Source organism: Chrysemys picta, chromosome 25, assembly GCF_011386835.1.
Source record: "Chrysemys picta bellii isolate R12L10 chromosome 25, ASM1138683v2, whole genome shotgun sequence".
In the NCBI taxonomy this organism is placed as follows: Eukaryota; Metazoa; Chordata; order Testudines; family Emydidae; genus Chrysemys; species Chrysemys picta.
Window position 1 is genome coordinate 11,530,277 of NC_088815.1, and position 230,510 is coordinate 11,760,786.

A 230,510-nucleotide genomic window follows, 5' to 3' on the forward strand; every position below is an offset into this window, starting at 1 on the left:
ATAAATGGAGCTAGATCCACTCCCCCAGCAGAGTGGAGGTCCTTGCAAGGTACCGTGTGTCTCCCCTAGCTGGCCCTTCGTTTCACCCTAACTAACCAGGGGAGCTGGTCCCCCGTGGGTATGTCTGTCGTGCAAGCGAAGGCGTGACTGTAGCATCGCTGTGCGCTCTCTAATTTAGCTAGCCCGGTAATAATAGCAGTGTCAGTGAGGTGGCAGGGCCTTCAGCATGCTCTAGAAAGCAGAGGACAAGCTCACGAGCGTGTAGTCTGGTTGCTAGCGCATGCTGAAGCCGATGCTGTAACACTTCTGCTGTGGCTTCATAGATCCACAGGCCAGAAGGGCCCACTGAGACCTCGTCTCACCTCCTGTATGCCACAGGCCGGAGCACGTCCCTAAAATAATTCCTGTGTGGGGATCTCGAGACTTCAGCTCTGGCTGGAGAAGCAAGAGCAGGGAGCTCGGCCCAGGGGCAGAGTTGGTGGTTTATTCCATGTGGGCTCGAGGTGGGACTGAGGGCAGAAGCGTTGCGTGTCCCCCAAGGCCGAAGGGTAATGAGAATGTCATATACGATTCCCCAGCATGGGTTGTGCGCTCGGAGTGCTACATGGTTGTGATCTAGTGGTTGGAGCAGGGGCTGGGCATTAGGACTCCAGTTCTGTTCCCTGCTCTGGGAGGGGAGTGAGGTCTAATGGTTAAAGCAGGGAGGGGAGGGGACTCCTGGTTCTAGTCCCAGCTCTGGGAACAGAGTGGGGTCTAGGGGTCAGAGCAGGGGAGTGGAGGTCTGGACTCCTGGTTCTTTTCCCAGCGCTGGTGGCATTTGTGGCTAGAGCAGGGAGCTGGGTGTCAGGACTCCTCCTTTTGATGTCTTGCTCTGCCCGCCCCCTCCCTGTGTCTCGGTTTCCCCATGTGTAAAATGGGGATGCGAAGAATAGGCAACTGCCCCCGGGGCAGGGGGAGTTGCCTCGCTAAGGATAGCTCGGAGATCTCCGCAGAAGGGGGATTCCTGTTGCCCTGGCCCCCCAGGCACGACTCTGACCTGGCCCCCACTGCTATGCAGAGCATGACACTGACCCCGGCTCCCTGAGCAGCCCAGGGCCTGGGGGGAGCCAGGAGGACACGTGCAGCACGCTGAGGAGGAGGGGGGAGGAAATTAAAGCAGGGGATGGCTGTTGCTATGGAAACTGGGAGGTCAGAGAAAGCATGAAGCAGTGTGTGAAACCATTAATCATTGTAATGAGGGGTGAGAACTGTTCTGTGGCGGGGAGGGAAGCAGCATCTCATCCCCCTCCGCCTACCCCACACCCCCGCAGTCCATTCAAAACAACTAGCCCCTGTGTGTGTGTCACTCTCCCCATCAGAAGGGATGCGGGGGGCTGGGGGATTATGCCACAAACACGCTGTGTAGCTGGAAGCTCCCAGCCCTGTGTGGTACCCCCCCACACACACACACCCAGCCCCCAGGCTTAGCACTGGGCCTCCCCATCCCTAGCCGCTATTGTCGGTTTCACGGGCGGAGCCTCGCCCTGTTCCTGCTGCATGACCGGGCCAGTTAGCTTATGAAATGTTTCTTTTCCGTAGCCTTGGGACTGACCTTGGAGCAGGTGAAAGATGAAGACGTGGGGGTGGTTACTCCGCTCTTGTCCAATGTTGCACCTGGAAAAGCGGGCGGGGAGGGGGTATAATCGGGGTCGGGTTGGTCTAAGCTGTTGTATGACCTGAGACACCAGGGACCTGATATTTCAAAAGCGCGGAGCCCCTCCCCCATAACTCCCGCTGGCTTCCCTGGGCCTTGCCGGTGCACAGCTCTGGTGAAAATCCGGCTGAGACAGCACCCAGGGAAGATGCTGCTTTTGGTGCCTGCGCGGGAGCTGATGCCCGGCTCTGAGACACAGTTCTGCTCAGCGTTGCAAAGCCACGCCCCGTTTTCCGTAGTGATTTAGGCCCCGAGTCCCATTGAAAGTCAGTGTCTAAACCACTTAGGCCTTGCAGTGCTGACCGAAGCGATGCCTAAATACCTCCTAACAATCAGGGGGCGAGCTCCTTGCATCCGCTAGCCTCGGGGCTCTCAAATTAGGCACCCAGATTCAGTGGCTGCTTTTGAAATGTTCACCCTACGTATCTATAGGCCGGAGAGCTTCCTGGTCTCCTTGGCATCTGATGTATTAGCTACACCTCTCCTGCTCAGCAATTAAGTGACAAAGCCAAGAACTTGCTCTCCACCATCTAATCAAACAAGTCCACCGAACAGCCACCTGCTATCCCAGCCCTCCATCCACCAGCTAAAGCATCGCGTAACTATGCACCTGACTCCCTCCCCAAGAAACTCACCCAGCAACCAGCCAGCCGGCTCGTGCAGCAGACAAGATCAAAACCACGGGAGTTGGTGCCCACCCACGCCATCAGGCAGCGCCCACAGTCCTTGGGTGGCTTCTCCAGTGTGGAGAGTCAGGGCTGTGATGGTTAATCCATAGGCTTACAAGCCTGAAGCTGTGGGATATTTGTTGCTAAGCCAATTGGTGAGAGCAGTTTAGTGTGATAGTAGTTTAGTCCCTACCAGGTTGTGGTCCGTTCTCAGGAGAAATGTGTCCCACTGCCTCCAGACCAGCTCCTAGGTTTTATGTGTTTTGGCTCATGGCCCATCTGCATTTTTGGCCCCGATTCACAGTGACGCATCCCTACATTTGGGACAGCAACAGCTGGAGTGTGACATTGGCTTTGAGCCGCCTCTGTGCTCCCTGTGTTCTGGGGCTGTGAGGGCACCTGCCCAGACCCTGGTGTAAATTTATGCTCTGGGAAGCAAATAGACTAAGTGTAGGGCACTTTATCCGTGCCGCCAATCTAATCCCCCCTGATCCAGGACCTGGGAGGAGAGGCCTCATCCCACTTCTACAACAGTCAGTGTGGATACTCAGGGAGCCATTCCCACCCCCGTAAGGTCCTTTTACACTGCCAGAGTGGTAGAAAGGGGCTTAATATAACTGAGACTAAAGTCCTGCCCACTTCCTATTGTGCTGAGCAATAGCGGGGGCTCAATACCCAGTAATAATCTTCCCCCGTGTTCCCTCCCATGTCATTCAGCCACCAGGCGGCTCGGGGGCTGGCCCTAGGTGGGACGCGATTGCAAACTCACGTCCCACAGTTAGACTGAGTCAGCGGCGCCCGTCCAGCGTGGGGGACTTGATGGAAACTGGCACTGCAAAGGTGGTCCCAGAGCGGGGCCTGGCCAATGAGGGGCTGACGCTGGAGGCCAACGGGCTCGTGTTATAAGTGAAGAGAACACCGGGCCAAAGGGGGCCCTGGGGAGCTCGCCCCAAATGGAATCGGAGCTCGTTTTCTTTCTATCAGCGCTGCTCCCCTCCCCCGTGCACCGAGGCACTTGGGCAGCTCTGCCCGGGAGGGGGCGGCTGCTGTGCTCATTGACCGATTGGCATTAAAAAAATTCACATGTGCCAGTAACTCCAGAATGATCGGAATTCCCTTTTATCTCCGGGTTTTGCTACCCACCCGGGTCAAATTGTCTGAGGACAAAAATCTATCCTGCTTATCTACCCCCTATCTGTCTCTCTATGCCCATATATACACAGCCCCCCAATACATCCCCATATACACCCATCCATCTATCACTCCTAGCTAACTCTCTGATAGCCACGCGCTGGGCTTGTTAGACGTATGCCTACATTAATGCTGGCCCAGAATTGTGATCTGATCAGACCTGGCTTCACATCCTGGGAGGGACCCAGAATAAATCGCAACCCGGCTCTACTCCCTGATGTCATGGGCTGGTTTTCCACTCCCTTCGTTTCCTGGCTTTTCTCGTTCCCTGTTTGCAAAGCCCCAAGGACGACGCTGGATATTGTGCGTAACAGCCAGTGCCCCCTGGGCGGAATTATAAACCGTGACAAATGGGAGCAGATGCTCTAATGAGCAGGGGCCGGGGTCTGATTCAGTTTTTCTGCCACGGTCTCGAGAGGAGCTTTGGGGAAATGGAGGTAGGCTGAGCGGAATTTGAATTCGTCACTGGGAAATTCCTCTGCTGTGCCCAGCCTCTGGGACACTCGCAGTTCAATTCCCTGCCCTCCCCGGAGCACTGGGTGAGGTGAGCAAGTCACTCTGTCTATCTCAGTTCTTCATCCATACAATGGAGGTGCTGATACTTCCTTGCCAGGGTCTATTTAGATGGCTATGGTCTGGCTCTTACACTTTGTGCAGTGCCTAGCACAAGGGTGCCCTCATCTCAGCTGGGGTCTGTAGGTGCTGCTATACTACAAATAAATATAGACCACATGCACCTGTTTGTTCCCGTAGGGACAGTGTGCTGCTATCATGCTGTTTCTGTGTACATGTCTGCTGGATGGGGGGGGTCTGTGTGGCTGTTGTGTCATCATTAAGCTTCAGAGTTAACACCCATGGAGATGAATGTGGACTCTTCACACCTCTCTCAGAGCCACTGCCGTGGTTTCTATGGCCCAGATCCTCAAAGGTATGTAGGCTCCTAACTTTCATTGAGTTAAATTGAAGTTAGGAACCTAAACGCCTTTGAGGAGCATGGCCTCTGGGCCTGCAGACTGTCAAACAGCGCAGCCTCACCTGGGGGGAGTTTGCTTTGCAACCAAAAACGTGTTTAAAAAACAATCATGAAAGCTTTAAATTCTGCAGCAAATGACCGGGCTGGTAGAGAAGTGATTGGTAGAACCAGCCCAAGCCGATCTCTTGTGTTAACTGGGCCCTCTGTGATCTTGTATTCCCAGCGTTTCTTTCGTCCTCAAGTGCTTTCTAAACTCCCATTGCTATGAACAGTAGATGTGGGAATTGCATCTTGGCTCGCTGCTGAAATGCAGCCACCTCTGGGGTAAAACACAGCAGCTGTTTAACAGTGTCCAGCAGCACTACACAAGAGTTTAAGACAGAAAGGGAAGAATACCTTGGCCTGTCAGACAACAGTGGGGACTTCAGATGTCTATGCCTTTTGAGAACATATGGAATGGTTAGGGAGGGAGGGAGGGTGTGTGTGTGAGAGAGAGAGGGAGAGAGACATCATCGCTTGCACTTATATAGTACCTACCATAGAAGCTTTGACCACATTAATGCATTGAGCATTGCAACAAGCCTTGGGAAGTAGGTGAATATTGTTATCAATAGAGAGGAAGACTGGTCCAGTGGATAGGACACTAGCCAGGGATCCCTGCTCTGCCACAGACTTCCTGTGTGGCCTTGGGCTATACATGTGCTGCCTCGCCCTAGATGGTGTTCTGCCTGACCCACTTCCTATCACTAATGGTGTAAAGTAGGGCTGCACAACTGGTCCACCCTCCTATAATCTCTTCGGTCTAGTCTTGAGCAGCAATGCTCGATGATGCACCAAGAGGCCTGAATGCCGGTGCCAGGATATGTTTCTGAGCCTCCCGAAAATGATTTAAGCTGAGCAGACTGCGCTCATCCACAAAGGTCTTTGAAGCCAGCGTTCATGAGCTGCCGTATGCCGATACCTGTACGTTACAGGCACATGCTCTACAATTGATTATGGACCGATTTGCAGGGGCAGCAGAAAAGTGCGGGCTGACAATCTGAACAAGACAGAGGTCGGGTATCAACCAGCTCCGAGGACACCCTCAACGAAACCGAAAGTCGTAATCAGCAACGCCCAGCGCAAGGCTGTCACAGCCTTCTGCGGCCTTTGTGGGATATTGTCAAAGGAGCTCGCCCTAGACAAGCGCCTGACAAGTCGTACCAACGAAGCCAGTTCATCATCCGGCCGCAAGCTTCAAACCAAGCTAAAAGCCTGTAAAGCGGGCTGTGCTGCCCAACTGGTTGTATGGGTGTGAGACCTGGACCTGCTACAGGCATCACGTTAAGCTTCTGGATACGTTTCATTTGCGAGATCTGCGTGCCATTCTCTGCATCAGATGGCAGGAAAAAGTGACCACTAACGCGATTCTGGACCAGGGGTCGGCAACCTTTCAGACGTGGTGTGCCGAGTCTTCGTTTATTCACTCTGATTTAAGGTTTCCCGTGCCAGTCCTACATTTTAATGTTTTTAGAAGGTCTCTTTCTACGGTATAAGTCTATAATATAGAACTAAACTATTGTTGTATGTAAAGTAAATAAGGTTTTTAAAAGGTTTAAGAAGCTTCATTTAAAATTAAATTCAAATGCAGAGCCCCCCGAACCAGTGGCCAGGACCCGGGCAGTGTGAGTGCCACTGAAAATCAGCTCACGTGCCACCTTCGGCACACGTTTGCCTACCCCTGTTCTGGACCATAGTCGCTCCAAAGGGATGGAAGCCAGGCTTAGCACATCACAGTTACACGGGGCGGGTCATGTATTGAGGATGGACGATGCCGGAACGTCATTTGGCTCGAGCTGGCCAAGTGAAAGCGGGCAACCGCCTAGGAGGCGGCCAGAAGTGACACGTCAAGAATAACTGGAAACAGGGCAACCTTGACGTTGCCAGCGGGGTGTCGCCAGCGACGGCTGGGTCCCGCTGGTGAGCGGCAGCGTTACCCAGTGCGAGAGCAATCCCCGTCTGGATCTTGAGGCACAGAGGCTGAGTCGTAAACCGGGGCCGGCTCAGCAGACGCAGGCTGTAATCCCTTCCTCCGGAGCGCACAACGCGCGTCAGGCGGAAAGGACCGGCTCGCACGCATCAGCCTTTTTAGCCACAGTCGTACTCACGAGACGTAAAACCGTCGGCAGTGTCGTAAGGACAGCACCGTATGTGTGCTCTCTGTCCCCCTCTAGTGGCTGGTCTGCAGAGGTTTGAATCTCTCATTGCTTCCCCCTATAGGGCTTCTTCGGTCCAGATCCACAAAGGTTTTTCAGCCCCTAACTGTCATTGAAAGGTCCTAGGTCCAGCTGTTGGCTGTCTAGGTGCACGCTCTGGTATCCAACCAAGGAGAGCACGCTGGCATGAACAAACAGAACGCTCTCAAACTGGTCCAGAGTGAGGGTGATTGCATCCAAGTCACCACTCCGCTTTGGGAGTGTCTGTCTGTCAATGCTCTTCAGTCATCGTTCCCCTAAGGGCCCAGGCTCTGCACTCTGCTGTTCCCCCTGCCGAGCAGCTGGCCTGCGGCAGGATCGCAGCGGCCGTTGTCCCCGCTGGAGACAGGGAGACGACTGCATCAGATTCATCCACCAGACACTAATGCAGGGAGAGTATTTGCTGCTGATCTTGTTCCTGGGAACATGATCCTGTCGCCCCCGGCAGTGAGGAGGGGAGCCTGGGTTTGTCCTTCCTCTCTCCAGTCAGGCGTGGGGGCACGGAAGGGTGGCTGACTCGCTAGCTGGCAATAGCGATTCCCTTGGATTTCCCAGGATCAGGAGAGGGGCTGTGTGAATCGAGCCCGAGGTGGAGGTTTGGGCTGCCTGATCCAAATGAAAAAGGAGGTCATGGGCTTTGGATCAGGCCTTTGGGAATGGCCATGATGTAGCCACAACAAGGCGGTCTTCTCTCTGGCCAGAATGCTGGAGGGTTCCTTCACGTGCTTATGCTCCAGTGGCAATGTACCCCATTAGAGGAACAATGGGGGGCACCTTTTGCCTCATGCCCATGGTCATTTAGGCAGCACCCAAGTAGTGAAGAGAGACAGAATGACTAGCTCCTTTAAGGCAGCATTGGGGTGACCTCCCCTGCACCAATTGCACTGATATCAGTGCAACTGGTGGCAGAAGTGGGATCGCTAGCATTTTTTACCACTCTGTTGCCTAACCCCAAGCACCCCTGCACAACCCAGTGATAAAAACACCTGAGCCCACTCTGAGAGCAGTGGTGGCAAAGGAATAGGAGGGCTTTTGAGCCATCGCCCCCTGCTGGGGAGGGCTATGTCTGCACGAAGAGGATTTGGGTGGTAATCCTGACAGTAGGCTCTAACTTCTTGCCCTGTGGATACATTGCATGGGGTGGCGGAGATTGGGCAATAGATGCTGAGTGCAGTAAAACGCCCTGCAACGCGAGCGATCAATGTCTGGGCGGAGGAAGGGCGCGAAGGCTGCTGTTCCACACCCCCCCCCACCCCCGATTCACAATACTCCAGGAGCCAAGCTCCGGCCCACAGGTCCTTGCTGTTGTCATGGCAACGTGGCAAGAAACTGCTGCAGAGTGGGTTTCTCCCGTGAGCTCTGCCGGATCTCTGGGGGTTCAGCGCTTCCGGTGCATGAGCTTTTCCCGCCTCGGGCCTGCCTCGGCCTGGTAGCCACCTGTACAGCTAATGCAGCCAGGTCGGCATATGCTGCGGGCCTGTTCGGACGGGTGAGCAGCAGCGTGTGCCCGCCCTATTGGCACAGGGACGAATGTACATTATCTGGTGTGGGGCGCAGGGGGGAATTGTGTGTGCACGAGTAATGGCCCCGGGCTAACAACCCGACAACTCCGCACTATAAGGGTGTTCAGAATCCAAGCCGAAATCCCCCCGGGGCAGCAAGCCGGTCCCTCCACGACGGCTGGGTCCAGGCCCAGCTTTAAGAAGGTCCCATGAGATGACACAAAGCAGCCCCAGCTCAGAGCTGGAGAACCAGGGAGAACCACAGGGTCAGGCTACGTCCAGCAGCCCTGCTGGTGAATCCCCCTTTATCGGCATTTCAGCCTAGTCCTGCCTCTTCCAGGCTCTGTAAGGGGTGAGACCCTGGAGGGGTGGGTGGGGGTGTCCTCCTCTGTGAATTACAGGGCAGCAAAGGAGAGATTACGCTTTGACAGCAGCATGAAGCAGCCACTCCCCTGCCTGCTCTGTCCCCCTGCAGCCTAACGAGCTCTGCCCGGGGCGTCCGGCTCTCTCTGTCCGTCTCATAGCTGGGGCTCTCTCCCGCCTTGTTCAAACAGCACGGCGAGGGCTACGGCAATGGGGCATCTTGCATTGCCAGCAGCCACTCCCCCTCAGAGGTTCGTGGCCATTCCTACCCAGCACCCCGTCCAGTAGCAACCCAGGCACTCCTGACCCCATTCCTCTCAAGCTGGACTGCTCCTTCCGTGGGCACAACGCCCTGCTGCACGAGCTGCCCCTTTGCAAATACCCGGTCGTCCAGCAGGGCCTAAAACAGGTGGGACCCGCCACGCTGGAGCCATCCTGGTGCAGCGGGAGGCAGCGTGGTCGGGGGCAAGAAGCGGGAACTGGGAGGCAGGACTCCTGGGTTCTGCCTCAGCCTGTGTTGGCCCTGCTCGGTGCCTCAGTTTCCCCATCTGTCAAACGGAGACGATGACACCGACCCACTCGTCCGCTGAGGTTGCCGGCACTGGCCACAGCTGGAGATGGCAGACAGGGCTCGATGGACTCCAGGCTGGCAGCGCCTGGGGTCCTACAGTGCTTTGGGGATCTATACGAAAACTGCTAAGGATAAACCCTCCATCTGCTGCTGCTAATGCACCGAGCGCCGGGCTCCCCTCCCCGCCCCCGCTATGTGCCAGGTGCTGGGCTCCTTCCGCTGGGTTAAAAATAAACAACGTGCCAGATGGAGCCCATGAGCAAAACCTCCCCTCTAGCGACCAAAAACAGAGAGAATAATAATAAAACTAGACCCAGCCCCTCCCCCCAACCCCTGAGAACTGTGACACCCCCCACTTCCCCCCAGCGCCTCCCCTTCCAGCCCAGAGCCCACGTTCTGCCCGGGTGGGGTAATCTGGCAGCTCCTTGGAGGCCAGGAGTGCGAAGGCGGGTGTTGGGAATGAGCCCGGCCCGGGGGTAAGGTGGCCCTGTTGGAGCAGCGCCCCCGGGGACGGGCTTGGTTCACCTGCAGCATGTGCTCTCCGCAGCTGGGAGCAGGGCCCCGGATGTGGCATGCGGGGAGCCTGCCGCTGCAAAGCCCGAGAGCCGGGGTCTGGGCTAACTGCTTGAGAGGTAGCAGGGTTGCTTTTCGCTCACATGCTCTGGGAGCGTCTGCAGCGTATCCGCCTATCCCCCTGCAAGTCTGTCTGTCGAACAGCTCCGTGTCCGGCCATCTATCTAGCCACTGAGCCCCATTGCAGCCTCCTCTGCCAGGAGTGCCGGTTCAGATTTGGGGGGGGCAATTTTAACTGTGATTCTAAGGGCTCCTTAGGCACCTGAAAACTCTAGAGGTTTTTTGCAGATAATAATTTAGAAATTAGCTAACAGGAGCCCTGTGTCTAATTCCGATATAAACAAAGAGGATTTAATAACTATTAGACCCACTCAGCTCTAACACTAACACGGTCTCACATCTTGTGCCACGTCACTTAAGGAACACTGGTTTAAAAGTTGAATGTATAGTCTTTGTGACTAACTCTTGAATACAACTGTTGAAACAATTGTACAAAAATCGACATGACGTTCTATCACTTTTTTTTTTGCAGTTCACCAAGCATGGAATAGATCATTTAACTTCGGAAACATCCTACCAGGGCAAGGCCCCGTGAGTTTAGACTGCACCTGCCTGGGGCTCTAGGGGTGTTACCTCACTATAAATAATAGACTAGAAACTGACGTGAAACTGACACTTTCCAGTCACTTTCACAGTATTGCCAATCCCAAATGGTCAAAAATCCTGAATCAGGCTCATCAAAAATCATGAGATTGGCTTTAAAATCACGAGATCATGTAAAAATAACAGATTTGGGGTTCTTTTTATTTACCGTCTGCTTTTTGAGCCTTTAGGGAGCACTGGGGGGTCTCATTTTGAAGCTTTCTCCACAGCCACGAGGACTAGAAACTTCGTTTTTCTTTACGGAAGAAGGCTGAAATCATCACAGATCCACTTGACTCCAGGAGCTGGGGCTTTAAGGAAAACAATAATCATGGGACTCATGACAAAATCAGAGAGTTGGCCCCACTGCTTTTAGTTCTGTTTAAAGGCTACTTAGGCGGCTCTTAAACACAACACCACAGCGATTGAGTTGCAGTTCTCACAGGAGCATATTTAAAACCAAACACCAAGAAAATTCTATATTTTAAAGTTGAGAAAAAAACCGGATACTTCTGAGGTATCTCAGGGCCACTGCAGGCAGGAAAGGAAAATAAACAGATCCAGGAGCTCTGGGCAGCTCTTCCTTTAGAAAGAAAATTGGAGGGTTAAATCTTAATCAGCTAAAAGGTCTAGTACCATCAGTGCCTCTACTCATAGCTATAAACATCCCCGTGACCATGTGCTAACAGGTGTGGTCAATGACTATACACCTCATACTTAAATATCTGAGCTATCTTATCCAGAGTTACTCAGTTCATGTGCACTGGCTCAGGGCCTGGATTTTCTGACCTATTCTGAACAGCTGGTGCCCAGCCAATAAGGCAAATCATGGCAATAATCGTCGACTTTATGGCCTCTGTGGTTGCAGTTTCTGTTCTTGGTTCTGGAATTGGCCTGAACGCAGCTGAAACCCGAAGCGTTTGAGGCATAAACACACCTGATGCTCATGCAGCCCTTTCTCATCCCTTCCTTGTCTCAAACGCAGAACAAAAAACATAACAACTGAACAAAATGCTTTTCAGTTAAAACGTAAAATTGCCCAGCAGCCATTGCTGTATAACCCAGCGCGGGGCAGAACCTGCCACCCCTTGGGCGTTACGTGAGCTCCTCTCATCTGCCTCTCATTCGCCAGCCTTCCTGGGACTGTTTGCTGGAGTCTCAGAGAACCGGCTGCCTTGGTTTTGCTCCCCTCTATCAGAGGCCTGTTTTTTTGTATTTGTGGCATGCAGAGAGAGGCTGGTCTGCTGGCTAGGGAGCAAGACCAGGGTTCTACTCCCCCCCCCACCATGGACTTCCTCTCTGACCCCAGGCCAGTGCTTTAGGGACCGAATTTCAAAGGTTTTTAGGCAGCCAAAGCTGCAGCGAGGCATCAATGGGGTTTCCAAAGCACCAAACCTTCCAAGTGCATTTGAAAATCTCACTAGGTGCCTAAATCCCTTTGAAAATCTGGCCTTTAGTCTGTGCGTGCCTCAGTGCCCCATCTGTATTTGGGGAGAACAGCCCTGCTCAACTTCACTGAGGGGCTCAGTGCATTGCTGTATTTTTTCTGAGATCTGCCCCCCCCCCCCCCGTGTTTGCTCTAAAACACCCCCTCCCCCCTCCACAGAGGGATTCCCCTCTTACAGGCTAAACTTCCAGATCCTTAATGCAATCACCAGCCCTTCCTTAGCTTAATCATCCTGTTTGTAAACAAAATACTGACCACCCCCTGCCCGGGGCACCGCTCCTCTGCAGAACTCACATGTCACACTAATGCTGGGCTGTAGTTAAGAGCTCCACCTGGGAGCTTGCACACCTCCTGTATGAAACGCGGGGGGGGGGGGCTCCCACCCTCCCCCCAAATGGCGCCCTTGGTCTCTGCCCATTTGCACGCAGGCATTCCACGCGTCCCTTGCAGTGCCCAGCCGGAGAGCCAGGCGCGTGGGCGGGCGAGGCTGGGGAGGCTGCGCGGGGCTTTTCCAGAGCCCGGGAATGTCTCGACACGGTTGTGTACATTGCCGGCTGCACGCCGGCAAAGCCGCACGCCTCCGTCTGGGCTCCTGAGTGGGCGTGAGAGCCAGGCCGGGCCACGCAGAGAGGTCAGGAAGGTGATTGCTGGTGGCACCCGCCTCCGGGCCCAGCTCTGGGCTCAGTTAATCCCCCCCCCCCCCCCCCGCCACAGCTGTTTATATTAAACATATGCGGTGATCCGCTTGCTCTGTAAGTACTAGGGGTGGGGTGTGAGGGCTTCCTCTCCCTCCCCCTCCCCTCCATAGGTCTCTGCACCATTCTCCCCCCACCCTGCATTTACTTCAACCCAGCCTGAGCGTCAGGCCCCGCTGGGGGCCTGCAGCACCTGGCTGGCCTTGCGAAGACACACGCGGTCACTCACACCCATGTGCACGGCTCCACCCACGCGGACCTGGCCCATAAACATCGGAGCAGCTGGCTTTGGGGTTAGAGCGGTTTAGCTGGTTCATAAGCCCTACTCTCCTGCCCCTCCCCTGGTGTGTGGTGGTGGGGGGAGCCTCGGGGGGGGGGGGGGGAGGCAGGAGGACAGCATTAACTCGCACAAGGCGGCCAGCATCACTGATTCGTAGTGTCAGTGTTATGAGGCAGGCGTTGGGCTCTCTCTCTAGGGGTTAGAGCAGGGACTGGCAGCCAGACCTGGGTTCTTAGCTCCCCGAGGCTCAGGAGAGGCACCGGTTTCTAGTGGGTTAGAGCTGGCAGGGGCGTCAGGGTTCTACGCCTGGCTCTGGGAGGGTTGGGGCTAGTGGTTAGCGCCGGCGACAAAGCCAGGATTCCTGGGTTCTCTTCCCAGCTCTGGGAGGGGAGTGGTTGGGGGTGGGCACAGACCTGGCAGTCAAGCCCCCTGGGTTTCTGTTCTTTATTTGGCCTTTGGGGAAGTCACGTCACAGCTCTGTGCCTCAGTTTCCCCAGATGATCAGACTGCGCCGGCTTCGTCAAGCACTTGCGCACGCCTCTGCCAAACGCTGCCAACAGGAACCCGGTCGGCACTGCTGTATAACTGACACACGTGCCACAGCGGAGGTGGCGGCAGATGTGCTGGGAGTTAAAATTAGGACCAAAAAAGCTAAAAGAGCAACTGATAATTACAGTGGAACGGGGGAGCGGGGGGAACAGGGCAGGAAAGCTAAAGGAAGAGAGAGGGAAGGCCTGTGCTTTGGGAGAGGGTGGCGCTGAAGTCTGGCCCAGCCGTAGCTGCCGGTCACCTGCCTGCTAATGGAGCCCATCTCCCCTTCTGCGGAGGTGTCATTAGTTCTTGGGGGGGGCTGGTGAGCGAAGCTTTCCAAGCTGGGCAGGGGGAGCATTTGACAGCAGCTACGAAAGGCTCGGCGGCTCGGAGTGAGCGGAAACAGGCTCCAGCCTCCTCCAACCCGCCGCAGCAGGGTGAGCGATCACCAAGCGCACCATGCAATTATCCGCAGGGCGGAGGCCACCAGCTTTGTTTGGGATGAAGTGGAGCCGGGGAGAGGAAAGCGGGATGGGGGGCCCAGCGCTCGGCGAGGGGAGGCTGCTAGAGACATCGGCGTGATCAGGCGATTCGGGGAGGCCCTACCCAGAGCTGTGTCCAGCAGCTGGCTCGAGCATTGGCCAGAATTGATTTTTAACGGGATTCAAGGGAGCGGCAGGTTGGACTGAAGAGCCTGGTGGAGCCGGGCGAACTGCAGGCCCGGCAGCCCACACGCTGGGGATCCTGCATAGACGCCCAGAGCTGCTAGCAAACCAGTAACGCTCTGGGAGCAGCCCCAGAAAGGGGCACTCCTGCCGGATAGGGGCAGTGGATGCTTTTCCCATGTGGTCGGGGGGGACATGGAAATCAGGGCACCTGGGTTCTAGTCCCAGCTGTAGGAAGAAAGTGGGTGGGGGCTAATAGGTTAAAGCAAAGACGAGTGGACCTCAAGCTGCTTGGGTACCATTTGCAGCTCTGGGAGGGGAGTGGCTAGTGGGTAAAGTAGGGCCCGGGGAGGCAGGACTCCTGGGTTCTTTTCCTCCGTATGCCACTCACAGATTCTCACCGTGCTAGTGGAATTTCCTGCTGGCCAGTTTGCCCAGTTTTATAGTCCCTTTGCACCATGGGAGCTGGCATAACGATGCCATAGCAGTGCCCAGAATGATGCCCGTTGAGTATACGGCCAGCCCAGCCCAGCCCAGCCCGGCTGCTTAGCCGGTGAGGTGAGGCCAGGCGAGATGGGGGCTCATGCAGGGGTTGCCTCTCTTCCGAAAGCACAGGCCACATGGCACCATCGGTTCGGATCCCCGATGCAAAAAGGTCCCTTTTGAGAAGCATTATCATGCGGCCCAGGGGCAAGTCACAACTTTGCACAAGGGCAAAGAGCAGCGGGCAGAGCGATGGGGGGGCGGGGGACGACTCCATCACAGGCAGGAAATGCCCACACTGGGGCAATGGAACTTTAACACGGTTTCCAGTCACTTATCTGCCAGCCAACAGCCTGCCTTCCCCCCGCAACCAGGCTGACGTGGAGAGAGACACAGGTTCATTCATTTATTTCCTTACAAACACAGCAGGTTCGGCCATCGCCTGACAGATGCATTTACAGTTTGGGGACTGGCTTAGTGTCGGGGTGTCCCCCTCTCCCACTGGAGCCCCGGAGCGGCTCTGCTTCCTTCTAGTGCTCTCACCCTTGCAGAGCGGGGTAAGGAACGGCACAGGTTACAGCTCTGCGTCAGTTTCCTACCATGACACCTGTAACTCCCCGCCCCAAGCTCCAGCAGCCACGAAGCTCCCTCAAAGGGGGGGACGCGCCCCGTCTCGGCCGCTGCCGGGGGACCAGGCTGGGCTCCATCCTCACGGCTCTCCCGAGAAGTTCCCCCGCCAGCCAGGAACGTGGCTGCCCATGAGAAATGGACAAGCACTGCAGGATCAGAGGAACCCTTCTAATTGCACCGGTAGCATTGGGCAATGTAAGGAATCGAGGCCTGTTAGTCCACTGTGTAATTCCCCTCCCCCTCCCCCGTCCCCCCAGCGTTAGCTCCCCGCACCCTCCTCCCCTGTGGCACAGAGCCCAGCTAGGACCCCCCATCTCTCTAGAGAGTGTATTTCCCCCTTATGCAACCCCTCACCCTCCACCCGCATACACATGCCTCCCATTCACCCACCTGCCCTCCAGCTCACAGCCCTCCCACGGCTCCTGACCAGCCCAAAGGCTAAGCAAAGGCCACAGGGCTCACACAGCTGCTGGCTAGAGCCCGGGGTGATGGGGGACAACATCCATTTCCTGTCCCTTCGCCTTCCCCTGTCCCATCGCCATCTCCTGCCTGGGCCACACAGGGGCCCAGCTGCCAAGCCCACTGAAGTCAGATGTCACTAGGCTTGGGATCAGGCCCACGGCGAGTAAGGGGCGGCCAGCTTGGCTGTGGATTGGGTTCGGTGGGGAACCAGGGGCCGTTTTTCATGGGGGGGGGCAAACGACAACGACAAAAGCATCACGAAGACGTCCTCAAACTTTCCCGCGCTATTTAAAAAATAAATAAATAAAAATCCCACCAGCTCAAATCACAAGGCTGGTGCGAAAGCCCCCTGCTCCTCCCTCCCCCCACGCGTCGGCGGCTCTGATCGCTGTCTCACCCCAGGGACGGCGAGACGAGAGAGACAATTAAATCGGCGCAATCGGGTTGCCCCCATCCCAAGCCTGGGCGTTCTTCCAAAACCAGGATCCCGCCTGGGACGCCCGTGCCCTGCACCACGCTTGTGCCAGGACGGGGCGGTAAAGCGGCAGCAGGACTGAACAGCCTGGTAGCAAAGCACGGAGGGTTATTTATCAGTGTCCACGGCCGATGGGCGGCTAAGGCAAGTGCCCCCCCCGGAAAGCTTTGTCCGTCAGCCTCTTCTGACCGCCCACGGGCAGTACATGGGGTGAGCTTCAACTGTCCCTAGGGATCTCTGTGAGACTCAGCACAGAGGGCAAGGAGTGGCCAGGCCGGGACTGACGCCTGAACAAAGGGCCTCTGAAAAATCTCCAGGCAGCCAGTGAAAAGCCTTTGAGCCCCAGCTAATGCCCATTCCCCACCGCGCACGCCCCGCGCGTCAGCCAGGGAGCTATTTACAGAGTCCGACAGCGTCCAGAGTTCAGTTGGTGGTCGGACGTGCACCCCTGCAAATAAAACAGACGGAGCAGGACATGACACAGGACGCTGGTGACTGGATCCGTTGGCTGCCAGCTCCCGGCGAGCAAGGCAAATAAATCCACAGGCAAGGCTGGAGACAGTTGCCTCAACTGGTAGCCCAGGACTCCTGGATTCCGCCTTTTCAAGGTCATTCATTCTCTCCCACCCCACCATCGCAACAGCTGAACAAACTCAAACCCTCCCGGGACCCGTCAGCACCTGGTTAACAAATAAATAAACATGGAAAATTCCTCCCCTGGTTGGACATTCGGAGTCCCGCGGAGGGCTGGTTGTTTTAACGCCCTGGAGAAGAACTCTGCCGTCCCTGCCTCTTCTAGTCCACCCCTCCCATCCGGCGCTCGCACCATCTTCTCCACGTGCTGCTCCGCTTTGAGGCTGCTGTATATAAATCCCCGGAGGCCCCCCAAAGACAGATGTTCGCCCCACCCCGGTCCTGGCCTCGTCCCAAAGCAGCAGCACACGGAGCGGGCTGATTGTGTCGTTCAGCAGTGGAGACACCCACGAAGGCAGGTTCCCCGCTCTGGACAGCTGCCCTGGGTCGGGGCAGGTGGGGTGGAAGCCGGGTGGGGGGGGGAGTGAATTACTCCTTAAATCTCCGGTTGGCTTGGATTTTCTTGTAGTAGTTTTCCGCCTCGTTGTCCGTGTGTCCGTCCTTCTCGCTGACGGTCAGGCCGGCGGGCTTCCTCCGCAGGGTGGACTCCCGGCTGGCGGGGCCTAGCACATTCTCCGGGATGCCCTCGCCCCGCTCCGCCGCCCCGCTCCCTCCCGGCGCCACGTTGATGGTGGCCACGCTGCCGTAGCGCGGCTCGTCCTGCTCGATGTCGCTGACGGAGGAGCCCGGGGAGACGCCGGCGCTCCTGGTGGGCCGGAAGCCCCGGTAATCCTTGCTCATCTCGTTCAGCTCGTAGGCGTCCTGCCCATCTGAGCCTTTCTGGGCCACCTTCCACTCCCAGGGCCCGTTGCCGGAGGAGAGGTGCACCACGGGGTGGTGCGGGGCGTGGGCGTCGATGGTGACGATGCTGGAGCTGTCCCGCTCTGACGGCGAGCGGTACTGGGAGGAGTCGGAGCTGGTGGAGGACGAGGAGGTCTCCGAGTGCTTGGGGGTGACGGACACCAGGCCCTGCTGTTTGGACATGGCGATGACCTGCATGAGCCGAGGCGGGTTGGCCACCCGCTGGCCCGCCCCTTTCTCCGCCATCATCATCCACTTGGCCCGCACGGCTGAGCTGCTGTTGGGCGAGATGTTGGCAGTGCCTTGGCTCTCCTCGGGGATGTGAACCAGCTGGGATGCCCCCGGCCGGGGCTGGATGAGAACCCGGGGCCCCATGGCGGCCCGCTCGGCCGTGCGGGCCTGCACCGTCGGGTAGAGTGAGGGGGGGACATGCTCCTCTTCATCCACGCCCACCGAGTCTGAGCCAGCCCTCGCGTGCCCACTGGCCTCCTCGGCCAGCGTCATGCTCCGGCCCTCCAGGGATTTCTGCTTCCACTCGGTGATGAGCTGCTTGGAGCGGGAGGCGTCCACGGGGACGTGGATGGTCATGTGGCGCCGGGCGGGGTCGTCCATGGAGGGGGTGTTGACCCGGGGCAGGGTGTTGCTGAAGGTGACCATGTTCTCCTTGCCCATGGGGCTGCGGGGGGCCAGCAGGTCCACGTCCACGCTGGCCCGTTTCAGGCTGCCCAGGGAGTTCTTCTCCCGCTGGACCTGGCGGTTCACCCCGTCCAGCCGGGTCTGGGGGTTGAGCTCGTCCGTGCTGACCGACTTATTCTGGTGGTACACCGAGTCATGGCCCCGCTGGGTCAGGGCCCGCAGGGCGTCCTTGGTGGGGGGGTTGGCCGGGGCCCTCTCGGTCGGCGCTTGGAAGTTGCCCACCGCGTGGTATGCCTGAGGGGGGGAGAAAGACCAGGGGTCAGGGGTTAGACCACACGGCAGCCATCCAGTCACAGTTCGGCGCCCGCGGGCTTCCCACTTTTAGGGAGCTTCCATCGCTCCGAATGCCAGGGACGGAAGCCAACCCCTGGAGGGAGACGCAAAGGCCCTTCCTCTCAGCTCTAAGCTCAGCTCCCGGAGCCGGGCTCTTCCCCGGGGCGTGAACTCACCAGGTAGGCCGCGATCCCGGAGCCGATGAGGAAGCCCACGTAGACGTCGATAGGGTGGCTGCGGTACTGGGTGATCTGGGTCAAGCCGCAGATGCCGGCGGCGATGGCGAAGGCGAAGACCAGGATGGGCTTCAGGAGTTTGGTGCTGTCCGAGATGATGGAGTTGAAATACATCTGGCCAAAGGAGGGGAGAGCGGGGGCCTGTCAGAGCCACGGCTGAGCGCTGGCCCAGCAAATGCACGGGGCTGGCTGGGCAGCCAAGGATGCGACCTCCTGTGTTGGTGGGTGACCCCCTCCCTGCATGGACTGCCCAGGCCTTTCCGGTTTGGGGGAGCACCTCGGCTAGTCCCAGGAGGGTGCGTGTGTGTGTGTGAGAGAGAGGGAGAGCAAAGCACTCTGTGTGTTTGCACGCATGGGTGCGTGTTGAGGGGGCATTTGATTGTGTCGGGGGGCACCGGAGGTATGTTTGCATTTGCATAAGGCAGGGCGCTGCGTGCACGTATCCATGCGGGTGTATGGGAGTACATGGGGGGAGGAGCATGGGCTGGGGGGGCACCAAAAGGTGTTTGCGTGTGTGTGGAGCAGCACGTGTGTGTGTGTGTGTGCACAGTGAGGTGGCTTGCCTGGGGAAGGCGCTATACGGGGGCATGCGTGAGGGACTGAGCTGTAAGCATGACGCAGGCGTGTGTCTGCGGGCTCCACATACTTGCATCAGCCTGCGGTTGCAAGTCGGGGAGATAAGGAGGCGGGTGAACTCACCGACACGTAGACCGCGGCGAAGGCTGAGAGCGTTGCATGCTGGGACGGGAACGTCTTCCTGCAAAAGGGAAACAAAGGACAGCTCGAGCAGCCTGGGCTAGTGCTGGCAGGGACCCGGCTGCGGCACAGTGAGCGGGCAGAGCCCAGCGTGGTACATGCAGCGGGGCCCCGGCAGGGGTGCGGGTGAGAAGAGACGGCCTCAGGCTCCCTTCCTTGGGGACCATCGGGGGCAGAGTCCCTCAAGCCGAGCCCTTTGGCCCCGGACTGCACGGGACGTACCTGGCAGAGAGAATCGCATTCTGGTCCTGGCCCGAGCAGATGTCCTGGGTGATGTAAGGGTTGGAGTCGCAGGAGATCCCCAGCAGCGTGTAGTTGGGCTTGCAGACGGTCAGGAAAAAGGGGGCGTGGTAGCCAGTGGCCAGCTGGATCACGTCCGTCACCAGGGCGGTGGCACAGAGTCCGAACACGTGGACCCCTGGGGGCATCACGGGCGGGTCACGGGTTAGAGCCTTGGCCACCGGGGAGTCACAGATGTTCTTCTGCCCCCTCCCACCTGCCTCTCCCCCTCCTCATAACCCCTCCCACCTGCCTCTCCCCCCAGCCCCTCCGTCCACCTCCCCAATCCCCCTCCCACCTGCCTCACCCCCTCCTCATAACCCCTCCCACCTGCCTCTCCCCCTCCTCATAACCCCTCCCACCTGCCTCTCCCCCCAGCCCCTCCGTCCACCTCCCCAATCCCCCTCCCACCTGCCTCACCCCTCCTCATAACCCCTCCCACCTGCCTCTCCCCTCCTCATAACCCCTCCCACCTGCCTCTCCCCCCAGCCCCTCCGTCCACCTCCCCAATCCCCCTCCCACCTGCCTCACCCCCTCCTCATAACCCCTCCCACCTGCCTCTCCCCCTCCTCATAACCCCTCCCACCTGCCTTTCCCCCCAGCCCCTCCGTCCACCTCCCCAATCCCCCTCCCACCTGCCTCTCCCCCTCCTCATAACCCCTCCCACCTGCCTTTCCCCCCAGCCCCTCCGTCCACCTCCCCCAATCCCCCTCCCACCTGCCTCTCCCCCTCCTCATAACCCCTCCCACCTGCCTCTCCCCCCAGCCCCTCCGTCCACCTCCCCAATCCCCCTCCCACCTGCCTCTCCCCCTCCTCATAACCCCTCCCACCTGCCTCTCCCCCCAGCCCCTCCGTCCACCTCCCCAATCCCCCTCCCACCTGCCTCTCCCCCTCCTCATAACCCCTCCCACCTGCCTCTCCCCCCAGCCCCTCCGTCCACCTCCCCAATCCCCCTCCCACCTGCCTCTCCCCCTCCTCATAACCCCTCCCACCTGCCTCTCCCCCCAGCCCCTCCGTCCACCTCCCCAATCCCCCTCCCACCTGCCTCTCCCCCTCCTCATAACCCCTCCCACCTGCCTCTCCCCCCAGCTCCTCCGTCCACCTCCCCAATCCCCCTCCCACCTGCCTCTCCCCCTCCTCATAACCCCTCCCACCTGCCTCTCCCCCCAGCCCCTCCGTCCACCTCCCCAATCCCCCTCCCACCTGCCTCTCCCCCTCCTCATAACCCCTCCCACCTGCCTCTCCCCCTCCTCATAACCCCTCCCACCTGCCTCTCCCCCTCCTCATAACCTCTCCCACCTGCCTCTCCCCCCAGCCCCTCCGTCCACCTCCCCAATCCCCCTCCCACCTGTTCATAACCCCTCCCACCTGCCTCTCCCCCTCCTCATAACCCCTCCCACCTGCCTCTCCCCCCAGCCCCTCCGTCCACCTCCCCAATCCCCCTCCCACCTGTTCATAACCCCTCCCACCTGCCTCTCCCCCTCCTCATAACCCCTCCCACCTGCCTCTCCCGCCAGCCCCTCCGTCCACCTCCCCAATCCCCCTCCCACCTGCCTCTCCCCCTCCTCATAACCCCTCCCACCTGCCTCTTCCCCCTCCTCATAACCCCTCCCACCTGCCTCTCCCCCTCCTCATAACCCCTCCCACCTGCCTCTCCCCCCTCCTCATAACCCCTCTCACCTGCCTCTCCCCCTCCTCATAACCCCTCCCACCTGCCTCTCCCCCCAGCCCCTCCGTCCACCTCCCCAATCCCCCTCCCACCTGTTCATAACCCCTCCCACCTGCCTCTCCCCCTCCTCATAACCCCTCCCACCTGCCTCTCCCGCCAGCCCCTCCGTCCACCTCCCCAATCCCCCTCCCACCTGCCTCTCCCCCTCCTCATAACCCCTCCCACCTGCCTCTTCCCCCTCCTCATAACCCCTCCCACCTGCCTCTCCCCCTCCTCATAACCCCTCCCACCTGCCTCTCCCCCTCCTCATAACCCCTCCCACCTGCCTCTCCCACCAGCCCCTCCGTCCACCTCCCCAATCCCCCTCCCACCTGCCTCTCCCCCTCCTCATAACCCCTCCCACCTGCCTCTCCCCCCAGCCCCTCTGTCCACCTCCCCAATCCCCCTCCCACCTGCCTCTCCCCCTCCTCATAACCCCTCCCACCTGCCTCTCCCCCTCCTCATAACCCCTCCCACCTGCCTCTCCCCCCTCCTCATAACCCCTCTCACCTGCCTCTCCCCCTCCTCATAACCCCTCCCACCTGCCTCTCCCCCCAGCCCCTCCGTCCACCTCCCCAATCCCCCTCCCACCTGTTCATAACTCCTCCCACCTGCCTCTCCCCCTCCTCATAACCCCTCCCACCTGCCTCTCCCACCAGCCCCTCCGTCCACCTCCCCAATCCCCCTCCCACCTGCCTCTCCCCCTCCTCATAACCCCTCCCACCTGCCTCTTCCCCCTCCTCATAACCCCTCCCACCTGCCTCTCCCCCCAGCCCCTCTGTCCACCTCCCCAATCCCCCTCCCACCTGCCTCACCCCTCCCAGGTTTGGCCAAGGCCAGGTGTGGAAGTGCCACAGGACAATGAACATTTTCCATTTCCACAGCACTTTTCCTCCCCAAGCGTGGCGCAGGCTAGAACCCCAGTGAAATGCAGCCACCTCTGGGGTGGTGCACAAGAGCAGTGGAGCAGGCCCATGATGGGGCGAGAGGCCAAGGGCATCCATGCGGCAGGGGCAAGCAGAGAGACACTAACGCGGAGGATGAACGTGGGGCTTTGGAGCCCGCAGTGATCTCTCTGCTGCTGGATGTCGCGCTCCAAGCTGCACGTGCTTCCCATGCAGGCTCCTCCGTCGCCGCCCCATCTTCATCCAAGCCCTGGGCAGCTTCACAAGGTGGATCCCCCCCAGATACAAAGAACTGACAGGCTCCAGGCCAGGACTGCGGCAAAACCTACCCACAAACCTTACAGTCCTGCGCAGGAAGGAGTTGAAGTTGCAACCTCCGGCGTTGATGCTCCCCTCCGACCCACTGCGCCCCTTCAGCTTGGACTGCAGGCAGTAGATGATGCCTTCCCCGACCATGATCTGGGGGGAAGAGCAGAACTCAGTGTGGGCCACACAGGCTTGTTGGCAAGTCAGAGCGAGGCGTATAAATGTAGATGTTTTGGCACAGGGGCAGGTCCTACCCTCTCCCAGCAGGGGGCGCTGTAGGGAGCGGGGCAGGAGTGCTGGCAGGGGGAGCTCCCAGGTACTCCACTCCTGAGCTCTCCCAGCAGGGGGCGCTGTAGGGAGCGGGGCAGGAGTGCTGGCGGGGGGTGAGGGGGAGCGCCCAGGTACTCCAATCCTGACCTCTCCCAGCAGGGGGCGCTGTAGGGAGCGGGGCAGGAGTGCTGGCGGGGGGTGAGGGGGAGCGCCCAGGTACTCCAATCCTGACCTCTCCCAGCAGGGGGCGCTGTAGGGAGCGGGGCAGGAGTGCTGGCGGGGGGTGAGGGGGAGCTCCCAGGTACTCCAGTCCTGAGCTCTCCCAGCAGGGGGCGCTGTAGGGAGCGGGGCAGGAGTGCTGGCAGGGGGTGAGGGGGAGCGCCCAGGTACTCCAGTCCTGACCTCTCCCAGCAGGGGGCACTGTAGGGAGCGGGGCAGGAGTGCTGGCAGGGGGTGAGGGGGAGCGCCCAGGTACTCCAGTCCTGGCCTCTCCCAGCAGGGGGCGCTGTAGGGAGCGGGGCAGGAGTGCTGGCAGGGGGTGAGGGGGAGCGCCCAGGTACTCCAGTCCTGACCTCTCCCAGCAGGGGGCACTGTAGGGAGCGGGGCAGGAGTGCTGGCAGGGGGTGAGGGGGAGCGCCCAGGTACTCCAGTCCTGGCCTCTCCCAGCAGGGGGCGCTGTAGGGAGCGGGGCAGGAGTGCTGGCAGGGGGTGAGGGGGAGCGCCCAGGTACTCCAGTCCTGACCTCTCCCAGCAGGGGGCGCTGTAGGGAGCAGGGCAGGAGTGCTGGCGGGGGGTGAGGGGGAGCGCCCAGGTACTCCAATCCTGACCTCTCCCAGCAGGGGGCGCTGTAGGGAGCGGGGCAGGAGTGCTGGCGGGGGGTGAGGGGGAGCGCCCAGGTACTCCAATCCTGACCTCTCCCAGCAGGGGGCGCTGTAGGGAGCGGGGCAGGAGTGCTGGCGGGGGGTGAGGGGGAGCTCCCAGGTACTCCAGTCCTGAGCTCTCCCAGCAGGGGGCGCTGTAGGGAGCGGGGCAGGAGTGCTGGCAGGGGGTGAGGGGGAGCGCCCAGGTACTCCAGTCCTGACCTCTCCCAGCAGGGGGCACTGTAGGGAGCGGGGCAGGAGTGCTGGCAGGGGGTGAGGGGGAGCGCCCAGGTACTCCAGTCCTGGCCTCTCCCAGCAGGGGGCGCTGTAGGGAGCGGGGCAGGAGTGCTGGCAGGGGGTGAGGGGGAGCGCCCAGGTACTCCAGTCCTGACCTCTCCCAGCAGGGGGCGCTGTAGGGAGCAGGGCAGGAGTGCTGGCAGGGAGTCGGGGGGAGCGCCCAGGTACTCCAGTCCTGACCTCTCCCAGCAGGGGGCGCTGTAGGGAGCGGGGCAGGAGTGCTGGCAGGGAGTCGGGGGGAGCTCCCAGGTACTCCAGTCCTGACCTCTCCCAGCAGGGGGCGCTGTAGGGAGCAGGGCAGGAGTGCTGGCAGGGGGTGGGGGGGAGCTCCCAGGTACTCCAGTCCTGACCTCTCCCAGCAGGGGGCGCTGTAGGGAGCAGGGCAGGAGCGCTGGCAGGGAGCTCCCAACTACTCCAGTCCCAACACAACACACATCCCCCTCCCGCACACTCTACCGTTGCCCTGTCATACCAGGTGGCTGTGCACAGGGGCCCCGAAACCTGGCCCAGCTTTGCATTGTCTCTGCAAGAACCGCAGGTGCCGGGGCTGCTCTGGGGCAGGAGGGGGCATCGGGGCGGAGGGGCCTTTGAAGAAGGGGCACAAGTTAGGGCTGCCGTAGCCTGTGCCGGGGCTGTACGGGCCCCTGCGGTCTCTGAAGAAGGGAGGTGAAATCAGGGCTGGGCGCAATCTGTCCACCCCACTCTCCAGAAGGTCCCTCCAGGCCTCTCCCTTCCCTCACCCCCTTGTCTCAGCCCTCCCGGTCCACGCGGAAAGAGAAGCCCCCCCCGGCTTGGAACCGGCTACGTACCGAGGCGGCAGGAGCAGCGAAGGCCAGGCTGAGAAGCATCAGCAGAGGAATCATCTCCTCATTGGTCTCCACGTAAGGCATGGACAGGGCCCGGTCGTAGCACTGGAAACCCACCTTGGCTGGCTTGAAGAGGTCGGTCAGCTCCAGGAAATACAGCGTCACGATGGAGGAAGCCACGATCGGGAGCTGGGCGAAGGGCAGGAAGGAAGCAAGCAAAGAGGTGAGTCAGGAGGAGCATGGTCAGGTGGGCTCAGTTTCACCCCCCTGCCACGCTACAGACCTGCCTTCAAGGGCCTCAGGGCAAAATCACCCTCTAAGGCAAGTCAGGGGTGTCACTGTAGTCAGTAGACACCACTCCCTTTTCTGGAGCTGGGAACAGAACCCAGGAGTCCTGACTCCCGGTCACCCCCACAACCACACTCCCCTCCTATAGCTGGGAATAGAACCCAGGAGTCCTGACTCCCGGTCACCCCCACAACCACACTCCCCTCCTATAGCTGGGAATAGAACCCAGGAGTCCTGATTCCCAGACACCTCTGCTCTAACCACTAAGCCACACACCCCTCCTATAGCTGGGAATAGAACCCAGGAGTCCTGACTCCCAATCACGCCTGCTCTAACCACCGGACAGTCTCTTTCCTATGTGTCCGTACAGCACCTGTCACAACCGGGCTCCAGTCTCTAGGGGCGGCAGTAGAAATGTTAAGCAGACCCTCTGCCTCATTCATTCCTCCCCCTAGGCCTAGCGTCTCTGCCCATCCACCGACCCCACTCCAACGTGGCCCAGAGGGGCTTGAGGGGCAGAGCTCGCCAGCCCTGATGTACCGATCCCTCTTCCCCTGCCCTCAAGGTCTGCGGCCCATTTTGTGGTGAGCGTCTCCATGGGAGAGATTTTATTAGAGCCCGAGACACAGAGAGGAATCCTGCAGCTCTGCCGCCCAGGGAGCAGTCATGACATGCAGCCACATGCCTCAGTTCTCAGTGACACTCAGGCCACACTGGGCCCCTCTGGCAGAGTCAAAGGGCTTAAGGTGGGTGGAAACAGCTTCCTGAAAATGGCCCTGCCAGGGGTCTCCCTGGTCAGTGCAGGGCTGGCACAAGGGCTCTTGCACCCAACCCCAAGACAGGGGATTGCTGGGGGTGTGGCCAGGGCACACTGCACTATGGGTATTCGCTGTTTGCTGGGAGTCACGGGAAGTAGAGTGCAACATAGAGCAGCCACAGAGCTGCTCTAACTTACCCCACGGGTTGAGCAGACCCACCCACAAAGTAAAGGAAGGACAAAGGTAGATTAAAGCCACCTTAACACTCCTCCATCCAGGCCCCATGCACAGGAAAGGAGTAACTGAGAATCAGCCCCAGAAACGGAATCAGCTCCAGATGTGTAAATCGAATCATCTCCCATTCATTCCCCCCGTCCTCAGCCCCCGCAGGGCTCAGCTGTCTCCGGAGAGAGCATCTCACATTCCGCTGACACTCAGCTCCCGCCTCGCTGCAGGGACGTGGCACGCAAGGCAGCGCCCGCCCCCTCCCTGCTGTGCTCTGGGTCCCTTTGAAAAGCCTCTACCCACCTCCACAAAGTAGAAGCACGGAAGGAGCGTCATGCTATCCTTGGGGGCCTTGGACTTCTCTTTCGTGGAGATCATGGTGTCGGCTCAGGGGGCAAGCGACGGGGGCTCGCCTGGGTCAGTCTAGACAACGGGACACACGGCAAGCGTTAGTTTAGTGGCACTCAAGGGGAAGTGGGGAGGGGGGAGGAGTGCTGTCTGTGGGGGGAAGATCATAGTTACTCCAGGACCACCCCAGCACTGGAGTGAGTAGGGCAGGAGCGCTGACTGGGGTGGGGGACTCCCGGCAACTCCAGTCCTGGCCTCTCCCAGCAGGAGGCGCTCGAGGGAATGGGGCATGAATGCTGTATGGAAGGATCCAGCCACCTCATACCCAGCCTCACCCGCGTTGCCCTCCTGTCCGGGCTCTGCATTCATAAACTATTTCAATCCCCTTCCCGCTTGCCCCTTGTCTCATGCCCGTCCTGCCCACACACACACCCCCAGCCTGTGGCAATGACACACACGCCCCGCTTTCTTTCCCCAGGCTAAGAGCTCTCAGTGTGATTCCCCAGCCCAGGGTTGGTCTGCCCAGCCCGGGGGAGTTGCGTTCTGTAACAGACCGGAGGTGGGACAGGGGTGGGGAGGGGAGTCATGTGGCAATCGATGGGTGAGGGGGAAGGACCCCGGCGTGGGGCTGACGTGGGATTTAAACGGCTCACTCTGGGGATGCTGGAAAAGGAGGGTGAGGGTGCGAGGGGTAAAAAGCCACGCGGCAGGCGGGCAGGGCGGGGTGATTACTAGAGAAAGGGGAAAAACAAGGGGTGCCTTGAATCCATCATCCCAGCCCGAGGGGGGGGGCTGGGGGAAGCCAAGGGCCTGGTTGGGGTCTCAGCTGCAGAGGGGGTCCTGCTTTGCCCATTCTCCAGAGCCCTGCAAGACACTGATGCTGCAGCAGGTGGGCCAGGCTATTGTATTCAAAATCCCAGCGGGGGTGGGGGGGGGGGGGTTGCAGGTGGGGTCTGAGTCCCCCCCCCTTGCTCCCCAACCGGCCAGAGCCCGGCGGGGCAGGACCCAGGCTCCTACCTGCAGCCCGTGGAAGGGTCCCCGCTCGCATTGCAGCCCGTGGGCTATACGCGCGAGGGGCGCCCCCTAGCGCTCCCCCCCCATCGGGCCAGCCCCAGCTCCGGATCCCACGGAACAAAACGCCCGGGTGCCGCGGCGCGGGATCGCGACCGGAGCCAGGCTCCGTGGGGAGGGGGGCGGGTCCCCCACGCGGGTGACAGGCTCAGGGAATGGGGCTGCACCTTCCCATCGGAGCCAGCCGGGGGGAGGGGGTGATTGACCCTGCCAAGCTGCCCCCCCCCATGGCCGCTACCCAACCCCCCCCCCCACACGCGACCCACGCCCCCAAACTTTTCCCAAGTCCTGCCCGAGGGAAGCGGACCCGGTGCTGGGACCGCCGGAGCCCACCCGTGGGAGGGGGTGGGTGGGCAGGGGGGCGCACCCCCGGCTCGGGGGAATGGGGTTGGGGGGGGCAGCCCCACCCGAGCCGTGGGACCCGCTGGCCTGGGGATGGGGGGGGGTCTGTGCCATATGGAGCCCCCCCCCCCCCCCGCCCGCCGGGCTGCAGCAGAGGGCGGGATCCAGCCCTTTGTCCGGCCGCCGGGGCGGGGAAGAGCCCGGAGCCAGCAGGTGCCCGCCCCGCCTCGGCCACTCACCTCGCCCGGACAAAGGGGGGCGCGGGGCCCGGGCCGCCGCGATCCCCGGGGGGCTGGAGCCGCTCGGGCGCCCGGGCTGGGCGGCTGCTGCTGCTGCTGCGAGCGCGCACAAAGCCCGGGGAGGGGGGGGGGGGGTCGGGCTGAATTGGGGCGGGGGGAGCGAGCGGGTGCGCGCGGCTCGGCTCCTGCCCGTTTCCATGGCGAGCCCGGGGCAGCGAAACAAAGGAGCGGGCGGGGGCGCCCAGGAAAAGGAGCGCGGGGGGGGGGGGGTTGCAATCAGCGCCCCCCCCATACAGCTTTGCGGGTGGGGGGCTGATACCTGCCCCCCTTAAGGGGAGGGGCGGCTCAGCCCCCCCAAAGCACCTGCTTGCAGGGCGGGGCCGATCGTGCGCCCCCCCCTTCTCCCCACCCCGTGCATCTCGCAGCTGGAGATCAGGGGACTGGCCAGGGGGCGGTGGGGGAAGCCATGCGGGGGGCTTGGCTAGCTGCCTGGCACACATCGGCCTCCCTTCCCTGCACCCACACTGCCTGGAAATCCCAGCCCTGCGGAGATAGATCCAGTCCCACCCACAGCTGGTGGGCCTGGGCAGCAGCGAGCGGATCTGAGTTCCCAGCACACCTCGCCCATCTGCCAGGACCCACTCCTGGGCCACGGGATCTTGGTCCCTCCGCGGAGCGGGTCAGTGCCCAGGGCCGGCTGGGCGTGGGTGGAGACCTACCACCAAACTCACTTCACATGAGAACCCCTGGATGGCCCTCAGCTGGGAGCAGCCCTTGGCCACGGTTGTGTCTGGATAATCTGGAGAAACCAGACAGGCGAAGCTTTGCCCAGGTGGCCATGCTCACGGGACACCGGCATGCCTGGCCTCGCGGCGTGCGCTTCTCGGATATGGAACACGGTGGGCACCACTAGAGGGTTCACACGCTATTTAAAGGGAGGCTACACCATTCCTATACAGTCACTGTCCCCACCTGGCAGGGGCGGCTCTCTGTATTTTGCGGCCCCAAGCATGGGAGTCAGGCTGCCTTCGGCGGCATGCCTGCGGGAGGTCTGCCAGTCCCGCACCTTCGGCGTACCCGCCGCTGAATTGCCGCTGAAGCCGCAGGACCGGCGGACCTCCCGCAGGCATGCCGCCGAAGGCAGCCTGACTGCCGCCCTCACGGTGACTGGCAGGCCGCCCCCCGTTGGCTTGCTGCCCAAGGCACGCACTTGGTGCGCTGGTGCCTGGAGCCGCCCCTGCGACCTGGGCTGGAGCCGAAGGTTTCAGAGGCCACTGTCCCCAGCTCTCACGTGGAAACAAGAACCGCGGCACAGCAAGGTCTCTGCATGACCACAGACACCAGCCAGATGGCCATTTCCACGGCAAATCCCAGCGCCGACCCCCACCGAGGAGTCGGCAACTGGAGTGAGCTTGTCCATTCTCAGCTGGCTCCACGTTCACTCAGCCGTCAGCCCATCCTCCGCCCAGCTTCTCTGTCTGCGGCATTTCAGCCCCCCTGCTGTCCCCTCCAGCAAGGCCTGGCAGTGCCATGTTTACTGGGTACCTTAGTTCCCAGACAGGGCCCCCAGAATCCTTTGCACTGGCTGCTCTGGTGCCCCCTTCAAAGCACCCACTGGTGCAGATGACTGCAGGGTTGCTCAGGAAGCTGCTCACGGCGCATGACACCTGGAGGTAGCGGGGGCACAATCAGGGTACCTGGTGGGAGCGGCGCAATGGTGGGCCAAAGCCTGTTCTTGCCCCAATCCACACACAGCTGCTCCGCCCCCCTGCCCTGGGGACCCTCCCCACAAATCAGCAGCACCCAGCAAGGAAAATGCCAGGTCTGGATCTGAGCCCCTCCTCATACCACTCCAGGCTCTGACCTGGCCGGCCCCAAACTGGGACTCCCTCCTGGCATCTGGCCCTGGTACCTGCCTGACCATCCCGGAGGAGAGCGCTGAATGAGGAGACCCCTTCGCAGGCAGCGCCGCGGCCCTGAGGGAGGGGTGGGAACTTCAGCAGCGTGACTGGCATCGCAAAATCCTCTGGCCCGGTTACCTAGCAACACGGAGGCTGCCTGAGCCTGTGTCTGGGGATGCTCGCATCCTAGCTCCCTCGCTGGGCGGGGCAAGACGGCAGCTTCCCTAGGGCCTGTTCAGCCTGGCAGAGAGACGGTGGGGCAGACACGCCTCCATCCCAGCCCCTCTTCCTCACTGTAGCTCAGCGGGGCCTCCACGGCAGGACCAGCCTGGGGGACGGGCAGCTAGGAAGGGACCGGAGCTGGGATCTGGATCCAGACCCAGAACATCACGAAGTTCAGCGGTGCGGGGGGGGCTTAAGGCCTGGTGCTGACTCTGTTCTCGCTAAAATCTCAGGCCCCATATTCTGACCTTCCCTTGCCAGGACTGAGCTGCGGAAGAACTAGGTTATGGGAACTCTGCCTAGGATCAGCGCCCGCCCACGGGGATCTGTGTGCTGGTGCCGAACCCAGCTCTGCCTTCCCAAGACCAAAGGCAGGATTGCTCCCTCTTTTTTAGTAACACTTTGCCCTTCTAGAGCATCTTTCATCCAAGGATCTCAAAGAACTTTATAAATATTGGCTTTCTAGGCCTTGCGAGTCTCCCATGTGGTGGGTTGGTATTATCATCCTTATTTTATAGATGGGGAAACCGAGGCACAGAGCAATGAAGTGATCCACACAGTGAGTCAGTGATGGCATAGAATCCAGGAGTCCTGTTGCCCAGCTTCCTAGCCCAACCAGTCGATCAACGTCTCCTCCCACAGCTGGGAATAGAACCAAGGTATCATGAATCCCAATCCCCTCTCTAAGTACTGGGGACCGAGACCTGGAAACCCCATAACCGTGAGGTTCGTAAAGTTCCCATCCCAGCATGGAATGGGGAGATCTCAGCTCTGAGACCCTGCTCGAGGGCAGCCCCAGGTGGGAATGCGGTAATCAGCGGGAACAGCCCAGCATTCATATCTCAGGAAAGCCGGTTTGCCCTGGCTAGCAGCTGCCTCCCCTGGGCCCTGGCCTTTCACCGCCAGCAGCTGTGTGTGATTTGAACACTGCACCCCTCTTGCTTTCCTTGCTGATCTGATGGGCTTAGTGCCTAACCTCCCTCCTTCCATTGCTGCAGGCTCTTTGCCTGTCATGTAACCAAGCTGCAAATCTCCCCTGCTCCCCCTGGTGCAATTACTCTCACTGCTGCGCCTAGCTTCCCGGATTCCCTTCCTTATCTGCCAACAGTTGCACTGGGGAAGCACTGACAGGCCCGTAGGCATTTATCCAGGCAAAACATCTCAGCTGGAACCCGGGAAAAGGGTCTGAACAAAAGGATCCTGCCAAGTGAGCCTAAGATTCACTCTACCCCGCTCCGCCAGCCCGGGGATGGATGCTGTTGGAATGGAGCTCAGTTTAGGCCCCGGGGTGGGTTTCAGAACCTAGACTCCAACCCGAGCCACCCTGGGTTAGGACCTCATCAGCTGTCTTCGTTCCATTTCTGGCCCCATTTTTTTTAAAATCCCAAATCACTGAAATCCCATTAGATTCCTGTTAGAACCCATTTCACGTAAACCTCGTTAGCATTATTGACAGAAATCAGCCGTTCTCACAAGCCATGGCTGAACCAGAAAAGTACAGCCTTCCTCCCAGCTTTGTCTCCAACCCAGAGGCAGGATTCATAAGAACGGCCATAGTGGGTCAGTCCAAAGGTCCATCTAGCCCAGTGTCCTGTCTTTCTACAGTGGCCAGTGCCAGGTGCCCCAGAGGGAATGAACAGAACAGGTGATCATCAAGTGATCCACCCCTGTCGCCCATTCCCAGCTTCTGGCAAAAGGGATTCTGGATTCAAAAGGGATCAGGCTTGAGGTGGTGGATTCCCTGCCTCCAGCCCTGTGGAATGTCTCTGAGCCTTTCCAACCCTCCAGCTGCACATCAACTCCTCCGTTATCAGATGTCCTTGGATCAGCCCCCCCCATACTGCCAGGAACAGATGGAGACGGAGGTGGCTATGGTTTGGGTATGTCGCTGTTTGAGCTGCAAGTGGATGAGACAAGCTCACTGCCTTGGAGTTCTATATTATAGATTTAAAAAAAAAATTGTCTCTTTACACCCCGGCATGTCACTACCTGCTGTGAGGCAGGGCCGGCTCTAGCGTTTTTGCCGCCCCCAGCGCGCGCACGCGCACACACACACACACACACACACACACACACACAGTCTCAGGCGTGTCTGAGCTGTGCACAGTGCAAGAAGGGAGCAGGAGATAAAAGTGTGAACCTGACAACAACAGATGTAAATCTAGCAACCATACTATAAATACCAAAGAATATTCAGGGAGAAAGCCCATGCTAGCAGCTAAAGGTTCTTCTCAGATTTTGTTCAGCATTAGCTGAGGACTGACAACTCAGTACTTTCGTGAGCAGCAGAATTAGCCCCAGCTCGGAGACGGGCCTCTCTGTACCATAGGGGAGTTATTTACGGCATCTGACGGTTTCTAACAGTCCCTGTGGAGTCCAAGAACTGAATCTAGAGAGGGAAAGACATGCCGCCAGTATCTGAGACCCAAACGTGGCGGGGGGGTGGGGGGAACACCACCAAATCCAGCCAGCCCTGGACAGCTGTAGTGTTTAGTAAAGATGCCACCAGGAGAGCTTCTCCCAACAGAATAACTGTTAATAGGGGCAATGGAAATGGGGGGGGGGGGGGGCAAGCGCCCAGCCATGCAAATACTGTAGGAGTTGGTTCTGCCTCTGCACCTTGTTCCACTGCCCTTGCTGGGAACCAATCATAGAATCATCAGGGTTGGAAGGGACCTCAGGAGGTCATCTAGTCCAACCCCCTGCTCAAAGCAGGGCCAATCCCTAACTAAATCCCCAAATGGTCCCCTCAAGGATTGAACTCACAACCCTGGGTTTAGCAGGCCAATGCTCAAACCACTGAGCTATCCCTCCCCCTGTAAATGGTGTGCACGCACTGGGGGAGCGGTGGAGGTGAAAGTGGGACGTAGAGGGGTGAGATTGGCTGCTGCAACACCCAGGATTAGGCTGGGGGAGCAGGTAGGAACCGGGGGTGGTCAGGCCAGATCCTGGAACAGCTACCCCCGGCGGCTGGCAAGGGAGCCACAAGCTACTGGCCTCCCCCGCACCCCCTCTCCACCTGGAGACAGCTCCCTGTCCCTCACCAGTCTCAGCAGCTCCCCCTGCAGAGCACCCCCCTTGTATCCCTTCGCCCCCCCGTTCAAAGTGAGCTTCCCCCCCCCGCCTCTGATTGTTGAGCAACTTTTAAGCGTGAGCCGTTGACTTGAGTGATGCAATAAGAACCTCTCCCAAAGCCGAGCGTTTTGTTGCTGTAACTGACAGAGTGGGATGTGACGCGCTCCGTAAGCGGGGCTGGGCCGCGATACAGCCTTGCAGTGGGTTGGAGCCTGACCTGGCTCTGTTTGGATTTCGTGTGTTGGAAAACTAGAATTTAGTTTGTTTCATGGGGGGGGGGGTGAATGGGATGGGAGAGGAGTCCTGACTCTTCTGCCTTGGGATATATTATTGTTATTCTTTGGCTTCCCATAGCCCCTGTGAGCCCCAGTCGTGGACCATGGCCCCACTGCGCTAGGCGCTGTACAGACCCAGAACTACAGCCGCTGCTAGACCATGTGTGAGCGAGTTCGGTAGGAAAGATCACGCTTCTCGTCAAATGTTTCAGACATGTAAGACTTAGTCACGCGGGAGCCAAGTTAAACAAACAGGCGGGACTGGGACTCAGGGGCCCTGGTTTTGTTCCTGGTTCTGCCACTGGCTGACCTTGGGCAAGTGACCGCCCTGCTCCGTGCCTCAGTTTCCCCATCTTTTAAATGGGGATAATGATACTGGCCTCCTTTGTAAAGTGCTTTGAGCTCTATAGGTGAGAAGAGATAGGATTAATTACTATTATTATTAAGCTCTCTCCCTTGATTCAGCATTGGCATCACAGCCTTCACCCAAGTAAACCAGGCAAACCAGAGCAGCTTTCTGTATGCAGGGAAGGTTTCTAAAGAACACTGCTGTCACCTCCACTCATGTGAGGAACAAACCCGGCACTCCACCCTCAGCTTTGTTTATCGAGGCGTGGGGGTTTCACATGAGTCACGTTAGCTGAGTGAATTCCCAGGACTGGAATAGCAGGATGGGGCTGTGGGTCAGGACGGAGGGGCATTGGCAGAGCGGTGCGTGGGGAGCCCAGGGCTGGGATGGCAAACAGACAGGCCGAGCCCCAGTCTCTCTCTCACCCCCCGTCTTTTGGCCAAGCTGAGCTGTACACAACCCAAAGGAGGTGGGTAAAGGCGGCTTTAAGCCAGCTTTGAACTCCCTGATCTGGGGCCTGTCTAATTGCCAGCATATATTAAAACAAGTTCAGAGCTGTGCCAATTTCCACTCATAACCTCAAGGGGCTGTTCTGGCAGCGTAGGGATTGCCCCTGCCATGCCCCGTCTCCTGGGAACTCCCCCTATGCTGGGGGGGGAGCTGCAAGGGAGAATACTGTATGGGGGCTCTGCACCCCAGAAGCACTCTCATGGCGAGGGGGAATCCTCAGGAGGCCAGATCCCATAGCTTCACAGCTACGTTATACTACCAGGATCTGGCTTATCACCTTTACAGGAACAACAGTGCACAGAGCAGGCGTGACCCTAAACTCGCACTGACACTGACTTCAGCAGATTTCCTCCGGTATTACACAACCATCAATGAGCAAAGGGCCAGGTTCCCTTGGGATTCAGCCTTGTGGCGCAATAGAACCACTATCCCACAGATCCCCATCAGAGCCGGCGAGAGGCTTTTATTCAAGTCCCGTAGCTCTCTTTCATCCTCCCGCTCTGGAAGTGAAACTTACCGGACGTCCCCCTCACCTTCCCACGTGCACTGTATTTTAACGAGACGGCCAACGCGGGTGGCAGCTGCGGAAGGAGGAGAGGAAATGTGACACATTTCCTAATGAATCCCTATGTCGAAAACTTGCACTGAATTCCCCTCATGAAATCTACAAAGGCCTCTCACCGGGTGAAGTGCTAGTGGGACCAGCAGACTCAGGTTGGTCTCCAAGGCTTTAAATAGTCTCATTTGAGGAACAACATCTGTCCTTGGCCTAAATTGGCAATTCAGGAGCTCCTGACCTCAGTATAAAGGCTCTGATGTCTTATTTAAACAGATTTCTGAGACTCTGGCTGGAGGGAGGTTGTCTGACATTGATCCGAGATCAGAACCACGTCTGGTACGGTATCTAGATACCAAGGAGGTGGACAGCTTACAAGTATCTGCCAAACTCTTCATAGAAGGCAGATGGACGGGGAGATAGGGTGCTGGACTGCAAGTCAGGAGTCCTGGGTTCTCTTCCTGTCTCTGCCTGTCACTTGCTGTGCGACGTTGGGCAAGGAACTTCATTCGCCTCTCCCTGCCTCAGTTTCCCTCTCTATAAAAAAGGCAATAACAACACTCACCCTCCTCTGCGGAGTACTTTGAAACCCTGACATGAAAGGCGCTCGAGAAGTGTAATACAGTAACGAGAGCGTCTCACATCCAAGGGTGAAGCAGGTTTCACTGGTCTGCTCTCAGGCGAGGCCAGGCTGAGACGGAAGGTGATCTAGCTCCAGTATTTGGGTTGCAAGCGCTTCCTGTTCGTTTACAAACAACTGTTTCTACTCGATTGTGTTTGGATTAATTTTCTTGTCACTGAAACCTGGTGGTTTCTCTCTCTCCAAGCTCATCTGGGCAAAGTCTAAAGCGTGGGGCTGTTGGCCTCTTTGCCAGGAAACTGGCGCAACCCCTGGAATTTCAGAACTGCGTCCGAGTCTCCAGCCATCCCTCCCCCCAGGATAAAGGGGAGGAAAACACAGCAGGGATGCGCGGAATGTGCCCCCCTTTGGGGAGGGACTCTGCGCCCCTTCTGAAGCATTAGTCAAACCTGGTTTTTGGGGACCCAAGCCTGGCATGGAAACCGAGGCGTTAGCCCCACCTAGTGGCACAGATGAGAATGGCGGGAGAATAAGACCCCCCCCCCATAGCCCAGCCTCATTTCTTTACCATGCTCTCTGCTCCTCCGCCTGCTCTCTTCCGCGCTTCAGGCGGATCTCGTGGGCTTGCCATGTACCATGGATCCCTGCCTTCTCGATAAACGTGGGCCCCTGGGCACAGCACAGCAACCAGCCTGGAGAGAGGAGGAGAGAACACTCACCAGGCGAAGAGACGTTCGTCACATTGCTCAATGCACCACTGGAAGGCGCTCCGATACTACGGTCATGGGCATGGTATAAAAACCTACAGAACAGACTAGGCTCCCTCCCTTTCCCCTCTCTCTAGAGCAGTGGTTCTCAACCAGGGGCCTGGGGCCCCCTGGGGGGCCGTGAGCAGGTTTCAGGGGGGCTGCCAAGCAGGGCCAGCTTTAGACTCGCTGGGGCCCAGGGTAGAGAGCTGAAGCCCAGGGCTCTGAGCTCCACCAGCTAGGGCTGTAGTCAAAGCCTGAGCAATGTAGCTTCACGGGGGGGCCCTTTGGCATGGGGCACCAGACAATTGCCCTGTTTGCTACCCCCTAACTCCGGCCCTGGCTTTTGTATGCAGAAAACCAGATGTTGTGGCACAGGTGGGCCGTGGAGTTTTTATAGCATGTTGGTGAGCGGGGAGGGGGGCTCAGAAAGAAAAAGGTTGAGAACCCCTGCTCAGGAGTGCTTCCCTGACCCTCACAACATCCCTGTGAGGTAGAGCAGGGCTAGTCTCCCTAGGTTTATATTTGGGGAACGGTGGCAGAGAAAGACTAAGTGACTTGCCCAAGGTCACCTAGGAGTCTGAGGACAGAGCGGGGACTTGACCCTGGGTCTCTCCAGTCCCAGATGAGCCCCCTACCCACTGGGGTGGGCTGACCAGTGCTACACCACTTTGCTCTCCTTGGCTGACTTGGGTCATTGTGGTTCCACTTCATCTGAACTCTCTGACCCATGCAGCTGCCGAGGGGCTGAGGTTTGCACCAGCGGAGGCCTCTGGAGCAAGGAGCGCTGGACCCCGAACTTGGATGAACTGATAATGGCGGCTGCGCCACACCTCTCTGCAGCCTGCGTGGCAAACATTAACTCACTCAGCTGATCACTCCAGCAGGCAGGGGCTCGGCCTTCCACTCTCTGGCTTAGCGCCTCTGCATTTTCCTCGCAGGATATTTCATTCTTTGTTATCTCTGCCAGACACATCAGATTCCTCTCGGCTGGCCGGTCTTCTGCAGCCAGACGCGCCAGTATAGCCAGGGTCACTTGCCTTGTGATAAAAAGCATCTGGTCCAAGGTCCTTTCGGGTGCTGTTGTCCGGCTTCCAAGAAAACTGGAGCTCCATTAGAACAACCTCTGATGCCTCTCTGTTGACAGCACCCACTGCCCCTGCGCTGGGATCCTTTACATTGCTCCGTTTGCGTCTAAATCTATTCCTCCAGGGGCAGTTTTATCTTCAGATTTTAATTTTAGAGTTGAGTACCCCAAGTCATGAGAGTTTGTGTCCCACTCACAACCGGACTCGGCCCTGGGGAATACTGACAGGGGCGACCATGAGGGACACGTAAAGGCCAGATTTACCAAGGTATTTAGGTGCCTAGTGGGGTTTACAGCAGCGCAGATGCCTAACTCCCACTGGAAGTTACTAGAGCCCAGATTGTCAACGGTATTTAGGTGATAACTTCCATTGAAATCAATGGACGCCAGGGGCCCAAACACCTGTGAGGATGCAGGCCTAGGCTCCTAGCTTCATTGTAGGCTCCTAAACCCCTTTGAGAATCTGGCCCTAAATCACGACCTTCTCCAAAACATGATGTCATAAGAACAGCCTTACTGGGTCAGACCAAAGGTCCATCCAGCCCTGTATCCTGTCTGCCGACAGTGGCCAATGCCAGGTGCCCCAGAGGGAGTGAACCTAACAGGTAATGATCAAGTGATCTCTCTCCTGCCATCCATCTCCAGCCTCTGACAAACAGAGGCTAGGGACACCATTCCTGACCCATCCTGGCTAATAGCCATTAATGGACTTAACCTCCATGAATTTATCCAGTTCTCTTTTAAACACTGTTATAGTCCTAGCCTTCACAACCTCCTCAGGCAAGGAGTTCCACGGGTTGACTGTGCGCTGTGTGAAGAAGAACTTCCTTTTATTTGTTTTAAACATTCTGAACACACACCCACACTTTCTCCCTTTCACTCACACCAGCCCTTTACTTTTCTTTCTGACCAGTTACATTCCAGATTTACCAGTGTCACTTGGCCACCTTTGCTCTTACCCTAATAGCCACAGGGTGGCTTCCCTGAGATCTCAGACGATGCCTCCCCGAAACCCCCTTCCCTTGGCCAAAGTTCTGTCTCACGGCCTTGCCCCAGGTCTAGGGCTAGCAGAGGGCTGCCATAACCCCACCACTGAATTTAACAGGGGCAAAAAAAGGTGCTGGCTTGCAGCCCTGGAGACCAAAGTCCTGGCTTCCTCCCCAGCACAGGTGCGCAGAGAGAGGAATCAGGTTGCAGCGGTTCCTCCAGTGACTTGGCCTATCCTGGAGGGAGATTTGCTAAGGAGGAAGTTCACTCAATGGCCCATTCAGTTTTGCGGGCAGGGAAGGGGATTTTTCCATTGTTTGTTCTTCAGACATGAGCAGTTGGGGAATGAACTCTGCCTGCCCTTTTGTGTTTGAAGAGCAAACAAATAATGCAGAAATCCCCTTCCAGGGAGGCCAGGTTCAGCAGCTGGGCTGGGCTGCTTCCTCCCTGGGCTGTTTGTGTTGAGAAATCATGAGCTAGCCCCTGGCACCGCTACAACCAAAAGGCCGTTCCAGGCTGAGCGCTCGACAGCTGTTGCAAATTTCCTCCTAACTCTCGCTTTCCTGGAAATCTCCTTTTTTCCCCTTCATCCCCCACCCCCAAAGCTCTGTTATAAAAGGGAGGTCTCCGCTTTCACTCCCAGCAGAGCTGCCACCACCAAGACAAGACACTGCCCCGGACTTCGAGACAGATCCACCCGCGTCTCTGCAGCCAGCATGGGTCACCTTTCGCCCTTCCTAGCTCTGGTTGTTTTGCTGGGCATCTCGGTGTGTGGTGAGTGCATCCGTTCTCTGACCCTTCCCATACTCCGTTCTCTTTTCGGACTCATCCGGCCATGGCAGAGAGTGTTGCGGGACTGCATGGGAGGGGCTCAGGTGGGCACCGCAGGGCATGCCTAACTAAGAACTGACACAATAAGTGAAGCACTTGGGTATCTGAGCCGTAGTAATGTGCTTCCTTGCTACATAAAGGGGCAACAATTTAACTTTATAGTCTCAGCATCAGGCCTAGGGGAACCTAGGACATTTCACCGCTTTCTCCAGCCCCTTCCAGCTGAGGATCTCAAAGCACTTTACCAACCCTCTATCTAATCTTATCTATAGACAATACAGCTTCACAACCCCCCCTCGTGACAGGGAAACCGAGGCACAGAGGTGGAATGCTTTGGCCTAGCTCACACTGTGAATCCGGGTCAGAATCTGGACTAGAACCCTGTCTCAAACCTATAGACAATGCAGCTTCATCAGGCTCTGTCTCCCAAACGCCTAAACCCATAAACTAGGGTGGGCTTCTCAGGACACAACTCCCAGAGGCCACCAGCTGCAGGTATTTTTTGCAGGCCAAAAGGAATCATCTGAGCTCCTGCATTGCACAAGCCAGAGATACTCAGCCAGGGAGTCCTGCACTGAGCAGAGGCTGGAGAGGGGAGGCAGTTTGAGACAATGTGGGTAAACTGAGGGAGGCATAGAACAAAACATATTTCTGCTGGTGCAAAACTGTGAGGGGGCGGGAGTGAAAGGCGGGTTAAATACCCTGCCCATCTGGGGAGAGATGGGGGTGGTGGAGCTGATAACAGAAAAGTTTGGGTGTGGAATCCGCTCGCTTGCCCTGATTTTTTTTGCTGCAATAGAATCTGATTCCCTGGAAACCAAAAAGCATCTTGGGGTCTAGATAGGACGAGGCTAATAATAACAATCCAGAGTGCGTTTTCATCTGTGTCTCTCCAAGCGCTTTCCAACAGAAGGGTCATGACCACCATTTTACATATGGGGAAACTGAGGCCCAGAGACACGAAGTGACTTGTCCACGGTCACCCAGCAGACCAGTGGCAGAACTCACCTCTCCTGAGTCCCAGCCCATTGCACTAGCCACTAGCCAACACAGCCTCCCCTTGGGTTAGGATACCATGGTGACTGTTGCTGGATGGATCTACAGCTGAGGTTTCCTCCATACCAGGGACTGAGATGGGGTGGGGGCTGGGGACAGTGTTCATCTTCTAGGTCGCTGAGCTGGGATCATGTACTACAATCGGGGCGGATCTTTCCCATGGTGGATGCAGGTACTGGCCGTTGGTGAATATTGACTAAGGCCTCCTGCTATTCTCCCAAGCATGCAGTCGATCCACTGCTGCAGAACATTCGGAAAAATCTTCATCTGAAACACCTGGAAGCATCTCACGTTTTGTACGTGGGGCTTTCTTTTTAGTTTCTTCTTCTTCTTCAAGTTGCTGAAGGGAAGAGAGATTTTCAAAGGTCCAGGGAAAAAAAATCGGATTGTCCAACCAGCCAGCAGAGCTCTGCAGACACAATCCAATCGGCTGCACCGTGAGCCTCGGCAAAACTATTTTTGACCATTATTTGCACAGGCAGTCTGATTGGTTAACACATGCTCTGCCCGCGTTTGTTTTTAAAAAGCCAGGGGGGGAAGGTGATAGAAACTGGCTGATTCATCCTGGACCGATTTCAGGCCATCGCAAGAGAGACTCGTATGTGACGATACAGATGCGTTACAACCGAGCACTTGCTGAAGGTCCAACTTGCCTGCCCCGCAGTTCCCCCCTTGTGCTTGAAGGCAAACGCGCCCTTGTAACTGAATCAGGCAGAGGAGGGTCTCAAACCTGTCTGTCTTACACCCCAGGGGAGCGCCCCAACCAGCTGGCTGCTCTGGGGTGGGCCTCTAAAGGTCTCGCTGGAGAACACAAACAAACTGTCCACGAAACAGAATTCTTGTTTCTCATCCATCGGAAGAGAAGATGCTCAGACCCCCCTGGGGAATGAGGGCCTGATACGTCCCTTAGCTAGATGCCCTGCTCTGGATGTACTCACCGTTAACGCTAAGGGGAGATGCTCCCACAGGAAAGGAAGGCTGGGCAGAGCAGGTTCAGTGGCTAACGTTCTGTTTCTCCTCCCATCAGGGGGTCGCCCCAGGGGCCGTATTCTCGGGGGCTACGAAGCTCGTCCCCACCTGAAACCCTACATGGCTTCCCTGCAGGTGGATGGGAAGCATGTGTGCGGCGGGTTCCTGATCGCCGAGCAGTGGGTGCTGAGCGCAGCTCACTGCCTGGAAGACAAGTGAGTACCGGCCTTCGCGTCTGATGGGGCGGGAGCGCGCTGCGGGAGAGAAAGGGGGCGTGGAGGTGGGGCCAGCTGGTTCTAATACAGACCCCAGTAGTTGTTTCAGGGTCGTTTGAGGGTCACTATGAAGGGAAAGCCCAGGGCCCAACAAGTACTGAGGCTGGATTCCCCTGTCATCCAAAGAACACATGTTCCTTCCTAGCTGGGGCTGGGTTGACTCTCCATGGCTGGGGAAAGGCCGAGGTTGACTACTGGTGATCGCTGTATATTGGGGTGAACTGTACAGCCGGGAGGGACCAGGACGCTCTCGCAGCTCAGTGTGGTGGGTGAGCAGAGCGCCTCACGCTACCGTCTCCATCTCGACTGCAGGCAAGGCAAGCCGTTCCAGGTCCTCCTGGGAGCCCACTCTCTCTCGCAGCCAGAACCTCACAAGCGCCTTTATGAGGTGCGCGCGGAGATTGGCCACCCTGGCAGCAGCACGGAGACCTACGACGACGACCTCCTTCTCCTCCAGGTGAGCACGACCCACAGCGGCACCATCCCCCGCTGCAGGCACGGCGCCTCCCAGACCCTACTGGAGTCAATGGGGGGGGGGAACTCCCACTGACTCCCGTGGGCTTCGGGCCAGGCCCAGCTCCTCACAGGCACCGAACTCCTGTTGATTTCACAGCTGAGTCTTGCTTGACTGGGCTGAGATCCAACAGGCCTGATACCCCACAGACATCTCTGGCTGGGGTCACCCCTGATTCACCCCACTGCAAGGGAGAGGAGGATGAAGCCCAAGGCACTGGCAAGGATAGGGCCCGTTCTATCCACCAGCTGAGGGAGAACTCTCCCCACACGGCTGCAGCAGGGACTTCAGTCACATTGGCATTGACTCCGTGGGTGCTCTGGGACTGGAGCCCCCACAGGGGAAAAAAATAGTGGGTGCTCAGCATCCATCAGCCACCCTCTGATCTGCTGGTAGGCGCTGGAGGGAGGGGGTGGAGTGGGGGCAGGAAGAGGCGGAGTGAGGGTGGGGTCTTGGGGGGCAGAGTGGGGGCAGGGCCTCAGGGCACAGCGGTGGTGGAGCACCCACCTTGAAAAATGAAAGTCAGCGCCTGTGTCCCGTCACCATTAGTTGGGGTATTTCCCAGGTGATCATCACGTACCCTGTGCTAACGCAGCTCAGCTCTGTCCCCCTCTAGTGGCCACACCTGGTACAGGTTTGAGTCCCCTCCTGGTCCTTTTAGCTCAAGCTGTAGAGAGACTCCTGCTGGAAGATCCAGAGGTCCCAGGTTTTATCCCCGCAGAGCGCCCAGCCAGGGGCAGCGTTACAGCTACAGAGTCTGTCTCTCTCACCCCGACTGACCCTTGCCTCTTTGCCTCCCAAATCAGCTAGAGGAGAAAGCGCTCCTCAACGAGCATGTGAAGATCCTGCCCTTCCAGAGGCAAGACAGGGATGTCCCTGCCGACACCGTGTGCGAGGTGGCCGGCTGGGGTGAAATGAGCCACACTGGGAAACTGCCTGACAAACTGCAGCAGGTGGCGCGTCCGGTGATCAGCCGGGAGATCTGCAACCGCAGGATCCACCACGACAACACCATCACAGAGAAGATGATGTGCACCGACTCCAGGAAGAAGGACACCTGCCCGGTATCTATCTCTGGGAGAAATCCCTCGGCTCATTTCTCTTGCCTGGGGGGGTCAGAGCTGCGTCTATGCGCTTGGGTGTATCCGTGCGAACAGGCGTAGGTGTGGGTGTCTGTGCAGGTGTGTGTGTGTATGATTATTCTGGTAGCCTACCTATCCTCCTGCTCCCGGGGGTAAAACCAGAAGCACGTCACTTCTGGAGTCCTGGGTCCTTTGCTCTCTCCCTGCAGAGCTCTGGGGCATCATTTTCCTCTTAGGCTGGAGTCAGGCCTGATTTTCACCTGTGTAAGAGAGCAGAATCAGGCCCTGAGTGTCACCCCCTTGCTGTTGGAAAGAGAGAAGCAGCAAAGTCCTAGTTTGTATGGAGCACATGTACAATCCCATAGATCTCAGAGTGCTCCCCGGAGGTGGGTCTCTCTTATTAGCCCCATTTTACAGATGAGGAACCCGAGGCACAGATACTTACCACTGGTCACTCTGCAAATCAGTGGCCGGATCACCACTGAAGTAAATGGGACCAGGATTTCCCCCTAGATCTCCTGGCTGTTACACCCGAATCCACTTCACCAAACAGCCTCGCCTGGATACACGAATAAGGGGAATAACTAAAAGCCTAGATCCTTCCCCCTGCTTTTAGGGCTTGTCCACACAAAGAGCTATTACAGAGTAAACTATTTCTGATAACTCCATGTGTGGACACTCTTATTCTGAATTAGCTTAGTCCCGTGGATTAAACTACTGCACCAGTGAATTAAGGTGATTCTGAACGAGGCACTCTCATTCCAGAATAAGCGCATCCACCCATGGAGTTAATCTGCTTTAAACTCACACCCTGGATTCATTTTCACATGTAGCCAAACCCTTAGAGTCAGGTTCTGGCCCATCTCACCAATGACACCTATGCAAGACGGGCGTCGACTGCGCCCGCCTTCACTCCAGAGCATTTGCCACAGGTGGAATTGGCAGCACAAGTTGTAGCATCTTGACCTAGCTGCCCCGCCGCCCCCATGAACACGTTGCAAAGCTGAATACAAGATAATTATCAGCATGTGAGCAAACACGCAGGGGTGCTTAATAAAACTTTGAGCTTATCTTCCAGGAAGCCACCCGGCAGGCAGCTGTGGTGCAAGTTACACAGCCCTTGCTACCTTGGAGCGGGGAGTTTGGTTATTTTTTAACCCCACATAACTTGTTTTCTGTTCAAAATGAATCGAACCATTCGGCGAGGTGGAAGGGTGGGGAGGAAGTAACCGTGATTAGATCCAAGCGCTGTGTTATGGCTCGAGAGACCACATGGCCTAGTGGATAGGGAATGGAACTGGGAACCGAAAAACCTAGTTAGGTACAAAGGACTTGCCAGATCCATCTAGCCCAGTAGATAACAGGAACCAGAACCAGTTGCTTCGGGGGAACATGCAAGAATTCCACCACAGGCAGATGTGGGACACTCTGTTCCCCCTTCCCCCCCCATTCAATCTCATCCTGATCTGATAGGTAGGGATTAGTTCAAGCCCTGAAGCCTGAGGTTTAGCATCATTAATGATGACCTATTAAATTGGGATATTCCTGATATCCCTATAAATGTCCCATCTCCTTTCGGGATCTATTCCTGCCTCTGCCGTGTGTGCCTGGGCCGATCGCTCTGCTCTTCTGTGCCTCCAGTTCCCCTCCTGTCCCTTGTCTATTTAGCCTGTGGGTTCCTCGGGACGGGGTGTGTCATGCTTCGGGTCTGTGCAGCACCTGGCACAATAGGGCCTTGATCTCAACTGGAGCCTCTTTTATCAAATATTGCATTATTTGATGCAATACAAATAACAGGGCAAGCTTCCCCCCACCATCTTGGACAAGGAGGGAGGGGTGTATGTAACAGACGCCCGTCTAGCCTGGGAAGGGTGGTGATGGGTAGCCATGCCCAGCGTGGGCTGATGGGCGAGGAAGGCTGGCAGACAGCCTGGCTCCCAGGACTAGGGAGTTGACCCAGAAGGGGCGGGAAGAGGCACAGTGCCAAGAGGCTGATCCTGTGACTTGATTCTCCAGGGGGATTCCGGCGGGCCGCTCGTTTGCAATGGGATCGCCGAAGGGGTGGTGGCTGCCGGCTCTCGGGTCTGTGGGAACCACAAGAAGCCCGGAATCTACACCCGGATCCCCCCCTACGTCGACTGGATCGAGAGAGTCATGGCTTCAGCTAACTGAAGGCGGACGGGTCGGCCCTGGATTGGAAGGGACCCGCAGGGGCACACAGCAGACTGCACGCTATTTCCCACGGGCAGGGCTAGCGGCTAGCATGGCAGAGAGCACTCAGACACTGCAAACGTCCATGTAACCGGACATCGGGGGCTTATAGGGGTGCCCTACCCCTGCTTTCAGCTCGCCTCGCAATCAGATACGCAATCAGATAAGCTCAGTGCAGCACTTCCCCGCAAGCAGCATCCCGGAGAGGGGAGGAGACGCCCTGAGCCAGCTGGACGACTGGCTCCTTCCACCAACACAACAGCTGCTCCTGGAAACCACCCGGCCCAGCTCTCCTGTCTGCAAAGAGACGTGTCTGGCCTGCCAAAGGGGTGCTTTGCAAGGGGGTGGGAAGGGGAAGAGGTTGGTCACCCTACAGGATGGGGCTCAAGGCAGGATTTCAGGTGGCATCTTGTCAACTCTGCCCTCCCCGGCGCAAGCCAGCTCCAGTGTGGCTGTTAACAGTGAGCACAAGTATTGCAATAAAAGGGAACTGATTGTAACTGTGGGTCACCAGAGTCCTTGGGGTTGCACAGATGTGACACACTGGGGGTCGAATTGGGAGGGGGGTTCCTGGGGGAGGGGAAAGTGTAACAGGATCTTTCCTCATCCCACATCAGACGTGGCCCTTCCTCAGTTTCCCCACGTGGTTCACTCACAGTCTCATGTTCTGGTGGCACTTCACTCTCCTGCTCTTGGATGTGAGATTCTCATGCCGCTCCGTGATTTAGCCCTCTGGCCAAACCAGAGTCCAGAGGCCATTCCCTTCCCTGCCCCTCCCCGCCCCACACACACTGTTGGAGAGGGTGGGGGGGACAAAACGCCAACTAAACAAGGCAGACGTCCAGCAACCTCACGCCGGCTCTTCCCTTGGTCAATGGGGGCCACACAACGCGCCACCCTCACCAAGCTACAGTTCCCCTTCCGGTCCAGTCCTGGCCTCACGGGTTCATTGGCACTGGGCAAGAGAAGACAGCATGGGGGAGGGCACCGTTTCCTCCCTGGACGGCCCAGCCTGGCCCCCTGAGCAAGCACAAGTCTCAATTCCCTTCCACGCCAGCCTGCCCAGGCTACTTCCTTCAGGAGCTGTCCCTCCTGCAGGCCTCCTAATTCCCTTCCGAGGCAGGGGCTGCTGTCCCCGGCTGCGGGCCTTGCCCTCTGGCTGGCGGAGAGATTCCTCTCCGGCCTCCCTGCAGCTCTCAGCCGTGCTCACCTGCCCCAACCCATCAGCTGGGAGGCAGATCCCTAGGCACTGGTGGGGCTGAGCGCAACTCCCCTTAAAGGGCCAGTGCACCCTGGGACGGGAGGTGTTGATTTATTTAGTGCTGGCGCCACAGCCTTCGGGGTTGAAGGCGTCTGCCCACTGCACAGACGGCGGCCGGGTGAGAATCCCGCACGGCGCACCAGACCCTGTCCTGGAGGGATGAGAGGGGAGCTGTTTCCGAGCAGGCCAATGGGTGCTGGCTGGGGAGGGAGGGTTTGGAGCGGGCACTTTTTCCACTGTGGCCGGGATGGAGACTCATCAAACTTGTCACCTAGGCTGGATCAGAACCGAGAGGCCAAAGAAAGACTCTCTCCTGGCCGCCTGTGGTTGCTACTATTGTACTGATGAGTATTGGGTAGGTAGTGCCAAGAAATGCTTGGTCCTTGACACCACGTGGAAGACACGGTTCCTGTCTCAATGGGCTTCCAGTCTGGGGCAGTTTTCCCGCTGAGGACATCTACTGATCTCTCCCAGCCCTCTGAAGGTCTCATTCACTCCTAGTGTAGCTTCATTGACTTCCAGGCAGCTACACCAGGGATGAATTTGGCTTCAACGCTCATGGGGAGTCTCCTTGTCTGAAAGGAAGGCTGCATAGACAGACGGGAATCACCAGACTGGATCAGAACCGAGGTCCATCATCCTATTTCTGACCAGTGGCCAGCACTGGCTGCTTCAGAGGAAGGTGTAAGATCTATACAGTAGGAAGTTATGACATCATCTTTTCTAATTGCCGTCGGTTAGAGGTTGGTTTACCCCTGGAAGCAGGGGGGTTTATATCACCATAGCTCTTGAGCTCATCGGTATCTTGTGGCCGTAAGTTCCACAGGCTCATTGTGCCAGTTTTAGTGCCAGCTGCCATTCAAAGAAAAGAGAACCTGGTGAACCAGGGGTCTGTGGTGGTTTTGCATGGGAGCGGGTGGGAATCCCAGTTGAGCCATGCTGGTTTGTAGCATCTGCCAGGGAGGGGGAAACTTTCAAACTGATGGCAAAGTTCAACTGAGCAAAATAAAAACCCAGCTACAAACCTCTGCCAGGTCCACTGGGAAATGGTCGTGCCCAGTTGTGGGTTCTCCCTGGAGGCCTTGATGCCTCTGGAGATGGCAAGGAGAGGAACTAAGATGGCTGCTGGATGGACTTAAAAAACTGCAAACGTCTCCCAAACTTTGCTTCCCCAGACCAAGGCAGATCCATGTCTGAGTTACACACCGTGAGATGCGGGGGGCATCCAGGGGGTCCGATGGTTCTGAACTTGGAGCTGGACAGTTACATAAACAAACCTCCATCTCACCAGCTGCCCCTCCCAGCCGCCTCCAGGCCAAAGCCCGACTGCTGTGCATTCCCGATGCAGTCCGCTCGGTCGCAGCGGAAGGGCAGAGCGTGCCGCAGGTCAGCAGCGATCAGGATTCTGGAGTCAACAGAAGTCTGGTGCTTGGGGGCCTCCGGCTCACCAGGAATCAAGGCTGCTTATTGGATGTTGCATGACACCCCCTCAACACAGGCTGTTGTGTACTTTGCCCTTTACACAACAGTGATAGCACAAAGAAACCACCGGCACAATAGCCAAATAACCATATTACTAACAACATACAAGGCCTAGTTACAGGCACACACACACACACACACACACACTGTTGCTCTGGCTGGGTTCTAAAACCTAGAGTCCAGTGAGCACCACTCGAGGGCTCACAGGTTACTTAAAGGGAGACCACCCAATTCCGGTACACCGCACAGTCCAACAGACGTGCTGTTCTCCACCTCTGCTCCCCTTCCCGCCCAAACCTGCAGGAAGATCAGGCCCCAGCATCTGCCTTGGTTTTACTTGCACATAAGGAAGTGAGCTGAGACCCTACAAACTCATTCCTGAGGGGAATGCACCTTGGGGGCTCTGTTTTCCCAAGTCCTTGAAGCTGGGCTGGGCGCTCAGCACGATGGAGCCCGGACTCTGCTGTTAGACTTGGCCTCATCCCGCCGTCTCTCGCATCTCTTCTGAGTACGGTTCAGTGGCTCTGTGGTTTCCGTTTTGCAGAGAAAGCACCTTTGTGCTGATCCAAGCAATTTGCTGCTCCCTTCAAAGGCATAAGAGCCCGGCTGCGTTTTTATTTCAGCCCAGTCACACTTCGAGGACACAGGAGATGGAGAGATCCGGCACTGTCCTCCTGGGGCTGCTGCTGGTGTGTTCCAGCCATGCAGGTAAGTGAATCGCACACCTGGGCCCGCTCTTGTTTCTCCGGCGGGATCTGCACTAGCCATGGAGCTGTGTCAAAGAAACACCTCCTCCCCCGCCCGCCCCACCCCGGCCGGCTCACTCCCTCACCTGGCATTGCACAGGCTTTGGCTACTGCCACAGTCAGATCCAAACCAGGCGCCGAAAGCCGGATCCAGCCACTCTTCTAACATGGGCTACGGCTGAGAGGCAGTGGGCGTACGCGGGGGAGCTGTATTCGACATCATGTCTTCTGGCCTTAGAGATCCCAGGGGCCACACACAGGGGTAGAGATGTGTACGCTCCCTGTGACGCTGGGGGCACAATTTTCTGCTCCCTCCAGGTTTTCCTGCATCCGACTCACCAGCTGTCGGGCGCAGGTCTGTTTCCACCACTCACCCCACCCGCCTCCACGGCTTTGGTTTCTAGACCCTGGTGAACGCTGGACTCCCCTTAGCCAGGTCCTGCATGGACGCACGGCTGGCCGGAATGGCGGCCATCCTCACGATTTTACACGCAGGTCAAATTTTGCCCTGGGTTGCGCCATTTTGCTGGGGTTGAACTTGACCTTCTCGCCGCTCGGCTGGCCCAGCCGCTGTCCCGGAGCAGCGCGGGTACGCTCAGACCAGCGGACAGTTCGAATCCTGACGTCCGCTCTCTCTCTGCTCTGCCAGGCGGCAGCAGATAAACTCCGTTTTCTCCCCTTCGGCAGGCAAGCAGGATGCTCTGATCCTCGGGGGACACAGAGTGCAGAATCACTCCAGGCCCTACATGGCCATCCTGCAAAGCGAATATAAGGAAATCCTGTGTGATGGGTTCCTGATCCAGCCAGAGTGGGTGATGACCGCAGCCCATTGCAGGACCGCCAGGTGGGTGCCTTGATCGTTCAGCTGAAGGCTCATGGGAAATAGGCTCCTTGGGCGCTGGAGGTGTAAACCCCCAATGCGTCCCCTCTTCCTCCATACACTGCACATCCAGGATTCATAGCTGTCTAGCAGGCGTCTCTCTCCCCATGCTCGTACACTGCACTAGTCAGTCATAGCTTCTCAAATGGGGAAACTAAGGCACAGGGAGGAAAAGTGACTTATTGAAGGGCTCAGCCGTCGGCCAGTAGCAGACAGGCTGAGAACCCTGGTTTCCTGTTCCTGAGCCCCGCTGCTTTAGCGAGAGAACCGCGCTGCCTGTCTCAAGGACAGTGCACAGGGTCTGGGTTGCCGCTGATGGCTCTCTGTTCATGGGACTGTTGCTTCTCACAGTAACATGCGAGTCCTGATTGCACTGGGGATCGAGCTGCTGAGCGACTCATCCAAGCACTTAAGGGACATCGCAAAGTTTTATGAGCACCCTGATTACAACCCGACCACCTGGGAAAATGACATCATGCTGGTCCAAGTAAGTACCTCCTCCCAGTTCTCACCCAATTCCAGGGAGCCCGGGGTCATCATCACAGTTAAACACAAGGGCTCTGTGTGTGTGTGTGGGAGAGAGAGAAGAAAGAAAGAAAGAAAGAAAGAAAGAAAGAAAGAAAGAAAGAAAGAAAGAAAGAAAGAAAGAAAGAAAGAAAGAAAACTCCGTGCTATAGTAATTGAGTTTTATTTGATAGCTAGGCTACTCCTGCTGCTGGGATGTCCTGTTCCAGGGCTGACGAGTTTATACTCCATGGACAGAGGAGTATGTACAAAAATGATGAACGGAGAGACCGGGGGGAGTCTCCCCTGGAATTGCCCAATCGGTCAATTTGCCTGGCTACTTAACATCTCCAGGGCTTGATTCTCCACGCCCCTGCACCTGCTGCAGGCATCAGCACCTGCGCAAAGCGCTACCGAATCGTAGCTCTTTGCACTGGTGTAAATAACCGCGGGAGCTGCAGGCCAAGGGTGAAACCTGGACCACGGTTTCTAGGTTATTTGACTGGCCTCCCGAGTTGGCGGGAGGTGAACGTCACCCCGGTTCAAAGGGGTCTCCTGCAAATCATTTAATCGGTTCTTTGCAGATGTGCTATTTCTGACGCTGGGAATGAGGACAAGGGGGCTCAACATCTGCCCTGCTGTGTATGTCCCACTTGCACCTACCTTTTCAGTCTCAGGATGCTCTGGTGTGGCTGACAGCATGCTCTTTGTCGGATATCACTTTGCAACTCTGCTTTATAACCTGCATTTGACGGGCTACCTGCGACAGGGAGGGGATAAAATTTCAAGCTAAGAAACACACAAATACATAAAGAAATAGATTCGCTGACAATCCAGGCTAGAAAAGTTCTTTCTGCCAGGAGGGACTGAGGTTTTAAAAAATGGGAGATTATATTTTAGATTGTATCACATCAGTGCCTTGCTATCTGAACGGAGAGCCGTTGTGCTAGGCTCTGCGCAGACAGAGATTAAGAGACAGACCCTGCTGGAAGCCCCCACAGTCTAAATAGGCAAAGGGTGGGAGAGGAAATAGAGGCTGAAATTATTCTCAAAAGCACTGAAGTCCCTGGGAGCTGCTGGGTGTTCAGCACGTTTGAACACCAGTTCTCTTATTTAGGTGCCTAAATATAGGGATTTGGACCCCCAAGTTTTTTTAAATCGTGGCTCTACTTTCCGACACATAAAAATGTCTGACTTTCCCTCTAGAGGGCACCAGGCTCCATCAAAGGCAGCCACTTGAAATGTGTATTTCCAGCCAAAGGCCCAAAGTACCTGAAATCCGAGTCCAGGGTCTCTCCACCTAACCCAAAACACTGGGCCATCACAGGCCCTTTAGCAGACAGGCTAAGATGCTTCCCAGAGCCCTTCTACCCCTTGAGCATCGACTGACAAAAAAAAGGGCATTAGGTCCTGTGCCAAGCAACTGAGTGAGGAAGCGTGCGCTGTGAATTAATTCTCCCACTGTCTGCAGCTGAACACTCCTGTTCCCTACGATAAAACAGTCCAACCAGTGAAACTCCCGCAGCAGGACAGGGAGATCCCCTGCAAGGCTGCCTGCAGCACCGCGGGCTGGGGACGCACCAAGGGCGGCGATAGGGATGCACCAGGGACGCACAGCTCGGTTCTGCAGGAGGTGAACGTCACCCTGGTTCCTAGGGACTGTTGCGCATCATTCCACACGCGGAAAATCACCAAGAATATGATCTGTGCTGGGAACGAGAAGCACAACGCCTGCCAGGTACCTTCTTTTCTCTTGCTCACTGAGGAGAGGCCTGATGAGTAGCAGACAGGCTCTAGGCTCACAGTTACCAGGGCCACAGTTACCCAGAAACCCTGGGGAATTTCTTCCCGACGGGGCATCCTGGGTAACTGATTGGCCCTTTACTGTAGTGCAATCATCAGTCCGTTTCCTGAGTGGTTTAGACCAGGCTGGGCTACAGGCAGACTGTAGGTGATCTGCCTGTGGAACCCATTGCCACAGGATAGCCTCAAGAGCTTAGCAGGCTTCATAAAAGGACTGGACGTTTCTGTGGATCACAGGAATATCCGGAGTTATGCTAATATGGATTTGGGGGCAGGGGTGGAGGGATATAAATTCGCATGTTTCAGGGCATGATCCAACCGTTAACTATAAGAGGTCAGGAAGAAAGGCTCCCTGGGGGCCCATTATCTCATAACAACCTACTCCTGGGGTTTTTGCAGCTTCTTAAACCTATAAACAGCCAGCACTGCAGGAGGACAGATCCTGGAGCTCTGGTCTGATCCAGTCTGGTAATTCCCACATTCGTCATTGAGATCCAGATTTGGCTGTCAGGTCATTGGACTGCAGGCTTCCTTCAGCGAGCGTAAAACGCTGCTAGTCTGAGGCGTCAGCCTCTCACCGGCTCTTTGCCTGGGTGCAAGTGACTGCGCGAGAGGCAGGGCAAGAGAATGGCAGGCCACTGAGTTCAAGGGGTGGTGCACCGAGAGGTGGGGGGGCCTAGAGGTGAGGGTGCTAGCTTGAAACGTGGACTGCTCCTTTGCAGGCTTCCTGTGTGCCTGTGATTAAATCACTTAGGTGCAGATCAAAGGGATTTAGGTACCTGACTCCCAGATGATTTAGGTGCCTAACTGCCTTTGAGGATCTGGGCCTTGCTCTCTTGGGGCCTCAGTTCCTCCTCTGTAACCTGGGGACAATAGCACTGCCCTACCTCCCAGAGGGGCAGTGAGGGTAGAGTCATAGAGATAGTGAGGTGCTCAGATACTGTGATAATGGGGCCATAGAAGTACCTAAGGTAGCTGCCCTGAGACATGAGTCAGATCAGGCTTCCGTGGTTCCTGTGCTGTTAACATGCGGCCTCGCTCGTGTGTCACGTCTGCAGGGCGACTCGGGCGGGCCGCTGGTTTGCAACGGCGTGGCTGAAGGCGTGGTCTCCTTCGGCAACGAGATATGTGGCAAGACCCCGACGGTTTATACCAAGATCTCCAGATACCTGTCGTGGATCAACAAAATCATCAAGTCGGCCCGTTAAAGGATCCCGGGGGGCTGCTCAACCCCCATCCTTCCCGGCCAGCAACATCTCCCTTCTGTGAATCCTGCCCCAGCACCCCCGACAGGAATGGCTCCCTCACCCTGCTCCCCCAAGTGCTGCTAAGAACCCCACCCGCACCTGACTCTATTAAGGAAAACACAAGCCGATCACGTGCTTGCTTTAACCACTTCACTGCTGAACAGTACAATAGGGGCTCACCCCAGCTGAGTCTGGTGTGCTCTGATGGTGCACAGGACCCAGGCCTCCCCTAAAGGCTGTGAAAGGATTAAATGGGGAAGAGAGGTTTTTACATCTAGATAATCCAGTCTGGGAGAGTAATCCATTTGTTCTCTGTTTAATTCAGTGGTGACAGCCATCAGTGTGAGTTAGTGGCTGCACCACCGGGGATAAGAGCCTACTATAGCTAGCAGGGTTATTCCTTTAGCTCAAGCAGTGGACACTCTGCCTTTAGCACTAGAGATCAGGGGTTCAGTCCCCAGTGACAACACCAGAGGATGATTGTGTGTCCATACCCCACCTTCCCAATCTCGGCCTGCCCACGGATGCTACCAGAACTGGCTGTTGCCTGACCCATGTTGCAATGGCTAGGAAAGGCTCTAGATTTTTAGGCCTTTATTTGGCCCATGCAAACTTGGGATCTCATTTCCTTTGCCCATAGTTTGTTCCACCCGCCTGTCTTATATAGCTTGTAGTTCTTTGGGGCAGGGACCATCTCTCTGTGTTTGTACAGCACCTGGCACCAAGAAGCCCTGATTCATTTTGGAAGCTGCTAGGCCCTACCAGAAATACACGTAATAAATAACAATAGCCGGCTGCTATTTTGATACTATGAAGCCTTTTGCTTTTCTGTGTGAAAAATGCTTTTCGTCTGATCCTAATAAATCTGCTTCATACCTGGTGTTTGTCTGAAACCTGCTCAACAGAAATTTGCCCCTCTCCTACTTTCCTTTCTCAGGGAGGATTTATTTGCAAATATTCCAGCTGCAGATTGGGAATGCCTCCTTTCCACCCCATTCCAGGGGATGTGTGCGCTAACTGCACCCAGGACACTGTACATACTGCTTGGGATCAGAGCACCTAAGCCGTGTGTCATATGCCCTATAGTGTCTGTGTAACACCGACAGACCCCGGTGGTCGGCGGGCGGGATCAAACCTGGGATCTCTGGAACTTTGGCTTCTGAAGTCCCTCCTTGGTCATGGAAGAGGAATGTCATCCCACATCAGCCATCACGTGTCTGTCATGTGTACATATGTGTGCGCACACAACCTAGGCTCTCCAGCGTGGCCATCTCTAGTCAAGGTTTGTCCTTTACACAACAGTGATTGCACAAAGAAACCACCGGCACAATAGCCAAATAACCATGTTACTAACAACATACAAGGCCTAGTTACAGGCACACACACACACACACACTGTTGCTCTGGCTGGGTTCTAAAACCTAGAGCCCAGTGAGCACCACTCGAGGGCTCACAGGTTACTTAAAGGGAGACCACCCAATTCCGGTACACCGCACAGTCCAACAGACGTGCTGTTCTCCACCTCTGCTCCCCTTCCCGCCCAAACCTGCAGGAAGATGATCAGGCCCCAGCATCTGCCTTGGTTTTACTTGCGAATAAGGAAGTGAGCTGAGACTCTACAAACTCATTCCTGAGGGGAATGCACCTTGGGGGCTCTGTTTTCCCAAGTCCTTGAAGCTGGGCTGGGCGCTCAGCACGATGGAGCCCGGACTCTGCTGTTAGACTTGGCCTCATCCTGCCGTCTCTCGCATCTCTTCTGAGTACGGTTCTGTGGCTCTGTGGTTTCCGTTTTGCAGAGAAAGCACCATTGTGCTGATCCAAGCAATTTGCTGCTCCCTTCAAAGGCATAAGAGCCCGGCTGCGTTTTTATTTCAGCCCAGTCACACTTCGAGGACACAGGAGATGGAGAGATCCGGCACTGTCCTGCTGGGGCTGCTGCTGGCGTGTTCCAGCCATGCAGGTAAGTGAATCGCACACCTGGGCCCGCTCTTGTTTCTCCGGCGGGATCTGCACTAGCCATGGAGCTGTGTCAAAGCAACACCTCCTCCCCCGCCCGCCCCACCCCGCACGGCTCACTCCCTCACCTGGCATTGCACAGGCTTTGGCTACTGCCACAGTCAGATCCAAACCAGGCGCCGAAAGCCGGATCCAGCCACTCTTCTAACATGGGCTACGGCTGAGAGGCAGTGGGCGTACGGGGGGGAGCTGTATTTGACATCATGTCTTCTGGCCTTAGAGATCCCAGGGGCCACACACAGGGGTAGAGATGTGTACGCTCCCTGTGACGCTGGGGGCACAATTTTCTGCTCCCTCCAGGTTTTTCTGCATCCGACTCACCAGCTGTCGGGCGCAGGTCTGTTTCCACCACTCACCCCACCCGTCTCCACGGCTTTGGTTTCTAGACCCTGGTGAACGCTGGACTCCCCTTAGCCAGGTCCTGCATGGACGCACGGCTGGCCGGAATGGCGGCCATCCTCATGATTTTACACGCAGGTCAAATTTTGCCCTGGGTTGCGCCACTTTGCTGGGGTTAAACTTGACCTTCTCGCCGCTCGGCTGGCCCAGCCGCTGTCCCGGAGCAGCGCAGGTACACTCAGACCAGCGGACAGTTCGAATCCTGACGTCCGCTCTCTCTCTGCTCTGCCAGGCGGCAACAGATAAACTCCGTTTCCTCCCCTTCGGCAGGCAAGCAGGATGCTCTGATCCTCGGGGGACACAGAGTGCAGAATCACTCCAGGCCCTACATGGCCATCCTGCAAAGCGAATATAAGGAAATCCTGTGTGATGGGTTCCTGATCCAGCCAGAGTGGGTGATGACCGCAGCCCATTGCAGGACCGCCAGGTGGGTGCCTTGATCGTTCAGCTGAAGGCTCATGGGAAATAGGCTCCTTGGGCGCTGGAGGTGTAAACCCCCAATGCGTCCCCTCTTCCTCCATACACTGCACATCCAGGATTCATAGCTGTCTAGCAGGCGTCTCTCTCCCCATGCTCGTACACTGCACTAGTCAGTCATAGCTTCTCAAATGGGGAAACTAAGGCACAGGGAGGAAAAGTGTCTTATTGAAGGGCTCAGCCGTCGGCCAGTAGCAGACAGGCTGAGAACCCTGGTTTCCTGTTTCTGAGCCCCGCTGCTTTAGCGAGAGAACCACGCTGCCTGTCTCAAGGACAGTGCACAGGGTCTGGGTTGCCGCTGATGGCTCTCTGTTCATGGGACTGTTGCTTCTCACAGTAACATGCGAGTCCTGATTGCACTGGGGATCGAGCTGCTGAGCGACTCATCCAACCACTTAAGGGACATCGCAAAGTTTTATGAGCACCCTGATTACAACCCGACCACCTTCGAAAATGACATCATGCTGGTCCAAGTAAGTACCTCCTCCCAGTTCTCACCCAACTCCAGGGAGCCCGGGGTCATCATCACAGTTAAACACAAGGGCTCTGTGTGTGTGTGGGGGGGAGAAAGAAAGAAAGAAAGAAAGAAAGAAAGAAAGAAAGAAAGAAAGAAAAGTCCGTGCTATAGTAATTGAGTTTTATTTGATAGCTAGGCTACTCCTGCTGCTGGGATGTCCTGTTCCGGGGCTGACGAGTTTATACTCCATGGACAGAGGAGTATGTACAAAAATGATGAACGGAGAGACCGGGGGGAGTCTCCCCTGGAATTGCCCAATCGGTCAATTTGCCTGGCTACTTAACATCTCCAGGGCTTGATTCTCCACACCCCTGCACCTGCTGCAGGCATCAGCACCTGCGCAAAGCGCTACCGAATCGTAGCTCTTTGCACTGGTGTAAATAACCGCGGGAGCTGCAGGCCAAGGGTGAAACCTGGACCACGGTTTCTAGGTTATTTGACTGCCCTCCCGAGTTGCGGGAGGTGAACGTCACCCCGGTTCAAAGGGGTGTCGTGTAAATCATTTAATCGGTTCTTTGCAGATGTGCTATTTCTGACGCTGGGAATGAGGACAAGGGGGCTCAACATCTGCCCTGCTGTGTATGTCCCACTTGCACCTACCTTTTCAGTCTCAGGATGCTCTGGTGTGGCTGACAGCATGCTCTTTGTCGGATATCACTTTACAACTCTGCTTTATAACCTGCATTTGACGGGCTACCTGCGACAGGGAGGGGATAAAATTTCAAGCTAAGAAATACACAAATACATAAAGAAATAGATTCGCTGACAATCCAGGCTAGAAAAGTTCTTTCTGCCAGGAGGGACTGAGGTTTTAAAAAATGGGAGATTATATTTTAGATTGTATCACATCAGTGCCTTGCTATCTGAACGGAGAGCCGTTGTGCTAGGCTCTGCGCAGACAGAGATTAAGAGACAGACCCTGCTGGAAGCCCCCACAGTCTAAATAGGCAAAGGGTGGGAGAGGAAATAGAGGCTGAAATTATTCTCAAAAGCACTGAAGTCCCTGGGAGCTGTTGGGTGTTCAGCACGTTTGAACACCAGTTCTCTTATTTAGGTGCCTAAATATAGGGATTTGGACTCCTAGTTTTTTAAAATCGTGGCTCTACTTTCCGACACATAAAAATGTCTGACTTTTCCTCTAGAGGGCACCAGGCTCCATCAAAGGCAGCCACTTGAAATGTGTATTTCCAGCCAAAGGCCCAAAGTACCTGAAATCCGAGTCCAGGGCCTCTCCACCAAACCCAAAACACTGGGCCATCACAGGCCCTTTAGCAGACAGGCTAAGATGCTTCCCAGAGCCCTTCTACCCCTTGAGCATCGACTGACAAACAAAAAGGGCATTAGGTCCTGTGCCAAGCAACTGAGTGAGGAAGCGTGCGCTGTGAATTAATTCTCCCACTGTCTGCAGCTGAACACTCCTGTTCCCTACGATAAAACAGTCCAACCAGTGAAACTCCCGCAGCAGGACAGGGAGATCCCCTGCAAGGCTGCCTGCAGCACCGCGGGCTGGGGACGCACCAAGGGCGGCGATAGGGATGCACCAGGGACGCACAGCTCGGTTCTGCAGGAGGTGAACGTCACCCTGGTTCCTAGGGACTCTTGCGCATCACTCCACACGCGGAAAATCACCAAGAATATGATCTGTGCTGGGAACGAGAAGCACAACGCCTGCCAGGTACCTTCTTTTCTCTTGCTCACTGAGGAGAGGCCTGATAAGTAGCAGACAGGCTCCAGGCTCACAGTTACCAGGGCCACAGTTACCCAGAAACCCTGGGGAATTTCTTCCTGACGGGGCATCCTGGGTAACTGATTGGCCCTTTACTGTAGTGCAATCATCAGTCCGTTTCCTGAGTGGTTTAGACCAGGCTGGGCTACAGGCAGACTGTAGGTGATCTGCCTGTGGAACCCATTGCCACAGGATAGCCTCAAGAGCTTAGCAGGCTTCATAAAAGGACTGGACGTTTCTGTGGATCACAGGAATATCCGGAGTTACGCTAATATGGATTTGGGGGCAGGGGTGGAGGGATATAAATTCGCATGTTTCAGGGCATGATCCAACCGTTAACTATAAGAGGTCAGGAAGAAAGGCTCCCTGGGGGCCCATTATCTCATAACAACCTACTCCTGGGGTTTTTGCAGCTTCTTAAACCTATAAACAGCCAGCACTGCAGGAGGACAGACCCTGGAGCTCTGGTCTGATCCAGTCTGGTAATTCCCACATTCGTCATTGAGATCCAGATTTGGCTGTCAGGTCATTGGACTGCAGGTTTCCTTCAGCGAGCGTAAAACGCTGCTAGTCTGAGGCGTCAGCCTCTCACCGGCTCTTTGCCCGGGTGCAAGTGACTGCGCGAGAGGCAGGGCAAGAGAATGGCAGGCCACTGAGTTCAAGGGGTGATGTGGCGAGAGGTGGGGGGGCCTAGAGGTGAGGGTGCTAGCTTGAAACGTGGACTGCTCCTTTGCAGGCTTCCTGTGTGCCTGTGATTAAATCACTTAGGTGCAGATCAAAGGGATTTAGGTACCTGACTCCCAGAGGATTTAGATGCCTAACTGCCTTTGAGGATCTGGGCCTTGCTCTCTTGGGGCCTCAGTTCCTCCTCTGTAACCTGGGGACAATAGCACTGCCCTACCTCCCAGAGGGGCAGTGAGGGTAGAGTCATAGAGATAGTGAGGTGCTCAGATACTGTGATAATGGGGCCATAGAAATACCTAAGATAGCTGCCCTGAGACATGAGTCAGATCAGGCTTCCGTGGTTCCTGTGCTGTTAACATTGGGCCTGGCTCTCGTGTGTCACGTCTGCAGGGCGACTCGGGCGGGCCGCTGGTTTGCAACGGCGTGGCTGAAGGCGTGGTCTCCTTCGGCAGCAAGCAATGTGGCAAGACCCCAGCGGTTTATACCAAGATCTCCAGATACCTGTCGTGGATCAACAAAATCATCAAGTCGGCCAGTTAAAGGATCCCGGGGGGCTGCTCAACCCCCATCCTTCCCGGCCAGCAACATCTCCTTTCTGTGAATCCTGCCCCAGCACCCCCGACAGGAATGGCTCCCTCACCCTGCTCCCCCAAGTGCTGCTAAGAACCCCACCCGCACCTGACTCTATTAAGAAAATACAAGCCGAGAACGTGCTTGCTTTAACCACTTCACTGCTGAACAGGACAGTAGGGGCTCACCCCAGCTGGGTCTGGTGCGCTCTGATGGTGCACAGGACCCAGGCCTCCCCTAAAGGCTGTGAAAGGATTAAATGGGGAAGAGAGGTTTTTACATCTAGATAATCCAGTCTGGGAGAGTAATCCATTTGTTCTCTGTTTAATTCAGTGGTGACAGCCATCAGTGTGAGTTAGTGGCTGCACCACCGGGGATAAGAGCCTACTATAGCTAGCAGGGTTATTCCTTTAGCTCAAGCAGTGGACACTCTGCCTTTAGCACTAGAGATCAGGGGTTCAGTCCCCAGTGACAACACCAGAGGATGATTGTGTGTCCATACCCCACCTTTCCAATCTCGGCCTGCCCACGGATGCTACCAGAACTGGCTGTTGCCTGACCCATGTTGCAATGGCTAGGAAAGGCTCTGGATTCTTCTCTCCTTTATTTGGCCCATGCAAACTCGGGATCTCATTTCCTTTCCCCATAGTTTGTTCCACCCGCCTGTCTTATATAGCTTGTAGTTCTTTGGGGCAGGGACCATCTCTCTGTGTTTGTACAGCACCTGGCACCAAGAAGCCCTGATTCATTTTGGAAGCTGCTAGGCCCTACCAGAAATACACATAATAAATAACAATATCGTGCTGCTATTTTGATACCATGAGGCCTTTTGCTTTTCTGTGTGAAGAATGCTTTTCGTCTGAGCCTAATAAATCTGCTTCATACCTGGTGTTTGTCTGAAATCTGCTCAACAGAAATTTGCCCCTCTCCTTCCTTCCCTTCTCCGGGAGGATTTATTTGCAAATATCCCAGCTGCAGATTGGGAATGCCTCCTTTCCACCCCATTCCAGGGGATGTGTGCGCTATCTGCACCCAGGGCACTGTACATACTGCTTGGGATCAGAGCACCTAAGCCGCGTGTCATATGCCCTATAGTGACTGTGTAACACCGACAGACCCCGGTCGTTGGCGGGCGGGATCAAACCTGGCACCTCTGGAGCTTAGTGCATGAGCCTCTATGGCAGGGGGTGGGCAAATATTTGGCCCGAGGGCCACATTGGGGTTCCAAAACTGGATGGAGGGCCGGGGAGGGAAAGCTGTGCTCCCCAAATAGCCTGGTCCCCGCACCCTATCTGGCCCCTCCCACTTCCTGCTCCGCGACTACCCCCCTCAGAACCTCCAACCCATCCAACCCCTTGCTCCTTGTCCCCTAACCGTCCCCCTGGGATCTCTGTTAAAAGCCAACTTGCTGTTAGCTAAGGCGGTAGTGCAGCCTCATTTACTCTCTCTCCAAGCGGTCTCGGTGTCACGAGAGGGACACAATCCACCCCCAGGAGGTGTGTGGGTTCCATCTGCATATGATGGGGATTCTCCTTTAGCCCAGCCGAGAGGGGCCTGTACCTGGGCCTATGGGTGCAAGTTCTGGGCGGTGATGTTTTAAGGGTAGTGAGTTTGTGAGGCTGAGATAGGAACCCAGAGGAAGCAGTTCTGTAGTGTTTCTAATGAGCTCCCATGCACTGAGATCAAGAGAAAACCTGGGGGAGAGGAAACAACACCTCTTTCTAGTCCCCACTGGCTTTGGCTTTTGAAGTCCCTCCTTGGTCATGGAAGAGGAATGTCATCCCACATCAGCCATCATGTGTCTGTCATGTGTACATAGGTGTGCGCACACAACCTAGGCTCTCCAGCGTGGCCATCTCTAGTCAAGTTTGGGGGGAGCAGCAGGCACTCCCTGTGCTGGAGCGCAGCAGTCGAAAGCTGCTCTCGGATGAAGGCGGAGCAGTTGGCCAGGGCCTCGGCCTCCGTGCAGGTAGGCAAGAGGAAGCGAACGCCAAACTTTAACACTTGGGGTGGATAGAGCTGCCACTGGACAACCCATAGATCTACTGCCACCTTGTCTTAGACTGTGATCTCCTCTGAGCAGGCCCTAATGCAGTTCCCAAACTTTAACAACCTGTGAGCCCCTTTCACTAAAAGGTCAAGGCTCACGAACCCTGCCCCTAAAAATGAATATTTCCAGGGATTTTCTCCTTTACCTGAGTATAAATTATAACAGCAGTGATCTTGGCAATATAAAATTTGTTTTTATGACTTGCTTCTCACACACTATTTATTATTAATTATTTATCATTACAGTATTTTTATTACATTATGAAAACGGCAACACGCTTCCAAGATCTCATTTTGTATCACTCTGAAGAAGCCTGTTCTAAGACAAGGCTCCTGTGTTTCATCAAGGAGTATCAGATGTGAAACAGCAGGAAGGGATTTAAGAAGCCAACTCAGAGTTCCTCCTACACAAGCATTCGGGTCTTGAGCAGTCCAGGCAAACAACGCACGTTACAACAAAGCTTAAACTTCTTCTTCATCATAATTTTAAAAATAATCCTGGCTGCCTATTTCATTTTAAAAACAGCAAAAAATATCCACCTCCCTTTCCATTTCTTATAAGGAGTCTTGACGTTGAAATCTCCTCAGTGTGATAGAGATGCTTGCTTTGATCTGCTTAGCTCTTGGAAGTCCAGGGGCTCTGGGCTGCTGCCCCCGTGCTGCCCGGGGTTTCTAGGGACAGCTCTGTCCGCCATTAGGGAATTCTTTCCTGAGAACCCGCTATAAATTCCCAGGGGGCCACGAATCCCAGTTTGGGAACCACTGTCTTAATGTATCATGTTCACTAGGGTCCCCTTCCATTTCACCTCAGTTACAGATGCTTAGGGCCCTTGTACAACTGCCCCCTCTTCCCCCCCCCCCCCCCCCCACATCAGCCCTGCCTCGGAGCTAAGCAGAGTTGAGTCAGGTCTCTATTTGACTGGAAGTCCTCAAGGGATGAGTGGTGGCAAAGGCTGGTGTTCTTGTATCTGCCCCAGTGCTGTAGAGGGTGCTGTGCTGATGGAGGGGCAAAACTGAGCCCTTGATTCCACTTGTGTTCCTTAAAGGTCCCATGGATTCATGAGGAGAGGGGGGTTAATCCCAAGATCTGGGGCAAATTCAACTCAGGCCATTACAGCTGCAGAGGGGGAGCATCATTACTCTGCCCACCTAGATTACTTAGTTCAGAGTATTCGGAGTGGTGGGATGGGAGCTCAAAGCAACGAAGTGCCATTTTAGGATCCATCATGTAACCTCCTCCCAGCTGCTGCGCACCAGCTCAGGTCAGATGTGGGCAAGTCAGTTTCAGTTGTCCCTGATCCACACACATCACTGAATCTCCTTAGAGGGGTTATAATTCGTCTTCCACCTTAATGCAAGAAATGTCTATGTCAGCTCCAAAGTGCATCGGCTGCAAGAGCTACTTCACAAGAAAACACCTCAATCAATGAAAGATCTGCTTAGGAAATGCTGTCAAGGCAACACTCTGTCCAGGTACTTAGATTGATCATCACCACCTATTTATCTGATGCAAAGCTACAGAGCTGGGTACAGAAGTTTGGAGTCAGCATCAGGAACGCCGCCAGCTTTTCTGCCACCCTGAAATGCCGCGCCCCCCACAGAGGCGGCGTAAGGTCCCGCCACCGAAATACCGCCGCGGTCGCCGCCCCCCAAATCGCAGCGCCCTAGGCACCCGCCTAAGTCGCCTAATGGCCTAATGGGTTGCACCGGCCCTGGTCAGCATGCCTCACCCAGCACAGATCTCCTGCCTGGAAGGACCAGGTACATAATTCAGAGGCACTCAGCAAATTAAATCATCCATGCCCCAGGCCTCTGGATGCTAGCAAAACAGGTCAGGTTTACCCGCCATGCACTGGGATGCATAGTTCACATTTAAGGCCAAGATCCAGCTCTCTTTTCGCTGGGCACGGACCAAGACCTTGCATCTCTGCTCTCCACTGGGCTCAGACCAGACAAAGAGTAGTTTAAAGATCAGAGGAAAAGGCTGCATATATGCAATAGAGCTCTTGCTGGTGGCTAATCAGAAGTGAGTAAAGTATACTACCCAGAAAGGTCACCTTCAGCTAGGAGCGTCTGCAGGGAATTCTTATTTACGTGTCTGACAGGAACACCCAGAGGCCTCAGCCCCGATCAGCATTCCATTGTCTGAGGTGCTGCACAGACACATAGGGAGAGACAGTCCCTACCCCACAGAGCTTGCAATCTCAAAAGATGTGTTGCTATTTTCATTTCACAGGCAGGGAACTGAAGCACAGCAATATTAAGTGACTTGACAATAGTCATACATAAACCAGTGGCAGAGCCAGAAAATGGAACCCAGAACCTTCACAAGGCCAACCTGAACGGTGGCCCTACCACCAGCAGAGCACATTGAAACATCCCCTTCCAGGGGCTAATAATCTGTCATAGTTTCTCCTCCGACATTTGTACGCGGGGCAGGCGATGGTGCAGCAGCGAGAGTGAACCAATTTGCGTCTTGGCACCTTGCAAGGCAGCTCAGCGATAAGATCGAGAGCTGAGACATTTGTTGTTTTCGTTCTTTTTTTCAGCAGAATCTGCAAATTGCTGATAAGGGAAATAACCAGTATAGTCTCGCAGCTTAACTGGCCGTGGGAAGGAAATGAGGGATAATCTCGGTATCGCAGCGCTCCCGCCTTGAGTCTATTAACAACCATTTTGGAGAGGCAGATTCCTGGATAGATAGACAACTTCTGATTAACTCAAAGATACTAAACCACAGCTAATTTCCCCCCCTCCATTTTAAATTGCTCGTGATATCTTTCATCTAAAGGGGACAAATGCTTAGCACACAAAAGGCAAGGTGTGATAACTGATCATTGGTATTACAGAAGCACAAGCAGATCCCGTTGTGCTAGGTACTGTACGTATAGACAGTCCCTGTCCAGACGAGCTTACAATCCAAACAGAGAAGGGCTAGGTGGGGAAACAGAGGCACAGAGACCTGCCCAACATAAGGGCACATGCCACCTGATTCTCTGGCCAACACCCTACACACTCAACCACTTTGTCTCCACTGAAGGACGTCCATAGCTGCCTATTACCTGGTTTCTTGTGCCTTCCTCTGAAGCAGCTAGCCACTGTCGGCGATGGCTACTGGCCCAGATGGATCACTGCTCTGACATAAGAATTGCTCTGTTGGCTATCACACTGGCACCTAGGAGCCTCAACTGAGATCAGGGCCTGTTGTACCAAGCACTCCACAGAGACATAGTGAGAGATGGCCCCTGCCCCAAAGAGCTGACATCCTAACTAGAGAAGCCAGTCAAAAAGATTATTATCCCCATTTTACAGAGGAGAAACTGAGACGCGGAGAGATGAAATGACTTGCCCAGGGTCACACAGGGCGTCTGTGACACCGCTGGAAACTGGACCCACATCTCTTGAATCCCACCCCACTGCCCCGACTTCTTGCTATGTGTATAGACAGCACCAGTGTAAAGGGAGGCCACTTCGGCTGGGCCCTCTGGGCACTGCTGCAATACGAATTATTGATGCGGAGGAGTAAGATTGGCGAGGGTGGTAGAGGGGTAGGGCAGAACGGAACTGAAAAGGAATGGAATTCCTACCCTATGTGGCCACTCTTGACCACCTTGGGCCGAATCAAGGTGATACCTGTGGACTTTCTTCTCTTGCCCCAGAGTAGGAGAGAGAGAGAGAGAGGTCTAGTGGCTAGGGCACAAGCCAGGAGAACCCCAGTTGTATTTGTAGTTCTGCCACTAGCTGACCTTGGCCACATCCCTTTGAGAGCTATGGATGACAATCGCTGTATTAGAGCGAGGTATTATCATCTTCCTGCCATTGATGGTTTGCACGAGAAACAGCTTTGATCCCAGGAACGTCCTATCTGCATCTCCGGCAAGAAATGCAAACCGAGAAACAGCATCTGGCTCCTTACAAGACAATTTAGAGACGTTGAACGACTTTGGGAAGGTGAGAACATAAAACCCTGAGCAGATTAACTCAGATTTGCATAAGAGCCACAATAAGCGGGTAATTATAGTCTGACAGAAGTGTGCAGGGGATCATCCTCCACCAGACATTCAATTGTATCACCGCAACACCAATGGATTAAACCCTGGCTGCTGGTTCCTCATTGCGAGCTTGTAGGAGGCTGAGTTGGCGGAAAGACTCCGATTGACTTCAAAGTGATTTGAGTTAGGGTCTAGGTGTTTTAGCAGTGGGCTACAGTCACCCCACTTTCTTGCCAATGCACACTCCACCCGACACCTCAGAGACAGCACAGGTAATGCGGATTCTAAGCTGCAGCCCAAACACTGATAGCTGGCGCTAATTGGTGGACAAAAGAACAAGCCATGGCTCTTTATGGGGGTGCTTAAGAGACTTGGGGGGAAATCATGACACCAGATGGACTGAAAGGAAGGAGCTCTGTTATCATGCCTGCCACCCCCACCATCTCCTGGGACCCCAGGATCCACCATGGTGCTGTTGGGCCTTCACCATCCTGAGAGATGTCCTGACCGGACTGGGCTGGGGAGACGGAACCAACGACCTCACCACCTCCTCTGACTTTGGCTAAGTCCTGAACAGCACCTCTAATGTGAGATGGGGGCTCCTGCCAACACCCTCTCTTTCTCCCACCTTATTTCTTCTTTTCCATTCTCCTTTTGCCTTCTGTTTAATCAGAGTCTGGATCAGTTGCCCAACACTTGACTCTTTTGCAGCACTGACCAGGGAGGCAGCTAAAAGCAACACCCTAAACAGTCCAGCACCGGTGCGAGTTTGCCCGCTCTCGGGGTGACAGATCAGACCACGTGCTGTGCTCAAATCCCTCCAGCAGCGAGGTTACAACTAAGCATCAGCATCACCCAGAAGTCGCATTTTCTTTTCTCTTCCCTGTTGTGTGTGTCTGTCTTATAGGAAGCAGGATAGGACTTTAAACAACAGCAGCTCCCGCCATTCCCAACTAACTTTTTCGCTTCTCCCCAACATGGGATAGTTAATACTCTCTTAAAGACTGTCACATGGGGAGGAGGCAGGGTTTCCTTATAAAAGCTCTCTACAGTTACAGGGAAAGGGAATATGCAATAGTGTTAAAATAAAAGCCTTACTTAATACTGTATATTTCCAACGTTTTACCTCTTTCCTCCTCTTTTTCAGTACCTTTAATAAAAGATTATAAAGATTTTTTTGACCGGTGCTTGTTTCCAAGGGAAGAGTTTTCCCTGGTGGGTACAAACAGGTGTCTCCCTTCTGCTGCGAGCAGGTGGGAGTGATTCACATGAGACACCTCCAGTACCCCTGAAAGTATCACACTCAGCAAGGGCAGCAGGTCACAGCTGAGACACACTCAGGGTGTTGGGATCACATCCTCATTTTGAGTCCTGATGAGCCACATCTCTGCTCTAGAAGTCAGCTGGTTAGTGGGATCAGCTGCCCTTTTCCTTGTTAAGTGGGTCTTTGCCTCATTTTCATTTCTGTTGGGAGCCAACTTTCATCCCTTCTCTCTGAAACTGGACTGGCTGGGCACGCTCAGCTCAGTGCTCTGACACGGCTGCCCCAACCGTTTGGTTGATGGAGCAGCACACACTGTGATCATGTTAAAAATTTCTTTTCGTACCTGATGGAGAGCCCTGGGGACCTGAGTCGCATAGCATGGGAACTACGGGTGCTGCAGCACTCCCAGGTTTTGTGCGGGGTCCTGGCCCCCGACCCCACGCCTAGGGTTCCAGTGCTGCCAGCCCCACTCCTGGCGCTCTGCTCCCGGCCCCAGCTATGGTTCCAGCCTCAGCCCCCTTACCCTTGTCTGTGTCCCTGCACCCTCCCGGAGCCACGGTCCAGATCTGGCCCCAGCTCTGGGGAGAGGGGGTGCGGACAGGGATAAGTGGGAGTGCGAAGTAAAAAGTTTGGGGACCACTGCTTTCAGCACCCCCACTGTAAAAAGTATTCCTGCACCACTGCCGAACCTTGCAGATCTGCACAGAGCAGTGGCATCGCAGTACGAACTTCCCCTCCCACTACCCCAACCAGTCTGCCACCTCACCCCTTGCTGTGGAGACAGAGGCCAGATCAGGCCTCATGACCCATCGATGCCTTGATCTCTCTACTGGGAGTGCCAAGGCTCCTACTATAGATTGTTCAAACAAGCAGGGCCAGCTGTGATGGTGATTGTTGCCATTTGTACACCTGGAATGAGACCAGTAACCACAATTTAAAGGCAGAGGAACCCAATTTTTAGAGGTACTGAGCAACTGCCGCTCCCCGAGGTGCTCAGCAGTTCTGAAATTCAGGCCTTCGGCACCTTTTCCTCCTGCATGATCATCATCTTCAGCAACTGTTATGAACAAGGGGGCTGGATCCACACCAGTGGCTATCCATCAAGTTTGGCTGTTGGTTCTCATCCGACTCTCTGCAGCCAGGAGGAGACACGCTCTCTCTGCACCAAGGTGAATTCACATGGACACCGCACTGGCTTTTTTGCATCAGACCGCTGGAGACTCTGCCCATGGGGAGCTGGGCAACTGACCGTTGCCCCCTGCTCTCCAACCTCGTTCTTAAATCAACAGGAGATGGCGGGGCAGTTTTGTTTGGATAGCGCTTAGCATTTCAGAGGGGAGGAAACTGGCTTCTATGGAGACTCAAGACCCGATTCAAGCCAATGAGACTTACATTCTGCTTCCTGTGGCCCCCCCCCCCCCGAGGTAGAGAATAGCCCAGTGCTCTTTGCCCATACACTCATCACACCCATTGGGGGCTGGGCTCTATATCAGTCTTGCTCCATTGTGACTGCTCTACAGTAGTTGGGCAGGGCCCTGGTGCAGAGCAGATTCTCACCAGGCCATTTCCCCTCCCTTTAAGTCCCCTTTATGCTGCCAAAGTGGTGTAAAAGCCCCTGAGGGACACCTATATCCGGACAGGCCTGCTGCTCTACAATTTGTACGAGATCTTACATATGCTCTAACTTGAAAGTTAACCAATACATTTAATTCGAACACAAACCCCGATTTCCTAGTCCCTCAGTCACACAGCCCCCCAGGATCCTGCAAAGGGACACACCTAAGCAGAGCCTTCTGAGCATGCAACGGGAGCTCAGCCAACTGCACGAACGGGGCCACAGACTACGTCTGGAGCTGAACGTAGACGTACATTTCCTACTACAGTAGCCAAAAAAACCCTCACACCTCTTTGTGGTTAAATGTTCTTTTCAGACTTCTATTACCCCATCCCCTGAAACCGAAAACTACAAACAAGCCCCCCATAGCCCAAGGAGCACATGAATGAACTCTTATCAGCCATGCATCTAAATGCTGAAAACCCCAGGGCAATTGTGTGTAGCTGATGCCACAAAACAGCTGTAATTAATGTGCAGTTGTTGGTGATCGAGTGTCCACAAGGAAACGGTAGGGGAACACAATCGAGTACGGTACTCGCGCTTGTTGCGCTAGCATGCCCCTGCTCCCCGTATTAAGGTAACACAGTACATGTTCTTCAAGTACAAGTGCGATTGGGGGCAGCTAACGTCGAAAGGCGGAGGGTGGGATGGGAGATCAAATATAGTCAGTTACTCAAGGTTTTTTCCTTTTCAACGTCTAATAAATGTTGTTTTCAAGCAGCTGCCAGGTTATTTTCTTCCTCATTTGGCTAGTGATTTAACCCCTCTTTCCTAATGGAGCTAAAATTAACATGGCTTTCCAGTTCATCTCCTTGTTTATGCACCAGGAGAACAGCGTGTGCATTAGATACTTGTTTCTGCAGCACTAACGTCAGCTTATTATGCTCTTGTCTAAATTGTTCCCAAAGCAATAGAAATTTTAAAACATCACAGCAATGTAGTTCCACGTAGCTGCTGCTGAGAGTTTTAATGAAATTAACGTTTGTTTGTTTCATCCACATGGCCTCGCTTGTGGTCACCTAGACTTTAAGCTCTTTTAAGGCAGGGCCTGTCTTTCTACTAAGGCAAAGGTCCCCAAACCGTGGGGTGTACCTCCTAAGGGGGTGTGGATAAACATCCAGGGGGGTGCAGCAGGGCCCGGGCTAGCCCCTACGGGGGGCAGCGAGGGAGTGCCGGCCAGCCCCTCCCCCAGCTCTACTCTGGTCCCGCCCCAGCCGTGTCCCCATCTTCCAGCCCCGTCCCCAGCCTCGGCTGTGGCTCCATTCCTGGCCCGGGTCCAAGGCTAGGGGCGGGGCCAGGAGCGGAGCCGCACCTGGCCACGGGCCCAGCTGCTAGCCCCCACCACATCCCAGTTGCCGCTCTCCTCCCGTCCCCAGCTTCTGCCTGTCTGCAGCCCCATTCCTGGCCCAACCCACTCGCAGCTGTGGCCCCAGCCTCACCCCGTCTGGGTCCCTGCTCCCAGCTCGGGGGAGGGAACAGGGGTAAGAAGGGGGCGTGATCCTCAAAAGTTTGGGGACCACTCTAGTAAGGGTTTGCACAGTCCCTATTTCTACACTATTGGGGCTGTTTGTAGCTACTGTAATACAAATAATTCATAGATTTTAACATTAGAAGAGATCCATGGATCCAGACCTAATGCATCCAAGGGTGCTGGAGGGAGTTGGCTGATGTGATTGCAGAGCCGTTGGCCATTATCTTTGAAAACACGTGGCGAGCGGGGGAGGTCCCGGATGATTGCCCATCTTTAGAAAAGGGAAGGAGAACCTGGGGAACTAGACCGGTCAGCCTCACCTCAGTCCCTGGAAAAATCATGGAGCAAGTCCTCAAGGAATCAATTCTGAAGCACTTGGAGGAGAGGAAGGTGATCAGGAAAAGTCAACATGGATTCACCAAGGGCAAGTCATGATTGACCAACCTGATTGCCTTCTAGGATGAGATAACTGGCTCTGTGGATATGAGGAAAGCAGTGCACGTGATAGATCTTAACTTTAGCAAAGCTTCTGATATGGTCTCCTACAGTATTCTTGCCAGCAAGTTAAAAAGTATGGACTGGATGAATGGACTATAAGGTGGATAGAAAGCTGGCTAGATTATCAGGCTCAGCGGGTAGTGATCAACAGCTGAATGTCTAGTTGGCAGCCGGTATCAAGTGGAGTACCCCAGGGGTTGGTCCTGGGGCTGGTTTTGTTCAACTTCTTTATTAATGATCTGGATGATGGGATGGATTGCACCCTCAGCAAGTTCGCCGATGACACTAAGCTGGGGGGTGAGGTAGATACACTGGAGGGTAGGGATAGGGTCCAGAGTGACCTAGACAAATTAGAGGATTGGGCCAAAAGAAATCTGATGATGTTCAACAAGGACAAGTGCAGAGTCCTGCACTTAGGACGGAAGAATCCCATGCACCGCTACAGGCTGGGGACTGACTGGCTAAGCAGCAGTTCTGAGGAAAAGGACCTGGAGATTACAGTGGACGAGAAGCTAGATATGAGTCAGCAGTGTGCCCTTGTTGCCAAGAAGGCTAACGGCATATTGGGCTGTATTAGTAGGAGCATTGCCAGAAGATGGAAGGAAGTGATTATTCCCCTCTATTCCGCACTGGTGAGGCCACAACTGGAGTATTGCGTCCAGTTTTGGGCCCCCTGCTACAGAAAGGATGCGGACAAATTGGAGAGAGTCCAGCGGAGGGCAACGAAAATTATTAGGGAGCTGGGGCATATGACTTACGAGGAGAGGCTGAGGAAACTGGGCTTATTTGGTCTGCAGAAGAGAAAAGAGTGATGGGGGATTTGATAGCAGCCTTCAACTACCTGAAGGGGGGTTCCAAAGAGAATGGAACTAGGCTGTTCTCAGTGGTGGCAGATGACAGAACAAGGCGCAATGGTCTCAAGTTGCAGTGGGGGAGGTCTAGGTTGGATATTAGGAAACACTATTTCACTAGGAGGGTGGTGAAGCACTGGAATGGGTTACCTAGGGAGGTGGTGGAATCTCTATCCTTAGAGGTTTTTAAGGCCTGGCTTGACAAAGCCCTGGCTGGGATGATTTAGTTGGGAATTGGTCCTGCTTTGAGCAGGGGGTTGGACTAGCTGACCTCCTGAGGTCTCTTCCAACCCTGATCTTCTCTGATTAGATCTAGTCCGACCTCCTCTATAACATCTGGAGGCTAGAGAATTTCGCCCACTAACCTCCTGTATTGAGCCCAGTAACGTGTGTTTGACTAAAGCATGTTCCATAATAGCATCCAGTCTTTGAAGCCATTAACAGATGGAGGCTTCACCACTTTCCTGGAGAGTTTGTTTCAGTGCTTAGTCACCCTCACTGGTAAAAAGGCATGCCCTATTTCTTAACTGAATGTATCTGGCTTTTAACAGCCAGCTACTGGCTTCTCCTTGGGCCTTTCTCTGCTAGACTAAAGAGCCCTGCAGTGTCTGGTATTTTCTCCCTTTGAAGTTTCTCCTACATGGCAATCTAGTCACTCAATGAAAGAGGAAAAAGCTTTCTGGTGATTTAAAGAGATTTTACCAACACTTTTTGTACAAAATGAAGAGACCCGTTATTTACAAGACAGCTGCTAGTTCAGGGACAGCCCTACTACTTGTGTCATCCCAGGGCAGTAATAATCCTTCTGTCACTTTCTCTGTTCCTCTGAAACAGGGAGAAATGCTCTCCATCATTACAATATTGATACTTTACACTGATAAAAAGCCTTTCACCAGAGGATCAAAGTGATTTATAAAGGGTATGTGTGTGTGTGGGCAGGGGGGAAATCAGCATTATCCCTCTGCTTTTAAAGATGGGGAAACCTACGTTAACCAACTTGTTCCATGTTTCACAGGCTGTCGGTGGGAGAAGTCCCATTCAACTGCTTTGACCATTAGACCATGCTGCCCCTTAGAGAATGGTAGAGAAAACCATCTGGAAAGATTCCCCTCTTAAAAATCCTCTTTTCCTTTCAGCTTAGAGCACAAAGGAAACAAAATCAATACAGGCAAAACCAAGGAGGATGAGAATCTAACCGTTCTACATTGCGTCTTGGGCAGTATTGAGTGGTTCCTTTGTGATGGCTGGATAAGGAAGAGCATTGTGTACTCTCTTAAGGTTTCAGAGGGCTGACTCGGGTCCAAATTCCCAGAGGTTCCTAAAATGGGAAGGTTGCTCTGAGCTTTTCTCCCCCACCTAGAGAACGTTGTTCTCTTTTCCCCCTGCAAGAGGAGATTTCAGGAGTAGCTGAGTGGCATTCTTCTCCAAAGCCCCCCACAGAGGCAGTTTTTGATCCAACGCTGCTCCCACTGTTTCACTGCTGTGGTTTTGTTGGGCGATTTCAGCATGGTTACGCAGCCACATCTGAGAGAGACACGAACACAGAAAACAGGTCACCTGAAATGCAAGCTGGCACTACCGAGGGACTTTATGGATCGGGTTGGGATGGAGAAATCATAGGAGGGAATTAGCTTTTTGGCCTTTCCAGGTGATGGTTGGGAGAATCAAAGCAAAATGGAACAGGTATTGGAAATGATCCCCAATGAAGAGGGGAGATCAGAGGAACCCAAGGCTGTCTTCAAGATAATGGCCCCCGGCTGCTATTTATATGAAATGTAGCAAACACACCGGCCTCGTGAAAACAATCTGGTCTGGTGACTTTCTATTAAAGCCAACATTTAAGACCAATTTAATCATCTGATCAGATGGCTGCTCGTTCACTGCACTATCACTGCATAATCCAGGCTCATTATTAGGAGAGAAGTGAGAGAAAGTGTGTGACTCTACACCCCATATTCTTCATAGCAATATTGTTATGATAGGATTATGGCATAACTAGGATGTATTTTAGACAAGGTAAGTCATGCGACATATCGTTGGAAAGGTTATGATTTACTGAATATGATTATCCTGTTTGTATGCATGTATCATTTTCGTATCTGAAGCTAGGAATATTGTCTATGCATCTAGTACAAATGTGTTTACACCTGGGGAATAACCACTAGGCAGAATGCAATCAGTCTAGGGCCTTGTCTACATTACCAAGTTTTTGGGCGACAAAACAGCAAGAACAAGTACGCACTACAATGGGACTCTTGTCACCAAAACTGCCCAGTTTTGGTGACAAAAGACTTCCACCCCGCAAGAGACTGTTGTCTTTTCCCCTCTCTTTATTGTCGACGCAGAGCCAGCGTAGACACTGCTGATTGTTTCGTCGACAGAACTGGCTTCCGCCAGTAGCCCACAATGCCTGCCCCGATTGCTCCGCTCAGTGTTTTGATCTCTGCTGCCCTGCTGGCATGCGCCCCTTTCCTTTCAAAGCTCCGGGAAGTATTTGTGTGCTGCTCCGTTTGGGGAACAAACAAAGAGCAAATCATGGGACTGCTCCTGTTCCGCCCAGCACTAGGAACACAGCAGCAGGCAGAGGGGGACAGTCTGCTGTAGTGCTTTGCCACTCCTCAGCACGGAGAGCTCACCGAGCTCTCATGATGCTGCTCTCGGCAGCTGAGGGGGCTACGGGAGAACTCGGCCAACAGGAAGTTTAGACTTGAAATTAGACGAAGGTTTCTAACCATCGGAGGAGTGAAGTTCTGGAACAGCCTTCCAAAGGGAGCAGTGCGGGCAAAAGACATATCTGGCTACAAGACTAAGCTTGATAAGTTTATGGAGGGGATGGTATGATGGGATAGCCTAATTTTGGCAATTAATTGATCTTTGACTATTAGCGGTAAATATGCCCAATGGCCTGTGATGGGATGTTAGAGGGGGTGGGATCTGAGTTACTACAGAGAATTCTTTCCTGGGTATCTGGCTGGTGAGTCTTGCTCACATGCTCAGGGTTTAGCTGATCGCCGTATTTGGGGTCGGGAAGGCATTTTCCTCCAGGGCAGATTGGAAAAGGCCCTGGGGGGTTTTTACCTTCCTCTGCAGCGTGGGGCACGGGTCACTTGCTGGAGGATTCTCTGCACCTTGAAGTCTTTAAACCACAAGTTGAGGACTTCAATAGCTATGGGGTTTGTTACAGGAGTGGGTGGGTGAGATTCTGTGGCCTGCGTTGTGCGGGAGGTCAGACTAGAAGATCATAACGGTCCCTTCTGACCTTGAAGTCTATGAGTCTATAATCCCAAGAGGTGCAGCGATCAGCTCTTCCTTCCCACAACACTGCACTGTGGGATACATACCCACGGTGCATTGCTCACCCTGTCGATGATGGTGTCTCCAATGTGGACATGATCTGTCGACAAAGGGAGCAAGTGGGAACACCCTTTGGCGATTTTCGTTTTGTCAACTTTTGGGTGTCAACACAGGGTTTGTCAACAAAACTTAGTAGCGTAGACAAGCCCTCAAAAACTGGCTGGGAAAGGCCATTAGGGAGAACAATAGGTCTTAGAAGATGCTAATCTCCCACCTGGGAACCTTCCTGGGGACGCTGCAAACAGCCTCTGAGTCATGGCTGTGGTGGCCCTAAGAGTCACCTGGTACTGGACTCCATGATAAACCTAGTGTTTTTCCACTGACCGGGTGTGGGAATCCAACTGGGAGACAAAGGGTTTCCACCATATGCTAAAACTATTTAAGGCAGGGGAGGGACATCATCATGGGTTGTTCTTCACTGACTCCAGCCCAAGAAAGAAGACTGCTGGAAACCCCTAAGCCGCAAAAGACTGAACTAGAGGAGAAGGGCTGAGCCCAGGCGAGAGGGCTGTCTAGCCTGCGAAAGGAATAACTGGAGTTTTAAGCTGCAAGCAAGTGCAGCTTGCCTTCAAGAATCTCCGCAATCTGCCTAAAACAACATTGAGGGTGAGAATTTACTACACGCATCCAATTTCTTTAGTATATTAAGCTTCGATTGCGGGTTTGTTTTATTTGCTAGGCAATCTGCTTTAATCTGTTTACTATCCCTTATAAATCACTTAAAATTATCTTTTGTAGTTAACAAACTTCTTTTTGGTTTCAGAGGGGTAGCCGTGTGAGTCTGTATCAGCAAAAACAACGAGGAGTCCTTGTGGCACCTTAGAGACTGACCGATTTATTTTTGTTTTGTCTACACCAGTGTGTGGAAATCATAACGGTGGGGCAGAAAGCTGTGTATATTCCTCTCCACATTGAGAGGGGGAATTGCATGAGCTTCTGCTGTGCAGATTTCTGTGCAGCGCAAGATGGTATAATTTTGGGTTTACCCTCTAGAGGGGGGTGTGCACTTGAGTACCGGGCAGTTCCTTAGCTGAGCCTTCCCACGCAGAGCTAATCTCAGCATCTGTGGGAAGCTGCCGCTGGGTGTGTCCCTATCTGTATGTGTGCTCGTAAAGTGCAGTCTGAAGCTTGAGGGAAGGCGTCGCAGGCTGTACAGCAGTACAAGTGTTAAGGGAACCCAGGCTGATGGGTCAGGCGGGGTCAGTGATACCCCAGTTCCAAGTGGCACCCTGGGGGAAAACTGTCACAAGGGGCAGTTTGGAAGGACTTCAAATGCAGACCCATTCTGAAAAGTGATTCTAAAAATGGCATTGTGCGGTTCTGTATTCATTCCCTTTCACCCACTCCAAACCCGGTACACTGAATAATATCTCTAGCTTCCAAGCATGCAAACGCAGCCCGGGGAGCTTTCCTAGTCACGAACCGTCGCCAGTTATAATCTGCAGCCCAAGTTCTGCCCTCAGTTATGCCTGTGCTACAACGCTGTCCTTATATCCTGCACCTAAAGCGATATTATCTTCAGATGTCACTGAGTGCAAAATTTGGCCTTGCAATTGGAATGTAGTTAACAATTCTGCTGAGCTGGGCTGGCTTTGCGGGGCATAACAAGCAGTAAAACACACACAGAACAGTAAAACTTTGAATACCCCTGGGGAGCGTTGTATGGAGTAAGAATGGTGCCATTTTACAGAGTTTTCAGACTAGATCAGCACTTTAGGGATCTTAGTGAGCCCAGGGGAAAAGGGTCAGAGTACAGCATAACCATGATGGTCTCGGCTTCCTTCCAATATCAGGGGGCATGAACATAAACTGAGAAAGAGCCATGTATAAAGGCAACATTTTGTCATGTGCACAGTAGTTAACGTGGAAGAAACTACCAAGGAATTGCTAACAATACAGATCTATTAGTGTATAGGCTAACACAGCTTTTAAGCGGTCAAGCCGTGAATAAATACAGCCGTGAATTAACGGAGTTACACATGCAGAGCTTACCGGGTACATGACTTGCACTCCTCTGTTGGATACGCCCCTAAGTGAAGCCGTCTCAAGTGGTCAATTTTTGGCTGCCCAGGTGCCCTGCATAGGAAGAAAAATGTGAGAAAACCACACTGCTGAAAAACTTGTAAAAGCTGTTTCCATGATCGCAGGCTCGTTACACAGAAGGCTTGAGATCCGAACAACCAAGGTTCACATGGAACTATGGTCGACTGATTCCCTCTGGCAGGTGTGTCGTGTATCTCCTAATGGGATGCTGTGATGACCCTTCTCCAAGTGTAAGGGGCTGCACTCAAGGGATTAAAGTTCTACTTCTACCCATTACGATTAACTATCACAGTCTCACAAACCGCTGCCTTCTTCCGGTGAGTGAATTTCTATTATATAAATAGGAAGCATTTAACCCTCATATCCTGGCCAAACCCCATCTTAAGAAATTACATTCTGCTTACCTAAATTCCCCCATAGTTTCAACCAAATACTGCATCTTTTCCTCCAAGTTCCCTGCTTAAACCTAACATAGGGAATTTGACAGAGAATGCAGAAGTGGCTCATTTTAGTGAGGGCTGACTTGATCCCTGACCATGCAGTCTGCAAAGCACAGTGAGATTTAACAGGAGGAAAGATACAATGTAGGGTAGTGTTGCATTTTTAATTCCCATCAGATTTTATTCTTTGAATTCCCATTTCAGATTCCTTAGAGCCTATGTGTCAATAAAACACTATACCCATTTTAGAGGCTGAAAAATCGAGGTGCAGAGAGAGCAAGCAACTCATCTGTGGTCACAGAGTGAATCTGTGGCAGAGTCAGGAGTCCTAACCCAGTCCCCAACACTAACCAATAGAGCACACTCCCCTCCCTAAGAAAGGAATAGCAATTTTGACTTCTGGTCTATTGTACTGTAATCCCTAGATTACACTCCTTCCCAGAGCTGAGAACGGGATCCAGGAGTCCTGATTCCCAGTCCTCTCTCTCTGCTCTAACCACACTACCTGCTTGTTTCAGATTTCCATACCTGACAAAGACATCAAACTGCGATGAAACAGTGTGACCAATGAGTCCAGGGGCCTTCCCGAACTGCAGTCTGATGAGTTGCTTGTTCTGCAGCTTGCTGATAATGCCATTATTAATGGGTAACCAATCTACATTGGGAATAAGCAACTGGCTGGGGAGAAGACAACACTCGTCAATCAGGGTATCGTCCGGCTCGCTCGGGTGAGTTTCGTCACGACCTGCATGGGAGACGAAGCACAGAGAGAACTTTCTCTAGCATGCTACTTGCTTAAAGGACAATAAATGCTGTTGCCTGCAAGTTTCCCCCTCCCCGATCCAGTATGGCAGCTCAGGAAACAAATAAACAATCCTTTAGCCTCTCTTTCTCCTTCTAATTGCTACAGACATACCCAGAGCCTCATTATCCCCAAGTGTTTTTCCTGTGTACAATATGCAACATCCACTGCGCACAATATAGGATGAGTCTCTCTAATTCTGGGAAGTTTTAAACCCTTACAGCACAGCCAGAGTTTAGTCAACAGCCTGAAGAGTAGGGACATGCTGTCCTGGGTATCTGAGGTTGCCGTGTAAACAGGGAGGCAGCTTGGCTTCAACAGGCCCCAGATCCGGATCACCACCATGAGCTCTCTAAGCATCCCCAGTGATGCCCCGTCTCGCAGGAAGCTGTGCCCTGGTCGCACAGGGGATCCCTGCATGGAAAAGGAGGAAGGGAAGGGAAGAGAAACTTTTAGGATCTGGGCTCACAGACATCACCACCCGAACCATTTCCCATACAGGTGATCTAGCTAAGGTACTTATATGGCCCCCCATTATTGTCATCATCTGCTATATTTTGCAGCATGGCAAGAGGTTAGTATAGCGCCATGTGCATTTGTGTTCGCTGTAGGTGCCCACAGAGCAGAAGATCAGAAGTCAGGAGTTCTGGAGTCCAACTCTGATTTCACTTACACAGGTGGTTTCTCCATTCAGAGTTACTCTGGCTTTATGCTGGCATGAGCACAATCAAAACCAGGACTTGTGGTTTCTATTCCTAGCTCTGCCACTAATTTGCTGAGTGGTCATGAGTAAATCACTTTCCCTATGTAAGAAGAAAATAATGCTATTGACAGGCTTAATTAATGCTTGGAAAGCACTCAGAGACTTAGATGAAAGGCCCTAGGAGAAGGGCTAAGAAGGGTTATTATGTCCTCTGCGTAGATCTGCACACTCAATTTCCTTTAGCACACTGCAAGATGAAAAGTTACACTGAAAAAGATGTACTTGGCATTAACACGGGCTTCAGAGCAATCCATTTCTAGGACAACAGCACACGTTGGGCACACTGATTAACCCAACAGCACATGGCCACTGAATGAAAGGCGGCTTTCGTTACCCGGCTGCCAAAGGTGGAGGACAAGTTCTCACCTGGTTAGGGAGGCTGGCAAGCAGATAGAGCACAAAGTCTCCCACCCACTGGATGAGCTGCTGCAGGGACTGCAGGGTAGTCATCTCCAGGACAAACTCCTCTGTCTTCAGGTTAATCATCACTTTGTCAATGTCTGAAATGGAAGCAAGAGAGCTCCTAGCACAGGGAGAAAAGAGGCACTGGGAGTTTCCACCATTGTGAACAGACTGCTCTCCTCGCTTTTAAACCCAGCTACTGACTACAAAGGCATGCAACTTTACACCTACCCCAACAGGGCAGCCTATAAAAGGCAGTGTGGCCCAATGGGCACTGGGCTAGGCTGCAGGAGACCTGGGTTCTGGTCCCAGCTCTGCCAACTGCCCTGCTGTATGTCCCTTCCCCCACTATGCCGCTGTTTCTCCTCCCACCCTTTGTCTGTCTTGTCTAATAGACCGTAAGCTCTTCAGAGGCAAGTCTCTGCCGAACTGTGAACTCGCAAGCCTGACTCTGGTTGGAGCGTCTATGTACTATCGCAGTATAAACAGATACACACCCCTGGGGAGCTTTCATGCCCAGCGCCTGTAACAGCCTACATGGAGTTGTCCACATTATCCTGTTTCATTGGTGGGCATCTGGTCTCTGACACCATCATCTTTTGGGGTTCCACCAACACGCCTCAGGTTCACAAGTGAGTGAACCTTTGCTGGGACTGGTAGCCACTAAGGTGTGGAACTCGCTCCCCCCATGGAGTGTCCACCCTAATCTAAGTCCCCGCAACGAAAGACTGATTCAGAAAGGGAGGGAGCCGATCATCAGCCATGCAAATAGCCGTGCTGCAGCAAGGGATGCGAACCACTACCTATGTCCGTAATCTTGGAGCAGATCTCGGTGAGCCGGTCACCGGGGCTCTTGTCTGGAGTGTTCAGGAAGTGTGGGCGGAGCAGCGATTTCAAGGTGCAGCTGATGGCGATCAGAAATAGCTTGGCGTGATAGTCACACACGCGTGCCACCGTGTTGGAGGAAAGCTTGCAGAGAGAGGCCTTCATGGCAACGATGCGGGTGGAGAGAACCTGTTTGACAGGGCCACACAAGGATGAGCACAGAAACAAGATCAGATTTAGAATGAACCTACTTAAAACAAAAACCCGCTTCTCCCCAACACCCATTTCCTCTCTCTCTAGACATCACCCTGAGGAATGACTGCTGTTCTGCGTGTGTACTACCACTGGCCACAGTACCCATTTACATCAGCAACAGGCTTTACTAGCCTACCAGGAGTGTCCCGAGAGCTGCTGAAATCTATTACTCTGAAGGCAGAGTAGCCAAGACAGTGGTACCAACCATATGCTTAAAATGCTAAGTAAGTCTAAACCAGCCATGCTCTATCATTGGGGCAAACCCATTAGACACTAGGCAGTATGCTAAGTTCATGCATAAGAATTTTCTACACAGTAATCACCCTGGCTGAAGTCATATGCCCTTCCCAATCACTCCAAGCCCCCAACAGTAGATAAGTACCAGATTCGGAGAGGCAGTGTAGCCTAGTAGTTAAAGTAACCCTTGGACGTTCACTGGAAACTAGTGAACCCTGGAAATTAACATCCCCCGATCTACTCCTGTTCCTTGACTCCCCTCCTATCAGTCCACACTCTGCCCTGGGCCTAGCGTCCCTCGGCTGTTTCCTCACCTGCTGCAGGGCTGCATTCTGGCGCATATACTCCTCATGCAGCTTCTCCACCAGGTTCTGCACCATGTTGGGCTGAACATGGAGCAGGATATCCCACCAGTCGTACCCTGTCACCATGCAGTATTCCAGTAGGAACAGCAGGTGGCGGAGAGACATGTTCATGTCCAGCACATGGCCCATGGAGGGAGAGATCCGGAGCATGCTGAGCTGAAGAAAGAAAGGAAAGGGAACACACATCAAGAGGATCCACCCATTCTAAGGGACTAACAACACATGGAATCAGAGTGGCAGGAGATCAGACAAAGTTATCATTGATCTACAAAGCCGTGAACAGTGTCAGCAACATTCCAGCAAGTGTTGTCTGCGCTACACCCTGCAAATGTACCCCCGCAATGATCTGTGGAGACAATCTCCTAGGGTACGGGCACTTCAGTCTCCATAGCAGTCTCAGACTTAGCTTCTCTGTTAAAACTCGCCACAAGAGGCCAGTTCTGGAGAGAGGTGTGAAAACTGGACTGAGACCTATTAAACTCATTCCACACAAGTTAACGGCCTGTATATCTGACAATAGCAATTGTTAGTTGCTGGAGATACAGTTCTGTTAAACAAAGGGAAAATGCAGGCACTGTCTTGGAAGAGACTCCCTACTGGGAAGGTCAAATGGACTTGTAATAATGTCCCCTGGGAACTCCTGGAAGACCCATTGCTTGAGCCGTTTAAAAGCAAGCAGAGCAGAGTCCCGCTGAACTGAAGGGAGTTTGTCCTGGCCTAGAAGAGCTAATAGATCTTTTCCCACATCTAATAGAACAAGGCAAAGTACCTTGCCATGGTTATCAATCCCAACCAGGGCCAGCGAAGTCCAGGAGAGCTGCATGGCTTTGAAGTGAACCAAAGGACCGGCTGCCCGCTGTCTTTTGATTGCCTGCTCATCCACTGGGCGCTGAGAGGAAGAACCATAGAACACTGCCATGGTCTGCAAGGACAGGCGATGAACTATGTGGACGCTACCATCATGGAAGGCCAAAGCAAGACCTGAGGGCAAGAAATATCTGGGGTTTAGCAAGTGACTCCTATTAGTGTAACCCATCCCACCCCCGTAAGACACAGACAGTCGTCACAAAGCCAGACGGCATCTCTGCAGACAGCCCATTGGTCTCCAGCCTACCAGAAGCCTTTCTTCCCCATTCTGCCCCACATTTTTACAGTAATAAGAATACTCGGCTCGTCTATAGGATCTGCTACTGGAGGATCCCGAAGCACCTTGCAAACATTAAGACCTTGCAAACATCTCACTGGTAGGTAGGTACACAGCACACCCATTCTGTTGTGTGTTAAACACTGATGCGCTCAGCCCCATACAGGGGGAAAAGCAAAGGTGAGCCCTGCCTCCGAAAGCCTACAGTCTAAGAGTACATCTACACTGGAGCAGAGGTGGGATTTCCAGCTCGGATGGACGTACACACGCTAGCTTTGAACTATCTAGCATGCTAAAAATAGCGGTGAAGCTGCGGCAGCAGGGCAGGCTAACCACCTGAGTACTAGCGTCTCAGATGGGATCGTGCTTGGGGCCCTCCCACTTGCACTGCTGTTCTTAGCAAGCTACCTCAATCAAAGTTAGTGCGTGCACGTCTACCCGAACTAGAAATTACACACCCAGCTGAAGTGTAGCTGTACCCCAAGAGACTGGAACACATACGACATACTGGGTAAACTGAGGCAGGAAGGGGATTAAAGGCCTAATCTGCAGAGCACCTGCTCCTCCCACTGACTCCATAGGGGAGTTATGGGTGCTCAGCACCTTGGAAAAGCAAACGTTATTCTAATCAGGTCCTTGTATTGACTGTGGTACCTGAACACCCTAAGCGATTTGCCCAAGTGCACCCAGCAAGACAGTAGCAGAACCAAGAGAAGAATCCAGAAATCCTGACTTTCATCCTCCACTCTAACCACAGTATAGTATCCCTCCTCAATGCCAGCTTCATTAATAGCACTGCCTGGAGAACAGGCGCCCCGATCTTTCTAGGTTTCTTCAGTCCTCACTAGTAGACATGCAGAAAGTCCTTTCAAGTTGGGATCCAGTGACAGACGCCTCAGGCATCCCAGCACATATGACAGCTACAACAGTTCCTCCTGAGGAAGCTCCCTTGGGAACAGACTCAGTCCAGTTTTAAAGGACTTCTTCTCTCCCGCAGGGCATCTTCTATCAAGACAAACACACTCCAAAGTAGCTGGGGCTCTCTCTGTTCAGAGGTGAGATGAACAGAGGCAGCAAAAACTTCCATCTGCAGCTAGATGTTCAGAAAAGAAACCTCCTCACCCAGTCCAGGGAAGAATTTGGTGTCATTGGCCACTTTCAGATCAGTATTGGTTAGGGAGATTGGTAGTTTCGGCAAAGCCACAGCTGAAACGCGATCCAAATCATTGGTGGCGGAGAGAATCCGCCATTTCAGTATCATCGGCTGCTTGTCTCCAACTTGAAAGAAAAAACGGACAAAACAAATGACAGAAATTCACTTAAAAAAGTCAGAGAAAGTGTCACAGATGTCCCAGTCTTGAATTCTCTCCCTCCCCCCACATGCCTGGAATTAAACATGGATTATAAGTTTATTCACTCAGATTGATGCATTTTTATAGACTCATTAGTTTTACAAAAAAGTTGTGGGTTTTTTTTTCTAAATCCATCATGACGGAGGGCTCTTCTAGTGGTGATTCCCGAATGCATAGAAGAATAAAGGATGGGATTTCGAGTCATAACTGGGTCAAGAGTTTACACTAAGTTTTGATTTTCCTTGGGCTCTGCTCCCGTTTTTGGGGAGCATCAGCTGCTGAAACTCACCCACAGGAGAGATCTGCTGGAAGATGTTATTGACTGGCAAGCCCTCTTTCCGGAGAGACCAGCACTCCACGATGCTGCTGTTCTGGTTGGAGGCACAGAGCAGCACCTTCAAAGCAGAAAGGAATTTTCAAACCAGGCACAGCTAGAAAGCTGTATCTTTCGTGCCCATCGTCTAGACCAAAAGGAAGGGGAAGATTTGCTACTGTAACTGTCTGCATGAAATTCAGAATAGAAAAATGCAGAGTACAGGAAGAAAAAGTGGAAAACAGAGGTTTTGCAACACACGAAGTTCCAAGCTCTTCCTTGAATGTTTAACCCTCCACACCCTTATGAGACAGACATCACAGGCAGAACTTTGATATGCATATCTAACAGCTGTCACACCCATTTACCCCTCCAAATTATGAACACTCTCATATCTACTGCCCTGTTTCTTCTCCCACAAGTCTGTAAGATGCAGCTCTTCTCAATGCAAGGAGAAAACAAAATCATTAAACCAGACAACAGGAATTGAACTGAACATTACTACAGGTAACAGCCCTAGAAACTGTAATCATCTCCTTAGTCACAGGACATTAAGTCAGATGCTCTGAGATAATGTGCTCCACCCTCACCTGGAGAAAATAGCTAGGAGTGGGGAGTTTGGTCTTTAACGCCAGTAAGTTCTTGGCCCCTCTGCTGAGATTGCCAAACTGCTACCAATTATGGTAACATCTGTGAAAGACACCCGCCCACTGCCAAGCAGACTTATGCCACCAAATCATTTCAGACAGACCAAGAGTGTCCAAGAGTTTTAAGCACTGACTTGGGCTGGCTTTGAAGCAGTGAGCTACAACTGAAAGACTCCATATCCCAGAATCCCGTGAACAGTCTAGTGCCCCTCAAGAGCAGCTATTTGTTTGACCAGTCTCCCAACAGAGAGAACAATAACCAGGATCAGTAGGAGTATGGTTTTTCAAACTGCCTTTCCATGACTCAGAGAGCCCAGCTATTACGCTCTAACACACCAGAGGGTAACATGTCACACAAATGTCTCACAATTAGGCCCAACCACCAGAATCTAGCTCTGAAGCAGTGCAAGAAAAGCCCCGTGTGCATTGGTAGAGAAGGTGGGGAGCCCTAGACTGGAACAGCAGATGGGCTACTGGTTAGTGCAATAGCAAAGCTGTAGGGGGGAGTTTATAGATCCATGGGTCCTTCCCTTTCCTTAGCGTTTAACTCTTGGAATCCTAGTATAACATAGGAGGAGGGAGCTCACCTGCTCGGACATGTCCCTGGCGAGGAATTTCAGGTGAGTGATGGCTGGATACTTGTCCTTGCGGGCTGGGTCTGTGGTGCACCGCATGAAAAGGGAGGGCAGAATCTCCGTGTCAATTTTGCATTTCTCGTTCACGACGCTGACGCAGACCTTGTAGAACTGGACGGGAGAGGTGCTGCTGCCATCCGAGGTGGCGACCACGATGTTTCCCCCGCCCGTGAAGGCAATGTCCGCCAGGGCGACACGGCAGCGCAGACGGCACAGGCTCTCCGTGGATGTCAGCACTTGCCCGTTGGGCTTGAGGAGAGAGACTGTCACCAGGCCGCTGATGGTCACAGCGATCCAGCCTTCCATGGGCTTCCCACCAAACAGAGTCAGGGAGGGAGAGAACTTGACCCGGGAAAACTTCTCGCCGAAGTTCGATGCTCCGGACTGTGAATGGAGATTAACACATACACAGAGGTTTGATCCTAGGGCTGAACGACTCTGCCGTTACCTGAGTCTCCTTCTAATATCACTGCAACATAATCTAGAGCAGTGATACTCAGTGGTACAGGAGACAAATCAGTGATCAACATTACCCAAAAGAGCCACAGTAGTGTTAATTCATTGTTTCATTTACTATATCTATCTATCTATCATTATTCTCACGGCAAAATGGCTGAGCAAGTAGTATTTTATCTACTAAAATTATTTAATAACAGTAAAAGCATCCTGATTGGTTAATAATTAAATCACACAATGTTTTAATATCATGTGCCGCAAAGAGCCGCAGGAGACACAGTAAAGAACCACTTGTAGCTCATGAGCCTAGGTCTGAGTATCACTGGCCTAGAGAGCTAAGCAGGGGATTAGGAATCAGGACATTGAATTCTTATTCCTGATCTTGCCATTTTCTCACTACGTGACCCTGGATAAGTACTTTCGCCTCTCTGTGACCGAGCTGTCCTCGTTTGACACATAGCAGGGGGAAAATATCAACAGCTTTTTGAAGCTGAGCTCCTCTGGTGAAAGGTGTAATGGAAATGTAGAGGGTCCGTATTACGTACATGTGCTGTGAGCCAATAAAGATCTATTTGCCTCCTTTTTTGTCCCTCGGAAGAGCGAAGCTAAGCAATGTCTTAGCAATGGCCCAATGCTGGATAGAATGCATCAGACGAGAGGAGTAGAAAATGAGTAAGTTCAGGCTGTTGGCTTGAGCAGAGAATGGGAAACACATTCCTCTCATTCCTGCTCCAACATCAACTTGCTGTGTAACCCTGGGCAAGGCATTTCGCTGTAAATTGGAACAAATATTTATCTCATCAACGTATCGTGAGGATTGTGTATTATGAGACGACCTGTGGAATGGAATGCCAAAGCCCCCGGATCTTCTCTGGAATCAGGGAGCTATTCCAGATCAAGCAGGCTAGATGGTATACGTATGGTCCCCATTACTAAGCACATCTTACAATTCTGAAGGCATTTATCCTCACAACACCCTGTGAGATAGGCCAATGCTATTCTCCCCATTGTACAGGAGGCAGAGAGGCTAAGTGACTTGCCCAAGGTCATACAAAAAGTCTGTGGCAGAGCAGGGATTTGAACCCACATCTCCCTAGTCTTAGACTACTGCCCCAACCATTGGACAATCCTTCCACGTGCGAGAGCTAGAACAAACCTTTTCCACGTGCAGGGCTAGCTTCACCCCATTATGCAACCAGGAAAGAGCCACGATGGGATCTCCCTCCACCATGCTACCCACGGTGTTCTCCCAGCTGTTGGCCAGGTGATCTGTCATGCTCCAGCACTTGATGTGTCCATCTGCATCTGCTGACAGAAGCCTGGAACCTAATGCAATACCATCAAAAGAAGAACAGCAAGGTCAGAGTACACATCTCACAGAGATTACCAAGAACCCAGCCACAGGCATCTTCAAAGCAATGCAGTGGGAGGGGGAGGCACACAATGCAAGACAAAAGGATTAGGGAACATTACGCTCATACCAACATAAGCAGAAAATTCATAATTCAAGCAGCAATTTAATCTTGAGCACCAGTTCCCACTGTGTACTGGTGATACTGTGAAATCTTATCCCGGGTTGGGTTAATTCCTCAATGATTCAGCAGATCCGGGCTCTCACCTGTTGCTGGATTTTAAAAGTACCTCCTTCAGCACCTTGCGGCTATTACAGGTTGGATTTCAAGAGGTGACTCCTGGTTCCCACCAGGACATTTGGTACTACCCCAGGAGAGCAATCTATTGCTAATAACTAACCCAAGAAGGATGAGAAGCACAGTCCTCTATGAAATCCACTATGTAGATCGGATTGAACTGAACAGTGCAGATATTACATGATTGGCACTATACAAAGATTCCAGATAACAGGAATCTAAAAGAGAAAGGCCTCCATAAACTCCCTCTCTATGCCCCATCATACTGCGAGCAAGTTTATGAAGCCAACCCCCCCCGCCCCACCAACTATAAGAGCAAAGCTTACCTGACTGATCCCATTCCAAACAGGTGATGATTTCAATGTGCCCAGAGTTAATGGAATAAACATCCCAGGGATGCTCAGTATCCAAGATATGGATCATGTGGGTAAGATCTAGGCAGGGAGAGACATCAAGTCCTTTCAAAACTTTGCAGTGGAATTTAATTTATTTTTAAAACATTCCATTTGTTATTGCAGGACATCAGTGAGCTTCAATTATTTGTACAGGGCCATAAACCCATGTTGCTTTACAAGACCAAAAAATAAAGTCTCTGCTCTGAAGAACTGAAGATCTAATTAGAGTGTTTTTCCACAGCAAGACTAGTGTGGAGCAGGGTTTTTTCCAGCTGGGGGTCATGACTAGGTGTCAAGAGGGGGGAGCAGATGAAAATCACAAATCAAGGAATGGGACAAACTGTACCTTTTTCCTCCTCATTTTTGAGGTCTGTTGTGAAGGCAATCAAGTTCCTGCAGGACCAAGCACACACCAGTGGGATGGAAGGACAGTGGTTGCTTTTGGGCCTTTTCTCCCACTCACAGACATATGCCAAATCCATTGTGCCCTGGAAGCCCTCCGAGGCACCACTTGCCTGTTGCAAGCCTATTCATAGATTGCTGTGCCTAAGAAAGAGAAGAATGAATAGGACGAGCAAAGGACCCTAAGTACATTGTCAAAGATCCCCTTTTTAAAACAGCAGCCATTTTCACTTTCCAAAGGAAATCTGTTGCTTTGTGCAATCCCCACTGAAAATAAGGATGCACTGACCTACATTATCAGTCAGAACAGCCAGAGTGAAGAATTCCCGTCATGGCTAGTTTTAAACCTTACGCCATTTAAAGAATACTTTTACCTCCTGTGACATAGCTGGACCCCTCTGCTCCCATTTGCATTAATTCCTTTCCCCACCACTCTTTCCTTTCTCCCATGTCCTCATTCCTCTCGAGATCTCCCACTTAAGATCCTTCCAACCTTTACAGCTCATTCCTTTGTCCCTAAAGGTAACACCATTACAGATCCTGAACACCATTAATTAAGGTTTCCCTTAGTAAAGGGTAGCCCATACTTGGGCATCTGAGAGCAAAGAAAAGCCAGTGGAGCTCATAATCTTTACAGCCACAATCACCTGGTTTAAAAGTTGTTTTCTGCTAAGGTGGAGAGAATGTGATCATACAGTTTATCCACTGTACCACTTCTTCCCAGGTAAAAGAATACCAAGTCTACAATCCAAATCCCATATTGCTCATTTTGCTGGTGGGCACCTATCTCCATAGCCCACTGACATAACAGTTCTTCTGTTTGAAGGAAGAGTACAGCGAGATAAAACAAGAGCCCACGTAGCAGGCTGGATGGTTTCTTCCTAAATGGCTTAAGCTTTCTTGACATGTAGGTCCAGTAAGGACACTAGATGATAATTAACTCCCTCTGAGCGTCTGTGTAACAGTCCCTGTTCTTAACCTGGAAATACAGGCCCATTAGCCTCATACGCTATCTGTAAACAAGGGCTGCCTCTACAGTGGAAACATTACCCCCTTGTTACTAGCCTTGGATCAACGCTGGGGAGTCTTAGATGCTGTTAGAAAACAGTATTTTTTCTTTACGCGATCAGCGACCGTGGTGCTGTGACGGTCACCAAGGTACCACAGGGGTCCCCCGGAGGTGTCACTCTCAGGGCTACCATGGGACTGCCAGTGTTTCGCCTCCACCCATGAACCCTGCTATCAACAGCACCACCCTGGGGCAGCTGGGATCCCTCCACTCCTAACAGTGGGGTAGCCAGGATCTTCCACGCAGGCCACCCCCAGTGGCACCAAGATACAGGGGTTGGGAGTTTCTCCCCCCCCCCAACACACACACACACACACACACACACACACACACACACACACAACCTGGCACAACCAGTCATTCATGGAGATGGGGAAGTGTCCACCTCCTCCAAGATGGGGGGGTAACCCCCCTTCCCCCACAGAGGCAGGGATAATACCTAGCCCCTCCCCCACACAGGAAGGAGAAGGGTAATTACCCCACCCCCACCCCAGAGAGAGGAGGTAACTGCTCTCCCCCCCCTCCTGAGAGACTCACCTACCTCCCCCCATCCCTCCGCGCCGCCTCCTGTCTGCCCAGAAAGGCCCCCTGCCCGGGCTGCCCCCCAACGGGCCGGAACAAACCTCTGCTCTCAGGGAGCAGGCAAGGGCCGGGGCTCGGCTCCGGAGCCGGAAGGAAGGGAGGAGGCGACTCGCCCCGCTGGCCTGTCTCTGTCAGAGCGGGAGTCGGTCTCGGAGCCGTTAGTGGACAATTCGCTCAGGCATTGCAAGGGGCAGCCCCGGTGTGAGGGCCTTCTACAGCCGAGGGCGCCGCTAGGTTAATGTGCATAAACGCTTACCCACAATTCCACATGCACGAGAAGCTGAGATGAGGGCCCTATTTCAGTGGAAATAAATGAAAACACACTATTATTACAAAATGAAATCTGTATAGGTATGAATTGAAATATGAATATTCATTAGATAAATGTAGTTTTCAAAATATTAAGTTCACCCTTACTAAAAATGATGTAAATATATGGAGATATAAATACAAAGCTGGCCCCTCTAAGATTTGTGCTCGCTTCGGCAGCACATATACTAAAATTGGAACGATACAGAGAAGATTAGCATGGCCCCTGCGCAAGGATGACACGCAAATTCGTGAAGCGTTCCATATTTTTCTTGCCTGCCATTCCCCCCTTGTAAGGAGTGAAAGGAAACAACTCCGAGGGGTATTTCTGTTAACTCCCTCTGCAGCAGGGCTTTACAAATGAACCTAAGTGGTGGGGGCTGCCTAAATATCCCCCCCCCCCCAAAAGCCTCAGCCTTTGGGAAAATCCAAGCCCCCCCCCCAATCTAATTATTCAGAGGTACCCAAAGCAACCCTCACATATCTCACTCTTAATTCCCCAAATCTCAAGTAAATTCTAATATCTTGATATTTACATAGACTCAGATACACCCCACTATTTTTCCTATTTGGTTACATACAAATAACTCTATATCTTGGTATTTGCATCAGTGCAAATAAATCCCAGCAACTTGCTACTTGCGTAGACCCAAATAAACCCCAATATCTCAGTATCCAACAAAACGTCACTATTGCAAGTAAATTTGCAGAATTCCCCAGGTTCTCTCTATTTAGGGAAAGTGACGTGCCATAATCTTATTGCCAGGAGTTCTTGCCCAGCTTGGGATTTTGTTACACCCATGAAGTTCTATGAACCCAGATCAGGTTTTAAGCCACAGCCAGGCCAAGTCTGGAGTCAGCCACGTGGGGGCTTGCGGGCAGTACAAGCCAGTGCTGAGGTTCAAGCAAGCTGGGAGTGAGTTTTGGAGTGAATCAGGGGCTCTGAGGTTTGAGCAAACACCCACCCACCATCAGGTGCCAGGGTGGGAGTTGTGGTTTCAACATGAAACTTCGGGGAACTGCAGAACACGCTGTCAGCAGCTTCATTCAAACTAAAAAACTCCCAAGCACAACGACCTGGTGCGGAAATCTGTGCCAAACCCCATTCGCATGGGCACTGCCAGTTTCAGGTCCTCCTGGCTCCCATGAGCAGCGGAGGCATGGTGGTGGGGGTGCAGAAAGTTACAGCCCCTACTGCCCACCCTGACTTACCCAGCTCCTTGGTCTGCTCCCATTCCCTTTCCACGCTGACCCGTTCCAGGAACATGAAACAACCTGAGAACTGGGGACGCATTCAGCTTCCTGACAGCGGGGCAGCCCTCTTTTAATTATTGTTAGCGACATTGTGGCAGTACCTGGCAGGCTGTGTCATGGACCATGGGCAGGGTGCTAGGGGCTGTACAAACAGAACAAAAAGACGCTCCCTGTCTCTCACTTTGCATGATGCAGTGTGACCAAGCAGGGCCTCTGGGACAGTTCTCTCTCCACTCTGGGGCTTAAAGTCACTCCTCTGTCCTGGGGCTCTGTGGACACACCCGAGGCACTGGGTTGATCCCCCAGGGGCATGCAGCTGGCTGGTTTCATGCTCCCTGATTAGCCTGGCTGGCAGGTGGAACAAAGCATTGTGTCCCTTGTCCCCTCCACCTGACCACCCCTGTCCTCCACCCCGTCCAGCAAAGGCAGATGGAGGCCGATTTAATGCACTTGCACACACCCCCCCGTCCCCAAATGAAAAAGTGCAAGACGAGAAAACCAGACAGAGAGCAGGTGGTGCTGGGAAGCCCCGTGGGCTCAGTCCTTGGGCCTGATGGCTCCAGTCAGAACCCGCGAGGGGCTTCGGCGCGATGGCCGTTCCAAACAGCCTCAGCTCTGCCAGAAGGAACCAGCCAGTTGGGTTGGCCAGAGGCCCAGGAGGCCTCTCCCTCCTTGCAAGCTTGCTTCGCTGCCTGGCTCCTGCCTTCCTTCCCATCCAGCCTGGCAGGGGGTAACGCTTCTCCGCCACGGGTGGCAATTAGAGACCTCCTAGGGCTGCGTGGGGAGCCGGTAAGTGACAAGAGCCAGAGCGAGCGCTCCACGGGGCTCCATCAGACCGGTGCCTTTCATGTGCCTGTGAATAAAGCTGCTCATTAGGGCCTGGCTGCCCTGCGTTTCCATGTTCAACGGCAGTTTGCAAGGGGCTGAGGCAGCACGGTCTGGCCATAAACAGGAGGGACAAGGCACAAAGCCCAGGCCCCGTGAGTGACCCCGATCCCACTTTCTGCAGAGGCTGGGGGAGTGGGGCAAATGGGCATCTCCCCTGGCTCCCTGGAGTCCGAATGCAGATCACGAGAACATCCCCGCAAGAAAAAGGAAGATTGAAAGGACAGTGGAGGATCTGGACCAAGTTGTTCAGATTTTAGATCCTTACTCCCAGGGTCCTCAGACTTCTAATTCCACCCACTTTCTCCTCTTAGTGGTGGCTCTCCCACGAGAGGGGTTGTATCTGTCAGACCCGCAGCCATGACTCGAGGATCATTGCTACTTACCGCACCAAACCAAGCCCCTGTAAGCCCTGGGTCACGCTCCAGCTGCGGAGCCACAGGAGAATAGCCTTCTACTGCTTCCAGCTCGTGGAGCGGCTGGCCCACATGAGGAGGGGGGAGGTGTTACACTCCGCCCACAGGGAGAGCCGGTCCCACTGGTCCACACAGTCACCTTCCACAGACCCAGGCCTGGTGCTGATTGGAGAGTTGGGTGGAGAGCTGAGATACTGCACAATGTGGCCCTATAAAGTTGGGGGGGGTCAATTCTGGCCCAATAACCAGGAAAAACTCCAGTTCGTCAGCCCCAGAACAAGGGGCCTGTGGGGTGGAGCCCCTGGGGCCAACCTGATCGCAGCACAAACCCCAGCTGAGGGAATCAGGCCACACCCCATGCTGCAGCAATGGGAATGAGAGCCAGGCTTAAGCAGCGATAAAACCCAGCCAGAGTGAGGAAAAGGTCTCCAAGCAGCAAGGCTGGGGAGGGACCCTGATTAAGCAGGGGGGAGACAAGGGACCCTGAGAGGAACTTGGAGGATGGGTAGGAAGTGACACAGGGAAAACCACAGCACAGGTAGACGAGCAGCCCTAGCTCTCCAAGCCAGGGCCCTGGGCCAGAGCCCAGAGTGGGGCTGGGTTCTCCGACCGGCCCAAGGCAGGCCGCTACGCACGTGTCCACACTGCAATTAAACACCCGCGGCTGGCAGCAGACTCAGGCTCGCGGGGCTGTTTAACTGCAGTGGAGATGCTCGGGCAGGAGCCTGGGCTCTGGGACCCCCCTAAGAGAGCGGCTGTGCCACACCTGACCCCAGGGGAGCAAACCCATTCACAAGGCAGCATCTTACTAGTAGCCCACCACTGCAGCTCCCCCGGGGGCACTGGGGAATCCGTTCCCGCCCCAACAGATAAAGCTTCCAGGGGTCCAATTTATAGGTCTTGGGACTAGACATCAGCACGGCCTTTCCCCTCCTCCCCCCTTGACACGGGAAAAAAGCAACCCCCAGTGGTCGGGAAATATAGCCTACTGTGGGAGCTGGAGGAAGAGAGACTGTACTGCAGCCAGCCAGACGCGACCCTTGTTGGACAGAAAGACAGACAGGTGTGCGCACATGCATTGTAGAAGGATGCTTGCTGGGAGAAACAGGCAGCAATGCAAACTGCTAGATCGATTTCACTCAGACTCCTGGGTTCTACAGAAGGCCATGCAGCCCCACGGAAGCGCTACCCATCACCCGTGGCCAGGACTCAGCCCTAAGGCTGATCCCACTTACGTGGCTGTAAGTCGGCTTCAGTAGGGGCTGCCCCTGTGCTGTGAGCACGGCCCACTGCGATCCCAACGTCTCCTCGTATTCCCGTCTGTATCCACCTGTCGTCTTAGATTTCGTTTGTGAGCAATTTAGGGCAGTGCCTAGCACCAGGGGGCGCTGGTCTGGAACTGTTAGGTGCTAGCGCTGTACAAGTAACAAGCAAACTTGCCCTTCAGGCGTTGGCCACACAGCAGTGGCACCCGTTTAACTAAAATCAGAGCCACCTTATGGGGCGCAATTACATCTCTACCAGAAGCCACAGCGAGTCCTGGGGCACCTTTAGGACTAACAGACGTATTGGAGCATGAGCTTTCGTGGGTGAATACCCACTTCGTCAGATGCATGTACCTGCTTATGCTCCAATACATCTGTTAGTCTTAAAGGTGCCACAGGACCCTCTGTTGCTTTTTACAGATCCAGACTAACACGGCTCCCCCTCTGATTTCTCTACCAGAGTGCATTCAACTGACCGCATTACGGTTCTAGCCAGGGAAGGGGCAAGGTTGTTCTCTACTGGCTCAGAATCCCACACATCCTTTTATCTTTGCTATCCCATCTCCTTCACCTCAAGCTGCTTGGTCTGTCTCATGCACCTGTAAGGTCATCTTCTAACCGGCAAGGTCTTTGGGACGGGGCCAGTCATTCGCCCTCTGTACAGCACCTAGCACCACCAGTGGTTAATATGAGCAAGAAATCTATGTACAACTGGCGTCATTCAGTCAGAACTCAAAGGCCACAAGTTACAGAGAGGAATCAGTTGAATCACTGGTTTAGAAGTGGGTCCCCAGAAGGCTTCCACTGGCTTAACTAGAATCGAGTTTCACAGCTCTATAGTTCAACTGGTGGAACTTGTGAACAGACAAGGCCTCTTACTGCTAACAGAAAAGAAAAAGAAAAGAAAAAAAGAGAAAGAAAAAGGAGGCACTTTAAAAATGGTCCACAAGTACCTTTAAGAAAAACAGGTCGACTGTTTGATAGTTTCAGAAATCTGCTATTATGGAGCACAAAGCTTTTGTATAGGAGACTGATTGAAAATATAATTTACGCCTATGTCAGTTTCACAACACCCAGGGGGCTAAGTGGATTCAGCGCAGCGTGCGGCGGCAGCTGGCCCGGTTTCTCTTCAAATGGAAGATTGGACGGTGCTACAGCAGAAGCCCTGGAGTTTCTCCCAGTTAGGACGACTCACCAGTTAATTGCCTCACGTCGGAGCGCGACAGGATATTCCATCAGACCACGTCTTCACTCCGGACCACACGGTGGCACAGCCGTCCCACTGCAAGACCTCCTGGGTAACTGATATATGCTGACGGGAGAAAGAATCACCCCCCCAAGGAGTGTCTCCCGCCGACACAGCGCTGTCCACACCAGGTGGTTTTTTCACACCCTTCACCGACAAAAGTGCTTGTGTAGACAAAGCCTCAGTGTCCTACCCCTCTTGCTAACAATACCCACCCTGGCTTGGCCAGAGGGCGATCGCTAGTACACAACACACGAGCAGACAGATGACTCCGGAGCACCATGATTTATTGTCCTTGTGCACATACTTTCAACAGCTGAGTCAGCTCAGAAGGAAATTTTTTTGTTTTTTCCCCTTTCAGCAGAAGCCCCAGTTTTGGCCTCTGGTTGATAGCAGATTAAAGCATTACAAACTCCACACAGGCGCCGTCCCACGCATGGATCTGCTCAGAGACAGCAGGTGAAGGCTGCCGTTAAAACAGGTGACGGTCCTTTCAACCGAGGCAAGAGCTGGCGGATACAACTGACACAATTAAAAAGAAAAATCGATCACCATTCCCAGAAGCACGACGCACAACATCCATATCCACGTTACAAGCCGCAGTACGGTCCTGACTGCGTGCTGGGCTGCACGGAGGCACTGCCCGTGCCAAGATCGCTTTGGTTTGCGTCGTCTCACCAGACCAGGGCTCTCAGGAGCACGGGCTGGAGAGGCAGCGTGCAGAGATGGCAGGAGGGGAAGCCAGGCCCCAAGGCAGAGCAAAGCAGGGACTCTCGCAGGAGTCGGCCTTCTCTGCCCAGAGCAGCTCCCCGAATGGTGCGTGGGTCTGACACGCCCATGGGAAGTCAAGCGCTGCATTGTCCGGCTAGACCAGACCCTCGCCCGGGAGAGCACAGCTGTCCAAAGCAAATCTCTGTGGCTGTGTGTGAGAGGTTTTTTTGCTGAAAAAGTTTTTTACATCCAGATGGTTTACAAGGGAAGAGATGTCAATGGAGCCTGATTCTCCACCCACTCGCTGTAAAGCCTCACGCACGATCTACACTGGTGCTCAGTGAGAAGAGGGGGAACGGGCCTGATCCTGCCCTCTGGGAGCCTCATTCTGGTCACTAACCCGTATAAGTCAGGAGTAACTCCAGTGAAACCAACAGAGAGGAGACTCACGCCCTGAGCCTGTGCGGAGAGCGCTCCTCGGTCGGGATTCTTCACTACTCACCTGCAGAGAATTCCAATACAGCAGCTGTTCCCCACAGGGCTGGATCAGGGACACAGGCAGCGCGAGCTGGTGATGAATCAAACCCGGCCCGTCCCTTTAAACCAGCTGCTATGTACAGGGGAGAGCAGCTCTTGAGATGCACCAAATTAAACACCGCAACACGTAGTATACATATTAAAAACCACACACATCCCAACAGGCTCTTCACGGCACTAGAGAGCTGGAAACGGAGCTATTTAAATTGTACCATGATATAACCCCCTCCCGCCCCCCGCCCTCCCCACCTGCCGGAAACCCCTGGCAGACCCAGCTGGCCCAAGCGGAGACGTTCAGCTCTGACCACCCCGCCCCGCTTGCGAGCGGCAGGACTGCCGGGGGCCTGGCTTCGATTCCACAATCACAAACACAAACCTGCATAAATGACACACCATATTCAGAAAAGGCCCCCGCACTGCAGAGAAAGCCAGAGCTTTGTGTTCAATGTCTCACTGATAACTGTACCAAAGCGTAAACGATAGCGATCCGGCTTCAGGGGGATGTTTCCTCAATGCCAATCCACACGGATGCACTAAACAATGGGCTAAGTTACTCCCACTTGGGGCTGGCTCCCTGGACAGCTTCTCCTCTGAGCTTCTGTGGGAGCTAACAGATTGCTCTCCCTAGTCCAAAACCAAGCAGCCAGCAGGGGAGGGGGGCGCCGAGTCCTGCTTTGACACTTCGAGCTTTTCACACAGATCTTTCACTCCTTTGCCTTTCACAGAGACGAGGCTAGGCAAGTGCTAATGCGTGCATTCGGGGGGAGATCTGCGCCCCCTGTACACCACTGGATTGTATGCAGGGCTGAGCCCGCGGTGCTTTAAAGCACTAACTCTGTGGTGGGTAGCGAGCGGAAACAGGGTTAGGCACCAACCAAAGCAGTGCCCACCCCCGACCCTGCAAGGCTGCTGCAGTCTGTGGTAATTCCCCGGCCGCCCTGGGTTTGTGACATGCAACTTACAAGTGATCTGCTCCACCAGCTGCTGGACGTTCAGGCCCCGATTCAGCAAAGCACTTCAGCCCGTGCTTAAGCTTTAGGCACCTGTCGAAGTGTTTGCTGAGCTGGGGAATGAGACCAATTCAGATGCTCAAGGGCCAGGTCAGAGCAGCTGAAATGCTAAGGCCGAAAGGGAACGGTTTTGTCACAAAAATACTGCTCCAAATTCAGCCCCAGTGGAAGCCAGAGTCCCCCAGGGACAGGTTGTTTGTTTGTGTTGAAACGAGCTGGCGTGTAGACACTCACGCTTCCAGGGAGCGCAGCTACTGCTGGGAGATAGCGCCACACCCAAGGCAGGGCTCGGCAGACTGGTCTCGCCCCTTAAGCATGGTGATATCTGGCGGCAGCAGCAGGTCCTGGAGTCCCCCTGCCAAGCTAAGAAACCAGTGAGTCAGAGAAATGAGGGCAGGATGTGGCCCAAAGGGGCTGAGATGAAGGGCCCATCTTCACTATTCAGAAGCGATCTTGTTCCCCCAGCATGGTTAAAAGCACGATTCCATTTGACGTGAACAGGACTTTCGCCATCACCCCGAACCTGGCTGGATCCTGAATCCGGAACATGGCTCGGGGGGCAGAAGAGACACAATCAAGATCCCATCTACGCGACAAGAGGGAACAGTGTCGCAACAACAGCCGATATGCATTTGACAGTGTCGATGGGCTGCTGAGGGAAGCCTGCAGGGCCGACGCTTCCTCACCTCCCACCAGCCTACAGGCAGCAGGGGAGACCCCTGGAGTCAGCTCTTACCCCCCTCACCCGCTCCAACCAGGACTCTGCCCACCCAGAGCAAAGGCTTCAAGAGAGGCAGAGTCCTCAGTCCTTGAGTGGGGGTTGGACACGTTGAGCATGATGAAGGTTGACGTTTTGGGCTGTCCAGCAGGTGGTTCCACCCCCGACAGAGTGCCTGGGGGGTGCTTGCAGGCCTCTGCCAGGCCCCCCTGCGAAGAGCAGAGATGGTGCCCTCCCCTGGGTACCGGGAGCAGTACGGAGAAGCCTTGGGTGGAACCAGGAGCACCCCGGGGGTGGGGAGGAAGCTGGAAGTCACACCCCAGTGTTGCAACAGCTTTGCCACACGGGGAAGAGAGTGTGGCAGCTGCGGGAGATGCCTACAGGGCTTCAGCGATGGGCAAGGGAAGACTTCTGATCTTGAAGCAGGGCCCAGGGGGCGGCGATCTAACCGGCTCCACACAAACCCACCCGCCGGTTAGGCCATCACACAAGTGCAGGGAATCGTCTGAGAGGGTGGGGACACACCCCTGTTTGTACGCCGAGGACTGAGTGGACGGAGAGCAGATTCGGGGATCGTAGAAGCCTTCAGAGCACTGAGTGGGATGTCTTCCAGACCTATCAGCTCATCTGCTCCAAGTAGGCGGACAGCAGTAACTCCGGGGGCAGGAAGTCTCTGTGTTTGTTGCTCACTTTCATTTGGCGTTTCCCTTCAAAGTCAGAACCTGGACAGAGAGAGGAAGGAGTTTGAATTCTTTTTTTGGAACCAGATCATGCCTCTATCTCTCACACAGTCAGAGCAAAGACCACAGGATTGGGGCTTGCAATTGGGGTTATATTCTAGGATCAAACAGAAAGATACAGTGCTCTTCTACTCACTCACCCCAGTGATCAGACCAGGTGGGTCTCATTAGTTCCGACCCAGGGGGATAAGCTATACGAGCACCTAACACAGAAGGCACCAGAGGCATGGACAGCGGTGTCCTGCCTGAAGAAAATTGTAGCCACAGCCACACTCAGGAGAACTCTTAGGTTGAGATTTGTGTTTTGTTACTTAAGGCTGAAGTTTTCAAAGTTGCCCAAGGGGGTTGGGCAGCCAAGTTGATAAATGCAAGCCCCAAAGAGGGGGTAGGCTTGGGCCAGATCTGGAATGTTTGTGTGCACTGGGTTAAGAACGGGGCAGGAGCACACCTGCTTGCAGACCCCCTCAATGACCTCTTACAGCACTGCCCAGAGAGCGGCAAGTAGGTCAGCCATCTTTTACAGATGGGGGAAACTGAGGCACAACATGACAATATGACTTGCCCAAGGTCAGAGTCTCCGGCAGGATTTGAGACCAGGCTCGGCCCACATCTGTGCTACTAACCCACTGTGCCTCCCAGCTGCGAGGTGCTGTATTCCCGGTAGGATTTGTATGTGCTCATTTCCAACGCAGTTTGCCTCACCCCATGAGCTCTCTTCGCACACAGACAGCACGCAGTGTGCCCTTCCAGCCCATCACACCCTCCAGACACTCTCCTGCTGGTTCCTGGTGGCCAGGCCAGCTCGCTGCCGGCAAGAGACTGATTGGGCCAAGTGAACAGCGGGCTGTTTTGAACCGGCTGAGCCGAACCTCCTGATGAACACGTGGAAGGATGGCAGGATGCCACTTCCCAGTGAACGGCTCACCCAGAGCGGAAGCCGATAGCGAGATCAATTCCAGGACCCGCAGGACGTCTCCCAAGGGCTCAGCCTCGCAGCGGGACGGCGAATCTCTGGGCCAAACTCGGCCCCGGTATAAGCAGCAGCCATAGACGCCGACTCCGTGGGTGCTCCGGGGCTGGAGCACTCACAGGAAAAAATTGGTGGGTGCTCTGAACCCACCGGCAGCTCCCCACCCCGCCCCAGCTCACCTCCGCCTCCTCCCCTGAGCACGCCTCTTCTTTCCCCAGCTCCAGCGCTTGCCGCCACGAAACTGCTGTTTCACGGCGGCAAGCGCTGGGAGGAAGGGCGGAGGAGGGGGAACGCAGCGCGCTCGGGAAAGAGGCAGGACTGGGGTAGGGATTTGGGGAAGGAGTCCAATGGGGCAGGGAGGGGGTGGAGTTGGGGGCGGGACTTTGGGGAAGGGGTTGGAATGGGGGCGGGGGCGGAGTGGAGTCGGGGCCGGGCACGAGCACCCACCGGCGCCGGGAAAAGTTGGCGCCTATGGCAAAAGCAACTCCCACCGACTTGCCAATACGCCAGAGCGAATGGGGTTCCCGGCCCAGACATGCCACCCAACACACTCAACTCCATCTCCCCTCATGCACACCCCGCTAGCTGTAAGCGGCACTGCAGCTTGGGAACGGATTCCTCCCCCCACTCCCGGGCTGGGTCGGAGGGGGCACAGAATAACGCCGCACAGCAGGGAGGGGAGCAGAGCCCAGGGCAAAGTCGGGTGGGTTGCAAGAAGCTCATTGAGCTGTGTAATTAAGGGCTGCGTCCAGGGGCATTTGGCCCTAAGGGGACTGGCCATACAGAACGGTGCTGAGCATTTGAGACAGCAACTTGCGTTTCCAACGGCTGTACAAACGTTAGCCAGTCAAACCCCACAGCTCCCTAGCGGGGCAGGAATGAAGCACTGAGATACACGACTCCTCACTGGCACAGCTGGAATTACAATGCTGGAATTCCTGCCTCCCAGCCCCACGCGGCCTTCAAATAATCTCCCGGGGTAACCCAGCTCCCACGCCAGGGGGAAGCGCCGGCAGCCTGTGGCGGGAGCTGCAGTGGAAGGCAGGCGGGGGTGAGGGGAGGGTGGGGAGGAGGAGGCTTAGCTGGAGAGGCCCGACAGCAATGGAGAGAAGAGAACCAAAACAAGGCTCTTACTGGCAGAGACGAGGTCCATGTACTGGCAGAGAGCGTGGAGCAGCAGCCGCTCAAAGCTGGAACAGAAACAAACCAACCGGGCTTTGGTCACACGTGGTTCTGTAAACTCCATCGTAAGAGCTCACGGAGCAGCACGTCAGGCCCCCCGCGGCAAACAAGCTATTGGTCCAGATAACAGGGCCGGCTCCAGGCATCAGCTAAGGAAGCAGGTGCTTGGGGCGGCCAATACAAAGGGGCGGCACTCCCTCCGGTATCGGGGCGGCGGGTCCGGGTCTTCGGCGGCAGATCCCTCAGTCCCTCTTCGGAAGAGAGGGAGTGAAGGACCCGCAACCGAACTGCCGCCGAAGAATGGAGCGGCGCGATTGAGCTGCTGCCGAAGTGCCGCTGATTGGCTTTTTTTTCTTTTCTTTTTTTTTTTTTCCCCCCTCCGGCCGCTTGGGGTGGCAGAAAACCTGGAGCCAGCCCTGCAGATAACCTGAGAGTGGAGCGAATCTCTCTGAAGAGGACGGGTCTGTTGAGTCCCTCTCAGATCCGATCCGACTCTTGGGGTAAGTCTACACTGCAGTCAAACACCTGGGGCTGGCCTGCATCAGCTGACTCGGGCTCACGGGGCTATAAAAATCAGTGGAGACAGCCAGGCTTGGGCTAGAACCTGGGCTCCGGGAACCCTGAGCGGGGAGGGTCCCAGAGCCCAGGCTCCAGCCCAATCCTGGACATCTACACTGCAATTTTATAGTCCCCCCCCCCCCCCCCGAACGCAAGTCAGCCGCCGTGCGCCAGCGACGGGCGTTTTATTGCAGTGAGGACATACCCTCATTTGGTGGCTGGAAGGCAGAAGATTGGGTTCGAGGGGATGAGGGCAGAGGCCTCCGATCCCCACAAGTCCATTGCAACAGGCAACTCTGAAGAACTCGAATCAAAGGCCCCTTCGTGGGGCCGCTCGGTCTGGCTCGTGCCTGCGGTCTGCAAGATCAGCCCCGAAGATCCGGTGTACCTGGCACCTTGACAGATTGACTGTCACACCCCCCAGTGACCTCATTACTAAGCGAGAACCTGCTCCAGCAGGAGTCACCGGGCAAAACCCTCCCTCCCCCCACTTCCTCTGGGACAGGAGCCAAGGTGCCCTGCCGTCCCAGCGGCAAGGAAGAAGGATTACCTATTGTCCATCATCGCTGTGTAGACGGAGTGAGGGGTGACGGAGAAAAAGGCCAGTAACTCCTCCTCCAGACACTCCAGGGTCCCCTGAAAAATGAGAATCAAGTGGAGGTGACAATATGGCTGAGAAGCTATTTGGAAGCTTGAAACCAGCATCAGGTCGCCAGCTGCAGGCTAGGAGCTGTGTGCACCCGGAAAGCTGGGCCAGCCGACAGGCCGACCCGCGAACAGGATGCCACGAGATCCTCAGACATCTCCCTCTGAAGTGGACGGTTGCCAAGGGCAGCAAGCTTCTTGCGTTCCCTACATGGTGTCACGTTCAGCCGCCTCGCCTGTGCAAGCAGGGGGGTGATGCACGCAGCTAGTCACAGGGACCGGGCCCCAGGAACTTCTCTGCTTTTGTAATCAGAGCCAGGTTGGGGGGGGAGAATGTAGCATTTCAGATCTGACTCCTCAGCTGGTGGCAGATCAGTGAGTCCCAGCAGACCAGGCCCAGCTCCCCTGTATCAGGTGCTTGGGGCGGCCCAACTGAGCGAATTCAAGGGGGGAGACGGGTGATAAAAGGCCTGTCAGAGGGGGCGTGATTGCCCTGGAGCTGCTGTTCCAGAAGAGTAACAGAGCTGGCCGGGAGCGGGAAGCTGCACGAAGCAGGATCACCAGAGACCCCTGGGAGGGGAGGCTGTGAAACCCTGGGACAAAGGCTGAGCGGAGGGACCGTTTCGCTTGCTTACGTTTGGACAATAAACCCAATCACAAGGAGGCTGGGCATGGCAGCGTAGGCTTGAACGCTGGGGAGAAGCCATGCCATGTCACGGTGCCCTCCTGCAAGCCTTTCCAGGCCCACTGAGAGCGACCGATCGAGATGTAGGACGTGAAGCACCAGCCTTTAGCGGTCACCAATGGAGAGGGAAAATCATTCCAACAAGGGCATTGGATCAGGACTCCCGGGTTCGGTTCTCAGTTCTGCCACTGATCCATGCAGGATCTTGGATAGGTCACTTCTCCCCCCCGGCCCCCGGCTCTTTAATCTGCAAGGGGGCCGGGACCCTCTCTGTATTCGCACAGCACCTAGCATAATGGGCTTCCGCTCTCCGGTGGGGCGTCTAGCCTCTGCTGCAATACAAATAATTCAGACGGGCGTTGGATGGGGATGGGACGGGGGCACCTCGTTCTCTGCAGCCCGAGGCAAGCAAGAATCCAAGAGCAGCAGCCCCCAGGCTCCAGAGCTTGGGAAGAGAAACCTCAGTGCTGGTGTTTCCCCTAAACAGTCTCTCCCAGCAAATATCTACATTCGCATTAACAAGCCGGCAGCAGCTAAAAGGCTTCCAGGAAGTTACTCCGACGTCCTGCTGCTGCCTCCCAGGAGAAGAAGCGAGCAGCTCTTTGGAGCGCTGTGACCTAAGAAATTAGCAGCCAAGATCGGTGCAATTGGAGAGCAAATTGGAGCAGCCACGCCAGGCACGAGCTAGGGCTGCTTTTAAAAGCAGGGGCTGAACAGAGGCAGCGGAAAAACAGACCAAGAAAATTACAGCACCGAAAAGCAAAAACAAAGGGAGCGGAGCGCAAGGGCCCTTCGGTAATTGTCAGTGTACGCCTACTGACGGGCCTGGTCATACCAGGGCAAGCGTAATGTCTTCCTCCCGTCAGCGGAGGTGCATGCTGGGAGCGTGTACCCGGCCTGCGAAGTCTAGATACCCTTGTGGAGCCTTCATGTCATTCTCTTCCCCACCTCCTTCCTACAGCCCGTGCTCCCCTCTCTCTTCATACGAGCACGGTAGCCAGCAGCAAGGATGTTTGATACTGGAACTCTAGCAGAGACAACTTCGGCCTCTGGCGCGAACCAGGGCTAAGGCGTCAGAGGGATAAATCCTCTGTCTCCGGAATAGGAACAGCACAGGCTGGGGCAGAGCAAACCTCCCCGCAGTGGTCTGCCAGCGCCCCCCAACCCAATGTGGAGAGGCTGCTGCCCTCTCAGCGCCCCACTGGCTCCTTGGCTTCCCCCTGCCGAAGTTTATTAATAAAGGGAGGGCAGCTGTGATTTGTGTGATGTGGACACACCAGGAGCTAGCTGGAGACCTGGAGACACTCGACCCCCTAGCCCCCCGCCCTCAGGGACTGAACAGCCAGCAGATGACAAGAATTCGGTCTTTACTGGCCCGGATCACATTGAAACCCCACAACCTAGAGATGACAGGCTCCATTTCCACCCCGCCCCACTCCCAAAATCTCTGAGCCCCTCTGGTCTTGAACTGACCAGACGTCTCTGGTCACCCACTGTGCACTGCGATTTCGACACCCGCTTCCCATTAACGGTACGGGGTGAAAACATCCGCCCAAGTTTCCTGTGCCAACTGCAGCATCTCCAGCTGCAGCCGGGGGCGCGATCTGCCGCTCGTGCAGACGTCCCCGTGCTGGCCTTAAGCTAACGAGCTTGCTAAAAACAGGAGCGCGGCCGGGGTTGCTTGGGCTGCGCGAGCCCACCTCACCCCAGTGTACGTGCTCGCTTGTGTGGCTGGCAACACCGCATCCTCACTATTTGTAGCGAGCTGGCCAGATGGAAGCTAGTGCAAGTCCCACGGCCAGCTGTAGCGTAGAGATACCCTTGTGCAACAAGCTGCAGCAGCATCAGGAAGTGTCAGGACAAGCATTGGCTCCGCCCACTGGATGGAAGGGGCACGTGGGCCAGAGTCTATAGGAAACTTCTAGTTCTAGATGGGAGCTTCCGGCACCTGGATGGTCACCTGACCAATGACGTGCCAGGGTCTCACCATAGGGATCCTGCCTCGTCTCAGGGTGGTGCGAAGCCGGCGGCTGATGCGCTGGAAACATTCTTTCGGCGTGTAAGCAGGATGCTCTGGAGGAAACAAAGGAAGAGATTTAAAGAATCGGCATTCCCAGTGTTGTTCAGGGATGCGACAGCGGCAGCCGCAAGCCAGGGACTTGAATCAATGTTGCCCTCAAAAGTGGGAAACCAAGCAAACGCAGAGTGAAGGTCGCACTCCTCAAACACAAGTCACCTTAACTCTTCCCTCAAACACAAGTCACCTTAACTCTGCCCCAGTGGGGACGTTGAAGGCAGCTCAGCCAAGAGGGATCTGGAACAGTAAGAGGAACGGCTGTGACAGTCACCCCAGCGATTCCCTGCTGCTACAAGCCCCGGATGCCTGGAATCAGGGAGACACGAGCTGCCTCCCCTCTGTCCTGGACCGGCCTTAGCACCAGCACAGGGATGAATTTACCTCCATAGCTCCGGGTGGCATGACCTGCCCCCTCTCACCTCTGTGGGGGTGGGCAGACACACCTGATAAACTGAGGCTAATATTAACTAGCTCCCTGATGATTCTTTTAGCAGAGAGGCCAGGTTGTCGTGCTTCTCCGGCACGGAGTGATGTAGGAGGAAATGTGAGCAGGATGCAATGGGGCAGCAAGGTGACACCCGGGAACGTAACGCCCACTTCAAGATTCAAAGTCGCCCCTGTCCAGCCTTCCCTCCCCCTCTCGGTACCTTTCCACTTGTCCTCCGCTTTAACAGGGAGCTTCCTCTTGTGCTTCTTCTTGGCCTCTTCCTCTAGGTAGAGCAGGACCCTCTCCTGTTCCTCACCAGACCGGTTCATGAAGTCATTCCAGATCTGCGAAGGGAAGTCACACCACAATTTCAGTGTAGACGTGTGCGGCGGACTCAGATTCAGTCACCAGAACTCGGCCACCTCAGGTACATGCAACCGTGGTCTCCAGGCACCATTTGAAACTTGGATAAATTACTGCCCCTCCAGCCCACCCACCCCCCAGTCCTTGAAGCTTGTAAGATGGGGCAAATCTGTTCATTGAAGTCCTCGGGCAGCCTAGAAAATCCACAGCCTGCTAGGAACAGAGATGAACAGACTAGTTTACAGGAAGAGCTTTGCCTGCCTAGCCCCGCCCTTGTAACAATGCCCGAGTTCACACCCAGAGATACTGGATCAGGGTTTGGCGCTCGTAACACCAGGGCTCTGAACTTGCTACTTATTCATTCTGGGGGCATCTCAAGGTGTCAGCTCTGATCCAAGAAGTTCTGCATGGCCCTGGTGTGGCAGTGATCCCCCTCCAGGATGTTTTGCTGTCAGCTCCTGGGACTGAAAGCTCCGGCACCTGTGGCAGGATATTCTCAGAACGGGCTTTGCCCCTCCGGCCCCTGGAGTATTCCAGGACCCTCCGCAAGATGAGCTGTCTGGGTCAAGCGGTTCACTGACCACCAGATTGTTTCGGGGGCGGGAAATGCAGATTTTTTTGTCTTTTTAGACCCAAACTATTAATGGGTTTTTTAAATGAATGTGACGAGTGCTGAAGTGATGGTGCCATTTATGAAATCCAACTGATCTCAGCGCTAAACGCTAATTTAGGCTTCCTAACTCATGCCACGCTTTGATCATAAAAGGCTACAGGCCTGCCGGGTTTATTACTGGGTTCAGTCCTGCGTTCACAGCACCAGCTCTGCCCCTGGATCTTGGATAAGCTGGGGAGAGATCAGCTTTCTCGGCATTAAAAAGCACACATGAGCAAGGCGATGCTGTATTCTATTGGCCAGATTCCAAGGCCAGAAGGGACCACGGTCATCATCTAGTCTGACCTACTGTGTAACCCAGGCCAGAGAACTTCCCCAAAATAACTCCTAGAGCCACATCCCATCTGGATTTAAAATTTGTAGAAAATCCGCCACAACCCTGGGTAAACTGTTCCAATGATGAATTACTCTCACCGTTAAAAATGGACATCTCCTTTCCTGAATGGGTCTAGCTTCAACTTCCAGCCAGTGGATTGTGTTACACTTTTCTCTGCTAGTTTGAAGAGCCTATTATTAAATATTTGTTCCCCGTGTAGGTACTTCTAGACTGAGGATCGAGTCACCCGTTAACCTTCTCTTTGTTAAGCTAAATGGATCGAGCTCCTTGAGTCTGTCACTCTACAGCATGTTTTCTAATCCTTTAATCCATCTCATGGCTCTTCTCTGAACCCTCTCCAACTTGTCAACGTTCTTCTAAAATTACAGACACCACAGCTGGACACAGCATTCCAGAAGAGATCGCCCTAGTGCCAAATACAGAGGTAAAATCACCTCTCTGCTCCTATTCAACACTCCCGTTTATGCATCCCAGGATGGTATTAGCCCTTCTAGATACAGATTTGCTTCAGCAGCTCACGTTCAGCTGATTATCCACATCCCCCCCCCCCCAATCTTTCTCAGGGTCCCTGCTTCCCAGGATAGAGGACCCGTCCAGGAAGTATGGCCTGCGTTCTTTGTTCCTAGATGTATACCGTTGCATTTAGCCATATTAAAAACGCATATTGTTTGCTTGTGCCCCACTTGCTAAGCTATTCCGACTGCTCTGTATCAGTGACCTGTCCTCTTCGTTACTTACCACTCCCCCAATTTGTGTGTCACCTGTAAACTTTCAGAGATGATTTTACAGTTTCCTCAAGGTCATTCATCAAAATGTTAAACCACACAGGACCAAGAACAGATCCCTGCAGAATCTTACTAGAAACAGAGCTGTTCAATCATGAGTCAAGGTTTACAGTTACATTTTAAGATCTATCAGTTAGCCAGCTTTTAATCCACGTCATGTGTGCTGTGTTAAATTTGGTATCTTTCTAGTTTTCTTTTTTTTTTTTAATCAAACTGTAGTGCGGTACCAAGTCAAATGCCTTACAGAAATCTAAGTGTATTACATCAACACTATTACCTTTATCATCCAAACTTGTAATCTCAAAAAAAAAATCAAGTTAATTTGACAAGATCTATCTTCCATAAACCCATGTTGAATGGCATTAGTTATACTACCCTCCTTTAATAAATCAAGTCCTGTATTAGCTGCTGCATTATCTTGCCCTGGATCAATAGCCCACTGACAGGCTTATCATTACCTAGGTCATCCCCTTTACCCTTTTTAAATATTAACACACCATTAGCTTTCTTCCAGTCTTCTGGTACTTCCCCAGTGTTCCAAGACTTATTGAAAAAAATCAATATTAACAGTCCAGAGAGCTCCTCAGCCAGCTCTTTTAAAATTCTTGCATTCAAGTTATCTGGACTTGCTGATTTTAAAATGTCTATCTCTAGTAGCTGCTATTTAACATCCTCTTGAGATACAAGTGGAATGAAAATCATATGATATGACCTCTTTCCTCCCCGTCCCCCCAAATACAAAACAAATATTTATTGAACACTTCTGCCTTCTCTGCATTATTATTGACAACTCTACCAGCTTCATCTAGTAATGAACCAATACCATTGTTAGGATTCTTTTTGTTCCAAATATACTTAAACAACTCCTCCTTATTTTTCTTAACTCTGCTGGCCATATAGTTCTCCTTTTGTCCCTTTGCTTCCCTTATCAATTTTCTACCATTCCTAGCTTCTGATTTATATTACTATCAACCCTTCCATTTGTTATTTTATTTTTTAATATTTTATAGCTGCCTTCACCTCCCCTTTAAACCAAGCTGGTTTTTTTAACCAATATAGCCTTCTTCTTTGATTGTAGCTTTTGGGGCATCTAGTAAAGTTTTCCTAAGCAATTTCCAATTACCATTCACTTTTTTTTCTTAAATTCTTCCTCGGAGATGACTGGGGTCATAATTGTCTTCCGCATTGTGAAACTGCCTCTTTTAAAGCACCAAATATATATACACTGATGGTCTGGACTTTATTCCATTTGCCCATTTTAAATGTGATCAAGTCATGATCACTTGTACCTAAGCTACCATTACTTTTTAGTTCTGTGATCAGTTCCTCTTTATCTGTCAAGACGGGGTCTAATGTAGAATTTCCCCCAGCTGGATGCAACACTTTATGAGTTAGGAAATGGAAATTTCACAGATGGTTTAGTACTGAGCGCGTGAGATATCCAGTGAGAGTCACTCAAACTGAATCCCCTATGATCACGCAGCTTCCCCCCCCCATACACACACACACACACACACACACACACTATAGGGAGGTGTGTAAGAAGATGGTCATCCTGCGCCCTAGTGTGATTTGGTGATGTGTACCAAACACCAACTAATACCGCATCTGGTGCTTTATCTGTTAGACACTGATCCATAAGCGTTCAACATCATTTTCTTCCGCGTTATCAGCAACTCAAAAACAGGTAAGGCCATTTTTGACCGCGTGCGCCCTCCCTTTTTTGCCTTCTTGATCCTTGCTAAATAGGTTAGAACCCCTGATTTTAATATTCTACTCCTGGGACTCACCCCACAAGGTTTCAGTTATGCCAACTAGATCAAATTTATGCTCCTGAATAAGCAACTTCAATTCCTCGTTTGTTACCCAGGCTCCTAGCATTGGCATACAGGCAATTACAGAATTTCTTCTCTTCATATCCTTTAGTCCCTTGATTAATTTTGTCCTCAGCATCCTGATTCTGTACTAAATGATGCTTGTATCTTCCCTCCTTTTTACCCTCCCTGTTTGTTAGTAGTTTAATGCCGTCCTGACCATTCAAGCCAGCCTGTGCCTAAGGAAATCAGTTCCTCTTCTATGAGATGGAGGCCATGCAAACTATACAGCCCCCTCTCCCAATAGAAGGTGATCCAATGTTCCACAAAACCAAAACTATACACCACTTACCTAGCCAGCAGTTCACTTCCAGCATCTTCTGCCTTGCCTTTTCCTTTGTTTCTGGGATTTCTGAGATGATCACTTGGACATTCTTCTTCTTCAGCACGCTTCAAAGTTCCCTGAAGACATCTTCTATCGGCGAGATCTCTCACAACGCGGTATCATGAGTGCCTCTACGGACCACCACCAATGGTTCCTTTCCCACAGAGTTCCAAATCCAATCCAGCCTTAGAACGACATCTCAGGGCTTGGCTCCAGGAAGGCAGCACACCATCCTGTTTTCTGCTCGTCCCTTGCAGGATGTTCTTCCGATTCTTCTGAGCATTGAATCCCCAGAGAAGATAGTCTGTCTTCCTCAGCCGGTTGGAGAACTTTGTGGACAAGCTTGATTTTTCTGACAGGTTGGTCCAAGCTGCCATCCACACGTGTGTCCTGTACATCTCTCCATTCCTTGGGACCGGCTGGATCTTGAGAGATTTTCTTCAGTTTCCATGTTAAGGACCTGACACTGACTGGCAACTTCTAACTGCGTGGAATTCCTCCTGGTCTTCTGCTCTGGTGGTCCAAGCTTGCCCATCCTCATCTATCCCCAGCTATGTAGAATGCTGCTGTGACCTCTTGTCTCTGGTGGTTACATATTGCTAGGTCTCCTCTGACTGATTGGTAGCCAGCTCCTTTCTTCCTTGAACCTAGAGTACTGATGTTTCCTGAACCTGGCTGTCTAGGAGCTCCTCAGCTTCTGATTTTCAGTAGCATCTCTACTTGCCCCTCCAATCCACGAATTTTCTCCTCCGGCACAGCCACCAACTTGCCCAGGAAGTCCCTTCTGGCTTCAGGCAGGAAAGAAAACATGACACATCCGTAGCAGGTCACCACCATGTGTTTACCGCTGGCCATCTAAAAATCGCATGTAGAGCTTCACCTAGAGAGAGTGCCTCTCACATTCCCTCACTCAACTCCCTCTGAAACTGTCCTGTTAGGTGCCTCCATTCATGGCTCTCAAGTGACTTTTTATGCCAAGTCTCCCTGCTTAGCTCAGCTCTGCCCCTCATCACCAGGCAGCAATTAACCACTCAGACTTCAGACAGACCAAACACCACTCACCAAGTCCCGCTACCTCCAACCACAGAGTCCACAGCTAGACCTTCCGACAATCCCCTGGTAGCTGCCTCTGTTCGCGTGCAACGTTAAAAGCCTAAACATCTAAGATAGGAGAGAGAAAACAACATTTCCAAACTTCTTGTTACAAAGCAGATTGCTACGTCTTGTCCAGCCAACCGCAGGATGGAGGTTTGGCAAGACACGGGTTTTGACGGAAGTGTCAGAGCACTGCAGGTCACACAGGGTTAAACATCAGGCACAAACCAAGTTGTTTGATGCTGCAAGTGTCACTCCAGACAAGGCAAGCCTTGATTTAGCAAGCACCTGTTTAGCAGGAAGTGCTGCTTGCTTTGATAGAGAACTTCCCGAAACCGATAGCTCCTTTGAACCAGAACCTGAGCGGGAACTAGTTCAGTCAGCGCTGGAGTTTTTGCTCCTATGCACAGACAAAGCCTCAATCTCTCTGCTCCACCCACAGGCAACCTCTAACATTAGCCTGCCACATGATTTGTAAAGCTTGCTGGGCACATGAAGGCTTGACCTGGTGTGATCACTCATCAGGCAGAGCGTGGATATCAACGTTCTACTCGCTGGTTTTGTGTCCAGCTGTCACTCACAATCGGCCTGACTCTCACACCCGGGGGAAGGTCTCAAATGCCAGGGCTTGAGACGCTGAAGAATTTTGCTTGGAGGACACGCTCTCTCCCAAGGCAACCTGGTCTGAACAGACATCCCGGGCGGTTCAGTCAGTGAAGCAGGCGGTGGGCATAACAGCTCATTACAACCTCCTACCCCAAGCCCTGGCCACGGAAGTCCTCCCCCAGTTAATTCCCTATTTAATCTCCTCACAGAGAAATGATTCCAGTTTCCCCAAACAAAAGCTGCCCTCTATTAAGTGAGCGTCTCAAATGATGCCTCTGCGGCATCTGCTTGCCATACAGCCCCAGGGGACAGGAAGGCAGATAGAAATCATCATTGACTGGGCGAGTCAATGGCGAGCATTAAAACGCTGAGTTTCTTCACAGCTCTCTTAACGGAGGACGCCACTGCGCTCGCTAGCTAACGGCTCCGCTGGGGCGAGCCCCCCCTCCGTTCGGCTCATTGTGCAGGTTCTTGAGGGTTTCCTGGCACAGGCCGTGCCTTCAGCTGCGACGGGCCCACGGAAGCTTGGCAACGTGCCACACTGTCTAAATCACCCCAGGGAACTTTCCTCCCGATCTCTGACCCCCAAAATAGACCAGGGAATTAGCTTCTTAGCCGTAAAGAAAAAAGTTGTCGCGGCCTCAACGCCCCCACTCCCACTGTCCCATGAGCTGGAGGCTGTTTCTGGACAGAAAACGGACTCCAATGTGAATTAAGACATGGCCTCCCATCCTAATCTATAAATACTCCAGTGATCACCTCAGGATAGACCCATCGTAGGAAAGACAGGAGTTTGCACTTTAGAGATCATCTCCAAGGCCCCTGCCCAAGGGAAGCCTGAGAAGGCACATCACAGCTCTTCCCCAGACAGGGGAGTTTGCAATTGTCTGGTCCAAAGGTCTCCTGGTACATATTTCCGCTGCTTTTGAGGGAGGATACAGAGCTCCCAGTCACAGGAAGCCCAAGTAAACAGAAGACCCCTGGAAGCCAAGGGAGTGCAGATCTTTCCGCACGTGCCAGCCTTGCTTGGAGAAGTCACACAGCCCAAGGCAAAAGAGGGGACACAAGGAATTGCGCTTAATGTGGATGCCAGCACTTGGCTCTCAGATGCGCTTGTTAATTATATATGAAGCGAAGGCCCCGCCCCACTCAGAAGCCCATGTGGTGCCCTGGGAAGGGCAGGATGGAGGCGCTTTCAGGGAGGTTAAAAGAACCTTGAGGCCCCAGTCTCCATCACTTTCAGACCAGCCAGATCCCCGGGCAGCATGGACTAGTGGGCTGAGCTCAAGGCTGGGAATCAGGAGCTCCTACGTGTTATTCGTGGCTCCGACACAGACTCACTGCGCAGTCCTGGCCAGGTCACCTCCTTACAGCACCGGGAGGCTGAGCGTTAGCCAGTGTTCCTGCAGCACCCTGGCAGGGACAGCAAGGCTCTAAGGACCAAGCGATACCGTTACTGGGCACTTTATGCCCAGGTTTCCCAGCGTGAGCCTGAAGCAGGTACCCCCGGCACCTACCTCCATGTACGTTTCGTTGTTGCAGGCCTCCGTGAAGATGCTTGGGGCAGCCGAGTGCGTGAGTTCCCCATCGTCATTCCCACATTCGTCCCGCTCCAGCAGGGTCATCAGGTACCGAGCTAGGAAACAGAGCCCTTTAGAAACAAAGAGCGGGAGCGCCAGGCAGAGCGGCTCTCAGCAAGATTATTGGGAGTGACTCCAGCTGGAGTCCCAGCCTGGGGTTCTCAGGCCGACGCAAAACAAGAGACTCACCTGCACCAGGGCTGGGGCTGGACAGGGGAAAGGTGAATGGGGAAGGAGAGCTACCCAGGAGCCATGCCCCGCACTGGAAACATAAGCAGGAATTGTTCGTAGCCCCTTCCCATCCTCCCAAATCAGGGATCAAGCATTCAACATGGCAGAGACTCAAAGTCATCAAATCCCAATAGGGGATTGTTCCCTACATTTTCCGGAGCTCTGTCCCAACCAGTTTGGAGCCTCCACCACGTCCTCTGGGAGACTGTTCCTCCCTCGAACGGCTCAGGCCACTCTGAACGTCTCCTCTCCGGAGATTCAGCCCGAGTCTTCCTCAATTTCATCCCATTACTCCTCGCCAGCCCCCGCGTGAGGTAAGATCCCTCACTCCACAGCCGGGCAGAACCGCATCAGCTTTACACCAGCGCATCGTGCAAACCCATCGCTAGCTGACTAGTCAAGCGAGAGCCTTGGAAGTCATTAAACAGAGGGGCAAAATCTACCGGAAAATACATCGGGTGGGGGGAGTCTGAAGACAGGGGGGCGGAGATCAGAGGGAAATATATTAGAAGCATTTTAAATAAGCAGTAGCAGCACATTGGCCAAGGTTTGCACAGGTGACCATGCAAACTGACACACCTGAAAGGGACCTGGGTTTCAGAGGGTGGATGCTCAGTCAGGCCCCTTTAAAAGTTCTCAAGTTGCGTACCGACCCCTCCGCCCCACAAGGCACTAGTCACCTTTGCAAGCCTTGGCCTGTTTGTCCAGAGGGCTCCACGCAGTCACCTCTGCAGTGACTAGCTTCAAACTATCTCACTTATGTACCTGGCATACAGCCTGGCGATGAGCAAGTGCAGACAGAGCCAGATTCCACCAGCCTCACTCACCGTGAACTGTGCCTCACGCTGCAAGCAGTTCCCAAGGAAACAGCCCGGACTACCCCAGGGGTAAGAGACTGCTTAGTGCGGAGGGGGAAGAGGCCGCACGAAGCACAAAAAGGCTTGATCCTTACTGTTCTCCAGCCGCTGAAGGCTCTTGCGCCCCTTGGCCTTTGGGATGAGGTCGGAGTTGCGGATGGCCTGGTTGATGTAGTACTGCTTCCGTTTGGAGGGGGAGAACCTCTTGGATGGGGAGCTCCCCAGAGGAGGCAGGCAGTCTTCAATCCTCCTACAGAGACAGAGAGCACACACTGTGAGAGGTGCCACCTGCCAAGGGCTCTGTTCAGATCCTGAGGCCACCAAGGGCTGGCCCAGCTGAAAGGCCCTGGGGACCTAGGCCAGGAATAGTAAGAAAAGGGGACTGCAGGGCAGCCTTGAGGATCGGATCAGCTGTGTATGGGGAGCCCAGGGCCGGAATAGCAGGTCAGGACAGGGCCAGCACGAGAGCTGTGAATGGGGAACCCAGGGCTGGGGTAGAGGTCAGGACTGAAATGCATCAGCAGAGCTAAGCAGGCGAGAGGGGCCGGGCACGGCAGAGGGAAGCCCGGATAACACCTATTCTCATCCGGCTTTGTGCCAGCCAATGACACATTCACTCAACGTTACAGTCAAAAAACTCCCCAAACAATCACCTCCATTCTTCAGGCTTCAAAGCCCAACTGGAATAGATTGCTTCAGTGGCCATGTAGTAACAACAAGATTTGATGCCTAATTAACTCTGCCAACATGCAAGTAAATAGACTGCCTGCTTCTCAGCAGAACGAAGACAAATTCCATCTGGCAGCCCAGATTCTCAGACACCCAGAGACTCTGTTATTAGAACCGGACCTAGCAATGCAACGAGCGCACCCGGGTTAGAGAACATGCCCATATGGGGGCTAGTCCTGGGCAGGTGAACCTCCGCAACCAGCCAGTGGAGCGATCCCCAGAGCAAAGTGTTTTGTTCTGATCCACCAGTGCAAATCTAGAGAAATTCAACTGGGATTTCTTATGCAAGTGTCAAGGGAGACTTGGGCTCGGTGATTTCTCACTATTCCTTGGCACGATGCATGAGCAATGATGAACTGAGACGGTTCCCTCCAGTAACGGGTCAGTACCTCAAACCCTGACTGACACTGCTTCTTGTAACATTCCAGGGGGCATCACCCATAGCCGCTGACCCTTTGCACGTAGGCAAGGATCTCAAAGCACTTTAGAAAAGGTAAGTACTATGCTCTCCATTTGCTAGATTAAAAAAAACAGGCACACTGAGCACTTTAGGCCTGCTCTACAAGTTTTGCACTGGCACAACTATTTTGGTTGGGGTGTCATTTTTCACCAGAATACCTGGACCACAGCCCTAGTCGGTGTATCAAGATGCCTTATACCAGTATATGTTATTCCTGTCAGGGAAGGGGAATAAACTATGCTGGTATAAGGCACCTTTATACTGGTATAGCTGCGTCCACGCCAAGGCTGGGCTGTTGAACTGTATCACTGTAATTAAAGCAGTAGTCCTTGTCTAAACACACAAGTTGTAAGTGTTTTGTCCAAGATCACGAGGCAGAGCTAGGAACAGAACCCAAGATCCCAGATTCTCTCCCCCGATCTAAAATGATACAGTAGAACCTCAGAGTTACGAACACCCCGGGAATGGAGGTGGTTAGTAACTCTGAAACGTTCGTAACTCTGAACAAAACTTTATGGTTGTTCTTTCAAAAGGTTACAACTGAACATTGACTTAATACAGCTTTGAAACTTTACTCTGAGAAGAAAAATGCTGCTTTTAACCATCTTCATTTAAATGAAACAAGCACAGAAACAGTTTCCTTACCTTGTCCATTTTTTTTTAAACTTTCCCTTTTTTTAGTAGTTTACATTTATCACCATACTGTACTGTATTTGCTTTATTTGTGCATCTCTGCTCTGCCTTATTGCATACTTCCAGTTCCAAATGAGGTGTGTGGTTGACTGGTCAATTTGTAACTCTGGTGTTCGTACCTCTGACGTTCTATTGGTGGTAACATTATCCTGATCCCTATAGAAAAGTCATGAGCGAAAGCCGGCACAGCTGGAAAGTACAGGAAACCCATTTAGAGATAAAGCTACAAGCTGAATACCTTGCCTGTAGAGCAACCTGAAATTAACATATAAAAGGCCGAGCAGGGAGAGAGAACTACTTGACCTTCGAAGTGAATACAATTGATAAACGAATGAGATACTCGCTTGCTACTGTCTGTCCTCTGCGATGCAGAGCAAAATTATTCCACCAAATCTACCTGGGCTGTTTGCCAACAACCAACTAAAGAAAAAGACCCAGCTCTGATGTATTCACACACCACAAGCGGCTTTGTTTTTACTGATCATATAAATCCATTTTCAAGGCCAGGGTTTTTATATTATGCACAGATACACGGTCATTATCATCATCTGAGTCTTATTTTTTGTCAAGATCCAGACCCCAGAGAGAACAACAAAATAATGATCATAATAAGCAAATAAAAAGATTTCAGGGTCCGTTCTAAAGCATCTGGCAGTCCCGATTTGGCCCACAGTCCATCTATTGACTACCCCTGGTCTAGCTGAACCTCCTGGTAAATATTAAACCCAAGCATGAATTTAAGAGGAGTTCACTGAAGATCTAAGTTGACTGTTTTTCTTTAAGAGCACAAAACTTTCCATCTGACTTTTTTTTTTTAAAAAAACGTGCGACGGTTACAATCAACACCCAAGATCAACATAATTTAACATGTTTCCCTATTTCTTCCTCCCAATATCTTTGTGCGTTCGGCAGCACTCTGTGTGCACTCGGCAGCAAGCTGCGTGCAATCAGTTTCACTGTTTGTTTTCCACTTTTGTTTGTGTGGGTTTCCACACAGCAACAGGAGACAAGCATAAAAAAACAACCCTGCAGCTGTAAAAAAAAATTGGCAGAAGGAGGGGGGGGGGAGGGGCAGATCTAGCATCTGAAACTTTTTTTTAAATGGTTTGAAACTAACTACCTTTCAGTTGTCTCTTTAAACAGAGGCTAGTTTGCAAGCTTAGGGGAACAGAGGACCGCCCGTACCCCCGCAATGCTGCTTCCGCCAGTTACTACACCCAGCTTTGTCTCATCTGAGGTCCTGTTCTTCAGACCAACGGGGGGGGCTTCCTTGCAAGCACACCTGGTGATGATCACAAGGGCAGCCACACAGCATCAGCCAGGTGAGTCACAATGTTATGGTGCTTGGGGCCTGTCACGGAGTATTGGGGAACTCAGGGCCCTGCACCCCTCTTCCTGAGATTCACCATGACTCTCAGCCAGCCAGTAAAGCAGAAGGTTTATTTGGATGACAGGAATACAGTCCAAGACAGGTCTTGCAGGCACAGACAACAGGGCCCCCCTCAGTTAGGTCCAGCTTGGGGTCCCAGGGCATGCCAGCCCACCCCCCTTGGGGGGTCAGAGCCATCTCTGCCTCCCAGCCATCTCTCCAGCCTCCTTCCAGCCTGCTTCCAGCACTCTACCTTTAGCGACCCCTCCCACAGCCTTTGTTCAGTTTCCCGGGCCCCGGAGTCATCTGACCTCCAACCCCCTCCTGGGTTCTCATGTTACAAGCTCAGGTATGTTCCCTTGGGCCGGCTCCATCCCCCGATGCAGACCATCCTAGTCACACTCCCCTGTCAGCATTCACAGACCACAGTAAGAACAGTCCCAGTTCGTCACAGGGCCAAAGTTGATGATCGCTTTAAATCTATCTCCTAGGCCTGGAGTACTGCAGATCAGAGACCGTCTCTCCCCCAGGTCCCTCCAAGGCAGCCGGCAGTCATCTTTTTACCCATCCTCATCCGGGTCAGGCCAAGGGCAGGAACCCCCTCGGTTCTAGGACTCCCTTCCTGCAGTAGAGCCAGGGGATTCCCGGTGAAGCTGCCTTTGAGGCCTATTCACCCCATCTCTGAACCAGTGAATAGAGCACTGGCCTTGGAGTCAGGAGACCTGGGTTTTACACCTGGGCTCTGCCATTGGCCTGCTGCAGGAGTCACGTCAGATATGTGCCTCAGTTTCTCCACTTGTAAAATGGTGATAATGATGGTGATCTTCCTGTGTAAGGCGCTTTGGGATCTACTGATGTAAAGCAATGCATAAAAACCAGGGATTATTAGTCTATTCCTGGCCCTGCCACTGACCCACTATGTGACCTTGGGCAAGCCACCATCCTGGTCCCCGCCCCCTCCCACCCTTTGCCTGTCTTGTCTATTTAGACTGTGAAAATGCCGCGCCCATTGAAGTCAACAGGAGTTTTGCTATGAACGTCAATGGATCCAGGATTCCATCCTAAACTCTTTGGGGCAGTGACGGTCTCTCACGACATACAGCGCCGAGCAGGGCCGATAGGGCCCTGACCTTATTTGGGTGTTACTGTACTTCAACTAACCCAGCTTTGACCCCCCTGAGATCTCTCCTTGCCGATCCCTTTCTGGGACTATTTTTTCTGCCCAGTTTAAGCTGTAGGCTGGGGCCTCTGGCTAATGGTTTCACTTTGTTCGGATTATTTATAACAGTAGAACCTCAGAGTTACAAACACCCAGTGTTTCGAACTGACCGGTCAACCACACACCTCATTTGGAACCGGAAGGACGCAATCAGGCAAAGACTTGACAAGTTAAGGAAACTGTTTCTGTGCTTGTTTCATTTAAATTAAGGAGGTTAAAAGCAGGGGTTCGCAACCCTTTTCGTTCTGAGGCCTCCCTCAACAGGCTAGAAAAACGCCAGTGCCCAGCAGGGCTGGAGGGGGGAGAAATTCAGGGCTCCAGGCCAGGGACCCTTGAACATAGGTGTAGTTTGACTTCTATTTTGGGGGGGGGGGCAAAGGCCGCTTGCTCCGAACCGCAGGGTCCAGGGACGGAGCGCCACCCCGACCCCGTGACTCACCTCAGCAGGTGGCATCCACCTGTCAGGGGCTGTGTGCCGGTGGCTGCTCCCTGAGGGCTCTGCCGGCCCCGGAGCCAGGCCCCTGCCTGGGTAGCTCTGACCGGCTGCGTGAGCAGTCAAAGGGGGCTGGGAGCTGAGGAGCAGCCGCAACCCCTGGCACCAGCAGCAGACGGGGGAATGCCAGGGCTGCCCACTCCGTGGCACCACCAGCTAGAGGAGCCGCTGCCCACACTGCCTGGCTCCAGCTTCCCGCCTAGGATCTGGTCCCAGCGATGGGCCTGAAGGAGAGGAGGAGGTGGGGCGGGTGGAGCTGCCCCCAAGCCTGCCCCACTCTGGGTAAGGCACTGCAGTTTGGGGGGGAAACGCCCTCATGCCCCCTCAATTCTGCCCATGGGCTCAGGGCTTCTAGCTTTGGCGGGGGGAGCTCAGGGTTTCAGCCCCATACTGTTCCCGGCTTCAGTAGGAGGAAGGGGGGAAGAGAGGGGAGCTCTGGGTTTTCAGCTCCAGGCTGCTTCCGACTTCAGGGGGAGGGAGGGAGAGAGGAGGGGAAGGGAAGCTTGGGGTTCCAGCCCCGCGCCACCCCCAGCTTCAGCCCCATGGGAGGCACTGGGGATGGGGCTTCAGCCACACGCTGCTCCCGGTTTCAGCCCCACGGGGGGGGGGGGGGGGGGGGGGGAGAGGCAGGGCTCAGGGTTTCAGCGGTGGGGCCACGCAGCCCCGCTGAAATGGCTCGCGGACCCCCAGGGATCCACAGACTTGCAGTTCAGAACCGCTGGTTAAAAGCAGCATTTTTCTTCTGCATAGTAAAGTTTCAAAGCCCTTAGTAAAGTCAGTGTTGAGTTGTAACCTTTTGAAAGAACCAGAACGTTTGGTTCAGAGTTCTGAACAACCTCCATTCTCGAGGTGTTCGTAACTCCGAGGTCTTATTGTACTTTGAGATGGGGATTTGACGAGTAACTCACAGCCCAACTGTGCACGGGTTGTAAAGGGCAATTTACAATTCATGACTCAACTTTATTTAAGATTTAAACCTGCTCCAGCCAGACTGAGAATCCAAACACAAGCAGCATTGTGCTAGCGTATGAGACCAGGCCAGAGACTCCCAGCGACTGTCACTGCAGGCTAAGTTTGGGGTAAAGAGTAAACAGCATAAATGACAACCAAAAAAACCCCCAAACAAATTAAGTTTCTAATAATCCCAGGTACTCTTTAAAAAGAACGCAAGAAATTGTAATACTGAGAGCATCCAGTCTGACTCCTGAAGTCTGACTACACAGAAGGAAGAGACACCTCTGGGTCCTTCAATCAAAGCAACTGCTGTCTGGATCATGCTAATTCCACAGTGCATAAGGAAGAGTGGCCTCACATTTAAGGCATCGGGTTGGGATTCAGGAGATCTAGGCTCAATGCCTGGCTCTGCCACCGATTTCCTGTGTAGTCCTGGGCAAGACACAGTCTCTCTGTGCCTCAATTTCCCCATCTGTAAAAGGGGGATTAGACTCCTTCACGTTTCCTGTTTAGATTGTAAACTCCTTGGGGACATGGGCTGTCTCTCACTATGTGTCTGGATGTACCATGCTACTGTAACTAATACTGGCTAAGAATGCCACAAACAGGTGGGTTTGATCAGTCACCCAGTCTTCCCAGCGCCCGGCACGGAGGAAGACCAGGCAAGGGGAACATTGGGAACCTTCCACAGAAGTTGCTTCTATTGTGGAGGTCTGGTACTTTAGCTCAAAGAGTCTTGCTTAGTGGCAGCTTGAGCTCAATAACATAGGTGGATGGTTTAACCCTCCACATGGACTTATTCAGAAAGAGGAAAATACCCCTCAGCTGTAGCTACAGGAAAATTGCCTGGCTCCACTGATACCCTAATTCTGCCAATCTGGAGCCCCATTACACATCCCCCCTCGTGAAATGTGCATTACATAAACAGGGGCTTTGGCAAAGCTCCCCTCGCCATCTGGAAGATGGGAGGGCTGTGCTGGCAGGTTACCAATTGTAAATGGCATACAGGGATGGGAGGAAGGCAAGGTTTTTAATTTGCCTCCATATCCTGATTTTTTTCTTAAGTGGGGCCACACCAGGGAGAGAATCTCTATTGTAAAATCTCTCACCCCTTCCAACTGGGGCAGGGGCAGAGGGTCAGAGATGATCTTGCAAAACAGAGGCAGGAAACTGGCGTGACAACGAACAGAAGCAGATGGAGAACCTTGCACAGTGCTGGAGCTACAGAAGAGAAGGAGAACCTGCACAGATGTCTCCAATCTAAGCATGGCTTAAAAAAAAAATTATCCCACATATAGATGAACCGGCTCATCATAAAGTTGACGTGCATGGAACCAACAGGTTTCATTTAAGTGTCTCAAAATCTGTAGACCTAGAGTTAGTACCAGAATACCAGTAGCCCACCGGCCTATTGCATTATCTGAGATTTGTTTGACTTAAAGAGGATTTTGCAGAAGAGGAAAAATCCAAGGCAATGCACGTTCTGAAATACCCAATTTTAATGACACCTTAAGGCAGTCACAGCTCACCATAGCAGGGCAAAGAAAAAAATAAAGAGGACGTTTCCCTCTGACCTCGGCTGGAAAAAAGTTTTTAGAAATAAACAAGCAAGTTTCACCACCGAGGGCGTGTTCCAAGACTTTGGTGCCAAGTTCAATTTGCCTTGTGCTAGCAGGTTAGCTCTTGCCGTCCTGCCTGGTATCCTGGCAAAAAGCACCACGCTTATAGGTTAGCGGGCAGGCCTTTCATCCTACTCTGAGACTACTTCTATGCCCGGAGAGCACTTTTGCGCCGTCACTGATTAACCCTGTTCCTTAGAAGAATATTCAGGTGGAAAATCTACCCCGAGGTTGTTCTGCTGAAGTTATGGTTTTGCAGTTCACCTTGTCTGTCAGGAATCAACACTTTCTTCTGACCTCTGCTTCCGGACTGGCACTTGGAAGGGTTTAATGCACCTGAAAGCATTTGTTCCAGTCTGCCAATTCAGCCCTTGTCCAAGTCTTTCCCACGTGACTTTAGTGGCAGATTTCAAGAAGCAGTAGAGCTAGGGGTGAATGCTTTATCCCACTGGAAGGATGCTGTTCCTGCCTGATAATGCACAGCACAACTTGCTAGCTCCAGCTTTTCTTAAGTTCATAGCCACTATGAAGACAGCGTCGCCTAGACAGGGAACTGGAGTAGGACTCAGGAGGCATGGGTTCAAGGCACAGGTCTGCCAGCTGACCTTAGGCAAGTCATTTCACCCGTGCCTCAGTTTCCCCCCACCTGTCAAATGGCGATAATGACCTACTTTTGAAAGGGATGATACATGAACTAGGTGTTAAGTAGTAGCTACCGAACAGTTCAAGCAGAAAAAAATCCACACCAGAAGGTGACTGGCATGCCTTTCGCAGGTCCCGTCAGGGCGACAGACAACTGGTTTAATACTCCCTGGGAATCTCTGATCTTCCCCCTCCCTGCCAGCTTTTAAATGGTACCAGATTCATTTTCAGCCTTGGAGACTCACAAGGCACGGTGACCTTACAACCACGCAGGCCCCTCGGTAACGGGCCCCGGTCCAGGAGTGAATAGCAAGTCCAAGACCGGCTTAATTTTCAACCCGTGACAGTCATAGCAGGTTGCCCAGATACTCCTACAGGCCGGCCAGGCGCAGCATCATGCCAAGGCCTGTTCACGAGCTCTTAGAAAGAAGGCAACATTTTTCTGGCAGCAGCGTGAAGCCAAGCGACTTTTTCCTAGCGTTCCACCACCACCACTTGCTTGGCCAGCTCCTTCCAATCCTTTTCTCCACTTACACAACCAGTGGCTTAGAAAGGGGACTAGCTCTTGTTACCACTCTCCTCCACCCCGAAGAGCCCTTCGCCACACAGATAGCCCCGGTGCCATCAGCTTCCCCCAGAGATGCTATATTCTGCTGTTCCTTCAGCATCACAGCACGGGCAGCGTTGCTGCTAGAGAGTGTAAAACTCTCGCCCGTCGCTGCTTTTTACTCCACGAGCGAACGCGTTCTCATCTCTCACCCTTTCGCCTCCCCCCGCCCGGGTTTGGATTAAAAACGGGGATGGGGAGCAGAGCACTGAGAACACTTGTGCAACCTTGAAGTCACTGCTCGTTCTCTAGCGACAAACAGAGCAAACTTCCAGCCAGTGCTAAAGCAAGCCACAAACCTCACAATGACACGCACCTGGCAGATTTCCACAGTGCTGCTCAAAACCAGTTCCTGAATGGCCCTCCCCCCTCCCCACAGGTTTAGAGGCAGTCAAAGGAATCAGTTGATTTCATTACAGGAGAGCTGTAAACAAACAAACGCTTTCTGGCCTTTACTACTTTATGAACAGGATACGCTGGGGATGGTCCCGACGGCCCCTCACGTTAGAAACTGGCTTTGCAGAATTGAGCCTCATGCATTAGTCCCAAGGAAGATCGCTGTTCGTGCTAGGACAACAGTCATGGGAGCAGGGCTTCCCTATTCGGTATGGACAGCATCCTCCTTCTAGAAAGCTATCCTATACAGACTATAACCCCCGAGTACCGCATGGCTTCCAGACAGATACCCTGGTTAGGATCTCTAGGGCCCTGCTGGCAACCAGGGTTTTACCCATTTTAGCTAGCACCTGATCCCTATAGCCACCATGGCAAGGGCCAAAGGGACGGTCCAGTCTTGGGACCATTTCTGACAGGAGCATCCAACATGAAATGGGTCATTTCAGCAGATGACAGTGGCAGACTCAGTTTCCCCAACATGCCCACGTAGGCAGGTCTGAGCCCCAGACGCCCAACAGGCAGAACAAGGAGAATATGCCCCTCGAGGATTTCTGTTCACACCCACCTTTAAAAAGAAAAAAGCTCAGGTAATCAACCCAAACCAGGTGCTTGTCAAGGTCTTCCCCTTCCACGATTTCTATACCGACTTCGATCAGTCCTTCTGCCTTGTTAAGTGCTGTGGCCGCCCAGCTGTTAGGGCAGAGCAGAGAGTCAGCAGCTCTGTATACTAAATGCAGTGAGACAGGGACTCCGCTTGACCCCCTCCCAGGGCCAACTCACGCCCTCTCTCTAGGCCCAGCTTCGCTCACAGGTGGACAATGATGCTAACTTAACTCCATAAAGTATTTGGTGACCTTGGATGAAAGGTGCTATAATTGCGGAGCGTAAACAATAATTAGTTAATTATCCGAGTAATAACCCTGTGCCCCTTATCCACCCAATGCTTCCAGCCTGCGGTTCACGAAGAATAGAAAACAAAAGGTCTCGTGGTACAAAACATGTTACCATTTCCTGAGGTTCATCTAACTCTGCTGGTTTCAGCCTTTTCCATACTTGTGATCCCCCTTTCCAACAGGAGCTTTCTGGAACCTTCCCCACAATCTAGCCCCGACAAATCACAGGGTAGTTACAACACCCAAAGTCCATTTCCAACTCCCAGGTCGAGACTCCAGGACCTAACACCAGCTCTGGTGGATAGCCAGAGGCCTGATTCTCCTTTGCCTTAGACGCTGGAGAGGAAGGATTGTTTAGTGATTAGAGCACTAAACTCTGGAACTCAGGAGACCTGCGTTCAATTCCCGGCTCTGACACACCTCAGGCAAGTAAGTCACTTGGTTGGTAGGTGCCTCAGTTTCCCCTCTAACATGGAGATGAGGCTCCTTCTCTACTGCACTGGGGCATTGACAGGGTAAATACATTAAGTCTTCGATACTATGGGAATGGGGGCCACAGAAATATGTATCCATACCCGAGTGCCACAACTATGCTGACCTCACCCCCTAGCACAGATGCCGCTAGGTCATAGCTGTGGTCCTATAACCCCCATAGTGCATACAAGCCCTAAACTAGACAGACCTTTTCCAAATGAGCATGTTATGCAACCATTCTGGTTGGGGACATAATACCCACCTAGGACAGCTACATTAGATGCAAAGCAGGGAAGAACAGGGCTGGGGAATCCCACTGGCAGGAGGCCTCAGGGCTGTCTATATGAGATGGTTGCACTGGTTTTATTCCAGGTGTTACTTGAAACCAGTGTAGTTAAACCAGTGCAAAAGGCTGTGTGAACACGTATCCCAGTTTAAGCCAGGCAGCTTGTTTCAGTTTAGCTTAAAATCAACTGAGAACTGAACAACAACAAAAAAGCTTCTCCACAGGAATTTGCTTCAAATTAACTTTAACTGGAGCAACTTCTGCATTTAAACAAGGCCTTATATGGTACTTTCAGGGCTGTAGTGGGTCACAGAGGGAAGATAGCTGGATCACAGGCCCTTTGGAGGTTCAAAGAGCCCTACCCAGAGGAAGGTAAAAGGTATTTGCATTCCCTGGGCGGCTGATCAGAAGGGAGGAGGAAACAGAGCGACGACTTTCTATGTGTCACCAAGACAGAAGGGTGTGTGTGCATGCAGGGGAGTGGCCTTAGCACCTGTGCCAGGTGAAGCAGATGCCCTAGACACGTATGGGACCAAGGTCTCATTCTAGGGGGAAACAAAGCAGACGAAACCTAGGCTGTTAGGCTGTTCCAGTCTCTATAGGTTCTCATACCACCTTCTTCCCTGTAGCTCTGAGCACTTGTCAACTGTGCCTTAAGCAAGATGACTAGTGATGTGCAGTCTGGGCTCAGTCCTCACTTGGTGCAGGCCTGGGCCACAGTGTGTGTGTGTGGAGGGGGGGGTGGGCACAGCCTTGAGGCCAGAAGATTGGAGCTATTCAGGTTTAACCCCTCACTCCCTGAAGGGAGAAACAAGGGAGAATAACCCTCTAGTATTTACCCGACTGGGGGTGGGGGCAGTTCCTCTTTTTTTGTCTGCCCCCCTTGGGGTAAGGGGTGGGATAATAGGGTACCAGAGAAAGGGGGAAGAACATTAATTTATCACCACTAGGGCGAGTGAGGCCCCCAACCTCAGAGAGGGGGGATCTGACCATGTGTGGGGACTGAGCCCCTCCCTGGGATTGGGGGGCAGAGAGAGGGGATTTCTCCTATGTGGGAGGGAAACAACCTCAAGAACCCTCTTCCTGAAAGGGGGGGGTGATCTCCCCTGTGGAGACAGGGACACCCCACAGGGAAAAGAAAATCTCCCCTGTGTGGAGAGGGAACCCCCTGGGCTGCCCCCACTCTCCCAGGGAAGGGGGCTCGGGATCTCCCCAGGGGGCAGAGAACCCCCACTCTGGCTGCTCCCAAGAAGGGGAAGAATCCTCCTGTATAGGGACCCCTGGGGAAGGGGGGACCCGCCGGGCTGCCCCCCAGGGACGGACGGGGGACCCCCCGGGCTACCCCCCCCCGGCAGGGGGCCCCCCCAGGGACGGACGGGGGAACCCCGGGGCTGCCCCCCCGGCAGGGGCCCCCCAGGGACGGACGGGGGAACCCCCTGGACTGCCCCCCCAGCAGGGCCCCCCCAGGGACGGACGGGGGAACCCCCGGGCTGCCCCCCCCCGCAGGGGCCCCCCAGGGACGGACGGGGGAACCCCCTGGACTGCCCCCCCGGCAGGGGCCCCCCAGGGACGGACGGGGGAACCCCCGGGCTGCCCCCCCCGGCAGGGGGCCCCCCCAGGGACGGACGGGGGAACCCCCGGGCTGCCCCCCCCGGCAGGGGCCCCCCAGGGACGGACGGGGGACCCCCCGGGCTGCCCCCCCCCGGCAGGGGCCCCCCAGGGACGGACGGGGGAACCCCCGGGCTGCCCCCCCCCCGGCAGGGGCCCCCCTGGGACGGACGGGGGAACCCCCGGGCTGGGGCCCCCCGGCAGGGGCCCCCCAGGGACGGACGGGGGAACCCCCGGGGATCCCCGCACCACTCACAGGTAGGGCTCCTCCGGGGCCTGCCCGCCTCCGGCCTCCCGGCCCGTCAGCACCACCATGGCGGGGCCGGCCGAGGGAGGCGGCCGGGCGGCTCCGCTCCGGATAAAGGGGCCGCGGTGCCAGCCCCGGGTCCCCCCGCCCCGCCGGAAGTCGCGTCAGGCAGGGGGCGGGCCCGGGGGTTAACCCCTGCGGGCCCGGGCCGGGAGAGCTGCCGCTCGGCCTGGGGCAATAGAGACAGAGGGGCAGGATGGGATGGGGGGCAGCAGGGGATGGGGCAATAGAGATAGAGGGGCAGGATGGGATGGGGGCAGCAGGGGATGGGGCAATAGAGATAGAGGGGCAGGATGGGATGGGGGGCAGCAGGGGATGGGGCAATAGAGACAGAGGGGCAGGATGGGATGGGGGGCAGCAGGGGATGGGGCAATAGAGACAGAGGGGCAGGATGGGATGGGGGGCAGCAGGGGATGGGGCAATAGAGATAGAGGGGCAGGATGGGATGGGGGGCAGCAGGGGATGGGGCAATAGAGATAGAGGGGCAGGATGGGGTGGGGGGCAGCAGGGGATAGGGTGTAGCAGGGGATGGGGCAATAGAGATAGAGGGGCAGGATGGGGTGGGGGGCAGCAGGGGATGGGGCAATAGAGACAGAGGGGCAGGATGGGATGGGGGGCAGCAGGGGATGGGGCAATAGAGACAGAGGGGCAGGATGGGATGGGGGGCAGCAGGGGATGGGGCAATAGAGATAGAGGGGCAGGATGGGATGGGGGGCAGCAGGGGATGGGGCAATAGAGATAGAGGGGCAGGATGGGGTGGGGGGCAGCAGGGGATAGGGTGTAGCAGGGGATGGGGCAATAGAGATAGAGGGGCAGGATGGGGTGGGGGGCAGCAGGGGATGGGGCAATAGAGACAGAGGGGCAGGATGGGGTGGGGGGCAGCAGGGGATGGGGCAATAGAGATAGAGGGGCAGGATGGGATGGGGGGCAGCAGGGGATGGGGCAATAGAGACAGAGGGGCAGGATGGGGTGGGGGGCAGCAGGGGATGGGGCAATAGAGATAGAGGGGCAGGATGGGGTGGGGGGCAGCAGGGGATGGGGCAATAGATACAGAGGGGCAGGAGGGGATGGGGGGCAGGAGGGGATGGGGGGCAGCAGGGCATGGGGCAATAGAGACAGAGGGGCAGGATGGGGTGGGGGGCAGCAGGGGATGGGGCAATAGAGACAGAGGGGCAGGATGGGATGGGGGGCAGCAGGGGATGGGGCAATAGAGACAGAGGGGCAGGATGGAGTGGGGGGCAGCAGGGGATGGGGCAATAGAGACAGAGGGGCAGGAGGGATGGGGGCAGCAGGGGATGGGGCAATAGAGACAGAGGGGCAGGATGGGATGGGGGGCAGCAGGGGATGGGGCAATAGAGATAGAGGGGCAGGATGGGGTGGGGGCAGCAGGGGATGGGGCAATAGAGACAGAGGGGCAGGATGGGGTGGGGGGCAGCAGGGGATGGGGCAATAGAGACAGAGGGGCAGGATGGGATGGGGGGCAGCAGGGGATGGGGCAATAGAGACAGAGGGGCAGGATGGGATGGGGGGCAGCAGGGGATGGGGCAATAGAGACAGAGGGGCAGGATGGGGTGGGGGGCAGCAGGGGATGGGGCAATAGAGACAGAGGGGCAGGAGGGATGGGGGCAGCAGGGGATGGGGCAATAGAGACAGAGGGGCAGGATGGGATGGGGGGCAGCAGGGGATGGGGCAATAGAGATAGAGGGGCAGGATGGGATGGGGGGCAGCAGGGGATGGGGCAATAGAGATAGAGGGGCAGGATGGGATGGGGGGCAGCAGGGGATGGGGTGTAGCAGGGGATGGGGCAATAGAGACAGAGGGGCAGGAGGGGATGGGGGGCAGCAGGGGATGGGGCAATAGAGACAGGGGCAGGATGGGGTGGGGGGCAGCAGGGGATGGGGCAATAGAGATAGAGGGGCAGGATGGGATGGGGGGCAGCAGGGGATAGGGTGTAGCAGGGGATGGGGCAATAGAGATAGAGGGGCAGGATGGGGTGGGGGGCAGCAGGGGATGGGGCAATAGAGACAGAGGGACAGGATGGGATGGGGGGCAGCAGGGGATGGGGCAATAGAGACAGAGGGACAGGATGGGATGGGGGGCAGCAGGGGATGGGGCAATAGAGATAGGGGGGCAGGATGGGGTGGGGGCAGCAGGGGGTGGGGCAATAGAGATAGAGGGGCAGGATGGGGTGGGGGGCAGCAGGGGATGGGGCAATAGAGATAGAGGGGCAGGATGGGGTGGGGGGCAGCAGGGAATGGGGCAATAGATACAGAGGGGCAGGATGGGATGGGGTGTAGCAGGGCATGGGGCAATAGATACAAAGGGGCAGGATGGGATGGGGGGAAGCAGGGAATGGGGTGTAGCAGGGCATGGGGCAATAGATACAAAGGGGCAGGATGGGATGGGGGGAAGCAGGGAATGGGGTGTAGCAGGGCATGGGGCAATAGATACAGAGGGGCAGGATGGGATGGGGGGCAGCAGGGGATGGGGCAATAGAGATAGAGGGGCAGGATGGGGTGGGGGCAGCAGGGAATGGGGCAATAGAGATAGAGGGGCAGGATGGGGTGGGGGGCAGCAGGGGATGGGGCAATAGAGATAGAGGGGCAGGATGGGGTGGGGGCAGCAGGGAATGGGGCAATAGAGATAGAGGGGCAGGATGGGATGGGGGGCAGCAGGGGATGGGGCAATAGAGATAGAGGGGCAGGATGGGGTGGGGGCAGCAGGGAATGGGGCAATAGAGATAGAGGGGCAGGATGGGATGGGGGGCAGCAGGGGATGGGGCAATAGAGATAGAGGGGCAGGATGGGGTGGGGGCAGCAGGGGGTGGGGCAATAGAGATAGAGGGGCAGGATGGGGTGGGGGCAGCAGGGGGTGGGGCAATAGAGATAGAGGGGCAGGATGGGGTGGGGGCAGCAGGGAATGGGGCAATAGAGATAGAGGGGCAGGATGGGATGGGGGGCAGCAGGGGATGGGGTGTAGCAGGGGATGGGGCAATAGAGACAGAGGGGCAGGATGGGATGGGGGGAAGCAGGGGATGGGGTAATAGATACAGAGGGGCAGGATGGCATGGGGTGCAGCAGGGCATGGGGCAAGAGATACAGAGGGGCAGGATGGGATGGGGGGCAGCAGGGCATGGGGTAATAGAGATAGAGGGGCAGGATGGGATGGGGGGCAGCAGGGGATGGGGCAATAGAGATAGAGGGTCAGGATGGGATGGGGGGCAGCAGGGAATGGGGTGTAGCAGGGCATGGGGCAATAGAGATAGAGGGTCAGAATGGGATGGGGGTGCAGTAGAGGACGGGGGCAGGATGGCAGGGGAGAGGGTAGCATGGAAGAGGGGCACAGCTTGGCTTGTGGGCAGAATGGGGTGGAAGTGCAGCAGACCAGGGGCAGGAAGACATGGGGATGGGTTGGAGCAGGGAATGGGGGCGCGGCACTAGATGGGGGTGCAGGATGGGATGCAGGTGCAGAACGCCGCAGAGGATGGAATAGGGGTGCAGCGTGGCCTGGGGAATTCAGGATGGGTGGTTGCTGCAGGCAATGGGGCTGAAGCAGGGAGCGCCGCAGAGCATGGGGGTGTGCAGCATAGTTTCGGTGCAGCAAAGTTTTGGGCAATACAGGGAAGGCTGCAAGGTGGCACGGAGTGCAGCAAAGTCTTGTGGCATAGCCCAGGTCTTACACACACACGCACACACATTCATACAAGTGAGGCCTTGCCTCCCACCCGGCGCAGGACTGGCATTGCCACTCACCACCCTTTCCGGCATGTACCTCTGCACCCTGTTTTTTTGACCAAAGTGGGCATTTGTCCCGTTTGCTCTTGCCTGGGACAGCCGGGTCAGGGCTTAAAGAAGGGACTGTCCTGGCCAAAATGGGACATATGGTCACCCTAGCCAAGATAGGGACTTAGACAACGGTGACAGTGGATGGCAGAATGTGCGGAAATTATGAAAGAAGAGGGTCTCTGTTGAGTGGAGTCAAATCATTAGTGTCCTTTGTGCCCTGCGGCTCCAGGGCTGCTCTTGGAATCCCAAGTCAGGAGCCAATACGCCGTGGAGGCAGTGCCCTTCCCTGCTCCCCTGGAAGATCATTTGGAACCCCCAGCTGGACCACGTTACGCTGGAGAGGCCTCTCGCCTTCAGCTTGTTTGTGGGTTTCAACGAATAAAGCCCTCTATGGCTTGCATCCTGGCTTAGACCGTTTGGGACCTCGGAGTCTACCTCTCCCTCTTTATGCTCCATTTCAACAGTTGAGATCAGCTGGCAAACTCTTGCTAACAGTCCCCAGATCTGAATTCTGGAAGGGGCGCGGGGCATTCTGGGCCACGTGTCTACACTGGGAGTGCTTTCCCTGTGTATTATACCAGCAAAGCGCTCCTGGTGTGGACACGGCTATACTGGCAAAGCTCTCCTTTTGCCAGCTTACCTTAATCTACAATCAGTGGTTCTCAAACGTTTGTCCTGGTGAGGGGGTCGCTCTCAGAGGCTTGCTAATAAATTAAAACCACTTTTTTATATATTTAACACCATTATAAATGCTGGAGGCAAAGCGGGGTTTGGGGTGGAGGCTGACAGCTCGTGACCCCCCATGTAATAACCTCGTGACCCCCTGAGGGGTCCTGACCCCCAGTTTGAGAACCCCTGATCTACATGTACCCCTGAGCAATACATGCTCTTCCATTAAAAGCACTGCTTTACCAGTATAACTGCATCTACACTAGAGGCTTGCGCCAGCCCAGCTCAGGCAGTCTGCCAGCTATGTTGGACAAAATATAGTGTGGACATGGCTTATGGCGGGGGGCAGCCTCTGCCCTGGAATTTGTTTCCCCGGGGGTCTGACAGAATCTGAGTTTGTGGACTTTAAGGGCACATCTCTTTATCCTGTTTTGTCCCTGAAGCTGGTTGGGATGGGTTGTGCTTTGACATCCTTGAATGGAAAGTGCTAGGATGGACGTGTGCTCTTATTAAATCCAGAGGAGGGTTCTAAGCTAGCTCACTGCCCAGGCCATCTGGAGCAGAGTTTGCAATGACAGCCGTGGGCAGCACAGCTGTGCCAAGCAGGGCTGTTGTGTGTGTGATGCCGCTTTCCTCAGCTTCACCTTGGTTTCATTATTTTTTCAGCGAGATGGGCCCCCGCGGCCTTTTACCCTGCAGTGGCTGAGAAGCAGCTGAAAATGAAAATGACATTTGTGCTTGCAGTTGCACGGAGCGTGCTTTGACATTGACATACCATTGACCTCCTATATTCGCTCTCGGTTCCCCCTCTTCCCGCTCCCAAGGCTGTACTTTCTCCCTAGAAATGTGCCCTCTCAATCACCCGGGTGAATGAAAGGTATGGTAGAGTCCCAAGAAGTTCAGAGACGTGCCCCAATTTTGAATACTGCCGCAAACTCCCTGGATTTTCAAAACTGGGCTGAGAATCTGTCAATCTAGTCACCAGTACCACAGCATCTGAGCACCTGGTAGTTTCTCTGAGGCCTTGTCTGCAGAGGGAAATTTACCAACAGAACTACCCTGGTATAATTAGACTGCTGTAGTTCTCTCTAGAATAAGATTCCAAGATGGTCACTCTGTCTGTGTGTGGCCAGGGATTCATGGGGATTGGGGGTGGCTCTTAGATTTTCCAGACTGATTCTGTCATGTCTTGCAGACAAGCTGGACTGTAGAGATGAACCCAAACCCTGGATCTTAATCTTGAACTTGAGGCAAGTTCAGCTCCAGACCTGAATTTCATGGTCTGGGCGTACCTCCATAATGGATCAATCCAGAGCCCTGCACCCAAACTTTGGGAAAGTTCGGATTTGAATCCTGAGACAAAATCCACAGCTGGAGCCCACTTCTAGTACACAGGAAGGAGGGCCGGCTCCAGCTTTTTGGGGGGGGGGGGAGGGGGAGCCAGGATCGGTGGCACTTCGACGGCAACCCTACCGCTCCGAGAGGGACTTAGGGACCTGCCACCGAAGACCCGGACGTGCCGCCCCTTTCCATTGGCCGCCCCAAGCACCTGCTTCCTTTGCTGGTGCCTGGAGCCGGCCCTGACGGGAAGGGATTCCTTTCCCTTCTCCGCCCATCCCAGTATCCCAGTTATAGGGTAGTAAGGACCAGCAGGAATTGGACAGAGCTCATTGTTCCCTAAATGGGAAGCGCTCCATACAGAACAGTCCCCTCCCAGCGTCCCCTTCTCTGCTTTCCCAAAGCTCTCGTGGACACAGTTTACTGCGCCTCACGCTATCGGTGGAGTTTTGCTGTGAATAGTTGCAGCTGTATTTCATCCCCTTCCCTCTTGTACCAGGCAGTAAAGTGATTGTTCGTTCATATTGAACTACCTAGGTACCACCATGTGTCTGTGATAGGGTGACCAGATGTCCCGATTTTATAGGGACAGTCCCGATTTTGGGGTCTTTTTCTTATATAGGCTCCTATTACCCCCCCACCCCCTGTCCCGAGTTTTCACATTTGCTGTCTGGTCACCCTAGTCTGTGGCTGGGTACATACCTCCATGCATCTGTGCTGCTGCAGGGGCTAGCCTCCTGGCATGCCTGGGCATGGGATGTGACAGCTGCTGAGAAGTACAAGCCAGCACTATTCGGTCTTTTAGGACAGGAAGCAGCAGCCTGCAGCCAATTGAAACTGCAAGAGGAGGAAATGTCACCAGTTACCTATATTGGAAACCCTAGTCTTGCATAAAGGCCCCGATCCATGGAAGTTAGGAGCCTAAATACCTTTGAGGATCTGGGCCAACATCCCTTGTGACCTTTAACAAATTAACGGTGTGCCAGATATAGGTATCATGTGTACAATACATCCCCCCTATAAACAAAAGAAGTTTGGAGATGCCATTACCAATGTTCCTGCTTCATAACAGCATTAGGACATGCCATAGTGCTTCCATTCTGGGTTTAAATCTTCTTTATCTGGAGCAACACAGCTGTGGTGTCATCTGGTGATTGTATTTGTGTCGATGGTACTCTTCAGTCTGCCCAGTGGGTAGTTCTAAGGGCTTTTTTGTATCACAGTTAGTGTTTTCTTCACTTGCTGTTTTAGCCTCACAAATCAAATTTTTGTCAACAGATGTGATTGCCCCCATATAAACAGTCCTTAGGTGTCTGCAGATTCCCCTAACTAATTGTCCAGTCTCTGTCTGAATTACATATGAGCTGAGTTGCTCTGCTAGTTACATTACCATGCCAGGGTGCCACCGACCCCTTACATTTTGCATAATTATGATGGAGTTTTTTGTGAGATTTCAGTGTTCTGGCATTTTGTCTCATAGAATGATTTCAGTTGCCATCCATCCAGCTCTGTTTTATTTTGTCGTGCTCTGCAACTCTAGGCATTAAAAGAGACTCCTTCACAAGTTAAAAAAAATAAAATAAAATAAATAAAACAACCCCAGTCAGGACCCCAGCATTGCCTCTCATCCCCTTGTTGTGTACTAACATCAATCTGAATTTCTTACCAGAGCACCAGCTGCTGAACCACCAGCAACACAGTTTACATGCCTATTGGGACACAAAGGAAACATAAGAGGAATGCCAGACCAGATCCTCAACGCAACCGCACTGACGTCAGTGGAGCTGTGACACATTGACAATATCCTGGACAAACCTTACGGAGTTAAGATAAACTCCACTGAATTAAGTTTAACCTGACTGAATTAACTGTCAGACCCCTGGGGCCATTGTGTTAAAAATGAAAATTGTGTATGTGCTATTGAGGAATTGTCCGTAACTCCTGTAGGAGGAGATGGATGCTAATGTAGGTCCTCCAGTATCAGTGTCTTGGAAGCCACTCCCAGGATCTCTTTTTGACGGTGTGTCCCGGTCGAAGACCAGACACCTGGTTACCCTATCCAAGAGAGCCAATGGAGCAGGACGCCTGGGAGTGGGTGACCTGGCTGGACCACTGAGGGGAAATACAGGTGCAGTTGCCCTGAATTGCGACAGGAATGACCCCAGCTATAGATCTGGCCCCTGGTTTTCTTGTTTTTTTCGCTCGTTTCAGAGTTAGCAGCGTGGCTTGTTTTCCATGGATTTTGCTGCTGTAATTACAGGGTTCAGCCTGAGGAAAGACGTCTCTGCGCTGAAGTGGTATATTAAAAAAAAAAAAAGAACACTCTTTTAATTTCAGAGGTTCACACTCGGCAGCCTGTTGTCTTGTTACCTCGATGAATATCTCGTCTCCTTCAAATCTCTGCCGAAGGTTTAAGAGCTTATAACCAAGCAAAATAAAAAGAACAAGGAGTACTTGTGGCACCTGAGAGACTAACAAATTTATTTGAGCATAAGCTTTCGTGGGCTACAGCCCACTTCATCAGATGCATCGAATGGAACATATAGTGAGAAGATATCTATACATACAGAGAACATGAAAAGGTGGAAGTTGCCCTACCAACTTTAAGAGACTAATTAATTAAGATGAGCTATTATCAGCAGGAGAAAAAAAACTTTTGTAGTGATAATCAAGATGGCCCATTCCAGACAGTTGACAAAAAGGGGTGAGGATACTTAACGTGGGGAAATATTCAATCTATTATGCAAGGCAAAATACAGAGCATCAACAACTTCAGCCAAGTCTGGGCATCCCTCCTTCACCAGCTGATTGGAAGGACAGAATGCCACAACTCTCCAATCACTGGGGGGCTGCCCATTAAACAACACCTCCAGAGGAACAGCAGAGTGTTAGTGCTGGCTGTTCACCTGTCGGCTCCAAGGAGCCCACCTCTCATCCTCCGCTCCCTGCAAAATGCTGGAGGCCAAGCTATTGTGCAGCCAACAGGAACCAAACAGTAGGATGCTGTTTCCTGATTCCAGCTCAAATCATCCATCTCCTGCTTGCAGTAGGTTTCAGAGTCACGAGGAATGGATAGGAAGTTGGCCAGGGTATGTTTCCAAGCCCCTAAGTAATATGCCAGCAGCATCTGCCTGGTGATAGGTGTTAAAACTTTCGGGAAAGGGTTAAGTGGGTTTAGCTGCCTCACTGAGGCAGGTGGCTCACTACCCCACTTGGATATGAGAGGGGTTGGAGTGAGACTCTGGGGAGAGAAGATCTAGGGTGTGGGCTGAACAGTGCAGAGGGAGGAACTCTAGGAGCGGCCACGCCTGGGGTGATGGTTTAAGGTGAATGTTTTGTGGCGTTATTAACAAGGACGTTTTTAATGATTAACTTCAGCAGGAAGGCGAGTTTGTGGCCCTGTGAAGTGTGTGGACTCTGTTTTAGAGGAGGCCAGGAAAAGTTTACCCCCTGAAAATGGGGATTTATAAAGGAAACGGCCTTTCCTGCTACAGCCACACTCCGGACTTTATAAAGACTTCGGCTGTAGCTGGCTTGTGTGTGTGGTGCCCAGTGGTCCACAAAGTCTTTCAAAGCTGCTTTAAGGCAACTGCATAAGGACTAATTACCTTCCCCTTGAAGTAAAGCTCCGTAGCTCTGTTCTTCCTTTAAGACCCAGGAGAGAGAAGCATAACAGCCTGCCGAGAAAATTGTCTTCAGAGGAAAGAACAGGCCTTTTTACTAGCAATTTAAACAGTTGGCGCCGTTCCCTTTTATACCTGGCAAAGGCAGGAACAGCCTGTTCCAAAGGAAATTAAGAAAATAAGAGTTGTGGTTTCACTGCACTGCGAAGGGATGGGACCATGGGCGATGGGGAGCATAGGCCGGGGAAGGCTGTGCCTCCCCAAACAGCCTTGCATGGCCCTGCCCATGCTCCACCCCAAAGCCCCCTCCTGCCTGCTTCCAGTTCCCGTCCCGCTCTTCTGTGGCCAAGAGGCTGGGGCAGGCAGGCTGGGGCTGGTGCGCACAAGGCCTGGGGCCCGGGCTACACTGTGCTGACCGTCCATTCACCCAGCGTTCCGGGGCTGGGGGCGTGCAAGGGGGCCGGTGGCCATGCGGGGGTGTGTGTGTGTGTGTGCTCCGGGCTCTGGCAGGTGAGGGGGGGCAGAAGGGGAGGAGTAGTGGAGGGGCTGGGGGCTAGCCTCCCCCAACAGCACATTCACCCAGCGCCCATGGATAGGACTCTCTGTGCATGAAGGGAGAAAAGGGGCTTTAGACTACCTTTGCCCCCCTCGCATTCTGGGACCAGGCCAGAGCCTGCTCAACCCCTGGTTATAAACTAGAGCAGCAGCAGGGCTGCTCTAACTCACAACTGACTTGCTATGGCCCGGTAAGGCCGTGCATTCTGGCCATTCCCCCAACCCAACTCTCCTATCCTGAGAGCGGGACATAGAGCCCTTATGCCAGATGGACAGTGGCCCTTCCGCATGGGGGATTCTCAGGCAGCCACGTTCCCCACATTTAGGCCCCTTTCCATGGCATAGAGAGGCCTTAATGCTCTCCGGTTTGAGAAATATCCCAGTTTCCACGCGTTCCAATCAGAGGCACGGGGTTTTATTCCACGAGAGAGACCCCTGGCAAGGAAGTGAGTTAGGGGCAGAAACTGAGACCTTGAGTGGAGGTGACTCCCATCACGGCTAAACTTTCAGCCCTCGCTATTGCACGACTCCCTTGAGTTTAGGGTGGGATGTTTCTCTTCTACCGAAACCTCCTAGATTAAAATTCGGACCCCACCCTTGGAAGGATGGTCTGGTGGCAAAGGCACTGGACTAGAACTCAAGCTAGGTAGGAGCCCTTCCAAGCTCTGCTACAGACTCCATCAGTGAACTTGGTCAAGTCACTTAAGGCTTGTCTGTTCAAACAGTTAATGCATGACAAGCAGGGTGTAAAACTAGACTAGCTGTCTGTGTGCGTCCCACTCCTGGGCACTAGAATCATAGACTATCAGGGTTGGAAGGGACCTCAGGAGGTATCTAGTCCAACCCTCTGCTCAAAGCAGGACCAATCCCCAACTAAATCATCCCAGCCAGGGCTTTGTCAAGCCGGGCCTTAAAAACCTCTAAGGATAGAGATTCCACCACCTCCCTAGGGAACCCATTCCAGTGCTTCACCACCCTCCTAGTGAAATAGTGTTTCCTAATATCCAACCTAGACCTCCCCCACTGCAACTTGAGACCATTGCTCCTTGTTCTGTCATCTGCCACCACTGAGAACAGCCGAGCTCCATCCTCTTTGGAACCCCCCTTCAGGTAGTTGAAGGCTGCTATCAAATCCTCACCCCACCCCAATCTTCTTGTCTGCAGACTAAAGAACCCCAGTTCCTTCAGCCTCTCCTCGTAAGTCATGTGCCCCAGCTCCCTAATCATTTTCGTTGCCCTCTGCTGGACTCTCTCCAATTTATCCACATCCTTTCTGTAGAGGAGGGGCCAAAACTGGACGCAATACTTCAGATGTGGCCTCACCAGTGCCAAATAGAGGGGGAATAATCACTTCCCTCGATCTGCTGGCCATGCTCCTCCTAATGCAGCCCAATATGCCGTTAGCCCTCTTGGCAACAAGGGCACACTGCTGACTCATATCCAGCTTCTCGTCCACTGAAATCCCCAGGTCCTTTTCTGCAAAACTGTTGCTTAACCAGTCGGTCCCCAGCTGTGGTGTGCAGTGGTGTGTTTTGAAACAGGAGCAGTGGGGAAAGCTTTGCACACAGCAGCATGGTCCACATGCACAATGAATGCCCAGCAGCTAGCGTGAGGTCGTGTTACACCTCCGCTTGCTGCGTACTAACTGTTCATATAGACAAGCCCTACGTCTCTCTGTGCCGCCGTTCCTCCTTTATTGGGGGAAAAAAGAGGACGAAGCACATCTTGTCCTCCCAGGGGATTGCAGGGAAAAACACTTTGAAGACTGTGAGGTATTTGGATAATACAGCAAGTGAGCCGTATAAGCACCTCGGCTAGAGAGAGCCTTTTGTTGTGCATTTTCTGTAGTGAGTGTTGTGTTTCCATCTCTGGAGAAAGCACGTTGGAGCAAAGACGTTGCAAGCGACGTTTTCTCCATTCCCTCCTCAGTTATTCAGCCTCATGCCTGCCAATCCCCCCAAGACATCCTGGGTTTCATTTGTTGCCTCGTGTTATTTATTTTGATCGCGAGCCAGACGCAGTTAATCCTTCTGGTTGGCGGCAGGGAAAATGTCACCGGCTGTGTAGTAATGGCGCAAACGGAAGCCAAGCCCCTGGGGCAGAGCAGGGCTTCAGAAGGTGAAAAGGCCTCACGCGGTCTCCCAGCAACCCCCTGAGGGATGGATCTGAAGGGTGGCCTCCTCTCTGGTTTGGGCCAAATGCAGGGGTGAGAAGTGAGGTGGTAGAAGTTAGACGCCCCAATGCTACATGATTAGGATTCTTTGTATTCTGGTAACACCGACGAGCCTGCACAGACACAGGGCAAGCTGTGAGTCCGTCTTTACAATCTAAGTGTATGACAAGCGAGAACCAATGGATATAGACAGACAGAGCAGTACAAGGAAGCACTCTTGGTCTGCGCTCACCCTCCCTTAAGCTTTCGGGCCCCGATTCAGGAAACCACTGAAGCACGTGCTTAAAGTGCTGTCCTGCAGAGGTCTGTTTTCCTGACTCCGGGCCTCAGACCCCCTTAGATCTACTCACATCCACGTGCCCACGTGTAAAGCCTTTGGTGTCACTTGCAGGCCGAGGAGGGGGACGTTAACGCAAGGAGAGGGCTACTTGAATCTACTTTGTCTTACATCCATCTGCTCATTGCTGGGAAGCTGCATCCCGCTTCCCTGCTCTCCACTGCATCTGTCACACTGGACTCACGCTGTAGGACAAATCCAGAAGGAGGGAGAGAATGAGGATTACACACTGGAAAGTGGATGGGGATTTAAGTAAGTCTTGAGTGGGCGTAGGCTGAGCTGGGACCGATACCCTGTTGGGACAGGAACAAGTGTCATTTACCCCCGTTTCGCGCTCACCTCTGAATCTGGCCGTGTAGCAACTATAGAATCATAGAATCTCAGGGTTGGAAGGGACCTCAGGAGATCATCTAGTGCAACCCCCTGCTCAAAGCAGGACCAACCCCCAGCTAAATCATCCCAGCCAGGGCTTTGTCAAGCCGGGCCTTAAAACCCCCTAAGGATGGAGATTCCTCCACCTCCCTAGGGAACCTATTCCAGTGCTTCACCACCCTCCTAGTGAAATAGTGTTTCCTAATATCCAACCTAAACCTCCCCCACTGCAACTTGAGACCATTGCTCCTTGTTCTGTCATCTGCCACCACTGAGAACAGCCGAGCTCCATCCTCTTTGGAACCCCCATTCAGGTAGTTGAAGGCTGCTATCAAATCCCCCCTCATTCTTCTCTTCTGCAGACTAAATAACCCCAGTTCCCTCAGCCTCTCCCCGTAAGTCATGTGCCCCAGAGCCTTGATCATTTTCATTGCCCTCCACTGGACTCTCTCTAATTTGTCCACATCCTTTCCGTAGCGGGTGGCCCAAAACTGGACACAATACTCCAGATGTGGCCTCACCAGTGCCGAATAGAGAGGAATAATCACTTCCAGCCTCACGCTGTCTGTGGTGCAGTTTGCACTGCAGGGACATATGTGAGCAAAGATTTATTCCCTTTGTTACTATGAGCGCGTTGCCATCCGGGGAACCTCCTGATGGCAAGGCACGGTGCTGCAGGCTCTCTGCCTCAGTTTCCCCAACCAGCATTTCCAGCCTCCCCTGGTGGTTTATGTGGCTCAGCCTTCCAGCTTGGCCAAGTTCAGTTCCCTTCCGGCCGTGAGGGGGTGGGAAGAGTCCAAGGTCACAGCCCAAGAAAGCGCAAAATAAGAGTCTTTGTCCCAGCTGGGTTTAGTTCTAAGTGTAGCCCCTTTAGGGTCATGCATCCCTGCACCCTCTGGGCTCAGCTCTCCGTCGCTCTCCTGCTGCTGCCGGTGGGAGATGCCCTTGTCAGGGCCTGGCTTAAGAACCTTTGGCAGGTCCCTCCAAATAGTTCCCCATCAGGGCCTGCCTTCCCTCCAGACATGCGCAATCTGAGCCCACTTCCGAGCTCCAAACCAGCTTCTCTCACCACTGATCTCTCACTGTTGATCTGCTCTCATCCCCAGAGGAGTGGACTCTCTCCTTTCTTGCCTCTCCCTTCTGGCCTGACACCCTCTACGGGTGGATGCAGGGACGGGGGCTGATTGGGCCGACAGCAGCTCATTAACCCTTCCAGGTCCGCGTGGGGTTTGTCTCCCTTCCACACTGTGACTCTTTGAGAGCCGGATCCAAAGTTGACTGAAGCCAAGCAGAGTCTTTGCATTGACTCCAGTGAGCTTTGGGTCTGGCTCTGACAGTTCAATCTTTGCCACTGACTCAGTGGGAACCACTCTGGGTTCTAAAGGAGTTTGTGGCACTTGCTAACTGCACCCTCGGTCTCACTGCAGCCAGGCCGGTTTGGAGCTGAAAAACCCTTGTTCCTTGCACTGTTTCCAGTCTGGATCTCGCTCCTTCCAGCCACCGGAGCTTTGGACAAGGGAGTTTTGGGATAAGTGGTTCAGGGCTCCGTGGACTCTTGGGGGTTCGGCTTGATGAGGCCTCTCTGCTTTAACGGCTGCAAAAAAAATCCCAGCCGAGAGAATAATGTTTTCAGTGGAGAGCTCTCGACCTGGCATTTAAATGATTCATTGATCCTTTGTGGATACCCCCTTGCATGTGCCTTACAGACCCTGATACGGAGCTGTCCCAGCCTGCCACCGTTCGAAGGGCACTCCAACTCCTCAGTGGGGGTGAGGAGTGCGAAATTGACAGAACAGGCCAGCACTGCACAAACCGGCTCACGTGTTCCTAGCCCCATCTCATTGCTCTGGGATATGACTTCACCCGGAATTGTGGGTCAGGTCAGAGGGGTATGGAATGTGTGTACCCCACTGTTGTGATCGTGGGGAGTTCTGCCCGCACGTTTTCCTCCCCCTGCCCCAACGTAGCTGTTGGGGGGGGGAGGGTATTTTAGATGCATGCCTGGGGACCGGTTGATCGTGCAGAAGCCAGAGCAGAATGCTCCCACGTCGCAGCGGTGTAAATGACTGCTAAAGGTGCAGACAATGAAGAATCGGGCCCACCGTGCAGGGCATGGATGGATCAGGCCCCTGGTGTTCTCCGTCCACGCTGAGCGACTGTCATCTGAGAAAGAAAACGGGACAAGGGGAATGAAAAGGAATCAGATTACAAACCCCAATGGTGCATCCGCCCGGAACATGAAGACAAACTAGGCAAAATCTCCTATTTAGGGAGTGTTTTAACCCACTCTGTGTACTGCAAGGGCAAACATCAGACCTGTCATTGGTGCCACCTTATGTAAAGATGAAAGTCTCCGCAGGAGTCTGACACTTTAAAAGGCTTTTCGTGAGAAGGCAAAACATAAATTCACCACCTTTCATGTGGAAATGGGTCTGTATTGATTGTTTGGGCCACACAGGGAGCTGTAAAGGTCAGTCTTTTGTAGCGAAGGTCATGTCATAAGAACATAAGAATGGCCCTATTGGGTCAGACCAAAGATCCATCTAGCCCGTATCCTGTCTTCCGACAGTGGCCAATGCCAGGTGCCCCAGAGGGAATGAACAGAACAGGTGATCGTCAAGTGATCCATCCCCTGTCACCCATTCCCAGCTCCTGGCAAACAGAGGCTAGGAACATGATTCCTGCCCATCCTGGCTAATAGCCATTAATGGAATTATTCTCCGTGAATTTATCTAGTTCTTTTTTGAACCCTGTTATGGGCTTGGCCTTCACAACATCCTCTGGCAAGGAGTTCCACAGTTTGACTGTGCGTTGTGTAAAGAAAAGGAACATGATTCCTGCCCATCCTGGCTAATAGCCATTAATGGAATTATTCTCCGTGAATTTATCTAGTTCTTTTTTGAACCCTGTTATGGGCTTGGCCTTCACAACATCCTCTGGCAAGGAGTTCCACAGTTTGACTGTGCGTTGTGTAAAGAAAAGGAACATGATTCCTGCCCATCCTGGCTAATAGCCATTAATGGAATTATTCTCCGTGAATTTATCTAGTTCTTTTTTGAACCCTGTTATGGGCTTGGCCTTCACAACATCCTCTGGCAAGGAGTTCCACAGGTTGACTGTGCGTTGTGTAAAGAAATACTTCCTTTCATTTATTTTAAACCTGCCTATTAATTTCATTTGCCAGAAGCTGGGAATGAACGACAGGGGATGTCCCTCTCCTCTGTTCCTGGCTCAGGCATCAACTTGCTGGGTGACCTCAGACAAGTCATTTTCCTTCTCTGTGCCTGAGTTTCTCCACCTAAGGGCAGGTCTGAGGCTACTTCACCATCTTTGTAAGGTGCTTTGAGATGGTTGTTTAACATCGTTTCATTATTACTGCTTTAAACATGACACAGGCTCTAGAGGGAAAGGGAGGAATATCAGGTGGTACAGAGGGCTAGCAGACCAGCTTTGAGCCTTGAAATTGGGGCTTGTCCAGGACAGAGGCCTCATTCGAGCCCTCTACACAGGGGTGAATTCCACCCAAAATGCAGACCCGGATCCCAGGTGTTGACATCACACATCGCACCAAAGGTGGGAGGAACTTGGTGGACAGGGGGTGGTTCAAACCCATCTCTGCTTTCAATGTATATAATCTTTGTTAGGGATGCATGGATGCTTTCAGGGTTCCTGCTTCCTGCCCAGGACAATGGCGACCGATCTTGTACAATGCAGAACTACAAAGGGAGGCTGCAGGGATCTACAGCTCAGAGCAGGGACTTTAGGGTTAGAACCTGGCATGGCCTGGATTTTGCCCTTGCAAGACTGACTCATGCGTAGGGACAAGACTTGACTCCAGACGTGCCCTTTACAGGAAACATAGGCATGCCAGACTGGATCAGATCCCTGATCCATCCTGTCTCTGCCAGTAGCCAGCACCAGCTGCTTCAGAGGAAGGTATAAGAACCATGCCTTAGACAGACGGGGGGAAATTACGCCCCACCCTGCTGCTAGACCCAGCAAATATTGAGAGCCACAGAAACACCCTGCAGGAGGTAAATCACCCATGACTCACAAGAGGGTCCCTCTAAATCTCATGGTGGGCACATTGGCATCTCATTTCCTTCCCTGAGTCTGGGTGCAGGACAAACCCCGCTTGACTCTTCAATCCCACCATCGAATCATCGAAACGTAGGGCTGGAAGGGGCCATCTAACCCATTCCCCTGTGCTGAGGCAGGGTTACCTGTACCTAGATCATCCCCAGCAGATGTTGGTCTAATCTTAAAAACCTCCCAGACCCTAGGTAACCTGGTCCAGGGCTTAACGATCCCTATCGTTAGAAAGTTTTCCCCAATATCTAACCTGAATCGCGCTTTCTGCAATCTCTCTCCATTGGATTTTACTTTAAACCAGTGGTGTCATGGTAAAAAAACAAAAAAGAAGAAGAAGTGGACACACTAACTTTTCTGCTGTTCCAGGCCAGGCAGGCATGGAGGTAAACTCTGTATTCCCCAGGTGAGAAGTGGTAACATTTACCCTCGACTCCGCGACCACTTTTAACAGTTTCAGTCTGTCATCCCGTAGCCTGACATGGGTTTTAATGGAACTACAAGGACAAGCTGGTCCTGGAGGGATGATTAGGATTAGATGACAAGGGATTAGAGGGACCAATGAGGAAGGAACCAGGCAGTTGCACCTGTGGTTTAACAGAGGGTTAGGGCAGAAACCTCCATAGCAAAACAATACCAGGTGGAAGCAAATCCACCCTGTTCATTCCGTCCGGGGACTCTTTCACTAACGCCAAACCCCTCGCCGGGATGGTTTCCTCGCACGCTGAGGCTGGCGGAATTTGATTGTTATTGATTTTTCTGATTTTGATCCATTTTCAAAAAAACGATTTTAAAGGATTTTTTTCTCTGTTTAGATATGTTGATTTTTGCACTTGCAGGACATTAAGGGGGGCAGGGCTGGGGCTAGGTCTGAACTGACTGCGGGGCTGTATGGGGATGCTTGCACAGCCGAGGGGCCCAAGGGCAGAAGGTATGGGGGAGGGGGCAGTCAGCCTGACCTGGCAGAGCAGAGACCCCCCCCCCCCGGCCAGGACCACAAGGAGGAGGAGGAGTCCCCAGCCCCAGGGGCGGCTACCTGCCCAGGGACAGAGCCATTCAGCAGCGGGGTGGCCTCCTCCACAGCTGGGAACTACTACTCCTCGCCACCCTGGCCGGGGGGCTCTGCCCCATCGGGTCAGGATGACCGCAGCCTCCCCTGCATCTTGTGCCTGCAGGGATGGGGTGCCACCCCCCAGCAGCCCAGACAGCTCTTTGCAGCTCCGCTGTCAGAGCCCAGCTCCCTCATTCCCACGTAGGGTGACCAGATAGCAAGTGTAAAAAATCAGGATGGGGGTGGGGGGGTAATAGGTGTCTATATAAGAAAAAAAAAACAAAATCAGGACTGTCCCTATAAAATCGGGACATCTGGTCACCCTAGCAGGGCACAAGGGCTGCAGAGGGCGCCTTGCGAGGCTGAGCTGTGACACCAGATCCTGCAGGCACCCGCCTGTTACCGCTTCGTATTCTCTTTTGTCAATTTCCACGTGTCAGCTGAAATCCACCTGTACGCACAGTTGTGGATTAAAATCGAACGCTGCCCAGCCTGTTCATCCTCCACGGTTCCACAAACACCTTTCCTCTAACATTCGCAGGACGACGTTCCCCGCCGGGCAGCACGACATCACAAGGCGTAGGCACAACCGAACTCCTCCAAACAGGGTCTAAGTGGTTTCTAGCGCTCTGCACAGGGGGCAGTTACACCACTGATGATCACAAGTGGAGAAGAGCTTGGGTGTGCGGGAACCTCAGCTGATGTAAATCGACTTTGCTGACCTACATCAGCTGACGATATGTTTATTCAAACCGTGTTTCCACTGAGTGTCCCCTGGAAAGGTAAGTGGCAAACACACACCAAGCCTTCCAACCTGAGGGCTGGGGGTTTTTTGCTTCACAAGGAGCAATCCACATATAATTCTGATTAATTAATTGATTAAAATGGTGAATTCTTAATGAAGAAGAGCAAGATGTCCCCCCCCAAAAAACATGTCACTTCTTAGCCCTGGAATATGTTAGCCTTTGTGAACTCTGCTGTGCATCAAGCGGAAGTTTTCAAAGAACTATCCACGGTGTCTCCAAGATCTCTTCCTTGGATGATAGCAGCTAACTTAGACCCCATCCAGGTATATGTAGAGTTGGGATGATTTTTTCCAGTGTGCATTACTATGCACGCAGTTTTGTGAGATCCCTCTGTAACTCCTCGCAGTCTGCTTTGGACTTAACGATCGTGAATGATTTTGTATCATCTGCAAATTTGGCCACATTACTGTCCACCCCCTTTCCCAGATCATTAATGAATATGCTGAACAGCGCAGGTCCCAGTACAGATCCTTGAGAGCCCCTCAGTTCACCTTTCTCCATTGTGAAAACTGAGCATTTATTCCTACCTGTTGTTTCCTATTTCTCAACCGATTACTGATCCATGAGAGGACCTTCCCTCTTATCCCAGGGCTACTTCATTTCCATAAGAACCTTTGGTGAGGGACCTTGTCAAAAGCCGACTGAAAATCTAAGTACATTATATCAACCGATCACCCTTATCCACTTTCTTGTTGACTCCCTCAAATAATTCTAGTAGATTGGTGAGGCATGATTTCCCTTTACAAAAGCTGTGTTGACCCTTCCCCAAGAAATCATGTTTATCTACGTGTCTGATAGTTCTGTTCTTTATTATAGTGTCTACCAATTTGTGCAGTTCCTGGCCTGTAACTGCCCAGATTGCCTTTGGAGCCCTTTTAAAAAAATTGGTGTTACCTTAGCTACCTCCCAGTCACCTGGTACCACGGCTGATTTAAGCAATAGGTTACCTACCAGAGTTAGGAGTTCTACAATTTCATATGCAAGTTCCTTCAGAACTCTTGGGTGAATCCCATCTGGTCCTGGTGATTTATTCCTGTTTAGTTTATCAGTTTGTTTTAAAACCTCTTCTACTGACATCATGCCAATACCACGTCCCTTGTTGTACCTCCTGCCCTATTTTCCCCAGGTAAATATAACTTAGACAAAAGCAATCCCATGAAGTCTCTGAAGATGTAAAAACTCTTCTAAGCAAGTGCACAGGGTGCCGGGAGAGGCACATTTATGAGATGAAGACCGTCTAAAGGCCTCTGTAGCTATTCAGCAAATGTTGTTTCTCCCTCAGTTTTTCTGTCACTCACTCTTAACTCAGTGTCTTTTCCTCTCTACAGTTGCCATAGAAGTCACAAACTTGTGGACACTTCAGTGCTGTCTGTTAAGTGCTTTGAGTGCACTCAGGACTGGGCCTCTCAGTGGGTTGTTGGAGGGGATTCAGCTTGGAACCTCTAGAGCTAAACGTATGATCCTCTGCCGCCTGATCTGAAAATAACCCTAACTCCCTTAGGCCAGGCTGCAGCAGGCTCATCATCCACTCTGTGGTTCGGCCACCACAGAGTGGGACAGAGTCAGTTCCATCCATGCTAGGAAGGCTTTTTGGGGAAAGAATCCCATTTGCTGAGTGGTTAACCATGTTGTCTATTCCCGGACACTCCTCTGATCTTGCCAGGAGCCCTCTCTCATTTACCATTATAGGACGGGTAAGATGCTCATGACCCCCTGAACACCGGTTCACACCCCACCAGTGCAGCTCCACCAACAATAGCAATAATGGTGGGTGCTAATGTTGACCGGCTCAAGGCAGGTCTGTACTACACAGTGGTTAAAAAATGCTGGAGGATGCTAGCACTGTGTCTACGGGCGCACCACCACCAATGCAGCTTCACCTCTGTTGGGAGACCTTAACAGAAATAACAACGAGGACAAGCCCTCTGAGCTACAGCCACGTCACCTCCCTATTTGAAATTTTCTACAGCCACATTGCGCCATGCACTGGGGCTTTGCTGCGCTTTGACAAAGTTTTCAACCAGTTTAGATGTGTTAGCCAGAGCCCTGGGTATTCTGCAGCCCCAAAATCAGCACGAGACTCCATCCTTGCTACAGAAATGGACAGCCATTTTTTTTTTCAATTACATTTCTAGCCATTGTGGTTGTGAAGAGAATGTTTTAAACCTGAACCACATGCAGGGTTGTCGTCTTGAGTCAGCAGGCAGCTTGAAACAATAGCTGTGAGAGATGTGAACTGCTCCGCTCATAGCACTATGAATGTTAGCTCTGGAGCAATCGTTGTTGACTCTGAAACTTAATGATGTTTTAAAAAAGAACACTGTTCATTATTTCTCTCCTGATCATTTTAGCAGGAACATCCACCTAGTCCGCGCATTTCCCCAGAACCAAAGGGCCTCTCATGATTTTCTGGGTACCAAAATCTCCCAGTGTCCCCTGTCCAGATTTCTCTCTCCCCCGCAAACCCAGCAACTTATATGGGAAATAATATTTATGCCTAGGAGGCCAATCCTGCATCTTGGGAAGTCAAATGCAAAACTCCATTGACTTCAATAGTGAAAATCAGACCCGCCAAACACCTTTCATTGGTAGATTTTTTTTTAAAACAAAGAATAGCATTGTTTGTATCCTATAGATGAGGACACAGAGGTGCACAGATTGGAAGGGAGTCGCCCACAGCCAGTCAGAGCTAGAAATAGCGCCAGGCTCCTCTGATCACCACACCAATGTCCTAACCTCTGGACTACCCCACCTCCCAGGGGGCAGCCTTCTGTCTCCCGAAACTGACCACTCCGCAGTGGGGAATGATGCTACGCAAAGCGCTCTGCAATGCACAGCGTGAACCAACTGCAAGCAGAAAGGAAAAAGGCCAACTCCTTCCTGTGACGGACGGTCGACTGAGGGGGTGTCGCTAACTATGGTAGGTGCCACGGAGCGACTTGAACCTGTGTTTGGTTCCCAGCTCTGCCACTGGAGACACTTCGGGTGATTGCTACTCCACAGATGCAGCTGCACTCTAGACGGGGGACTGGCCGCAGCCCGTACCATTGCGAAGAATGCCAGCCGGTCTGTGCTGTGCACTCGGTCCATCGCCCACGCAGAGGAAGGCTGGCGAGGGCCCTAGTCAGCATTTCACTCCTCTCTCTTCCTTTCCCCACTGAGCCCCGGGCAACAGAAAAACCAACCAACTCTTTGGAAAGTCATTATTACCGCAGCAAGGGGCAGAGAGGCCTTTGGCTGGGTTTAAACAGCCCCAGCATGGCACAGGCTCAAAGCCATGTTGCCTCACTCATGTGGCACTGTCAGGGCCAAAGAGCCGATATTGGGATGGAGTGCTAATTAAACCTGCGTGTAACCAACTTATGGACCCTCCAATGGTCTGATGTTCCCACCTAGTTTCAGGGCTAAGTGTCCGGCCCCCCCCCATCTGCTTCACTCTTCCTTCTCCTTAATTAATATGTAGTCCTTAATGGAGTTGGCGTACTTTTAGAACATAAGGAGCTCTAATTATTCCGTCAGCACTCATTAGGAATGTAATTATTTTAATGTGTCCGGGCACTCAAGAGCCACTGAGCACCTCTTCAGAAATATACGCCCTGCTTATATGGGACGCCACGACATCAAATCTTTCAAGAGCAGTGTTACTAATGGTTGCAAGGGACTATTAAGGCAGGGAGCAATTGACTACCCGATGGACGCTGAGGGTGCAGAGTGTGCTCTCCGATGCATAGTGAGCCGACTGCAAGGAGAGGGGAAACGCCAACTCCTTTGGGTGATAATCACCAGAGGTGACGGTGTTAATGAAGCTAGGTCGGGGTGAGCAAACTATGGCCCGCGGGCAGGATTTGGCCCGTCAGGACTTTGGATCTGGCCAATGGGAACTTTGGGGGAGGTACCCGCAGGCAAGGGCAGTGCACAGAGCCCTCTGTCCCCCTCTCCCCCAGGGGCTGCAGGGACATGGTGCCCGCTGCTTCTGGGAGCAGCGAGGGGCCAGGGCAGGCAGGGAGCCTGCCCTAGCCCCGCTGCATGCTGCTGCCAGCCTGGAGCTGCTCAAGTTAAGCGGTGCCGGGCCAGAGCCCACACCCCAAACCCCTCCTGCACTCCGCACCCCCTCCTGCACCCCAACCCTCTGCCCTGAGCCCCCTGCTGCACCCCAACCCCCTGCCCTGAACCCCCTCCTGCACTCCACACCCCCTCCTGCACCCCAACCCCCTGACCTGAACCCCCTGCTGCACCCCAACCCCCTGCCCTGAACCCCCTCCTGCACTCCACACCCCCTCCTGCACCCCAACCCCCTGCCCAGAGCCCCCTCCCGCACTCCACACCCCCTCCTGCACCCCAACCCCCTGCCCTGAGCCCCCTCCTGCATCCCAACCCCCTGCCCTGAGCCCCCTGCTGCACTCCACACCCCCTCCTGAACCCCAACCCCCTGCCCTGAGCCCCCTCCCACACTCCACACCCCCTCCTGCACCCCAACGTCCTGCCCTGAGCCCCCTCCCGCACTCCATATCCCCTCCTGCACCCCAACCCCCTGCCCTGAACCCCCTGCTGCACCCCAACCCCCTGCCCTGAACCCCCTCCTGCACTCCACACCCCCTCCTGCACCCCAACCCCCTGCCCAGAGCCCCCTCCCGCACTCCACACCCCCTCCTGCACCCCAACCCCCTGCCCAGAGCCCCCTCCCGCACTCCACACCCCCTCCTGCACCCCAACCCCCTGCCCAAAGCCCCCTCCCGCACTCCACACCCCCTCCTGCACCCCAACCCCCTGCCCTGAGCCCCCTCCTGCACCCCAACCCCCTGCCCTGAACCCCCTCCTGCACTCCACACCCCCTCCTGCACCCCAACCCCCTGCCCAGAGCCCCCTCCCGCACTCCACACCCCCTCCTGCACCCCAACCCCCTGCCCTGAGCCCCCTCCTGCACTCCACACCCCCTCCTGCACCCCAACCCCCTGCCCAGAGCCCCCTCCCGCACTCCACACCCCCTCCTGCACCCCAACCCCCTGCCCTGAGCCCCCTCCTGCACTCCATACGCCCTGCCCTGAGCCCCCTCCTGCACTCCATACCCCCTCCTGCACCCCAACCCCCTGCCCTGAGCCCCTCCCGCACTCCACACCCCCTCCTGCACCCCAACCCCCTTCCCTGAGCCCCCTGCTGCACTCCACACCCCCTCCTGCACCCCAACCCCCTGCCCAGAGCCCCCTCCCGCACTCCACACCCCCTCCTGCACCCCAACCCCCTGCCCTGAGCCCCCTCCTGCACTCCACACCCCCTCCTGCACCCCAACCCCCTGCCCTGAGCCCCTCCCGCACTCCACACCCCCTCCCACACCTGAGTCCCTTCCTGCACACCACACCCCTCCCACACCCCGCACTCCCTCCCGCACCCCAAGCCCCTGCCCCAGCCCTACTTTCACGGTCCTGCATGCAATTTCCCCACCCAGATGTGGCCCTCAGGCCAAAAGGTTTGCCCACCCCTGCACTAGGTGCACGTGGGGGTCCTTTTGTGTTAGCTGTGCCTGCAGGTCTCAGACACGGGGCTCATGCAGACCGGGATAGCGAGCGGTCTTCAGGTGCTGTAAAAGGAGCCAGATTCTGGTACCTCTGGCTAGCTGAGACATTCCCTCCCAGCTCTCAGCTGGTATACAGCCATCAGAGCCAACTTCTGCAGCAGCTATCTCCCCAGGGGAATGAGGAGGTGCCACCAGGTGGCAGAATTTCACTTTGCCATGCCAGTCCTCAGCTAGGGTGACCAGATGTCCCGATTTTATAGGGACAGTCCCGATTTTGGGGTCTTTTTCTTATATAGGCTCCTATTACTCCCCACCCCCGTCCCGATTTTTCACATTTGCTGGTCACTCTATCCTCAGCCGATATATTGCCCCTTAAGGTACGTCTCCACTGCAATAAAAAACCCGCGGCACCGAGTCTCAGAGCCTGGGTCAACTGATTGAGGCTCACGGTGCTTAGGCTGCGGGGCTCAAAATTATAATGTAGATGTTTAGGCCCGGGGGCTGAGACCCTCCCCCCTTATGAGGTCTCAGAGCCTGGGCCCAAACATCTACACTGCAAGTTTTAGCCTCGCTGCAGGAGCCTGTGAGCCTGAGTCGGCTGCTGCGGGGCTTTTATTGCAGTGTAGATGTAGCCCTAGGGACCACCCACCAGTGGCATAAATCAGAGCAGCCCCTAGGCTGCTCTAACTCAAACTTAGGCAGTTGGAGACTGGGCCTCAGAATCAGATAGCTGTAACCAGATCTCTGGTTCTCCCCACGTTTTGAGCTGTGTCGAGCTTGACAGCGGGAGACAATCTGGACCCGGGCCAGTGTGGGAATCAGTGGGTTCTCTGGGCCTTTAGAATCATGCTTGAAGAGCTGCACAGAGCTGCCTCAATCCAGGAGCAATTTGGTGCCTATTTTTCTCTGTAACCTTGGCAATATTTGCAAAATCCTGGCTGCAGAACAATTATAACCTCAGGGCCCTGTGTGAGGCTGAGAAATTAGAAGAAGAAGGAAGAGCAGACGGAGAAGGAGGAGATGGGGATGCAGAAGGAGCAGAAGGAGACGGAAGAGGAGGAGGTGAAGAAGATCAGATGAGTGGCAAGAGAGTGACCCAAGAGTCTCTGAGTACCACAGAATTACAACAGCTCCGAGGTGAGGGGACAGAATCAGTCATGTCGGCTGGCGCCGCAGAGACCCCAGATAACAATTCGGAGATGGGAGAGGGGACTGTGCCGCATGGTGACATTAGTAGACCTCAGACAACCGCACGTGTCCTTCTGGCTTCAAGAGTGAGGCCAGGGGTAGGGGTGAGAGGCCACAATGCCCACGTGCCAGGCAATGAGACACAGCTAAAGTCACGGCTGTGCCAAGGTCTTACGGGCCAGCGCTGAAGCAAGGACACCCTGCACAAAACCACGACACCTGCTTCAATCCGTGCTTCAGATCCCTCCCGACAGCTCGAGCAGTGGCTGTAAGTGCTCCAGCCATGCACCCCTCACTCTTGGGTCAGTAGAATTTTGAGCAAGTGCAAAAGCCCTGCAGAGGGGATTATCACCCCCGGCCCTGAATGGGCACCATTGTTCAGTGGGTGCCCAGCACCAGGCCCTGGGTGCCTAGAAGCAGCCCTGTTCGCTGCCCAGTTCTAGCTGGCATGCACAGGTGAAAGAGAAGAAGGTTTCCATCGTCTTGAAGTCAATGGGAGTTAGGTGCTGAAATCCTTTGAGAATAGGGCCTGAGTGCTTTCTGGGATAGACCTTTTACCATCTCCACCTTTCGTATTCAGCGCACACAAGGGTCCTTTCTCACCTTAATTCCCCACCGTTCTGCTGCTTTGCCTCTCTTCCCCCATCCCACCTCCCACGTTCTCTCCTAGCCCTGCCGGCTCCAGGTTTCAACAGTGCTAGAGCAGGTGACATCTATGTACATTGTGTCTGCGTATGCTTTACGTCTGAACATCTTCATCTGCGGCACTAAAATCACGTAAGGCCATGTCTAGACCAGCACGTAGGTTGGCAAAAATTTTTGTCGGTACAGCTGTGCCGCTCGTACGCTGGTAAATGTAGACATGGCTTAAGTCGAGCGCTGTTCTGAATCTGACAACGGACGCCTTGAGATGGCTCCAGACCAGTCGGGGGGGCTCATCTCCCACCGGATACTGAATGAGTTTGATGCTGGCTTTCCGACACTGCATCAGCTTCCGTGCAAAGTTTGATTTCCCCCGTTACCCGTGCTAATTTGGCCATTCTGCAATCACCAGCCAACAAGCTAGCACTAGCGGGCTGACAGCTGCTCCAGGGTCCTGCAAGAGGCAACAGTTTTTTATTTTTTAATGCTACAGACGGCTAGCCCTTAGATCTCCCTGCTACATGACAAGAATCATTTCCCCCTTCAACCATGCTGATTACTGCCCAACTAGCTTGCTTTTAAAGTCCTAGCAGGTTGGCAGCCACTCCTGGATCCTACAAGCTGGAATATTTTTTTTAAATGCAAGATATAATTAACCTTTGGAACTACCCGCCACATGACATTTCTGAAGCAACAGTAATAAAAAAGGATCTGCTATCTATGTAGATGAGACCAACAACTGTGATGACACTAGATAAGATGAAAATGGCCTGGGCTCTCAATCTTCGTGCTTCAGGGTATAAACTGATCCCCATCTGGGTTCATATGTGCAGTCTCCCTTCATGGTGCAGTATTGTGCAATTAGATGCATGCCTTAATGGGGACACCTTCCTCTGGAGGCTCTACTGGGGAAAGGAAGAGCTGGGCCATTGTAAGGTCTGTAGTGGACATGCTTCAGTCAGCTAGGTCGACCTAGTGTCTCTGGGCCTCAGTTTCCCACCTGTGCAATGGGGATCACAGCACCGCCTTACCTACGAGGTGTTGTGAGGTTGTCATCCTATGGTAGCAGGAGAAGCTTGGCTAGATCTTCTCTTTGTCCAAAGTACAAGGGGTTGGTAATAAGATGTTTCCCCAAAAGATGTCCTGAGCTGAGAGAATCTAACCAGTCCCCAACACCTTACATTTCCCCAGAGCCTTTCATTTTAAAGCTCCCGGTTCATGACTGTTCACCCCACTGCCGTAGGGCGGTAAATCTTATTCTCCCCTCTCGCTTTATTCTTGGGAGACCGAGGCGCAGAGAAGCTGAGGGCTGTGCCCAGGTGATGGAGGGAGAGTCGGTAGGGAAAGAACCCAGGAGTCCTGCCCTCTGAACTCCTGCTGCTCCTCACCCCTCTCTCCCCCTCTGACTGTGCATTAAAAAACACACACTTTTGATTTGTTCCCAGCCGCTGTTTATTTCTTTAACGGGATGGGGGGCATCTCCGCGCGGCGCCCCCCTGGACCTGGGGCAGCCCCCCACTGGGTGGGACTTTTCCCACTGCCCGTCTCCCTGCGAACGCGCCGCTCCCCGGAGGCGCCTGCCAGGAGGGGCTTCTCGCGTCTCCACTACAAGAGGAGGGCGCGCGGGAAACCAGAGCGGATTCGGAGCGAGGCGGAGCAGAGGGGATGCGGCGTCCTGCTGAAGGGGCTTTGCAGCCACCGGCCTCTGCCTTTGGGGCTCCATCCCTCCAAGGGCAGCGCTCGGACTCCTGGGTTCCCCGCGCCGGGCGGGGGAAACGGAGTGGCAGGAGCTAAACCACACACACACCCCTCAGCTGGTCCCAAACTTCCTGGGCTAGTTAGAGCCGCCCCTCGGGAAGGGAGCTCGCCAGGCTCGGGAGCCCCGCGCCGGGGAGTTCGGGCTGCGGGCTGGAGAGGGGCAGATCCTGTCCCTGGGAGTGAGCGGGGAGCCTGGGGACCAGGGCTAAGGGGAGAACCCAGGAGTCCTGCTAGGGAGCGGACCCCTCCAGCTCCAGGGAAAGGCAGGGGCCCTGCGCTCTGCGCCCCGGGACGCGGCGGGGACCATGCGGGGAGCATCCGCCGGCGCCCAGCTCAACGCCTCGCTCCTGCTCCCGAACCGCTCCTCCAACAGCTCGGAGCCGCGGAGCCCCCCGCGCCTGGTGGACGCCTGGCTGGTGCCCCTCTTCTTCGCCATGCTGATGGTGGTGGGGCTGGCGGGCAACTCCCTGGTCATCTACGTGATCACCAAGCACAAGCAGATGAGGACGGTCACCAACTTCTACATCGGTGAGTCGGGCACGGGGCACCTGGGGCTGGGCACTCTGGGGCTGGGCACGGGGCACTCTGGGGCTGGGCACTCTGGGGCTGGGCACGGGGCACTCTGGGGCTGGGCACGGGGCATCTGGGGCTGGGCATTCTGGGGCTGGGCACGGGGCACCTGGGGCTGGGCACGGGGCATCTGGGGCTGGGCACTCTGGGGCTGGGCACGGGGCACCTGGGGCTGGGCACTCTGGGGCTGGGCACGGGGCACCTGGGGCTGGGCATGGGGCGCCTGTAGCTGGGCACGGGGCACCTGGGGCTGGGCACTCTGGGGCTGGGCACGGGGCACCTGGGGCTGGGCACGGGGCACCTGGGGCTGGGCACTCTGGGGCTGGGCACGGGGCACCTGGGACTGGGCATGGGGCATCTGGGGCTGGGCACTCTGGGGCTGGGCATGGGGCATCTGGGGCTGGGCACTCTGGGGCTGGGCACGGGGTGCCTGGGGCTGGGCATGGGGCGCCTGTAGCAGGGCACTCTGGGGCTGGGCACGGGGCACCAGGGGCTGGGCACTCTGGGGCTGGGCACGGGGCACCTGGGGCTGGGCACTCTGGGGCTGGGCACGGGGCACCTGGGGCTGGGCACAGGGCACCTGGGGCTGGGCACTCTGGGGCTGGGCACGGGGCACCTGGGGCTGGGCACTCTGGGGCTGGGCACGGGGCACCTGGGGCTGGGCACGGGGTGCCTGCCACTGGGCACGCTGGGGCTGGGCACGGGGTGCCTGCCGCTGGGCATGCTGGGGCTGGGCACGGGGTGCCTGCCGCTGGGCACGCTGGGGCTGGGGCACCTGGGGCTATGCACGAGGCACCCTGGGGATGGGGCACATGGGGCCGTGCATGGAGCACCCTGGGCTGGGGACAGGGCACCTGTGACTGGGCATCTTGGGGTTGGACTGGGCATGGGGCACCTGGGGCTGGGCACGGGGCACCTGGAGCTGGGCACCCTGGAGCTGGGCATGGGGTGTCTGTGGCTGGGCACCCTGGAGCAGGGCACAGGGCACCTGGAGCTGGGTATGGGCCATGCTGGGGCTGGGCATGGGGCACCTGGGGCTGGACACTGGCACCCTGTGGCTGTAGAATTGGGCAGTCAGGGCTGAACTGGGCAGCCGGGCACTCAGTGGCACTGACTGCTTGGCAGACTTCCTGGAGAAAAGTTTGGTGAAGATAAGAAGCTACAGGTTGGCTTGGCTAAATGTGCATCGACATCTGTAAAGGGGGGGAGGGGGGTGTACAATCAAATGGCGTGCAAGTTACCAAACATACTATCCAAGTTACCTTGCAGCAGGACCCCAGCAAATGCCTTAAAATCAGGGAACTGTCAGAACTTCAACATGAGGAAGTCAAAGAAAAAGTGAGCAAAGAACGTTGCAGACAAATAAGAACTGGTCTAAGGATAAAACTCAGCTAGAAAAATTTGATCCATGCTATTCGTAGAATGATACACTGCCAGAGTGATCAAGTAAGAATCAAGAGAAGAAAAACAATTAACATCCAAACAAGAAATCTCCTGGTGATTCATAAAGTAATGGATATCAATCAAGACATGGACAGGATGTACATCTCCCAGTGTGATGGAGCAGCTCTGCAATCAGTGGAGGAAGCAATTGACAATGAAGAATATAACATCAATATATATTAGGAGTCAGCCAGAATTAAAGATCATCTGGTAGTGATAAAAAGCCTGTGTCCCAGCCCAAGAAAGCATGAAAGAAAAGAGAAAGCAAATTGTCAAAGAAAGACTCAAAAGATTTACACAGAAATCAATGCACAGACGGTGGCGAGAGAGCTAACCCATTAGCAGTTGAAGATTCATGCTTCTGGACGGATGCCTCAAAAGAGAGGGAGCGCACTCCAGAGCAGTCCTTCAGGGTTAATTTCCTTTGAAACAAAATTGACCTATCGAATTATTTACGGTATTTAACCTCTTTTTCAAGGGCCTGGAGGAAAACATAAAATCTTGCTGCTCTAGCTGGCAGCTGACCCTCAAAATTGCAGGAGTGGTAAGTAACACAGAAGACAGGTCACTTATTCAGCGCAATCTCTGGATCACCTGGGCACAAGCAAACAATATGCGTTTTGATACTGCTCAATGTACCCATTTGCAGCTGAGAACAAAGAACGTAGGGCAGGATGGGGGTCTCTCTCCTGGGAGGCAGGGACTTTGTAAAAGATTTGGGGGCTGTGGTGGATAATCAGCCGATTAGGAGCTTCCAGTGCGTCCCTGGGGTCAAAAGAGCTAATGTGATCCTGGGAGGCATAAACAGGGGAATCTGGAGTAGGAGCAGAGAGGTGATTTTACCTCTGTATTTGGCACTGGTGCGACAGCTGCTGGATTCCTGTGTCTAGTTCTGGTTACCATAATTCAAGAAGGTCGGTGGTAAATTAGAGGGGCTTCAGAGAAAAACCTCAAGAATGATTCAAAGCCTAGAAAACCTGCCTTTTAGTGATAGACTCCAGGAGCTCAATGTATTTACCTTAACAAAGAGAACGTTAAGGGGTAACTTGATCACATTCTATAAGTAGCTACATGGGGAACAAATATTTAATAACAGGCTCTTGAAACTAGCAGAGACAGGTCGAACGTGAGACAGTGGCTGGAAGTTGAAGCTGGACAAATTCAGACTGGAAATAAGGTGTACAATGTTAAGGGTGAGAGTCATTAACCAGTGGAAGAATTTGCCACGGGTCATGGTGGGTTCTCCACCACTGACCATTTTTAATGTTTTCCTAAAAGATCTGATCCAGGATTTATTTTGGGGCAGTTCTCTGGCCTGGGCTATTCAGGAGGTCAGCATACATCAGTGGTTCTCAACGCCGAGGTCTTGCAGGGGGTACTCAACTCCTCTAGATCAAGGGGTGGCAGGATGGGTTTAGGGGAGTTGCAAGTGCATGGCCGGCATTAGGGGGTGGCAAGCGGGGCAACTGCACAGGTCCCCATACCACAAGGGACCCCACAAAGCTAAATTACAAGTTGGGGCTCAGGCTTCAAACAAGGCTCACAAGTGCAAACCAGGCTCGAGTACCACACTGAAGTGTAAGTACAATATTTATATTAGGGCTGTCAAGAGATTAAAAAAATCAGTTGCGCGGTTCATTGCGCTCTTAAACAATAATAGAATACCGTTTCTTTACATATTTTTTGGTGTTTTCTACATTTTCAAATGTATTGATTTCAATTGCGACACAGAATACCAAGTGTACAGTGCTCACTTGATATTTATTTTAGATTACAAATATTTGCACTGTAAAAAACAAAAGAAATCGTATTTTTCAATTCATGTAATACAAGGATTGTAGTGCAATCGCTTTATCATGACAGTTGAACTTACAAATGTAGAATTATGTACAAAAAAAACCCTGCATTCAAAAATAAAACAATGTAAAACTTTAGCGCCTACAAGTCCCCTCAGTCCCTACTTCAGCCTATCGCTCAGACACACAAGTTTGGTTACAATTTGCAGGCGATAATGCTGCCGACTTCTTGTTTACAATGTCACCTGAAAGTGAGAACAGGCGTTCGCATGGCACTGTTGTAGCTGGCATCACAATATATTTACGTGCCAGATGTGCTAAAGATTCATATGTCCCTTCATGTTTCACCCACCATTCCAGAGGACATGCGTCCATGCTAATGATGGGTTTTGCTCGGTAATGATCCAAAGTAGAGAGGACCGACGTATGTTCATTTTCATCATCTGAGTCAGATGCCACCAGCAAAAGGTTGATTTTTTTTTTTTTTTGGTGGTTCGGGTTCTGTAGTTTCCGCATCGGAGTGTTGCTCTTTTAAGACTTCTGAAAGCATGCTCCACACCTCGTCCCTCTCAGATTTTGGAAGGCACTTCAGATTCTTAAACCTTGGGTCGAGTGCTGTAGCTATCTTTAGAAATCTCACATTGGTACCTTCTTTGCGTTTTGTCAAATCTGCAGTGGATGTGTTCTTAAAACGAACATGTGCTGAGTCTAGGGTGACCAGACAGCAAGTGCGAAAAATCGGGACAGGCGGTGGGGGGTAATAGGAGCCTATATGAGAAAAAGACCCAAAAATCGGGACTGTCCCTATAAAATCGGGACATCTGGTCACCCTAGCTGAGTCATCATCCGCGACTGCTATATCATGAAATATATGGCAGAATGCGGGTAAAAAAGAGCAGGGGGCATATTATTCTCCCCCAAGGAGTTCAGTCAAAATTTAATTAACGCACTATTCGTCTTAGCGATTGGCTGAACAAGAAGTAGGACTGAGTGGTCTTGTAGGCGCTAAAGTTTTACATTGTTTTGTTTTTGAGTGTAGTTATTAACAAAAAATTCTACATTTGGAAGTTACACTTTCAAGATAAAGAGATTGCACTATGGTACTTGTGTGAGGCAAATTGAAAAATACTATTTCTTTTGTTTATCATCTTTACAGTGCAAATATTTGTAATCAAAAATAATAATAAAAAGTGAGCACTGTGCAGTTTGTATTCTGTGTTGTAATAGAAATCAATATATTTGAAAATGTAGAAAAACATCCCAAAACATTTAATACATTTCAATTAGTATTCAATTGTTTAACAGTGCAATTAATCGCGATTCATTTTTTTGAGTTAAAGGCGTGAGTTAACTGTGACGAATCGACAGCCCTAATTTATATTCCCATTGATTTATTTTATAATCGTATGGTAGAAATGAGAAAGTCAGCCATTGTTCAGCTGTGACGCTTTTGTATTTCTTTGTCTGATTTTGTCAGCAAATCGCTTTTAAGTGAGGTGAAATTTGGGGTACGCAAGACAAATCAGACTCCTGAAAGGGGGACAGTAGCCTGGAAAGGTTGAGAACCACTGGCCTAGATCATCACAATGGTTCCTTCTGGCCTTAGGATCTGTGAATCTACAAACTGCTCCCCAAACTACGGCGTATGTTCTGAAAAGGAGGTGAGGGCAGAGCATGTATTGAGTGCCTGCAGGAGCCGAGCTGGGAGGGAATATATGAACAGACACAATGAGGCTGTGGAGTGCCTGCATTGGACCCTCTGTGGCAAGTGAGGATTTAAATGCACCAGGCTGTATTACGACCACCGAATTGAAAGCACACTGGAGACTGAAGATTTCACGGGATCTGGCAGTTGTCATAGACTGAGCAGTGCAGGTAAACAGGCCAGACAAAACATAGACATAGTGGGTGAGTGATGGGTATCGCCATCCGGGCAGACAGGGACTTAAAAAAGAAACAAAAGAGAGTGAAGCATGAAGAACTGGAACCAAGATCGTTACTGGAGCGCTTGGAGCGATCCCTAGGGGTATGCGGGAGCTGCTCAAGCACAGGTAGGATTGAGAGCGGGGCTTAATTTGTGCCAGAGCTGAACCTTAGCACCTCCAGACTTGGCAGTTTGTAGCCCCGGCACCTCTGGGCCTGGCAGTTCAGAGCCCCGGCGCCTCCGGGCCTGGCAGTTCAGAGCCCCGGCACATCTGGGCCTGGCAGTTCGTAGCCCCGGCACTTCTGGCCTGGCAGTTTGTAGCCTGGCATCTCTGGGCCTGGCAGTTCGTAGCCCCGGCACATCTGGGCCTGGCAGTTCAGAGCCCGGCGCCTCTGGGCCTGGCAGTTCAGAGCCCCGGCATCTCTGGGCTTGGCAGTTCGTAGCCCTGGCACTTCTGGCCTGGCAGTTCAGAGCCCCGGCGCCTCTGGGCCTGGCAGTTCGTAGCCCCGGCACCTCTGGGCTTGGCAGTTCAGAACCACGGCACCTCTGGGCCTAGCAGTTCAGAGCCCCGGCGCCTCTGGGCCTGGCAGTTCAGAGCCCCGGTGCCTCTGGGCCTGGCAGTTCGTAGCCCCAGTGCCTCTGGGGTTGCCGCATCAGTTATGAAAGTAAAAAACTTTCTTGAGCTCCGGCTCCTAATTGCTTGAGCCCCGCTGCCCCAGCACGGCGCCTCTCTCATTGCAAATTAAGCACGGAGTGAGAGACATCGTGATCAGTGTCCTCAAGAAGACGGAGGCACTGCGAAAATGTGAAGGAAAGTCAAAGGAGAACTAGGGCCTTTCAGCCCCTCCAGCGCAGGGATTCTGCAGAGGGTTTTACAAAACTCCTGACGACCCAAATCTTCAGAGTCCGTGCGTGGTGAAGATTTATTGGTGACTCCGGGGGAGACATTTTAGACAAGAGCTTTCCCCTTTTTGTGCTTGACGATCTTATACATTGTGATGGCTAGTTGTTAAAAACCAAACCAAACCAAACATCCCCAATACAGAGGGATATTAATTCCTTCCTTCCTTCCATGGTGCTTTGAAGACATTGGACTTAATCCTGCTAGTCGTACTCGGGCGATGCGTCCGTAGGGTTTGGGCCAGCTGGATTGGGCCCTAACGTGCTAAGCATTACTATCACTGTCATAGACTCTTGGACACGGGTGTCGTGGCTCTCTGACGATGCAGAAGAGCAGGAATCGGTTGTAATGAAGGTAACGGGGCTTCCTCACTGAAGCTACTCGGCACAGACAGACCCTGTGGTTCTCTCTGGCTTTCTAACTGCGCTGTCTAGTGTCACCACATTGGGGTGTCCCTATGCCCAGGACCTGGAAGTGACCACTGGTAACACTACAAAATTCTGCCCAGCCAGGGGAAATTACAGGCCATTTTCTAGGCCCATGAAGGGCCCGTTTAGAGTGACCAGACAGCAAGTGTGAAAAATCGGGACGGGGGTGGGGAGTAATAGGCACCTATATATAAAGTCCCAAATAGCGGGACTGTCCCTATAAAATCGGGACATCTGGTCACCCTAGGCCCATTGGGGACTGTGGGAGCACTAGGAAGGAGGCTGCCTAGAGGTTGGGAATTTGCCCCAGGGCAGATCCATTGCCCATATGAGTAATATAGCATCCAGACTTGTCACTCGGCCTCTCCCTTCACCCCAGCAATCTCCGCTCCTCCTAGCATCAGTTACAACACGTAGCCGCACGCCGGTTACTTGTCGCTTTGCATCTAGTTTCTTTGGTGAGATTTTGACCCTTTTGTGATCCCCAGTGACAGAAAATTAGAGTCTAAACTCTGCCTATCTCAGTCCCTCCCCCGCCATCCTCGCCTCAGCCGCTTTTACAATGAATCTCCTGGCTCATTGTGTTCTGTGCACAGTAACCCAGGTTACTGAGAGCTTTTTGTTCAGCTAAAATATTGAGGGGCCTGATCCGCAGCTGCCCTGTGCTTTCTGTCCTCGTTTACATCTGTGCAAAGTGGGTGCACGATGCCACCAGCTCACGGTGTTCCACTCACGTCGGCGGGACTCTTTTATCGTGTCAGTGACCAGACAAAGCGCCAAAGGGCTGGATCAGGCCCTTACAAATGTCGCCATCCGTTTCAGTGCAAGTAGGAACAGGCACCTGGGATAGGACGGTGAAGTGACACTCAGCTATACTGAACCAGCTGATGCTGCACGAACTTCTTTGCCTGACTAAGGCAGCTCTGTGCTGCGTGGGCAAAGCACGGCCCCGCATAGCTCGTACATCCCTTCTGGAAGCACTGTCAATCCATCGGTGCTTACCAGAACCCTGCTGCAGTCCAGGAGCACAGGGGTTAACCAGGACATCCCGGCTGAACCTGAAATGAGCCAATACTGCAAATCCCCCTGACTCAGAGACAACCCTGGCCCTGGGGGATATTGACGTTCACACCTTGATTGCTTAAAAAAATTAGCACTGTGCAATGCGTTAAAGAGAGAGGGCTGGTGTCTGGTCTAAATCAGCATAATCCCATTGAAAGCAATGGCGCTACGCCTATTTCCCCCAGTTGAGGACTAAGGGTATACAGATCAGTATTGACCATTCCCCCTTGTTGCTTCATATGATGCAGAACGTAGCGCCAAAGTGACTGCTTGCGACATCCCCTTTGGACAGCCAAGGAGCCCTGCGGCACAAAACCAGGCTGAAATCGCCATGAGGTCAGCGCACAGCGAAAGGGTTACTGTCAGCCTGACTCATTTGGCCGTCATACTCAATCTGGGAAGCCACCTGGAGTCAGCAATAAGGCCACAAGAGTGGGACGCTTTACCCGCAAACAGCAGTTAACTGCCATGAGTAGGCTTGTATTTGTAATCAAGCTGAGCTATTTAACAAGACTGAGGCGAAGGTCAGGGCTAAGATGCAGGTTTGAAATCCCTACACTGCCTGGAAATGCAGGTTCGAATCCTAGCTGTGTCAACCCAGCCCTTCACCTCACGGTGGTGGCTAGATTGAATACTACCTTCATGCTGCAGGGCATAAGCAAGCACTAACTGACAGGGGGTCAGGAAGAAACACCCCTCATAGACAGGTTATTCCTCTGGGGCTTCTTGCATCTTCCTGTTAAGCAGCTGGAACTGGCTAAGATGGGCCCTTGTTCTGATCTGGTAATTCCTAAACCCCGAGAAGGCAATTTACAAAACTGTGTCTTATCTGCTCTCTGTGAATGTTAAATACCCCAGGGTCCATAAGAGTAGAGTGGGTTTTCCCTAGTGTCTTTGGCCAACCTGCCATGCTCCATCCCAGAGGGCAGCTGCTGCACAGGTGAAAGGCTTTGGTCTGCAAGGTGCTGTGTCCGTCTGTGCGCAATGTAAAACATTAGGCTCCCATGTGCCGTTGTCTGGAGTCACTGAGATGCCAAATCCCTTTTGCTGGCACGGATCAAAGAGACATGTCATCCATCAGGAGGCTGAGTGAGTGGATTCTACTGAGTGTGTTCACAGTATATAATAGATAAACAACTGTGCATTATGAGGTTATTCTCGCTTGGATTTTCCAGGTGCCAAACCTCTTTCATTCTCAGCGATTTACCCATGAAATTGCTAGAGGCAAGAGCCAAGAAGCTGCGCTAAGCTCTCAGAGGTACATAGCATGGAGTAATGGGGCCGCCAAGGATAATGCAACCTTCAGAGAAACAAGAGAAAGGGAAACATATTCTCTGGCTGGGGAAGGGACTGACAAGGAGAGCCAGGGAGCGGATAGCTACCAGGCTGAAATTCTGTATCGCCTTCAGCACCCGTCTCTGCTCGCTCCAGCAATAACTAGGATGTAGCTAGCACTCTGCATCTCCAAAGATCTGCACAGACATGAATAGGGACACGAGCTAGACCCTCCTCTTCCCAGCCCCAGGAGGGAGGTAAATGTGATCCCCTTTCTACAGATGGGGAAACTGAGGCACAAGCGGGGTTTGATGGCTGCACAGCGAGCTAAGTGCCAGAGCTGAGATTAGCTCTTGGGAGTTCCTGGCTCCCAGCCCTATGCTCTGAGCACTAGATCTTGTTGCCTCGCCGTCTTGAATGGATTTAGCCTCACCACACCCCTAAGAGGCTGTTCTCCCATCACACAGGTAGGAAACTGAGGCACAGAGCTACTAAGTGACTTGCCCAAGGTGGCATAGGGAGTCTGTGGCAGAGGCAGGATTTGAACCCAGGCCTCCTACGGCCAAGGCTTGTGCCCTAATCACAGCATGACCCTTCCTTTCTTTTGACAGCCAACCTTGCCACCACCGATATCATCTTCCTGGTGTGCTGCGTACCGTTCACTGCCATGCTGTATCCTCTTCCTGGATGGATCTTCGGGGAGTTCATGTGCAAGTTTGTCAATTACATCCAACAGGTGAGGCCTTGGCTTAGGGCTTCGCTCACTACTGTGGGCAGAGCTGGGGTGACTGGGGGGGGTTTAGTCTTCAAAAGAGAGACTGTGGGGGCAGCAACAAGGTGAGCTTTTCCCTCTCCTTGCACGCAGGCACCTCACAAGTACATTTCTCATGCAGTTGCACAACAGGGCACACACCCATGCCTTGCACAGGTGCAAGCCATACACACACATGGCCTGTGTGCATGCTATACAAACAGAAACGTTAGATAAAAAACATACTCTTGCTGGCAGGTTGCAGCATAACATGACTTTATGATAAACACGCAGTGACAAAAAACAGAGAGAGACGAAGCAGGCTGCTCCCTAAGGCAGAGGGGCACAGATCTTGTAGTCACTGTGGATAGTTCTCTGAAAATTTCAGTTCAGTGTGCAGCAGCAGTCCAAATGGCTAACAGAATAGTAGGAACGACTAGGAAAGGGATAGAAAATAAGATAAAAATATCATAATGCTACTATATAAATCCATGGTATGCCCACATTTTCTGTACTGTGTCCAGTTCTGGTCACCCCATCTCAAAAAGGAGAAAGTGGAATTGGAAAAGGTTCAGAGAGGGGAAACAAAGCTGATCAAGGGTATGAAACAGCTTCCGTACAAAGAGAGACTAAAAAGATTAGAGCTGTTCAGCTTAGAAAAGAGATGACGAAGGAGGGATAGGAGAGAGGTCTCTATAATTATGAAGGGGGTGGCAAAAATGACTAGAGAAGTGTTATTTACCCTTTCACACAATACAAAAATCAGGGGTCACCCGATGAAATGAATCGGCAGCAGGTTTAAAACAAACACAAGGGTGTACTTCTTCACCCAACGCACAGTCAACCTGGGGCCTTCAGCACCATGAGATAGCTCAGTGGTTTGAGCACTGGCCTACTAAACCCAGGGTTGTAAGTTCAGTCCTTGAGGGGGCCGTTGGGGATTGGTTCTGCTTTGAGGAGGGGGTTGGACTAGATGACCTCTGAGGTCCCTTCCAACCCTGATATTCTATGTTGTGAATATAAAAGTCTAAATAGGTTAAAAAAAAACATCTAGATAGGTTCCTGGAGGACAGGTCCATCAGTGGCTAATAGCCAACATGGTCAGGGACACAACGCCATGCTCAGGGTGACCCTAAACCTCTGACTGCCAGAAGTGGAGGGTGGATTGCTGTAAAATTGCCTTGTTGTGTACATTCTCCCTGAAGCATCTGGCCACTGTTGGAGACAGGATACTGGGCGAGATGGACCATTGGTCTGACCCACGATGGCAGCACTGACATTCTTATGTAAATCACCCCACCTTGATTTAGGCTGACATTGTCCAGATTAACTGGAAATGTCCCAGATGGCACACGTCCATACACAGCCTGCAAGCAAGACCAGGAGCCCCCCTGCTCTTGTGGAGGTAGGTTGCATTTCCAACACACCATGCAAACCGAGGTCATCGGCTTCCACGGGTAGAATACTCAGACCCAGAGGGCCAGATACTCAGCTGCTGGGTATGGCTGTATCTCTATTACAGTCGACAGCTGGGGATCTGGCGCAGACAGTGCACAGGGTGAGTGCATGGATGTGTATTCCCCCAGCCAACTCCGCTCCAATGGGCTCCCCTCTCCGCTTCTACCTCCCCTGGTAGGTCTCCGTGCAGGCCACCTGCGTCACCCTGACGGCCATGAGCGTGGACCGCTGGTACGTGACCGTGTTCCCGCTGCGCTCCCTGCGCCAGCGCACCCCCCGCATTGCCGTTGCCATCAGCCTGGGCATCTGGATCTGTGAGTAGAGCCGGCGTGGATGGGGGGGACTGGGGAAACGTGGCCCTCCTGAAGTGGTGCCGGGTAGCTGGGGCGAGCTGGCCAGCAGGGGCTGTCACTGGCGCTCTCGGAGGAGGAAGGGGGATGGAGAGATTCATGTGGGCATGAGGGGACAGAGTCTGCTGGGTAAGGGCCCCTTTATTTTTTAAAGAAACCATTTATGCAACCCCCTGAGCCAGCCCCCGACCCAATAAATGTCAGGGTTCAGATAAAATGGGACCTGCATCCGAACCACCCCAGGCATGGTTTGCAAAGCCAAGCCCTACCTGGGGAGGATGGGGGGGCGGTTCAAGGATGGGGGCTGAAATAGGAATTTGGGGGGATGGAAGAAGGGAGGGGACACCTGTAACACATGCATGAGCTGAAGCTGCTGGCTGTATCAAGTGGGGTCCTCCCCCACCCTAGGGGAATGGGCCATTGGCACCTATTATCCTCATGTCCTGGTTCTGCCCCTTCCCTTTGTCCCTCCAAGTCATTCCCCCTGCGATCCATGATCCTTCCTGGTTCCGGTTCGAGTCTGTCCCTCCGACCAGCTCCCCTGCTGGCTGTGACCCTGGGTCAGGTCTGTCCCTCAATCCAGCTCCCCCACTGGCTGTGACCCTGGGTCAGGTCTGTCCCTCAATCCAGCTCCCCACACTGGCTGTGACCCTGGGTCAGGTCTGTCCCTCAATCCAGCTCCCCCACTGGCTGTGATCCTGGTTCTGGTTCGGCTCTGAACCTCCATCTTGCTCCTCCGCTGGCTGGGATCCTGGTTCTGGTTCGGTTTGGTCCCTTCATCCCCTGCCGACCACTAAAGCAAGCACCCAGCCTGCCGCTGGGTCGCTGACTCTGGCCTTGCTGCCCGCGGCAGGTTCCTTTATCGTCTCCGCCCCGGTGCTGATGTACAACAGGTTGACAGAGGGCTACTGGTTCGGGCCGCAGACCTATTGCAGTGAGTCCTTCCCCTCCGCCTCCCACGAGAAGGCCTTTATCCTTTACAACTTCCTGGCCGTCTACCTGCTGCCCCTACTGACCATCTGCATCTGCTACGTGGCCATGCTCTACCAGATGGGACATCCCACCGTGGAGCCCATCGATAACAACTACCAGGTACCTGGCTCCTCCCCCCTGCACTCCCTGAGCACGTCTGTAGGGGGCGTGTGCATGTATAGATCTACATAAGACCTGATCTACAGAGGCTTTGAGCAGCCTCGGCTCCCATTGGCTCCAGCAGGAGTTGATGGTGCTCAGGACTCCTTGGCCACTGGGCCAGATTCATCCCTGGTCTCTGTATCCAACGGCGCATGCCCGATGATGCTTGGGTGCATGGCCTGTGTCTGCAGATACTTGTCCACCACACATGCTGCCATTTGCACCCATGCACCCACCATTTGGTGTGCACGTGAATGCGTGTAGAGGCGCCCCCCACTACTTGCACATCTGACCCACTCCATTTAATGCTCTGTTGCCCCCAGTGGCAGCTGGGCCGTAACTAGAGGTTGATAAGTCTGCCACTGCACTGTTCGTTTAGCTCAGGCAGCAGAGGGTCACGCGCTCCAATCCAGAGGTTCCCAGGTTCAATCCCCACTGCCAACCACCTCCTAGAGGTGTGATGTTATACACACATGCAACCACTTGTGTGTCTACTGCTGTGCACATGTCCACCCACTGGCATGATGGCTTAACTCCCACCAGAGCTGCCTGGCTGTGAATGCTAACACACACACCCTGTCTCTGTGGCTTGCAAGGTGCAACAGCTGGCCGAGCGCTCCGAGGCGATGCGGGCCAAGATCTCCCGCATGGTGGTCATCATCGTGGTACTCTTCACCGTCTGTTGGGGGCCCGTGCAGTTCCTCATTCTCGTCCAGGCCTTCAGCCCCAGCTTCCAGCGCAACTACTACATCTACAAGGTGAAGATCTGGGCCCACTGCATGTCCTACACCAACTCCTCCATCAACCCCATCGTCTACGCCTTCATGGGTGTCAACTTCAGGAAAGCCTTCAAGAAGGTCTTCCCCTTCATCTTCAAGCAAAAGGTGGGCTGCACCAATGCGGGCAACGCCCATGTCAACACCGAGATGCACTTCGTGTCCTCGGGCACATAGAGGGGTGGACATGCCCCTCCCTGTCCAGAACATGAGACCAGATGACTGTCTTTGCTGATAAGAACTTGCAGCTCGTAAGTGCTTTACAAACCATCTCACCCACCAAAGTGCTTTACAAACCATCTCACCCACCATTGTAATGCAATCACCTCTGGGGTGGAAGGCAGCAGCTGTTCATATAGCCCAGAGCAACACTGCCTGGCAGTTTCGGACAGGAAGTGAAGGAGGACACGCTGATTGGAGAGGTAGGCAGGCAGGCAGTATGTAATTACCCCCAAAACACCGGGGCTAAACGGCTAAACCACTCCCATTAAAAACGGCCTGGGACTTTTAACCCCCACAGAAACAGAACCTCTGCTTTTCCTTGAAAGATGTACGCCTGAGGGCATTCTGCGCCAAAAAATGAACAATTCTCCGCACAATATCTTAAAATTCTGCAAAATTCTGTAAGTTGTATTTGTCAATAAATAAATACAGAGGCACCAGCATGGCAGTGGGGAGCACAGGCCACTGGCTGCACGAAGGTGGGAGATCACCCTGCAGCCCTCTCACCCCAGGGACACGGACTCAGCGGTGAGGCTGCACCTGACCCTGACACAGCACAAGGGCTGGGGCCCTGCCCCTCTGCGCCAGGCACCAGGTGTGGGACAGGCAGGCTCAACCAGGCAGGATCCAAGTGTGGAGTGGCTCAGTGTGGGGGGATCCAGGTCTGGGGTGAGAGAATTCTGTGTGAGACAATCTGGGAGCAGGCAGCTCAGTGGGGGGGTCTAGGTGTGGGGGGATCTGGGTGCACAGAGGCTCGTTGGGGGGTTCCAGGTGCAGGGACAATGGGACTCTTCCAGGTGAAGGTGGATGGGGCTCAGCGGAGGGGTCTGGGTGTGGGGGTCTCAGCAAGGGGGTGTGGGTGCTGGGGAGTGGGGCTTGGTGGGGTGGGGGTCTGGGTGCAGCTAGTTGGGGGTCAGTTGCATGGGGCTCTGGATGTGAGGGCTTGGGGGGGTGCTGGGGGTGGGGCTCATCAGGATGGAGGTTTGAGTGCAGGGAGCTCAGTGGGGAGTGGTCTGAGTGCAGGGGTGGGGGTCTAGAGGCAGGGGGTCTGGGTGCAGAGGGTTCCAGATGCAGGTGTTGAGGTTCAGTGGGGTGGGGTTTGGGTCTGGAGGGCTAGGGGGGTTCTGGGTGGACGGGGTTAGGCTTGGTAGAAGTGTCTGGGTATGGAAGTCCGGATGCATGGGGGTGGGCAGATGGGGGACCAGCTCCCCATACAGTGACCCCTCCCCCTGCAGCTTCCTGCAGCTGGGGGAGGTTTCTGGGAGTGGGTCTGACACAGCCCCAGCCACTCCTTGCAGGGGAAGAGGAAGTCCCGTCCTCTCCTGCCTCCAGCCCAGCTGGGACTAGCAGCTGATCCTGGCTCAGGGTAGGAGCCACTGGTGGGGGTGTTCCCAGCCCTGAAATGATTTACCTCTCTGCCGGCTGCTCCAGGAGCCTGAAACGATGCACCTGCGCAGCTAGGGAGTGGTGTGTGACTGCTCTTGCAGCTTCCCTTTGCTTCCCTGTCAGAAAGTCATTTTTCTGCAGGGAAGCAAAGAAATCTGCGGGGGACATGAATTCTGCGCATGCGCAGTGGTGCAGAATTCCCCCAGTAATAAAGATGTCACCCTCCCTCCAACAGCACCGAGCTCACTCAGTGGAGGAGAGTGCCACCTTCTGGATCACTAGCAGCACCTTGGATGTTACTTCATGAGTCTCCCATCTAAGTGGGGTCCAGCAAGACCATCCAGTAGTTCAGCCCATTGTACATCCTGCTGATGGACTTGTTGTGTAATTCACCCACCATATTAGACCCGGCTGGGGGGAAAGGTTCATATCTCAAATCCAGGGAATTGTTTCTGTCATATAAACACTAGACTGGGCTAGTTTTCAGAGGCACTCATCTAGGGTCAACGAAAACCCAACCATCTCCGTTCAAATCCTCCCAGCCATGGCCAGTGAAAACTGGGGACCACCATTAAGGACTCACTTAATGGAGGGGTTGGGAATAAACTTTTCCTGGGGTCAGGTCTAACTTAAATCATTATGTGGCTCCCATCCCCACGACATCTGGCCACCTCACACTCTTAGCCTCCCATCCCCCGGTCATGCAGGGATTTATGGGAACCGTTATCCCCTTTTTACAGAGTGGGAACTCAGGCACAGAGAAGTTAAGTGGCACACAGGGAGTCGGTAGCAGAGCAAAGACACAAACACGGATAATCAGGATGCACGTCCAGTGTCCTAACCACTGGGCCAGGTTCTACCTGTGGGACCTCTTCCACCGTCCTCTTCCACCTTCCTCTGGTACTGGCCATTCTCAGAGATGGGCTACTCAGCGGACCCCCGGGATTCATCCAGCCTGGCCGTTCCTGTCCTTATAAAGGCTCTGGGAATCTGCCTTGAGCGTAACTGACCCATCGATCCTGGCTAGGACTAGCCGAGCCTGCCGAGGGGGAATGTCTGCGCAGGGGCTAGCAGCCCATGTTTGCCACCGGCCTCTGGAGAACATGCTGTGCTCTCTTCATCTGCAGGGGAGAAGATTGCTGCAAGACATAAATCCACACCGTGTAGAGGTCAAGCATAGGAGTTTATTACACACAGCGCTGGCGGAGTGTCACCTGGCTTATTAGGCTCAGAGACACTAGCAATCAATCGATTACAATGGAATATATGGATTTTCCATGGGCGGGGGAAAGTGACGGGGATAGGCAGTTCCACACCCCGGGATAGGTTTTGCAGCAAGACAAGATAGCACATTAGCCAATGGTTAACAGGTTACATAATGTCTCCGCCCATGGTCTCAAGTTAGCAAGTTAACATTTAATTAATTCTTCGATAAAATGTTATTAGTATAAAATATAGATGTTGAATTCTGATTTGGGGTCCGTAGGAATGGAGCGACTAATTTGATTGTCCAACAGGTACATTCCTAGGGGTTAAAGCAAAGAAACAGTGAAAGTATATGGCAATAAAGATTGTTTCCTTTATGTCTTAAGGCAAGCATTGGTGACCACCCTGGGAAGGGGAGGTGGAAGGATGTCATATCTTATACTGACATGTGCCAACTTTTCATAAACTCAAGGTTGGATCTGTGGGAAGAACCTCTCCCTACAGAAGAGACTAACAATAGGAACAGGGATCCTTTGTTCAATCTGCAACTCTGAATAAGACACAATTATTTAGTTCTTAGCTCCAACACCTGGCAATTGGCTGACTAGTCTTATTTTAGCAAAAGAAGATTATCTGTTTACCCCAACTTTCTCTTAGCTGATCACTATTTGCTAGGCCTCTGGTCTCTTGACCATACTCTGGACTTTGGGGCTGGAAAAGGGCTGGCACAATCCATATACCAGGTTGTTATATAAAATGCACATGGATTTTAACCCTTCAATTGCTGGGGACTAAGAAATGTATACCATGGTGGGGGGAGAGCTGAGCTTATCCCAGCTCATGACACTTGTGAGCATGGAAGGCCGGGGAAAGCAGGTGGTTCACCCCAGCTCCCTGCGTGGGAAGTGGGGTCTGCTCATGGCATCACTCACGGTATGAGGTGAATCAGATTCCCAAGGAGGCCGGGAGGTTTCGGGATGGTGCGGCTCCCTGAGTTTTTGTACAAACAGGGCTCTTTGAGGAGGCAGCTATGTACAAACGCCACCCACTGCTTTGTGCTCTTGATGGCTTCGCTCCAGTTCCTGCTCTTGTGAGCGTGGGGAGAAAAAAAAAAATCACCGTTTATTTATAAATAGAATAAAGTCAAGTCTTTTGTTAGCCTCGCACACAGAGTCTGTCTCCATCTGTTCCAGGATTCCCAGAGCCCAACACCCCCTGTGCTTATAACAGATTAGCCCCTCTGTATTTTCATGGAGTTGGTTAGTGCCAGACTGGTGTCAGCTGAGAGCAGAAAACTCATCTCACTTGTGACCAAACTCTGAAATCCCCCTGCTTGGTTTGATGGCCCATCTCAGGCAGGGCCCCCTCTCTGGCGGAGCCACAGGCGGGGTCCTGCGGAAACCCAGACGTTCTCTGCTCCAAGGCAGGGCTCGAACTGGGGTGGGAGGGGAAGGCGCGAGACTCTCCTACACTCCACCCACCCGAGACAGGTCCATTGTCTCAGCATGCTTGCTGGGCACCACTGGCCTCTAGCTGGGGCGCTGGCGTACCCCTGTAGTTACTCCTCCTCTGCTGCTGGGGGCAGGTGGGCCGCAAAGTATTGTGGGTGCTGGGTTGCCTAGGAGAAAGAATTGTGGGTGCTGGGTTGCCCAGCAACAGGCACTACTCGGTGGTGTCCCATCATCTCTTCGTCCCTCCCGGCTGTGGAGGTGGCAGCAGCTCAGGGTGGCAGACGGCATCGTCTCTCCTCCCTCTGGGGGCAGGTGCGTGCAGCCCCTCTGCGTGGTCGGGTTTCAGCCCCGGCGGGAAAGGACTAAACCCCACATGGCTCCCCGGGTGCTGGGGTTTGTTCGTGGCTCCCTGTAACTGGGAGCGCTGCCCCTTTAAGGGCCGGGGGCCTGGGGCCAGCCCTGTTAGATTATCAGACCCAGCTGGGAAGGGGCCAGTGATTGCTATAAAGGGCTTGGGGGGGGGAGGGGGGAGATATGGGAAGGAAATTAGTGCCTGTAGCTGGGGGAAGAGAGATGCAGCCAGGTCAGGGGAATAGCTGCCTTGTAAATCAACTGTGCCCTAAAGCATGGGCCCGAAGGGACTTCGGGTGTGGGCTGGGGAGACAGGTCAGTAGCTTTATCCTCCCACTTTGGTACTCCTCAGAGCCCTGCTCTACCCCCCATTGTCCCTAAACCTCGCACAGCTCCTGACATATATGTTTCACTCTATATGCATCCGAAGAAGTGGGTTGTAGCCCACGAAAGCTTATGCTCTAATAAATTAGTTAGTCTCTAAGGTGCCACAAGTACTCCTGTTCTTTTTGAGGATACAGACTAACACGGCTGCTACTCTGAAACCTGACATAAGGATGCCATCTTTGGTTGGCTGAATTCCTGGAGGTTTCATCACATGACATTATCTTTAATTAAAAAGTAATCTTTAACTCCAGGATAATCCTGGAGGCTTGGCAACCCTACCCCACACCCACTCTGTTGTAGGACAGTGATTCTCAACCTGGGGTATGCGTACCCCTGCGGGGTACATCCACTCATCTAGATATGTGCTTAGTTTTGCAACAGGCTACATAAAAAGCACTGGCAAAGTCAGGAAAAACTAAAATTTCATACAGACAATGACTTGGCTATACTGCTCTGTGTCCTGTAAACTGAAATGTAAGTACTATATTTATATTCCAATGGATTGATTTGATAATTATATGGTAGAAATGAGAAAGTCAGCCATGGTTCAGTACTAGTGGGCTGTGACGCTTTTCTGTCTGATTTTATAAGCAAGCACCTCTTAAGTGAGGTGAAACTTGGGGGTAGGCAAGACAAACGAGACTCCTGAAAGGGGGACAGTCGTCTGGAAAGGGGGAGGGCCCTAGTGTAGGGCACGGGAGCTGGAAGATGAAGTCAGTTGAGTTCAGCCTGGCAAGACATAGGTTTGTCACAGTGAGGGTGACGAGCAGATGGCCAAGGGATGGGGTGAAGTCTCCGTCACTGGGAATCTTTCAGTCAAGGTTGGAGATACAAATATACACCCTAGTTAGACTCCAGGTGATTGGGCTGGATGCAGGAAGTGCTGGTCGAGGTTCTCTGGCCCGGGTTATGCAGGAGGTCAGCATCGAAGATCCCAAGAGCCCTGCTGGCCTTTGCATTTATTAAACCCCCTGGCAGTTCAAGCAGCCCCCGTGCATGGTCCCATTGAGCAGGGCACCTTGGAGAGACGCAGGCTGAGATAGTCAGAAGCCTTTGGAGTCCAGGCAGATTGGGTTTGCTCTTGGGGCCGGGCTCTGAGTGCTTTCCCATCCCATCACTCGCTGGTCCTAGCTGGAAAGCCAACGTAACGTTTGCCCCATTTGTCTCTGGGGCTGGCCCATGCTGTGCCACACAGCCCACCCCCCCACCCAACACCCTATGCCCAGCATCCCCTGGACCCGCTATGCCGAGCGCCTCCCCCCCGCCTACAGCCCCACCACAACTTCCCAGGACTCTGTCCACCACCATCCCTGTCCAGCACTCCCACAGCCCCACAATTGCCCAGTACCCCAACACACACAGATCTCCCCCACCCTGCACTACCCAATGCCCTTCCCCACAGCCCCACCACTACAACTACACAGCACTCCACACAGACCCCTAACTGCCCCGCACCCAACACACACAAACCACCCCCACTGCCCAGCGCCCCCCACCTCCTCACAGCCCAGCACCCCCCCAGAGACCCACTCCCCCATGCCCTGCCCCCTGGCCGCACTCACCCGCCCTGCCGAGCCAGCGCAGAACGGGGATCCCCTCTCCCAGCACAGTCCTAGGGGGCAGAACACCTGAAGCTTGGGAGCACAGCGCGGTCCCATCCGCCGGGCCCCACCCAGCCCTATCTGCCTGGCGCTGGTGCCCGCGGCGGAGAGGAGGCGTTTCCTTGCAGGGGCGGCGTGGGGCAGCCACGGACTTCCCCAGCCCGCTGCTTCTGCAGAGCAGGCCCTGAGGCCTGCCTGGGCAATTTAAAAGGGTCCGGGGCTCCCGGCCACCACCGCTACCACGCCCATCGGCGGGCCTGCCCGCCAAACCCCCATTGCAACTGTCCTGCTTCAGGGCAACAATTTGAGAGAGGCAACGGGCTCCCCCAGGCAGTGGTGCTTGAACTCCCCTCGTGCCCAGGGTAGAAGCAGGCTGGCTGGGGATGACGTGTCTGGAAGGCTGGAGTTCCCATCGGTTTGCAAGCAGACCCCAGCTTTGGTTGGATTTTGGATTTGGAGCCATGGGGTCCAGTCCTTGCAGCCGGTGTCCTGTATGCACCAGCTGCACTGGACTGCAGCAGGCTACGGCAGGTGTTGGTCGCCCTCTAGTGGTGATGATTTGCCATAAAACCCATCCAAAACAAGTCTGACTGTCCAAAAAACATGCCAAAAATGCACAAAGTAAGTGGGGACGGTCACATAGCCGCTATGAATGAGGGTGGGGAGGAGTCTGGGGGGAAAGTTGGGCATCTTGTTCCCCCTGGCTCTGCCAGAGCCCCTCAGATCCCCTACTCTTTTGAAACACCCAGGTAGGGTGACCAGATGTCCCGATTTTATAGGGACAGTCCCGATATTTGGGGCTTTTTCCTATATAGGCTCCTATTACCCCCACACACACCCCCGTCCCGATTTTTCACACTTGCTATCTGGTCACCCTACACCCAGGCCTAGGCAGTTATACCACAGTGCCCAGAAACTGCAGCGCTAAACTAGGCCCCTCGCTGGAAGCCTCATGTAGCCAGACCAAGGACTAAGTAGGTCACGAAGCCTGAACTCCTCAGTCAGCCCCAGGGTGGGAGAGGCCTGATAACCTCCGAGTTGAGAAACAACAGCAGAGCAGAATAAGGGGAGCTGGGACAGGGAGACCACCAGCCCTGGTGGGGGAAGATTTCATTGTCGGGGGGGGGGGGGTACAGGGGAAAAGAAACCTCATCTTTGACCCCCGATGCTGAAATGTTCCAACCCAGTGCATTTTCAAGTACATCCTGCTGGGTGAAGTAGCTGATCATCCTAGAGGGGGGATTGTGGGGTCTCCTCGATAGCCAGTGACTAGCGTTGGCTTTTATGGGCACCTAACTGGACGGTACCGAACAGACAAAGTCTTGCTAGCAATAGTGAAGTCTGTAAATTCGACCCTGCACCTGGACGCCTTGACAATGGAACAAGTGAGCCCAGCTGTGACAGCATCTGTGGACGGAGGGGGCGGGGGGGGGGTCTCCCTTTCTGAATATCTAACCTGCAAGGCAAAGCCACTTGAAACTTCACCTGCCCTATCTTCGTTCCCCCCACCCCCCAACGCATCAATCGGTTTTAGTGTGTGGTGTTCTCGGGCTGGAGGGAGGGTCTCTGAGTGTTCCAGGCGGAAAGGGAATAAGAGGCGGTGGAGGGAAATGAACGGATGAATGAACTGAAATGTTCGTGCCTGCTCCGGCTTTTGTGTGAAGACAAATGGGGCAAACGTTACGTTGGCTTTCCAGCTAGGCCCAGCGAGTGCTGGGATGGGAACGCACTCAGAGCAAAGACTGACCGGGGACAAAGGAGTTTCTGATTCATCCTACAGCTTTGGCACGGCGTGGCATTGAGGGGTTTGTATCCAGCCAGTGACTCCCAATAGTCCCTACTAGAGCTGGGCATAGAATCCAGTTGTCCTGATTCCCAGTCCTCTGCTCTAACCACTAGACGCTACTCTCCCACCCCAGAACAGACCCCAGGTATCCTAACTCTCAGTCCTTTGCTCTAACCTCACTCCACTCCCAGAGCGGGGAACAGAACCCAGGAGTCCCAACTCCCCATCCCCTGCTCCAGCCATTAAAAAGCACCTCCCCTGCAGCTTAAAAATCTGTAACATTACTGTTTAGAGGGGGGAAAAAAACCTTTGCTTTGGCAAGACCACAAACCATCAGCTCCCTTTACCTCAGCCTGCTCTTCCAATGTGTAATTTTTGCAAGAAAAATAACAAGATAATTATAAACGTATTTCTTGGAAGATGCTTGGCCTCCTTGCCGACCCTAATGCTGTGCCTGCACCTTGCCTAGACATCTGAGCTCCCTGCTGCCTGGTGTTTCAGGACTGCTGGCCTCTTCAGCATCCCAGTTCTGTGAGATACATGCACAACTCACCTGCCTCCAACAGGCCTCTGTGGTCATTGCTTCTCACGCCACTAGATGGCGAAATGGCCCCACCAGAACGAAAGCCAGCACATGGAGGACAAGCTATGGCTGAAATAGAATATATTAATTTGCAATCACAGGCCCCATTCAAGTCAATGGGAGCTTTGCCACTGACTCCAATGAGTGTAGGGTCTAGCCCATCTAGAACTTTTCAGCCATCATGTGATAAAGCCGGCAGAAGCATTATTATTCTCTGTTTTAAAGAGAGGGAAACTGAGGCACAGAGCGGCGGACGTGAGTTGCTCCAGGTCGCATAGTGCGTCAGGCTGGGAATAGAACCCAGGACTCCTGACTCCCGTTCTGAAAACCTTTTCCCCAGAGGATTGAAGGTGCCTGCTCCTATTCCGCAGGGGCGCCCCGGCGGGATGTGAGCAGTCTCAGGCTACGGACCGGAGCAGGCGGCAATGGAAGGTCAGATCTGGGTTAGTTAGAGGCCCCTAGGCATAGGGAACTATGGGGCTGAAGCAGGATTAAATATACCTAGACCAGCCCTGCCGGGTGTTTGTCATGCACCGCTTCATCCTAGATCGGGCCGATGCCTCCTTTTAAGGGGCAGCCAGCGTGTGTGCGCAGGCTCAGGTCCGTCCCCATGTGAATTCAGCTTGAAAGGCTCCTTGGTAGAGGCGCGAAAGCCTTGGAAAGGTGGGTTTTCCCAAGTGTTCAGCACCCAGAATTGGGAGCCGCTGAGCGCTCTGCGGCATTTTTTACTACGTTGCTGGCCTGTGCAGGCGATGGGAAAGCAGCAGCCACCCCTGCTCCCAAGTGAATCCGGTTCTTGTACCCAGGATCCTTTGGGGGCCATGGCCCCCACTGTGAGATTCATAACACGCTTCCCACCTTAGCCAGTGGGATGTGAAGAACCCGAGAGCAGAGTTTTCTATGATTTGCCCAAGCTCAGCTCTCCTGCTGGGGAGGAGAAGTTGGTTTTGACGTGAAATCGCTTTGGCCCTGTAAACCCCCTTCTGCAAGGCATATGCTTTGGGCACAACCTCTATGATCATGAATATGGGAGCTGATAACCACAGCAACCCTGGTTCCTCCTGCTCCTTTATTTGCCCAGAAGCCCTTTCCAGTAGCCACTCCCCTCACTAGCCTTGCTTGTAATTCTACCCTCCCCGAGAGGCCCTAAGGGCTACTATTCCGCCTAGCAGGCAGGATATAGTTACAGTCACTCTGGTTTGTTTACTACAAGCCTTGATCTGCTTTAGGGAGCGTCCCCAAAGTGAGACATTTTCTTTCCACTTCCCTCGAATGCAGGTGATTGTTTTCCGTACACTGGCTCCCTGTGGGCCTTTAACCTGCATGCCCATCTGGGGCTGGTGCGATTCAGTTCCCCAGCGGCCAAGAGAGGCTGATTCAGTGGCCTCCAGGTGCCTAACTCGACAGGATCCAGAAATGGAGATTGCCTTGACAGCAGCACACAGCTCGGAGCAATGGACTCCCACTTAGCCGTTGCACCATTCTGGTCCCGTGGCTGTTTGCACTCACTTTGCTGCCTGAGACGCTGTCTGCTGGAGAATCGTTGCCCAGTGTGCTTCGCAGAGGGAAAGACCTCAAGTTCCAAACCTGAAGGCACCAGGTTAAGGCAGGGTAGGGAGCAAGACAAACAGGTTGATTGACTTCAGCACGCCTGCTCCCAGGAGGAAAGCAAGCAGGGCTCTCCCCACTTCGGAATCAAACAGTTCAGTCCGGCCAGCGGGGATAAGGGTTGTGTGGTTGAGGTGATAAATTAGAGGAGACACTTCCAAATACGACAGTTACTATGGAAAAACCCCAATGTCGAGTAAATTTCATCCCTAGATCCCACAGCACTTTACTAAGGTAAGTATCATGAGCCCCAATTGGGGAAACCGAGGCACAGAGAAGGGAAGCCTACGCTGATGGCTGAGCTGAGAGTAGAAGCCAGGTCTCCTGACTGCCATACCAGTATCCTATTCATCAGACTACACTGGGGTATTAATATTTTATTAAGAAACCCTCCTGACACCAATAAGTAATTTCCAGACACGTTCCCATCCAAATAATTCTCCAGGCAGGGACTGCTTCCTACTATCTCTCTATCACAGTGGGGGACCTGATCTCAGTTGGGGCCTCTACAGTAGAACAGTTTGTTCTGTGTCTGTATAGCGCCTAACACAACGGGGACACGGTGCACGACCGGGGCTGCAGAGCGCTCCAGCAATACAAATAATGAAGGACAATCATGTAATATTGAAACAGGTTATTTTAAAATGCTGATCCGGCCCTTTCTCAATAACAACCTACCAAATCCAGGTCCCGCTGGCTTCCTCGGCTAAACAAGCCGAGTGATGACCCAGCCAGAGAGATCCTGATTTTCAAACATATTGCTGTGTTCTGTCCCCCAGCTCAGCACGCCTTTGTTTGGTTTTATGTTCTCTTTTTTCCATGCGAGTTCTGATCTAGCATCATGAGGAACGCTGCATTTGGGGAGAGGCTCACCCCACCGCACAGAGATAAGATGTTTCCAGGGAGTCACATTCCACATTGCAAAGGTTTGCTCTGTCCGACGTGGGATGCACCCACGTTAGGAACAAAGGCATGGGGTGGGAGGGGTTAAACCACATGGGAGCTAATACATGGAAACTACCATGGTAAAATCCATGTGGACAAGGCAGTTGTGGCATTGACAAGCATTAGCCATTAAACACCAGCCCGGTGTTTATATTGAACTGCTAACACGTGTTAAAACTGCTATTGGCTTGTCCACACTGCGTCTTCACTGCAAAAACAGGTGGGATTTGACGTCTAGCTAGTTCTCTCTCGGGAAAATCCTAGTGGAGACGAGGCACAGGTAGTTTTTACCTCGATGTAGCTAGTCAAGGTTGATCCATCTCGCACCTGGGGTTGACTTGGACCGACTATATCAAGGTGAAAACTACGGAGCCTTGTCTTTAATGGGATCGGAGCTCTCTCGCTGAAAAGACACACCTGGTTTTGGAGTGTAGAGCTGGAACAGGATTTGTGGTAGCAGACACATGTGGAAGAAAAAGCCAGTAACTGCACCAGGGATCTGCCCCTGCTGGGCCCGATGGGGTCGTTTCTGAACCGCCCTGCCAATCCAGTTGCTGGGGGTGGAGGGTGAAACGTTTGCCGATAGCCAGCGGCGGCTCCAGGCACCAGCGCTCCAAGCGCGTGCCTGGGGCGGCAAGCTGCGGGGCGGGGGGCGCCCTGCCAGTCCCTGCGAGGGTGGCAGTCAGGCAGCCTTCGGTGGCATGCCTGCAGGAGGTCCGCCAGTCACTTGCTGTCTGGTCACCCTACGTGGCTTCGGCGGCAATTCGGCGGCGGGTACGCCGAAACCACGGGACTGGCAGACCTCCTGCCTGCCATGCTTGGGGCGGCAAAAAAGCTAGAGCCACCCCTGCCAATAGCCACTTGCATTTCTGTGGCACTTTTCATCTGAGGAGCTCAGCGCCATTTGCAGAATAGTGCTTTGTTTACCTTCTCACGCAGGCCCTTGTATAGGGTGTTATCCCCCGAAATGCTGAGCCCCAGATGTGGACGTTAGGAGCCTAAATACCTTGGAGGATCTGGGCCAGAGAGATCAGTTGACTTGCCCAATGTCATGTGGCAAAGACAAGAAAATCAGATCATGGTGGGTATACCAGGAATTAATTTGGCTCTAGAAGTCCTGCCCCCCCCTCTAGCTTTAACTACTAGACCATACTCCCTCCCATATCTGAGAATTGAACCCAGGAATCCTGACTCCTCCTCGTCTCCTTTAGCCACTACACAACCTTCCCTGCATCGTTGTTATTTCTTTGTATTACCATAATGCCTAGGAGTCCTGTTCATGGACCAAGACCCCGTTGCACTAGGCACTGTCCCAAGGAGCTTACATCTAACTATAAGACAAGAGACAACAAAGCGATACAGACAGGCAGGAGAGTACAAGGAAATGAGACAAAATTGTGATATTTTTCTGCCTTACAAAGTTAACCTTACTTGAAAATCAGGATTTTGTTTAGTTTTGTGCCGTCCATCCTTGCGTTGCTCATCACAGCAGGAACCCGAAGGAAAGGGTGTGTGATGTAGTGATCCAAAATCACACCAGTAATTATGCATGCTATGATAAGGGTAATCATCAAATGTCATGCTTCAGGGCATAAGCAGTTTGCCTGCAGGGGTCAGGAAGGAATTTGCCCCATCCATGTCCAGCATTGCACAATTGTCCAGGTCACTGCACGTATGTCCCTCTCTACAGCATTAGATACTGGCCACTGGCAGAGAGAATTCTAGACTTGGGGGACCAGTGGTATCTGACCAACTTCAGCTTTCAGACATTGGATCTAGACAAAGGCATAACAAGAGCCTTCCCCCTTCTTCTGATGCAGCTGGTAACGGAGAGCGGCTTAGAGCAGTTAGCTGCATCTCAGCTCACATTTAGGATTCAGGTGACGCTTCATAGGCACATCAGGTGTGAGCAACCCATTGCATCACAGGAAATGTTCCATCTTCTCACCACGCCCTCTTGAAGATCCTAAGGGGACTACAGGGTGAGCTCTGAAAGCTCGTAATAAAGTTCTGAACTAGGAAATTTCAGTGCAAACACCCAGGGTGCTTTTTCCTCTCCTGGTTTCAGTGTATACGGAGGGCAGGTCATCCTAACCAGCAGCTGTGCAGATGATTAGCTGCATCTGGATCTTCATCCGCAGGATCTCCCAGCACCCAGCCCATCATTTCTCCCCTTTAGCCTCCTGCTGCAACTTAAATCCCCTACAATGGGGAGCAGAAGGTCTTTCGCTCTCTCTGTTGGGCCCCCACTGCCTCTGGTTTTGTGCATCCTGTGTCCTGCATTCTCAGCTATGCAGCAGGGCACGAAAGCTTGCAGGAGAGGCAGCGTAGTCAGAACATTGGACTGGGAGCCAGGAACGGCTGCATTCGATTCCTAGCTCTGCTTCTCCTTCCGTCTGCAGCTTTGCAAGTCACTTAGGCCCAACTTTACAAAAGTGGTTGGGGTCCCCAACTTGACACTCCCTGGGACTGATTTTGAGGGGCCTTTTGGGTGCCCCGCACCTCTTAAAATCAGGCCCAGCATGTCTTAGCTTGGGTCCCTAAAATTAGTATCCAGTTCTGGAACTTTTGGCCTTACCCACTGTGTGCCTCAATTTGCTCATCTGTAAAATGGGGGTGTGTGATAATACTTGACTGTGCTGCAATGTATCCATGAGGACTGATTGGGGTAATAGTGAGCTTTGGGGGTATTAAGTGCTAATTATTAAGACCTGCTGGATTCTTTCCTAGTTTAGGAAATGCACTTTTCCTTGCCTGTGCACTGGTAAATTTGTTTTTATTGTCAACAATGAAGCAAAACGTAAGGTTAAATAATTGTTCTTAATGCACCGTTCTGATTGAGAAAGATCTAGCATGCTCATGGCAGCTGTAACTGAGACATGCACATACTGTACTAACGTTAACATCACAAGCCATAACATAAAACTATAACCCCTAACTCTTATATAGCCCTCTTCACCCGTAGATCTCAAAGCGCTTGACGGGTCAGATTTTCTAGATGGGGAAACTGAGGCACAGAGCAGGAAAGTGACCTGCCCAGCAGGTAAGTGGCACAACCCAGACTGCATGCAGGTGTCCTGAGTCCCAGTCCAATGCTCTGAAGAAGACAGGAGTCCTGACTCCCATTCCATAGCGCTAACCATAAGACCATGCTGACTCATTTGTATATGCCCTGTGACAATGGAGTGCGCTTAACTTTCCACACACACAGTAAATGTCAAGTGAAGCATAGTATCAGGGGTAGCCGTGTTAGTCTGTATCCACAAAAACAACAAGGAGTCCGGTGGCACCTTAAAGACTAACAGATTTATTTGGGCATAAGCTTTCGTGGGTAAAAAATTTCACTTCTTCAGATGTGTCAGTTTGCCAATCAAGGTAGCTGTACACTATAACTTTGAATTTCTTGACTTTTTGTGTAATTAAAATTGCAACCACCGGGTTGTGTTAACAGAGGCTTGTGTCCCTAACAAAAGCATCTATTTGAACCTTTCTGGGTTGATCTTCATAGCCTTCTTGACCTAATATTAAACTGCTGTGTTGCAATTTTATAGCAGGAAATAACTTGTGTTTATAAAAATAAAATTCAAGTCCCCTGGTATTGACTTGATTGTTTGAAATAAACTAATTTCCAGCAAGAAATTAAATAGTTGCAAGGATAACATCCTCAGGGGAATCCAAACAATAATATGGAGTCTGAGGACACCGTGATCTTCTAGTGATTGAGGTTGCAGCTGGGAAATAAGTAGGATTTACTATTTGTTTAGCGCCAGCAATGTGCATGGAGCTGTACAAAATGCAACAGTACTGCTGTGAAAGTTTCTCTTGAATGAACATGCTTAAACCAGTGTTGTCAACTCTCAGGAACCCCGAGAGCTGGCTGGTTAATACATGTTGGGGTCAAGGTACCTGACCAGCTAACACGTGTTAAAACTACAGCTGCCTTGTCCTCAATACGATTTTACCATGTGTCAGCCGATGTGTTAAAAACACACTTCTCTTCCTCGTGAACACAAGGCAGAAACGTTGAGTGACCCAGTTCTTGGGGGCCACACAGCAGACTTTGTGCCTGATTCTCACTCGTGCGGAGCACCTACCATTTGTACTGAATTCAACTAGAGTAGTGAGTTCTCTGCACTTCTGAAAACTGGGGGTACCAGAGTCACAGATTCATGATAGTCTGTTATTTCTGAAGTTAGACACCCCAAATAGTGGGCACGCCTGTGAGCTTTTGGCTGTAAGCGTTCCATGCCTCAGTTTCCCTCCCTGTGAAATGAAGACAGTGAGACCGATCTTTGTAAAGTGCTTTGAGCGCCACAAAGGAAAAGTGCTGTGTATTGTTATTTTCTTATAAAAAATGACACCTTTTTATGCCCTCCCCTCTGCTCCCTGAGTGTTTTCTAGTCACAACTGCTGATTTGACTTCCCAGAGTAGTCTTTACTCCTGGTAGTCTAGCAGAAACAATTCCGCTGTGTGGGACCATTTGCGGGCCCAAAGACCAAATCAAAGAGAGTCTGGAGCTCAAACAGAAATTACAGGCTTGATGCAGGAATTGTAGAGGAGATCAAGGGAAACATGATGATCATCTGGTCTGACCTCCTGTCAACGTTAAGATTTATTCAGTTTTTCCTTTACTGAAACATCCTTGTGAATATCTTCAAAGACGCTAAAAACTTCACAAAAAGTAATCGAATCCAGGACATACTATTGAGAGAATTGCATCTGAAGAAGTGAGGTTCTTACCCACGAAAGCTTATGCTCCCAATACTTCTGTTAGTCTCAAAGGTGCCACAGGACCCTCTGTTGCTTTTTATTGAGAGAATGATCAGCCCAGAGCTAGATTTTAAAAAGAAAGAGTTAGGGTCTGATTCGGCAAAGATTTAAGCACAGGTGGGTAATTTGAGTAGCCCCCCATTGCAGTACATGGAACTACTCCTGCGAGTAAAGGTATTACACACGTGCTCTGAGTATTTGCAAAAACAAAAAATCAAATGGACAGTGCCCCTTTAAATTCTACCTTCCGGGCTCTTTTGAGACGCTTCCTAATGTGCAACACCACCAACCTAAAGGCAGTTACGCGTCAACCCTTTTTTTTTTTTTTTTATTTAAAGGAGCCACGTCTATATAGGTTTGTGCCTGTGGACAGCAAGGCCAACCCCATCGGCCAGAATAGAAACAGGTATTTATTTTCTAAACAAATGCAGAGTCAGGAGTCTAGGGGATGATTTCTGTTGCTTTGGGGTATAATCTTTATGGCAAACTTCAAACTACTCAAAAGAAGACTCTCAAAGCACTTTGTATCTTTCCGCCCCCATTTTCCAGATGGGGAAACTGAGGCATAGACCTGCACTGAAGTCAGTGGAGCGCTGCATGGGTTTGAACAGCCTTTCAGAGTTTTACAATCCTAATTCTGCAAACGTTTAGGCAAATAACTAGTATTCGTGGACACAGCTCCCCTCCGCATCCCCTTTAAAGGGGCTTGAGTGGTGGTTGCAGGGTCAAACTCTTCATTTTGCATTTTGCAAGGATGTCATTAAAAACAAATAACATAATCTACAGTGCAACCGCTTACACCAAAATGACACCAGCCACTTAGAACAAGGATCGTGCCTGCAAAGATAAGAAATCATAAAAAAAACCCACCACCACTACCAGGTAATGGGATGGCCATGAGGCTCAAAAGGGGCTTCTGGGATTTTAAATCTCCCATCATCTGGGCCGCCCCTAACCTCTGCGCGTTTTCGGGAGCAGCTGGGGAAATGGGAGATGGTCCCTGGCCGGGCAGCCCACTTCTTATGGCAGGTCTCTGATTCAGAGGTTAGGAATTTGCATCTGATTGCTATTTGTCACCCAATGATTTGTCTACATCCAGCCATGAGCACGCCTTAGGCAGAAGGGGGAGGGGAAGGGGCCAGGGCTTGCATTGCCTGAAATGAGAAATTTACCAATCAGGCCAGATAGGGGTGCATTAAAACAAACACAATTAAAAGAGAGATACCGAAAAAAGAAAAAGAAACCAGGAGCGTCCAAGTTACTCGGCAGCAAGGTGGACCAGCTGCCGGGGGTCTCGCGGGCTGCCCCGAAGCTCCCCAGCAGAGAGCCAGCCCTGGGTAAGCAAATCTCCTTTCTTCTGCCCTGCAAAGTGGGTTCAAAGCCATAGGGCCAGCCTGCCGGCTGAAACCCCAATCGCTGGGAAGAGGGGAAGGTTTGCGCTGGCTTTTAGTTTTTGCATTAGCACAAGGGGGAGCGGGGGCGCGGAGTGGGGTCCCCGCTAAACAAAGTTGCAGGATGAATGGGGGGGGGGTGGCGCCCGGGGGAGGGGGGGCTTTCCTGCAGCTGAGCCTGGCTGCAACTTTTATCGACTTCCCCCATGTCGAGCCTTTATTAGCATGATCACCCGACAACAACCCCCCCTACACATACCACCCCCTTTTTCTGCCCCCTTTAAATTAGGTGTAACTTCCAAAGAAATCTAGCCTGTTTGTGTGTGTGTGTGTGTGGGGGGGGCTCTGGAATTCAAAGATCAAATTTTTGTGTTTGTTTCTGGGAGGAAATCCTCTTGGCAAATAGCAGATCGGACCCCCTTTTTTGGGGGGGGGGAGGGCTTCTCCCCCACCCCAAAGCAGAGACGCTGTTAAAAGCAGCGGAGCCTTTCCCCGGGGGAGAGGGGATATGCCCCCGGGGAGGGCTACGTGCAAACTCTCCGCCTGGTTTATTTGTAAAGGGCTTGTCTTTGCAAAAGGCTCCATTTTTTTTCCCCCTCTCTCGCAGCAGCCGCAAGAGTTGGACACTGACCTTTTTCCGTGCATGGCAAAGCACTTCAAACACCCTCCCCCTCCGGTCCCCCGGTAGCTAGAGAGGCCCTGGATAGTTCCAGGCACACACCGGCTATTCCCCATTCAAATCCTGAGTTTTGCTTGGGCTGATTTCCCCCCCCCCCTTTCCCTCCCGGTGTATTTGGTTTTTAGAGGAACCCTCCTCATTTAGCAGTTTAAAGAAAGAACCCAGTAAAACTGACCACGTCGAGTGTGTGATTATTTCCCCCCACCACCCATATTGCTCACATGGTTGGGGTTCAGGGTCTATTGATTCTACAGGGCTGACTTGCAAATACAAATCTATATTGGGGGTGGGAGAAAAAAGCGAGGGGGGATGGATACGAATGCTGCCGCTAGAAATTCTCTAAGGAAGCCCTTAGAATTGCCTTTAGATATATATATTTTTTTCTTTTTGGTTTACAAAACTCTGGGCTTTTCAGATCAGTCTTTTTGTTTGCCTTGTTTCTTGCTATGTCTGAATTTAACCTTTGTTACTCCTAGCTCTTTAAATGGAACCCCCTTCCCTGATTGCTGGTGTGTGTATGTGTGTGTCTCTATTCTGCCTCCACGCCATTTCCAGTTGTGTAAATTGTTGCGTGTGGTTTTCAAGCGGCGTGACTGATGTCTGATGTCCACCTACCCTCCAAAATATAAAAGCTTGGGACAGCCTGACTTGTATGAAAATGGGGGTGGTAAGGGAGCGTATTTAAGCCTGTCATGTAACAACTTTTTTCCCCATCCCTCCATCTCCATTTAGGCCAGGTGTCTGTCAAAAAAAAATTAAAAACCCTGTGCTTGCTAGAATCTAAATGACTTATTGCTGTTAATTAGTTATTACAGTAGCACCTAGAGACCTATTGTGCTAGGAGCTGTGTATGTCTGTGTGTGTATATATAATGAGGACCCATCCCTGCCCTGAAGAGCTTGATTTAAATGGACAAGACAGTATTGGAGGGGAAGCTGAGACTTGTCTGAGGTCAGGCAGCAGGTCTGTGACAGATCTGGGAATAGAACGCAGGTTTCTGCAGTCTCGGGCGTCTCCAGTGTTCGCCTGCGTCGCCTGTCAGTTTGCCTCACTAAGATCCATCTTATTAAAACAATGGGGTCAATATCGCAATCCAAAAAGAAATGGGAGAATTTAGGGTTCATGAAACTGAAGAACAAGTCGCGCTGTCTGGAACCAAGCATGGAATAAGCCAGGCTCGCTTTCAACATCCCGCAACTGCCAAATCCTTTGCTCCCCAGCTTTATGCTCGCCCCCCACCGCATCTCCGTCCTGTGCTTGGTCTCGACTTGTCCTCTGCAAACTCAAAACCTTTGCTGGAGGTTGCTTCTTGAGAGGCAGAGGTCTGACGCAGGAAAGCGATTGTGTGTCAGGATTGCAGAGTTGTTACCGTGCTGCTTCGTGGCTAATATTAGTCCGTCCTGTTAATGAGACCACAAACTTCTAATCAGGGCAGCTGGTGGGAATATTAAATGGAATTTATTGACAGGCACATTCTCTTTAAGATTTGTTTTGGCAGTGCCTAGCACAACCAGGCCCTGATTCCCAATTAAGGCCCTTGGTTGTTACTGTAATATAAATAACTTACTGACCTGGAGGCTCTAGCAATTCAAATGACCATGGTGTTTGTCGTCTTTTCCTGTCCTCGACTGTAGCTTAGAGTTGCTGTGTGTAGTTAGAAAGCTGCTTCGAGCTGCTCCAGAGGTGGCTGCCCTACACTGATAGACGTAATGATGCGTTCTGTATTTTAGTTTGTAAAGTGGCTTGGGGCCCTGGGGGACAAGGTGCCATTTAAAAAGTTGCTGTGATCTAGTAGAAATAGTTTATATTTAAGGTTATACCAGCATCTTTGATTCATATTCCTAACTTCTGTGGTTTGGCTGTTCTTACAACTCGTAGCAATTTTTCTTTCACCAAAAGTTGAGCGGGTGCAGTTTTCCCCGAACTCAAATTATTTTAACTACAAGCTAGCGGTCTAAGGAGCTTGTTTAAAATCTGTTCTGACAGATATTTATTTCCCCTTGTATCTTCAACAACAACAACAAAACTTTTTAGCATTCAAAAGGATACTTTCCAACGTTTTGTAATTGTGTGTGTATCTAATGAATAAACTGACGGTCCATGCACCCTTCAGAACTTGGAATGAAAGGGAATACAGTTTAGTGGCTAGGGCAGGGCTCTAAGAGTCACTGCAAGTCATTTGCTGTGTGATCCTAGGGAAGTCACTTCTCTCTGGGCCTCAGTTTTTGTATCTGTGAAATGGGGATAATATCCATTCAAGACGGTGGGGTTACAATTTAAGTAGGCCCTGGGGCCATCTTTCATTCTGCATTTCCATTCGTTCCATGGTTTCTGGTCCATGACTGTGCCTTGAGGCACCACGACAATACAAATGGCTTTAATTGTTCAAATTGTATTTTTTTGGAGATCCCTGGGCTACTTCCCCACTGCCTCCTGTCGCTGGTGTGTGGGTGGGTTGATTTCTGACACCATCGGGATGGTAGTATTCTGCACTGGTGCCAATGATGACAATAGACACAGGACAAACACCACACTCCCTTGTTTGGTGTCAGGGTGTGCATGTGTTGCTCTTTCTCTTAGAGCTTCAGCTCCGAGACTATGTGCGAATCTCAGATTTCTTTCTTTTTTTTTTTTAAGTTTCTAGCCCTCATGGTTGCACCGACAAGATTGAAAACATGAATTCTAAAGGCTAAAAAAAATCAGAAGGCCCCAACCCTTATGTAGGTGTAAATCCCATGATTTTTGCCGGGCCTGACTCTCAGGTATTTGGACACCTCAGGCGGGTGACATCGGTACAGGCAAGACCAAAAGCCACTTTCTAACACTCACCAACGTGATCAATGTGGGCTATCGATGGAGTTCTCTGTTCTCTCCTGCGGCTCGCTCAACCGTGCCATAGCAACAAACAAATTCTGGGAGGGAGGAAATGGCTTCTCTTGCTTTAATGTGTGGGAAGACCGAAAGGGGAGGGGAACGGACACAGTGGGCAAAAAAAATACATTTAAAAACAAAAAGGCAAAGCAACCTGTCTATGCTAAAGGAGGATCTGCAGTGTCTCTTTAAAACCAGACAGCCGTCCCATTTTCCCCATGGCCTGATGCAGGGTGTCTTGCTCCATGAGAGGGAGATCAAGGCAGATTTCCCCCCTTGTTCTGGCTTTTGATTTCTTTTTTTCCTCACCTGATGTAATTTTTAAACCACGGCAGTATACTTGCAAGAAAACCCCTCCCCTTCCCCCCCCCCCCCCCAGCGTTGTTGATCTTCTGATTGTTCCTTAAATGGATTCAAGGTAAACTGAAACCAGTTGTCCACTCCAGGTCATTACGCCGTGTCTGTGCATGTGCTATGTGGCTAGGCAGCGTGACACAACAGAGCTGTCCATCGACTTGCAAAACCCTAACTGCCTGTTATGGCTTATTTTTAGCTGAATTCAACTGACACCATTTTTTTTTTTTCTTTTGAGCACCTGCTCTCGTGGGAAGTCAGTGGGGTTAGCAGCTGAAGTGCCAACGTGCTTGCTTCTAGCACATCAGACTTCTGAAACTATTTTTAAAATGAGTCCAGCAATGCCCGGGATCCAGGCCCCAGTGTGTCAGGTGCTGTACAGGCATGTCATAAGATCGTCTCTGAAGCACTTGCAGTCTAAAGGGACATGACGGCTAACGGGTGGGAGGGGAAGTGGCTTACCCAAAGTCACACAGTAGGTCAGCGGCTAATCTCTGGAATCCCTATCCACTAGACAACACTGCCTTGCATAGGGTGTGGTTTTAATTGGCTTCCACAGATATCACCAGGCCTTTGCCTCTGACTCTCATTTAATTCAAGGCCCCTTCTCCCTTACATTCTGATGTGGCTTTCAAGATCCACTAAATGGATCTGTTCTGGCTGGGGGTTCAGGAGGGAACCCCTTACTTAGAAAATATTTATTTTGACGCTACGTCCATCTCCATTAAGAAAATGATCCATGGAGGTCAAACGGCAGGTAGCCCATGGCAACACCCCTTTCACTTGATGCACCGCAGCCAGGGATGAAAAGTGTGTGTGTGTGAATTGTCTCGAGACCTGCGCCTCTACCCATTGCATAGGTGGGAGGGCCTCTTTGGAAAGCAGTTTTTAACTGGGTACGTTTGTCCAATCCACAAGAACAAATTTCCACACTGGCTTCCCAAGCCCCCTTGCCCGCTTTCATAAGCGTGGTTAGAAATTCATTTTGCCCAGGGTACAATTGCACGGGAATATAGTAGAAACCCGTACAAGAGATCACTTGATGTAGGCCCTCCAAAATACCTTCCCACCCCCAAAGAATACAGTACACCTCTGCTTTAGCTTTATTAGAAGGCAATGGATTTCCCCCCCACCCTCAGTCCCTCAATGAGCAACTTCTTACTACAAGATCCTTTGTATTGCCAGAAGGTGTTGGGTGAAATTAAGCTAATTGTACAAAAGAGACTTCTAGTTGCTCTGGTTTTTGATCCGTGCATTGATCAAAGTTGGCAACTCATAGCAAAAGAAGAGAGCCAACCACCAGAGAAGTGTGACTTACAAGCTCATGGTTACTGTAATGACTCGTGTTCCAGTTGTGATCTGTCTCTCTATGAATGGAGCTCACCACCCTTTTCTTGTAAACGGAGAGGGCGGAGGAATGAGCAGACTTCTCAGCCTTGTTTGTGCCTTTCCCGCCGTTGCGATCACGCCCCCCCTCCCTCCCCCATTGGTAACTGCTGTTGTTATTTATGTTGCAGTGGTACCTAGAGGCCTGGGCTGAGATCGGGGGGGGGCCCCATTGGGCCAGGTGCTGCACAAACAGATAACAGTCCCTGCTGTAAGCGCTTATGATAAAATGCAGGAGCAGTAACAGACAAAGTGACTTGCCCAAGGTGACCCAGCGGGTCAGTGGCAGAGATGGGAATAAGAATTCTGCTCTCCTCACTCCTGTTTCCATTGCCCTGTCCTCCAGACCATGGTGGGAGCCCTAGTATGGGCCAGTGCTGCTGGTGTTTGAGCCGTCCTGTCCCGTACACCTGCTGCGGTCAGGGTTTGAGGATGTCCCTTACTGCACGGGACTGCTACGAAATCTAACGTGTTTCCTGTGGTGGCATGAGGCATAAGCAGACCAAGCAATTTTTTGGGGGCCCTGATTTAGTGTTACCCCCAAAATACCATTCATCTTATTTAATGTGGACTTTTTAGTGTGTGTGTGTGTGTGTGTGTGTGTGTGTGTGTGTGTGAAAATATCTGGTTTGTGGAAATAATGCAATTAGTGTTTTTAAGGGGTGGGAAAGGGGGCCCAAAATATTCCTGGTTAAGGCCCCCAGTGGGCTAGCTTGTTTTCTCTGCCACAACAGCTGTGAGGTTATGGGACCCGGTTATATAAAGCAGTCCCCACCTCATGCCTTTGAAATGCTTTCTCCTCTTGCAGCATGGAAGGGAGAAAGCGACATCCAGGTTGTGTTCCATTGGCGCTGCAGCGTCTGGCTTTAGCAGGGCAATGTGAGGACAAAGTTAAGACTGTTCAGGCCCACGTGCACTGCGAGACAGAACCACGTTTGCAGCCGTCGGCGGATAAGTGCTGGGTGAGCCGGTCCCTCCTTGCTGGACTTGTACTTTGAGCTCTGCCCAGAACTGGGTTTTGAAACCAGGGGTCTTGCCTGGCTTCCTGATTTGGTGTGCATGGGAATCTTCTATTCTGAGAACTGTGCTTGTCAGACCATATGGGAGCAACCCCTTCCCCACCTCTGCTGTATAATTAGGAACACAGGAGCTGACATATGGGGCTGGATGACAGCACTGGTGCTTCATAGGAAGGTGCAAGAAATCTGGGTACGTGGACACAATTAATGTCCCAGCCACAGTCCAGCTGGGACCTTGTTTTATGGCATGGCAGCAGGAAAGCCTGGCTCATATAGATAAGAGAATCTGTGTTTAGTGGCAGCATGGGCTAGTGGATAGAGCACTGTCCTGAGTCTCAGGACACCTGGGTTCCATTCCCAGCCCTGTTGTGTCACCATGCACAAGTCACTTCACCTGTCAGTGACTCTGTTTTTCCCTCCCACTTTGTCTGTCTGTTGACACTGTAAGTCCCTTAGGGCAGGCGCTGTCTCTTATGTGTCTATACCGCATCGAGCGCAGCGGGGCCCTGAGCCGAGTATTAGCCTCCAGGTGCCACTGAGATACCAATAGTGTTTAAACAGGATTCCTGTCCACCTGGGATAACGAACTGCGGCGTTCTCGATGCTGCTCCCTAGACCCAGCATCTTGTTCGCTCTTGGGGGGGAGGGGGCGCTGGGTCTGGGTCTGGATCTGGATCAGGATCAGACTTTCTAGGAAGTATCTTAAAAGCCAGTTGATCCTGCTGTTTGCTTTGCAGCCGGGAGGGGTTGTGGGGATTCTGGGGGTTGGGGCTGACCTTTCACCAGATTAGCATAGATTTGTGCCCCCCTCCAGCCTCTGCTTAGAGGAGAAGCCACAGACCAGGCCTTTGCATCCGGGCTCGCTGGGGTGATGTCACTGGTCTCCAGGTGAGTCCTTTGGCGGTACAGACAAGACAGTAAGAGTGTCGACTCCAGCCTTGTGCCACAACACGGCTGGCAACTCCTGAGACTTGGATGGAGAACCCCGCGGCATGGGCAGGCTGCATCTGCCCTAGTCAGACCGACCGCACGGGGCACCCTTTGGTGTGATCCTTCTCCAGATGCCAAAGTCCTTTGCTGAACGCTGGAGAAGGCAGTAGATGCTTTCAGGAAAGGCCCTTCCTCCTCCACCCTGCGTCCGCTCCAGCCACTACTTTAACAGTCCCTTACTGAGCAGTAATTAGAACATCCTGGAGGCACTAGTTGTGGTGTGTGTGTGTGTGTCAGGGGGAGAGACCCTCCCTTTATAAGTGGAATCCACCATGTCCTAGTCTATTGTGTATTACAGTAGCATGTGAGAGACCCCGCCACTGTGCTGGGAGCTGTACAAATGTAAGAGGTGTGTAAGCTGGAGGCCTAACTTTCAACTCTGGTAGGCCTCATTGGCGCAGCGACGCTGAAATGCCCCATGCAGGCAAGACCACGGTACGTGTTGTATTTATTTGTGGTAACACCTAGGAGCCTCAGTCACGGACCAGGACCGCAGCGTGCTAGGCGCTGTACAGACACAGAACAAAGACTGTGTCTGCCCCAAAGAGCAAGTATAAGAAGAGACAACAGGTGGGTACACTCTGTATTAAACACCAACCCGAGACGGGCCTGGTCTAAACACCAGTTTTTGTACTGGTGTAACTTTTGGTTCGGGGTATGACTTCTGGTTTAAAAATAATAATAATAATTAGCGCAACTCCTAATGTGGACACAGTTGCAGTGGTAGAAGGCCCCTTTGCACTTGGGGAAGCAGCTACACTGGTGTAAACCTCTCTATACCAACATAGCTGCATCCGCACTGGGGTTTGTACCGCTGTAATGATAGGGGTTTAGTTAAGGCCATGCAACTTCCTTGTGTAGACCAGGATGGATGCCACACAGATTCCTCACACCTCCCCTTGAGGGTTTACATCTTGGTGGAGGAGGAAAAGCCAGCCATTGTGTCTTTTCATAGCTAACTACCGGCCTTTTATAAACCTGCTTTTGTCTCCTGTCCCCTCTGCTGCCTACGACATCATTAAACAACGAATGTCTCCAGCATGGGGTGGGGGCTCAGAATGCCTTCCCTGCTAAGATGCTTGCTCTGTTTTTTCCCCCAGCTCTAACCTCTTGGAGAACTGGTTTGAGATCAGTTGTTCTCCTCGGAAGGTAGGACAAGAAGTAATGGGCTTAATTTGTAGCAAGGGAGATTTAGGTTCGATATTAGGAAATCTTTCTGACTCTAAGATAGTTCAGCTCTGGAACAGGCTTCCAAGGCAGGTTGTGAAATTACTTTTTTTTTTTTTTTAAAGAACAGGTTGGACAAACACCTGTCGGGTATAGTCTAGGGTTTACTTGGTCCTGTCTGAGTGCAGGGGGGCTGGACTTGATAACTTCTCCAGGCCTCTTCCAGCCGGACATGTCTCTGAATTGTTTAAAACCACCTGTGAACTGCCAGGGTCCCAAAAAATCCGATTGCCTCGTCTTCAGCAACAAATGAACGCCTTACTCCTGGCTGTGATAGCTAAGAACAGAGCTCGGGCTTTATTCACTTTATTTATATAAAAAAAAACCCCCAACAACTTATTTTGTCGTTATTAATCTACATGGACTAGCATAATCCTTCAGATACAACTCTCAATCCTTACGATGGTAAATTCACACCTGCACACAAATATTCTAAATCCCATTCATAACCCTCTTCTCGCCTCTCTCCACCTAATTCCATTTCATTTAACATGCCGAGACTCAAGAGGGTCTTAGATCTCCAGCTATTAACACAGAGACCCGTTTAGAGTTAAATACACAAGTTGTACTGCTTCAGCGGTTAGGTAAATTGGTACAATGCCCAATGCCAACAGCACAGTTGCAGTTATGTCTGGATGAAGGTGCTTTAAGGTACAGTTTATTTCTGCATATTTACTACACAGATATATAATCGCCTGTGTACGGACATAACTAGATCTCTGCCAGGGGATTCTACTGCTTTCTGTATGCCAGCTTCTGAACAGATTATAATTAAAGTGGTGCAAAAATTGCATCGACAAGCCCCCAGTGTATAGTCCACAGTCTGCATTTTGCAAACATAAACAGTCACTCTGGCTTAAACACACACACGAGATAATCTAGAAACATTTCCCTCCTTCTCTCTCTTTTTTTCCCTTTGTAAATCATACAAGTCCAATCTAGCTGTCCCTGCCTCTGGAAATCATGTGTCCTGCTCCACCTACTGATTTCCCTGTAATGCGTTCTCTTCAAAGGGGACTAGATTTCTGCACCTGCTCCAACTGGTTCAGAATAAAGTGTGTCTTTGAAGCGCTCAAAGCCGTCCATGAAATGGGTCACTGTCCTGCCTAGGCCTGGATTTGTCTGCAGATTTCTCCCAGCAGAGCTCTGTCGTCTGATGCACTCGCGTTGGAAGTGCTGCTTCTCTGTCTCCAGTGTGGATGGGCAGGGCTAGAAATGTGAAAGGGGCACCAGGTTAGCATTTTAAATCTGTGTTTGGTTTAGGTTGTGTGTGGTGGTTTTTTTTTTTCTTTTTTCTTTAATTGATTTTGTTAAACTGATGCAAACCAGTGTGTGGATGAGACCGGTTTTTAAAACTGGTTCTATCAGTTCGGCTCTCTTGTGACTGATCTAAACCAGTCTTAAAGCAGTCTAGGCACACGTATACATACATCCTGCGCTGGTTTAAAACCAGCTTAATCACACTTTCAGTTAAACTGGACCAGGCCTAAGGTCCAATTACACTGATTTCTACCACCTTGAGGAACTCGGTTACAGCCTGATGGTTCCCCCGGTACAGATACACTGCGGGTCATTGCTGCTGAGTTAAATTGCTCCCAGTCCTCATTCCCAGCAGGAAAACTCAATCCCCTGAACGATTGCAGGGAAATCAATGCAGAAGGGCTGGAAGTGAGATTCCTTGTCTAAGAACTAGAACAATATTGGTGGAGACTTAAGATAAAAAATTAGGGGTGTGTGTAGTGTGGTGGTGGTTGTTGTTTGCCACATTTTCCCCCCATCTCTTGCCCACTCCAGGAACGCTGTTTAAAATGCCGCTTGATCCCATCTGGGCCTCAAGCCCCCAGTGTATTTTTTAACTGCGTTGGAACTACCGTGTTGCAGCCGGGTCGACCTCAAAATGGTGGCCCTTAGGGTGTGGATTGGCCCTCTAAGCAGTGAAGCCCAAGGGACAAATTAGCTCAACACAGGATCTTAGATCTGGCAGTCCAGCCCATGGGGGGGCTAATGACTTTACCAGACCAGAATCCAGCCCCGTTAGTCCTCTCAGGAGCTCTGGTTATGCTTCCCTCAGTGCCAGCGACAATGGGAGTGCCCGTGTTAACAAGTCTCTGGTGTCCTCTAGACCTGTCCTGAACCGGCTTAGACGCAGGTGGCTACTCTGGCCCTCCAGTCTTTGCTTCCCGGCTGCCAGGGGAGCTGAACCGCTGGGAGCGTGGCCTAGTGGATAGGGCACCAGACTGGGAGTCAGGAGACGTGCCGTCTGTTCCCAGCTCTGCGCTACGTGACTTGTGGGCATGTCACTTCCCTATTCTGTGCGTCTTCACCCCCCCCCCCCCTTTGTCTCTTGCCTGGGCTCTTTGGGGCAGGGACTCTTTCGCTATGTGTCTGTGCAGCTCCCAGCCCAAGGGGGCCCTGATCATGGCTGGATATTACTGTAATAAAAGCCCAGTGTTGGGAAATCTTAGTCTAGTGTAGGCAGATTTTTTTTTTTTTTTTTTTTTTTTTTTTAATAGTACTGGGAAAACCTGAGGGGTGGAGGGGAAGTGGGTTCTTGTTTTCACAGCTGATGAACTCAGCAAGGAACTTCTCTCTTTCAAGAAAAGGGCACACCGACTTTTCAAGCGTTTGTTTTCCTTAAGTGCGTAAATGTGCGGGCAAACTACACGTAGCCCTTGTGCGCCTGGCAATTTGTCAAAGTGGCCTCCTGGGCCACCCAAGTGTGGGAACCCCTGTGGTGCAGCATGCTGACACCCCATGAGTGGGAGTATTGGGGTCTGGGAGAGGGACCCTTCTTCGGGACCTGTTGACAGTGGAGCTCAAACCAAGTCTGTGTGTAAACTCCGTTCCAGGTAAACTAATTCCATCTGCCAGCAGGACGTGGGTACGGACGTGTAGAGCCCCGCGCGGATACAAAATTTGTATCCGCCTCCGATCCGCAAACATGGTTTGCGGCTATAAAGCGGATAGCCCCAGATTTGCAGGACATGTTCTCAACTAGATTTCCCTCCCCCCCACCCCCCCCCCTGTCTGGGCCCCATCCATGCTGGCTGCCTCACATTGTTAGAAACTGGTTTTCACTGGTCCAGTCTCTAAACAGGTGGCCTAGCTGCTAATGGGAGGTAAATGGCCTCTCTTCTCTTTTTCCCCCCGCCTCTGCCACTGGACAAGCCATATTCAGCCCCAGACGAGGTGGGGGCTGGCCAATACTCAGTGTGTGAGGGTCTGAGACGCTTTGCGAAGGCGGATCAGTATTGCTGTCTGATATGCTTGACGTTACAGGGAGACTGAGGCACAGAAGTACCATGCAGCAAACTAGTGGCTGAGCTGGGGCCAGATCCTAGGTTACCTGGGTCCCAGTCCAGGGCCTGACTTGTGCACCCCGGGAAGGAATCGGTCCGGCTCCTAGTGTGGATTCTGTGGGCTCATCTGTGCTATAACCACTGTACCGGGAGGCTGAGGTACACAGTTGTCCCCCAGTTCTGAGCCGCTGTGTGGTACAGACTGGACCAAACTGTGTCCTTGGGGGTGTTTTTTCCCTCCTCTGCCGTCTCGGACTAGGGTGACCAGATGTCCTGATTTTATAGGGATAGTCCCAATATTCGGGGTTTTGCCTTATATAGGCAGGGCCGGTGCCACCATTAAGGCAAACTAGGCGGTTGCCTAGGGCGCCAAGATTTGGGGGTGCCAAAAAGTGGTGCCCCCAATTTTTTTTTACGGCATTCCTACGCCCCCTCCCCAAGCGCGCAGTCGCCGCTCCACTTCTCCTGCCTCCCAGGCTTGCAGCGCCAATCAGCTGTTTGGCGCTGCAAGCCTGGGAGGGGAGGAGAATTAGAGCGGGGGTGGCGTGCTCGGGGAGGAGGCGGAGCAGAGGTGAGCTGGGGTGGGGAGCTGCCGCTGGGGAGCTGCCTCAGGGTGGGGGTGGGGGGGACGGGGAGCTGCCTCAGAGCAGGGGGGAGGGCAAGGTGGAAGTTTCGCCTAGGGTGCGAAACTTCCTTGCAACAGCCGTGTATATAGGTGCTTATTACCCTTCCCCCACCCCCTTCCTGACTTTTCACACTTGCTGTCTGGTCCCCTGACCTCGGACTGAGCAGATCGAGGCGCACGGTTAGGTCCTGAGGACGCTGTAGGGGAGGATGCGGGGAGGTAGTCCTAGTGCAGACAGTGGGAAACCTTCCTCCATACAATTGCCACTAGCCAGTTTCCCTGACTCTGTCTCCAAGGTCAGGGCAGTCAGCTCTGCGTCCTTGCCGGGGCAGGGCTTAGGAGGAGGAGGAGGGTCTGCCTACGGCTCTTCCAGTAGTGGCTGGGCCTTGGAGGAGCAGGTGGGGCCTGGGGTGAAGGATCACCTGGTAGGTGTTGGGTGTGGGGGGAGGGAGCCCATTATTTGTGGGTCAGTGACACCAGGGCTGCTTGGAGGTGGTGGGAGGCGGGTGTCTAATGACCAGACCGCCCTGCTCCGGTGCTCTCGGATTGCAAAGCAACAGGCTTGTAGATCAAGCTGAAGGACTGTCCCTCCCCACCCCCAACTTCATTCCCCATTCCTTCCTCTCCCCTGTGGTCTTCTTCCCCCACACTCCTCCCTCCCCTCTTGCATTAATTCTGGATTAATGAGGCTCCTGGTTAACTCTTTCCTCCCTGCAGTCACCCACAAGAAGGTAACCCCAACCCAGTCCACACTAATCCTGCTTTCTCTCTCCTTCCCCGCCCTCCCCCCCAGGTTTGCGCAGACACCTGGATGAAGCCGAATTGGCCAAGGACTAGCGGGACCCAGCCCTACCACTGCAGCAGAGCCAGAGGAAGGAAGGAAGGAAGCCGCAGTCCAGCCTGGGGAGTGCCCGTCGAGCTAAGGGGCGTGCCATGTCCAGGACTGCGCTGGCTGCCTGCTGAGCCAGAGGGGCATTGGCCCTGAGGTGTGGCGTTTGCAGAGACTAACGGCCCTGGAGCGGGGGCTTGCAACCAGCTGATTGCTCAGCGGGTCCCATCCCTGGTCCCCAGGGAAACGTTCTGGTGTCATCAGGGTGTCGGCCCCTCGATGCAAAGCAGCCCCTAGTGTAACGCCTTGGGGCCCGCATCCCCCAGTGCAGCGTGTCTGTGCGTTTCCCCCAAGGCATTGCACCGTACTCCCTCGGGGGCATTATAACCCCCCTCCTCCCAGGGTACTGGACACCTCAGATACCTCCCAGTCCAGGGCTTTCTACCCTCTTAGGAACTTGCCGGCCAGCTCCCCTGGGGCACTGCACCCCACAGGGCGTTGTCCTCCAGATACCCTTCCCCTCCAGGACATTGCATCCTCAACTCCAGGGCATTGCACCCCAGGTGCATTGCCCGCCAACTCCCCCAGGGAGCTGCCCCCGGCTGGCAGAGCCATGAAGCTGCAGGCGGTGATGGAGAACCTGCAGCGGCAGCAGCGGGCGCGGCTGCAGCAGGAGCTGGAGGCGCGGCAGCAGGAGCAGCAGCGCTCCACGCCTCCCCCGCCAGCACTGCCCCCTCCGCCGCCCTCCGGACAGAACGTTGCCCTCCCTGCTGGGGCCTCGCTGTTGGCCCGTGGCCGCAGCCAGGACCCCGCCCCACCTGAGGAGGGGGTGGAGCTTGAGAGCGCCCGCATCCAGCGGGCCCAGATGGCTGCCCTGGCCGCTATGCGGGCAGCAGCAGCTGGACTTAGCCACTCGCCCAGCCCGGGAATGTCAGATGAGAGCCAGGCCTCAGAGGAGGAAGAAGAGGAAGAGCAGGGGGAGGAGGAGGAGGAAGATGGCGGGTACCAGCAGGAGATGGGCTCGGAGGAAGAGGAGGAGCTGTGAGTATGGATGGATAAATTTGCATAAATTAACACCTTCCGTGGCATAGGCCTTGCCTACTGACTTGAATGAATGCAGCGGCGTATAAATGAATGCAGTTCTATCTCCACCATGGGTTGTAAGCACTGGTTGAACTTGGGACCTTCACTGCTGAAAATACAACCGTTTCTACAAGGGTACATCCCTTAATGTTTAACAGTAGTGGGCTTTTATCTTCTGGCCCAGCCACTGAATGGGGATACTAGAACACTTGGCCGGTATGTTACATTGACGTGTGTGTGTGTGTGTGTGTGTGTGTGTGTGTGTAACATCCTAATTAGGTAAAGTAGCTTGGTTTTATGCAAATTAACATAGGAGCGTTCTTAGATTGCACGGCGACTCCTCTTGATTTAAGAAAAGTGCCATAAACTGAAACCGAGTTTGCATGTTTGAAAACCATCGCGCTTCTATTTAACAGAATTTTAGCATACAAGTCTCACGTTAACTAAAATCGCGTGGTGCGCTGAGGGATTCGCACCCATGTCTCCCTTCTGCCGTATAAATACGGGTGCCACGCTTCTCCAGCAGGTGCCGGATGGTTTAGCCTCCGCCACAGGTCTGATTTTTGGCAGCATGATGCCGTATGGCGACGGGCCAAAGCACTGTGGGTGTGTTCGGTGTGAAGTCATTGTGGGGGCTGAGAAAGGTGTCTGCCCACGTACGGTCAGAATGTTCCAATGCCGTAGCTTTTTGCTGAGTCTCCGATAGCACCTTAACTCTGCAAGAGGCAGGTTCGACCTTTGGCGGCTGGTGGGAAGAACCTGTTCGGGGGCAGTCCTGGTTTCTGCCTGGGAAGTGCTTTTTGGGAGAGAATCCCAGGGACTCAGCCTGGGGGAGGCAACTGGGGGTTGGGGAGAGGGGGTGGGATACTTTTCTGTCTACATCTGTATTCCATGCCTATTGTGGTCGTTCCGGAGCATGCTGGGACACACATGCCGTACTCAGGTGTACCTTTCCTACCACAATTGTAGGAATTGCAGGGTAATTTGGTCCTCATCTTCTCTGGCAGCCAGCGCAGGGTCCTTAAAGCAGCCTGGTCTAGTCTTAAATTACCCAGGCAACAGGTTGTTCTGTTGCCTCTGGTGCCAGGCCACCTGTCCCCTGCTGCCCCATATAGGACAGGGCCCTTTGGACAGCCGCAGGAACTGTCTGTCAACAGCTGTCTGCTTTTGGAAGTGCCAGCTCAGTATTTTTCACTTGGATAGCAATAGGGCCCTTTTTCCAGTTCAGTTAAAGGGTCGCTGTCCAATTAAATCCATATTTCTGATGGATAAAATTCCCTGTGTCACTAATATGTTAGATCATTTAAAATTAAATATTAAAAAAAAAAGCCATTATTTTGGGTCACTTCTGCTGTTTTTTGGTTTGGCTTGGGCCATGAAAACAGAACGTTGGGCTTGGATTCTGCCTATATCTCTGCCTAGCTTGTGGAGTTGGGAGTAGAGAGGGAATCGCTGTACTGTAATAAATTGGTTAAATGTGTGTCCACCATTGCCCTCTACAGGATGGAATCGGAACTTTTCAGATGTGTGTGTCACATGCCCTATAGTGCAAACAGCTTATGGAGATTCTCATTTTAGCTCAAGTATGGGTGGGAGGGAGGCTGAGACTTTTTGTGGGAGAGGGATCGAAGTTTGGTCTCTGCTGTCGCGGTGAAGTTACAAGTGGCATAAAGTATGGTAATGATGACGCATCTGGTACAATTATACTGTTGGCTGGGGAGGGGGAACGGGACTGGAAACCTGAAGTGTAAATCTGCCTTCTTTTTTAAAAGTTGAGCTGGTGACACACCTTCCTCTGTGCGAGCCGGTTTGCTTAAGGCAAGTTCACACCCATAGCATGACTAGCCACCTTTCAAGATAAACGGATGCACTGGATTTTATTCCCCCTTTTGTCTTTTCCGCTCTATTTGCAAGTGGCAGGAGCCAAGCGGCAGTGCTGGGGGTTCTCCAGGGGCCTGGCTCAGTGCATGGGCCCACCTTTCCCTTTAATATCTGTCTAACCTGAAAGAAAAATACACCGTTGCATCCTGGCAGAGTGTTCACCTGGAGCAAACATTTGGCAGAGCGGATCTCGATCTCTCCAGGCAGAGAGGTGGGGCCCATCCACACCTCCTTGGGGATAGGGCTGTATGTTCCCAAAAACTCAGACTCTGCCGGAGTGAAGAGCGACCGTCTCGAATTGCTCTTTGCCCAACAGATACCCGTTGTGCAATGATGAGAAATCAGCCATAGGGCACCTGTAACCTACCAGTTCAAGGTGTGTCTTGTTCTAGTGGCGGGGCCATGTAAGGAGACAAGTGCCTACTACTGCTGCCAGCTAATTGTCACTCTTCTAGATCAGTTAGTGGAGGCTCCAACCTTTAGAGCTGAATGTGTCCGCTTCAGTCCTCATTGCTCAAATAAATTTGTTAGTCTCAAAGGTGCCACAAGGACTTCTGCTCCTTACCAAGGGTCAGTGTATAAATGATTGATTAATTATTTATTAAAACAATCTAATAGGTGGCTTATACCCATAGCTGACAGCCACTTATAAACACCTGGTACTGATGTGCTCATGTAAACCACTACTGAGTGCGTTGGAGATCCTCTGCGCCTGATCTGCAGTGGACGAGCCCGTTACCCGGCCAGTTAGGGAATCTTGACTCTTCAGCACATGCTTTTCGCTCTGGAGGTCCCGGCCAGTCTGTGGAACGGCGGCGTTCACACTAACCGCCCCCTATGACACGCGCAACCTGTCTCCTTACAGGCCTGCATCCTCTAATCCGTTGTTATTCCTTTATAAACCATCTCTACGTGGAATCTGTTACTGTAAAGTGTGTCCCATGGGGTCAACTTGCCAGCCACTCCCCTGGAGCATCCCAAGTGAGATTTCAACGCGGCCCACCAAAATAAACACTTCTCTGCACAGAGGAACAGAACCGTGCAGGGCTACTCTAGTGCCAGGCAAACCTTCCCACTTGCGCTTGGGAGAAGGGAAATTCAGCAGGACCTAGAGCTAATAAACCCTTTGTCCTCCCCCGCCCAACCAAAAATGTATATGGGACAGGGTGTGAGCTTAAGGCTTCTCCTTCCCACAGAATGACACTCTAATCTCCTTTTCAGGCAGCCGTGAGGGCCCAGTGATGGCACTTGCTTCCCTGCTTCTCAGGGGCCAGCACCATCTCTTGTTCTGAGCCCCGACTCTCGCCTGGCACCTGGAGAGCTGAGATCCCTATTTCTCCCCCCCCCCCCCCCCCCGCATGCACACGCTCACTCGTCTCCATCCCGATCTGCACTCGGTTGTGACGAGAAACCCGGGTATAGCGAGGTGGGGAGGGTGGGAGCTGAAATGCTGGCAAGGAAGAGCTGGGTTGCTGCCTTTATTGCAGATGGGTTCTCCCCTTTGCCCCTTGAAGGAGCAGGAAGGAACTAAGCTCAGTTTAGGGCTTTCTTCAGGAGGTGCTAATCCTGCCTGCCACTAAAGCCGGGTCTGCACTTAAAAAAAAAAACTAGGTCACCCCCAGCTACCTCCCTCAGAGGTGTGAAAAATCCACACTCCTGATCACGGAGTCAAGCTGAGCTAAGTTCCTGCATAGGCAGCGCTAGGCTGAGGGAAGTATTCTACTGTCGACTTAGCTGCCACCGCTGGGGGAAGTGGATTAACTATGCAACGGCAGAACCCCTCCCAGCGCTATCACAGAGTGTCTGCACTGAAGGGCTACGGCTGGGCCTCCCCATCCCTATTTCATGCATTCCCGAGGTGTCCCCACCCTGATGTTGGGGTCTGTCGATAACCAGCCCAACTGGTTGGTTGGTTTTTCCTGCTCCAGGAGAGGAGAGCGTCCTTGCCAGCAATCACGTGGGCTCGGATCCAGGGCTGTCGGCACTAAGGGAAAAACTTCTAATCGGTTCTCAAACTGGTTCAGCTAAGCTGGCTGGAGTCCTAGTGGAGGCCTGTTTTTGTTTCTAAGATGGTCTGACCTGTTTGGGGCAGGGGGGGAACCAGGCTGTCTTAGATCACCTCAAACTGGGTCAGTGCCGCAGCTCTGACTGGCTTATCTGAGCCACTTTTGAAACCAGTTAGAAAATGTCTCCAGTAGAAACGGGTCCCTCGGCGATGTGGCAGCAAATCTAAATCCCAAAGCCTTGGGCGCAGGTCCCAGTTGAGGGGTATGCTGCTACTTCCACAGAGGATGGGTCACCGTGATGGAAGAGACTGGGCTTTGACTCAGTCTGGATGGGTACATTCGGGGGACCAGTGATGATCTGATGTAGCAGAGGAATCTATGCGGTTACTGTGAATTCACACCACTGTCAATGAGAGCAGAAGCTGGCTTAAGGAGACGGTCTTCCGAGGGTGTATGTAAAATATTGTGACTTTATTTATTTATTTTTATTACGAGAAGGAAAAAGATTTGCAGCTGCACCATAGGACTGTTTTGTGCTAAGGCTGCCCATCTCCCTTTGGCCAGTATGGATGCATGGAGGAAGTGAACTGGGCTGAGGTGGAGAGTGGACAAAACTGCCCCAGTTATTCAGGGAAACTGGAAAATGTTCCATGCATCTATTGCCTAGTGTGTGGAATAGATTATTTCTTGTTTGCAATGCAAACTGCACGGAGTTTGGTACTAATTGTTTGCAATGCAAACAGCACAGAGAGGCCCCAACTGAGATCTGGGCACAACCACCTGGTGAGAGACAGCCCTTGCCCCGAAAAGCTTACAAGAGAGAATGAATAGTTCAAAAGACAACCTGGGAAGATGGCGCAAGGGAAAGGTGGTGCCCGGGCATGGGTAATGCCTGTGTTCCTGTGCACTCAAACAACATGTGACCTATGGTAGTCGTGTTGCTTAATGCTCCAACTTAGGCACCCAACTTCCATTGAAATCCATGGAAGTTAGGAGCCTAAATACCTTTTGGGGGTCTGGGCCTCAGATGCTGCGGCGATGGGCATGGTATAAGAACCTATGTAGAACAGAGCCGGTCTGGATCAGACCAAGGGTCCAGCCTTTACCAGCAGCTAGAGGAGCCCTGCAGTAGGCGATTATGGGATCACTTTCCCCAGGAGAAGTTTCCTGCTGAAGCCTTGGCGTAGGAGGATTTATACGCCCTCCTAAACCCTTTCTCGTATCTTGTGGGAAGGAGTTCCACAGGCTGTGGGGTGGACAGTGTGAAAAAAGCATTTCCTCTACCAGTTCTCAATTTGCCCCCTTTTTGGTTTCATTGAGTGGCCCTCTAATAATCTTGATTGCATTGAATCTGGTGCCTTCTCCACTGGGGGTGGGGGGGATTCTTGGAGTGGAGGTGGGGTACATAAAATCAGGTGGCGTCTGTTTGCGTGTTGATTTTTAGCAAGCTCTCTCCAAATGCTACATCATGAACATTCTCTTCTTTTCTCCCCCCCCCCCCTTTTTTTTTTTTTTAAACTCTAGGAAGCGCAAATGGGATGAAGATGACTTCGAAGAGGACATGGGGGAGGAGGAGGAGGAAGAGGAAGAAGAGGAGGAGGAAGATTATGAAGAGGATGAAGAAATGGGGGAGGATGAAGGGCTGGGCTCCGCAGAAGCGGTGAGATCTGGGCCGGGATCTCTGCTTCTTCGCAAGCCGCAGGCCCCCCAGCCGTACCGAGGTGAGCCACAGAGGCTGCCGGGGGGCCAGGAGCGTCTGTCGTCTGGATTGAGCCATCAGGGGCACTTGCAGCTACAGCAGCAGGCTCCAGACCATGGAGACTGGACTTACGAGGAGCAGTTCAAGCAAGTAGGTACCCATAAAAGCATATGTCCCTTTAAATGACTTGCTGGCATTGAGTTTATAAGCCGGTTACTTTTAATGCTACATCTCCAGTACTTAATCCCTTGGGGACCTTGAGCCGGGTCAAGGAGTTCTTCCCCATTGATGCACTGGGAAATTGCCAGAATTAAGATGTCAAGAGGTGTGTTGCATGCCTGGCTAAGCTGGGAATGCTGGTGTATTCATGTTTGGAATGGCTGGAGTAGCTTGGAAGGGATTTTGAAGGGTGGCAGGCGGGTCTGACGCTGTGTGTGAATGAACTCTCCAGGATAGAGACTGGGGAGCCCAAACCTCTGTTAGTTTGTGCTTCAGGGGCTTAGATGGATTTTATAGTTTGGAAATTTTGCCTCTCCTTGCAGGGAGGCGCTCTTTCGACTGGTTCCTTGTTTTGTCCTTGTAGTTCACATGCTGCCAACCTCCGGTTAAGATCTTGGCCCTGAGCCACCGGGAACAGTTTGGTACCACTTCAGAGGAAGGTGGCCAAGTCAAAGAACCAGGGAACTCGGATATCTTGGTCAGTCATTCACACCAGTGCTAATGCAGGTGTTTTGCGTTGGTGTGAATGCCTCCATTGTGTGCAGTCTAAATGGAGTATCTGGGTGCATGTGTCTTCAAACCAAACGTTTTTACTTGTGTCAATAATGCTTCCGTTTTTTTCTGGCTTTAATAATCTGATTTTATTTATTTATTTTAAACTCTGCTCTTCATGCGTCCGTCTCCTTGGCTGGGGTGTGTGTCTCTCGAGGGGGATATTCTGGTCGGGTTCTCATGCACTAGCACAACTCTGCAATGTTTGGCTTGCAAATGCTGTAGGGAATCCACGTAGACCTCTACACGGCACTCCAAACTCGCCGTTGGGATTCCCTTGTGTTGGCTTTAGGTTTTTTTGAAAAGCTAGCCCGTGTGGTGCGCCCCGTCCCGGGAACCGTTGGTTTCTGAGGCAGATCTGACCTCCTGGCGTCTTTCTGCAAAGATCTGTGGAGGCAGAGGCACTGGCTATTTGAATCGTGGTCCTTTCAGCCCTGATTAAGTATGTGATTTAAACATGGGCCTAACTCTAAGGGCAGGTCCATGCAAGTCCCATATAGCAGATTGGAGATCATAAACTAGCTTTCTCCTGGGTTTCACTCAGCCCCTGCCTTTCCTTCCCTTCTGGGTCCCCTGCCTCCTTGTTTGCCAAGCCTCGCTCTGGGGAAGCAAAGATTCTCTCTCCTCTCATTCATTTTCCCCCCCCCTCCTTCCCCCTTGATGATTGGCCAGAGCTGGGTATTGAATCCGTAAGCCTTTGGCTAATAGAAGGAAATGTGCTTAAAGCAGGGCTCCCCAGACACTCAGAGGCTCCTTTGATGTATGTGTTTAAGTACCATCTGAGTTTAGGGCTGGGGGGAGGGGATGCTACACAGACAGTAGCAGCAGATGGAATCCAGATGGAGTGGGGTGCGGGGAGCAAAAGGAGGCTTGTGCTGCTTTTGGGGTGATTAGTGGCTGTGACCTTTTATTTTGGGGTCCCTGGCCACGGGAAGAGAAACCGCTCCAGGGGAACAGCTGGCAAGGGCGCCCGGGGTCTGAGATCGCTGCAGGGCACTGCGAGTGGGCGCGCTTGGGTCAGCCAGAGAAAGTGTTTGCTAGAAGGATCAGGAGCCCTGGTGTCTCCGTTTCCGTAACGGTACAATGCCGCTTTCCGACTTAAAAAAATAACAGGGCTGCCGATTGGTCCTGTGTGTCTGTTCGTTTTAGCTATTGTATAGCGTTTTCATCCTCCCGTAGCTTAACATTTTTGGTGCAACTAACCCTTTTTTCCAGGCTCTGATCAATTTTAAATAGTTAGAGCCTAGAAAAAAAAAAAAAAAAACTCCTTGAGACTGGCTTAAATGGAGTCTTCCTTTCTTTCCACTTCCTCTGACCTAGATGGTCTCTTACTGTGTCCCAGTAACATCTAGAGGCCCCAGCTGAGGTCTGGGTCCCCCTGTGCAAGGTGCTGTACATGCACATAAGACATTTTTTGGCCCCAATGAGTCTGCAGATTAAAAAGAGAAAATGGTCAGAGTGGGGAGGGGAAACTCCTGAGGCACAGAGAGAGGGAAGTGACTTGTCATAGGGGTCACACAACAGGTCAGGGACAGTGCTGGGGTTTAAAAACCGTCTATTGTTGGAGTCTCTCGCACTCTATCTGCTAGCCCACACTGCCTCCTTGCAGTGTTACTATGAGCATGGTTATAGTCGGTCTACGCGCTCCCTTTCCAAAACGTTGCTGATCCTTTTATATCTCTAACGTACATGTGGTTTTTTGTTTTTGTTTTTTAATATATTCTTCTTGTGTTGTCTTCTTGAGCTCTTATTTACATCTTCCTCCGGCTGATATGTATCTTCTTAATGTGGCTTCTTTTGTACTTCCTGTAAATAGAGAGTGGGGGGAGCGGAATCTTTTTATCTGTGGAAAAAGCTTTTAAATACAGCAGCTGTGATCTTCCTGTTTTGTCACCCGGTTACTGCCAAAACCCTGCGCTCTGTGGGTTCTTGGGAGAGCAAGATCACACAGTCTGGTGCGCCTCTCACAGCTTTAAGAAAAGGATTCAGTTTTGGAAGCTAATGTTAAACTGAAAGTGACGAACCTGGCAGCTTGTTACCTGGGGTGTTTGTTTGATGGTGTTTTGCTAATAGGTTGAAAGTTTGTGGTTCTTAATTTTAACGCTATGCTGGGCCAGAAAATCTGTGTGACTCCGTTTAGGTCAACTGAGCTTGCCAATGCTTGTGGCTTTTTGTAACCCAAGTCTTGTAATATTTGGCGTTTCTCTTCGAGGTGCAGCTCCTGGAGTCATGTGATTAGAGTGAGACTCCGTTTTTCGTTTTACAGTAAAGTATGTTTCTAGCCTTTGTGGTTGCAGACGAAAGCTGGAAGACGTGACTCTGAGAGACTCACAAATAGAAGACGAATAAAAAAACCTCTTACCTCGGGCTGTGTTGGTGCTTTTTGTTTTTTGTTTTTTTTTTTTCTTTTGGGGGAGCGGGGAGCTGACTCAGTTGGGGGCAATGCCGCCATTGTTGTAGCAATGTCCAGCTCGACCAGTGGTGGCAGGCGTGGGAACGCTAGTGTAGACAGGCTGCCGCCACTTTAGCACCGTGTTGCGTAACCCTGCTTAGAGCATGTCAAGGTAGCACCATGACTTTAAAATGCCAGAGAGCATTCCAAATTAAAACTGCTCCCCTGGGTGCCGCTCCAGTGCTGGGCCTTAAGGGGCATGAGCTGGTGCAGATGCCACCTAACTGTGCTTGAGAACAGGGCTGCTGGCCATGCCAGGGCACTGGTCTGGCCAGCAGTGGCAAAACCAGATCCAGGGAGCAGAGGTTAGGATATTTCAAGAGCCCCCAAGGGACTTAAGGCATCCCTTGGGCTCATTTGCCCATCCCAGCCAGAAGCTCTCTGCTGCAGCCCCTGCTTTCCTGTCTGGGCCGGGCACGGCGAGCTCTGTCCTTCAAAGCACTAATTCCGGGAGCTCCCCAGCATCCCTGTTCTGAAGCTTTCGGCCCTGGCGTGCCCGCGCTGTGGGCGGAGGAGAGCACTGCAGACCCGCCTGGTTTGGGGAAAGCCCTTTTTCCCCCCGCAGCTGAGCATGTCAGAAAGCAAACGTGTCGGCCTCTGGACCTCCGCCAGAGGTTTCTCAGCGAAGCCTTTGGCCGGGAGCTCCGCTTGGCCTCCCTCCAGCGCAGGCTTTTGACTGGGCTCCAGCCCCAGCTGATGGGGAGCAGCGCTGCTCGCTGGGAAGGAGCAGAAGGAATGTAAACAATGATTGTTAGCAGGATGTGTGGTGCAGTTTCTGCCGCGCTACTGGAGGTGCTGTCCCCGGAGGAGTTATTGACAGCGAGTACTTTATGACTTCCTTCGCCCCTGCTCTCCAGTTCTCCACACCAGCTTGAGGTTGTTTATTTTTCCCCCTTGAGATTTAAGATACATTTAAAAAAAAAAATAAAAAACCCTGTAACTTAAATCCTTTTTTTTTTTTTTTTGACAATTCCTTCATGGTCGGGAGACCTACCAGCATCACAGAGGCTAATGAATCACTGCAGCACCTAGGAGCCCTGGGCGTGGACCAGGCCCCCAGTGCGCTAGGTGCTGTACAGACAACTAAAAGCTGGTCCCTGCCCCATAGAGACCGAAGCCTCAAACGTCTGAGAGGTTGCTGTCCCTCCCCCAGCAGGATTGGAGGTTCACGGTCTGATACCCACTTTTCATAGGCGCCGCTCCCGAGCTCAGCGGTGGGGTAGCCGGTGCTGCAGCACTTCCTAAAACCGGGTCAGCCGTGACTTGAACTGAGTCCTTGCCAGAGCTGGGGATGCAGCCCCCAGCCTCCTGGCTTGAGGTTGCTGTGAGCGCATCCCTCCCCGTTACGCTCCTCAAGCCCTGCATGCTTCTGTGCGCAGTCCAAATACCAGGAATAATCCGGGCTGCTTATCACTCCAGACTTACTTCAGCTGGGTGCCAGTAACTCTAGCCAAGGACAAAAGCAAATTCTTATCTTCCCCCTTGTGCAGTTACTTGATTCTCTTAGTGCCTGTCTGATTCCGTCCCCCCCTGCCCCCCCACACCCCGCCTTGTTTTCCTGTGTGCGGTTGGGGGGAGGCAGAGGATAGTACACCTTGGCTGGTGTCCTGGATAGCACTTACGCATTAGCTCAAGAGGGCATTTGGCAGCATCTCCATGGCGCAGTCTGCCCGGTAACTCTGAGTGGGTAGCATTTGAGTAGCGCAGGCTAGTCTTCCTGCTTTGTAGGGATCCGGCTGACTCTCGAGGGATGCTTATGGGTGGGGTGGGCGGGGTTTCCCCCGGACCTAGTAACAGAGAGAACTGGAGTGTGGGTTGCACAGGGCCACGGTCAAACGACTGGGGAGGACGAGCTGTGGTCGCTGGAAGCCCAGGATAGTTCATGGTATAACATCAGCTGTCTGGTGCTGCTACAGCACAAGGCTTGCCTGACCTCCGGCGGGACTTCTGCTTCCCTTGGGCAGAGCGCAGCAAGGCTGCCTTTGAAATAAGTCCAAATGGGGTTGGGGATATAAAAATGGGAGTTGACTTACGTAGAGTAGCTAACTTCCTCCTCCAAAGTCCACTTTGAAGTGTCTGACCATTGCCAGCTTCCCCCCCGCTTCCAGCTCAGAGCATGAGGATTCTGATTGCTATGCGAAGGCACCCGTGAAGCTCGCAACTCCAGTGTGGTTAAGACACTAGACTGGAGCTTGAGAAACCCGGGTTCAATTCCTAGCTCCGCCGGGGGGGCCTGGAGCAAGTCTCTTCACTTCTCTGGGTCTCTGTTCCCTAGCTGTGAAATGGAGATAATCTCCCCACCCTTTGCCGTGCCCATTTGGAGTGGGAGTTCTTTGGGCAGGGGCTGTCTCAGTACAAATAATAAATGCTCCTCCCGCTGTACTCTGGGGTAAAGCTCTATGCGAGGTGTAGAGCATTACAGAATCCGACTCCAAGCAGCAGGCATTTCTGCCCTAATTCGGCAGATGCTTCTCTGTTTAAGCAGCTCTTGGGTGTGGCATGTAACTTTCCTCTTCCCTGTTTTTTCCTGATGGTTTGTACAGTCTAGTTCTAGGTAGAGCCCCATGAAATCACTTTTATTTTTCATAATTTTCTGGGAATTTTGTTGTTTTAGTCCCCGTGGAGAGGGTGGAAGCAGAGTTTCGGGTCTGGCCCAGCTGCCCCTCCGTCATGATATCCAAGGGACGGCCAGACCAAATATGAGCGGGCGGTGCTGCGACCTCGTGTGCCAGGTTACAATGCCACTGGCTCAGATCTGGCCTGGCTGTCCCCGTCGCGATGGAGGCGTGGCCAGTCTGAACGCGAATGACGTTGCCAGGTCACAAGGCCTGGAGCGGGCAGCCGAGCCCAGACAGGCGCTGCAGTTGCGGGGTGAGATTATTTTGTTTATATGTTTTTGTCTTTCATTTTATTCAGTGTTCTTGGCGCATTTGCCAAAAATGCCGAGGTTCGAGTTAGTCTTGTAAAACTCCAATAGACGGCGTCTCAGCCCGAGGACGTAAACGCTATCGGGAGGGGTGACGGACAAGCCTTGGGGTGGGTTGTCTGCTTGTCGTCTTTATATTCCGGCTTCCATGCAGCGTCTTATCTGTTGGAAAATCCAGCAGGAGACAGGTGCTGGTTTGGGGTTCCTTTGTATTTGCAAATGCGCTACTCTCAGGTTACTAGTGGGAGTAATTCGGCTGCTGTTACACCAGCCGGCCCCGGGCACGCAATCGCATTTAGCATCACGTTAACCTTGACTAAGCAATTGCCTCTCCCAACCTCCTTCCTTAAGAAAGTGTGTGTGTGGGGGGGAAGGACAGGGCGCTGTACCCCCCAGGAGAGAAACCTGAGACACTGCTTCCCCCTGCGCGCCCCCCCCCCCCCAAAAAAAAAGGCACTGCACCAAATGTGAGCAACAATGGAGATCCATATGTAAGGACAGAGTCTGACAAGTATGTTCTGCGGGAGATTTTTCAAAAGCATAAAAGAACAGTTAGGTGCCCAACTCCCATTGACTGTCCATGGGAGTTGGGCACTCAACTTCCCTCTTGTGCCTGTGAAAAATCTCCCCTTCTGTCTAGCCTTGTTTCATGCATCGTTCCTTCGTTGTTTCCTCCCCCTACCCCCAGCGTCATTTGTATGAACTGCTCCACTCCAAGAGCCAGACTTTCAGAGGCCCTCTCTGCAGGTTGGCTGATGAGGACTCTCTTGAACATGTGACCCTACTAGTGGGCGCTGAACTTTTCTGAAAATCTGCTCCATCAGGGCTGGCCTACAAGTGGAGGGCTGGCTGGGGGCTAAGGCGTTTGGCCTGTGACTTGGGAGACCTGGGTTCTGCCACTGATTCCCTGTGTGACCTTGAGCAAGTCACTTCATCTCTCTGGGTCTCTGTAGAAGAGGGATAACTTACCTCTCCTTTGCGTCTCTGTGCCGAAGAGGGAGCTGAGCGCTTACCAGCCCAGCCCCATAGGAAAGGGAATGCTTTTTCTGTTAGTGAAGGGAATTTGTACAATTTAACATCTGATTCTGCAGGAGTGCTCGGGGCCTCAGCCAGATTGGGCCTCCATGGGCTGTACAAGCATGACCCGAGCCCCTGGCTTCCTTGGTGAAACTTCCCTCCCATCTGTGAAGATGCTGTAGCTGGTTAGTCGGTCTGGCTGTAACCTCGGGGGTTTTTACAGGTGCAGGGCAAGGCAGACAAAGCTGCCTATAAACCAGTCTGTTCCTAGCATGCTGTGGGTGCATGCCCCCTCTGACAATCTCCAAGCGCTAGGGCTGTGGGGACAGTGCTTAAGGAGACAAATAACTGCTCCGAGACCACAGTGCTGCATGCGGCTTAAATATGTGGAGTGGCCGAGTTCTAGTGAAACCTGAGTCCGATCTCCCTAAGCCCTCTCACTGCAATAGCCCCCCGCCCCCGCGTTTAACCCTTCCATCCCGGTACGGTCTCACTACTGACGCCCTCTGCCCTGCGAAGGGATCGAAGACTTGCTAGTTGGCTAGTGAAGTATTCCCTGACCCTGTGACTTTCCTCGCTAGAGCTGCGGGCCTCGGTGGCTGGGCTGGTGAGCAGAAGGCTCCGGATGAGATGGATAATCCGCTGGGCTCAGATCAGTCTCTGGTGGTATCGTAAACAGAACGCTCCACCCCTTGCCCGAGGCCGACACGAGGTTTCAGGAGTACTGCAAGGCCCCATGGGAAAGGCGATCCGGGGTTCCTTAAATGAGTTGGTGGGGGGGCAAAGGAGGAGGCAAAGGCTCCCCACCCCTAGGAACCTGGTCCAGATCTGAGGGCGTGAGCAAGAATTGTTGAGTTAGGAAGCAACTCCTCCGCTTGTGAGAGGCAGCGAGCTACTGAACCAGCTGAGGTCAGATCAGAGGTCGACCTCCTGGCCACTGGCATGCTGGACAGCTTCCACAGGGAGCAGAACAAAGGAGGCCTGCACAAAGGGACAGGCGCCAGGCCATTGTCTGGGCTTGTCAGGAAAAGGTGTAGGGGCAAGTCACAAAAAAGAAGGTTGGGGCAGGGAGGAGGAGTGAATAGAGAACAAGCTGCAGCAGACCTGCTGGGTTCCCGGAACGTTCGAAGGGCTTCTTTCCTCCCCGTTCTGTGCCGTGTGGGGCCGGGGCTTGGGCAGGGACCGCCAATGAAATCTGTGGAAGAGGAAATTTAGCACTAGAAATAGAGAAATTATAGCCCTGCGACAGCCTTCTCCTCGGGTAGAACCGGTGGGCAGAACCATGTTGCATTGGTGCTGCCCGCTGGGTGTCCCTGTAGAGGGTGGACCCCCTCTGAGGTCATGGGCCTGTTCCAGGCTCCCAGCGGACTAGGGCTTAGAGAGCATGGGTAAAATTTTTCCAGAAGTGCCCAAATCCTGTTTTTCGGGAGTGACATAGGAGCCCAAGGCCTGGTCTGCGCCTAGAACTCAGGTCGATCTAGGTACGTTGCTCAGAGGTGTTTAAAAAAATAATAAAATAAAAAATTCACCCCCCTGAGAGACGTAGTTAAGACAACCGAAGCCCCAGTGTAGCCAGCGCTCAGTTGACAGAGGGATTTTTTCCGTTGACCTGGCTGCTCCCTCTCGGGACTAACTACATCCAGGGCCGGGGGGGGGGGGGGGGGGGAGAACCCCTTCCATCACCGTAGCATTTGTCCCCCCTACAGCATCTTTAGTGTCAGCCGCACCCTGCGTCTCATTGAAAGTCAATGGGGACTTTGGTGTCAATGTTGCTTTTGAAAATGGGACTTCGGTGCTTTTTGGGAAATGTTCCCCCGCCTGCCTCTCCACCCCCAGACAGGAGGTGTGGGTTCAATTCCCTGCTCTGCTGCAGACTCCCTCTGGGTGACCTTGGGCTAACCACTTACTGGCTCGGTGCCTTGGTTTCCCCATCTGTAAAATGGGGATAATAGTATCGACCTGCCCCAGTGGGTGTGTTGAAGATGAATTCGCTAATGCTTAAGAGATGCTCAAACACTAGTAGCGGACGCCTTGTGGAATCGTGTAGCGAAGACGAGGTGCAGTTCTCAGTCAGCTGCATGGAGTTAGTTGAATCCCAGTTTCCTATAGGTCCCCTTGAGCAGGTGAATAAAGGTAAAAGTACAGCTTGCACTAAGATTTTTGCCAGGTGTTGGCTATCTGGGTGTAAAAGCACTACCCTAGTGTAGACGGGACCATAGCAGTGACGTGGCTTGCCCAAAAGGTCACATGGGGTCTACCACTAAGTGCCCCTGACTCCCAGGGCAAGTCTGCGCTACATCGCCCCCAGTCCAACACCTTATCCACTGGACCATGTTACCTCTCTTCTCACAGCCTTCCTGCCCCCCACCCCCTCACCCTCAGCTTAATGATTGATTTGGCAGTGGGCGTTCTCATGCCAAAAGAAACAAAGCTTCATTTTTCTTTTCTCCTTGGAAAGATAAGTCCACACAAAGCTTCTTACAGGTTCAGAGATTTCAAATGGGGGGTGAGGGGAGCTCACAGCGTGACTTTCAGCAAAGTTGTCAAACTCGTTCTCGTGCTGAGCTGCGGGACGTTGGCGTTGCCCTGCGAACTGGCTGAAGGGCACCCCGATAACTGACTTGTTGCCCTTGCTGCGCTGGTTAATTATGAAGTATATTGGAAATGCCAACACCCACTTGCCTCCCCCAAAACTATGTCAAAATATTAAAGCAAACACTCCCTTCATTCGACTCCTGCTGGCGTCACAGTGAGTTGCACAATCATAACTGCCTAGCACCTTTTTGCTCAGCTTAAATTTTTTTTAACCCTTTGCGGAAAGCTCTGTGTTTTAACTGTTGCCTCTGGGGCACAAGTCAAGGTCTTGTTGACACTATAAAGTTGTACCACTTTAACTAAACTTGGATAATTTAAAGCTGTTCACTGTCCCTACTGTGGAGGCAGTTACACTGGGTTAAAGATGCTGTTCCTAGATTGGAAGGTGAATACGCTATATTAATATAAACCGCCTTCATATCGGGGTGTAATGGTTTGCACACTGAGGCTTGTATTGGTATAACTGTACCCCTTCTCCCCGCCCACCCTCACCCCCCCGAGATAGCCACACTGGTATGATGTTCAAGTGTAGACCAGGGTAAGACAACATGCATTGGGGCTAATTTTCCTCTTTCATTGTAATGCCCGAGACACCAGCTGAGCGTAAGTGGTGTATGCAAAAGACTTCAAATGGAGTTGCTTTTGATTTACGCCACAGGGAGGTATCTACTTCTCCGATCTAGTAAAACATTTTCTGTTTTACCCCTTGTCGCTATCTTGTGTTCATGATCCGCTGCTTGCAACCGCTTTTAAGGTTCATTTTGGGAGTGTATTAAAACTCCGCTCCACTTTTTGAAATCTTCCTAGCTAACGGGCGCTGTTCAAAGGGCAGCGAGTAGCTACCTGGCTGGGTTCTTGCATGCGATGTTCTGGGCCTGAGAGAATTTTTATAGCCGAGTGACGAAATCCTAAGAATTAGGCAGGGTTTGTAGTGAAGACCCTGAAACGACCTTGACTCTCTTGCTGCACAAGCTCCTGAAATAATGTAAGGATCAAAAGCTGGTTACGTCTACACGTGAAGCAGGCAGGATCATCCGGGAGAGGGGACAACTGCCCCCCTCTTCCCCCCCCCCCCAAAAGGACCTGATCCTGCACACAGTCCTGCTGGTAACTTTACTTCCCTGGCCGGCCTTATTGAAGTCAGTGGGTCTAATCTGGGGCATAAAGATGTGAACAAAAGTATTTGCTGGATTTAGGGGGCCCTGCTGTGCTGGGGACTGGACATTAGTAAGAATCCCTGACTCCAAGAGTTTGTAGTCCCTCTGGACAAGATAGCCCCATGGTGAAAGGGGAAACTGAATCACAAAGCAGGGCAGTGACTTGCCCGAGGTCACCGGCAAAGCTGGGAGTAGAACCAACGTCTCCTGACGCCCGGTCCAGTGCTCTGTCCACTGGACAACCCTGGCTCTCCTAGTGATAGCGAAACTATCCCTTTAAAAATCATGTTGCTGCCTGAAACCCTGCTTAGCCTCCGGGTATTACATGTCACACCGAAGGTGACGCTAACCGAAGAGATGGGTTAGAGGAAGGAGGGCTTTCATTTTTACTTTGTACATTTCATAGTGCTCTGCATAGAGCTGGGCAAAAAGGAGCCGGGAGGCAGAAATAGGAAAACTTCAATCTCTGTCTATCTAATCTAGTCTCTATTTTATTTTTAATTTCAAACCCTTCCAGCCAGATCTCGTGCATGTTGTCAGTTTCACTCTTTTCCTTCCATCTCCCCCTCAGTTCAGCCAAGCGCTCGTGTGGGCTTCGATCCCACTGGAAGTCAATGCACAGCCTCAGAGCTGAAACCCTTTGCAGAACCTGGCCGCGGTCCGTTTCCTCCTGTGTGGGAGAGAAACATTTAGGAAAATGGTTTCAGCGTAGCCGCCGTGTTAGTCTGTATCAGCAAAAACAATGAGGAGTCCTTCTGGTACCTTCGAGACCAACAAATGTATTTGAGCATAAGTTTTTTGTGGGCTCGGACCCAGTTCATCAGTTGTAATGAAGTGGGTCTTAGCCCAGGAAATCTTATGCCCAAATAAATTTGTTAGTCTCTAAGGTGCCACAAGGACTTCTCTTTATTTAGGAAAATATGGTTATTGAACCACAACAGTTAGCCTGGGAATTCAGAGGTGTGTGTGTGTGTGTGTGTGTGTGTGTGGAGGGTATTTAAAAGACAATGGGTGTTTGGACATCTACTTCCTTTTGAGCCCCTTGGGTCCACCCATCTGAAGCTACTTTTAATTCATGTGTTTGGAACTGACTCAAGTACGGAGGTGCCCATCTCCTGTTGAAATCAAGGGGAGTTTGACGCCAAAGTATATTTTAGGGGGGTTGGGGTAGGGAGAGTAATTGTCTATTGACACCGACCCCCCTTAAGATGGCTGAAAACCTGCCCACAGAAATGGTTACCTGTGAATAGCAGTTTTTCCTACCTGCACTGGTCCTCCCCTCCCCCCTCTCAAGAATAAGCCTCTTGGGCATCCTGATATCATATCAGCAGAGCCTTTCCCCTGTAAACGCTGACTCGGCAGGGAGGGGGAGTCCGAAGGTTGAACGCAGCCCTTTTGGTTTTATGTTTATTCACCTCCCGCCCCAACAGCGAAACGTCCTGTCCTCTTCGGGTAGGTTTGATTTCCCCTCCAGCGTCTGCACCACATGACTCTGGGGTGAGATCTCTGATCAGAGGCGGCTCCTTAAGCTAGCGGGGGGGGGAATGTCACCAGGAGATGCAGGGCTAGACAAATTCACCCTAAGCAACAAGGTGTACGGTTTCAACAGGCAGGGGAATTAACCATCAGAGCACCTGAGCAGTTGACGTGTTGAACTCACGCCTGGATGTCTCTTTTAAAGATCTGCCGCGGCCCAGCCAGGCGTTTATGGGCCGGCTGCAGAAGTTACGGGCTGAGGTTCTATGGGTTTGGCGGTGCGGGGGCCAGAGTAGACCATTATAAAGGGTCCCTTAGGGCCATAAAACCGATGACATCCGTGACACTGGCAGCCGCCATCTCGGCAATACGCTTGCCACAAAATAAAAGCTGACCCCTGGCTGCAATATTTTTAAGGGTTCATCCCTCTCCAGCACTTTACAGCTGAGGCGCAAGATGGGCTTCACAAACTCCAGCGGTAAAGAGAGAGGCAAATATCTCTCAGCCCTGCGTTACAGAGGGTGAGACTGAGGCATGGAGAGGGGAAGTGACCTGCCCAAGCTCACCCAGGGAGTCGCTTTGGGAGAATCGAGAATAGAATGCGGGACTCTGGACTCCGCTGTAACCACTCGACCAGGGCCGCTGGCTGGAGGCGGGTGGTTAGGCTTGATTCACAAATCCGGTATGAACCGAAATCTGGGCGCACCCGGGGAGCAAAACATTGTATGCCGCTCTCTGAAGAAGATACTTGTGGGGTGGGAGGGCAGTGTGTGGGACTGAATTAGTGGGACGGGGGTCAGGCCAGGAACCCCCCATTTTCTTTTATCCCTTCCTTGCAAGCTGCTGTCCCCGAGGCGGGCACTACGCTGCGTGGGATTCTTCCTCCTCCAGATCGGGTGGAACCCGCTCCCAGCCCTAAGACTGAGCGATGGGATCTGGGTTCTGCACCCTGACATAGAACGCCAACAACTCAGCTGCCCCTTCCTTGCAAAACGTGGTGCTCCACCACACTGCAAAGTGCTGTGTAACGCCACCTCCGCCGCTGGCCCAAAAAGCTTCTTATGAAATAAGCCCGCTCTGTATTTAGTCAGCATCTTAACTGTCTAAGGCAACACCTGCTTTTGAGCATCCACGCCCCCCGCCCCCACGACTTGCAGAGTACTTTACATATACAAAAAAATTCCATCTGGTGCCTTTGTGCTACTGGTGCATTGTGGAGAATCCCACCTCTGACCTTTCTGTTCCGGATTAATTTTCTTACCGCAATTTACTAATATCAGGAGTATTGAACTTAAGTGAGTTTGCAACACGCAGCCTCAGAGTTTCCTGTTGCTGCCCCTTTTGGAGTTTCCTGTGTAGTAATGCGAAAGCCAGCTGCTTTCTGGTTTGCTCACGCTGTCCCGGAATTCAGCAGGCGGGAGCACGGATTTGATTAATCATTAAAATGGGAGGGTACATGCCACAGCCTCCGATCATATGGAATTCCCCACCCCCTCACTTGCCCTCCAAGAAATAGACTAGAAGTGCCCTGGGCTATTGGGTGCATTCCGTGGGGAACGTTCTAAATTGGGTACATTCCGTGGGGCACGGTCTGTCCAGGAATCTGTTGTGTGCATGCAGATACCAGGTAGCCTAGTGGTTGGAGCATGGTTCTGACCTTTGGAATATTGGGATCTCGGTTCTGTTGTCACATCGCTACCCTTCCCTGTGCATTAGTTTCCCCCCCTGTACATCAGCCAGGCTAAAGCATCCCGACCGGTGGGGGGGGAGGTTTAATATTCATGGAGTGCTTTGAGATCCCCCTCTCGAACGGTGCTGAACGTTTGATATTAGACTTGTGGGACTCCAGGAATTTGGAAGGGGAGAAAGGAGACCGTAGGTTGCCAAGCTCTCTGGCCCTGCGCCGAGGAGCCAGGGGTTTACAAATCTCACACTGGAAATGTGGCCTCTCGCTCTGACCTCTAAGGCGTGCCCTTCCAAATTCATGCTACGTTTTGCATACCCAGGTTCATTCTAAATATCCACCTGGCCATCTCTGATTTGAAAAGAGCAGCAAAGGGCTTAGTACGCAGCTAGGGACATCTTAAATTAGCTGATTGCCAGAGGAGTGGGATGGTGACGCTTTTTGAAAATCCGGCCCCTTTAAGATGTCCTGAGTTGGGCATTCAGAAATCACTAGTCTGTTGTGAAATCTCAACTTTACCTTTTCCTCTCCAAAACTTTTGCAACCTCTCATGTAACCTTTATGCTGCGGGGGTGGGGAGGGTGAGAGTAGGGGTGGAAACCAATTTCTCTACCACCCTTCCCCCTATCTCCAGCTTATAGACTAGTCTAGACTCTGCATTTAGCATGGGCTGCTATTAACTCTTAGGAAAACCAGCCATGCCCTCTGTAGGAGACACCGCTTTTGATTTTCTTCTCAATGATGGGGCAATCCACTAAAAGATGGGGCAATAGACAGTCCGGGAAAGTGTGGGCTTTGCAAACACAGGGACCTTGTGGATCTGGAAAATGACTTTGTTTTACCTTCATCTTGTGTCAGTGGGATGGCCTTTTGGGAACCGGTAGCTAGTGGTTTTTAGGATTGTTTCAAACAAACAGGCACACGCACACACACAAACCCTGCCTGCAATCAAAAATGACACTTTCCCCCCTCACCCGCCCCCCAGCTCACTAGCTTTCTGGTTCTTCAGACCTTGTGCCCAGATCCAGGAGTCTGTTGCCCTCAGGGGCAGGTGCTGTAAATAGTTCCATGCTGTTCACATGACTCAGCCGGCAATTAAAGCTGAAAAGGGGGAAATGCGTGAGGGTCTGGGGAAGTGGCGGATTCCTCGTTCAAAGGCGCCCTTTGAATGGAGCCAGTTTTCTCTTTTGATTGCTCCTCAGGATATGGCTTTGGGTTGGATGTTACTTTTGTCAGGGAGAGAGACTTCACTAATGGTTTATGCTGTGGAAGAATCACTGGGGGGAGGGGGATGACGGTGGAGGAGATCGGGGGAGCTTTATTTATTTATTTTTTAAATGCAAGTAAAAACTGTCTTTTGGCTGTTCGTATCGTGACAGTACGGGGCTGCAGAGTGTGGCAGATTTTTATTGCCCGTCTTGAGGTATTTGGTGTGTTTTGTTTTTAAAGCCCCAGCTCCTGGAGTCTCGTGAGTGCGTGAGAATCGCAGCTTCGATTTTTTTATTTTTTATTATTTTTTTTTAATGAAAGTTAAATTTCTGTCCCTCAAGCAAAAGTGTTTTAAGTGACCCCTTAAAGCTCAAAATGCAGAAGGCAAATCAAGAGAACCCAAATTTAGGGGTGCTTTTTAGAAGAATGATTTGAAGCAAAAAAAAGTCATGAATGGCTTAAATCAAGGTCTTTGAAGTCAAGAGCCTGCCTGTCTGTCTGTCTCCAGGGTTGTGATGCATCTCCCCAGACTTCCTGTGTGAACATGGGCGAGTTACTCCATGCCTCTGGGCCACGTCCTCAATGATACTTAGGAGGAACCCACTCCCATTTTGAGGATCTGAACTGGGGCTAAGAGCACTTCTCAACCCCTCTGGGGGCTGGGAGGATAAATACATTTAAAGATTTTGAGGCACTTAAATGCTATGGAAGCGGGGACTGTTCTTCTCATCCCAAAGCATCTTTGCAGATACGGGGAGCCGGAAGCGTTGCCATTCGCTCCTGTCTGTGGCTTATTCCTCCATTTAAACCCAGCTTGGTTATGTCCCTGCGTGCGCTGTCCCGTCATCTAGTCGTTGTCGGCCTGTAGGTTGGACTGACCCTTGGTTGCGTTTGCATAATGTTCTTTGGTATCCTCTCATCTGTTTGTCTTCTACAGTGTTCCCACCATTGTAATCTCTTCGATTACAGCTAAGCCCATATCCTGATTTCACATCCCACTCCCCTTCTCACGGCTTCATTTGTCTTAAAACCATTCCACTCCCATCTCTACTGCCTCCTGATGGCTGTTTCATTTCATGCAGCTGCTTCCATCGGTTTGTTAAATTTTCACTTTGATCCTAAACAGAGTGATTTAATCATCCCATAATTTCATCAACTGCTGTGCGGCACGTGTAGCTAAGCGCATCTCCTTTTAACCTCATCCTGGCTGGAACCATCAGGACTGATCCTGCTTTCTAGGTCCATGAGATCTTACTTGTTCTACAACTTCTCTGCTTCTGCATATCAGCACTTTATCTGTTGTCCCTCTGCCACTTTGTCGTCTTGGCATTTATTGTCCGTCCCAGTAGACTACACCAGTTTTTCCAAGGTAGAGAAGAGTATTGGTTTTGTCTGCCAGTTGCACAATGTCGGCTGCATAAGCGAAAGAGCTTAACTCTAGATCACCCAGTGTCGTGCCCTCTGACTCATCTACCATTTTTAAACATCCAGTTTAAGAGCATGATGTAAAGCAGTGGTTCTCAAACTAGGGCCGCCGCTTGTTCAGGGAAAGCCACTGGTGGGCCAGGCCAGTTTGTTTACCTGCTGTGTCCGCAGGTTTGGCCGATCGCGGCTTCCACTGGCCGGGGTTTGCCGCTCCAGGCCAATGGGGGCTGCAGGAAGGGTGACCAGTACGTCCCTCGGCCCTCGCCGCTTCCTGCAGCCCCCATTGGTCTGGAGCGGCGAACCGCGGCCAGTGGGAGCCGCGATCGGCCAAACCTGCGGACGCAGCAGCTAAACAAACCGGCCTGCCGGGGGCCGCCGCTTATTCAGGGAAAGCCCAAGTTTGAGAACCACTGATGTAAAGTGGGGGGGAAATGGAATCCCCATCTTGTCTTACGCCAAACTTTGACTTGAACCAGCCGCTTAATTTCCCAGTAGGGACCGTAGAAGTCCCTATATTAAAACGAACAAACACAAAAACCTAAGCAGACGTGTTCCCTGTCACTTAAAATACGTCCACGCTGAATTGCAGACCTGGGTCTGTGGGATCTGTGGTTGCGAATTCGGTGTTTCCAAGCCCAGGCTTGAGCATCTATGGTAAAACCTGATTTACAGTTGCTGGATCCAGGCCTCACAACTGTGCTAATACATCCATACTGCACTACACAGACCTCCTGACTCGCGTCTGTGGCTTGAGCTGTGTCCACACTGCAAAATGACAGGGCTTGGACCCGAGTCACAGCGGGACCCAGGTTCAGACCCATCCCCTTGGGTGGATGCTAGGACCTGGGTCCTGAGTGTTTCCTGTCCCGAGTCGGACAGATTTGTGTGTGGACAGTAGGAGGGTGCGGACTGAAATCTGAATCTGAGCCTGGGTTTACAATGTAGTATAGACATAACCTTACAGATCCCAGATCTGCTACCTAGTTCTGTGATCCACCACTATCCTTCCTGTTTTCCTATCTGCGTCTCTCCCATATAAGCAACAAGACTCCCCTAATTCTGGGGGACGTTCTGCAGAACGATTTCATTTCTCATGACAGAGACAAGGTAGGTGAGGTAAGAGCGTCTATTGGATCATCTTCTATTGGTGGAAAATACAAGCTTTTGAGCTTCACAGAACTCTCTTATTGCATTTCTCATTTCATTTCTCTGCTCGGGTCATCCCTTCCAGCCACTGATTGTAACACCTTGTTATTCTAGAATGCAGCCTTTCTTTGTCCTTTCTCTTACCGTCTCTTGTTTGCGTTGCTCTTATTTGATGGCTTATCTATCATGCCCAGACTTCAATAACCACTTCCTAATGTTCTGCAGAGCTCTCCCGCCCCTGGGTGGAGGGGAAAGGAGCATTTCTTTGTCTAATCGGGGCTGGAAGCGCAGACTCTCTGGGCCAACCTGCCTTCCCTGGATGGAGGGTGCTGGTAATGTTTTTTGGGCACTGCTTAATGTAATGAAGTCAGGGCAATCCCATCTTGCGGAGAGAGCTGATCCCAAACTGGAGATTTTTTTTTTTCCCCCCTGTGGAAGATTTCTGTTTTCTGCCAGAAAATAGAAACGTGTGGTCTGAAAACCAAACTTAAAAACGGTTTTGGGGAGGGGGTTGGCCAAAAATGTTCAGCCATTCGGTCTCTGATTGGGAAAATATCTAAGTTCTCTGCCGGATACAGACCCCTTTGGCAAAAAAAGAAAAAAAAAATCATTTTCATTAAAAACTCAACTGATTTTCCGACACCAATCTAAGTCGGCAATTTCCCCCTCCGCTCTCACGGGGGATTTCTGAGGTGGGTTTAGCGCTACCGTGGGGTAAGAGGAAGTAGGGCTCTCCTTACACCTGTGCATGTCTTCGCAGTTGTGGCTTTTTCAATGCAAACCCACTACGGTAGACAAGCCTCTAATGTAGCAATTTATTACATTGGGGTCCGAGAGGTTATGTAGGTGGGGAGTGGGTGCAGGCGTGTTGGTACTTCAGGGCGTCCTGGTCCTGGGGGGAAACGGATAGTGTGTCTCTCATAATGACTGCAAATGGGTCAGTTTCCTTTCTTTAAAATATTGATTAGCGCTTTACTCCATTAGCTGGCTGAGCAGAGAAATGAGGTTGGCCGTTGAGGAGGAAAGGGAAGTCCCGGCTAAGGTCTGGGAACTGAAGCGACTGGGGGATGTAAGAGAAACCTAGAGCAGATAGTGGGGGGGGTTTCGCCTCCCTTTTCTCTTTCCTTTTCCCAAAGTACAAGAACTTTTGCTGGCTTGGCTGAAATATGACAGAGGCAGTTCGGGGCGGGGGCGGGGAGGTGTTCTTCCCCCTCCCACCCCCGCCACGTGCGTTTTTGCTCTTGCAGCTGTCGCGTGGGGATCGAGCTGATAAACCCCCCCCCCCGCGAACTGCGTCATCTTTGGGGGCCCTTTTTTGAGCCAGATCTTTCTGCTGCAGGCCGGAGAGCGATTGCAGTCTCGCGCCAGATAAGGAGGGCGAGGAGGGGAACTAGACTGGCAATTGGAAAGGTTGCAGAAAAAGTCTGGGAGGGGTATGGGGGGAGCTTGCCCTTCCATCGCAGTCAGCCGTGTGTTAGGCATGATAGAATACGCTTTAATGAGATCAAGGAGTCCAGTGATTGGTCTGATTCTCAGGCAAGGGAGATATGGGTCTAAGTCCCTGCTCCGCCCCAGACTTCCTGTGTGATGGCCTCAGTTTCCCATCTGTAAAATGGGGGTGACACCTGGGGGTTGGGAGGGGAAATTCAGTACAGCCTGTGAGGTGGTGGGGGCAAGGGGATAACTAAACAGGTTATGTACCGCCAGCCCCAAGCATTCCAAAACCGAGAGTTGGGACCCCAGAATCAGGAGAGTGGGGTTAAACCCCAACATTTTAAAATGGGGGGGGGAGGGGTGTCTTTGTAACTTGCTTTCTGAGGTTTGAGCCTCCAGGCGGCACCTTGTCAAGCTCATCTCCAGGACCAGGAGAGCTAGAAATGTGCATTTTTTGTGTAAACGACCTGAATTTCTCCCAGAGTCACAGGATTCCTGGGAGCTGGGGTGGAAGCAAAAGGCCAAGTAGGACGAGACTTACAATAAATTCACGAGCATTGGCAACTCTTACAAGTGTTACTTTGATACCCCTCAAACCCAGCAACGCTCCTGTAGGCATCCCAGATGCCCCAAACCTAATGCCAGCCAAGTTCTCCCGGCAGCGGGAGGCGGATCAGCGGGGTGTGTTGAGAGCCACCCCCAGGACCGCAGGCAGCTGTTATTCTAAAGCCCTTGGGGTTGCCCGTAGCAGAGCGGTTTGAGCTGCTCCGTCTCCCCATCTATGCTGGAGTTTGTGGGGCCTGAGTTTATCTGTAGGGCTGCTATTCTCCTCCCCCTCCCCCCCTCCCAACACAGATCCCCTCAGAGAAACCTTTATTGAGCCCTCCGGCCTCTCCACCTCCTTCCTTCTAATGCCTGGTTCATTGAAGTACGTCCCTTGCAGGGATTCCAGTCTCGTAATTGGCTATTAGCCCTAATAAGCAAGTGGTTCTGGGGCTGTCATCCTGCAGAGATCCGCAAGGCGAGGGCCAGCGGCTCCCCTTTTCACTTGAGGGTTTTATCCTTGCAGATTTTTCGGTGCAGGGAGCCTGGTGTGGTTTTAGCCTTGTTCAGTGTTCCTTGGTTAATAATGGCTGGTTACGTTTATTCCAAAGAGAACGTTCAGGCTGATACGTGCTACAGTCAACGGAGAGAGGAGGGTCCCGGTGATTACGCCACAGAACAGAGACCCAGGTTCAATTCCCGGCTCTGCCACAGATTCCTTGTGTGGCCATGGCCAAGTCTCTGTGCCTCAGTTTCCTCCCTGTAGAGGTCCCAACGAAGATCAGAGCTGGGTTGTGCTAGGTACTGTACAGACACGCAGCGAGAGACAGTCCCTGCCCCGAAGACCTTACAAAGAGACAAGACAAAGGATTATTACCGCCCATTTTGCAAGGCCACCCTGGGAGCTTGTGGCAGAGCTGGGAACTGATCCCTTGAGTCTCTGTGTGGTTCCCTAACGCGATCCCCCCCGTTCCTCTCAGTGATGCCATATCAAAGATGAGCCCTTAGCAATTCAACTATGTTTCCTAACTGCCCCGCAACTCCGCCTGGGATCTGAGAGCCAAGCTGGGTTAGTTCTGGTTCATGCCCCACTTCCCACCCCCGAGCCCTCCCCACCCAATCATACACATTCTGCCCCCCCGAGCACCAATGCAGGAAGCACGTGTCCAACTTGAAATGCACCCGTCATCCCCTTGCCTGCAGTGCCCGAGTCACATGCTGAATCGTGGCCTGTGAAACCTGAAGCATCAAATCTTTTGCATGATGCGTGGGCTGTAACGGAATCGGGCTGGTTGCGAATCCCACACAGCTGCGCTCATGGGAATAGAGGCGGCTTTAAAATCAACAACAACAACCCACCCACGTCTTTGTCAGTAAGCAGAGGAGAGCGGATCCCCCGGGGAAGCAGAGCGATTGAGTCAGGAGGCGCTGTTGCTGCCTCATCACTTTTCTGCCCAGAACAGCGCTTGCCGTGCAGACGGCCGTCGGGCAGCACCGGAGATGGTGCAATTTCCTTGCTACCGGGTCGCGTGGAGAGTGGGAAGCAGATAGGGGAAGGGGGTGGTTTTGTTGTTATGGCGGTAACCCCTCATGCACATGCTCCTGAGAACGCACATGCGGCCTGCCCCATGCCCACGTTTCTCCCGCAGCCAGCCATCAGTTGTCCATGAGTCCTGATCTAAAGAGAAATGAAGGGGCAGTGGTGTGTGCTAGGGCCCCCAAAGAATCAGTCACTTTCTCTCTTGGTGCCGCCCTTTCTTTGTCTATAAAATGGGCTGATGATTCTGAACTCCTTTGCAAAGCGCTTGAAAAGCGACTGGTGAAAACGGCTGTTGAAGAACTAGGGATTATTCTTTATAATGCACATGTCAGGGAGAGAGATGGCCATGTGGGTAAGGTGCTGGACTAGGGCTGAGACGATCAGGGTTCAATTCCTGGCTCTGTCTGTGCCCCTTTAAATAAGTCACTGAATCTCTCTGTGCCCTGTCTTACAAAGTGAACCTGATAATCTTTCCCTTTGTTAGGTCTATTCAGACTGTCTGAGGCAGGGACTGATCTTGGATGGGGTTTTTGGTTGCTACTGTGGTGTAGGTTGTGACATCCAGAGCATCTGCAGAATGTCCTTTCGAGGCCTTTTCTGACCTGCGGCTGCTGCTTTAGGAGAGGCTGCATCAGAACTGGGAGTAGCTCCTGCGGTTCTCTGATGCAGAGAAGTGTACAGATGAGAGGCAAGAACTCCCTGAGTCATTTTGTGGCTCAGTTTCCTTTCCTGACCACGGCAAGGGACATTACCTGCTGCCTCAGTTTCCCCATCTGTCAAAGAGGGACGACGATTCCTTTCGTCCCCAGGCGTTCCGAGGATCAATGTCGTGTTTGAAAAGTGCGATAGAAGTGCTGTGCCTTGTTAAGGCTGCCTTGGTTTCAGGATGGAAGTGGGGGGCGAGACGGAGGGGAGGGGGCCGGAGGGAGCTCAGGGAAGACTGACTGCAGGGGTGTGTCATCTGGAGATCTGAAATAAGCGCGTGGCGCCTCATTCCGGGAACCCGCTGCCTGCATGTTGACGAAGATCTGCCTGCTGCCAGAGTTGGTGAATGAGCCGGAGAAATGCCACCCGGCAGCTGGCAGACTCGCGCCCTCCCTCCCCCCCCCCCCCCCCTGCAACCTCCTGCCTCTTGCTCTCCACTACTAGAAAGCGACTAGGTTTCACCGGGCGTCAGCAAAGATTTGCGGTGATTGTTCACAGCAGCGAGGGCCCACAGCTGGACGCTTGTCAAAACCATCTGTGGCTGCTGGACCCCGTCCAGATGTTGAACTCTCCGTGGCTGGGAGGGCACTGGGAGCTCTCGGGGGCTGAGTGTAACGAAACAGGATTTCTTGGCAGTGGTGCTTTTTAAAAAAAAAATGTAAATGGGGTTGCATCAAAGGTGCCGGGCGGCCCATCCAAGAGGACGTGTCTACGGTGTGATGTACGTGCAGTGCCTTGCTTTCAGGAACAGGGCTTGCCTGCCAGGTTTGTAAGTGCACAGATCCCGGCGGTGTCAGTCTGAGCGTGAGCCCCGGTGGAAACCCCGGGGTGACTCATCCACTTTGGCTCAGCGCGATCGCTTTTCAAAGATGATCATTTACAGATGGTGGAATTTGGAACCGTGATCACCAGCGAAGGCTGAGGTTGCCGCTTGCTTCCGCACCTCTGTGCGCCGCTCAGAACAGGTGCTTTCAGGGACCCCCAGTGGCCTGCCCCCTCCTCCCCCAATTATGTTTCCATAGGGAATGGATGCTCACCCATGGCTAGTGGAGCTTTCCGTGGTGTCTAATCCCCTGTGGAACCACAACAGAGCTAGAGCCCGTGCTGGACGGAGGATCTGGATGGTGTTGTTATAGGCAGCAATCATACCTGGGGAAGAGTAACCCAGGAAATTAGGGGACTCGGTACCCAGTCTAGTGGTCTGGGGTAGGGCACTGAAAGCCAGGACTCTGGAGTCTATTGTTGACTCCCTGAGTGACTTTTGGACAAATAGTGAAACCGCTCTGTGCCTCGGTTTCCCCACCTGTGAGGGATACTTACCTCCCAGGGCTGTCGTGGGGGGGGGGAGCTTGGGTCAATGACTAGCCTCAGCCGCTGCTAACATGGGCAAAATGAGCCACCCCCCACACCAGGGACCTGCCGAGACAGGACGTCAGAGCAAACAGCATAAGCAGCATAATCAGACACCGGGGTGGTGCTCTGGTAGCCAGTCTTTCTCAATAGGTACTTACTCCACTGAATTAATATTTATATAAGGGAGGGGAGGGAGCTCATGTCAGGGCCACGTCGCACACACTGAGAGTGTCTGGAGAGAGAACTGTTCTGCTGATACACTTGGAAACCAAATCACTTCGCAGCCAGCAGCGGGTTGGGGTTTATTTAAAACAAATTATTGAACGTTGTCACAGCGCCTCGTCTATTCAGAGCGCTGTGGGGACGCTAATCTTCACCTCGCTCCTTTGAGGTAAGTATTAACCTTATTTGTCAGATGGAGAAAACGAGGCAGAAAGGTGGAATGACTTGCCCAAGGCCAAACGGTAAAATCCAGTGGCGGAGCTGGGATTAGAACCCAGGCCCTCTTGCTTCGTGTCTCCAGATTGCACTGCCTTTCAGAGCTGTGTTTCTCCTGGTGATCTGTGAGAGGCCATGACCCAGACACTCAGACTGCCAAACCCTAGTCTGGGTCACAGCCTATAATTAGAAATAAATCGTTACTGGTAGGGCTGACCCCCCAGAAAAACCTCCCATCCTGCAGGTTTGTCTGATGTATACATTTAAAACACAATCGCAGCAACATCACTTCCTCCGAGCCCAAAATGGTAGCCCTGGAGCTGCTGGAGGCCGTAGCCCTGAGCTTAAATGCACGCTCCCTGCTAACTACTGTGTTGGTATCATCTGACAGACGTTAAGGCACATGGAGCGTGTTCAGATGTTAAATCCTCTTCCCCCTCCCCGGCCCCCCCACCTTCCTGTTTGAAAGGATGCGGCAGGAGAGATGGACTGTGTCCCTAAGCAGCGGTTGGATGAGAGGAGCCATTGAAAGGAAGCCTGATTA

The 230,510-nt window shown here is 53.0% G+C and overlaps 8 protein-coding genes and 1 non-coding gene across 23 annotated transcripts in view; 6 read left to right on the top strand and 3 right to left on the bottom strand.

Moving 5' to 3' along the window:
* Positions 1-14,905: 14,905 nt before the first annotated feature.
* PLPPR3 (phospholipid phosphatase related 3) lies at positions 14,906-53,182 on the bottom strand. 7 transcript variants are annotated; one of them, XM_065578177.1, is made up of 12 exons: positions 53,044-53,182; positions 50,938-51,034; positions 43,323-43,450; positions 36,212-36,335; positions 35,025-35,088; positions 26,479-26,598; positions 24,908-25,093; positions 22,695-22,824; positions 19,696-19,891; positions 19,417-19,474; positions 18,658-18,831; positions 14,906-18,442 (listed from the first exon to the last, which is right to left on the bottom strand). In XM_065578177.1, the coding sequence occupies exons 6-12, from the start codon at positions 26,551-26,553 to the stop codon at positions 17,141-17,143; spliced, it is 2,121 nt and encodes a 706-aa protein (XP_065434249.1). In that variant the 5' UTR covers positions 26,554-26,598; positions 35,025-35,088; positions 36,212-36,335; positions 43,323-43,450; positions 50,938-51,034; positions 53,044-53,182; the 3' UTR covers positions 14,906-17,140. The 7 variants fall into 7 exon arrangements, with proteins under 7 accessions (XP_065434249.1, XP_065434248.1, XP_065434250.1 ...); XM_065578176.1 differs by having other exon boundaries at positions 35,025-35,598; XM_065578178.1 differs by lacking the exon at positions 35,025-35,088.
* LOC101935732 (complement factor D) lies at positions 38,963-45,901 on the top strand. The gene is made up of 5 exons (XM_008177936.4): positions 38,963-39,237; positions 41,378-41,534; positions 41,907-42,051; positions 42,915-43,172; positions 45,207-45,901. The coding sequence occupies exons 1-5, from the start codon at positions 39,180-39,182 to the stop codon at positions 45,360-45,362; spliced, it is 774 nt and encodes a 257-aa protein (XP_008176158.1). The 5' UTR covers positions 38,963-39,179; the 3' UTR covers positions 45,363-45,901.
* On the top strand, positions 45,997-54,204 carry LOC135977402 (granzyme B(G,H)-like). The gene is made up of 5 exons (XM_065578184.1): positions 45,997-48,852; positions 49,578-49,734; positions 50,122-50,257; positions 51,746-52,012; positions 53,136-54,204. Exons 1-5 carry the CDS (start codon positions 48,795-48,797, stop codon positions 53,283-53,285), a joined length of 768 nt encoding a protein of 255 aa, XP_065434256.1. The 5' UTR covers positions 45,997-48,794; the 3' UTR covers positions 53,286-54,204.
* Positions 54,205-55,162: 958 nt separating this feature from the next.
* LOC135977403 (granzyme B(G,H)-like) lies at positions 55,163-60,615 on the top strand. The gene is made up of 5 exons (XM_065578185.1): positions 55,163-55,284; positions 56,010-56,166; positions 56,554-56,689; positions 58,142-58,408; positions 59,534-60,615. The coding sequence occupies exons 1-5, from the start codon at positions 55,227-55,229 to the stop codon at positions 59,681-59,683; spliced, it is 768 nt and encodes a 255-aa protein (XP_065434257.1). The 5' UTR covers positions 55,163-55,226; the 3' UTR covers positions 59,684-60,615.
* MED16 (mediator complex subunit 16) lies at positions 59,505-95,076 on the bottom strand. 7 transcript variants are annotated; one of them, XM_065578175.1, is made up of 15 exons: positions 89,539-89,820; positions 87,877-88,076; positions 87,462-87,569; positions 86,643-86,812; positions 84,983-85,414; positions 83,725-83,830; positions 83,206-83,361; positions 81,709-81,920; positions 80,889-81,095; positions 80,061-80,271; positions 79,222-79,355; positions 78,314-78,506; positions 77,819-78,035; positions 76,800-76,883; positions 59,505-59,644 (listed from the first exon to the last, which is right to left on the bottom strand). In XM_065578175.1, exons 2-15 carry the CDS (start codon positions 88,010-88,012, stop codon positions 59,623-59,625), a joined length of 2,388 nt encoding a protein of 795 aa, XP_065434247.1. In that variant the 5' UTR covers positions 88,013-88,076; positions 89,539-89,820; the 3' UTR covers positions 59,505-59,622. The 7 variants fall into 7 exon arrangements, with proteins under 7 accessions (XP_065434247.1, XP_065434246.1, XP_042717834.1 ...); XM_065578174.1 differs by lacking the exons at positions 59,505-59,644; positions 89,539-89,820 and adding exons at positions 72,130-72,977; positions 89,840-95,076; XM_042861900.2 differs by lacking the exon at positions 59,505-59,644 and adding an exon at positions 72,130-72,977 and having other exon boundaries at positions 89,625-89,819.
* On the top strand, positions 90,057-90,163 carry LOC112059598 (U6 spliceosomal RNA). The gene has a single exon (XR_002888899.1). It is a non-coding gene; the product is annotated as a U6 spliceosomal RNA (small nuclear RNA).
* A 152-nt stretch (positions 95,077-95,228) lies between the features above and the next one.
* On the bottom strand, positions 95,229-126,801 carry R3HDM4 (R3H domain containing 4). 2 transcript variants are annotated; one of them, XM_005281050.5, is made up of 8 exons: positions 126,643-126,801; positions 114,040-114,194; positions 112,794-112,912; positions 105,439-105,562; positions 104,702-104,787; positions 101,935-102,020; positions 100,779-100,834; positions 95,229-98,656 (listed from the first exon to the last, which is right to left on the bottom strand). In XM_005281050.5, the coding sequence occupies exons 1-8, from the start codon at positions 126,699-126,701 to the stop codon at positions 98,553-98,555; spliced, it is 789 nt and encodes a 262-aa protein (XP_005281107.1). In that variant the 5' UTR covers positions 126,702-126,801; the 3' UTR covers positions 95,229-98,552. The 2 variants fall into 2 exon arrangements, with proteins under 2 accessions (XP_005281107.1, XP_005281108.1); XM_005281051.5 differs by lacking the exon at positions 100,779-100,834.
* A 27,607-nt stretch (positions 126,802-154,408) lies between these two features.
* KISS1R (KISS1 receptor) lies at positions 154,409-169,124 on the top strand. The gene is made up of 5 exons (XM_005281049.5): positions 154,409-155,119; positions 164,602-164,726; positions 166,378-166,513; positions 167,403-167,641; positions 168,280-169,124. Exons 1-5 carry the CDS (start codon positions 154,897-154,899, stop codon positions 168,634-168,636), a joined length of 1,080 nt encoding a protein of 359 aa, XP_005281106.1. The 5' UTR covers positions 154,409-154,896; the 3' UTR covers positions 168,637-169,124.
* A 16,651-nt stretch (positions 169,125-185,775) lies between these two features.
* Positions 185,776-230,510, top strand: part of ARID3A (AT-rich interaction domain 3A) — a 103,565-nt gene continuing 58,830 nt past the window's right edge. The window contains exons 1-3 of one of the 2 annotated variants that reach the window (XM_065578400.1): positions 185,776-185,800; positions 199,391-200,467; positions 205,921-206,245. In XM_065578400.1, coding sequence (XP_065434472.1) covers positions 200,040-200,467; positions 205,921-206,245 — 753 coding nt within the window. In that variant the 5' untranslated portion in view covers positions 185,776-185,800; positions 199,391-200,039. Of the gene's footprint in view, positions 185,801-185,822; positions 186,094-199,390; positions 200,468-205,920; positions 206,246-230,510 lie in introns of those variants that run through there. The other variant, XM_024105679.3, reaches the window with a different exon arrangement.

Excerpts from the sequence above, each read along its gene's own strand:
- PLPPR3 (XM_065578178.1), bottom strand. The coding sequence starts at position 26,553 with ATGATCTCCACGAAAGAGAAGTCCAAGGCCCCCAAGGATAGCATGACG. Across the intron at positions 22,825-24,907 it reads TCGCTGCTCCTGCCGCCTCG|ATCATGGTCGGGGAAGGCAT; the intron begins GTACGTAGCCGG and ends TCTTCCCCCCAG. Across the intron at positions 18,443-18,657 it reads CCGGGATCGCGGCCTACCTG|GCATACCACGCGGTGGGCAA; the intron begins GTGAGTTCACGC and ends TCCCCCCCTCAG.
- LOC101935732 (XM_008177936.4), top strand. The coding sequence starts at position 39,180 with ATGGGTCACCTTTCGCCCTTCCTAGCTCTGGTTGTTTTGCTGGGCATC. Across the intron at positions 41,535-41,906 it reads GCTCACTGCCTGGAAGACAA|GCAAGGCAAGCCGTTCCAGG; the intron begins GTGAGTACCGGC and ends TCTCGACTGCAG. Across the intron at positions 42,052-42,914 it reads ACGACCTCCTTCTCCTCCAG|CTAGAGGAGAAAGCGCTCCT; the intron begins GTGAGCACGACC and ends CTCCCAAATCAG.
- LOC135977402 (XM_065578184.1), top strand. The coding sequence starts at position 48,795 with ATGGAGAGATCCGGCACTGTCCTCCTGGGGCTGCTGCTGGTGTGTTCC. Across the intron at positions 49,735-50,121 it reads GCCCATTGCAGGACCGCCAG|TAACATGCGAGTCCTGATTG; the intron begins GTGGGTGCCTTG and ends TGCTTCTCACAG. Across the intron at positions 50,258-51,745 it reads ATGACATCATGCTGGTCCAA|CTGAACACTCCTGTTCCCTA; the intron begins GTAAGTACCTCC and ends CACTGTCTGCAG.
- LOC135977403 (XM_065578185.1), top strand. The coding sequence starts at position 55,227 with ATGGAGAGATCCGGCACTGTCCTGCTGGGGCTGCTGCTGGCGTGTTCC. Across the intron at positions 56,167-56,553 it reads GCCCATTGCAGGACCGCCAG|TAACATGCGAGTCCTGATTG; the intron begins GTGGGTGCCTTG and ends TGCTTCTCACAG. Across the intron at positions 56,690-58,141 it reads ATGACATCATGCTGGTCCAA|CTGAACACTCCTGTTCCCTA; the intron begins GTAAGTACCTCC and ends CACTGTCTGCAG.
- MED16 (XM_065578174.1), bottom strand. The coding sequence starts at position 88,012 with ATGGATTTGGCATATGTCTGTGAGTGGGAGAAAAGGCCCAAAAGCAAC. Across the intron at positions 83,362-83,724 it reads CCAGCAGATCTCTCCTGTGG|TTGGAGACAAGCAGCCGATG; the intron begins GTGAGTTTCAGC and ends TTTTCTTTCAAG. Across the intron at positions 81,096-81,708 it reads GGATTGATAACCATGGCAAG|CTCAGCATGCTCCGGATCTC; the intron begins GTACTTTGCCTT and ends TTCTTTCTTCAG.
- R3HDM4 (XM_005281050.5), bottom strand. The coding sequence starts at position 126,701 with ATGGTGGTGCTGACGGGCCGGGAGGCCGGAGGCGGGCAGGCCCCGGAG. Across the intron at positions 100,835-101,934 it reads ACAGCGATGATGGACAATAG|CTTTGAGCGGCTGCTGCTCC; the intron begins GTAATCCTTCTT and ends TTTCTGTTCCAG. Across the intron at positions 98,657-100,778 it reads CATGGACCTCGTCTCTGCCA|GTTCTGACTTTGAAGGGAAA; the intron begins GTAAGAGCCTTG and ends CTCTCTGTCCAG.
- KISS1R (XM_005281049.5), top strand. The coding sequence starts at position 154,897 with ATGCGGGGAGCATCCGCCGGCGCCCAGCTCAACGCCTCGCTCCTGCTC. Across the intron at positions 166,514-167,402 it reads CAGCCTGGGCATCTGGATCT|GTTCCTTTATCGTCTCCGCC; the intron begins GTGAGTAGAGCC and ends TGCCCGCGGCAG. Across the intron at positions 167,642-168,279 it reads CCATCGATAACAACTACCAG|GTGCAACAGCTGGCCGAGCG; the intron begins GTACCTGGCTCC and ends GTGGCTTGCAAG.